At 48.2% G+C, this 284,703-nt stretch overlaps 8 protein-coding genes across 15 annotated transcripts; 2 read left to right on the plus strand and 6 right to left on the minus strand.

Annotated features, from left to right (window-relative positions):
- Nucleotides 1-10,831: 10,831 nt before the first annotated feature.
- YRDC (yrdC N6-threonylcarbamoyltransferase domain containing) lies at nt 10,832-22,764 on the minus strand. Of its 3 annotated transcripts, none has more exons than XR_008462745.1 (7): nt 22,607-22,764; nt 22,254-22,449; nt 21,955-22,069; nt 21,508-21,627; nt 20,714-20,856; nt 20,410-20,540; nt 10,832-11,048 (listed from the first exon to the last, which is right to left on the minus strand). XR_008462745.1 is itself a non-coding variant. In XM_054170589.1 (6 exons), exons 1-6 carry the CDS (start codon nt 22,749-22,751, stop codon nt 20,477-20,479), a joined length of 783 nt encoding a protein of 260 aa, XP_054026564.1. In that variant the 5' UTR covers nt 22,752-22,764; the 3' UTR covers nt 19,398-20,476. The 3 variants fall into 3 exon arrangements, 1 of the variants encoding a protein (XP_054026564.1); XR_008462744.1 differs by lacking the exon at nt 10,832-11,048 and adding an exon at nt 19,398-20,273; XM_054170589.1 differs by lacking the exon at nt 10,832-11,048 and having other exon boundaries at nt 19,398-20,540.
- Nucleotides 16,357-19,377, plus strand: MANEAL (mannosidase endo-alpha like). Its single transcript, XM_054170588.1, has 4 exons — nt 16,357-16,810; nt 17,143-17,252; nt 17,588-17,664; nt 18,080-19,377. Exons 1-4 carry the CDS (start codon nt 16,387-16,389, stop codon nt 18,714-18,716), a joined length of 1,248 nt encoding a protein of 415 aa, XP_054026563.1. The 5' UTR covers nt 16,357-16,386; the 3' UTR covers nt 18,717-19,377.
- Nucleotides 22,765-29,180: 6,416 nt separating the features above from the next.
- MTF1 (metal regulatory transcription factor 1) lies at nt 29,181-40,620 on the minus strand. The gene is made up of 11 exons (XM_054170542.1): nt 40,542-40,620; nt 39,754-40,212; nt 35,355-35,593; nt 34,816-34,947; nt 34,189-34,262; nt 33,571-33,704; nt 33,207-33,284; nt 32,110-32,209; nt 31,399-31,955; nt 30,598-30,664; nt 29,181-29,945 (listed from the first exon to the last, which is right to left on the minus strand). Exons 2-11 carry the CDS (start codon nt 40,165-40,167, stop codon nt 29,563-29,565), a joined length of 2,178 nt encoding a protein of 725 aa, XP_054026517.1. The 5' UTR covers nt 40,168-40,212; nt 40,542-40,620; the 3' UTR covers nt 29,181-29,562.
- A 1,057-nt stretch (nt 40,621-41,677) lies between these two features.
- On the minus strand, nt 41,678-57,940 carry INPP5B (inositol polyphosphate-5-phosphatase B). Of its 2 annotated transcripts, XM_054170475.1 has the most exons (22): nt 57,828-57,940; nt 57,536-57,615; nt 57,047-57,144; nt 56,638-56,667; nt 56,099-56,209; nt 52,326-52,419; nt 50,797-50,967; nt 50,026-50,127; nt 49,516-49,630; nt 48,770-48,886; nt 47,780-47,967; nt 47,156-47,267; nt 46,882-46,991; nt 46,074-46,209; nt 45,391-45,501; nt 44,582-44,744; nt 44,195-44,430; nt 43,462-43,575; nt 43,046-43,130; nt 42,549-42,676; nt 42,188-42,299; nt 41,678-41,891 (listed from the first exon to the last, which is right to left on the minus strand). In XM_054170475.1, exons 1-22 carry the CDS (start codon nt 57,882-57,884, stop codon nt 41,767-41,769), a joined length of 2,595 nt encoding a protein of 864 aa, XP_054026450.1. In that variant the 5' UTR covers nt 57,885-57,940; the 3' UTR covers nt 41,678-41,766. The 2 variants fall into 2 exon arrangements, with proteins under 2 accessions (XP_054026450.1, XP_054026449.1); XM_054170474.1 differs by lacking the exons at nt 56,638-56,667; nt 57,047-57,144; nt 57,536-57,615; nt 57,828-57,940 and adding an exon at nt 56,329-56,528.
- Nucleotides 57,941-64,635: 6,695 nt separating this feature from the next.
- On the minus strand, nt 64,636-72,146 carry SF3A3 (splicing factor 3a subunit 3). Its single transcript, XM_054170945.1, has 17 exons — nt 72,010-72,146; nt 71,879-71,926; nt 71,630-71,682; nt 71,007-71,112; nt 70,475-70,547; nt 69,726-69,817; nt 69,279-69,361; nt 68,772-68,910; nt 68,361-68,429; nt 67,992-68,059; nt 67,679-67,786; nt 67,328-67,397; nt 66,725-66,889; nt 66,506-66,616; nt 65,987-66,077; nt 65,544-65,599; nt 64,636-64,944 (listed from the first exon to the last, which is right to left on the minus strand). The coding sequence occupies exons 1-17, from the start codon at nt 72,103-72,105 to the stop codon at nt 64,867-64,869; spliced, it is 1,506 nt and encodes a 501-aa protein (XP_054026920.1). The 5' UTR covers nt 72,106-72,146; the 3' UTR covers nt 64,636-64,866.
- Nucleotides 72,147-76,639: 4,493 nt separating this feature from the next.
- Nucleotides 76,640-106,152, minus strand: FHL3 (four and a half LIM domains 3). Of its 5 annotated transcripts, none has more exons than XM_054170649.1 (6): nt 106,065-106,152; nt 81,014-81,198; nt 80,760-80,934; nt 80,040-80,209; nt 79,676-79,862; nt 76,640-78,438 (listed from the first exon to the last, which is right to left on the minus strand). In XM_054170649.1, exons 2-6 carry the CDS (start codon nt 81,167-81,169, stop codon nt 78,287-78,289), a joined length of 840 nt encoding a protein of 279 aa, XP_054026624.1. In that variant the 5' UTR covers nt 81,170-81,198; nt 106,065-106,152; the 3' UTR covers nt 76,640-78,286. The 5 variants fall into 5 exon arrangements, with proteins under 5 accessions (XP_054026624.1, XP_054026626.1, XP_054026625.1 ...); XM_054170651.1 differs by having other exon boundaries at nt 81,014-81,195; nt 106,065-106,119; XM_054170650.1 differs by lacking the exon at nt 106,065-106,152 and adding an exon at nt 105,539-105,899 and having other exon boundaries at nt 81,014-81,195.
- Nucleotides 106,153-106,470: 318 nt separating this feature from the next.
- On the plus strand, nt 106,471-111,419 carry UTP11 (UTP11 small subunit processome component). The gene is made up of 8 exons (XM_054170652.1): nt 106,471-106,581; nt 106,698-106,759; nt 107,331-107,433; nt 107,668-107,781; nt 108,444-108,542; nt 108,825-108,950; nt 110,483-110,593; nt 111,154-111,419. Exons 1-8 carry the CDS (start codon nt 106,519-106,521, stop codon nt 111,235-111,237), a joined length of 762 nt encoding a protein of 253 aa, XP_054026627.1. The 5' UTR covers nt 106,471-106,518; the 3' UTR covers nt 111,238-111,419.
- Nucleotides 111,420-139,137: 27,718 nt separating this feature from the next.
- Nucleotides 139,138-140,703, minus strand: POU3F1 (POU class 3 homeobox 1). Its single transcript, XM_054170863.1, has one exon. The coding sequence runs from the start codon at nt 140,701-140,703 to the stop codon at nt 139,585-139,587; it is 1,119 nt and encodes a 372-aa protein (XP_054026838.1). The 3' UTR covers nt 139,138-139,584.
- Nucleotides 140,704-284,703: the final 144,000 nt, after the last annotated feature.

The raw sequence follows: 284,703 nt of genomic DNA on the forward strand, positions 1-284,703 counted from the left end.
TCTTCTACAAAGCCAAAAGAAACCAACAAACCAGTAAAAGATTTGGTGCAAACCCACTTGCAACAGCAGTCCCCTTCCAAAGCCGAGCAGGACACGTGAGGTCACCAGTGTGGCAAAGCCCTGTCCTCCCTGCCCCAGGAAGACCAAGGTCTGCCATGGCCCTGTCCACACAGCAAGTGCACATGGACACCAGCACCAGGAAGGGACTACGAAGGGACAGTCCTGTCAAGAGCTACAGCCACCAGCATGCACCACACAGAAACATGAGCAGCAGCCACTTCCTCACAACCGGCCAAGAGCTTTGCTCAACTGTGTTTCCAGAAACAGGCAGGGCTTCCACGTTGTGCTCCCAGGGAAGAGGAGACAGCTCCGTGGCATCCCACCCATGGGAGTCCCATCCCAGCAGAGACCAGGGCAGAGGGGGTGAGCCAGAGAGCAGTCAGCAGGAAGAGAGCAGCAGCTCTGTCACCCCTCCCAGCTATCCTGGCAAGGAATGCAGTTTGGAGGGAAACATGATCTCCACTTAATGAGTTCTGCCAGCAAAGCTCACCTGAACTCCTCCCTGAGCTCCATGCCCCCACACACTCTCCGACAGCCACAGATGGAGCCCAGCTCAGGAAGAGGTTGCAGCTCCTGCTGCCGAGCCCACCAGCCCTCGACACCAAAACAGCCCTGGCACCTGCAAATGTATTTACCTGATGATTTTAAGTTTTGATTCCATTTAATTTAGATGTTAGAAGAGTTTTATTTTGGGACTTAATCTGTTATTTATGAAGGCATGTCAACACAGCACATCAATTTGGCAACTGCTGCAGTTTGCTACGAGACGCTGTTGAAGGCAGGACAATCTGTCTCACTGCGTAATGTCAATGCTGTGGCACTTGCACAAATGCAAAAATCACTACAACATTAGAAACAAACAACAGACAGACCCAAGACTTAGAGAAATACCTTGTAAACAGCACAATAAATTATTGACTTTATGGCATTTGGTGCTGGATTGAAATGATAAACTAAAGTTTTTATCTGCCGAACGCCGTTTCCATGGCGTTAAAATAGCAGATGGTCTTTCCTGGAGATAAAGGACTTCAAAGCTCTGCCAGAGCAGAGAAGAACTGGAGATTTAACATATGTATTGCAAAATTTAAGAGGAGACCACCTGGCGCTGCAGCCTGGCTGGCTGGCAGGGCTCTGCCTCACAGGTGGCACCTTGCCCAGCCCCAGCCGGCCAAGCAAGGCCAGGACTCACCACAATCAGGGGTTGCAGGGAACCTCAAAATATCATCCAGTCCAACCCCTCTGCCAGAGCAGGATCATCTAGGGCAGGTCACTCAAGAATGCATCCAAGCAGGTTTTGAATCTCTCCAGAGAAGGAGATTCCACAACCTCCTTGAGCAGCCTGCTCCAGGGCTCTGTCACCCTTACGGTGAAAAGCGTTTCCTTATGTTCATGCAGAACCTCCGCTGCTTCAGCTTGCAGCTGTTGCCCCTTATCCTACCACTGAGAAGATCCCAGGGTCTAGAAAAGGCTGTAGGGACCCTGTGAGCTGCTGATGAGGGGTTTCTCCATATTGTTCAGCAGGGAAACCCCAACAGACACATCTTTCCCTCCATCCACACTAACAGCCTGTTCTGGCCCTGGTTTATGAGTCATTAATTCCTAATAAGTAGAAAACTGCATGATAGGCTTTGGATATGAATAGTTTACTGTATCAGAGACAATCCATGATCTAAATTACCAGCTATAAATCAATTTTTGAATGTTGACATATCTTTAATAATGATAAATGAAGAATTTATGGATGCTGCTAAAGTTCACATCAAGATTCTGATTTATGAGCACTCTGAGCTCAGGTGGAGCAATCAGCCTCAGGCCCAGCACCTTGTCCCAGCCACAGACACCAGTGCATCCCTCACCTGCACTCTGGTGACTCCCAGGCCCCATCACCTTCCTCTGCTGTGAAGCTGGAGGTCCCCATAGAGCAGGGAACTGCAGGTGGGTCTGAGTTCAAACAGCTTCTGTCTGCTACCTGCTACTCTCCTCATCTCCATGCTGCAGCCAGCTGGGACAGTGAAAGATGCTTCCCCTTGTCCAAATCTTGTTGTTGTCAGGTGGTGCTTCTCCCTGCCCCTCTGCTTCTCTTGATTTCACCTCCAGACACCTATTGTCACCACCCATGAGGGTCTGTGGGGGGACAGATACCGTGATGGGGCGAGCTCTGGCCGCCTGAGCTTCCACAGAATTCAGGACACTGAGCTGACACAGTTCTGCTGCTGAGAGCAGCCAGGCTGGAGCAGAAAGCTGAGAGCCAAGAGACACTGAGACATTGGCTGCAGGAGGCAAACAGAGACCAAAACATGACTTGATCCCTTGCAAGGCTGGAGATGGTCTCATTCTGTAACAGCACTATGGTAATGGCAGGAGCTCCACCACATACTGCATGCACACACGACAAATGAACACCTACCAGCACAGCCCTCCTGTGTCCATCTGTCTGATGGCTCTGATTGTCTGTCTGTGCTACCTGGTGCTGCAGGACGTGCCTCCCTGACAGGGGCTGTTGCTCTCATGCATGTGTGCCAGGAAGGGCTCTGGGCTGGAAAGCTGCTTCTCATTTGATTTCAATTTACTGTTGGAATTAAGCTGGTGTAAAACAGGGTGTGAAGAGAAAAAATTACCATGTCTGTTTAGAGAGCGTAAAATAAGTACTTAACTGTTTGGCCACTTTGATGGTGGGGTCCAAATCAATCTTCACCCAGCTCACGTCCTGCCACAATTAATAAGCTGAAAATTATGCTTGTTAGAAGCAAACAGTAAACAATAAATAACCTCAGTGTCCCTCTCCTCTTTTCTTTCTCCTCTCCTCTCTTCCCTGCACCCACTCTTGGCACTGGCCTCCCCTTTCCCAGCTGGCAAAGCCATCCCTGATCCATCTTCTGCAGTAAACACAACCCAGGAGCTGCAGAGAATGAGGCGAGATATCTGGATTAGGAACTGGCCCATTCTCCACACCAAGGACAAGAGCACAATCCTTGCTACCAGGACCCCCACCACAGCACACCAGACCCCCAGGACTGGGGCAGCTCTGCCACAGCAGCACCCATCTGCCCTGTGGCAACAGATGGGTGACATGAAGGGGATTATTCTGCTCAGCTGCAGTGGTGCTGAGGCTACCCAGGACCTAAGTGGGGTGCTGGACCCCTTCCCCATGCAGCCCCACACTTGACAAGGTCTAGGAGCTGTGCAGTGAGAAGCATTGAGCTTGATGTCGCCAGCCAAGGCCATGACAGCTCCCCAGCCAGAGAAACATTAATTGTGAAGCAAGTAATTAGTGGCTACAAAATATGACCAGCACAATTACACCGAGGGTTTTTTCCTCTCTCTGCCTGAGTCTTGGCACTGAACAGTCTTGTAATTAGATGACAAAAGTGACAGGAAGCTCTGGTGAGAGCGCCCATCCTCGCCCTTTGCAGAGACTCCCCCTGTGTTCTGCACCGATAATCACTAATCAAGTTCTTCCCTTCGGTATTAAAAACCTGTCCTGTGGATCATTTGCCCCTAATAGCACAGGCCTGACACTGGCAAACAGCTCCACATCTCCAGTGCCCGGTGGGTCTGGCACAGCTTCAGCTCTGGGCTCAGCCCTCCTCCCAGCTGGGACCCTCCTGTGCCCCCATGGATTGTAGGCTCTGCACAGCTCCCTGAAATGACCACCCAAGGGCATGCAGCATGGCACAGCCACTGCTGTCCAGCACATGCTCCCCTGGCACCTGGTGATCCCCATGGCACATCCAGGATGTGGGCAAGGGATGGGGCAAACCGGAGTGAAGCAATGCCAGGCAAGCTCTGCTGCCTTGGCCTGGTGTCAGGCACGAGGGTAACTACCCTGAGGGAGGACCAACAGGCACAGGGGCAGCAAGGGTGCCCAAGCTGCCTCTCCAGAGGCCCAACCTGCTGAAGCCAGGCTTGTCTGGTGCTCATCTGCACAGGGACACATCCTCCTCAGCACCATTTCAACCCAGATGTTCACAGCTGCTGCTGCTGTGTCCTGGCTCACTGGCACTGTAATGATGTCATCCATCTGCATTTTCCAGGACTATTTGGGAGAAAGGGAAAAAAAAAAGCCTGCCATTCTGTAATTTGTCATTATAACCCAAAGCTGGAGAGCAGCAGAACCAACCACTAATATTGAACAAACAAACAAACCAAAGCCAATAATGGCTCCTATCGAGCAGCGCCCCAAAGCTGATGGATGACCTGGAGCAGCACAGGAGAATTATTTGTGAATTGCAATTGATTTCCAAAATCAAAATGTAAATTTTGCCTCACAATTGAACTATCACAGGGGAAGTTTTTGCTTTCAGAAAGTCTCTTCTCTGCCTTTCCCCTTTTTGCGGGGAGGAAATCACACTCATGGATGCAGAGCACGATGGTTAAACCCAGTGCCCCCTATCTGGAGGCTGGCTGGGGTCAGAGCATTGAAGAGTATCCTCAGAGGCTTCCTGGCCACTGACAAGGAGGCAGGGCAAGCAGAAGAAAGGCTCTGCAGGGCTGGTGTGGCACCAGGGCAAACCTGTGAGCCACCACATCTGCCTGAGCAGCACCAGCTGCTGTCCTGTGCCAGTGCCAGGAGGTCCCAAGACCTCCTGGTTTCAGCACGGAGCAGATGCCCACATCCCTGCTGCGGGGGAACGGTGCAAGACCAGGCTGTCCAAGATGAAGCACCAAAACCTGTATGTTAGACCCAAATAAGTGCCCATAGAGGTTTCTGAAGGACCAAGCACCTGCCGCACCACCACAGCCTCAGCACAAGGCTCTGGCCCAGCGCTTTACCCCAACAGCCCTTGTCTGCTACCAGAGAGCTCTGCAGCCCCTGCCCTGCTGCCTCCATCCCTGGCTCTGCACTCGGGCAGGAGCCGAGCACGTTGCTGTGAAATCCGAGCCCGTCGCGCTCGGCCCGAGCCGTTCCGTGTCATTAGCAGAACATCTGCCAGGCTGCCGAAGCCGCGGCGCGGGCACCGCTCCCCCGCTCCCCGCTAACAGCATTAGTGCTGCCGCCACGGCCAGAGCGTGCCCAGGCCAGGGCCTGCCCGCTCCTGCCAGCCTCAACATGCTACAGACAACCCCTCCCTGCCCCTGGTGCCACTGGTGCCTCTGAGCCGTCCTGCCCTGCCCTGCCTTGCAGCCTGGGCTGGCACTTCCCACACCATCACAGGCTGCTGGTAGCTGCTGCTGCACTGCTCTGCTTCCAGCAGCTCGGTGTCTTCCGTCCCCTGTCCCCAGCCTTTTGTCATTAGCCAGCCCATGACAAACCCATTATGATGCTAAAGATTGGAATTACTGCGATCGCAGGCAGATGCCCAGGAACTGGCTCAGAGAAGCAGCAGTGTTTTGCACGAGGCAGTAATAAATTACTGAAGGTCACCTATGATTTATCACTGCTTTGGATTAGAGACAGTGACACTGCTTCACAGCCTCGTGGGTGCCAGAGCATCTTGCTCTGGTTGAGCCTCTCACAGTGATGTTTTTGCTTGTTTTATTGGGCTGGAAGCATCCCCAAAAGCACCCTGTCTCCTTGTTTGAGTGATGCCTCTGCCATACAGCACTGTGCATTTACATCCTGTCCCCTGTGCACAACTGCTCTGACAGCTGGAAAAGCACCATCTGGAGAGAGGACAATCTCCAGGAGCTGCAGGCAGTCCCCACGCAGGGTGAGCTCAGCTCCATCAGCCTCCTGCCCTGCCCACTAGAGAGAGCAAAGGACATGGCTGCAGCCAGCTTCCCTCTGGAGGAACACAGCACCTTTCAGCACCCTCCCAGTGGCACCAGGCCCTGCAGAGCTGGCATGGCATGGGCTATAGACACAGCTTCTTCCCCCTGTGCCTCTCCATGTGCTTGGGCCACCCTCTATCCCAGGGCTCTGGTTCCTGCTGGAGCACCCCCATCCCAGCTGTGAGGCTGGGTGCCCTAAGGTTTCAGGAACACTGAGAGGGTCTTGGAGCCCGGGGAGCCTCCTCCTCACTGGCTGTTTGCCTGCCTGGTAGGAAGGAGGCAGCAAGAGCAGCCCACAGCCACAGCCCCTCTGATGGATGCCATTCCACACAGATGCTCCCAAAGATCAGGAGCTGCCTCTGTGCAAGCCCCCAGCTTGTCTTCTCCTGTCCCTATGACCCTTTGCCCCAGGGCCTTTGTCATCCCTGGTTCTGCCTCTCCCAGGGCTGGGAGAGCTCATCACAGCCAGAGGGGACTGAAGAGAACAAGCAAGAACTTCTCACAGCAGGACACTGCCAGTCTATATTGGCAGTTGCAACCTCTCACTTTAGAAGGAGGAAAAATAATTACCAGCAAGTTTTGGAAGTAAATAAATAGTTGGTGAGCTGAGCTGCTTGAATTATTGATGGTCAGCTCAACTCTTCAGACACCCTGGCTGCTGCTAACAAGAGTTCCTGATGCCAGTATAACCCCTTGCCTATCACTCTGCCAATATAAAATAATCCCAAATGTGCATGAAAAGAGCTACCCCTGAGCACAAGGAAATTGCCTTAGAAACAAGCTCAGAGGCTGGCAAACCCCCAAATGCCTCCCTGGTGTAGGCTGGGTCATTATCACCAGGACAGAGCAATGATGCACACAAAGAGGGGTGCAGGGACCAGTCTGGGGACAGCTGGGACATCCCAGCAGCAGTGGGAGGCTCAGAGGGCCCAGAGATGCTGACAAAAAAATCACACATGCTTTTGTTGCAAGTGGAAAAGATGGACAACAGCACATCAGCTACCTGCCAGGGGCTGCTCTGTGCTGGGCCCAGCAGCTCTGCTGGAGACACGAGACACGTTCCTAGCTTCAGCCCTGCAGCTCCCCAGACTCCATCCCAGCAGGGATTGGTTTTTGCTGTGCTGGTGAATGTGCCAGGAAGGGCAGCAGGTGAGAAGCACTGCCAGTGAGATAAGGAATGTGCAGCACTACGCCTTGTTTTCATCTTCAAAGACCTTTAAGACGCTAAGAAATTAACAGCAGCTTCTCCTGGGCACAGCTTTTGTCCCTGCATTTAGGTCTGAGCCACCAGGCTGCCAGGGCTGCTTTGTAGGCTTGAGCTGCCAGGCTGGGGGACAACTGAACACGAGGGCAGAGACCCCAAAGGGAGAGGCTGCCTCTGACACAAGCTCTTGTCAGGGCTTCTGCTGCAGCTGCCACCAGGCAAGGCTGAAGTGGCACTTGTGCCAGTGCCATGAGTGCTCCTGGAGCCTCCACTCGATGCCAAGGAGCAAGGACAAACTGCTCTTAGCCAGCCCTTGCTCTGCCACCACCCACTTAGCAGAGCAGAGGACATCAGCACAGGCAGAGGTTTCAACACCAAGATTTCCTCTGCAAACAGCCCTCCAAGTCCCTGCACAACTCCCCCAGGCCCTGAAGCCAGGAGTTCAGTCCATCCACCCATCCCTCTAGGCCCTCTCGTCTGTGCCCCAGGTGTGAAGGGGGGCTGGGGACTGCAGCACTGGTGGCAGCGACTGTGCTTCCAGGCACCCCTCTCATCTCATCAGGGGCTGCTACATTTAATTCTCTGCACTTGGGTATAAAGTCAGGGTCCCATCCAGAAAGCAATTTGTGTCTCCCGGAGCAGGCAGTCGTAACATTTCCCATTAAAATGTAAATTTGGCTAAGTTTTCTGGCATCTCTTTCCCCTTCCTTAAGGTAAGAAGAATATGAACTTGTATTATTTTTTTCCCCCCATCAATGTTATCTTCCTCTCAGTTTTGTGCTAAGTAAAAAAAAAAAGCTGCCCGATATACACCTCCTGCAAATTAAATTTGAATTGAGGCTGACAGCACAACAGGGATCCAGATTACAAAGAGATGTGCCAGCCTAATTGGAATCATTTCTGAGAGGTGATTCGCACCAGCGTTAACCACGGAAGGCACAAGTGGAGCCAGACGTGGTCTGCACCGAAGGCTCCTCGCAGCTGAGCCACCCAGCGCTGCCAGCAGGGCCCTGGTGCTGCGGGCAGGAGCAGGCAGCTGCCCAGGACCAGCCTGCACCAATGCCAGCAGCACCACCTTGCTGGTGTCCCCGACTGGGAAGATGCTAGATGCTGAGTTTAGTTCTGCTGATGATTGCAGCCCCCAACCAAACTCAGCCTTCCTCAGCCAGACACTGCAGACCCCACCAGCAGCAACTCCTGGCAGCCCTTCAGGCTCCTGGGGCCAGGCACCCGTAGTCCCTGCTCCACCACAATCCCAGCTCCACCACGATGCCAGCTCCACCACGATGCCCACCACCACAGTTCCTGCCATCCTCTCACTCCCACCCCCCGTCCATGCCCCACCGCTTACCTCCCCAGCAGCTGCAGCAAGGTGTCCTGTGCCCCCTACCCTAGCAGAGAAGGGAAGGGACCTCTTTAACAGATGGAGGATTTTGGCCAGCCACGCTCAGAACAGCCAAGCCAATCGTCCTGCTCATGCTGTGGAGTTAAAAAATGATCTTTCATGATTAAAGACCCAAATCCCTAGGGACTCAGCACTTCTTTTGCCTTCAGACACCAGGAGGCAGGGAATTGCTGTCTCCATGCCTTGGGAAGCCTGTCAGAGTCTGAAGGGTATTTAAAGGAGACAACTACAAACCAAGGAGAAAAACCTGAAAATTACCTTTTGATGGTCAGCTCCACAGAAGCCAAGGAGGAACCAAGCTGCTGCCCCCGGGGGTCTCTGGCCAGAGCTGCTGCTGGACACAGCACATCAAATAATGCTGGAGCAGAGCAGCTGCAGTATTAATATGGGAGCACAGTGAATTAATTAACCACCTCCAGCTGCACTTCTAGTGGGGATAATTTCAGGTGCAATGGTTTGAATGACATCATTTCAAAGAAGAGTATCCCATTCTCCTGACTAATTTGAGGCTAACTAAATTTCTTTCTCACCAGGAGAGAGTTCATCAGCTCAGCCCACAGTAAGGGCAGCCCCACGAGCTCCTACACGTCCTTGGGCAGCAGGAGATACTCTGGGGCTGGTCCCCAGGAAGAAGTAAGGTCAAGTTGTGCCATACCCTGGCTTCCCTCACAGACCCCCAGCACCCAGGGATGCAACTGGCAGGCCTGGCACTGCTGCTCCAGTGCTGTCCCATTGCCCCAGGTGTGGCTGCTGGCCACCACATCACACACTTTGGGCAGCCACATTGAGCAGCCACGTGGAGCTGCCCACTCCTGCAGGCTGGGGAGTTCCTGCTTCCCCAGAAATCTCATCAAAGCAAGCTGTGGCTAATGAGTTTGCATCACAGGGTAATGAAGCTCCTGCACTTGACAGAGCTGCAGCCAGCCCACTTTCCAGCTACTTGTGGGCACAGTTAATGGAGAGCATCATCACAGACCCAGGGGAGCGTGGGCTTCTGAATGAAAATTAACAGCTTCATTGCAAGGAGGGGGCTGATCACTGGATTCCTGTTCCAGAGACATTCCTAGACACCCCCAGGCCCTGGGGACAAGGGTGCTCCCCTGGCAGCCCCAGGTGCAAGGCACATTAGCCCAGGGCCTGGCTTTCTTGCAGGGCAGCTCCTGCACGATGCTGGCTCCTGGAAACCCTTGCACAGCTCAGACTGCAGCCGAAACCTCTGTCCCCTCAGCAGCAGTAAGTGAATTAGCAGAACCAGGCAGCATTAATTATGCAAAGAATCATTTGCTGGTGAAATTAAAAAAAAAAGGGAAAAAAAAAAAAAAAGAAAAGAGAGAGGATCTAATTTAATCAAAATATAATTAAATGAATAGTTAATTTAACAATTCCGCAGTGGAAACCCCTTGACCTCTGGAGCTCTCCTCTCTGCAAGCACAGGCTGCTCATTGCTCCAGCACTTAGGCTTTGGCAGCAGGAGAATCTCATCCCCATGGCATCTCTGTCCCCCACCTTGACCCGCACTGTCCAGAGTCCTCTCCCCTGGGACTCACCCTGCAGCCATCTCCAGGGTGTCAAGAGCAGAAAGGGTAGACTACAGCCTTGTTGAAAATGGGAAGAGATGGGTGTGCCCAGACAGTGTCACCCTTAAGCCTCTGAAAAAACTCCTGTTCCAATAAGCATTTTTTTTAAGGCTGGAAAACAGGAAGAAGATGAGCAGCAGCCAGGTGGAATTCCCTCCAGAAGCGGGAGCTGAGTGCAAGCTGACAAATGTGTCTGGAGTGACTGGGAAGAGGGAATGCTGTCTGGGGAAGCGGACTCTCCAGATGGCCTCAAGGTCCCTTCTGTCTCTCTCCTCTATGCTTCTACAGACTAATTCCTTAAATCAGCATCCTGTGGAAATCTGCCAGGCATCCTGCCAGCTCTGGAGCTGGAAGAAGGACTGGAGGACAGCATTAGTGGCTATGCGTGCACAGCATGTAAAAGGAAGCTGGGTTTTTGCAGTAGCCCCCCTGTAATCTCCAGAGACAAACTCCAAGGAGCATTTCACAGCAGCCTCCTCTCAAGACAGCAAAGCCCTGACTCAGAGGTGCCAGGGGTGAGAGGCTGAGCAGCCCCAGCCCAGCACTGCCTGCCTCATGGGTGCCCCCCTCCCACATTGCTGCTCCCAGCCCCCTCCTGCTACAGACAGACTCATTCCTGCAGCAAACCCAAGAACTGCAGCTCAGCATCCCCCTCTGTGTGTAAAAATGGCCTAGATGGACAAGATCATCTCTCCTGGCTGTACCCACCATGAGTGACAAATTCTCACTCCAAGCTCCAAGCATCTGGCAAGGAGGACTGTGCTCCATCTGGAAGCTTTTCCCCATGCACTGGACTCTCTCCTAGTTCAGGCATTATAAGGAAATAAATCAGAAGGAGATTAACATAGATATTGTTTGAAAGATTTAATCAGCTACAATTTGCAGTGTTATGTTTTCAGCTTAATTAGCCCAAGCTTGGTTTTCTTTGGTCTGTATTGGGAAGTAGAGTGAGGGCATTTAAAGCAGCATTGCAGACCTCAGTTTGCTGGGATGGAAAGTTCTTCCTGGCTGGGGCCAGCAGGTGCCTTAGACAGCAGGATCTCGAGCAGAGGCTGCAGGATCTCAAGGAGAAGCTGCTGCAGAAGGCTTCCTGTGTGAAAAATGTGTAAAAAAACCACCATTAAAACAATTAAATTGTTACCTTCCCGTAACAAGAGTTACTCCTGAGCTGCTCTGCTTTATGTCCTGCTTCCTACAGCACTCCAAACAATCATCAAAAGAATCATAGAATCAATAAGGTTGGAAAAGACCTCAGAGATCATCGAGTCCAACCTATTACCCAACGCCTCGTGACTAATTAAACCATGGCTTCAAGTGCCACATCCAACCCTGTTTTGAACACTTAGTCTGCAAAAAAGGGTGCTCCTGCTACACCAGCTGGGAAAAGTTCTCAGCACCACACCTCTGCCATGAAACAGCTGCACAGAATGAAAACCAAAGAGTATGGAAAGCCACCAACTGCAGCAGCAAAAATGACATTGTGGACACGGGGAAGCACTCAACAAACATCAGCAGATAAGATCACAGTGAGGAGCAGGAGTTACCCAGCAACTGCTCGACATCAGGCAGACCCTCATCATTCAGCCAAGGCTTCCAAACACAACCCCCTGACAGTGTTTTCCCTGACAGCTTCACAGGGGATGGGAAAGGTCAGACATTCAACAGCTTTGCCAGGGATGGAAAGGGTCACACGCTCAGCAGCTTCACCAGGGATGGAAAGGGTCAGACATTCAGCAGCGTCACCAAGGATGAGAAGGGTCAGACACTCAGCAGCTTCACCAGGGATGGAAAGGGTCAGACACTCAGCAGCATCACCTCTGATACCAGCAGAGGCTAAAGCCTGCCTGGGCAGTTGTTGCTCGTTCGAATCATCACTTGATGAGTTTGAACTGGCCCTGTTAATGAGGTTCTAAAGATGCATTTTGATTTGGAGGGCGAGTGCTGATTAGAATGCAAGCTGTGCGCTTCCTGCTCCGAGCGCTCATGCCAATGTGATTTCAACAAGGGTTGCAAGCACAGAAGTCACCCTGATCCATACTGCTCCTGTGAACTGGCTCCTGAAAGTGCTTCTAGTTCCACATACAAGACCCAACCAGGCATATCTCTCTCCACTCCAGCAGGAGCTATTTGTCTCATCATCCTGTCCTAACTGGTGATGGGTCTGTGCTCGCGATGCACCTCAGCAAACAGCTCACTGTGTCCCAGATGTTCCCCGCTGCTGTCCCCCCACCCACTGCACACATGGTTCCTGCCACCAAGTCTTCTCACAGAATCACAGAATGTCAAGGGTTGGAAGGGACCTCAAAAGATCATCCACTCCAATGCCCCTGCCAGAGCAGGATCACCTAGAGCAGATCACACTGGAATGCATCCATGTGGGTCTTTAATATCTCCAGAGAGGGAGACTCCACAACCCCCTGTGGCAGCCTGTTCCAGTGTTCCATCACCCTCACAGTGAATTATTTTTAATCATGTTTACATGGAACTTCCTGTGCCTCAGCTTCCACCCATTGCCCCTTGTTCTGTCATTGGGCATCACCAAGAAGAGCCTGGCTCCAGCCTCTTGGCACTCACACTTTACATATTTACTCACTCAGCAGCAGGGTCCTGGGTTTGGAAAGGACCAAGAACATCTCAATAAGCAACAAAGCCTGGGTTTGCTCCTTGCTGGTGCATCCCAGAGGGGCTGACAGTGCCCTCATGCTGACACAAAGGCTGGGGACTTTAGCTAGTGCCGAGTACATCACCCTGACAGCTGCAGTGGCCTGCAGACACCACAGGCCAGAGGAAAGAAGTAATTTATAGTGGCTGCATTTCCTGCAAGGGAACAAGGGCACCAGCCCCTTCACCCATGCCTGACGTGCTGCTCATCCTCTTGATGCTGGTGTCACAAATAAAGCTGTCACCTGCAGGGACAGTGAAAGCCAGCACTGTGGAAAGAGCCAGAAGCAGAGAACCAGCTGACATGCCAATATGTTCTTCAGCTTTCTCTCCATCAAGGCTGCTTGCAAAGGCAGCACCAGGTTCACAGGATCCCAGGACCAGAGGATGTTAGGGGCTGGAAGGGACTTCCAGAGGTCTTTGAATCCAACCCCCCTGCAAGAGCAGGACCGTAGAATCCAGCACAGGTCGCACAGGAATGGGTCTTGAAAGTCTTCAGAGAGGGAGACTCTATAACCCATTTGGGGAGCCTGTTCCAGTGCTCTGTGACCCTCACAGTGAAGAAGTTCCTCTTCATGTTGAGGTGGAACCTCCTGTGCTGTAGTTTATATCCATTGCCCCTTGTCCTATCACAGGGTACAACTGAGCAGAGCCTGGCCCCTCCCTCCTGACAGCCAGCTCCCAGATATTTATAAACATTTATTAAATCCCCTCTCAGTCTTCTCTTCTCCAGACTAAAGAGCCCCAGGGCTCCCAGCCTCTCCTCACAGGGCAGTGCTCCAGTCCCTTCATCATCCTGGTAGCTCTCCATTGGACTCTCTTGAGTGTGGCAGAGACAAGGCTTTGGGGTATCCCTTTGAAGCAAGCCACAGGGTTTGGCCTCACCTTCTTGTGAATCATTAGTGCCCACCCAGCTATGGGACAACAGCCCTTCCTGGCCATGAGCTCACCACCTCCATCTGCAGCCTTCAGAGTCCTCAAGCAAGGGGCAACCTGCTGCAGCAGAGACTAAGCAGCCAGGGAACGGCTCCGAGGAGGTCCCAGCAGCTCAGCTGGCTCCATCCACGCAGAGCTAAGCTGAAGGCGGGTGCTGTGCCAGCACCAGCACAGAGGTCAGGAGCACAGCTGCACCCCCATTATTGATGGCACGAGATTAGTTTGTCTGAACAGGGAAATACATCACCAGAAAACAGGAAACATTTGGAAAGTGGATGGCGGGCGCGAGAGTGATGAACGAGCAGGGAGCCCGGCAGAGATCAATGAATAGCTGATGAGCCACAGGCCCGAGGCAGGGGGAGCTGCCAGGCAGGTAGAGGGAGCAGGATCAGCAGGGAAGGGGCTCATCATGGAGAGACACTACAGGGAGCCCCCAGACAGCCCAGAGGTTTGGGGATTGTGAGAGCTGGTCCTGGCTCTCCTCAGTGTGGATATGATGAGCAGAACAACCCTACCCACAGCCTGCCCTGTGCCCCACTCTATCCCCTCCTCCAGGCCACAGCTTCTGCTCAGGGCAGTGCCAACCAGCAGTGCAGGAACAGCTGGGGTCAGGAAAGAGCTGACAAAAGTCCCTCTTGCTTCCCTCATCCCCTCTGTCCTGCAGGATGCCCAGTTTGGAAAGCTGAGGTAAGAGCAAAGGCTCAGAGAAGGGGAAGCACTCAGAGACCCCTCACACACAGGCTTTGCAGATGGTAGCAACTCAGCCAGCCTGGTGCTGCTGAGCAGAAGCTCCATGGACAGGCAATCTCTGTGAAGATATCATTTTGGGGTCAGCTCTCTGTGTATTCCAGTCCATTAGCAGCATCTGAGACAGCTGCTCGTGAGCAATAGACACATGACCACTCCATGGCACTCAGACACTGGGGAAAATCACCACAGCATGAGAGCTTTGCAAGGACCAGGCAGGGGCAGGAGAGCAGCACCATGTCCTGCTCTCCCCAGCAGCCCAACAGAGCACACTGAACACGGGCATGGCCCCAGCACAGCACTCACTTGTTAAAGCCCTGAACCATCAGCCGTCCCGGGGCTGCCAGCAGTGGCTGAGCACTATCTAGTGGTGGGAGACATTGCTCCAGTAGCTTGGCCACCCTAAAGCAAAGGGATGGAAGTCCAGCCCAGCTCCCAGGGCTGCTCAGAGAATGAAACCTGCACATATGGAGGCACTAGGGATGCAGGGTGGTCATCTGGGACATGTGTGATCTCCAGGATGTTGCACTGAGAAGTGTCCTGGTGTAGTAATTTTGGGGAACTCAGGTTTCTGGGCCTTCTGCACCACAGGGCAACTGAGTTAGGTGGGCTGAGGAACGTAGACTGCAGTAAAAGCTGATCCTTGAGATGCTGCTGGAACACATTTCCCACAGGCAGTGGAGACCCAGACTGGGCCACACCACTGTTTTACCAGGTGAGAAGGGCTGCTAGACCTGGAGAAGCCAACTTGTACACCATGTACCCCCTGCTCACTGCTTCCAAGTGATTTCTGTTCAGATGGTTCTGTCCTGCCTTCATCTCCTGTATCTGACAGGTCATAAATTAAACATCACAGACAATTTCTAGAGGCATTGTACTCACAGAGGCAGAACAGTGACAGCAAATTCACTGGTCTGCAGATTTCTGTCCAGTGTCCTTGTCCTTGGCAACCGATACAGAAAGAGAAAGCTCTTCCCACTTCCCTGGAGCATCCACCCTCTGCAGCCTGACCTCTCCAAGTAGCCTGAAGGTAGCTATTTGAAAGAAAATGACAGCAGCTACTCGTGGGATGATGAGCTGAAGAGAGTGATACAAAGCTGTCCATCAAGAGGCAATAGCATTTAGCCCTGCTGCCTCTTTCCCTGCTCTTGGTGGCTCTAGTGTGTTCAGTGCAAGGGTCTGGCAACCAGCAGGTCACCAACAGCCTTTGCATTGCATATGCACAGACAAGACTCAAGAGACAGGGGGGCAGCACTCCCGGCCCCCTGAGCCGGCTGGCTCTGCATGGTGCTCGCTGCACCCACAACAGGCAGCTATGAAATGAGCTTCAGAAGTGTCCTCACTTCCAAGAGCTGACAGTGACTGAGGCAAAGTGGGAGAGGGGGAGGGGAAGCTCACAGTGTCCCTGAGGATGTTGGAGTGGATGGAGCTGATGAAAAAGCATACAGGAGTGGCACTTCCAAGCATGAACCAGGCCCTTAAAATGACCACCTCGGTCCAAAATGGTTTGAAAAACAAAGAGAGGGAGCAAGAGAGCCTCTTTGTTGCCTTGCCCACCCTGGGCTCTAAAGGAGTTTGCATTTCGGGTTCTGATCTCTGCCTACGATCCAAGGGGGTCCCGCAGCTCTCTCAGAAGGCTCAGCCACATAGACCCAGAAAGGTGACAGGTAAGGACTGGTCAGCTCCCTGCTCTCCCCAAGGTGCAGCACTGGATGGATTTACACCCGGGGATGAAAAACCCTCCTGCAGCGTCCCCGTTCGGGCTCCAGCAGCACTCGTGCTCCCCACCCAAACGAGATGGAGGACAAGGACCGTGTTCCTCGTTGTCGGGGCTGGGGACGTTCCCCACTGCTCTCCCCGCAGAGGCTCTGCACACTGCTCACACGGAGAAATGCACCGACGGACGCTCCCGGCCCTGTCGTGACAGCGAGGGGCCGGCACCAGCAGCCGGCTCCTCCGGGCCGGGCAGCGGCGCTGCAGCCCCGCCGCCGCCAGCAGGGGGCGCCGCCGCCCGGGTCCGAGGCTCCGAGGAGCCGGGCCGAGCAGAGCCGAACAGAGCCGGGCCGGGCCGGGCCGAGCGGGCGATGCGGCGGCGGCAGCGGCGGAGCGGGCGGGCGGTGCTGCTGGCCGCGCTGCTCGTCCTGGGCACGGCCCTGGTGCTGCGCACGCTCCGCGCTACCACCGCCGCCGGGGTCCCCGCCGAACCCCCCAGGAACCCTCCCGCCCCGCCCGCGGCCCCCGCCCCGGCGGCGGGCGGCCCCTCCTATGACCTACACGCCTTCTACTACGCCTGGTACGGCAGCCCGCGCTTCGAGGGCCGGTTCCGACACTGGGACCACGCCCTGGTGCCGCACTGGGACCCGCGGGTCTCGGCTGGCTTCCCCCGCGGCCGCCACCGCCCGCCCGACGACATTGGCTCCAGCTTTTACCCCGCGCTCGGCCCCTACAGCTCCCGCGACCCCGCCGTGCTGGCTGAGCATATGAGCCAGCTCCGCGCCGCCGCCATCGGTAAGCGCCCCCCGAGCAGCGAGGGCCCCGGTACCGGCCCGCCCGCCTCGTACCGGGCACACGCCCGCCCCTAAGCTGCCTCACCGTAGCTGCGATCCCTCCCTGCTGCCGGGCCGCCATGCCCCAGCACGGCGCACCGGCACCCATCCTGCAGCCAGCGCCTCTCCCCGCTACTGGCACCCAAGGCTCCCCTCGTCCCCTTACCTGGGCGCGGTGGTTGCGGGCTCAGTACCCGGGGGCTAACCACGGCAGAGCTGCCAGAACACGGGGCAGGAATTGCACGGGAAAGTTCGGGAGCAGCCCCGAGCTCTGCTCTGTCCGTGCCGCGGCAGGAGTGCTGGTTCTGTCCTGGTACCCCCCTGGCCAAGGAGACGATCCCGAGGAGCCGTCGGACAGCCTGGTGCCCGCCATCCTAGACGCCGCGCATAGCCAAGCCATCCAGGTGAGGCCCTGAAACTGGCCCCATGTGCTCGGGCTGGGGCTGCCCTGCGTCAGTGACTGCTACAAGTGCACTGGCGTTTAAGGCAGTGGGATCCATTCTGCAACACGGAGCTTTTCCTCTGCTTCGTAACTGTGATTTTCAGTTTCCTCATTACTGGCACTGGGAAAGCCAGTGAGAGCTCCAGCTGTGCTGAGTGGACAGGGGAATCCTGCATGTCAGAGGGGTCTGCCCAGTCTGCGCATAGAAGGTCCTTTACAGCAGACCCAGTAGGTCAGGGTGCAGAGAAAGCAGCACCAGTGTGATGAAAATAACTCTCTCTGTGGTCTCTTTTGAAGGTTGCCTTTCATATCCAGCCATACAAAGGGCGTGATGACCACACCGTGCATGAGAACATCAAATACATCATGGACAAGTAAGTTTTTCACAAGGCTAAATCCTGACATGCAGGGTTTGCCTTAAGCACCCACAGCAGGCAGAACTTTGAATTAAATGCATCAGAATAGTGTCCAAAAAACGGTGCAAGAGGAGGAGCTGCCTGGAGGGAGCCAGCAGGGCAGTAATCAAACACTGCTTTCTCCAGTACTTAATACTCTGCCTCCAGAACCCAAAATTGCTTTCTTCTGCTCAGGTTTCTAAGCTTATCAGCCACAGCCTGACACCTCTGTCCTTTCTCTCAGAAAGCTGCATGCACAGCACTCCCATGGAGCCACAGATCAGGGCTGTGGGGAAGGAGACCCCCACGTCTCACACTGTTTGCGCCACGTAAGGGAAACAGCTGCCAAGGGCTCATCCCCCCAGCCCCTGGACAGCTCTGTGCTCTGCTCTAGGTACGGATCACATGCAGCTTTCTACAAGTACAAGACCAGCACTGGCAGGACCCTCCCACTGTTCTACATCTATGATTCCTACTTGACACCTCCTGAATCCTGGGCCAACCTTCTCACCCCATCTGGCTCCCATTCTCTCCGCAACACCGCGTACGATGCCGTGTTCATCGCACTGCTGGTGGATGAGGGACACAAGCAGGACATCCTCTCAGCAGGCTATGATGGCATGTACACCTACTTTGCATCCAATGGTTTCTCTTTTGGCTCATCCCACCAGAACTGGAAAGCAATCAAAACTTTCTGTGATGCCAACAACCTGATGTTCATCCCCAGCGTCGGCCCAGGCTACATCGACACCAGCATTCGCCCCTGGAACAACCACAACACTCGGAACAGAGTCAATGGGAAGTACTATGAGACAGCTCTGCAAGCTGCCCTCACAGTCAGGCCAGAGATTGTCTCCATCACATCCTTCAACGAGTGGCACGAAGGCACCCAGATCGAGAAGGCTGTACCCAAGAAGACACCGACGCGCCTTTATCTGGACTACCTTCCCCACCAGCCCAACATGTACCTGGAGCTGACACGCAGGTGGGCAGAGCACTTCAGCAAAGAGAAGGAGCAGTGGCTGATGTGACCTCAGCACTCACTCGGGATGCCTTCCCTGTGCCACTGGCAGCGCAGGGCAGTGCTGTAGGAAAGCACTCAAGGAGATTCAGCTGCAGATCTGTCAGCCTGACCAAGTGCTGGGCATGAGCAGCCACCCACCAGGACCCCAGGGACTGTGCAAGTGTCAGCCCCAGGCTCACAGAAGCGTTACAGGGAGATCTGCCAGCAGCAGTCAGATGTGCAGGTCTGGTGCAGGGGCCCCTTATGGAGCTCCTCTGGAATTCACAAGGGGTGCTTGGCTTGGGGACCAACAATCTGGTGTGTTTGGTGGTGTTGGACGTGGTCAGCTGGGCTTCAGTACACTTCACCATACGCTCTTGGCCCACTGCCTGCAGGGATCACAGATCCATCCCTCTGCCAGCAACTGTCACAACAAAGAGGAGTAAAGACTCCTCCAGCTGAACAGTGTAGGTGACACTAAGCTGTGCTGTTACCCATCCTCTACTTCACTCAGCCTCTCCTACACCAAGGAGTTCTGCGCTGGGCAGTGTCACTGTGGTCCCCTGTATCCTAGTAACTACTGACAACTCGAGCTGGAACACCAGAGACTATTTCCTGATGCTACTGTATGTGCTGGAAAGCAGGGGAAAAAAGCAGAGATCTAGCCTAAAAGCTCTGATTGTTTAATGTTCCAGGGTTTGAAAGATCTAAAATTGCTTTCTCTCCTCCTGAAACAGGGAGAAAAAAAAATACTTGCCATAAAATGCAACTGAAAGCACCATTAATTTGTGCTTTGAAAGAGGTTGAGCTCACAGCAGCTTTCCCTTTCCTTGGACCCTTCTGAATTAGCCATAAAATTAATTTATACTTGTCTATATCAATAAAATGAGAAATGGCAGCTCTGGATGTGGAATGAGGCTTTGTTCACGACTGTCACACACATTCTTGCCAAGCACCCCAGTCCATCGAAAGTGATGGGCAACAGTGTCTAAAAACAAGCATTTATAACAAAACTCTGCCAAGTTGGTCACCAATTTTTAAATTAAAAGCAGCTCCATAAACTTTACATTGCAGTGAAGAATAAATAACCAGCAGGAACTTCCATCCATTCCCCACTGCCTTCTGCTCAGCACTGTTGTGAGAATACGGAGACAGGGAGGTCCACCAAGATCACACCAAGAGGTTGTCCTCAGTTGTATCCAGGGAAGCCAGGTCTGAGCAGCTCTTGTCCAGACAGTAATCATCTGAATACTCTTCATTCTCAGAACTCAGTGCTAGGTTTTGATTTGGAGGTTTAGATTTAGAGATTTGGAACAGAAAAATGGTTAGTAGACACTAGAGCTGGGACATCCCAAGAGCTTGAAAAGGCTCTTTCCCATCTTTGCTTCTCCTTAAGTGCAGAGACAATAAACAAAGACCTGGGATAGGTGTGATGGGGAGGGTGGGTCAGACACCATCACTCCATCCTGGAACAGTCTGATGTTCACATCACTGGACTTCAAAAGCCTCACATGAATGAGGCAGGCAGGGATCTGGGATGGGTACAGCACACAGCTCAGCAGAGCTGTTTGGGTGGTCTCCCAGACTGTAGCAGAGATGACACTAATCAGCAGATACCCATCACGTGTTGCTCCTGGGTTTATCTTTTTTTTCCTAAATCTTCTGTTTATTAACCTTGACATAATACACTGACCTCATTAAACAAGGCCACCAATGCCCACCTCCTGAGCACACAGGCACACAGTGCCCAGCTCCAGCAGCTTTGCAGAGTCTCCTCAGTCTGAAGTCTCAAGGGGACTCTGGTACCAGGCCATACTTCTGTCTCAGGATCTCAACCGTGGACGCCAGTGCACTGTGGTAGGAACAGAATTGTCACAAGGCTTTGCGGGGATCAAACTCTTCCTGATTGTGCTAGGAATGAACCTAAACAACATTAATGGGGAGGTTCAACTGCTACCCACACTAACAGGAAGAACTCCATTTCATTTAAAGAAGAGCTGCTGTTAGTCAGCAGAGAGCACTCACCAGCCAGGACGAATGACGGTGAACTTGCCTGACACAGACAAGTCAACCACAGTGGATCCCAGACGACACTCTGGGCTCTGGATGTCCCCTGTTGGGCCCCCATCGATGATTAAGGACAACTGAGGCCACAGGTCTTGGAATTCCTGTACAACAGGGAACTGGTTTGTGGCCCTGTGCTAACAGCCCTGCAGGGAGTCCTGCTGTTGAGGGAAGTGGGATCTCCTCCCTTCCCCATCATGAATACATCCCAGTTTGATTTCTGAGCACAGATTTGTCTCAGACATGCAGAAAAGCTACACAATTCTCTGGCTGAAGACTTCTTGCTGTGTCACCATTGCTAAGGAGTACAATAAAAAAGCTAGAAGTCTGGGGGGAGGACAGGGCACTTGCCTGGTCCTGTGCCCAACTACTTGGTCACAGGCTTTGCAAAAACACCTCCTTGAGGGACAGCAGGTTACTAGGTTAAAAGGAGCTGCAGAGACAGCAGCAACCTCATTCCACACCCATCCCTCCAACATAAATTTCTGTCTTTCAGATTTGGCACCCACTTCAAAAGCTACACAGAAGCCTTTAAATGTTACTTTTGGGCTCTGCCCTCCTTACTTTTTAAGGTGAGGACCACAGCAGGAGGACTGCCCCACACCTCCTATTCACAGGCTGCTTTAACTGGAGATTATAATTTGAAACACTACCAGCAGCAGAGAAATCCATGTGCTATTGCTAAAGCTGGCCTTTAGCTGAGAGCCCAGGCCAAGAGATGACTGCAAGGACCTCACATAGAGCCCCAGCCTTACCGACACAGTCAGTGTGCTCCCCTGGCAGCTGACGTTGGCACTCGTTAAAGCCAGTGGTCCAGAGCAGGCCCGTGCCAGCTCCCTGATGAAAGGGTGGTTTGGGACACGTACACCAACCAGCTGCAAGAGAAGAGAATGGGTGTTAGACAGAACAAGTTGTGAACAACTTGTGAACTTGTGCACTGCCAGGCACCCTCCTGAGGTAAAGCTGACAGCCCAGAGTGAGCCAACATCCAGCCCCTGCTGGTGCAGCAATGATTTGAAACCTTCACAGACCTGCCCCAGTACTGGGTCCTGCCATGCTCAGTCCCAGGGAGCACCACAGCACCAGGACCAGCCTCAGGAAGTGCCAAGCAGACACAGAAGAAACAAAACCACTACAGCCGAAGCACAAAACCAGCACAATGTCCTTCAAAACCAGAAGTGTGCCCTGTGACAGAGACCTACCGATGTGAAAGGATTCAGGTCTTTATTTAGTTCTTCTGAACGTTTCAAGACCAGGGTCACAGGTCCTGGAAGCAGATCCCGCAGCAACTCGTCTGGCACGTTCACGTGGCAGTACCTGCAGAGCACAGGGAAGAGTTACAGGCTCCACCCAGACCCGGTACCAGGCGCTAGGAAGTGGCTGCCGCGCAGCCTGTCCCCCTGGCAAGCAGAAAGCAGCTGCTCGCCGCCAAGCCGGCCCCCGTGGGCAGCCCCACTCGCACACGGTTGTAGAAGGGCTCAGGAGCAGAGCACACACGCACCTGTAGAGGTGGTCCACGTCCCCCAGGCAGATGGCCAGCGGCTTCGTTCCGTTCCTCCCCTTCAGGCTGTAGATGCTTCGCACGGCGCCGGAGTCCTGGGCCAGGCACGCCACGCCGTACACCGTGTCCGTCGGCACCGCCACCAGACCGCCTGCCTGCAGGGCACCGGCGGCGGCCGCCACCGCCTCCCTCCAGCCTGCGCGGCACCGGCGGGTCAGCGGGGCGGCCCAGCAACCCCCGACATCAGCATCTCGCCCCGGACCTCCCGCCGTGCCGGCCCACGCCGCCGCCAGCCCTCGCTCCTCTCCCCGGCAGGCCGCTGCCCCTCCCCTCCAGCAGGTAGCCCCACACACCTTGCGGGTCCGGCTGGGCCCCGTCGTCGGGCGGCAGCAGCCGCAGGCGGGCGCTGCAGGCACGGCCCGGGCCCGGGCCCAGGCCCGGCGCCCCCTCCGCGGCCCAAGCCAGCGCCGCCAGCGCTGCCCGCCGCACGCGCCGCATGCACCAGCCGCTTCCGGGCCCCGGTGACGCAGCTCCGGGGCGGTGACGCACATCCGGGGACGCGACAGCCGCGCCGTTCCCGTGGCGACGAGGGCAGGGCCGTGACGGCGGCAGCCGGTGCTTGCTGTTCACCGTCCGCGGAGGGTGCCGCGGCTCGGGAGCGGTACCTGCATGCCTGCGCCGCAAGCTACGAGGAGACGACGGCGGAGATATTCCGCTCTTCGCGCCGTGCCAGTGCTGACCGCCGTCAGTCCCGGACGGAGACTGAGACTTGGGCCCAGCAAGGAGAGCTCTCTGCCCGGCGGCGAAGAGGAGCGGAGGAGCCGCGGCCGGAAGCGACTCCAGGAGTTCAGCTTCGCGGGGCCGCGGCTCGAGCCGGCTGTCCCAACGCGGAACCAGGCAGGGCTTGGCTCAGGCTCCAGAAACGCCTCAGTGCCAAAGGCCACGGCCCTGGACTTCGCTCTTAGATGCCTTATCTTGCTGCATGTGCAGTTTCAAATACAGCAAGAGGGGTTTAGTCTGTCATCTCATCGGCTCCTCAGTGGAGGAGGTACAGCCTTCAGACCTTGCACCAGCTTGGCTCAAGTGCTGACTCCTCCTTAGCAGGATCAGGGCTAGTTAATGACTGACCTGATTTACTGGGGCAGGGAAGCACGCAGGCTGGGGCTAGCTCTCTGGGTACCATCAGCCTCCGCGGATAACTGCCGGCCTGAAATCAGAGCCCCGAACAAGCTGCAACTAGGCAGAGCTGGAGGTTTGGGGTTGGGAGATGCAGATTCCCATCAACTGCTCTAACTCATCCTTACCTGGGTGAACAACCTGGGGATATGGAGCTTGCGAAGGTCGCTTAGTGAGGAGGAAGGAGCCTGCCAAGGGAAATGCCTACACGTCCTGGTCTGCCCTCAGGGGGCAGGGGATGGGGGATGCCCACCCTTGTCCCCCACACAATTTAAAAATACTCTTAGGAATGACTATTATAACACGAAATTTAAATAAGCATTTAATTAGGATTCCATTAGTATTAATATTGCTTTCAATTCCAAAAAAGTTAATTTCCACTTCTTTGCAGATATTTCAAAGTACAATATTAACTTCATACAAAATGAGCAATTAAGCAAACACCATTATTTCACATTTTACATTCTTCAAAAAAATACAAATTCATATTTACTCTTTTGTTTTTTTTCCTTTTTTTTTTTGTTTTTTTTTGTTTTTCTCTTGGGTTTTGGAGATGCTCTTCCTTTGGAAGTACTGTACCTGTAACTAACATCTTCACATTGCTCAATGTAAGCACATTTGTTTCCAATGTTTCATAGTTAAATAAATTCCTTTAACACCACACACACATTCTTGTAAAACTGGGGCTCTGTTTGTCATCTCCAAGACCACTGCCCGGCTCCCCAGGCGTGCCCACGCGACGCGGCACCAGCGGGCACCACCCGCGGCTCTCCTGCGCCTCCTGGGCTGCCACCCGCAGCCACCAGCGCTGGGGACAACTCAAACCATCCCAGGCTCAGGCCTACAGGTCCCTGCCTGCCGCTGCTCTGCGTCACAACCACCACAACTGCACCTCTCCAGAACTAGGGCCAGACAGCTCCGGGTCAGCAAGCAAGCGAAGGGCACAAAGCTAACACGGCAAAGGAACACCGACTGCTGTTGACTGTGGGACAGCAAAAACATACCCTTGATTCTGCTGGGGGGGGAAAAAAAAAAAAATAGATCTTGTGGGGGAAAAAAAACCACCAAAATTCTCAGGGAAAAAAAAAAAAGTAGAAACTGCATTCCTTTGAAAGTGTACACTGCATAATGAACCACATAGGGGCCAGCTTGCACAGCGGCGAGGGCGCAGTGGGGGATCGTTCCGCCAGTCCCAAGAACGCACACACAGACTCCGAACACCACCACATAAATATCCAGTTTAATTTGCATTTCTCAGTGCAGACACAGAATCCAACTTCTTAGAGCAGGAGGACGGGTAAAAGACAAAAAGACACAACCAAAACAAAAAAGAAGGGTTCAAAAGTTCAGCCCTGTCCGCGAGTGTCAACTACAGGTAACAGGTATAAAAAAACGGGACGTTGCTTCCAAAATGTGTTATGGGGGGGGGGGGTGTGAAAAAAAGTAGTTTACCATTAAAAAGCTTGCAGGGTCTGCTCAAGACTTGTTTCTTTGTTGTTGTTTTGTTTGCCTTACAGCCCAAACTGGCTCGAGCAGCTCTGCCCAGCTGCCTCACTGTCACCGATGCCAAGGATGTCCCACCCATGCATCTCAGAGCATCTGATAAAGACAAGTTCATTGTCCTCACTTCATAGGGAGGAACCGAGGCACGGAGAGGTCAAGCGACTTGCCTGAGGTCTCTCGGCCAGTGAGCAGCAGAATCAAGGTGACACCAGAACGTCCTCTACTCTACACCACGGACCTGGCTGCCTCTCATTTCAGCTGCCAGCCATATTCCCCCCAAATCAGGAACAGCTTTTCATCTCCAGTCAAGTCCAAGGCCAATTACCTCTTAACTCATCTCCCCAGCAGTCCCCCCAGGCCAGCCAAGCTGCGTTTATGCAGCCAGCACAGGCAGAGTTCTGTAAACAGTTTAACAACGCTGCTGCCATTGCAAACACAACACCCCAGATGGCTGCAGAAGCACCATCCCCCGGGAAGTAAGGCAGGTAACGACATCAAAGAGAAATTTCAAAGGTGCAACATGCCTGTTTCAGAACCGCTTGTCACTTCTGTTGGTACTGACATGGCAGAGCAGAACAGAGGACAGGAGAGGAAGGAGACAGACCAGGCCTGTGGCCGCATCCAACAGAAGTGACAAGCAGCCCCCCCAGAAAGCATGAGAGAAAAGGCTGCAAAGCACAGTGCTCTCAGGAGTATTTGCATAGATTGGACGTTTGCTAATGGTGCATAATTTCTCTGGGGTCAGACAGGGAGGGGCAGGACATCACTGAGCTACTGACTACATCTACTCCATCGACAGACACAGACAGACCACACGGGACAATGATCTCCAGCTACAAGTATTGCACCAAGTTAAGTGCTCATCTTTGCACACCCCTGTTAACTTTTACTCAGAGCAAAAATAAACTTTGTGAAAGTATATACAAAAGAAATTGCAGCAATTGGGTTAAAGACAAAATAACCTAAAGTGCATTTTTTTAGATACCAGTATGAGGTTCTGCAAACTAGTCTGGACACCGTCAGCATGACACCAAGTGCCCAGTTCGTACTTTGTTCTATAGAATTCAGTACCAGCATTCAGACAGTGCTGATCTCCCAGCCCTCTACCACCTATGAGCATGAGAAGCAACTTCTACAGCCTCTAACTGCATGTCAAGTCACTGTGTGGTGACCAGAGCTACTGGTGTTGGTAATTTGACCCATTTCATACGTTCAAGCTTCTGCACCTGTCTAGATGCCACAGGCAACCAAGTAAATCCCCATGAGCCACAGAACAGCAAAACTTTGAACACAAGAACAACCCAGAGCAGAGCAGCTTTGCTGTCTGACTGATAACTAAAGGGGTTCATGACGTGGAGGCTTTGCAGAGGAAGGGCAGATAGTTCTCAGAGGCTCTTTCTGGGAATCCCACATCTACGAGACAAGCTCCCCTTTACTAAAGATGTTATTGTGAATGTGCTAAATGCTGGGGCAGCCAGGGGAGAACACGTAACTCCCTGGCACTGAGAGATCCCAAGGCTTTGCTGGGACTGCCCTCTCTTGCCAGCTGCTCAGGATCTTTCCCATCTGAGCGTGTTAACAGCCAGCCCAGCAGCCCCAGGGATGATAAAATGTCCACTGCCAGACATACAGCATGGAACACTCTGGGAAGCAGACCAAGAGCTGGGCAGCAAAAGCACACATCTGTACAGCACAGTGGGGTGGGATGTGCAGTCCATGGTGCAGCAGCCTATGCCTTCAGTCACACTCCTCTGGCCTCCTTACCAGCTCTAATTAGTTTCACCTAAATTGCAGCCTGCCAGCTGCACATGCAAGAGGTTAATAACGAACCAAATGGACCTAAAAGTAAGCATAAACTTGGAGCACACCAACAGAAAACAGCAGAGGTTAACCTCTGGGCACCTGCCCAGGAAGGATGCCTGCAGCACTGCTCTGCTCCCAGACCAGCTTCTAAAGCCTGTGGCAGAGACTCTTCTACTGATTTGTGTCACAAAGGAGTTTCTGAAGATGCTACCTGCTGCAACCAGAAATGTGCTTTACCTGGACTAAGTCACAAGCAGCGAAAGTAGCACCGAAAAGCATCTCCCTGAAGAACAGGCTCTGCAGAGGTTGCTAAGTCCCCCAGCTGTCACATTCCAGACCTCATCTGGTACCCTTGTCCCCATCAGAGAAAACCCCACAACTACAGGGGGGTCTGCATGCTCCTGCACTAGCAGAGTCTCACACTCAACACACCCTCTCACCCTCAACCACTACTGTCATGCTGTGCCATGGGAAGGGTGTGAGGCCCCTCGCAGAGGGCTGTGCTCCATGGGACCCTTCCAGTTCCGGGCACCACTCACACTCCCTCTGAAGCAGAGCTCAACCAGAGGACTCATCCTGCCAGTCCCAGCCACATAAGCTTGAGACAATTTCTTTTGTGTTCAAGGCAGTTCCTGCTGCTCTGCAACCAAACTGCAGCACAAAATGAAAGAGAAAACCAATGGGGGGCCACTACCTCACTGCCGTGCAGGGATCACCACTGCAGGGACAAACCACAAACCACTTCATTAATCTGTGTTTCAGGGTGCAGGACCCACCTCCCCACTGGGACAGAACTGCACCACACACCAACACCCCCCCCAGAGGAAACACAATTAGCAAGGAAACACAATCAGCCTGTTTTCAGCTCAGCTGGTGCCACCAAGCTCTCACTGCAATCACCAAATGGAGCACTGCCCTGGCAGAGACACAGCACTGCCTGCACAGCATCCCCTGCACAACCTCTCCTCACATACACCCACCCCAGCATGGTAAGATTTCATCCTTCTGCATCTGCACCGGACAGCTGGCAGCCAGCTGACAGAGATGAAAACCCAGCTGCCTGCAGCCTGCTCCCAGCTGTGCTGCGACAGTGCACTCACAAGGGAACAGCAGGAGATGGCCAAAGCCAGGGATGTGACAACAGTGGTGGTAAGGTTGCTGGTCACCCTGGGGGGCTGGCTGCACTCCTGCCACTCCCCCCAACAGGTGGAGAGGGCAGCTCTGCTCAATCACCCAGGGACACATCTCTGGAGTCTGCCTCGCTAACCTGGTGCTCAGAGACTCCACGTTAATTGGCTTTACAGTTGTTATCTTTGTATCTCACTAATGACAACACTGTCAACTGAATAAAGACTATTTAATATTCTTTCCTTTAACAGAGAGACTGACAGCCAAAGCCAGAAAGATGGGGGGGAAACACTATAAAAATTACATCTCTTAAAATAATGCAGCATAAATAAGCCATTTAGAATGAGACTGCATTTATTGCAACATTACAGGCTTTTTGGTGGAAGGGGGGGGGGGTTGTGTTTTATTTACCCTGAGTAGGTTAGAATAGAGACTTCTCAGTTTGATATGAGGAGGAAAAAAAACAAACCACCAAACTTCTACGTTGTGTAACATCTTTTAAAGTCAAGAAATAGCCCCGTGCACAAAAAGCTGGCATTGCAGTAGGGTGGAGGCAGATTCAGGCAGAAATGATACAGTTTAACAAGGAAAAAAAAAATGAAGGAAGTGTTTCTGGACAGCTGAAGGAGAGACTCAACTCAATTCAAATGGAATTGAATCATTCTGAAGGTTTCCCTAGAGCTGCTCTTGACAAAAGATGAGAGTAACCAGCAAAGGCACCGCGCTCCTGGTGAAACAGTCGCAGGAGTTAAGAGGGTGACTTGTTTCTGAACAGAGCCAAACGAATCAGAAAGAGCAGCAGGCACCAAGCTGCCTACCCCTGGGACTCACTGCATCCTTCAAAGAGAGGCAAACAAGCTCCTAAGCCTAAGGAAGCCGAGGCTCTGACTGGGTTTCCATGCCATGGAACAGGGTTTGCCACCACACTCCTAAGTCCTCACGAAATTAAACGAACGGTTCTGTCAGGAACACAAGGTACTTGTGCTCTCCTGAAAAGACTCCCCAAAAGCTCCTGTGGGCTTCAATAACAGTGTTCACACAAAGCAAACCTAACCATCAGCTCCCACTCAGTGATGTGACAATCCCATTCCAATTCAACTGCAGACAAACCATCTGTCACAGTCATGCCAGCTCCTACCACAGCAAAGACCTCTCCCAGGCTCCCCTCGTAGTGCATGGTTAGCATCAGACATAAAGAGACAGAGAAAATGATAGACCCACGGAGTTGTAACAAAGACCCACTTGCTGCCAGTACCTTAAACCCAAATGGAAGTGATGTGCAATTGGAGACAAACTAACCACCCCACCCCACCCTTTTTTTTTTTCTTTTTAAAAATCCTTTTTTTTGCACATGAGTAACTTTTAACTTCTGTGTTCACATATGACAAGCAAAAGTGACAGACAGTGCAGCCAAAACAGTTCATATATAACTTAGCTTTTTTCTGGTTTTATCTTTTGTTGTTGTTGTTTTTACCTTGGTTTTTTTTTTCTGTTTAAGATAAGATTTCTCAGAGATGGATGTACCTGGGATGAGACTAAGATGACATCTGTGAAGCAGAAATAAGCCACAAAACTTCCAAAGAGGAAGGGGGAAAAAAAAAGAGAATCGATCCTTCAGTTTCTGCTTCTAAGGAGAAGGGTTTTACCCTCCAGGTGCAAAAAAAACCAACCCCAAACAAACCCAAAATCTGGAACATCTTCACTTGGAGAAGCTGCTATTCAAACCAATTTCTTCCTCACCCTGCAGTAGTGCTTCGATTGGAATTATGTTAGAGGGGGTGTCAGGGCTCTGGAGGGACAGGAAGTCCGAGACATCCATGGCACTTAATGTTTCAGTCTGCGAGTCTGAAGGGGTCACTATCTGACTGCTCTGCCCACACGAAGGAGAAGGGGAAGGGAAGGTCTGAGGCTGCAGCTGGGGAGCTGGCTGCTCCAAAGCTTTAGAATCAGGTGAGGAACATTCCTTCTTAACAGTGGCTTTGTCCTTGGCAGAGTCTCGACAGGCACACTGACACTGGCAGGCCTCCTCCTGCTTGATAATAATGACAGGAACACTGAGACCAATCTGCTGAACAGGGCTTCCTGAAGGTGAGACAAAGACAAAATACAACGGAACTACATCATTTCACAGCAGGGAGAGAGACAAATCACCTTTGTTAAACGAGATCGTGTGCCCCTGGCAGCAGAGATTAGCTGTTACTTTGTTCAAACACAACAAACACCTCCAGTAGATGATCAATAAGAAAGTGGCAGGTACTCTGCCGTGAGAAATAAGGACAAGAAGCCTTTTCAGTCTGCACCCAGGCATTAGAAGTCTGATCTAACATTTTTACACACCACAGTGTCTCTTCTCTGACAACCACTGCAACTTTTACAGCGTCAAAGAGCAGTCTTCAAGCCCCCAAGTCCCTAAGCACCAACCTGTGAAGATGATACAACATTGCACTTTATCTTGCTATGTGAGCTCCATTAAAATACCATTTTTATGACTACTGGATCTAATTTGTGAACCTAGTTATCTTAAAAGTCGTTGGAGAAACTACTACAGGACAGAGCTCAGCACAAACCTATATGCTGGCAGCAGACTGCACTTGAAAACCTCAGGAAGGTAAAAAAGGGAAAGGATTTTTTTTCCCCACCATTTTTGCAAGCAATAAAAATCACCACAAGTGCTGGTCAAGCTGAAAGTGCTACAGAGAGAGAGAGAGAAAAGCAAGTTCAGAGTCAGGCTTACCTGTGTTGCCAGCTACTGGTAATGCGGTGGTAAAAAAAACCTTTTCTACTACTTTTGGAACTTGTGGCTTTAAAGGAAAAAAGAAAGAGAAAAACATCTGAGCTGGTTTCAATCAAATTTCTGTTGTCCTAAGTCTGAAAGATTGCAATCAAAAGAAAACAGCTGCACATATATTCCAGAGACAGCACACAGGAGAACTAATTCAAAATGGTATCATTCAGCTTGGTTCTGAGCCCTGTTCTGGTTGTCAAAGAAGTCAGCTATTGTTTCAGCAGTCCTAAGGATGGGGAGCAACCACCCTCCACACACACATCCCCCTCATTAACACAGCCTAGGGGATTCTGACAACTGAGAAAGCCTACAGCTAGCAACAGTATTCCCAAAGCTAAAGCATGAGGGCTCAGGTCTCCAGATTTCCCAGAGAACAAAGCATGAGGACTCTCAGCTCTCCAGACTTCCCAAAGCATGGGGACTCTCAGCTCTCCAATTGATTAAACCCCAGATATGTTCTTGGGCCATGTGGTATTGTCTTGGATAAACCAAGCTGTTACCTGCTCTGAGAAGTCTGCAACTGGGGACAAGATTTTTCTGTCCTCTGGATTTTTCTACCCATGTTCTATTTGTTTCTCTCCCTGCTTTAGGGGCTGCACTGGTGATGTGTCTACACACATTAAGGTGATAGGCATTCTACAACACTGCATCTCAGCTCGTGTCTTACAGTTCCAGGTTTGATCCTTTCCAAGAACAAGGGCTCTAGAAGGAAGAGCTCCAGCTGCTCAAGAGCCTGCTGCACACACTCACCATTTGTTCTTGGCTTTGTGGGGAACCAGTGGCACCATTTAAGATCCATTGCAAGTTCTGCTCTCCCATGACAATGCTGGACTGCAGGATAGCAGTGCTCTGCGAAGGAGTAATGGTTATGGTTGGGTTACTGGTCAGAACAGGGTTTGCACCGACAGGCACAGTCTGAACCACAGCTGGCAGGGGCTCAGCAGCACCGGGCACTGCCGGGGCAGGGGCCCCAGCCACCACTGACAGTCCTGGCACCATGGGCTGCGGCGGGGGCTGTGGGGGCTGCAGGAAGTCTTGGTGACTGGCTGCAAACTGTGTGCTGTGAGGAACAGGCACTTCTGGGGATTGTAAAACAGTTGCAGGATTTCCAAATGCAGCTTGCTGTGAGCTGGTTCCTATGGAGGAGGGAGCAGCGGGGGCTGCTGAGGCTTGTAGTGCTGAGTGGGAAGGCTCAGAGATGCCAAGCTGCAGGACCAGGGGAAGAGACAAGGATGCAGAGTCGCCCGTGGGCGGTGGAGCAGCAGGGACCGAGTCCGTGTCGCCGTTAAAACCTTCCATCAAGGCAGCTGCCAAAAGAAACACATCAGTTCTCATGAGATCTGAATCAAGGACCTTTTCAGTGAGCTTATCAGGCAGCAGGTGGATTTCTGCCCAGTGAAGCACCGCCACCTCCACACCTCCAGACCAAAGGCTCTCTGTAAAACCAGCCACAAGCCGCACCTGTCTGCTGAGAGTCTTCCTGGTTTGCAGGCTCTGGGCTCTGGAACATCGACTCGAAGATGCTTGCTGGTGAGATTGTGCTAAGGTCTTGTCCATGTGTCTGGTGAATGAAAAATAGAGGAAGAAATCAGATAATGCCCTGTCTCAGGCCTCCACAAACAATGACAAATTCCAGTCAGGCAGCAAATGGATGTCAGAAATAACTCTCCAAGCACCAACCACCTCCAGGAAAGGCAAAACTCCTGAGCATACTCCACTTACCTGCTGTAAAAGGACAGTTTTATATTATCCACAACCAAGTTTACCAACATAACGAGCAAGTCCTTACAAAAATAAGTCCTTCAAAAGTAAAATACATTCTTCTGCATCCACACTTTGTTTAACCCTTATTTCTTGTAATACTCTGTTAGAAACAGAAACAGACGTGAAATTGTTCTTGGCTGTTTGCAAGGCCTTTGCTGGGACAGAAACAAACCAGCTCCATTTAGGTTATATCCTGGACTGTGCACCACTGTCACCCAGCCTGCCCGAGGAACAGAGCAGACGAAAAAGCTGCACACTGCTTCCACACCAAAGCACAAAAGATGACTCTCTCTCATCAGTGGATGATTTTCCTCTATGGAAAAGTTCAGCTCAGACAACAGTTATCAATGAGCAAGAACATTACTGCAGTAAAATCACATGCAGAGCCTTTAAAAACCAGGCTGAATGAAACGCTGCCTATACTGGAGGAAAATCCCCCTTCTTCACTCTGTTACTCTGCTTTTAGGCAGAAATATTTACATTTTGTTCCAGCAGTCCAAAATGGACAGCAGTAATAGGTCATATTTACAGGCTCAACGGGGTGTGTAAGAAACACACATTTCCTCATTAAGACACACTAAGCAGGATCAAATCCAGGCTCTATCCAAAGACAATCCCCTCCCCATGCAGAATGAAAGCCTAAAGCAGAGCATGCTGGAGGGCTGAGCAAGCAACACACAAAACACCAGCCACAAGTATCTCATCTGCTGTGCCCTCCTGAGCAGGATGAGCAGGTTGCCAGCAGAAGCACAACCCAACTGTCAGTTTGAGGCCAACTGATGCCAGTGACTCACTGTGTTGGAGTTCTCCCGCAGCTCAGAATCTGTTGAGATGAGGCTCAGGTCACTCAGACAAAGTGAGTGGCTTGTATCCTGTGCAGCAGAGAAAGAAATTCAGTTTCATGTGTTAAAAAGGGTCAGAAAGGCTTTCAATTCCTTTTAGAATCCCTACAATCCTGCCCATGCAGACATTATTTTACTTCTGTATAACCCAAGTCTCAGGTCTAAAATCAAAGAAGCAATTTTACCAAGCAAAAGATATTTGGTAGCATTCAGGATTTTTAACATCTCTCACACTACTTCCAAAATGTTAAATAACCTAGAATTTTAAATTAGCATAGGAACAAATCAGCCCACAGGAAAGAGAAGTGCTGCTAACCTCAGACACGTTGTTATTGGGAAGTGCATTATAGGACTGTCCTTTCTCGTGACCTTTCATGTGACTCTTGAGGCTGTACTGTGTACTAAAAGTCTTCTCACAGCCATTACTGGGACAGAAGAAGGGTTTCTCCCCTACAGGCAGCAGAAAACACATGTAACAAACTTACAAACATTATAGCATTAAAGCACTTAAGAGTCATATTTTAACAAAAACATTCAGCACTCCTTGGAGTCTTGCAGAGAACAGCCTCTGTTTTACCATCCAGACCGACACAAGAACACAGAACTGAATTCTCACACATTATTACTGGCATGTGCCACACACCCAGGAAACTCAAGACTTGACAAGTATAAATAAAATATTGAAGGTGGCCCTGGCCCAGGCCCAGGAGCCTGCACTTGGCCTTGTTAAACTTCACAGGGTTGACATGTGCACAGCCCTCAGCCTGCCCAGGTCCCTGTGGGTGACAGCCCTTCCCTCCAGAGCATTGACTGCACCACTCAGCTTGGTGCCACCCGCACATTATATAGAGGTATAAATACATAGGAGGATTCTGAGAGTTGGTATGAAGCAAATAAGCTCAATTAAAGAAAATAACAAGCCCTTGGGACTTACCAGTATGTGTCCTAACGTGTGTTTTAAGGTGGTGGCTTGCAGCAAAAGCCTTCCCACAGCCGTCGTGCTCACACCTGAATGAAGCATCACAGGAGGGTTAACATCAGCAGCACCAGGCTTCTCTGATGCATTAGTTACAACCTTAGATCATGCTCTGCAACAGTCCCAGGACCCTGAAGAGCAGGCCCAGCACTAATCTGTGACAGAACCAAGGATCTCCCACCAGCTGCTCTGCATGACAGACCACAGCAAGACTCTGAACAGGGTGTGAAGAGTCAGGCATGAAGTCAGCGTTTGTTGGGGCGGGGAGCAGGGCTCCTTCATGGAATAAACACTTACTGCTTCACAGCAAAGCAACAACACAATTTAACAGGTTTTAAAAACATGCTCATCGTGGCACACACTGATGTTTAAAACAACAACTTGACTCTTCTTGTCTGTGAAGACAACCATTTCACCCACTTGCAGAGGCAGCTGAGGGAGCTCCAGCACAAGCACACTCACACACCAGCCGCCTTCACCTCCTCATGAGAAGAGTTTTTCACTCAGGACAGCAACAGCTGCCCCATGGCACAGTTACAGCTGCCCCTTTGCACAAGTCCCCCAGAAAAGGTCCCAGGTGCCTACCTAAATGGCTTTTCTCCTGTGTGTGTCCGGATGTGCTTCCTCAGGTCGCTGTGCGTTGTGAAGTATTTACTGCAGCCTTCTGATTCACAGTTGAACGTTTTCCCTGTGTGAAGCCTCTGATGTGCTTTCAACCTGAAAAGTATGCCACAAAAGTCCTTCCTAGGACTTGCAGGAAGAGACAGCCCCTGAGGCAAGCAAGCCATTCATTCAAAGGTGCAGGACAGGATCAAAGGCTGGATGTGTTTGGAAGTGAAGGCAACTCGCTTAAGGAAATAACTGATGGTGCTTCCCAAGCCCTTAAGCAGACCTGAGAATTCCTCATGCATCATTTTCAGCACTACTGTGATATAAATAAGCTAAGTATGTCATTGCAGGTCCTGTCATCCTACTCCTGGTATAGCATTTCCACATTTTGAGGGGGCTTATATTTATATCTGCAGGAAGGAGAGTGACAGTTCCATTCAGACACAAACAAAGCAGATGCAACCTGTCAAACAGCAACAGCCAGCTCTGGAGAGCCAGGGGCAGAGCCTCCCTACCTGTACAGGGTGTTGAAGGCCTTCTCACAGCCCTGCACGTCACATTCAAAAGGCTTTTCCTTAGTGTGCACTCGAACGTGGATTTTGAGGCTGTAGGAGGTAAGAAAGGCCTTGCCACAGCCCTCTTGATTGCAGACAAAAGTGTACTCCCCACGGTGAGTCTTCTGGTGAGTGCGCAGGTTGCCAGCAGTGCTGTAGGTGCGTGGGCAGCCCTCAAAGGTGCACTGGTATCGCTTCACCTAAGGGGCAAAACACTGCAGGCTTAACATTTACTGGAACCCAGACAGGGTAGAACTACAGTCAGACATTAAAGACAAGATTTTGACCTCAAAGGCAAAGGGGAAAAAAAAAACCCAAATTACTCTTTATTTATCTAATGTAAGATTTCTCTGCACTAGATGAGGAAGGGGGGGCACACTCCAGAAGCACACTGATTTTACAGAGTAACAGCAATCTACGTGAAAAAAGAGAGGAAAAACACAGTTTGAAATGTTTGTAACTAAAAAGCTGAAAAAGTAGTTGGAAAGGATGCCAAGAGGCCATCAATCCAATCCACTGTCCCCAGGTGTGGCACCTGGCTGCTCCTGGCAGAGCTGCTTACATGGAAAGAAGACAGACAAGGGGAAATGTGCTTTTACAATCTGACCCTCAAAACGGGCCAGATTCCCATTCACACCTCAAACAAGAGCTGTAGCTTTCCTCATTCCCTTCAGTCTAACTATCAGTCATCTATTACTTCATTTTATCTCAAAACCAGCCTTTGTTGTGCTTTGTTCTTCTCTCCTGTGTTTAGAATAGAATTAACCAGGTTGGAAAAGACCTTTGAGATCATCAAACCCAACCTATCACCCAACACAGTCAGCACCTGAAGTCTAACAAATGAAAAAGGTGATTTACATGCCACAGGTTTCTGCATCATCAAGGAACAACTTCACATTGAACTGAATTTGGTCCCTTCCCAGCATCTGCAACAGGCAGAAAGAGGCCATGCAGAGCCTTCCAGTGTCAGAAGGTTTAATTAAATCTTGTTCTCTCTTATGACGCAGAAGGAATAAGCCATCTGATATGCCTGAATAAATTGATCTTCAGCAGTAATTAGCAGGCCAATGGCTTTCATTTTACCACTGCAGTTAGGAAATCTTAACATCTAAGAGTGATTAGAGTCCAAGAGAGGACTTGATGGTTGGCAGGCAAGAAGCAGGAGTGTTCCAAGAGATGTTATTTGGAACACTGAGAAAGGCAACGTGAGCCACGAGAGAGGAGCAGGATCCTGCAGGTTTAATGTTCTAACAGCTGGTCAGGGAGAGGACACAGCAGGAGACATGCCAGCAGCTCTCCTCTCTGCCAAGACACAAAGCACCCATCTCACAGCACCCAGCATGTTGCTGAGGAAAGGGCTGGAGACTGCCTCCAAAAACCAGACCCTGAACTGTAGGTTGATACCCGGACTGATGAACCTGTACCCAACCAATGCATCACTTCTGTGGGTCTCTGCCATCCCATCACTCAACAGCTGCTTTTTTCCTTTATAGACACCCCTCAGAAAAGAGCATTTGATAGTCAGGGTTCCTTGTTCCCACAGCTGGCAAGCTGAGAACAGAGTAACATGGGATGCCTTTATCACTTGTCAGGGAAGTACAAAACCACTCTCTATTTGAAGTTGTGCTCCTCTCAGAACAATGGAAATTTCAGCTACTGTATGAAGCAGGAGCAACAGCAGGAACATCACAGTTGGTGAGCAATGTGAGTGGTACACTACACCAAACCCAGATTCTCCCTTGGCTTTGCACAAGGCAGTAAAAAGAGAGAAGATGACAAACACCCAGTGTTCAAATGGAACAATCAACCTCAATGATACAACCAAGCAGTAACTTGAAGGGGAAAATATTTTGGAGGTCTGCACACTTTTACTCACTCAGCATTATCAGAAGGAAACAGTGATTTCACTGAAAGGAACTTGCCCTAAATTTATACTTTCAACCAAGTAACAGTTAGCACTAAATATTCAGACACTACAATAGTTATAAGATAATTAGAAAGTCTGGTTGTGTTGAGTCAGCCAAAACCAAAGGGCACAGACTGGTAACACACAGACACAAGGTCCCAAAGTCCATTTTATCAGACAGGAAGGGACATGTTACCCTCACCAGGGATCATCAGATTCAGTACAACATGTATCAGTACTGAAGTAATGTTCCCTGCTGGAGTTTTAAGGCTGCTGGCAATTAAAATTTTACAAACTGCATCCCAGAACATTCTCCACAGCACTTCCTGTAACACACAAGAGGTCTGACACCAGCAGGAACCACCTAAAAATCAAGTGGAGCCTGTTAAGCTTTCTAGGTGTTTACATTAGGACTAGAAAGTGAAAGGAGCACATGAATTACAAGTGAAGGATTTGGCTTCTAGCTGCCAATTAAAGGAAGAAGGCAGTGATACTTTCAGCTATGCACAATCCTTGCAGTGTTCCCTCTTCCTCGAGGGCCAAAGCTTCGTTTCACAAATCATTCTGGGAGGGAACAGCACGGGAAGTTCCACCTCTTTACTGTAAGGGTCAAGGAGCACTGGAACAGGCTCCCCAGACAGGTTGTGGAGTCTCCTTGTCTGGAGACTTTCAAGACCTGTCTGGATGTGTTCCTGTGCCACCTGCACTAGATTCTATGGTCCTGCTCTGGCAGGGGAGTTGGACTCAATGATCTCCAGAGGTCCCTTCCAACCCCTAACATCCTGTGATGCTTCAGACAGAAGCAATGCTCCCACTATGCTCAAAGAAATAAAATGGTCTGTGAAGCAGCAAAGCATTTCTCTTTTCACTTTAGGAACAACAGCACATCACATAAATGCAGACTATGCACAAAAACACCCAGATATTGCCCATAAAGACTGGTGGTTAGAGTGGCAAGCATCTGAGAGAGAACAAAAAGGCCTTGTACAAGATGGAGGAGTGTGATCCATGCTTAAGGCTTATTTCCACTGCAATGAAATCACAGTGTAACTCTCCCTTGACCCCAGAAAATTAAGTGGTGGAAAATCAATTAATATAAAGGATTCATCAGCAAATTCCAGGTTTTAGAAGGCTTTTCTAAAAATGAGGGAAGAAGAAACACAATCAGTTGAGTTGCACATGCAGCCACCAGCACCTGTTCAGCTGCACAAGCTGCTCTTAGACACTGCAGCTGCACACGTGGTACCCATGAAAGGAGAATGAAGCGCTGCTATGACTGACATACAAAAATGTTAGCAGCTAACAAGGTAGTACACAGAAGCTGCTGGTACAAATAACAACTGAGCAAGAGGAGTTCTTTAGGCCTAAACCAGGCTCACTGAACAAACCTCTGGCCAGATATGTCTTTACCTACAGAGCTGACCTCCTGCAGCCCCATCTCCTCACTGCCCAGCATGTGGTGACAATGGTTCCCTGCTCACCTGAATTATTCAGTGCTCAAACCCAGCTTCCCTTCTCAGTAAGGCTCACTTCTGCAGTTCTCTGACACCCAGTATCAATTACACAAGGAGCTGATATGACTGATCCTGGTCCAGACCCTTGTACAGATCACCCCTTAGTTAACTAAGAAGGGCCAAAAGAGAAGCACAACGTTGGCCTTTCACTCAGATCTGCACTACTTTTGTGCCTAAAAAAGGCCAGACTCAGCCTGCACAAGCCCTCACCACTTTGCATGCAGGTAGAATTCATTACAGAGACAGAATTAAAGGTAATTCCCGTTTTTAACGGGTAAGGTGTCTTAAGCTTGCAAAACACAGGAGGTGGTAGGCTACAGTTTCCCTTACTTCCATCTGACAATTTCCCTGCAAGTGACACAATAAAGCAACAAAGTAATTTTAAGTTTGAGATCTTAAGTTTCACACTTCAGCTACCACCAACAGCCTGGAACTTAACCTGCAGCTTGGATGCACTTATCTCACAATGGTTAAGAGCAGGAACAGCAGAGATCACCTTCTTTTTAGACATCACTGAACTTGGGAAACAACTGCCCAACCAAAATAAAACCAGGAGAGCACTCACCCCACACATTATAGACATAACCACATTTTCAGTACCTCAGTCTCCTACTCTCTGATGTTACCACACATCACAAAGTGTTCCCTGCCTGCCTCACAAGGGAGAGCGAAAACTGATGACACTCACAGCTTTGCTGCGGACCCACTAAGTGACCAGGGAAAAGTTCTGCCCACCAGCACAAAGCACTACAACAAGCCAGAAGAGGCAACAGATCCAAGAGTGCAGTTCACTTCACTAGACAGGAAGGAACCCTTAAGAACAAGGCAAATTCTTGTCTGCCTTCTGGCAAAAAGCTTTAGGAAAAAGCATTTTCAAAGCATTTAAGGCCACCAGGGGAAAAGCACATTGCACATAAAATTCATAATCTCAGCCACTTACTTCTTTAAGCTTAGTTTCTGGGCATTCAGATTGCAAAGTGAGCGTTGCTCCTTCAATATTTCTTGGCATAGGAGTTGAACCAGGATTTATTGTTAGATGAATCTGATCTGGAGAAATAATATGTTGCACATAACCCTGGGACATTCCTTCATGATCTGCTATTAAATGAAATCCTTCTTCATGACCCTCTGGCAAAAAAGGCAAGTGATCACCACATTGTCCTTCATCCTCATCGTCTTCCAACACACTGTGGTCCTGTTCTATTAGAACAGTTGTCCTGTCATAGACCGTCCCAGATGACGACGAAACCAGCCCGTTTTTATCAGCAAACCTCATCATATTATCATCTTGGGTTAAATCATCTTCCTCCACTTCATAGTAGATAACGTTGCCTTCAGGGCTGTTTTCCCCCATGGCTCACCGCTTCTCAGTGCGATACCGTGCACCTTAACGACTCATCTGCAACAGAAGGACGGGCGGCTGGGGTCAGGCGGTTCTGCCTCGCCGGCCCGGCCCGGCCCGCGCTCCGCCCTCAGACGCAGCGCCTCGCGGCCGGGCAAGTGCCCCGCAGCGGCAGCCACCCCACCAAGCCCTGGGCGGGCGGCAGTAGAGGTGCCGGGCCGTGCGCCGCGGCCCGTCACCCCGCGGGCCGGGGCAGGCGTCCCTTCCCCGAGCGCGGCGCTACCCCCGCCCAGCCCCGTGCCGCCCCGCGGGGAGCCACCCGCAGGGCCTGCTGGGGCCGCACCGCCCCCAGCCCGAGCGCCAAGACGCGGCCCCGCGGCGCTCACCGAGCTCCCGGAGGCGGCGGCACCTCCTTCCCCGCCCCAGCGGCACCATGATTTCCAGCGCACTCACTTCCGCTTCCGGCCGCGCATGGCCCGACGGGAGCGCCGCGCCCACCGCGGGGCCTGACAGGAAGGGCGGGCCCGGAGCTGCTGCTGCTATCGGGACCCCCCAAGCCCCGCCCGCGCCGAGGCGCACAGCTGTGGTGCTGACACAAGGTGCTGCCACCCCCTAGAGCGGAAGGGAGCGGGACCAGCGCCGAGAAGCGGCGGTGCAGGAGCAAAGGCTCTGACAGGCTGCGGCCCAGTCTGGCAGCCGCGAAGCTCCCCCAGGCGCAGCACAGCTCAGCGTTAGACGCAGCATCGCCGCCCAGTTACACTACAAACGGCCATTTCGTCCACACTCAGCGCAAGTTCAAACTAGAGCGTGCAAGGCGCAGACAAGTTTTCCATGACTCTATTTTCACCTCAGTGCTCTCAACGATCCCTCCAGGTATCCGCAGAAGCTGCTTGTCACCGGCTGTGGCCACCGAGCAATGGGCTACAAATACCTTCACAGCTCAAAGTGTATTCCCAAAGCCCGGGGCTGCCCCGGGGTAGAGGTCTCATCCCTCGCACCCACCTCTCCTCCCACCCCATTCCCACCAACGGCAGCAGCTGCACACCACCCTCCTGTCGTTCCAAAATAACTCCCTTTCCTGCAGGCCAGTCTCTTACCTCCACTGGGTGACCAATACAGAGTGGTGCCTGCTCTCAATGCAGGCAGGAAGAGCAATTCCTCTAACGCCTTCACATTGCCACCCAACCCCAAACTCTGTGCCAAACTCTGGCAGGACTGCTCCAGGCCTTCTACAGCAACCTGAATCAGTCAACAAACCAAGAGCCCAAACCAACACTGAAAACAGGCAGAAAGGCTGGAAAAATGCATGGGGATCTTTTTTATTTAAATAACAAGGACTTAAAAATTCTTTTAAGACAAGTAAAATAAAATATAGAGTGTGACTATCAGCTTTTCTTATAGTTTTGTCTACATACAGCTTATTTGGAAACCTGATATACTTTACAACTGAAACACTGACACCTGATTCAAACTGCTTGATCTGTGCTTTCAAAAGCAAGAGATTGTATAAAACACTGTGATATAAACCCCCCCTAGCAGTGTACTGTACAAAAAAAAAATCTATACAGTAATTTGATCTCTAAAAAAAATCAGATTAGCTACATCTGAAATTCATGGTGAATTGCCTTCTCTCAAAAGGAACTGATGGATGAATTGCTGAGCTTTCCTCTTCTCTGCTACATCAGGCGTAGAGCATCCAGGAGGAGGTCGAAGTAACAAGCCACCAAAGATACTAGCTGCATTTAAGCCAGAGACACACAGTGAGAGCCTGTCAGCAGCAAGAGATCAAAGGTAATTCCACCAGCCCCACGTGAAGTCAGAGTGCCTGGCTTCAGAAGGGGGTGAACGACCCTCTCTGAGTCACTGCATCACTGTTCCCAGGCTGCAGCAGCGACTGCCTTCTCCATGGATGGTTTCCTCAGTTTTAAATGCCTCAAAACAGCAGAGGCCATGTCCACGCTCACTCTGGGGACGTGCTTCGTTACACAAACTGCCAAACTCCCCTGAACAAAATGCTTGTTTTGTGCCTTACCAAGAATATTCACATCCAAATGGTTTCTCTCCGAATTTTTCAGCAGTTCCCGTAGAAATGCCATCAGATATTCAAACACGTTTTTATGGCATCGTGGCAGCTCAGAGACAATCTGAGGAGGGGAAAAGAAAAAACATTTCTATCGAAGACAAGGCAATGGCTTAGCAGCTTTGCCTACTGCCAACATCACCCTGTCTGCAAATACCAGCAGCTCCTTATAACCGTGAAGCACCAGTTCTAGATCCTTCTACTATCAGATGATTAAGTCTCTGAGAATAAAAGCCTGTTACTGGTCCAGCACCTTCCCCCCACCTCCCAATCTGGAAGGACAGCAGGAGTCTCCCAGTGAAGCCTGCCATACCTGGCTGCTCAGCAGGTAGCTGCTGGCACTCTCCAAACAGCTGCTGTAGAAGCTGTAGCAGATGACAGGCTCAGGCAGGCTCTCCAGAAAGAGCAGCAGGGCTTCTGCCACTGAGTGGTTGCTGCCAACTGGTCCAAAGACAGTTAAGGAAGAAGCAAGCAGAGCATGATCTGTTTTGGTTGCATTTCTGCTGAAGCACTGTTTGCTCAGGTCTCCAAGAACTCCTGCAACCATTGTTCACAGCTTTGACTGCACACCTGCTTTCTGTTGGCAGCTGGACACTTGGGTATGTCATCAACAATCCCTGTCAGCATCACAAGGATTTGGCAGGGCAGCTGCACCAATTCCAAGGAGCAGGGAGAACTGAAGACTTTGGTCACCCCAAGACGAGACAGTAATTTAAAGCCATGGTGGAGCACAGAAGCCTGCTGACATGTTTTTCAGCTTTGGTCACTAAGGCTTGGAGGCCCTCCCTGGACACCACTCTAAAAGGATACAGAGGGTATCGTACATTCCTGTGTCCAAACAGTCTCGGATCTGCTCAAATTCGGATCTGAGGCCTGGCTGCTGAAACAGGTCCTCCTGCAAAGAAAGCCATGAATCAGTCTCAAGGAAAATTAGAAGTTATTTGGGTAATGTCATTATAACCTGGCTGGAAAAATGCCTCCAAATCAGTCATCAGTACAGAAATTTCCATGAGCAGCTCTTGTAAGGCTGCAGCACTGAAGCAGAGAGTGGTGCAGAAGGACAGCTGATGCATGCCACATACAGACAAGGTCACCACCACAAAACAATGCAACCAGGGGCACCGGGATCACTGCTAACAGATGTCCTTGATCTCTCTTACCACTGAGCACAAGTTAGCAATGATCATCATTACCAGTGTTGTGTGTGCAGTATAAATCTTGCCCACCTGCTGGGAAGCATTGCGGTACAAGTGTTCCACCATCATCCACAGCTCCTTTGGGATGTCCATAGGCTTTTCAGCTTCAGCAGCATCTTCACTCATTTCTAGTGGCATCAGAGTCTGAGACAGAGAGGTGTGAGGAGGAGGGGAAACAAATGAGAAAAGAGGTAGTTAGCCAAGTTCTTATTCAGCTCTGCAAAAATGCCTCACAGAGGTTATACCTGAGAATGAAAAGTTGTTAAGTAACTGTGCAGCTCTCCTCCCCAGTCCTCACACAGACTTGTCCCATGGGCACACTGATACCAAAAGTCCAGACAGAAGAATCAGGCTGCTCTCACAAACGCCCTTCTCTACACCCAGCTCTGTGGAAACATTACATTGTCCCTCACAGACGCACATCTCTCTCTGTTCAGTGCAGAGAAAGCCAAAGGCTGCAGGGAAAAGGTCCACATGTAGAAGTTTCACATCTTTTTCCAATGTGCAGGCAGAGCAACTGGGATCTTAATGTCAGTGCTCTCACATGGAATGGGTTGGTTCATCCATGTGAAGAACTAAAGCAAGGTTTGAAGGTAGTGCACTGGAGAGCACAAGTTATGTCAGCATTCTCAGGCTATGGACCAGGGAAGTGGAAGGTGGCTCTTTTATCACTAAATAGTGGCTCTTTTATCAATAAACAGGGCTTAACATCCAGTTTTAATGGATCTGGTGGGTTTGGGAGGGAATCTTGCCTTTAACTCACAAGTTTCCGAATGGATTCAGCTGACATGTCCTGGATCGGTTCCCTCATGTAACAGAGCGTGTGAATGGGAGACCCAAAGCAACTTGGCAAGTAGTTGCCTGTTACAGACAGAAAATAATCCTTCCCCCCGTTAAGATGCAGGACCAAGATATCTTCCAGTTTTTCCTCTCCAGAGTTTAAGTGTGTAGCTGTTGATTTATTAACAAACACCTCCAACTCAATTGTGATCTCAGCATCTGCCAGAGGGTGACAGGAAAAAACCCATACTCAGTTAAAAAAGGTATTAAAGCAGTCAGCCTGCCAATAGAGACAGCAGTCTCAAAACAGCTGAGAGCTGAGCCAGATGGTGACACTATTAGCTGATTAACGAGGAGGAGCTGAGCTCACCTGCCATCAGAAAGCCCTTACTGGGATTAGCAATCAGCCACTCCTTGCAGTAGGTTTCCTCATTTAGTTTGCTGATGAATTCGAACTGGCAAGGCACTGGTCCATTGCGGATTGTAAATTTCTCCACCTGCAGCTGCATGTATTTAACATCCTCAAAATGGAACTAGAAACAAACAGTCAACAATCATCAGCCCGTTCCCGGCACCAGCAGCAATTCCTGTCCTGTGGTTTAATCATTAAGCAGCAAGATACCCAGATTAACCCTCTTGCTCCTGCACCCCTTCTCTTCCAGGACTCTGCAGGATTACATCTGCTTACTTTGGAGGCTAAAGTGATTTGCATCAATGAGCCCTTTAAAACCAACATTCCCTTGAGCCCCAACAAAACTCAAACCCAAGATAGCTGCAGCCTCAAAGGTCTCATTTGCCTATCTTTTTCAGTCCTCGACACACAAAGCAAATGCTGGTTTTGTGACCTTCTCCAAATCCTTCATATTTTACATTTTATGTTTCAAAGAACAAGTCAGAGCAAGGGCCACTAACTACCCTTTTACTGCCTCTTCCCACCTCAGGGAGTAACACACCCTGCATTTCAGCCACGTCCCTGTGGATGGAATTTACCTGCCCCTGACCGGAAGCAAGTATTTCTAAGGCTTGTAAACACAGCGTCTGCAAGGCAAAATATTCTGCTTGTTTGGAACCACACCCTGGGGTCTAGAATCCACCTAACATCCTTCTACAGCTGGACACATTTCTGGGGAGAGGGGCTGCTCAGCTCTCCAGTGAGTCACAGCAGTGACCATGACCTACCTCTCCCCGGGACAGGGTCACTGAGGGGATGTTGGCGTTCTCCAGCTTATCCAGGGAGCGAACTATTTCTTCAAAGGCTTTTCGATAGAGCTCCTTGTTCACCACCTTCACCTGTAAAGGACACACATCTCACCCACTGGCATCACTGTGCCTCTGCAGGAGAGCTGGGACACAGGTGGGAACATAGCATGCAGTGCTTGGACTTCAGCAGCACATTTAGTGCATATATGACCTGTAAGGAACAGTGCCAGAGCTCCCCAGGATCCACAGGGGAGGCACCCCACCAAAACTAGCAAGAGAGTTGCCCTGTCAGGACCAGATCAGCTTCCTTTTAAGAAACAGAAGAACGCTGACAACACAGGCCTGTGTTGTCTTGTCAGTGATGGAGCATTCCTGCACTGCAAGTTTCTGTCAAAATTATTTGGAAAATAAGAAAGGCCAAAGAACACCTCCAGACAAAAACCTACAGATGTTCCTGCTGTGCTGCTTGACTGAAGTATCTCTGGGCACAGCCCTGGCTTACAGTGAACAATCCTATCTGGGTTATCTTATCTAGCCCACCTTCTAGGCCATTGTTCTCTGGGGATGCCATGAAGGCAGGAGGAGATGGAAACCAAAGAGAACCTCCCTCCTCCTTCCCTTCTCCCCAGGCAGAGGCCAGGTCAGCAGAGGGATTTTCTCACCCCAATGTCAAACAGGGAGCTGACAGGTTTGTGGTCACTGATCTTCAGAGCCATGTGGCTGCGGTAGCTGCGCTGTGCGATGTTCTGCCCCTTCCAGAGGATCCGATCACACCACGCTGGAACACGGCACTTCTCACTAGGACAGAGGCAAACACTGCAGCTCAGGGGTAGCAACACTGCAGGGCAGGATCCTGCTCTTTTCCTGACATGGCCCAGGGCCAGTTCAGTGCCCAGCTTCATTCGAGTGGTTATAAAGGGTTCAATTGTCTGCTGGGGGGGATCTGTGTGTCACATTTCACTCTCTGCTTTTCCAAACACACAATTATTTGCTGTTCTTTTGATACACTTAACACACAAAGCAACATTCAGAGACACCTTTAAATAAGAACCATGAAAAGTAAGGACTCAGCCTTTGGAGAACACACTCAGCTACAGACAGCACAAATGCACCATTTTGAACCCCAGCTGGCCTGGGGGGTAAAGCAGGTACCAGCAAATAGAAGATGCTCAAAATTTTGCTTGGGAAAAAGAAATGAACCAAACCAAAAGAATTAAACTAAGATGACTTCTTGATTTTGTGCACCTCTAACAAAGAGGAAACCCAAAGGATCCTGGGGAAAAGATCAAGAATAGCTAAGAAACAGCAGTGGAAGAAAAGCAACACAAATAAATGTGGACTGGAGAGGGATTTTGGAGGCAAGGGAGTGGAGCAGCAATAATCTCAGAACTATTTCTTTTTAGCTGTTTTCACTCCCTTCACTGGTAACATTAGCCATTGGTAGCAGCACAGACCAGGTGACCACTGTACCTTGTGTCCCACTCATCACAGCCAGCATCATATTTGTACGTTGGCTGGAATGAAATCTCTCCCTCTGTGAAGCCTTCAAAGGCTGCAAGTGCATTCATTTGCCTCTTCAGCTAAGAGAGAAAATAAAAGACCAAAAAAATTACATTTTGAATAAGCTCAAGCACAATCTCCATCTGAGATCAAAAGGAGATGTTTGGCACCAAGAAGGCCAAGGACTATTGGGCAGTTTCTGGCCAGAGCTCTCAGCACCCCTCAAGGGTAGAGACATCAGTACCTGGTCATACTGGCACAGCTCTGGGAATGCTTTCTCATCCACCAGCTGCTTCACTTTCGCCACATTCAGCTCCTCCAGCCGATAGTTGAGGTCACCCAACCATAAGATCACACTGGAAGAGAGCATACAACAGAGGTCTGCATAGAGGCCTAAAGATGTCAGAACACAAGCACAGCTCCAAAGCAGTGCCTTCAACCACCTAATGCAAGCATGAATTCCTATCTCAGCACCAAGCTGAGAACAAATATAAGTGAACACTTGAAAGAGAAGCTACATCTTCCACCTCTGCTGCTCTGTCACTGCTTCTTCAAAACCTATGCTTTTAATATTCCACATCAGCTGAATCCCACAATCTGCTGGGGAAATGACTGCCCTGTTCCCATTTCATGTTTGAAAATGACACAAGGCCTGGAAGAGCATAAGGTGGCAGCTGACTTGTCAGAACTGCACAGATGCCCACTCTCAAAGCCAGGGCTAGGGTAAAGCATTTCTGTCCCTTCCAGGCTGACAATGGATCCCTGGGTATCTCTTCTCACACCCCTACTGACAACCCTGCTCCCCAGAGCACCCACAAGGCTCTGCCTCACCACAGGCAGCCATTCAGGCAGGCAGAGGGAAGCATACTCATGTTTGCCAATAGTGAGAGGGGGCAAATCTGGATCTGTCTGGCAGAACTGCATCCGGGAGCAGATGTCTTTGAAGTCCTGGTTCCTCCGCTCAAACTCCTCCGTGTGAGCTGCCAGGTGAGAATTCACAACACACACACTGGTGTTGTGGAACTTAAACCTTATGGCAACACCACCTTTGTTACCCTGAAAGATAAAGACAAAGATGGTGGTCAGAAGCCTCCACACAAGAGAGAAGTCCACAAATGAGCTATCAGCAGTGGACAAGCCAGAAGACACTGAGGCAGAGTATTTAATTCCAAGGGAAAGAAAAGGCTGAAAACACCAATTAGTGACAACTACTTAATGAATTCATATCAGTAACTCATGTGAGGGTTGCACACAGCAAGCAAGCACATGGAATTTGGTTTGTAATCAGGAAATTAGTACCAGTAAGGCAGCTGATCAGTTACTTTGTCAAATCCTGAAACCTGTTTAGAAATAAACTGGATCCTTCAACACAAACAATAAAAAAAAGTTGTAAGTGGAGGAGGCACAAAGCTCAGCTGACCAGAAGAGCCTTGACAAGTCAGAGCTGCAGTGTTCACAGAAACTACATTCAGAATGCACAGATTACATTCCAGTCATGTGGAATACCAGAAGGCCAGGAAATCCTCCCCAGGAAGACTAATCTGGACAGACATGGCTCTCCTCATGTTTCCTTGCGTTATTTGCTTTGGGCAAGCTCAGCCAGCATCAAAATCACATAAGAGCAAGGCCCCACGCCGCCCAGAACACGTAATCAGAAAGAAAAGCCTCCAGAGAACATTCTTCCTGGACGTCTCTGAGCCTTGGTGAGCACACAGCAAGTCCCTGAGCTGTGAGGACTCTGTGCTTCTGAAGGCAGCTGCATCCCTCAGCTGGAGGAATAACCACAGTACCCAAAGAGAGGGACTCTCTAGGGCTCTTCTAAATCTCACCCCTCCTCATGCATAGTTGCCATTCTCACCATCCTCCCCATGATTCCAGTTCCCACGGTCTCAACTTCCACCTCAGAGATGTTCAAGGCCAGGTCTGCTTTCACGTACAACAGAAGCATGATCCCCACGAGCCGCACGAGTTTCACCTGAAAAACAAATCCTCTTCCATTACATACAGGGATGAGAGAGGTGTGATGAGAGAAGGTACATTGGCCCCCAGTCAAGAAGGTGGGCCACCAAAATACAGATGAAGAAAAAGAGAGTTCCAGGTTCATCTGACAAAGCAGCTGGGCTCCCACTACACAGGCACTCCAGCAGCACACCACAGGAAGGAGGCAGGGAAAAACACCCCAGTAAATGAAGCTGAAACTTAAAGCAAAGCCTACAGGCACAGATACAGCCCATGGAGCTTCCCTTCAACAACAGGGACAACAGGCACAACAGGCAGACCTAAGGAGCAGGAGCCAAAGCACATGCAGTATTCCTACCAGGACACCTTCCTAATTCATTCCACCATGCATGGAAGAAACTCCCCCTCAAGACAGCAGCTGCACGTAGAGGAAGCTCCTGCCTAGCTCTGGTCTCCTGTCCTGCTCCTGCACAGCAACACTGTCTACTACACCTTCACACCTTCAGAGCACTCCTGACTGAGCAAAAGCCTGCAGATCACAAGCCTCTGGAAGACACAGTGATTGAGGACAGCAAAAAGCAAAGGGAAAAGAGACCCAAGTGGAATATAATTCCACACTTAAACCTCCCCAAAAGCCACATTTACCTTTGCATATTTGGCATCGGGGTGCAGACTATCAGTTACAGCTTTAAACCACTCCTCTTCCTTCGGGGTGTCATTGAAAAAGAAGGCTTCTTTACTCAGATCAAGCTCCTGGAAACTGTGTTAGAGGAAGGAACCCATGGATGCATGCATTTGTTTATAACTCTCCATCCCTTTCCTCTGGGAAAGAACTAAATCAATTTATACTCACTAAATTTATAACTGAAAACTCAAATTTGGTTATGCTGATTTAGAGCCATGTTAAATGTGAATTATTATTAGTGTTAACTGAGTGACATTAAAGATTCTGTAACACTACAGTGCCAGAGAGTGCAAACACTACCAGAGTGACAGCTTCAGACTGCAGAAACACTCCAGGAGCTGTGAGTAGAGAGGGGCAATGCAAACAGTCCTCAGCTGTGGTGTTCTGGCCAAACATCCCCATGCTACAGATTCACCAGCAAGCAACCCTCAGTCAAAGCTTAGAAGGATAGACCAGAGAGAGACACTCACCCCACACAGTAAACATCTGGAGGTTCAGCATCACAGCTCAGCCAAGGCTGGAGGCTCTCTCGAGGTGATTGACCATTCACGTTGTAGGTCCCAACAAAAAACCTGGAAAGAAAGTAACTAAATCCCAGAGCTGAAAACTGCAGAGGTGATGGAAATGTCACCATTACTAACCCATGTACTTCCCACTACATGTAACTGTTTAGGAGTGAATGTTCCCAGGAGGGAATTAGGAACAATGTGACAAAGTTTAAATCCCTAAAATGATTTAATTACAGCAGCATCTCACAGAAGGATACAGAGTTTGACACAGAGTGCATATATTAAAAAGAAAAAGCAAACTACAGCTGCACAGTGGCAGTTTGAAAGGATAAATTCACAGAGTGGCATAAAAGGATTTTGACCACAATAAAGTCTTGGTCCTGAATATGCATTTCACTCAAGCTCTTCTGAGCTCATTGGAGCAACTCCATGGATTTGCAAACAGGGCAGTGAGAGAGAGGGTCAGAGGTGCACAGAACTGATGCATTTCCAGACACAGATAAGCACAGGAGAAAGTCTTTTCAAAAGGGCCATTTTCTCAGTAAGAGCCATGGAAGCAGGTCTTGGCAGAGACACAAATGCCTAAGTGAGGAAAGCAAGATGTTCTGCAAGGTATGGGCCATGCTCTCCTGCAGTGTCTCCTGCTTGCAGCGGTATCAGGTGAAATAACACACACAAGATATTTTATCTTACTCTGCACAAAACCAAGTTCTTCTCAGGACTGACCATTACCTGAAGCTCTGGATGTGTGTATAGGAGTCTTCCATTTGTACAAGCTGAGATTTAACAATGGTATCTCTGAGTCCAAACTTTGGCTCTGATAAGATGGAAGCCTTGTTCGAAACCATGACGCTGGAGGACTGCACCGCTTCAGCTGTCACTTCAGGTTTGAGTTTGTTTGGCCTGCAAAAGAAAGCAAAATTGCCTGATGAAACCCAGGACATACACACCCCAACCAGCTTATTTCTGCCATCAAGGACTTGATTTGCATTCATCTGTTTCACTAAAGATATATAAGCAATGTTTGGGACAAGCATCAAAACCATTTCTTGGAATGATTCTGCTCTCTAGATAAAGTAGTTTAATAAACTCAAATCACAAAGGGTTTTCACTAACCCACTGCAGCCCCTTGATTCAGAGCAGGCCTTACTCACACCTGGATGCTGGTACAAAACCCCTTATGCTTTTCCTGCTCACTGGGGCAAGGAAATGCAAATCCCATCTTCCACTGCCCCTGCTCTCCCCTTCTGACCTCAGCAGAAGAACAAAAAACCCTGTGTGTTTAAAAAGCCTTCTGCTGGAAAATCCCAGCTCTGCTGAGAAAGGAGGCAACACAGCATGGGTGGAGGTAGAGGTGCTTTAGGATCTTGTGGCTCTGCAAACTCCTTTTGCAACACTAATAGTGCCTCAGCTTGGGAGTTCCCACAGTGAGTGGATGGTATAAATTTAAGGTCAACAACCTGCACACGGGTGCCAAGGACAGCACACAGGCAGACTTTGAAGGATATGCATCAGGGTCCACAAAGTCCTGGGAACTGGAAAAATCAGACTCTAACATTTTAAGAGTGTATCTATGAGACACTGTGGCCCTAAGCCAAACCTTTCTGAATTCAAAATAAACAACACTGATGGGTCCTGCCCCACTAACAGCAAAAATATGTCCAAATAGGGGACTAGCAGGACCAGCTCCAAGAGGCTGTGCTGAAATTCCCACTGAAGTTCTGACAGCCTGCTCATGCTGAACTTCTTTCCCTCCTAACTATAATCTGCAGATTCTTGCCTCAAAAAGTTGCCAACCTCTACTCTAGATCCCACCACCTCTGGGGACTGCAGCCCACAGAGTCACCACCACATGGAAGGAGGCAACACAGGTGCTACATCGCTCAAGCACTGGTATGTGCAAAGACCTCACAAGCTGCCACCAGAGACACCAACCTTCCCCCTTGGTTCCCAGCTGAAGACCAGGAAACCCAGACAGAAAGCTCTCTGCGCTTCCTTTTTCTTCCTCTAGACACCAAAGCATCAATCATTTGCCCACCACAGTTCATTCCATCCATACAGTCACCCACAAGGACCCAGGACTTTGGTGCTGTGCACATTTACTATCACTCCACAGGTCTTGTGTGGAGGGAAGGCACAGCCAAGCCAGCAGAGGAAGGTTACCACCACAGTTACTCCTCACTGGACCTTCCACAAAGGGCTGACATGCACAACTCAGTCGCTCTACCAAACCTACAGGAGAAGCACCAGATACACCATACCTGGGAGCACTTTTACTGGTGCTGTTGTGGCTCTGGTTCTCACTAACCATGAGCTTTTTTCCATTCAATTTCACACTTTCAGAGCCAACCACATCTAGAAAAAAACAAAACAAAACAAAAGTTAAACACCATGTGTTCTTTCATTTATGAACACACTAGGTGAGTGCTGGCTAAGGTGTGTGAGCAGAATATCATTTGAATTTGTGTAGAGAAACCAAGTGCACCACAGTCTCTCTCTCTCTCTCTCTGTTATCTGACAGATTTAGGTTATTTTGACAAAACTGTTCTGTGATGATGCAGCCTCCCCTCCAGAGAATGAAGGGACACTAATGTGCTGTGTGACTGTGGCACAATGGCTGGGTGCTGCCTGCCCATGTGCAGGTTGCTGTGGGCTCTCCCTTACAGCTAAGCCAAACCAAGACTTAGCAGCACAAAACCTAGGACTTTCTCCCAGGAATGCAGAAAATGTGTGCTAGTTACAGGTTTTGCCTTTCTGAAGCGGGACAGGGAAGAGAAAGGGGAACAAAATAACAATAATATATTAAAACAATAACAGTAACACAAAACAAACAAACAAACCCCACAAACACCAAAACCCCACCACACCATTTCAAGGGTTTCTACCTTGCAAACAGGCAGCAAAGCACAAGAGTCTCCCCACTCGAGGCAGTGCAGCACAGACTGACCACATGAACCCCCCTGTCCCCATCAGAAGTGGTGCAAGCTGCACATCCCTAAAACACAACAGGGCTGCTCCCATGCAAACACAACTAAACTAAACTAAATGCACCATGCTAGGCTAGAACAATCTGGCCAGTCATTCAGGGCTCTGTTCCAGTTACAACATTCTGCTCCTACAAGTGGCAAAGTAACAGTTAAAAAGGAAGATTCTGTATGGGGGTCTCCACTTTTAAGATGTACAAACAGCAACCTCAAGATCATGCTACTTAGCACACAAATCTAATGATGACAGTGAGGTTGTTCTTAAGGTTCTAGTCATTCAGCTGAGCTTCTCCTCAACTCACAAGAATTAAAATATCACTGCTGTCACAGGACCTTCTCCAGGATGAGAGCACAAACCAGACACAGAACATGAGGTACTTGACCTAAGCAGAGTATAAACAAACTGCTAAGAAGTGGCCATATTCTTAGCTTGGAAAACCTCTTCTGTCCAAGAGCCCTCTGAGGATAAAGACTGTGTAAGAGGATTTATCAGAGGCTGAAGAGCACCTGACCCAGACCTCATTACAGATCACACCACTGGAGTCACACAGGGCTCACCAGGAGCTACACACATTCTGAGATGCACTGCCACACGTGGCCCCAGTGAGCTGGGACAGAGCTGGGCCTTAAGTATTTAATCAGTGCTGCCTCAGCCCCAGCAAGTTCTCCTGACCACACAGTCAGTCTTGACAGTGCCAAGAACCAGCTTGGACTTTCACTTGCAGCAGGGAGGAGCAGCTCAGGCTGTATCACCTACACAGGATGAGACTGCTTGACAGCATGCACCAGGTGTCAGTGGCTGACATGGCTGTTACACCATCCAAAGATCATGGTCACACCCCACAGCTTTCTAACCTCCTTAGCAGAAAGGTAGGATTCTCCCAAGAAAGAGATTTGTCCTGGAAAGGGGCTGTTTCCTTTAGATAAATGTGCATCTCTACACATCACTGTAGCCAGAGGGACCTACACAGCAGGAACCTGAAGTGGAATGTTTTAGCAAGATAATGATCTTGTTCAAAACTGAACTGGGCACAGAAATGCTGAGCTGTGTGCAGAGATTACAGAGCAGAGGAAGGCATCTGGCCTCAATCAGGCAGGATTTGCATTAAAGAGATTTAAGCAGTAATAAAGAGGTTCTTGTTAAAATGTGCAGTGACATTATAATGCTGCTCTACTGCAGGAACACATCCTATCATCTGGATAAAGCAGGATCTGTGCTCAGAAGGGAGAATTAAATTTGCCTTACCATTGGTGATAGGAGCCTTAACTCAACCAGTGCATGAATAGCAGCTGTGTGGGGTTGCCCTGCCCTGGAGGGAGAAGGGTTGTTCTGCTCAGGGTTCCAGTGAGGCAGCACCCCAGGTGTGGCTGTGGCTGCACTCCCTGGCACAGGGAGCAGGCTTTAGGGAGGGGTTCTACTGAAATTGTGAAGCTAAACCATACAGGGTAAAGAACACCTAAAGCCTTTAGATTCCTTTACAGATGCTCTCATTCATCAGCCAGCCTTAATTCACAAAAGGTGTTATGAACCAATATCACTCTAAGAGCAAGTGGCAGCAGTTACACAGCAATGAAAGTTGCTTTGATTTGCCTGTGGAAGTTGCTCTCTCAGTGCATGTGTTCATTGAACTAGTTGCAGCTATTCCTGGAAGAGAGCAGACAAAACCTCACTCCAGATCAATTTCTTCTCCAAAAGACCCCAAGTGATGACAGAAAGCATTTTCTTCTGTTAGTATGAGAAAAGAAAAAAAAACCAAGATCCCTAGAGTCCTCTGACTCAAGAAAAACACAATGAAGCCTTGAAAAGCAACTCTGTCAAAGCTCAAAAGTGTGGTTTGATAAGAGAACTACTCCCCAAGGAGCTCATCATTGAGTGCTGCTGTGCTCCAGATACAACACAAAAACCACAGAGCAGCAGGGCTGTGCTTCTTTCAGCCTTCCCTCCTAGGCACAGAGAGATGCCCAAGTCTCTCCCAGCAAGTTCCGAGCTGCAGGTTAAAACACCATATCCAAGGGAACATTTCCACACCCAGACTCGGCTCAGGCCACACAGTTCACACAGGGCTCATCTCTTCCCTGGTTTTGCTGAAGTGCACAGCCCACAGGTGCCAGCAGCACCAAAATGCACGGAGGAGCCCAGCCCAAATTCAAACTGGGAAATGCACGACTGAGATTTTGCATCCCTCTCCGCCACCAGGGAATGCCCCAGCTCCTCGCATCACCTCACGCGTGCTCCGTAAAGGGACAAACGGCAAAAGGCGCCGAGACCCGCAGGGGCAGCCGGTGAGCACCGACCTGAAGCGTGCAGAGCCTGACCGATAGCCGGGGGCCGGGGACCGGCATGGCCGGGGCGAGCGGCTCACAAGGAGCAGCGGCGCCGCACCAGGAAAGCGGCGGGAACCCCGGCGATTGGCGGCCGGGGTGATCCGGACCAGTTTGCGCTGCCCGCGGAGAGCTCTGCCCGCGGGATGCCCTGGCAGCCTCCCCCTGTCCAAGCCGCCGGCGATCCCGCGCAGGACGATCCGGCCGAGCCCCCGGACAGACGCCGGGCACCGCGGCTCCGGTTCGCGGTTCCAACCTGTGGCAGGAGCCTGCCTAACCCGGCTCTCACCTCGGCGGGACTGCCCGCCCTTGGACATCGCTGCCGTTTGTCCCGGCACCCGAACCGCCCCGGGAGCCACCCCCGGGAACCGCCCCGTCCCCGCCCCGGCGGCATGTTGGGGCTCATCCCCCACGGGGCGGTCCCAGTGCTCCTAGCTCCGCGGGTTGATGGCCCTGGGTGACCGCTGCAGGGGCGAGAGGATACGAAGCGAGGCTCCGCTCACGGGCCCTGCTCGGTCTGTCGCTGCACCGACCCAAGGCACAAGGCGGCTGTCACCTATGGCACCTGCTCAGCCCAGTGCCGATCTCTGGCCCTGCGGCATCATCACAGCGACCGCCACGGCCCTGCCAAGCTCCCGCCGTCACCGCGTATCTGCGGGGCACCACCGCGGGGACCGCGACACCTCCACCCCCGCCCAAACCCGCGTCCGGCACACGGCAGCTCCTACCTGGGCTGCAGCTGCCCACCTCCTGAAGGAACGCACGGGTGTGGGAGCCGAAGGGCAGCTGCACCGTGAGCCGCTCATCTCCTGAACGGATCTGGACGGTGACGTCAGAGCCTAAGGACACCGGGAGAAGAGCTGCTGTGGGTGGTGCCTTGGGAACCCAGCACCTGCTGCACTCCATGCAGCGGTGCATACACGCAGCTTCAGCGACAGGCCCCCCTGTGCCTCCTTACCCTGGTCCTTCCCCACGTTTCACATCAGATTGCCATGCAGAAATGCAAAAAATCAGCGTTTGTAATAATTTGGATTCTGCTCACTCAGCACAGTAATTAATCTTCTGCTAGCAATTTTAACAACAGTTGGGAAAACCCTTCACCGGGGTGACAATCCTCATTAGCATGAGGAGTTGTGACACGCAGCACAAGCTCGCTGACAGAGCACAAGACCCCCACCCCCACTAAAGCCTCCCCCCACCCCACTAAGCATGGCTGGTGCAAGGCTGGGGACGCCTGGAACCGGCCTTAAAGCAGCCACAAACTCACCAAGGACAGGAAGGTCACTGTCAAGCACAACTGCAAAGGCAAAACAAAGTCTGGTTACAAAGCCAGGCACAGGTTAAGAGACTGCACTGCTGCTTTGAGCGTGGCAAGCTCAGGAAGCATCTCAAGCCCCACAAGCTCCTTGTAGGGACAAATAGTGGCAGCACTACCTGCGGAGCAGGAGGCCACAGCCAGTGCTGGGAGGGCACTGGGCTCTGGGCTGCAGAGCAAGTAGTCTAGCAGGGCCCTCCAGCCACACTGTGTGACACCAGCATCACCAGGGATTACAAAGTGAAGAAGAAAAGTGAAGGCTGAATAGACCTGGGTCTTAGCAAGGAGAACACCAACACAGGGAATCCAAACCCCTTCATCCCCTTTGGAAGTGATCACCAAGCCATCAAAGTGTTAGTACCTTCTTGCACTGCAAACCCTTCTGTGATGGGGATGACTTTCTCCAGGCAGACATCCTCAGCCGTGATGGCCATCCGTCGGTGGGTGTACACGTGGATCCTGCAAGCATGGAGCAGACACAGACCCAATGCCTCCTCACGTGTGGCATCTCCGCAGGTACAGGCAGACTCATCCCACCCAGCAGTGCCTGCCAGCACTGCCTCATGCAAACCCTAGAGCAGTTTAACGTGCCCACCACTGCCCACACCATCACTGAAGTGCCCAGTGTATTTACACCACTGGCAAAAACCACCAGGCCACACCTCGAGGGTCTGGGCTTCATCCCAGCCCACCCATCACAGACAGGAGGGGAAATGCCACAGACTCCTGCCCAGTGGAATGTCTTTGGGACAGAATAGTTTCCAAGGCCTGCAGAAGTCCCGCAGAGCTCTTGGCCTCTCCATGGATGCTCCCCACGGGCCCCAGCCGCGGACTCGGCCCCGACACCCACGCGTGCTGCCCGCCGCTCTGCACCAGGCCCAGCAGCCGGCTCTCCACGCTGTCCCCGGCAGCCAAGATGCCCTGCACGGCCTTTAGCGCGGGTCAAGGAAGGACCGGGAGAGACGGAGCCCGCGGGGTCGCCGCGAGGGGGCGAGACGGGAGGGGAAAGAAACCGGACCGCAGGGGAGAGGAGGGAGCCCGGCAAGAGGGGAAGGGAGGAAGCCGACCCGGAGGGGAGAGGAGGGAGCCAGCCCCACCACCACCACCACCACCACGCAAGCCACGGCCGCAGCAAAGGATACGATCCGGCACGTCGCGCCCTCGGCCAGGCTCTCCTGGATGGCGACCGACTGATCCATTCCCTGCACCGGGGGCACCGGACGGTGCTCCCCGGGACCGGCCCCGGGACTTGACAGGAGCACCCCGGCCCCGCTCGGCGCGGCTGTCGCGATGCGTCGTGCCCAGCCCCGCCCCGCTCGGCCGGGGCCTCCCCCGCGGCGCTTCCCTCCGCCTCGGTCCCGCCGCTCCCGAGCTGCACCGGCGCTCCCTCAGGCCTTGGCTCCGGGACCGGCCGCGGGCGGGGTCCAAGGTTCCGGATGCTGAATGAAGCGGCTGGGCCGCGGAAATAACGGTGCGGGCCCGGGAACGGCCAGGACCGCCCCGATCCCCGCCCCGGGCAGCGGGTTCACAACCGCCCGCAGCCCACGTATCCTTCCGGCGGGGTGCAGGCGGCTGGAGGACACAGAACCGGTGGAGCTGGCAGGCACCGGCCGGGAGCCTCCCGCAGAGCAATCCCGGCGGGATGGGGAAAGGAGGGGAGGAGGCGCTAGGGTTAGCGGGAAGCTGGGGAGGTTCATTCACCGTACATCGGGAAAGGCGCCTCTCAGCAGCTCCTGGAGTGAGACCTGGGTGTAATTCCGAGAGTAACTCTGCAGAGCGGGCCCGCGGGTGTCAGGACGTGTCCCCAGGCTTTTGTGTGCTAGAGGTGGGAGTTTGGCTCATATCGGCGCTTTTCCATGGATGCAGGAGTGACAGCCAAGATCTAGAGATAAGGGAAAACCGAGCAAGCCCTGCTGGAGTCCCGGCTAGCAAGGCCCGCCAGCATCCCAGCGGCAGAGGCTGGAACCTGCAAAGAGGAAACAAAAGGAGAACTGTCTAGATGTCTACTGCAAACACTAAACCTCTGTTCTTACAAGAAACGTGGTGCTGGATGATGTTTCTGAGATAGAACACCTCCGGGATTCACGCTGGTTCCACTAGCTGTGGACACACTGCCACTGTGGCTCAAAAGGCACTTCCTGGATGCTGTGCTGCAGTTTGACGCAGAGCAGCTCTTGCCGGGGCTGCCCTGCACTGTGAAAGGGGCAGCCATCGTTTCTGTGAGTCTTGTCCCATCCACCCCACACCTGCCCAGGGCTGAGGCACGGAGGACTGTGGGTGTCCAGAGCCTCAAACCAGTGCACCCAAGCTCGCCCTTCCCACCGGCGTGTTCAGCCACAGTGAAAACACCTGGCACTGACACACAGATTTGTTTATTTTTTCCAACATTTCATTTAAAGAGAAAAGGGGCAGGGGCCAGCAGAGTATTTGCATGATCCCAGCACACCGACACCATGGGTGGGAGGCACCTGCAGAGGGGAAGCAGCAGCCACCTGTAGCTGGACCACCTTGTTTCTGGGACAGGGATGTAACTGAGGGGGTTCAACAGCAGCCTTGGCTGAAGTCAGAGGGCAGCAGGGATCCTAACGAGCACTGTGAAGCTCTGCTGCAGGAGGACGGGCTGTGGAGCACAGGCTGTGGAGCACCTGGATGGCTGCTTACACCCAGAGGGACATGGAGCCCCTGTAGTTCAGGAGAACAACCATCCCAAATTGCATGAGCTTCAAGACTGGGGCCGGAATGACCTGCCCAGCACTATTGACGTGAACTTTGCCATCCAGTTTCAGACAGCTAGCCTTCAGGGTAGCTGGGCAGCACTCCTGGAAACAGGCAGCCTTCATCCCACTGGCACAGACTGGTTTGGCAGCCTTGCAGACTTTGCTGCATCCTGCCACATAATTCAAGCCTGTCTTCTTCATCTGGAAGGAGGAGTGAGACATGAGCCTGAGGGCCCTGCCAAGCCTTTGGTATTTACATCACAGGAACCATGCAGGCTCCTGGGCTGTCCTGCTCCTTAGTTCCAAGGCCATACCTCACAGAAGTCCTGCCCAACAACACATCTAGCAACAGTCTTCTTGCCTTTGAAACATCCATCCCCGTGACAGGAGAACGCTGCACACACCTTCCCCTGCAGGAGAGGACCAGAGGAGACAGTATTCATCAGTCTGGAGAGCTCAGCAGCCCCAGAAGAGCCCACGGCCACAGCAGCCCCTGCCCAGCAGGTACCTACATTTCGGGGGGGAGCTCGGGTGGTGGTGGTGGTCTTAGGTGGCACAGTGGTGGGTGGCAGGTCACCTGCAGACACACAAGGAACCCTGTGAGGCTGTGCCCAGCCTGCACAGAGCCCTCCATGGTCACACATAGGGCAGATTCACCAGCACAGCTCAGCATGAGCTGCCAGAGCTGCTGGGCCACCCTGTCCCCTCACCCAGCTCTGCAGGACAGAGTGAGCCCTTGGCCTTGCCATGGCTTTTGCCCACCCATCTCCCTCCTCTGCAGGAGATTGAGCTCAGCCCCCCATGGGCAGTTACCATAGGCACTGGCATTGAGCCGCAGGCAGAGCCGGGTGGCACAGCAGTCCAGGGCACAGTGCTGCCCACTCCTGCTGCTGTTGCTGCTGCACAGCTCCTCACTGCACCTGCTGCTGCACCTGGCTGTGTAGTTCACGCTGGAGAAACGGTAAAGCTGCAAGAGCAGAGCCAAGGGAAACAATGCTGGGAGTGTCAAGAAGCTCCAAAGGAGAAAAGTTAACTGTCAGAGAAGGGATACAGCAGACTGGCACAGACCTCACAGAGTGCTGTGGATTCCTAACGTAAAGACAGGGAAAACAGACTCATTGCAGCCCCCTGCACCCCCATCTCAGGCAGCTCCATACCTCACAGTGGGTCTCATTATGGCAGGTCACTGTTTCATTGATGTGGGAAACATCCTGGTAACATCTCTCCCCAGAGCACTGAAAACTCTGGCAGGTGAGCTGCAGGGAGAACACACCAGGATGTCACCATGCAGCAAAACCTCCTCATGTGGCACCATGGTGCTGTCCCCAGTCATGACCTCACTGTCTGGGGGGGCTGCCTCTGCACACCCACCCTCCATGACCACGGTGCTCCCCTTCTACCTCAGGAGATGCTCTCAGGGAACTCCTGTCTCTCAGGAAAGATAAACTGAGCTAGAGGCCCTGTCCATGGGGTTGGAACAGCCCAGCCAGCAGCTGCCTCTCCATTCCTTTCCTTTCCTTACCAGTTTACCTTCTGTACCATTCACAGATGTGTTGGTGGCCACTGAGGCATTGCTGGCAGTGGCCATGGAGGAGTTGCTGGCAGTGGCCATGGAGGGGTTGCTCGCAGTGGCCATCGAGGGATTGCTGGCAGTGGCCATGGAGGGGTTGCTCGCAGTGGCCATCGAGGGGTTGCTCGCAGTGGCCATCGAGGGGTTGCTGGCAGTGGCCATGGAGGGGTTGCTCGCAGTGGCCATCGAGGGGTTGCTGGCAGTGGCCATGGAGGGGTTGCTCGCAGTGGCCATCGAGGGGTTGCTCGCAGTGGCCATGGAGGGGTTGCTCGCAGTGGCCATCGAGGGGTTGCTCGCAGTGGCCATGGAGGGGTTGCTGGCAGTGGCCATGGAAGGGTTGCTGGCAGTGGCCATGGAGGGGTTGCTGGCAGTGGCCATGGAGGGGTTGCTGGCAGTGGCCATCGAGGGGTTGCTGGCAGTGGCCATCGAGGGGTTGCTCGCAGTGGCCTCCAAGGTCTTGGTGGTGGTAGCCACAGAGGTCTTGTTGGCAGCAGCCACTGAGGCCTTGTTGGTAGTGGCCACCGAGGCACTGCTGGTTGACTCTGAGGCCTTGGTGGTGGTAGCCACAGAGGCCTTGTTGGCAGCAGCCACTGAGGCCTTGTTGGCAGCAGCCACTGAGGCCTTGTTGGCGGCAGCCACTGAGGCCTTGTTGGCGGCAGCCACTGAGGCCTTGCTGGTGGTGGCCACTGAGGCCTTGCTGGTGGTGGCCACTGAGGTGCTGGCAACTGCATTGTGTTCTGGGAGACAAAAAAATCCCCCTTAGGTGAGAGAAACACCAACCTCACATTCAGCAAGTTCTGCATCCCTTCCTGAGCCATGGCTAGATTCAGAGGGACTTGCAGGAAGCATCAGTCCCACTGTGGCTGGGACTTGGATGGCAGTCAGTGACAGGATGTCCCAAACAAGGTTTATTTGCAGCTAGGGACCAGACAGCCCAACAAGTAAGTCAGAGACAGCAGGCCCTCACAGCAGCACTATGGACAGATGTTAAAACAGCTTCTCCCACCCGCTTCCAGCTATGCTGTCTGTGAAGAAGAGGCTTTTCTGAGTACAAAACCTTCAGAAAAGGTTCCTCAGTACAGCTCCAGCCTACAGAATACACCCTGGAGAGGACAGTTACAAAATCCCCACTGCACCACGCTGCCTTTGCCCTGCTACCCAGTTTCTGTTGGAGTGCAGAGCTCACCTGCTGTGGCCAGAGGGTCCTGGATGCAGAGGTGCAGAGCCAAAATGCAGAGCAGCAAGCCTGGAATGGAGTGGGGACGACTGAGACCACTCTGTCTGCCATCCACTTTACCAACAGCCTGAAGAGCCTTCCCAGCTGCCCAGGCAGCTCACCCTCAGAACAACAAACACAGCTCCCTCCAGCCTCCCTGGAGCAGGGTGGTGGCCAGATGCCCTCAAAGAGGTTGCAGGGAGTCTCCCAGACACATGTAAGGACAGGGGCCCACACAGGCTGCAGGGTATCAGCCCTGCTGCAGAAAGATCCCCCCCCAAGCTGCCCAGAGCCTTAAGGACCAGTGGCCACCCCTTGCACCAGAGAGCCTCTGGCACAGTCTCCAAAAGCTAGGGCAGGGAGGGACATCCTGGGCATGATGGGACAGCCACTGCTCTCCATGCTGCAGCAGATCCCTCCTTACCTCGAGCAGGGAGTGCCAGCTGTCGCTGATCTGCCATCTTCATCCACCAGAACCTGGCAGGAGGAGACACAGTCAGAGCTGGGCAGCAGGAGGGGACAGTCTGGTGGTTGCTGCCCCAGGCACCGCAGCACTGCCTGGCACACAGCTCTGGAGCAGGTGGCAGAAACAACATCAGGACAAGTTGCATAAGAGACTTTTCCTGCTGAGGCTGCCTTGTAAGAAACCTTTCTCCTAGGAAATGGCAGGGGGGTTGAAACTAGACAATCCATTGAGGTCCCTTCCAACCCTAACAATTCTATGATTCTGTGAAATTCTGCAGCCTTTATTCCTGGCCACCATGGCACACCAGAGAAACCCAGGCTGTTCAGTTGTGGTCTCTGCAGTGGCAGGACGTACTGAGAAGTGCAGTCCAGGCTATCTCAACAGACTCTCAACCCAGAAGTTATCTGACATGTAAGTAACCAGGTAGTCCAGCACCCTTGTAACTGTGCTTGCCTGGAATTTGGGGAGCAACACCCAGGTCCTTCCAGCCACAACAGCAGCAGCAGGTGACTGAACAAGTGCAGAAGGGGCCTGGGAGCTGCCTATCCCAAGCTGGGCCTGCTGAGCCACCAGCATGGAACTGCCAATACAGCTTCAGAGCCCAGCAGTGCTGAGTGCCCACTCCTGAGAGCTGGGTGCCTCTCCTCAGCAGTTCAGCCCAGCACAGTCTCTAGCTCCAGCTCTGATGCTAACAGCCAAGAGGGCAGCCCCAGGAGGCCAAATTGCTCCCTCTTAAGAGACTCCAGTGCCGCTGATGCTGCCGCAGTTGCTAACAGGTCCCAGGGGCACAGAGCAGGAGGCCCCCAGGAGCCCCATGCTGCTGCTGCGGTGGTTATCCTCCAGCATGTGTGAAGCTGTGACAGCTGCACAGTGGCAGAGTGATTATAGGTGACCCTTGGCACTACACAGCTGTTTGCTGGTGCTGTTACAGATGGAGATCTGACCCACCAGCAGCAGCACCCATCGCAGTAGGACCCAAGCCTCCCAGCCCTCAGAGCTGAGGGCAGCAAGAGAGACCCTGCACATCAGGTCTTGCTGTGGATGGACAAAGTCTGGCATGAAAAATGCTCATTTCCAGACATGCTGACAAGACAGGCCCTCAGGACCTGGCTAAGAGCAAAACACAGCCCTGTTAGTGCTGACACATAGCTCATATGGAACAGGAACATTTATAGCTTTCCCTAGCTAGAGGTGGAAGTGCTCTGGATCACAAAGCCATCCTGCTGCCAACACTCGAACATTTCTGTTAGCTCACAATAAACACTCATGTCCTTCCCACCTGCCCATCGCTGTGTGTCTGCCCTCCCTGCCAGCCCAGGGCAGCTGCACCTCCATGGGCTGGAGTCCGCATAACCAAGTCCCAGGGGGCACTCCCCAAGGACCAGAAGGGCTGAAGTTTGTGTAGCGACCAGAGGCCACTCAGTGTGAAAGAGACAACTCAGTATGACATCTCTCTCACCTTCCAAACCAGAGCAGCCACCACCCAGAGCAGGCTGGGACGATGGTGCTGAGCAGCGTACCACTCCCACACAGCCCAGCTCTGGGGCAGGCCAGGAGCAGACCCCCACCAGACAAAGCCCTGACCCAAGGAGAACATTCCCAGAGTAGGGAAGGAGCCCACAGCACTGACTCACCCTTTCCTGCTCCCCGAAGCCTGGAGCCACTGCCAGCAGTGCAGCCAAGCACCAACAGCAACCGGGCACCAGCCTGAGCCCTGGGGCCAGCAACCAGCCCCACCCCTGCCAACCACCGGCTGCGCAAGCCAGCACCCAGGGGAAGCGTTTGTCACCTGCTGCTCTGCAGCATCTGGAGATGCAAACAGCCCTGCTGTGGAGGTAGAGATGTCACACAGCTCCATGCCAAAATGAAACTCCACCAGAAGAGGGTCAGGTGGGTTTCTGACAGCACAGACTGCATACAAAGCGTTCAGAGGACACCGTAACCAACCCCCTTCCTTCCAGCCCAGTGAAGGAGACAAACTTGGCAGCGCTTCCTGAATTAAAATCAGTTTTATTTGTCATGGGGGTTTTTCTTTTCATATAAAATAACCTCACAAGTCTGCTTTTCACAAGGGGCTCACTAAAAATGGACTCTATAAAGTATCCTTGAAATCTATACTCATGCACATACAAAAATCCAGAAACTGAAGGGAAGTCAGAGCTGCTGGCACTCCTCCTGCTTTTCAGGGCTGAAATCCTTCACTTGGGAGACACTACAGCAGCCCTTGGCGTTTCAGGTCTTCATAGGTCTTTTTATTCACCACATTCCCACTGGAATCCTCATATTCCTCCTAGAACAGAATGAACAGTTTTAGAGACACCTGGATACAGCCTGACTTAGGTTGTCCTACAGCATTTCATTTTCAGCTCCAGCACCACTGCCAAACAACATCCACCCTGCCAAGAAGCTCTCCACACAAAGGTCTGCAGTGATCTATCCATGAGAGGAGCTTAGAGCCAGGATATCCACAGCTGCCCCACAGGCTTTATTCATCCCCCACAGGCTATATTCATCCCCCACAGATGCCCTGCACACTGCGGAACAATGTTTAGAGGCAGAAGTTCACAAGAAGGCCTTGGTGTGAGCATCCTGCTCCCCACAGCCCCTTTTCCTCCCCACCAAGATGACATCAGTGCTGTAAAGCAGCCTGTGAGAAGATCCTTACACAAGAGCTGATCTGTCCCATCAGAGCTGCTTGCCAGCACAGCACAAGAAGTGCTTTTCTCACACCACCATGAGCAGGAGCCACACAACCAGCACTGCAGCTTCCTGATGTACCTCCAGCACTGGGGATTCCCTCAGGAATTCTCATGTCAGAGCCAGACAGCTCATGTGAGGCATGGGGGGACTCCCACATGCACAAGAGTCCAGTGCTCTAGAAGGTCTTACCTCTGTATCAGGCTGCCACCTCTCTGAAGCCTTCTGCTGTTTCAGCTTTGCCCACACTGTAAGTACAAAGTCACACAGGATCTGATGCTGTTTCTCTTCCAGTAGCAGTTTTTAAACTAGCCACAGCTGCGATTTTTTTTTTTTAACCCTGTCACTTAGCAGCTCAGGAATGCATCTGACACCCATTGTGAGTTCATCATTCCTCTGCATGCTTCACTGAAAGGCACAGTCCCTGCAAACATCTACTCCTGCAGGTATCCCACAAAGACAAAAAGCCACTCTCCTTCCTTAGAAGGAGCTGGGAGCTCTTCCTCAGATCACCCCACATGCACCATGTGTTTTACCCTCTTTCCCCAATCTGCTCATAATGCAAGAAAAATTTCTCCTGAGAGCTATTATGAGGCTTCTTATGACTCCTTCCCCACTCTGCCACCACCACTTACGTGAGACTGCGTCCTCGATCTGGGTGACGTTGGCAAAGTGAGCTGTGTTGGGAATGCCCAAGCACCTCATGCCATGAGCGTGCCGCCACTCCTGGGGAGAGAGAGGCAAGGGGTCAGAGCACAAGGGGAATGCCCTGGCTAAAGAGACTTCAACATCTGGACAGAGTGAAACCAATCCTATCACAATACCCAGCCTAAGAACCTCTGTAAAAATATTTTGTGTGTATTTTAGACACAGTCACAACATGCTGGCAGTCAACATGCACTGTGCACCCATCAGACCTGGATACTGGAACTGGTGTTCAAACAAGAAGGGAGAAGAGATCAACAAGTTCAAACAAGTGGCAGAAGAGATCTGGGCATGCCCTGCATCGTGTCCAGCTCCCACCACAGGGCCCTGCAGTACAGCCCAGATCCACAGTTCAGAAGAGGAAGCATTGTCCCTCGGGCACTCAGTGTCTGACTGATGATAAAGATCTCTGAGCACGAACTGATAGTTTGTAGCAAAACCTTACTCACTGCAAAGTGACGCTGGAAAGCCTTGGGCCCTCTGTAGGTGTAGTTACCACAGATCTCACAGTTGTAGTTGATGTTCAACCCATGGAGTTTGTACAACCAGTACGGGATGGGCTGAAGAGCAAAGAGAAACACGAGTCAGGCTGAATGCTGGAGTCAGGCACAGGAGCAGATGGGGTCAGGGAGTGCTCCCACTGCTCCACACCTGACAATCACCCTTACCTTGCCATCCCAGCCAAGAGGCAGATTTTTAGGATTATAAATTATTTCATTTTCTTCATCTTCACTCTCACTCTCACTTATCTGCTCTTCCTCCTCCTCCTCCCTCTCTTCCCCTGTCCGCGCTTGCTTACGCTGCACGTTCTCGTGAGTGAGATGTCTCTGCTCCTGCAGTGAGAGGGAATTGTTCACAGGACATGTCAGTGACAAAAGAACTCTCATTTTACTTTGTTAACAACTTATGTTTTTAGTGTAACATTTGCTGCTTCCAAAGACTGAAACCACTGTGCTACCATCAGCACCTACAAGGTGACACCTAACAGCAGCAGCCACCTGCTAAGAGCAATCAACCCAAACAGAGGCAAGGACTTAAGGAAAGTGTCAAGGCAAAGCAGGAAAAGGTTTGCAATGCCCTGTGACAGGCATAAGCCAGAGAAAGAAGACAAGACATTAAAAAAAACCCCAACCACAAACCAAAAAAAGACAAGCCAGGCTTCCTGAAGAGAATATGCACATGAAAGCACTGGGTAAAGGTCTGCATGACCTTTCAGCCACTATTTGACAGCTCTGGAATTAGAAGCTCAAAGACCAAATAAAAATCCTTACCCCAAGAACTTCCACATATTCATAAATCTGAGCTTCCAGGAATGCAAGATCTTTATTTCTTTCAGTGTCTCTGGAAACAGATAAAGAAACTTCATGAAGTCCATTCCCAAACTGTGAACATCCTGTGCGCTCTGAAACCCTGAGGACACGTGATAAGTGTACAACAGCTCCTGTAAACTGAACAGGAGCCCAGCTCTGGGACCTTCCATCTGCTTCAGGACTATGTGGTCCAACACAAAAAGCTTCTAATGCTCAAAGAATCTGTCAGAACTGCATGAGAACAATGTCTACAGAACAATTCTCATTCAGATGAGAACACCACCAACCTCAGACTGGCCTTTAGGAGCTCACCTTTTGCTGCCTTTTGTCTTTGGGTTCTTAGCAAACAAGGATGCATCCAGTGCTTCCAGGGATTTGCCTTTAGTGCTGAAAAGCCTCTGAGCACGCTCCTCCAGAGTCCTGTGGAGAAGAAGGGAGGAGATGAGTCCAAACCAGAGTGTCACACCTCCCAAGAGCTGTTTGAATTTGTGCTACAAAATGTCTTTCAAACATCATTAAGGTAATTCTTGTAAAATAGAGATGACAAAGCAAGTATTCCATAGAGGAATTCAAGCCAGGAAGACCTCAAGAACTTAAAAGGAACTGTAAGAAGATGGCATCTTACCCGCCACATTTTAGTCCCAGGGCCAGCAAAGCTGATTTTAACCTGTCCAGTCCCAGGGAGGCCAATTCCTGTTCAATTAAAGCAAACCACAGTAAGGGAGGAGCTATGAAACAAATACAATATAGATGTATGTCCACTTTAACTCATTAGAAAAAATGAACAGCATTAAAGAAAGGTTTGTCAAGGTTGCACTACTCCCTGCTAAAAATAAGGAATGGGGAGAAATTAAGTCACCAGCAGAATCAGTTTTATCCAGAGAGCACAGAGCCAGAGACAAAAGCAGAGGAAATGCAGTTATTGAAAGAACAAAATGATTAAGCTCCTGGCTGTTGACACTCAGCACTAAGAGCAGAGCACTGAGAGCATTACCTCCCAAGAGGAAAACGCTGAGAGGTCCAGGTGGGCTCCAGCATGAGTGAGTGCACTGCTGGTTTCTTTCTGTCAAGAAAAAACACACACAAGATCTTTGTGACATCCTGCAGCACCTCATACAATACAATACAACATCCCAGCCCCAAGAGCAGGACAGTTCACAGAGAAAGAGTCTCTCACTAAACTGGGCAAAGGAACAATGGGAAAGATCCAAAATAAATAAACCTATAAAAGGCCAATTTCAAAAGGGTTACTTGGTTCTCAGATTCAACTTAAACTGCATCCCTGTGATACATAACTGCATCCCATGCTGCTGAAACATCACCTCAGAGGTGACTTCACCCAAAGGCTTCACAGAAAGCCCTTCACAAACACAGAAGCACTCCCAGGGGCTTCACCACTGCTCACCGGCCAGCCAGGGAAGGTTCCATTTTCCCACTTCTTCTCAAACTCTGTCTGGATCTTCCCAAAAAGTTCATTCTGGTCCAGTAAGGGCTTCACTCGGTCTGTGTAATCCTGCAGGTACTCAAGAAGCATTTCAAGGTACCTAGCAGAGAAATAAGCACAGGCAATTCAACACCAACTAAGGTGTTTCTCTAACCACACTTCTGGAACGCAATTAGCCTCTAGCTCTCCAAAGGGAAGTCATCAAGACTGTGAGTTTCCAACACAGTTTCCAGATGCAGCAGTTACAAGGACAAAGTAAGGTCCTTCCACAGAGTAGGAAGTGGCTTTCACACTCCTGCTGAGCTGTGTGTCATCTCAGGGCTCAGGAAGCTGAGTTAGTAAAGCTCACTGACCCAGGGTACACAGGTTTTACTTTGACTGTTAGCTGCTCTTAGCAGCTCTGCACTTAGGAAGCAAATTCCTCCTCATCAACTATTGTTAAAGAAGCAGGCAGGCAAAAAGGCTCACCTCTTATATTCAGCATTTTTCCTCTCCTTGGGAATATCAAAGAGCTGGTCAAATGTGGATAAGTAGGTGATGTAGTCCAGTTTCTAAGGATGGAAAAGCCTTGAGTCAGACTTTAGACACATGCAGTCAAATTAACCCCCAGCTCCCAGACCAGAAGACAGGCACCAGCTCATGCCACCACTCAGGTTCTCTGCACTGACACTCTGCAGGAAACAGGATTTAGGACAGAGAGGTCTCGGCTGAGGAGACCAAGAGGAGAGTCAAAAACAGCATTGGGAATTCAGATGCTGTCAAGCTCCCTGTGCAACGAAGTGACTCTGAAATAGCTATCTAGAAATAAACTTCACACAAGAAAAAAACCCCAATCAATCATGAACCTACCAAAAAAAGCCCCAAAACCCCTCAGCCTTAAGCACTGAAGTTGCCCAAACACAAGGGGCCACTTACCTCTGATGACTTGAGATTAATGTACTTGAGATAACAGTCATGAAGGTCCAAGTACCGCCCATACCCTTCCTCATCTGTGAACTCCACCAGATCTGTAGGAATGATCAAGAAGAGCTTTAGTATGAGCTTAACCTCCCCTACTTATAACACATATGCTTCAGAATTTGAAAAGCCTTCACTGGCTTCACATGCTAAATGAAGATGTTAACGACACAGGTGGGATACATCTGAATGCTCCCCTGTGTGAGCACGCCAGAGCAGGCCTTGGGAAAGGCACCACTACTGTGGAATCTCCCAGGGGCTGCAGAATTCATTTCAGAAGAATTTGAATGACACAAGAAAGCTGGAGAGGGACTGTTTAGGGTGTCAGGGAGTGATAGGACTAGGGGGAATGGAAAAAAAGTAGAAATGGGTAGATTCAAATTGGATGTTAGGGAGAAGTTCTTCACTATGAGGGAAGAGGTTGCCCAGGGAGGTGGTGGAAGCCTCATCCCTGGAGGTTTTTGCAGCCAGGCTGGATGTGGCTGTGAGCAACCTGATCTAGTGCGAGGTGTCCCTGCCCGTGGCAGGGGGGTTGGAAGTAGATGATCCTTGAGGTCCCTTCCAACCCTAACAATTCTGATTCTATGATTCCAAGAGCAACTGTCAGAAGTTAGTCAAAGGTAAGCAGAACTCTGAGACATGCAAACCACTGAAGAAAGCACTGCATTTTCACTTCAACTGGCCTCAGAGAAAAACTCCAAACTTACTCTGAGCTTCTTCACTTGGGTTGTCTCTGGCTTTCAGCAGTTCCTCAAACTCCACTGACATTGGAACACAGATCTTCAAGGACAGACAAAAATCACACAAGGAATTACTACTTCAGCTCACGTCCCAGAATAATTAATACACAATCACAATAAAGCAACTGCAAACAGTAAGGCCAGCAGCTGGAAAGGTTGCCAAAACATTGCTTCACCATTCATTTTGCACAAGTCTGACTTTGGCCAGCAGAAGAAAGGCAAAACCAGACACCAGCTCAGCTGTCCCTTAGCTGTGAGCAGAGAACACCATCAGCACCTCATGTCTTCTCCTGCCCACATCACTCCCACAGAAGCTGACAAGCAGCCTCTGACACACCACCTAACCACAGACACCTCTTCTTAAGTGAAGATTTAGTGTATTTAGTATTTGTATACTAAGGCAATAAAACTGGGGGGAGGGGAGAAGTCTGTTAATTGCTAGAGATGAGACCCAGTAGGCCACAAATCACCAGTTCCTGTGAAGCAGATAACTACTGACCTCATTGGGGTGCTTCCGGTGAAACTCCTTAATTTGCTTCAGTCTGTTGTAGAATTCTGCAAATTCATTTGGCCCCGAGATGGCACTGAGCTCTTCCTTCCTCAAGCTACAAGGTCATGAAAATGGGAAGGAGAAACAGTTGGCACTAATACAGCCTTTTCCAGGTCCAGTGCTGCATTTTGATCACATGAAGCTCTGGTAAGACTGACTGCAAACCCTCAGACCAACACATCAGAGCTCACCACCCACCAGACTCTCACTTTTGAGGTTGTGGATCACAAGCTGTGGTCTCCACTTGGAAACCTTCAAGGCAACTCAGGGCTTCCAAGAAAACAACAGTGTACACCCAGCGTGCATGTGTCCAGTGTGTAACCTGGCTCATGCTCCAGGATACTTATTCCTGGTCTCACACTGCTGCCTGGCTTCTCACATATTAACAATTGATGAAAAAGACCCACCCCCGAGTTCTTCACCTGCAGAACACATCTAGCATGTGCAGAACCTGATCCAGTGTGAGGTGTCCTTGCTCATGGAAGGGGGGTTGGAACCTAACAATTCTATGATTCTACATTTTGCAGAAATCCCAGAGGACCTGCAGCAGAGGTGTTTGTATAAGCACTTACCCGTCCTTGTCATCGTACAGGTCTCTCAGGTTGCCGCTCACTTCCATGTACCTCTAAGAAAACAAGAGAAAGCCCCAAACGCCACAGGACGTTATCAGGGCCAAGACCCGCTCAGCGCCGGGCACTCCAGCAGCACTAGGCAGAGGCCTGGCCTGCCCCGCGCTGTCCCGCGGCGCGGGGACACCCACGGGGCCCACTCTATGCCTGCCGGGGCCGCCGCCCACCCTGCCCCGCTCCCGGTGCACTCACGTCCTGCATGGCCCGCGTCCGGTGGTCTGAGTTGATCTGGTCGCGCAGCTACGGGAAGAAGCGCAGAGTTAGTCCGAGTGAGGGCCTAGGCCGCCGCCATCCTTCCCCCGTCCCCGCGGCCCCGGGCTCACCGTGGACTTCTTGGTGAGCATCTCCTTCACCATCACGTCCATGAGCCGCTCCCGCTCCTCATGATACCGCCGCTGCTGCTCCAGGATGGTCTCCATCCTCCCGCGCTCCGCCGGAAGCCGCCGCTCTTCACTTCCGGTCCCGCCTGTGCCTCGCCGGAAGGCTCCGGCCCGGCCTGTGTCCTGTGGGAAGGCTCCGGCCCAGCTCCGCGCCGGGCGGAGAGGTTCCGCCGAGCGGGGATGTAGCGAGGCGGGGGCAGCCTCGGTGTCTGGTGTCGAAGGCGATGCGCCAGTTCTGGGGTCGGTGTCGGCGTCGAGCCGCAGTGCACGGCCTGCAGAGTCGGCTCTGGCCTGGCCGTGCCCCTGCGGCTCGGGGCCATCTCGGGCCGGCGGGTCCCCATCCCCCGGGCGGGACCGGGCCGGCTCCTCGCGGCTCCTCCGGGGACCCTCATGATGAGCCCTGGGCGTCATTGCCCATCCCTAGCCCTGCGCGGTGCTGCGCTCCGGCAGCGCGGCCTGGCGTGAGTCCCTGCCAGCGCTGCGGCTGCTGAACGAAGGCCGCCGGCGCGGGGGGCTCTGGGGTGTCCACCGGCACGTGGAGAACCGGCCCCGTGCCGCGGGGCGCTGCTCGGCCGTGGCCGGGTGACACATGCCTGCTCCATGCAGATGGCGCGGGCTGTCAAGTCGGCAGTGCCCCGCAGGAGCTGCTGCTTGTTCTCTGCCCACGCAAGCAAGCAGCAGCAGGGCTGAGGCCAGCAGAGTGTGGGTTTCCCGAGCCTGAAGATTTCGGTGGTATCCACCGGACACACTGCAGACCCAGGCTGGGTCAGAGGAGCTGGGGGATCCAAAGCCCAGGGCAGCGGAGGCCTGAGGAGATGGAGCCTCCTTAGAGCAGGTCCCTGGCATTTCTGTGGTCTCGGTGCAGCTCCTTAGCCCTGCCGTTGCCAGGGACAGACAGATCATTGCACAAGTGCCAGAAAAACAACAACAAAACCAAAGGTGCTGACAGCATGACCTGGACAGAATCTGGACACCAGAGCCTGCAGAAGGGCTTGCAAGGCTTCCTGGCACCCCTTTTCCCACCATTTCCCACCAGCACTGTTATTAACAGGCTCAACGTCCCACTTTGGCATACACCTGGTGGCACACAGTGTCCCCCTCACTGCTGAGGCCACAGGGGGATGCATTGGCCAGACCCAGAGCTCCATCAGGGTGGGTGGGTGGGTGGGTGAGTGCCTGCCCATGGTCAGCACCTTGCACCTTCCCCTTGCCTGCAGGTAGGACACCAGCAGCTGTCAGGGCTGACAGGCTCCAGCAGCGTTACATGGCCATGAATCAGAGTCTGACCTGGAACATGCCTGAAAGGAATCAGCATGTTGGATCTGGTGCACAACCCGTGCTGGCTCCCACAGGTCAGAGCTGTTGCCCTCAGTGCCTGGGAAGTGCAGACATTTGTTGCCTAACAAGCTTCAACAACATGACTGTGCTTGACTGTCATGATCCTGGTGGAAGTCCTCCCACAGAAATGGTGGCTGCAACCTTCCACTTTCATTTGGATTTTAATTGCCTTCTTCAGATCCACCCTAAATCCCGAGGAGAGATTGTGCCAGTGCTTTGCCCCCACTTTGCCAAATGCAAAGCTGTAATTAAATTTTAACTCACAAATAAATTATTCATCTTTTTCTACAATGCATGGTAAATTACTTCAAGCCAAAAGCAACAGAAACACAAAAATTGGCTTAATTATGGCAGACAAACATTGACTCTGCTCTGGGAACAGCCATTCACTGAGGAGAGAATGATACTGAAGGTAAGACTATTGTCCTCAAGCACTCCCTTGCACGACAGCCTGCCCCAAAGCACATAATTTCTTCCTCATGCAATGCCTCTCATAAAAACACAGCTAAGATTCTGAACTTAGTGTTCTTCCATTTCCCCTTTCATGAGACTTCATCCCTGTAAAGAGAAAGAGTTGAAATCTATCACTGTCCTGTCCAGATTCTTTATTTTGGGTGTTATGAGGGTTGAGGTGGGATGAGACCACCCCTGCGTGGCCTTCCTCCTCACACCCTTGATGGCAGCACAGTGGAAGAAGGTTTGCTCTAGTGGGAGAAGGCTGCTCCAGGAGGTGCCTTGTGGCCCTGGGACAACAGTGCAGCCCCTTGGTGCCATGTGCCACAGCAGCAGCCTTTGTGCAGATGGTTGTGGGGCAGATCAAGGAGGGCTATCAGTTTTCCTAGAAGGAAAGGTGGGATCATGGGAACAAGCCAAGCTATGCTGAGCTACTGCTCCTTCCCCACCTCCCCAGGACCTTCACTAGGCACTGCCCTGACTGGGTGGGAACAAAGGGACAATAAAAAAGACCTGGGGGAGTATTCATGGGATGCCTGCAGGGTTCAGCCTGGCTATAACCACATTCCCATCTAACACTATCACAAAGGAGAGCTCTTCACCCTTTTACAGCAGCTCTCCCACTAGCCCTGGAGACCTGCCTGTTACCACTGTGGGGCCAAGCCCAACCCTCTGGCTTCACCCAACACCTCCTGACCAGTCACTTGGTGTGATGCAGGAGCAGCCATGGCAGGTCTGTGCTTGGTTTGGGGAGCTCAGCCAAGGCTCCACATACTGGCTATGTGGACCTTTGAGCAGCTGGAGAAGGGGCAAATGGCAGCAGGCAGCTGGAACTGGCCCTTCCCTCCTGCCCCACTGGCAGGCAGAGTTCCTCCATCCATGCAGCTCCCAGCAGCTCCGGGACACCCACACACATCACTCCTGCACAGACTGTGCCCAACACACCCATGGCTCAGCTCTCCTGGGGAAACTCTGGCTGGAAAGAGAACAAACCTCTGGGAGTTGAAACTGCTGCCTGCAGCGAGCCCGAGCCAGGAGCAGCCACGTCCATCTCCAGAAGAGGAAGCATGCGGCCGGCATGTGCCCAGCACTGGCACTGCTGCATGCCCGGCGGTGAGCAGCTGCTGTCACTGTTGAGCTGAGCTGCTGGTGCCCTGCACTGTGGCAGAAGGTTGCTTCCAGGCACTGAGGAGCACCGTGTCCCTAACCCTGTCCTCACCCCTGCAGCTGCATCGGCTAGCCCCTGGCAGGGCCCTGCTCTCACCCTAGCAATTGCCCCAGCCCAGGGCCAGCAGCCCTTCAGGGGCACCTTGCTGGGCCCTCTGCAGGCAGCAGCTTGGCCCTGGCTCTGCCCATGGGAGTTGCAAGTACACTCCCTGCCGGGGTCCTGCAGGGCAGGTGTGGCAGGGTGGGCACATTTGGTTAATGCCAGGGCCTCCCTCCGCACCGTAGAGCTGCCCTGGCCTCACAGCCAGTTTCCCTGCTCCCCCCTCACCCCGTGCAACACCCCCGGCCCCCCTGCACTGCTCCTCTCTGCTTTCTGATATTTTCATGACTGTTTTAGACCCGCACTCCGGGAGTCTCGGGGGATGTTTGTGCATGACATCAGCCTCCCCCTCCCGTAAATCAGGCACTGGGCTGTGCACAGCCATGACCCATTCATGACAGGGATAAAATCCAGATGTTCCCGGGCTACGTGCAGCTGGGTCATTTCCTTTTTTGGCTAAAAACGTGAGGCTCTTGAGGCTGGCTGAAAGAGGAGCCCGGGGGCCCTTTGTACAGAAACCTTTTGTGGTTAATCCCTGGAAACAGCGCTGCAGAAACAAGGGCTTGTGGAGCTTCTGCTGGAGGACAGGCTCGGCTGAAACCTCCCGGGCTGCAGCTGCTTACTTAGCCTTTGGGGCCGAGCAACAGCAAAACCAGAGCCCGGTGCAGGTCACAGGGCAGCAACAGCAACGAAAATCTTTCTTGCAAAGCCTTGCCAGAGCAGGAGCCTCAGAGGGAGCCAGGAATGTGCCCGCAGAGAACCCCTTCCAAGGTCTCACACGGCCCTGCGGGCAGCCCCAGCAGCACCCAGCCCAGGAACTGTGCAGGGGAATGGAGCGGGGGGCTGGGGGCCAGAGCAGGCAAGCCCAGAGGAAGTTGTGGCAGCTGTTAGTAAATGTAAAGGAATCTGTGGAAAATAGTTTCAGATGTGGGGGGGATAAACGGCTCCCAGCAGATAGCAGTGAGCAACGAGCATGCACTGCCCCGGCAGGAGACCGCACTGGAGACCACAGCAGCTTCCCCATGAAAACCTCCTCCCAAAAGCCCACCTGTGTGGAGTGTGGACGACGCATCACGGGAGGAAGGCGACCAGCGGGCGGCCAGCGGGCATCACAGCGATCCCCATCTGCTCCCGCAGCACAGCAGCAGCCCGGCAGCCACAGAACCTGCCGCACAGCCAGCCCGGAGGCAGCGGCTGAGCCCTGCTCGGGCTTGTCCTGCACGACGGTCGGCCCGGACAGACAGCAAGCACGGACAGACAGCCCCTGGCATCAGGAACCTACTGCATCCCCACAGCAGGAGCCTGGAGCAACCGCTGCTCTGCCATAACCCGCGGGACTGGTCCAGCTAATGCTGGAGGGCTCCGGAGGTAGGAGCCCTGCGGGTACTGGAGCAAGAACCAGGCTGAGCATGGAGCCACGGCACCGACTTGGACAGCACCCTACCCCCTGCCGGCTGTTGGAGAAACTCAGGAGAGAGCCAAGTGTCACTGAAACGGTTTATTATATAAAACCGTAGGAAATACAGGGGGGGCTGAGGTTTAGGACACTTCCTTCTAGAGACTGGTCCAAGCTCCTCAGAACAGCAAACACACAAACTCTGATTTGCCTGCATCAAAGCTTTCAAATGAGGGTTCAACCAGGATCTGCATACAGAGTCAATAACACTTCAACATGCATAACACTCTCTGTTCTTAAGTAAAGCTGGGGGAGGAAGCGGGGAGGAGAGGGGAAAAGGGGGAGCCCCTTCATCATCCTGCAGTTGGTTACAAAATGACAGATTTCATGACAAAAGAGTACAAAAGAAACACAAGATGCTTTCAGAAAGCAAGTTGGTGTCTGAGCAGGAAAGCAGAGTCAACATATGTGCCCCAGCAAGAAAGGATGTAGAGACAAGGCAGGCATGAACATCCCCCTGCAGAGGGGCCTCAGGGCCAGCTCAGCATCAGGCAAGGATGGCTCAAGCCCTTGTGCGAGTCTGGGATAGCTCAAGACGTCCCATTTTGCAACACTAGGGAGCTGGGACATGCAAAGCCCTTCCTCAGGGCAGCCTGAGTGCCACCTTTGCTTTGGTTCTCATTTGGGACACAGAGAGGGATGAGTGTGTCTGGGGGCAGCTGCCGGCAGCAGGTACGCTCAGCCCTGGTAGGAGCAAGCTGTGGACACCCCAACTGCACCCTCAGCTGATCTTTTTGCTGGAGCCCTGTACTCTGCTGACCTTCCTGTCCCAGAGCCTGCAGGACAAGCTTCCTCACCCCGAGTTAAGGGGTGGTCTGGTGAGTTACTGGTGCCACTGGGAGCTGGGCTCAGGGAGGCAGCCCCCCACGAGAGGGATGGAGCAGGAGCAAAGGCCTTGGGGCTCTCAGCCTTCAGCATACCCCTCTCTGGGGCTTCACCAGGCACATCTCAGGGGGGACCACCAGCAGGCTAACAGCCACCTGTGCATGAACTGAGCTCCTCATCCACAGAGACATGCAGAGCAAAGGGTCTGGCCTGCAAATGGCAAGGTGGCAATAAAAACCTGGAGACAGATCCCATCTGGCAGGACACATGCTCTTCTCCTGGCCCTGCTCCAGTCTGCTGTTCCCAGACTCCCCAAACAGGCCAGAGAGTGCCCTTCATGCCCAGGTTACCACAGGCCTGCCACAAATACAGGAAGGCTGTGCTGCAAAGCCATCTGCTCCACAGGCCAGCATAGCCAAGCCACACAACCAGGAGCTGCTGCCTTCTATCACACAGAGCAAGGAAAGCACACAGGGGCAAGAAGTCAGCACTGTGCTGCAGAGCAGGAACATGCTGCCAGCGTGCAGATCCAGCCACCCAACGCTGAAGCCGCTGCTGCTACCCTTTGTTCGGCTGGGGCCCTGCGCTCAGCTCGTGCCGTGTCAGACAGGAAGCAAAAGGAAAGAGTAAATAATGGGGGGGTGGGGAGTGGGGGGTGTCTTAAAGCTCCTTTTTCAACTTTATTCAGCTTTGACTCCGCACAGAGCCACAGCATAGCATCCTCTAGCCTTCAGGGAGCGGCACAGGGACCCCCGACACTGCGGTTCAGGGGCAGCCCCCATCTCCTGTGCCTTGTGCCCTGCCCCTGAAACGTTGTTGGGTGTCTGGCACAAAGACCTGAAGAACAGAGAAAGCCCCCGGCCCACGGTGCCCGCGGGGGCTCATAGGTCGCTGCTGCAGTCGCGGCAGAGGATCTCCTCGTTGTCGGGGATGAAGCCTTTCCCCACCAGCGAGGTGTTGCAGCGGGCGCAGTTAAAGCAGTTGTGGTGCCAGTGACGGTCCTCAAAGGAGACATATTTACCACCGCCAAAGCCTGCAGGAGGGACAAAGGGGAGTGTCAGAATCCCTGGGGAAACAGGGACAAGCTTCCCAAACAGACTGAGCCTTGGCCTGCTCGTCTCTGTGTCAGATCTTCACAGGCAGTGCTGCTCTGCAGGACCCAACGCACCCAGTATCAGATCTCCACTCTCGGTGGGGAGAGGAGCAAAATGATCTCACACTGAATTTTGCAGGGTTGAGATCCTCAGACCACAATCACCATTTTCTCCCCAAAGAGGAGCAGGAACAGAGCTGTACCATCAGAGTGGAGGAACAGGCTTGTCAGGAGGGGAGGTCCTGGCAGCAGTGCCTGGAGCAGCTCTTTCCAGGGACAGTGGTAGTGAAATCCTGGGAAGAGCCCTCCTGCCACCAGCCCAGGCCTGGGCTTTTGCAGAGGCTCCACAGGCAGCTTCCTTCCTCTGCCAGCAGTGCCTGGACTTGTAGGCTGTGACACCCTTCTCCCATGTACTGTGACAACCTGATAAGGACCAGACGGGAAGTGGGGTGCCCAGAAGCTGCCCTGTCCTCAGCTGGAGTCATCCTCTGAGTCACCAGAGCTGATTCACAGCTCTGCCTGCCTCCCCAGCAGCAAGAGACGCAGGCTGCAAAGGGAAAGGTCAAGTGGGGGAGGACAGGAAGGAGGCCTGACCACCTCAGGCTTTCTACAGAAGAGGACCCCCTGTTTCCCCTGTCTTAGGCAGGTATAACCGGTCCAGACTCCCCTGCAGCAGTTGTTGCTCCAGCTATGGCTGGAAGTCCAGCTTTCCCTGTCTGGGAGCAATCTTTCCACAGAATGTGGCAACCAGCCTCAAGCCAGGCAAGCCAGAGACAGGAGATCACGCTGTGATGGGTCATTCTGGGAGCCTTTACTGCTGGGCAGAAGGAATTCTTCTCAAGTTCACTGCTTTGGAAGATGCAGATGAAGGCATGAATGTGCCCTTAGGACCACTATGACAAAGAGATCCTCTCTCATTGGGTCCCTTGAGGGTATTTCAGTGGGGGACATGCCTGAGGGCACCTTGCACTCCTCAGCATTTGTCCCTGGGAGGCCTGAAGTGCCTGGAAACACTTGAGCAAACCTGCCTGGTTGAGACGTGTCCAAGTATCATAAGGGCCTGGGTCACACTCAAGAGGGCAGCTGTACCCAGAGAAGTCACCACACCTGCAAACAGGGCAGGTAGGTCATGCCCTGCTCTGCAGAAGTGCACAGTAACTGAGCCAACACTGCTCACCTGTGATGGGCTTTGTGCAAGCACTGCACTTCTTGGCATAGAGATTCCCAAAGCACTTGACACAGTATGGGTTATCATCCTGGGAGGTGAACTGCTGGCCAGCCAGGGGCGTCTTGCAGCCTGTGCAGACGAAGCACTCCTTGTGCCAGGGCTCATCCCGGTAAGTCACTCCTCCCTTGGTCAGGGTCTGCAGGAAGAGAGCACGCTGGTGACACCTGGGCACAGGGAACAGGCTGCAGCGCACAACCAGCTGCTGGCTGGGGTGCTGGCACCCGAACCCTTCTCTGGTGGGGCTCGGACAGAAGTAGGAACATGTCCCTGGGCCAGAGAACTGAGGGGCTTTGGGCTGTCAGGCCACGTGTACCTTTTTGCAGCGAGTGCAGCGCGGCGCGAACTTGCTCTCATAGCAGGGGACACAGTAATAATCCTTCTTGTCTGGGATGAAGGACTGAGACCCGATGGGCTGCTGGCAGCTGCTGCATATGAAGCAGTGCTCGTGCCAAGTCTGCCCATTGTACTCCAGCTTACGGGACCCTGCAGAGAGAGGCATTCACAGTGACAGGAGTGGACAAGGGAGGCTGTGCAGGATAAACCATGGTCCTGCACACCAGGCTCTGTGCCTGCCCTCCCCATGGCAGCACAGGGCTGCAGGCAGCTGGAGAGGGCTGCATGGGGAGGGCTGCAGGAACATGCCCCCAGCACTGGCACACAGGCTAAGTAAAGAACCTGTTGAAACCTACGTCTGAAGACGGTGCCAGAATGGCCAAACAAAGACACTCCTTTGCCTCAGGCCATCTCCAGAGACGCTCACACACCTTCCATCATTCCCTCATTTCTTGTTGGCACAAAATGCCCAGGAAACCCTCTGTGATCTCCTCCCTAGCTCACTTCTCCACAGAAGGGGGGAACAGACAGACAGGGCTGCTGTGGTGATCACAGCTCAGGATCCTGCTGACTTCCCAAACAAGAAAAGTGCCAATCCCACTCCACGCAATGACGGTGGGGCAGGAAAGCAGAAGCTCAGCTCTCCTCCTTGCTTCCACCTGCACCAGAAGCTGCAGCACTTGAGCCTGGCAGTTCCTACCTGGCATGACTGTCTTGTCGCAGGCAACGCATTTGGAGGAGAACTCGCTGCAGTAGCAGTCGTTGCAGAGCAGCTCCTGGCCCTGGCAGGTGAAGGGCTCATCGGCCAGGGAACGGTCGCAGCGGAAGCAGCGGAAGCAGTGCTCGTGGTAGTGGCGGTCCTCGTAGTACAGCTCCTGAGGAGGACAGCCAGGGTGAGGAGGGGACCCATCACCCCTGGAACCACCCTGCCCAGCCAGGGGGCCCCCCACTCACTCTGCAGTCGTGGCCGATCAGCTCCTTGCACTCGTTGCAGGTGTTGGCAAAGTGTGCGTCGTAGCAGGGGATGCAGTAGGGGCCATTGTCCATTTGGATGTACTTGCGGCCGTACAAGGACTCCTTGCAGTTGTCGCAGTTGAAGCACTCCGTCATGGTGCCAGTCTGAGGGCCTCCTTCACCTGCTATGAGATGAGCGAGATGCTGGGTCAGGGCCAGCTTACGCTGCCCGAGATGCCCCTGCGCAGCCCTGATGTCTCCAGAGGGCAAGTACCATCGATCCTGCACCGAGCCCACCAACAGCTGCTGTCAGGAGAGGGCACAGACCTGAGCTGCTGCCCCTGCTCCATGGCTGCATGTGCTCCCAACAAAGCCTGCACACAGCCAGGGCCTGGGGCAAGCCTCACTTCAGGTTTATAATCAAGTTCAAGGCACCATTCACAGAACCCAGATGTGTTAAATGTGCAGTCGAGCATCTCACTGTCTGCCTCCTTGCTCGGAAGCAAAGTGTAAATGATGACCACAAAAAGAGCATTTTTAGCATGAAAAGTGTTGATCTGGCACTGCACAAACAGAATCATCTACATGCTGTGTGGGTGCACATCCACTGTCACATCAGAGAGCCAGCCACCTTGAGACAGATCTGTCTACCAAGCAGCCCTTCAGAGACCCAGCTGAGCCACCAGCATGGCCCTGGACCAACGGCAAGATTCCTCCTGAGCCTGTGAGCTGATGCTCTGCCTGACGGGGCTGTCAGCGCTCCAAATCCTGGAACCCCTCCAGAACTTTAAAGCAGCTGCTCTGCAGGGAAGCAGAAATCAGGCACCTCATGCTGTGCCTGGCTATGAAGCCACATCCCAGCAAATAATTCTGCACATGTTGCTCCAACTACAAACACTCTTGAGGGAGAAAGAGTTGGGAAGGGTGAGGGCTTTATAAGCAGGAGAGATGTTGGGGGTTTGAGTGCAGGAACTAAGACATCTTGCATTGCCCTTTGCCTCCCTCTCAAACTAGAGGTTTGTGGAACCACTTTGCTTTTCTTTGGAGCATTAACTCCAGAATGAGAGTCCCTTCCTTCTGTTTGGTTTGATCTGGGTATTCCTAATTATGGAGTTTTCCACTTGCAAACTCACACCCCTCTCTTAACACAGGTTGCTATCAAGTGTGGGCAAGCCCACAGAGTTGTCTCTGCAGTCGGCTACAGAGTGCTGCAATGCTGCAGTTTTCTTCATGAGCTCACCCACTTCAGAAAGAGCTCTTGCAGCCCAGTCTGCAGCTGAGCATTGAACGGGGCAGGGAGCTCACCACCAGCCTCCATGCTTCCATCCTCAGGGCTCCCCAGGCTTAGAGGCAGCCTCCGGGGCAGGAGCCGACCCAGACAGCTCTGACTCACGCAGCTCCCCAGGGCTATTCTTGGTCAAGCCACAGCTCCCAGCTGCTGTCAAGCCTGGTATGTGCGATAGGGCTGCTGGTGAATAACCTCACTGTTCCCACATGGCTACGTGACCAGCGGTGGGGAACAAAGTCCCTTTCAGATGCTCTCCTTACCCAGCTACTGCCTGCACCGCTGCCCACCCCATGCCCTCTGGTGGGGCAGGCTGGCACGTGTGGCTGTGGCTGCAGCAGCAGCCCCTTGATGTGCCCCTGGGACTCCACCAAGCCCAGTGGGTGTTAGGGTGTCCCCAGCTCTGCCTCCAGCCTGAGCTGGCCCCTCACACTGCCTGCTCTCTCTGGGGCACTCCATGACGTGCTTGCCCAGCCACACACCCACATCCCCGGCACCCTGTACGGCTTCTGGCTACTTCTCACCCACCACCACCTCCTCTGCTGCCCCACTTTGCTGTTGCTCCCTGAAGCGACCCGGGACCTTTCTCTCTGGCAGTGAAAGAAACTTAAATTAATTGCCCTCCTCCTCCCAGCCCTGTTGAAGGGAACTTTCCAAGGTGTGTCTCTAATGAGCACCCCTTTCCTGAAAGCCATGGCACCACCAGAGTGGGGAGCTGCCATGTTTGCTCATGGGGCTCTGCTCTATCTCTGTGGTCCTGCAAGATGGGGTGAAAGGACCTCAGAAAATGTGAGGGAAGGAAAAACAACTTGAATGGAGAAGCCTCGGGTTTTACCAGTGACACAAACTCAGCCTCCTAAGCACTGCTGTGCCTGATGCTGTCCCCAGACTCAAAACCAGAGATAGCATTTCCCTGTACTGCAGGGGTAGGGGGTAGGCAGGACAGACCCACCAAGCACTGATGGGCTCTCACACCCCTAAACCACCCCAACAAGGCAAATGCTGCAGCCCAAGAGCACTGCTGTCCCCTTGCTCCATCGGCACCCAGGGGACCTGTGCCAGGCAGCAAACTACAGGAGAGATATGGGTGTGAGCACCAGCTCCATAGCAAGAGCACAGGGTCGTGGCATGGTCAGAGCAGACCCTGCTCCCTGGGGCAGCTGAGCTACACCACTATTGAAACAGGGATTAAAGAGTGACTGGACCTTTCAGTCCCCAATGCTGTTTGCCACCCAGGCTCCTGGCAGTGCCAGCCCTCCTCTCCACCACCACCAAGCTGCATTCCTGAGCCCACCAGGACCCACAGATAGCTGTGTGCTGGCCAAAGCCCTTGGCTGGCATACACTGGCAGTGCCACAGTGGGTGCCCCGCGATGCCACGTGCACCACAGGGTGTGTGCCACGGAGCAGCGCTGAAGAGGAAGTGAAACCCACAGAAACCCTCTGAAAAGGCTGTGCCAAGGAGCACCCTACGGCAGCATGCCACACTTGCCTCTGCTTTCAGCAGTCTCTCCCCAAAGCCCACCTATGTCCGTCGCTCCCGGTGTGACCAAGCTCCCCCAGGCTGCCAGTCTGCACCGCCACCGCAGGGGCTGCCAGCAGGGCAAGTCCCACGAGCGTCACATGGCCGAGAACCTGGGGATCAGACTCCACGCTGCCTCGTCCACAGAAAAAAAAAAAAGAACGGGCCCAGGAAGTTTGCCGAGGGTTATTTGTGTTAGATAAGCTGTTTGCTCTCTTTGTTCTGGTCTCAAAGCAGCGCTGGGCAGGGGTGTCAAAGCCCTGCGCGACGCCAAAGCAAACTCTGCATCTTCACCCCTGGGGGCATGGCACTGCAGAGAGCAAGAGGAAAGTGGGACAAAAGAAATGAAAGAAATGGTACAAAAGCCCACAGATCTTACTGGGATTGTGATGAGGAACCTGGAAATTGTCTCCATTCGTGAAGGAAAAACGCCGGGGTTTTAAAAGGCATTAAACAAAAGAGATTTAAAGGAGGCTCAGATATAGCAGGCGTGAGCCAGGCAGTCGCTATCTGTGCTCATTAGCATGTGCTCATTACTTCGCCATCTGCACCACCCTTAAACATCAGCTGCGTGCTGAGCAACGCCTTCAAATGCTAACCAAGGTGTCGCCCTAAAACGATGGGATTGCACTTGCAAAGCCAGCCTGTGTTTGCCCATTACCAGATGGCTGTGGGCCCTGGGGGACAAAGGTCTACCGAAGCAGGCCCCTCCTAGGTGGGGACAGGGGAGCTTGCTGTGGGGTATTCTCTCAGCTGTCCCACTGGCTGTCTGAGGGCAAAAATAAACAACAGATATATGTGTGCCAGCTGCCTACCCTTCCCCTTGGACAGATATAGCTGTGCTCACGGAGGAAAGGAAGTTCAGTTCCTCTCCTGTGCCCAAGAACAAACAGCTTTGGAAACAAGAGCTCCTCTCACAAACAACATTTAGAGTGCTCCAGGATGCAAATCTGATCAGTCTGGAACAGAGCTCAGAATAGTTTCACGTATGAGAAAGGTCAGCAGTTTGTCAAGGGCACACGACAGAGTCCACTTTCTAATTAGAGAGTAACAGGCACCTCGCACCACCCCGGTGTCATTGTCTGCCGTAACACAGCAGATGGCTCAGCAACAGCCCCAGGAGATGATTACATTAATTTCGGTGTCAACAAACTGGGGAACTATTATGTAAAGGAGGCAGCCCAGACTGTCCAGGGGCAGGCTTTTCTGCTGCACACAACCACTTAGGAGTTTAAGCAGCCTTTTGAGACAGTTCCTGCTGGGACAAACTCCTTCAGCGAGAGGTCTCATGTGTATGGTGAACCCATCACCCCCTGTAACATCACACCAGTTTGTTTGTTGTCAGGTCACAACCAGCTGCTCCACCAAGTGAGCAACACCAGGCTATTCCTAGGGAAACACTTAATCTTCCCAGGACACAGGAATAGACCTGCCTTCAACTGTCTGTCAGGTTGTTGCCTGTTCTCACCTCCCCGGGGTGCTCCACGCGTGGCTCAAGCAGCTGCAGCTCACACCTAAAGAGCCACACAGGAGAGACAGCCACAGGGCAGCCCAACCTTCCCCATGTAAGGATGAAACCATCCAGGGACAAGGTTTTGGAAGATGGTCCTCAACACGCTCCAAGGTCAAAAGAGGAGAACACTTCTTGTTCCTGTTGGCTTTCCAGAACCAATATGGGTCCTGGAATCTGCCTGAAATTGTTTCTGCCTGCCACCGACCCTAAAAGGGAAACCAGCTGCTTGCTCTGAGGAGCAGCTCCAGCCCCTCTGTGAGGCTGGGAACGTTTTCAGCCCACATTTCCTGACATGGCTTTTGCAGATCGCTCAGGGTCACTGCACACCCCAGCCAGAGCTCAGAAGGGCTGCCCTGGGCTCTCACTGGGGGAGAGGGCCAGTTCCCTGGGGTGCTGCTGGGTTCCTCCATGCCTCCTCATGCTGCTGCCTCTGTCTGTACCCTCTTGTTCTGCTCCCACACCCAGGAGTGTGGCTGTAGCCCTGGTACAATGTGAACAACATCCCACATCTGCTGTTACAGGAGATGCTGCTTTCAGTGAGAGGCTGGAGGCAGCTTGCCAGAGGTGCCCAGTGTTTCACCAAGGCAGTCCAGCCAGACCCAGCTTGCTTTGAGCACCCTGAGGAGCTGTGTTGCACCAAGCCTTCACCTGCCTGCTCGCAGCACCACTGAGTCACTTCCTGCCACCAGATCTCGCCTCCCAGCACCTCCCTATGAGGAGAGATTGAGAGAGTTGGGGCTGTTCAGTCTGGAGAAGAGAAGGCTCCAAGGAGACCTTATTGTGGCCTTCCAGTATCTTCAGGGGGCCTACAGGAAAGCTGGGGAGGGACTTTTTAGGGTGTCAGGCAGTGATAGGACTGGGGGGAATGGAAAAAAAATACAGAAACAGGTAGATTCAGATTGGATGTTAGGAAGGAGTTCTTCCCCATGAGGGTGGTGAGACACTAGAATAGGTTGCCCAGGGAGGTGGTGGAAGCTTCATCACTGGAGGTTTTTGCAGCCAGGCTGGATGTGGCTGTGAGCAACCTGCTGTAGTGTGAGGTGTTCCTGCCCATGGCAGGGGGGTTGGAACTGGATGATCCTTGAGGTCCCTTCCAACCCTGACAATTCTGTGATTTCAGCCCCAGTCTTCCCAGGGACAGCTTGGAAAAGAGCTGCTCTGGGGGCTCTGGCACAGTGAGGAGCAGAGTCCTCGTGGGCACAGCCAAGGACCTCACCCGGCAGGTCCCCATCACTAGCATAAAGGGAGGATGCTGCAGATGGTGTTGGGTGCTGACAGTTGGCCTGGGAGGAGGTAGCAGGAGTGCAAGGCCACTCAGACCCTGCCTGCCCACTTGCACCTGCCTGTGCTGAGCTCTGCCTAGCAGCCTTCAGCCCAGAGCACTCGTGGGCTGCTCTGGGCTCTTGCAAACAGATTTGGCAAAACAGCTGGCACAGCTGCAAGGCAACACCCTGCAGCTGAAATGTCCTAAGAGCTGTCAGAATCATCCCTGCTCAGCAACAGGGGCAGCTTCCTGAAATGCCCACAGCTTTGAGAGGAAGAAGGGGCAGAAACTGTTAAAGCGTGTGAGAGGTCACAAGTAGACCTGCATCACTGCACAATTTTAACACATTCTTAGAATGGCAAATTGAGGTTCTCCTGATGGTCAGAAGAGATTTCTGAGGTACCCTCTATGCAAAGAGCAAGCCCACATCACATGGGCTCCTCCTGACAGCTCTGCATACCGACCAGGACATGTGCTAAGGGTACAATTCTCCCACAAAGGTCTGACCTCAAGGGCATCTCACCTGATGCCAGCACACAGCCCTGCAGCAGCTCTGCACTGCTTGGAGAACTGTGACAGAGACGTAACAGCCAGACCCAGGCAAGCAATGGGGACCAGGCACAGTGCAGGGCACAGCCCCTGCCACTGTGCCAGCCTCACACAAAGTCCCGGCAGCAGAGGCAAGGACTCAGCAAGGCTGAGCTGTGCCCTCACCCACAGCACTGCCTGCATGGAGCAAGAGGGTTCCAGCTCTGTCCTACCCAAACCCAGCTTCCCCCAGAGGGCAGAAGCTGAAGAGTGAGGTTGCAAGCACAGAGAGAACACTGAAGACCTACTGGAGATAAAGCTCAAAAGTGAGTGCAGCAAGGGCTGGCCTTTGCCCCACACAACAGGCTGACACAGGAGGAGACAGGAAGCATCTTTATCACTTCATGCATTAGTGACACAGAACAATATGCCTGCCAATATTTATTTTCTCTATCAGCAACATTCTATGGGAGGAGGTGAGGGGATGCATTTCCAGGAGGTCAGGCTAACTTTCACAATTTCTTGTAACACCAGCAATGCTGATTCTGGATGGAAAATGACCACTGATGCTCAGGCTAAGTACCTGTTGAATTCTGCCAGACCAGGTGCACTCCAAAGGTCTGGAAAGCAGCAATGATTCTTTAGAGTTTGAACTGAAGCTTTGAATTACCATAAATGACTGGCCAGGGCTCTCAGGAAGACCAACAAGCCTTAGCGAGACCACACACAGATGCAGCTATCTGCACATGGAAAGAGTTCTGGCCCTGCTGAGATTACAGACTCCCCAGATGTGGCTAGGTCTGCAAGAAACCTCTACACCCTTGGCCATGAGCTGTGGTGCCTGTGCACTGGGACCTGGGGCTGCAGGGAAGGTCAGGGTCCTAAGGAACTCCAAAACTCTGCTCTGGTTTCAAAACACCAATGAGTTCATAGACCCTTCTCATCTAGTACTAAATTCCTCATCCTTTCTGCTAAGATAAGGAAAAATGAACCCAAACTTTTCCTGTGTGAAAGGAAACCTGCTGCTGGTAAGGCATCCCTGAGAGGGCAGCATCCCCATACAAGGTAACAGGACAAAGCTCTGCACCAGTATTTGTGCACCCTGGGACATGTGTCCCTTCTCTACCCTATAAAGAAAGAATCTCTGTTTAATGAGGCTGCAGTTGCAAGGGAATCCAATTTTCCACGCCACAGTGGAAAACCAGGCGGGTTTGCCCATCTGAGGCTCAAGATCTCATTTCTGGTGCCCAAGACCTTGCCTTGCATTTGGGTTTTGCTACTTCTGTCCTTTTCTTCTTCTTCTCCACCTCCCTCCTGCCTGAACGAATCCAGCTGTAAGCACCCACATAGTGAGCATGAGGACACATGGTTTGGAGGAAGAGAAACAGAAGACCTATTCACACACCACCAGTGAGAAATGGTGGGCTCCTCATGGGTGTGCATCCCTACTGTGTCCATCCACCTTCCAGAACCCCAACAGAGGGATGGCAGAGGGCTGGATGACAAGGAGAAAGGCAATTCAGCCCTCACTCTGGACTCCCTGAAGGGAAAATTCATTCCACCAAGAGCTGAGAGAGAAGCCAAAGAGTCCCTACTATGCAACCATGAAATGAAAAGCCCTCCCCAAGGGAAAAAAAGGACAAAACCATTTCAGTTACAAATTTATTACTAAACACCTGAAAAGGTTAATTAACTTTCACCTTCTGAACAAAATCCTCCCTCTTCAGGGGGCAGCTTGGACCAAGGCTGCAGCTAACAGCAGCAGAGCTGTAGGGACACATTCAGAACAAGCAGCCTGTGTCAGTCTGCTGACGTTAAAACTGGATATTTGCTCAAGAGTTCAGTTGTTAATCTCACTCAAAATGTATACAAAGTAAGCAAATTCCAAGCACTCAAGAGGAAGTCAGGAATTGGAACCATTTGGGCAGTTTGGACTTGTCATAATCCAGACAGGCACTTAACTGAAGGAGGAAGTCCAAGAGTAGAGGACTAAGATATGAACACATCAGAAACTTCTTCCCAGCCATATGAAGTTGCTTTTACCAGGTGGTTGAGAAAACTATGGCTTAAAGTTGTCCCAGAAATTATTCTGGCCAGTCTCTGAAGAGGCTTGGGAGAAAAAAAAAAGAGATGCCCTAGCTCCACTTCACAGGTGCCTTGCCCTGCTATGGGCAATGCTGACTGAGCAGGAGCCTGCTGGCAGTAACAGCCTGCACCGAGTCCACTCCTGAGGCTGATGAGTGGCTGTAGGGCAGCAGCTGCAGACATGGCCAGGGTGACCATAATAGGAAGAACGATGCTGGAGCCAGGTTGCAGGGAGCGTGACTGATCACAGGAGCTTCAATGTGATCAAAAGAGCAGGAGGCACAGGCCAAGGAAATGTGTGCTCAATCAGCTCTCAATATGGAGCAAGGAACAGGAGTGCAAACGCTTCCTGAACTCCTGCTCTCTTCTCCTCTCAAGCACAGTGAGAGGACAAGGGGCAATGGCTTCAAACTAGAGAAGAGTAGATTTGGATTGAATGTGAGGAACAAATTCTGCACCATGAGGGTGGTGGAACACTGGAACAGGTTCCCCAGGGAAGTGGTTGATGCCCCATCCCTGGAGATATTCAAGGTGAGGCTTGAAAAGGCTCTGGACAACCTGCTCTAAGTGAGGATACCTCTGCTGACTGCAGAGGGGGTTGGACTGGATGACCCTTGGAGGTCCCTTTCAACCCAGACCATTCTATGACTTTAAGAGAAAAGGATGTGCTCCCCTGCCATTATGGTAACAGCGATCCCCAAAACACCAGAGTGCAGCAAAGGACACTTGGCCCTCAGGCTCTCCTTGTTGGTGACAGCCAGTGCCCCAACACCAGCCCACACTGCACCAACACAGGGACACAATTCCCAATTGCTTCTGCTCTCTCAGCCTTGACAGCCCAGGCAAAGATGCCATCAGCAAGTGGGTGCAAGAGTCTGCCAATGTCAAAGTCACAAGTTCCTCCTTCTTTCAACTAGAAAATTGGGCAAGAATGAGGGACTCATTGCTTGTGCAGGGCTGAACAGACCTTTCAGACACATTGAATCATCATCCTACTGGCAATAAGCAGTAATTCAAGAACACAAAACAAACCCTAAAGATAGTCACCAACCATATCAAACCCAGGAATGGGCAGTGGCTGGCCTCCAGCCCCCAGCTTTCACACCAGGTCTAGGCAGAAGCTAATCTGGGCAGTGAAATGTCTGTTGCTCAGAAGGGATATAATTTATCTGTGAATCTTCTTTGCCCATGTTGTTAGGAGGTGATAGACAGGAAAAGGTGGTGGAAAGGGATCATAACCAAATGAGGTTTTGTCAGGAAAGACATGGATGGAGAGAGAGAGAGAGTATATAAATGTACATGAAACTACACACTGGTAGGCAAGGTGCTTCCTGCTACTTGCTGCATGTTTTCTTGTCCTGCATGCTACAGCCTCCTAACACCACACACCTCTACAATCACCACCTCACACAAAGTGCAGGGGCCCCAACATGAAGGTAGTGTTCTCCAGAAACAAAGATACAACCCCACAGATCCCATGGGACAACAGTCCCATCCCCCACACTCAAGACAGAACTGTCCCACAGAGCCTAGGATGTCCCAGAGCTTCCAAATGCAGAAACCCAGTGAGAGCTTTAGAAGGTCCTGGCTATTTCAGAGAGGGAGTACCAAACACTAAGTGTGTTCTGGGGATTGTAATTTAACTAAGAAAGTTTAATTTTGGACTGAATTGATGCATGCCCAAAGCCATATAAATGCTTAACTGCTTAAACAGCTGCACAAACCCAGGACTCTGGCAGCAGTGTTTCAAAATCTTTTTGCCCCATGAAATAAAGGTCATATCCAGCACTCTCAAATTCAAACATGAAAGCATGACAGGAAATGACTAACTGCACACTGAGGCCAATTTACCTTCATCTTAGATCTGCTCAGCACACAAGAATCCTGCAATTCAAACAGACATCACAGCCTAGATGCAGAAAAAACAATCTGACTGCTCTCGTTGCTAGTTCTTGGGGTCTGTGCATCTCAGTGAGGATATCACTGCAAAATGATGGAATTCCACTCTATTTCCCCAAAGTTCTCTTACAATTCCAGCCTTACACTGTAGTTCTCACTTTTCTTTCCCTCAGAGGCAGCTGTTTAAATGGAGAACGAAGCCACACACTTCTCCCTGAGGCCGCAGATAATTTGAGTTAGTGTTTGCAAAGCTGTTTGTAGTCCCTAAATGATGGCTCCTTGGTGTTTTGCCCACCAAGGTGACCAAGGGGCTGCTCCAGCTTTCCTCTGAACGCTCAAGAGCACGTGGACAGGCTGCAGGCACAGGGCACATGCTTTGTGCCCCCATGCTGAAGGGCAAACCTGCGTGGTCTGAGCCCCATCCCTCAGCAGCTGTCTTCTCCAGAAAGCCTGGCAGCTTTTTTTTTTTGCTGATTAAGGGTCTGCTCAGCTTCATTTTTATTTTTGACTAAACAAAACAACTTTGACTTACAGTAGCAGGAAAAGACACATAAAACAGACATGTTTTATTTAATGCATGCCTGTTACATAAAGGGCAAAGTGAATTTTTTCACCAAATTTGGTAAAAAAGGATTCCCTTTTCCCATTTGATTCTTTGTTTTTCCAAACATGAGTGTTTGTAGCTGGGTTCTTGCATGTAAACAGATACACAGGCTGTGAAAGGTAGCCTGCATTGTCATGCTGGCTCTTCTGTGCCTTTTGGGGCTCTCCACCTGCATGCAAATTGAAGAGAAAGCCAGGAAGGTGACAAGGAGATGCTGCGATGACACTCGTGTACCACTCACCAGCCTCCCTCCACCATCCCCATCACTACCTGTGGGCTATTTGCAGGAGAATAAGGATAGTCTCCACCTAAAGCACTTTGCACAGCTGCTGGTGTCCCTTGCAAGACAAGGCCATGACAGCTCTGCAGCCCACAGCATGTGAGCAGCTTCTAAATCTGGGGAAGGACTGAATCCTGGCACAGGCAAATTGTCTCAGGTTACTATCATTTGTTGCCTGGGAGATGCTGTGTGTGCCAGCTGCAGCCCTCCTGAAAGAGGCAGCACTCTGCCAAGAGCCCAAGAAAGTACAGAGTGGGGATAGCTTGCAGAGAGAAGAAGGTAAGCTCTTCTTTGTCCACTGCTTTGTCAACATGGAAGTGAAACAGGCTTCCTTCTTTTGTGGCTGCTAGGTGATCTGGTCATCAAGTGTCATTCACTTATGCTCTGCTACTCTGAGTCTCCATTTCTCACCAGCACCTTTACAATTACTCTGAAGAGCTGCACATTTTGGGTAGTAGAAGCCCTCAGTTGTAACTGTCACATATTTTACAACTCCTTGCAAGCACTAAGGTGCACCACACTTTGCAGACTCTGCTGTGCTGCACTGACCCAGTTCATAGGATCATAGGATGTTAGGGGTTGGAAGGAGCCTTCGAAGATCATCAAGTCCAACCCCCCTGCCAGAGCAGGACCATAGAATCCAGCACAGGTCACACAGGAACACATTGAGACGGGTCTTGAAAGTGGCCAAAGAAGGAGACTCCACAATCCCTCTGGGTAGCCTGTTCCAGTGCTCTGTGACCCTCACAGTATAGAAGTTCCTGCTCATGTTGAGGTAGAACCTCCTGTGCTGTAGTTTATATCCATGGCCCCTAGTCCTAGTTCAAGAGTCTTCATTGGTGCCCATGAGAGGGAAAACTGGACTGTAAGCAGCTATTTTAAGGGGTATGGATGCTCACAAAAATCTGTGAATGCCCTCACACCCCATAGCTACACCTCCAGTTTCCACATTTATGCCCCTGCCCGTGGGATGTGCCCATCTCCAGGCCATGGCTGCTGCTCACAGCTCTGGCAGGATGTCAGCCTGGGGATCACAGGGCACTGCTGCTGGCAGGCAGCACAGTGACACACGTGTGCTGATTGTGCCCAGAAACTCATAAAGAGAGGAAAACTGCTCTTTTACAGAGGAAAAAAACCACCCAACTCACAGGAGCAGAGAAATAGCAATATTAGAGAGCCCCTGATCCAGGGCTGGGGCTCATTTACAGAACCTCATTCTCACATTCAAGTCTGAGATTTACAAGGAAACCTACATGAAACAGACTTTACAGATGATAAAGGAAACAAAAGGTGAGAATTTTAACTCAGAACAGCTCCTCCCAGGACAACATTCAGGCAAAGACCCAGAAGAGTTAGCCTTTCAGCCCCTGCAGCAGCAGAGGTGAAGCTGTGCCCTGTTTATTTGCTGCTGAGAAGATACTCTCCACTCATGTATTGGAGGAAGCAACATCAACCTGCTCTCTGAGTAGCTGAAAAGACTTTCCAAAGCTGTTTTCGTGCTCGGGCAGTTCAAAGACCGGGAGCTTCACTGCAACAAGACGCCACCAACACTCCCACGACCCTCCCGCTGTTCTCCTAATCAACCACAACAATAACGCTCTATTCATAAGCGATTTGTCCCAAACTGGCAAACCCCTGGAAACAGCAACTCGGAGCAGTTCTGTTACCTTGCATTGCTGGATGGGGTGGCCCAGGTAGAGCCCAAGAGCCTTGGAGGGAGCCGCACAGCAAGTGAGGGCGATTCTCCCAGTGCCTCACACTGCAGCTGGTCACAGCAGGTGCAACCAGCCAGGGATGTCACCAGTAAATCAGCACTTCACCAGCAAAAAGCACACTGCTTGCCCAGAAACAAAGGCAGTCACATCATAAACCAGAGGGTGACATCAGCACAGGGATTGCATTTCCTACAGAGGTTTAAATGTCATTACTTGTGACTGGGAATTGGATGCTTACAACTCCCAGTTAGTGAACTCTAAATTTGCATGAGCTGTAAGAATTCCAGTTCCAGTTTGGCATAGATAGTATTTCACTTCCAAACCCTTCTATTTCTGTCATGATGAAAGAATTGAAAACAAAAAATACACCCAAAACCCCACCAAATACACACACACAAAAAGATGACAAACAAAGAAAAAAGGACAAGCAAAACTCTTAACAGAAAGTGAAAAGCTAATGAACAGCATCATTAGCCTGACTTACCAAGAGAGGTGCTAATGAAGTGAGCAGCAGAACTCTCTGCTTTCCACTGGAAAGGGTCAGTGTTATTCAAACAGTTCCACTTGGGGCCCAGCTCTTCAGAATCTCTACACTGCCCTCTTCCACTCGGGTTCTGCTCTCTCTCTTCCCCTAAAACTAAACCCCAAAGGCTCTCAAGGACCTGGAAGCATTTATTTCATCGCTCCTTATTCAAGTCACTGTTTCCCAGAGCATGAAAGCATGACACAGCCTGTACTTATGGTCTGACACCTTCACCCACCTGAAGTGCCTTTGTGATTTTCCACACAGCTCTCCAGGCTCTCCAAAAGCAACACATCCCAGGCTTCCTTACAAGCACAATGGGCCAGATTTAATCTTCCTGTGAGTTACACCATGTTTGCATAAGGTTGAGAAATAGTAGAAATAAAATTTCTCTTGGCTGTGTTACATGCACCACACTCTGTATTTTTGCTCTTAATGACTCTTTTGCAAGTACCATTATTGCTCTACATAGTCCAGAACTCTCTGGCTTAGGCATTACAGCAATCTTCTTGATAAAGGCAGCCACTGAAATGCCTTAAAATTTAAACACTGACTTTATTTGACAGTTTCCATCTACTGAGGGAAGAGTAGATGAGAATAATCCAGGTTTAAGGACACAAACTAAAGATTTTATTATATTTTTTTTTTAAACTTGGACAGCAATGTAGCTCCCTGACTCCTTTCTGCAAATAACACCAATATATGTATGTGATGATCCAGTGCAAGACCATAAATGGAGCAGTGCTCAGTTTCTGCAGGTCTGACCTCCAGTGCCTCTCATGGGATTTGTTGCTTCCTCAATTCCCTAACAGCTGTTCACCAGCAAAAACATTAGTTACCCTTAGAATACCTGCAGGACAGGGAGTTATTTTATCTCCCTCCTGGGATTTGCACCTCGGAGAGTTTTGGCACAAGGCAAGCCTGGTAGAACTAAAAATGGAATCCAGATCCAAGCCTCTGTCCATCTTCCTTCTTCTAAGATGCAGCACCTCCACTCATCAGCCTGGAATCCCTGACACCCACTAATGCATGTTAGAGACCTTTGTCACAAGCTGAACTCTTTGTGAGCTGAGGGAAAAGGAAAGAAGAGAAGGAAGAGAAGGGCACGATCTTTAAGGTCCCTTCCACGCCAAACCGTTCCGTGACAGGTTACAAAGTACAGTTAATCCAGACTCCAGATCTTTCAACCAAGCAACACCACCACGCCTTTGCTAGCTGCTCCTGCTAGTCAAACTCTGGGCTTTGAAAGCAAGCACGCTGAGCTGGAAGAAGGCAGCAGAGCAGTGCAGCACCAGGGGTTATGCACCACTTCAAACCGTGTTAGTTCTTAGGAAGAGGAAGAGCCATGTTGCCCTTAAATGAGGGTAGTGGAATTCCAAGGTGAGGTCAAAAGCCTGCCAAAAGTCAGCAGTTTAGGCTGGAATGTGGGCACATGATGCTGAGAGAAGCACTCCTTGCACTCCAAAATAGTTCAGGATCTACTTTCTTATTGCTGTTCTTCATTCCCCACCTGCACATCATAGAACAGTAACTAGGAGCGCTGCCATCTGATGTGGAGCTCAGAGGAATTGTTGTCTTCAACCATGCTGAACTTAGGCCTTCAAGACAGAGAGCTTATATTGTTATTCAATTGCTTTCATTTCAGTAGAAGGGTTCAAACCCCAGTCATTTTCTCCAGCAGTACTTACTTAGCTTGCAGGATGTTTTAGCAGAGAACATCACACAACCTGCAGCCACACAGATCTGAATGACAACAGAAGCCACCAAACCCCTGATAAACTCACATAAGGGAAATCCTGTGGGGGCTTGGATCATTCAAGAAACAAGGTTGGCTTACAGTTCTAGGAACAACTTGTCCAGAATAGGCTCTAAAGTGGTGAGATAGTTTGGGGGGGGGGGAAATCTGTTAATTATTTTTACAAATTGCATTTTATATTCAAACCAAACCCAAACAAACCAACCCAAATTCCTGAAGAGCTCAGGAGGCAGAGCTCAGCCTGGAAAGGATTTGTATGGTTCCACTGTAAGCCCACAGAGAGCAGGGATGTAGAACAGGCACAGTTCCTTGCAGCTTTTTAGCTGATCCTGGGTTCTGCCTGACAAAGCTGGGTTAAACACATTGCTGGTACTGAAACTCACGCTGATAGTTAAAGAAATTTGGTGAAGATGCTGACTAGTCACCCTCCTGCCCAGATAACAAGATCAGAACTGTAGTAATTTAAGTGAACACTTGAAATTTGGGTAAACAAATTGAAAATATCAAGGTCACGTTTACATTCTGGGGGGAATAATTAAATATTTACTATCTTGTGGTTCCAGTCTTCTAGGTTTCTGGAAGACATTCACTTGGTCTGCTAAGATTCATTTGTTTCAAAATACATAAATAGAGTTCATTGTGTTTACAAAAAAAAAAAAAAAAAGCTATCAGGGCTGCTTCCAGCTCTATTAAGGCACTTGGTGAATAATGTGCAAGCAATGCTCTTAGCAGGAGGCATCAGATGCCAGTTTCACTAATGCACACAAATATCTGTTAACCAAAACAGGTCTTGTATTTAGTTAATGCTCCTCTGCAGCAACTAGGCTCATTAATCACAGCAATATGAAAACCAGCTTGTGAACAGTTCAGTTCCCATTTTTATTTTCTCCCCCGTGCTCCCAAATCCCCAGTGCTGAAATTGACTGATGAAATGTCTCCTCAGAGCTTGGAGTCTGATGCTTGTGCTAAAGGATTACAAAACACAAGCCTCCGCGCCTGGCCCTTTTTCCTACAAGAGAAGTTCCTGCATAACCTCAATGCAGCTTTTTAAAATCAAGTAAACAAGAGGCACAGCTGAGATTGGGGGGGGGGGGAAAAAAGTTGGACTTGGCTTAGTATCCATAGGGATCACTTTTTTCTGGCCTGCAGTTTGGAAAGGGTTATTTACTGGAGAGCCATTTTTCTTTTTCTGGAAGATGCTGAGGTTTCAGCAAAGTTTCTGCAGAGTATGCAACAGTATTCAGCCTTTGCTCAGCTAGAGTTAAATCACTGCAGCTCTCTGATGGCTTGAAGATTATGGGTGTAGGAAAAGGGAATGCTCCAGAGGGGAACTTTCAGCAGTCACCACCAAACTGCGGTTAAAACAGACACCAATGACTCTATTCAGCTCCCAAACCTCAGACAGTTTCCATTTTCTCAATAACAAAGCATTTTTGTGGAATGAGGTAACAGCTTCCATCTGCCAGGTCTAACTCTCCACTAAGATTTCTCCAGAGTGTGGCTGAGTGAGGGCTGGCCGGCTGAGCGGAGGCTGGAGTCCTCAGCCTGGGAAACAAAGGGACAGAGCTGCAGGAGAGGAGCCTCTGGGACCCTCTCCTGGGAGTCTGCATCAAATGTAGCCTCAAGTGAGCTCCAACCTGTGTACTGCTGGAGACTGAAAAAGGCCAAAGAGGGAGACTTTTCTCTGAGGATGGGCTGGCACAGGCAGAGGGAGCAGAGGACAAATGGGTGCCACAGGTTCAGCAGCCCATCATAAAACTGCCAGAAGGATGGAACAGTGTGATAAGGGAAGAGGGGGCTGTGGGCACGCACTGCAAGATGCTGGGTGTGAGCAAGAGCATGGACTCCCTGCTCCTGCAACACTGCAAACTTGAACCACAGCACTTACAGCCTCAGAACAGAGGCTGGGAGCAATTTGGGGTTTGTTCTTGCCTGTTTTTTGTATTTGTTAACCTCTTCCCTGGCCTCTCAGCTCCAGAGATGCTGAGCTCCTGCCCATTCTTTTGATTCAGGCAAAATCAGCTGAGCTCCTCCGAAAAGCAGACTGTTGGAACTTCCCTGGGCTTCCAAGCCTCAGCTCCAGGTTCAACACATCTCAACTGCCTGTCCTACCAAAGAATGAGCAAAACAGAACACCATAACCTCAGGCTCACTCATGCAAGCGAAGGTAAAAAGCTTGGAATACCATAAAAAGATGTACAGAGCACATAACACCAGGAAAGGATCTTTGTGGTGTGTGCAGGTCTTCTGGCTCTACTTTTGCCCCTGCATAATATAAATCCTTAAAGAGTAGTGCAGGATCTTCTCCAGGACACGGCAGCAGCTGGTGAAACTCAACTCACCAGCAACCCAAGTAGAGCAATGTGCTAATTGGGAGAGAGATTTCCCTGCCAAAGATGCCAATTCTCTAGACATCAATCTTTATTTCTGCAGCCTCCCAGACATGCACTGATGCAAACTAAGGAGAAGCTTTTTAATATCAGAAAACATGGGGCATATTCCTACCATGCTGCTCATCTCCTGAACAGCCTCCTACAGCTTCACAGCTCTACATGCAGTTCTCCCCCCTAAAGCAGAGGCATTTTTTTCAGTTGGCTTTCTGAGGCCCTTGCATTCCTGCAGCACTTTCTCCTGAAGTTTTGAAAATATTAACGTTGAGCTACTCCCTCTCCAGTTTAATACCACATACCCAGCTGGATACCTGGAGAACGTGGCTGACCTTCTTTCCCAGCCAGGACAAAACATTTCCCAAGCCAGTTTTCTTCCTCTGAAGAATGCTGCTGTCAAATCTCAAAACTCCACACTGCTAATACTAGCCTCAGTGCAAGGTCAGCCAGAGAGGACTTCCATCAGCGATGAGCTCTGCTAGGGAAGGCTCCCTGGAGACTATAAGAATAGCACAGTCAAGCCCAGATGGCAACAATGTGCAGAGCACATTTCCAGCACACAGTGACGGGGCAGAGGACTATGCAAACTGGAGTCCACCCTGATTTCTGCCATCTGATAGCTGAATGTTGAACTCTAGGCTGAGGCCTTTGGGAAAGGTCAAGATGGTCTTACACATTCTCAAGATACCGCTTTTGTTCTCACTCTTTGCTTCTCAAGTCCTTCGTTAAAAGATACTAATCTCTGTAAGGCAGCTGTTTGGAGCCAAGAGTTTAGATATTATTGCAAAACATATGCTTAAAAGAGACTGGAAATGATGTTGGCAGCATTACAGAGGGGAGCAAAGCACAGCTTTGGGTCAAAACAACCAAAAAAACCCAACAACAACAAAACCCCCCCCAACAACTAAGCGAGTAAGCAATTCCCATGTGATAGTTTAGGAGAGCCAGCAAAAGCTTCTTCTAGAAAGAAAACAATACTGTGAGAACGAAGCTAACAAGAGCTGCCTCTTGGAAAAAGAAAAGGGCCTGTAATGAGCCAGGGTATTGCCAACAGAATATATCCAAGAGGATCTTTCTGGGAAAGCGACCCAAGAAATTACACTGGAAAGCCCTGAGGGACCAGGGACCTGGAGGCTGAAAGCTGGCAAATTGCTTCATCAGTTAAGGCTGGTCCCACTGTGTTCTGCTACGTAAGAATAATTTGTTTCAGCCTACAGGTCTCTCAAGAGCAATGGGGAAACTCAGGCTGCTTCCTCTGGGAAGGGAAATGGAGTGCTCAGCAGAGCCCTGCCCAATGGGACGACTTTCCAAGGTTTCCCACCACCACTGACGTCCCTCTGGCCCAGCCCCTGGCCCAGCGCACCCAGCCTGTGGCTGTGCTCGACTTCTGCACAGCCCAGGGCTTGGTGGTGCAGCTGCTGCACACTGGGCTCTGCCCACCGACTACCTGCTGGGAAATCAACCCAGACCTCAGCCAGTGCTCCACCAGCCGGCAGCTGACACAGAAATGCCAAAAGCATCTTCTGGAGAGTCACTCACCCAAAATGGATGCAGTTGGAGCAATTCTGAGGTATCCTGTTTTTCAGAGGGATAAGGAGGAGACCTTGCTCTATCTCTGTTTCAGAGAGATCAGTTAACACACAAGCAAATAGGAACTCCAATGCAAAGAGATAAAGACAAAAGTTTTCTTTGCAGCCTTTTCACTTCCAGTCCAGTTACTCACAGTTACAGGAGTGTACAGAGAATGCAGAAGACAATGAATGTGATCTCCAAGCGTTTTTTTGTGCTGGCAGTAAAAAAAGATAATCCTGCATTGGCAGGCGACATCAAGATGCTGTCTAATGACTTTCCTCCTCTTCCAGCTCCTTTTCTGATTCATATTGCCGTCTTCCTTGCAACTGACCTAAATAACATGTTCAGGCAGCGCTGGGAGCATTTCTGCCTCATACTTCAACAGCAGCAAGATCTCCACGTCTGGAGAGGGTCTTTCTCAGGGAAGTCAGACTACAGGTGGCTTAGGAGCGTCTTTCCTGAGAAAGGAAGAGAAGCACCCTGTCTTGTCTCATTTCATCAGGAAGACTTCCTGGCTGCAGAAGAACAAAGGTTGCCCAGGAGCAGAGCAAACAGAGGCTCCATCTGTGCCCAAGCCCCAGCAGATCTGAACAATGTGGGCAGAGCATTCGGTTACCTCATTTCCAGGTGCGCTGTCAGCATAAGCCATGACTGGCTTGGGATGAAAGAAGAAAAAACTGTTCGTAGATCTGGACTTGTCTGCATCATTCATGGTAATTATTGCCCAGCAGCCTTTAATTCATATCACACTCACAGCCCTCAGCTTCTCTAGAAGCATTTGATCACTGCTTGCCGTTCCACCAAAGAGGCTAGAGGACAAGACTGCACTGTTCCACCAGAGCCAAAGGCACACTGACCCTGGCCTCAGGAAGAGGAAAGCAAAGAAAGCCCCTGCAAAAGGACTTCAGCAGGTCAGCCGTGCTCAGACACACAGTGATTCTGCATCCTAGCAACACTCAAGCACTTAAAAAGTTGTAGATCCACACAGCTGTAGCACCTCTCCAGCTATTCACTTCAGCACCTTCTGTAACAGAGCTCAACAGCACTGCATCACACAATGCAGGGACAAGCCAACCCCTATCACTCCACACTGCCTTCACACACAAAGATTTCTGATCCTCTCCCAATCTCATTCTTCTCTATACCACAAGTCCAGGCATTCCTGATAGCCACTCACCTCCTTACAAACCCCAGCAGACTACTGACCTCAATGTTACCTCACAGCAACAGCCTTCACTGGCTCTGTACAGAGGACAAAGAGTGAAAAGTCAATTAAAAATGCTCTTAGTGCCAAGGAAATGGACTGTGGGAGATACAGGAAAGTACTCCTAGGCTGCATGGACTACCACAGCACTTCCAGCTCCGGAGCTAGCCCAGGGCTTGCATGCTGCACCTTGCAAGGCAGGCAGAAGATCCTCAGCAGCCTAACAGATCTCTGTCTGTGTGTACCCTTTGAATCAGAAAAAGGAAGTTATGAGCTGTATCACCTCTTCTCCAGGTAACTGAGCTTCAAAACTAAAGCAGACAAGAAGCTAGCAGAACTCACCCATCTTTGTGCTGCAGCATGCCTGTTCAGTCCACAACAGCTAGCCTGTATCTGTTATCTCTACTTTTTTTATTAGCTCATGTTTACTTTGGCTGCACATCCAAGCAGTCATTGAAACAGGGTGAGAGAGGAAAATCTTGGACTCTCAACAATGGCCAAGCACTTTAATCTGCCACTGGGGACAATGACTTGACTCCTATTGGCGTTTAGTGCTGGCAGGGTCAAGTGTAACATGTGCTGCAGGAAGCACTAGGGAAGCAGATCTGCAGCCATTCCAACAACACTGAGCACTTCCTTGAGCTATTCAGAGGTCCCTTTCCCCCTCGTGTAGAGAAAACGGCCCCAGCTGTCCCATCACCTGCACTGGCTTCTCCACTCACTGGATTTATGGTTTTGGGGATTGCTAACAGCTCCAGGTTAGGTACAGCACATTCCTCTGGCTTGTAGCTCAGATGATCAAAACTAAGTAAGGAAGCACTTCAGATGATGTCCTTGGCATCAGCCACCAGGCTGGTGCTGGAAGATAATTTATATTCCTGAACAGAACCAGCACTGGGCAGGTTGGGTATAAACATCAACAAACTTGTTCAGCAAGGACACAAAGCAGAAGGCAGATGTGAGCTAATGTTAACAGTTGGATGACCACTGGCCAAATAAAACCAGAGTGAGACTGCACAAAGAACAAGAATATCACTTTCAGGATTTTTATGCCATTGGTTATTTGGATTAATGCCTTTCTAATAACTGTTGATTAACAATAAACTTAACCCTACTGAAGATGTCTTTCTGATCCCTCCCAGAGTAACATTATCCCCTCGGTGGGTTCCTGTTGAGTAAGGGCAGAATCATCTGTTAAAACTGCTCTCCATTTAGCAAAAAAAGCAACAGACACAAAGTGAGTCACTCAGCAGAGGCAGTTCTGCTAGGATGAAATACAGGAAGGTGGAAGCCATGTGGCATTCTTCCATTTCCCCTTTCCTTTCACAATCAGACCCTTGATATTTTCTTCAACAGGAAAGCTGACACTCCCCCTCTGTAAACTGCTGACAATTGTATTTTACACCTGGCAAAACCAGGGCAGAACGGAAGGAAGAGAAGAAACAAAGACCACAGACTTTTCTCAGCAACTGCATCTCCACAGAATGGAGCATTTTTCTTTCCATCTGTAGCTAAAGACCCACTGGTTCTTAATGGCCCAAGTCTAGTCACCACGGAGCTTTCATGGGAAATGCCACCTCCTCTCTGCCAGATGACAGCACAATGGGGAGCGCTGCAGCAGCTTCACAGCAAGCAGCAGAGCTGTCAAGTCCCTTTGAAACCAGCAAAGCTGGGTGCTCTGAGGTGGGCACAGGCAATCCAGGAACAGTGGCTGTCAACAAGGGGTACGAATGCTGAATGCCAGAGGAGAAAAGGCTTCCTCACTGGAGCTGGTACAAGAAAATTTGAAGCTGTTTGCCCGTTTGAGAAGTTTGGCTTTCGTTCAGAGCAGCCAGTCCCCAGTTTTCCATAAACGCCTTCTCTGTCTATGGAAACTCTCACGCAGAAGGTGAGGCAGAGGTAAGAAGTTGACTTTCATGCCTCTTTCCTGAGGCTACTGCTGCAATTAGGGCTCTTCCAGCATGACCTCATGCAAGCCAAGGACAGTGAAAACACCCCAGACCTGAATGAGGAGCCCAGCAGGCCACTGTGAACATCTTGTGTATCAGCGTGGTGAGCACCATAGAAGTATTTTTGCAAGGAGAGGGGGTAGGAATCACTTGAGCACTAAAAGTAATCAATTTATTCCATTTTCCTGCTGACATTTCAGAACACAGCAGGTCATGCCACAGTGTCATCTCAGCTGCAATTATGACCCAGTAAAAGCATCTTACCCCACAAAGCAAGCGAGTCCTGGCTGTGAACAGAACCAAGACCCTCAAAGTTGGTGCACTGAGAATTTCAGCACCGTGCCCACAGAGAAGGTTTTCTTGGTGCCATCAGCTAAGGGTTCATCTCCATCCTGAAGCTGTTTGGCCCCAAAACCCCACAGGACATCTCTGAGCTCATACACCTCAGAAAACTCCTGACCTGTGAGCACTGCCTGGAGCTACACAGGGCTGGTACTCTACAGAACAAGAAATTGTGTGTCACCAGGGCAACCACAGTGCCACAGGCCAGCAAAGAGGCTCCAGCCTTTCTTCCCCATGATCACCTCAGAGTGCTGAGCCACCCAGCTGCTGTGTCCTTGGACAGCATGGCTGCCTCAGAGTCCACTCTAAAACAAACTGCAATGTAAACAGGATGCAGAGCTGATAGCAGACATGCTGCAGAAGGCTACAGCAGATCCTTCAGTGACCTGCTGTCCTCCCAAAGACCAGAGAACCAGCCTGACCTTCAGCACACTAGTCCCTGTTCAGATCTTTGGATGCTGTTCTGAGGGGTGGGAAGATACAGAGCTCTTCCCTCAAAAGACACCTCAAAAACATCCAATATGGAGACACAGTGGTTTCTCCAGGAGCTGAGACCATGGAACCGTTCACAAGATTCCTGTTAGGGAATTCTGGATATTTCCAAACACCACCCAGCCTTCGGTGCGTCCCTGCCACTCCCTATGACAGGTTTAAGGAGTTCCTATTGCAAAACATACTTTTTGCTGTAGAGCATCCACTATAATTAGTGCCCACAACTAACTATATTGCCAACATTTTTGTCTCCTCTGCTCTACCACGAGTCTTAAAAGCACACAAGACTGCAGCTCTGGCTGGGCAGGAATTAAACTAACACTCACAACTCCATGCCTCCAAGAGAACCATATGGTCACCATCCTGGGAAAAGGAAAGAAGATGGCACAAAAGTAAGCCAGGACAGAAGTGAAGCTTCCCTTCTCCCACTGCCCAGCTGCTGGCCTGCCTGTACAGAGGTCAAACTGCATTTTGACAAAGCAAATTAGGGCAATGAGGCAGCTTCAACACCTCTGTGAACACCAGAAAAACATTACTGATGGCAAAGGTGGATATTTAAATATGAGAGATTGAGGAAACAGGCAAGAAAACGTTTCTCAGAAATTGATAATAAAGGAATATTTGACAATCACACCTTCCCAGCAGTTCAAGGAGCCGCTGAGTGCTTGGTCAGGGCTCAGAAAAGCTAATGAAACCCTCCCTGAGCTGCCACCAGCAAAAGGAATTCCCCAGACCCTCAGCCTGGTCTATGGGGCCTTACCCCAGGGCTTTCCATGTGCGAATCACCTTTATGATTTCCAAGAAGGGGAAGCAGCAAAGGCCATGCCCGGAGGTGCGAGTCAGCGAAGGGCAATTCCCCCAACACGCCGCACCCAGGGCAACTGTAACATAAACCCAACACTTCCCTGAGTTCTCATGGCAGAGTCCAAGTGATGAGCCTAACCACAGGTACAAGCACTGACAAAACTTTAACCAAACCAGAAAATGTTACCTTTTCTTACGAAAACTTAACAAACCGAAACAAAATTGTGTTCAGTAACAAACCAAACCAACAACAGTTTGCAAAGGTGCTGAGCCGTCTGTTAACTGCAGGATGCAAACCGTGACTTTGACTCTTTGTTTAACCCCCACACAAAAAGCAAAGCTTTGAGTGGTCCTTCCCAAAGCCTGGGACCCTCGGGACACAGCAAACGAGGAGGATTTGTTGGAAAAGTCTCTGCCCTGCGTGCGAGCGTTTGGGTTATTTCCCACTTTATTGGTAGGGTAAAGTTTCATTTTTCTCAATAAAGCACAGCTCAAAGCGCTGCAACTGCACAGCCCGGAGGAGGCACGGCCCGAGGACTTTCTTTTCCTTTCAGAAAACGGTTCAAGCTGTGCTTCCCGGGACAGCCGGCGCGGAGCTCTCTGGACGAGATGCATCCCGGGCAGCGACACAGCAAACGCAGCCAGGGCCGGTGGCGCCCCGTCTCCGGGGCAAGGGAACACCGCCGCGGGGACACCCTCCTCCCAGCCCCTCCCCGCTCCCCCAGGCCGCCCGGGGGCAAAGCGCACGGCAACTCTCTCCGCCGCTGGCCCCGGGCTCCCGCCACCACCCGACCCGACCCACCTGGTCGGTGTCCCGGGGCCGTACCCGGCTCGCTGCTCGCCTGGCGGTGGGCAGGCTTCACTCGGCTCGGCTCCGCTCGACTCTGCTCGCCAGCCCCACGGCGCGGCGCGGAGCCCGACCCGGGGCGGGGCCGAGGGGCGGCGGGCTGGGCTGGGCCGGGCCGGGGGCGGTGGACTCAGTCGCCCGGTGCCCGCCCCGCACAAGCTCCTACTCCGAGTGGATGCGAGCGGCACCCTGCCGACAGCCCGAGCATCCGCTCCCGACCCCAGCGGGATGCGCCCCGGGACGCAGCTGTACGCCCCTCCCAGGGTAGCCAGCCGGGCACTAGTCGCTTCGCCTCCCCGTTCGCTTACGAGCCGCTAGCCCAGAGCCCTGCTGCCACGGAGCCACCCGCCCCTCTTACCCACTGCGAGGCAAGGCAAAGCGCGGCGCTGTCGGCGGGCCGGGAGAGCCACGCTGCCAGGCTCCGGTAGAACCGGCCAGCTGCGGGCTCTTCTGTCCCTGAGCGGGGCATAGAGAAACGCACCAGCTCCCGTCCCCAGGGAAGCCCCGGTCTCGGCTCCCAACACCAGGCACAGAGCAGCCCCACGGAGCTGCCCACGCCGCCACCCGCCCCGCGGCTCCCCCTTCTGGCAGCGCCGGCTCCACGCAACCGGACGGGGGAAGAGAGACGCGTAGAGCTCGGCGGGTACCCGGTCATACCGGCCCCCGAACGAGGCTCAGAGCACGGCGGACACGCCGCACCCGGACCACCCCGCAACGGCGGGACCCTTTCAAAGATTCATCCGGCGCCGCGGGGAGCCCCGGTCAGCCCGGCGAGGGGGCGGGACCCGCCGTGGCCATGGAGACGGAGCCACCTCTGACCCCGCGGCGCCTCCCCTTCCGCCTCCTGCGCGGCGCGGGGCTGCGGCGGCGCCGATCCGAGCCGGTGCGGCGTGGCCGGCAGTGGGTTTAGAGTCGGACGAACAGAGGCCGTCGCCATGTCATCCGCCTTCAGGAAAGCCGCCAAGTCGGGGCAGCGCCCGCATCGCGAGCGGGCACAGGTCGGTGCGCCGGGCTGGGCCGAACCGAGCCGAGCCGGGCTTGATTGGACAGGGCCGGGCCGGGGCCGCGGTCGCGGTCGGCAGCCGCCCATTGCCGTTCTGCCTTTCTCCCCTAGCCTGCCTCCCGGAAGAAGCTTGGCTTGCTAGAGAAGAAGAAGGATTACCGGCTTCGCGCCCGGTGAGTGGCTCCTCCGCGGGGAGTGGGCGGCTGGGGTGACCCCAGGTTGGCCTGGGCGACTTCCCGCAGCACAGGGTCGGGATGGCCGGGGCGGGTAGCAGCCAGCAGGGGTGGTGGTCCCAGCATGGCTGTCCCCGATCCTACCTGCCAGGCTGCTTAAAAGAACCGGGACAGGAACATGTCTGTGCGCTGAGGCAGAGGGAAGGGGAGGGTGGAGGGCGAAAGCATCACAACGTCGCTATCGTTGTGATTAATGCTGAACTTAGCTTTATCTTCCATCTTTAATGGCTGATTCTGGAGAAGATCCAGGAGTTTGAAGCAGCTCTGTAAGCTTTGCAGAATAGTGAATGTCCATTGCTCCCTTAACACGGTTGGACACTATTCACTTTCAGGTTTGTTAAGGAACAAACTGTAAAGCTAACACTCTTTGTTGGTGTCTAACCCCACATTTGGAGTCTTCTCTGTTGTCTCAAAAGCTCTGGGCATCACGTTGAAGGACTCAGCATCTCGTCAGGGAGTGTGAACATGGAGAAGCTGCTGATCAACTGATTTCTTTTTGTTTTTTTCCCAGTGACTATCACAAGAAACAAAATGCACTCAGAGCGCTTCAAAAGAAAGCGCTGGACAAGAATCCTGATGAGTTCTACTTTAAAATGATACGTTCACAGCTCCGGGTGAGACACTAAATTGCTTTCTCTTGCTCTAAGTAACATTTTTTTTTTCAACCTTGTTTTTGGTTTAATTTACAAATTAGTAAATAAAATAGCAGGCTTGGTTTGGTGCCTGTGGAAGGCTTTGAGGAAGATGAGGGGCAAAGGACAAAAGGTTCTTTTAGCTTTCACTATTAGGACCCATAGTGCACTGTAACTGGAGTGGTGACTCTAAGTGCTGTGTCTGCCTGGTTTCAGGATGGCGTTCATGTAGTGAAGCAGCCAAAGGATGAAGTGACCCCGGAACAGATGAAACTGATGAGGACACAGGATATTAAATATGTGGAAACGAAAAGAATGGCAGAAGCCAAGGTAATGCTTCACTTCTTTAGAGTTTTCCACTTTGCCCAGAACTGTTCTTTTTGTGGTGCTGGTGGTTGTTAGCTCTTGTGTTATAGGGTCAGTGAAATCTGGTTGTGTAGTGCTGGAAATGACAGATGGACATTTCAGTGGAGCTAAGCATGTAGAACCTAGAGGTACAATAAGTAACAAAAACTCTACTACACATTATAAAACAGTAATTTCTGATCTGGATTTCAGACATCAAAGATATGTTATTGCTTCTTTATAAAGAAGTGAGGGTTGTTTGAGTATGGTGGGCAGGCGATCAATAGAAATGTGGCCCACTGAAAATGTTTCCTGGTCCCATGCTGATCAATGCTGCAGATAAAAACTTAAAACAAGTCAGCTTTCAATTTTCCTTCCTCCTCCTGCTGGTGATCTCGTGGCAGTCATTGCCCCTTTTGTCTGCTGTACAGATAATGCTTTGGAAAGGGCATTGTGCACATTTGGGTGGGTAACACCAGAAATCAGCTACCATCTTCTCCAGGGGGTTATGGAGACATGGCATAAACATGGGCTAGGTGTATTTTCAGATGGGAAGGAAGGGTTCAGGTGCCCGAGAAGCAGACAGGCAGGGCTGCAGGGGGGTTCTGTGCCCAGGCTGGCAGTGCCCATCAGTTCTCTTCCCACAGAAAATCGAGCGGCTGAAGTCGGAGCTCCATCTGCTGGACGCCGAGGGGAAGAGCCCCAACAAGCATCTCTTCTTCCTGGATAGCCGCAAAGAAGGCAAGGCTCAGACTGCTGCTGATAGAAACCTTCTGGGATGTTCCCTTGGTGGCTGTTTAAAACAGTACAGTGCTTTCTTCGTGCTTTTATCATAGAAGAAAAGAATGTTTTTTTACCTAATTCAGATGGTCTAGAAATCTCTTTTGGGATCTACATCAGACCTCATTTCTGCAGGAGCTGTGTCGCTGGGGTGCCCTTTGCTGACCCTGCTTAAACTGCATGTTTGGAAGGTGTGCTGGGCATCCAAGAAGCTCATGTGAGTTTCTCTTTTTTTATTTACAGTTCAGGAGTTTGATATTGCAACTCATCTGAATACTGTTCCAGAGCTTGTGGGTAGGGTGTACAACCGACCGACCATTGCGACGCTGCAGAAACAGACTCTGAAGGGAGCCACTGATCCTGTCCACTTAAAGGTACTGCTGCTATTTGTACTCTGGTTACCTTAATGTTCTGTATCTTTTATGTAATCAACACCAAAAGGATTCCTTGGACTGTTGTGGAGGAGAACAAAGTTCTTCGTCATCCTAGTGACACAGGACATCACTTAAATCATCAAGTGCCTGGAGCTTGTAGTCACATTTTCTCCTGGACCAACATGGAGATCATGGTCAGTTGTATTCCAGCCCCTGTGGATTATAAATCAAGAGTTGTGGCCTGTGGACCAGAAAGGGATAGTAGAGATGTGATCAGGCAGTTTCCTTGGCAACGTGGATATATTTTCTGCACTGCATGACATACACCTATGGGATTGGCTTTACACTGGATTGCTGCAATTTTCAGGGTGATTTTGCAGCATCCACTGTTACATCTTCCCTTGTGCCTCCCCAAAACCCCCTTGCATCTCTGTTCAGGGATGTGAAGAAGCTTATTCCAACATAGACGCATTTGGGCATTTTTCATTTAGGTTCTGAGTGAAGTGTCTTGAAATTCAAGATTTGTATCCCTCCTTCTCAAAGACATCTAAGCTGTAGTCTCACTTTCTGGCTAAAGTTTCAGGATCCTTCAGGATTGCTTACACAATCAACTTTGATTCTGATGTTTTAACATCACAGCATTTTCATCCTAGAAGTGGCTACACTCAGCTCTAATGTGGCAAATACCTCTTAAGTAGGTTAGATCTGTTGGGCAGGTCCCTGAGCCTGAGCTGGTCTGTGCAAGGCAAGAGCAAATTTGTCTGAAATTGCCAATCAATAAATTTGTAACCTGCTGTTTTCTGACTCAGATGTCAGATAACAACCCCCCCTGTGGTCCTTTTCTCCTTGCCAGCTTTCTCAGGTTGGCTTGTCAGTAAAGCAGTTGGACAAGTTGTAGACTGACAAGTTTTCTTTTCCAAATGTCTGAGTCATATTTCAGGCATGTTGGGATTCGCTCTCCTTGATTTAATTACTTGAATCACACCTGCAGTAATGCCACTTTTGTGCTGGGAAAGCCATCTGCTCTTCGTAGGTAAAACGTGACCAAACAAGTTGCATTTTGGGAGGCCTCTGTGCAGTTTCTAAGCACTTCAGGAACTGGTCTCAGGTCTTTTTTTTTTTTCCCCCCTCCTCTGGATGAGTTTGGGTTTCATTAGGGAGTTAAACATTACCTGGCACTCAACAGTGACATTCAGAGGACTTAGAAAAATGAAATTCCAGCCACTTAACTGAGCAGCATCTAAGCTAGGTTAGAAGAGGTTCAGGGTTTTATGTGTGGATTTAGGAGATTAAAACAAGCACAAAGAAGACCCAGCTGGAAAACCTCTAGTATGAGAATGAAGATTTTAAAATGCTTCTCTGAAATCTGCCCCCATCACTGAAGCAGCATTCTCTGATGGATTGAAAAATGGAAGCAACGTTTGTGCCTCAGCAGGAAGTCCATTACAGACTTGCTCCTCTCTCAAGTAAGTTACAGACCACAGTGTCTGAAGCTTAAAAAAGCTTCTTCTTTTTTTTGTTTCCCCCTCCAGAAATTAGCCCAGCAAAGGAAGAATCAGTATGACCTCCTGAAGCAGCGCATCGAACGAGAGAAGGCCATGTTTGTTGTGGCACAGAAAATCCAGACACGTAAAGATCTTTTGGTGAGGGATTTGGTTCTGGTTCTTTGTTTTTCCTGTGTGCATTTCTTCACTCTGACCTTACCCTGAAGCTTCCAGGTAGCTCCAAAAAACTACTGATCCTCTTTTAGCACAGAGAAAGGAGATAAAGCATTCCAGCTGTGCCATGGCTACTAAATCATATCTGCTAGTTCAACTCTTGCAGTGTCAGCAAGGAAAAAGATTCCGTTTTGGAGTGGTGCTCACAAGTCTCTAAAATGCTGTTGCTACTCTTGATTAGGAGGAGTAGCAGGGGCATGGAAGTGTTTCTGTAGGTTATGAAAAGATCTTAAAAACTTCAATGGGCAATAAATGGTTTCTCTCATTGGGACTCACCCTTCACCAGTGCCTGTGAACAGAGCAGGTTGTGCCTGAGAACCAAGAGGTGAAAAAGCAGATGGAAATAACTGCTCTCACCTGAACAGTGCAAAGTGCCATTTTGTACCAGTGCCTTGTCAGTCCCAGTCAAGGACTTCTCTGTGAGGTGGGATTTTTCTTCTTACTTGGGAACAAATCTTTTTTTTCTTGCTCTTTTGTGTTTCCAGGACAAAACCCATAAAGTGAAGGTGAAGAAAGAGACAACAACCAGTCCAGCTATTTACAAATTCAAGTTTCAGCGGAAACGTTAACCATCCCACTAACAATTGTTACTGTCCTCGCTTCCAAAGACACAGCATTCTCCTCAGGAGGCACTGATGCACCATTTGTGCTTCACTGCAGCCTCCTAGCTCCATTACAACACATTATCGTGGGCCTGCGGTATACATATTGTATCTAATTAATTGATTAATAAATCAGAGCTTGTTCTCTTGGTGTTTACAGTGGGGAGCCACAGGAGGTACTTGAAGAGTCTTGTAATACACACCATAAACAAGCCCTGAGAAGTCAAGGTCAAAACTTGGGCTGGAGGGTGGGTTCACACAGCATGTGCTGCAATGGGACCACGATGTGACATGTCCAAAAGCACCAGAGATTTCAGATCATCTTTTTCATCTGTTTCAAGCAGGTTGGAGCTGAATTATTTATTACCTTTCTAATAACTACCCCCCTACCCCTTTAAATATCTCTTCACTTTTCCCATTCCACTTATCTGCACAAAGTATTTCACTTTAGCAGTTAAGAGGCAAAACACATTGCTGAGGGCATGCAGCCACGTTCAGGTACATTGTTAGGAAGGGGTTTGTTTCTTGCACTGTGCAGAAAGGAAGGAGAACTTGACCTTTGTGGATGATCTCCGTGGCTGAGAAACTGTTTGTTCTTTCCCTGCGTTCTCCTGTGCAGTGGGGCAGTGTTTGTGCCCCTCCACGTGGAGTTTCCAGTGCTGCCGACAAGGTGTGACTGATGATACTGAAACACGCAGAGGGAGAGGCAGTGCAGGAGCCCAGCATGGGGCAGAGCCGGTCCTGTGCTCAGGTGCTTGCAGCGTTGGTGGTTGGAGGGGGTGTCGGTGAGAACAATGGAGACAATCCCGGAGCGTCCTGGAGCAGTTGGGGCAAGTTGGGAGCCTGGGCGTTAGCATTCCTGCTCTTATCTCACTCCAGTGCCGTGCCTGCCAGCACGCAGCGCAGGCCTGTGCAGGACGGGGGCTGTTCCCGGGTGCTTCCCACGGCGGGAGCTCTCCCGGCTGCTCCCCGCAGGAACGCGGCGTTTTCGGGTGCTGAGGTGCAGCTGCAGACCGGATCTCTGTGAGATTTCTTCTGGGAAGGGATTCAGGCAGGCACCAGGCTTTGTCCTTAAAGCAGCTGCGGTACTCCCGTGCAGGCGATGCCACTGGTAACGGCGCGAGTAGCAGGCGACCGGGGCGGGGAAGGCAGCTAACTGCACGGTGTGGGAACGTCCCCGGTTCTTTTCCCTGCTAAAGAAATAACGCACGGCTGAAGGCTTTTCCCCGTTAGTTACCTCCCCACCGCCGGCAGAAGCGGCAGCGGGACCCCCGTGCTGCGGGAGCACTGGCGCAGCCCGGCCGGCAGGGGGCAGCAGCACCCCGCCGCGCGGGAGCAGCGGCGCCGAGGGACCGGGGCCGGGCTGGGAGCAGTGGTTACCGCGGTCGCAGCGTTTCCCTCAGCCCGTCGCCGCCGGTGCCCTCGGGTGCCCCGGGCAGGGTGCTCTGGCCGGTTCTGCCGGAGCAGCTCCCGCTGGCTCGGCCGTGTTCACGGGAGCTCCACTCCCGCCGTCGCCAGTCCCGCGCCTTCCGGGATTGGTTTGCTCTGAACCTTGCGTTCCGCAGCCCTGAATCCAGCTCGTTCACAGCCTGCAGTCCCGAGGCTGCGGAGCCAGCCCCGGCAGAGCCGGGCTCGTTTCACCGTCTCTCGGAACGGAAGCCAGGGGATGTGTAACGGCAGCTCCCTGACCGGCAGCCGGAGCGGGCACATCCCGAGAGACGCCGGGAGCCAGACTTTGGGAATACTGCCAAGTTCACCTCTAGTTTTGGGCACCTTTTGTTTCTAAAGCACAGACAGAGGTCCCCTCCACAGCGGCTGGGGCTCGTTGAAGCGAGATCATTAGACTGAGATTTAGGTGGGTACATATTTGATCCTTATCCCGGGTTAATTTTACCTGCATTGAGAGAGTTACTGGAAAGGATGGGAAAGTAAACAGCAATTCCAGGAGGGGATCCTGAGGAGCTGCTGCCTGCCAGGAGCTGGGAAGGGACAACCCAAACAGGAGCACCCCAAGAGCCTGATGCGGCAAGTGCCCAGTACAGTAAGGACTGCAACAGGCACAAATGACCTAATGCTTGGAAGAGAGCCATCTCTTCCCAGTGAAAAAACAGGATATTGTTGGATGCATTAAGTAGCTGGGAGGCTTTGAGTGATCATTGCTCTCACTGTGGAAATCAGATCAAATGCCACACCACTTCTGGTGGTGGCTCTCACCGGTGTGCTGGCACACAGGAGCTGCAAGCTCTCAGGGAGCTGTGGCAATGTTATCTTCACTGCATGAGGAACAGAAGTGGTGCCTATTCTGAGTTACTTTTCCCTGGAAAATCATGAAGGCCTTAAAGGGAAATGAGAGCACTGTTAGATCTGTGGTGTTACATCAATCAGACTTTTGCTGGACCCTGACCACAAAAGCCTAGGCACAAATGCAGTTAGCTGTGGTTTATCTTCTTGTGGCCACAACAGACAGAAAGGAGATGGCAGCTCTCGTGCACATGCCTGCAATGTTCAATGATTTGGTGGGAGCTGATCACTGAACTTCCACCTTAGCACATAGGGCTGACCCACACCTAACTGACCTTCAGAACTCCCATCAGCTACCAGCAAAAGATTTGCACCAGCTCAAAAAACCAAAACTAAATCAAAGAAAAAGCTCTTTTATCTGACCAACATCCATTGCTGCATTTCACAGCATTACTGTGACTCACTGTCCAGAGAAACATCCAGGCAGTTAACACTGAAACACTGAAAATGCCATCTTGGGTTAAATGCTGTCTTCTGGTGCCATGACCTGGCTCCCCACAGCACAGATGAAAGGGGATCTGATGGGAGGGAGAATCCACTTTGATTTTTCTTGGCAGACAAGCCTATACACTTTTGAAAGTGTGAGGAGCAAAAGTGGTGTCCAGGTTCTGTTTCCCAGGAAGATCCTCAGTCCTGTTTCACATCTGGACAGGACCTGTCTGTAAACAGCTTCCCACATCCAACATCCCATTCAGCCCTAAAGCACTGAAGCATTTCTGCAAGGGTCCAGGAAGCGTCAGAGCCTTAGCACAAAACACAAGGCCAGCTCAGCCACAGTGCATGATCTGAAGAGAGACATTGGTGGGATCCGGCATCCTCCTTAGCTGGGCCCTCATGGGGAAGGGAAACAGCCCACAGCTATTTTCTCCTTGTGATAATTATAGTATCAAATCCTGAACCAACAGGTTCTTTAAGCAAGGAGATTCCCTGCAGCTTGCAAGATACAGATATCAAAATACCCCACAGATTCACGGCTCAGGTTTCAGGTGACTCAGAATAATATTGTGCCATATAATAATTCCATGTAATTCCTTGTACAAGCTGAAGAACTCAATTGATAATGACTGTCTATAAAAGTTAATAGCAGGCTACATTAAAACTCTTGCAGAATTATTTCTAGGCAACTGCAACAATATATTACCAGCAGGAGAATCACCAGCAGCCCTTAGGGTGGTTTCCTGTAGGCCCCACTTTCCAGCCTAAACCACACTGGGGACCAGCACAGTGGGATCTTTCACCCCATTCCTGGGGTATGACAAGAGAAGCCAACACACTAGGTGAGGCTCCAGAGCCCTCCATGGGCAGCCACTGCCAGGTCTGCACCAGCAGTTTGCTGCTGTGGTGGCTGGAGGGACACTCAGGAACCCCAGAGCCCTCTTCATGGTTTTCTTTCAGCAGATAGGAGCAGGAAGGCTTTGATCCCACCCATCCCACCACCCTCACACGATTTCCATGTCAGGAAACCACTCACCAAGGGCTCAGCAGCTGGACAGCCAGGAGTCCAGCAGCTCCTGCTGCCATCCTGATGCTGCTGTTCAGTGTCACCAGCAGGACGGTGGTGGTGATCCGGGGTGGGATTGCAGGTGTCTGGAGCTGGCAGGACTGGCTGCTCTGGCTCTGACTGTCATCAAGACCCTGCTGTCCTCACAGCGAGGTTCAGCTAAGGTGACTTGCCCAAGGGCATCAAGGAGAAAAGGGTGGTGGAGTTCTTCCACTCAAGCCTGAGCAGCTTCACAGCAGGGAGTTGAAAGAGCAGGATGTAAATCAGGAATGACTAATTGCTGCTCAGCCTCTCTCTTCCAGTGCTCCTTGGCCACCCAGACCTTTACCCACCTGGCTGGGAGCAGCACAGGGACTGCTATCAGCCAGAAACAGCCCGGGCAGGAGGTATCATCCCCATTCCCACCGGTGTGCCCTTGGACAAACTCCAAACAGAATGTTCCTGCCCTAATCCCATTACAGGGGGTTTCAAACAAATAAATACCTGCTGCTGCTTCTGCTGGGAGAAGCCAGGCACTAGAGCAGACCAAGTGCTGCGCGAGGTGAAAGCAGCAAATATTTGCTTTGCCATCTCCACAGTTAGATACCTGAAGCTTTTAGTGCCTTGAGAGATCCAAGGTGAGCAGCACTGCCTGGAGCAGGTAGGAGCCCATTATTTAGTGAGAACATATTCCCAGGATGTCTCTGGCTTGGCTGAAACAGTAAGTTAGTGCATATAGATCATCGTTTACTGAAGCACAAGCCCTGATGCACCTTTCTAGGGAAGCTCTAATTTATTATGCATTGTCATTAGCTGCAGCAGGCAGCAGGGCCTTCATTAGAGCTAGAGTTAAGGTCTGTTTTGGCTGCCTCATCAGCATCAGTGAACTGCGTCCCTGCGAGGTTTGATACAATTTAATTAACCTAATTAAAAGCTCTGATTGCAGAGATGATTGGGGTAGAGCCAGCAGCAACTGCATATTTATAACGAGTTGGAAGGTGTGGGACTGGAGCCAAATGATATGCATCTCTAATGAGCTGGTGCTATTGAAGTGTGGATTTGGAACACTAACATTTATTTTTGGCAACAATGGCCAGTTTATCTTCATGATAGAAACGATCACAGCTTGATCACATGTAGCAAGGAGCTCGGCACTGTGCTCCTGGGGCTTCTTCCATCCCCACACATGCATCCCACGGCCCTGCTGCTCTCCAACACCCTCAATACCTCCACGGGCAGACAGACACAGCACACAGCATCCCCCACACCCCTGAACCCCTCGTGTCTACCTGTGAGACACAGCACACAGTGTGCATGAACCCAAACTGTGCACTTGCAGTCCCAGATAAGCTGGAGGCAAGGTGCCAGCAGATTCCCTTCCCCAGCCACCACCTCTGCCCGCTCCTGACCATCCTGTTCTACAGCCAGGCTGGGCTCCCAAGACGAGGAACCTGCCACTGTTACCCCTCCAGCTATCAAATACTGCCTACCCTAACCCTCTGGTGAGCACCTCAATGCCCAGAAAACAAACAGCCTGAAGGAAAGAGCTATCTACCCACACGCCAGCAGTGACCATTCTTTCTCCATGTTCAAAGGCTACCAACCCAGTTCAGACCCAAAGCAAGATGTGCCACCAGGTCCCATCCCTGGCGCAGTGTCCAGAGCTTCTGGGGGCTGTGGGGCTGCAGCTGGACAGGCAGAGCACAGCTCCTGGCTTTGGGACTGCAGGCACAGGGTGCAGGCAGCACTGGAAGAGCTGCTGTGTCCCTCTCTGGGAGCCACCACTACTGGCAGGCTGCCGTCTTTGTTGGGCAGGGTAGAGGGTACCACTCACCGACAGCCGCCCTGTCCTGCCTCTTTTCCTGTGTGTCCCGGAGCAGCACATGAGCAAGGCAGCAGCATGGGGCAGGGGGCTGCTCCACCACACCCCTGCTTGGGTGCTGCCAGCCCTGGCTTTCCTCTCGGCACGGGGTCCAGGCGCTGTGGGCAGTCAGGGTGCAGCGTGCCCGCCGGCAGCAGCAGGGTGTCCCAGGGGTCCTGGGCAGACAAGGCACAGCAGCAAGTCTGCCGAGCCACTTGGAAAATTTGATCCCTGCTAATTATGCTGAAAAAGCCTTTCTGATAAGGAGTATGAAATGGAAGCGTAGATAATACTTGTCTTGGAGTGCCATTAATCTTTAAAACTGGAACAATAAGTGAAAACACTGGAGGGCATATGAAGCAAGGTGTGACTCACATCTGCTCCTCCACTGCCTGATTTATTGGCACAAGGCAACTTTCCTGCACTGTTTCAACAGAGCTGCATTACATAACAGCACGGGCTGGCTTGCTTGCCTTTATCAATCCAAATTGCTCCTGATGATCTGCTGTCCTTCTTCCCTGCCACAGCCCAGGCACCCCCAAACCCACGACTCTCTCCCAGTTCTCAGCCTCTCCAGGAATGCCTCTTTCAGCCTGGCTGCAATACCAGCCCAGGGCAAGTTTCCCCAGCCCGAGTGTAGCGGTGGGGCAGGACAGGAGGGTGTCCCAATCTGGTCTCTGCCCCACAGATGGGAAGGTGGAGGATACCTTTCCACCCTTACAGGGCAGGTGCTCACTGTGCAGCACTGGGAAGCACCTGGGGTACCCTGTCCTCTCCCTGCACAGTAGACACTCTCACTCTCTAAGCCAGAGCTCTCCAGGTCCTCTGCCACCCAGACGTGCCAAGCTCATCTTCACATTTGATGCCTTTCATTTTCAAATGGCTCTCTCTGGGATTCACTTTCTTTTATTTAAATTGTGGATTTGCTGAAGTGACCTTTAAGCTGACTCTGAGGAGAGGTGGGCAGCTGCTCCCCATTGCAGTCCCAGGAAGGCTGCTGACCTGTGGCTTTGAACAAGTTCAAAGCAGTGCTTGCCTTTTGGCCATACCCTGCAATAGAGGCTTTGGATGGATTTTTCTCCCACATTCCTGAAAAGACATCATCAGAGACATTTCCCCTCACAGGCTCTTTAATATTTACACTGACTTTGTGAACACATAATATATTCCACCTTTTTTTAGCCTTTAAAAAGGCACATGCTTCTTCTCAGTTGGAGGAAGCAGTGGCTGCTGCATGCAGGCTGCTGTAAAAGGCTAGCAGGACAAATAGGTCTGGGGGGAATGCAGATGGTTCTGAACCACCCTCACCTGGCTGCCTGCAGCTCTTGGCACCATCCAGCATCATCCTGGGGCAGCTGCAGACCTGGAGTGGCCCTGCTCAGTCATACGTGTCCTGCTGCAAAAGAGAGACAGTCCTTAAAACCTTCCTCCCAGTCCTGACTAAGCCCAAAGCTGATCATCTTGTTAGCTGGAAGACAATCCAAATGCAAAACAAAATGCTTCTAAGAACTGTCCCATAGATTGCCAAGCATCATATAAAGCCTGGCCATGGGCTTAACTATATCAAAATCATACAGATGCTTTTTGTCAAAACCATTCTAAAGCAGGAAGGCAGCAAGCAGCTTACAACCCAGAAGTGTCATAGATGTACTTGCAAATGTTTGTCCATAATTTTGTTGATTCCAGACTGTAAGTCCAGGAGGGACTGTCAGATCCTGTGTTCTGATCGCCTGCGTGCTGCCATCCACTGCATTTCACTCAGAGAGCCCAGCCCCAGTCCAGCAGCTCTGGCTGGGGTTTGGCATTTCAGTCCTGAGGAAGCTGAGCTGCAGCAGCCCCAAGCAGGAGGTTCACTCCTGCCCAGGGCTTTGGTGATGGCAGAGAAGTGTTAAGGGGGAGGATGCCTGGGTGTTCCCCAGAGCAAAATTGTGACCCCTGGGGAGGAGGAAGGCAAGACCTCTATAGTCTTTGGCATTTTCACTTGGATATGAACTACTTCCTCACCTCAGACCTGGTGAGTGTATAAACTACAGATGTATGTGAACAGAGCATAGCCAGAATGTCAATGGAGGCTTCAGAGTACTGCTCCTGTGCCTCATTCCACGTAGTGTGAAAGGCCTCTGGGTAAGGTGCAACCTTCTGCCTCAACAAAATACACCAGGACAACTGTTCATCGAGGTAAAAATCCTCCTTCACCTTGGGAGATGATGGGACATAGGCTGGCAAAGAGCAGCTCAGGGCAGGAAGGCCAAGGAGGTGCGTGGCTGGGGAAGCTCCTTGGGTGTGGGACTCTTGCTAAAGGCTGGAATAGCAAGGGTGTGGGGGCTGTCTGCAGCATGAGGCCAGGCTGGGAAGGCTGGCCTGAGGTAGCCCCTGAGGTGGGCCAGCAATGACAAGAGTGGTGAGGCACACAGCTGCGCAGAGGGTCACATTTTTTCAGTTCATGTTGCCCTAACAAACAAATGTCCCAGGATGCAGACAATAATGTTTTTATGAGACTCTAAATTCTAAACTCAAATGCTCTTTGTGGTGGACTAATAGCCAACACGTGGCCCTTCGTCTCATGCTGAACTTTTGTGGTCCTGCAGGGGGAAAAAAGGCCCTGGTGAACATTTACACTGAGCACTTTGTTCTCACAGATTGGTAGAGCAAAGAGAATAATGTATTGAGACTCTCAGCCCGTGCCAGTTTGGCTTCATTTGTCCTTCTGAACTTGCCCTGAGAGATAATGTTTCCTTCTAATCTGCTGCTGTCCACCTACAGCAGGGACCCAGTGAATAATTCTCCCAAACAAGCCTTTATTCTTAAGGCTCTATCTGGCCCCAACCCTGTCTCCCCCCCCCCGCTACAGAGTAATTGTTGTGTTCATTACATGGTAATAGCCCGAGCTGTATTCCAGCCCACACTTGCCATGGCCACACAAACAAGGCTCAGGCTGCTCTGCTCTCAGGATAATGCTGCTCATTTGGCATTATTTGAAAGAATGTGCCAGGCATCTGAGCACCAGGCTCCCCGTGCCAGCCTGCGTCAGATCACAAGTCAGATACAGTGGCTCTGCTCTCCTGCAAGGAACCAGCACATCCTCCACAGAGCCAAGGCTTTAGTTAGTTAGTTAGTTATTTGTTTTTCCACACACACAATAATAAATGACTGTTATACTCCTGTGGGAAGACGACACAGGGAAGAGGAAACAAGACTTTGGTTAATGTGACAAATCTTTTCCATTCTTTTCTCTTCAGGTACTTATGTCACCCTTTCACAATGGTATTTTAATAAGCCTGTGTAAGCTTCACAAATTGCCCTTTCTATCTGCAGGAGATGGGAAGCTCCAGGGGATGAGGAGCACACACATGCACAAGAAACCCATTATCTAAGCCTGCCTTTGGAAACCCTTCTCAAGGGATACCTGAAATGGGTGCCCCTCTGAATATACCCAAGAGAGCTGCCTCTGCTGTAGAGAGATCTCAGAAACATCAGTGCTGGCTTCATGGCATCTTTCAGCAGGATAAAGCTAAGCCGAGGTCAGCCCCCGTGGTCAGGCGCTGACAGCAGGCTTTGTTCTGAGCTCTGCTCCTGAGCTTTAGCAGTGGCTAAAGGTCACTCCAATACCTCCCAGGAAGGCTGGAGAAATGGAAGCCTTCAGATTGTACTGGCCTAAACCTTGGCATTGGCTGACAGTGTTCCTTGGCTGAGAGGAGCCTGTCTGACTCAAGCAATGACTCTTATTTACTGCTAAGCACTGGGTGAACTCAGCCCAGCAGCGGCAGCGTCACACAGCAAGTGCCAGCCAGGAGGTGGTGGTGCAGGGTGAACACCTGCATGGACACAGGAGCACATACATGTGCGTGCGTGTGCAGAGGTTTGTGTACTGAACACAGCTTGTGTGGGCTGTTCCCAACCAGTCTGTGCAAGGCAGGGGGCTTCTCTCCAGGTAGTGCAAGAGAAAGCCCCCTTATGCAGGCTGGCACACAAAGGTGTGTGTGCCACAGCACGCAGGTATCTGCCACACACTTGCACCCTGAAGGGGCACAAGATCTCCTGCATCTACAGTGGTGAGAATGGAGAGGGGCTCGGCTTCCCCAGTCAGTGCCCAGTGCTGTGCCCAGCAGCCTCTGCCAGCCCCCACCTGCCCCAGATCTGCACATGCACAGCTACCCCTCACCATCCCCTGCTCCTGGGGCTGCTCCTGAGCTCACAGGGCAATCCAGGGAGTGTGAAATATCCCTGCACAGGACAGCTTGTTCCAAGAGAGCAGGAGCTCAGAAAACCTGAGCAGGAACGGCAGTGTCCTTTGTGTATCATGAGGCTGGACTCCTGCCAAATTCCTCTGCACCCACTGCCTCTATTAAACGCGTCAATCATTTCTTGGCAACCCAAGCCCCAGAGAAGAGCTGAGAGGCAGCTTCAGACAGTTCAGTTGCTTTCATTAAAAGGTGAAAAATACATGCTGAGCAGGAGCTGAGAGCAGGGCTGCTGAGCCCTCTCTGCTCAGGAAGGGAAGTGGCAGCCAAAGACCTTCCAGTGGTCACAGACCTTGTCAGCCTGTGCAATACCCCTGGACGCCTGCTGCCGAAAGACAGCCCTCAGCCCTTCAGGTGTGGGTCTTGATCTTATTGAGTGACTGAGACAGCCAAGGGGGAGTGTCAAGGTGAAAATGGCAGTTCTGGCACAGCTGGAGAGGGGCTGGGGCAGGCAGGGGGGTGGCTGTGACCTGCCTGCAACCACAGCGCTGGGACAGTATCTGCCAGCCTGGAAGTTGCCAGCAGTGTATCCACCAGCCAGGGGCTGTAAGGGAATCGGCTCCCATTTCTGGGGCTGAAAGCAGAGAAAACAGAACACAGCTTGGCACCGGTTTCAACAGCTGGGGTGCTGGCTGGGAAGGTGCCCTCACTGTGGGGTGCCACCTGGGCTGCTGTGGCCGGGCCAGCAATGCTGGCTCCCAGGGAGCAGTGGGGCTCTTGGGAACAGAACAGGAAAGTCCAGGTGACTCAAATATTCCTGGCAGAGGGCACAGCTGGTGCCAGCAGAGCACAGCATGAGAAAGAAGGACAAGTGGGACCTGCTGGAGGAGTCCAAGCACAGAACTGTGGGACTCAGGTGAAGGGATGAGGAGCCTGGGAAAGCCAGGAAGGGGATCAGACCACCAAGCAATAGTGGATCCAGGGGTGGTGAGATCAGGAGCTGCAGTTAGGCCAGTTTGACAAGGCAGGATGAAAAGGGCATGGCAGGAGAACAGAGACACTTGAACTGCCCAGTTTTGCCCACAGCCCCCTGCAGCCCAGCATGCCCAGTGACCTGGCCCCAGCTTGCTGCAGATGAGCTCAGCAGCTGGATGTCTCCCGGGAGGTTGTGCTCTGCCCTGAAGTCAAGGACTTTCCTGCTGGCAGATGCCCCCACTGCCCTGGCAAATGCCAGGGGCCAGCTGAGCACTAAGGACCAGCTCCAGTCCTGATTCATTCTGGCCCCTGGCCAGTGCTTCCTCCTCCAAGAGGAGGTGTGCAATTACTGTATTCAGTCAAGTCCAGAAACCCAGAAACCTGCGTGGGAACTCCACTGTCCTGAGAGGCTCATCCCCAGCTAGGAGCTGCTTTGCATAGGGCAGCAGGCCCTGGGCAGAGTGTGATCCTGTCCCAACTCAGCCCCACTCTAGGGTCTCCTGGAGAGCCCTCACATGCCTGTGCTGCTGCCACCCAGGCAGCTCTCACCTCCATGCCTGCCACTCTGCTTTCTGCCTTTGCCTCCTCACGTAATTGCTTTGATCTTCACTCCAGGGGCTCACTGCTAAAAATTAATGTTTCATGGATGTTGCTGCCCATGGCTTGAAAAATGGCTTTTCTCCCCCAGGTAGTGGCTCACGACAGCTCCCAAAGGATTGTTCTGCTCGAGTTAAACAGATGGGCACAAAACCTCTTGGGCTCCTCATGCCTCGGTTCAGGGCAGGATGTGACCTGCTCCTGCCCCGCGGAGCTGTGCTGAAGGGGGGAGCTGTGACCATGCCACAGTGCCCAGGCTGTCCCAGCAGGCTCTGCCAGTCCCTGGAGCAGCCCTGCCCGGGCTGCAGGGCTCGGTGGCTCCTGCCAGCCGTGCCCACACCCCCGGGGCTCACCTCCACTGCCTCCCCCGCGTCGGCGAGGAAGGGGCCGCAGACGAGACGCTGGGGCTGGTTCCCCTGTAATTAGCAGAAGGGCCGGTGCAGGGTGGAGCGTGCCGTGCCCTCTGTGCCCTCTCGATGGGGCTTTCTCTCCAGGCTCCTCCGCATCCAGGTGCCAGCAGCGGAGAACACTGGTTCTGTGCTGATAAGAGAGACATTAACAGCGCTGAGCTTCCCAGCACCCTCGTCTACCCTTACCGACCGCCTTGTCCAAGCTTTGCTCGCGATGCCAGGGGCCTGTCCCCTCGATGGAGCTCCTGTCTGGGCACACAGTGTGGCTGGGAGCTGGACTGCAGGCAGCCCGGGGCGAGCACAGCCTGGGAACGGTCCCGCTCCTGTCCTGCCCGGTGTTTCGGGAGGGTAGGGATGCAGCGCCCGCGGCAGCAGGGTGGGTGCAGCAGGAAGTCAGGCCTGCCGAGCTGGGTGTGTAGCATCTGGGGATGCTTGTCTGGGCTCCCGAAGCATTTTCCAAACACTTTAATTATAGTGATTTATATGGCAAAAGTGTGGGGGCGAGAGCTTGGGAAAGGCATTAGCAGGTTTGTTCCGAGGGCTCTAATCAGAGGTAGGTGATGGGGGGCGGGGAGGGAGGGTATAGCGCTGGGGCTGTACCTTGAACTGCGGCGTCAGGACAGATTTGAAGGATGCGGAAACTCGCGGCCGTGCCAGGGATGTGCTGACAGCATCCCTGAGGCCTCGGTGCGTTATGTGCTCCTGCGGGAACAGCCCTGGCACCAGAGTACCACCAGACGCTGTGCTCATCCCCCGCGGTGCTCCCAAGCTCAGGGCTGCAGCACCGGGACCCTTCCCCACCGCCAGTGGGGCCAAGCCCGGCTGTGGTCAGCCCCACACACAGCTCAAATGTCCCCTGCAGCGTGGTGGTGGGGGGACACAAACAGGAGGCCATGTGGTGCAGGAGGTCTTCTCTTCTTGTTGGTGTTACCTTGAAACGGAATAACCTCTGCTATTCCTCTTCTGCACAGCACTGGGTACCCACAAGGTATCCACCCTCATGCATGCACCCACAAACAGGTTCCTTGCAGCTTGCTGGCAGCTGAGGAGCCGCTGGCTCTGCACAGAAGCAGCAGCTCTGCCGAGCCCAGCAGCCAGGGGAGCTCTGCAGGACAGCACAGTCTGCTCTGAGACCTCGGCCCCTGCAAGCCTGCCTCGCTCCGAGGAGCCTGTCACTCCTACAGAGTCCTAATGACACCGGAGGAAGCGAGAGAAGCGTGGGGCTGCTGTCATGGCTGGTGGCAACAGCCTGGCCCAGGGCACAGCGCGGGGCTGCAGGGCCAAGCCTCGGTTATCAGCTGGTGTGGGGACGTGAGTGGCACTGGAGTGGTGGCTCTGACCCCTCTGAGCTGCCACTGGATGCAACCCTGGCAGCGTGGCCGGAGCACATGTCACCCCTGCTGCAGTCCTGCTTCTTGGCCTGTTTTCTGATAAATAACCTTTTCCTGTCCTTTTTGACACTGATGTTTATTGATGTCTGAAATCCCTTACAGCCAGGTCTGGCCTCGGATAGCCGAGGTGCCCTGCACATCCCACGGCCATGAAGCAACACTGGGGAGAGGGGCAGCGCCAGCTCTGCTTCACCAAGATGCCTACAGCCTCCCTAACACACTTGCCCCCAGACATGTCAGGGTGGATGCTGGCAGCATCTCCCAGTGGAAACAGGGCATTGAGGACAGAGTGGAAAAGAAGAGTGCTTTAAACAAACATCTCCTGCTTCCTGAGGCGACTGCTCCTGTCTGCACAGACTGTGCTCAGCATCCCCAGCCTGGGCTCTGTGCTCTCTCCTGGGGAGCACGAGGCAGCAACCCTAATGGCAAAACGTTCACCCTCAGCCTCAGGGACCAGCACCATTGTCCTTGGAGGGCAAAGACAGCCAAGCCTATGGCAGCAGGATGTGCCCTGCTTTCCCCTTTGGCTAACAGTGAGGGCAAGGAGGCACCAGCTGGAGGTCAGGGCTCTGGGGTCTGAGCCAGGAGCTCTCACCCCAGCTCCCATCCAGAAGACATCTGCACTAAAACCGCATGGACACCGGGTGGCAAACCACTCTGCCCTACCTGGGAGAATTTGCTGATTAAGGGATAAGCAATCACTCCTCTACCCACAGGCTCACGTTATCACTTAATTGAATCCAATTGATTGAGAAGCTAAAAGCAGCCCTGGCTTAAAGCATTGCAGATGGTGCCTGGGAGCAGGGCAGCACAGTGAACCCTTAAAAGCATTGACATCAAGGGCAGGCACAGTCTTGCTCTCCTCAAGTGTCTCGCACATCATTAGTATGAACGGGAACCAGCAGCAGCAGGGCAGTTCCAGGGGAATATTATTTATCATACTTCAAGTCTGCACAAACAGCCTCTTATTCGTGCCCCTTCTGCCCTCCGTGGGCAGACTCTGTTCCCACAGAGATTTCAAGGGAAGGAAGTGTGCATCTGCAGGGCGATGTGGGGGCAGCCTGGCTCTTAAGTGGTCTGACCACGAGCCCACACTGCTGGGAACAGAGCCCGGAAAACCTGCTGGCCTGACACATGCCCATACATACGAGCTGCTGGGGAGCCTGCAGTGCCCGAGCAGTGCTGGGGAGGGGCAGATCTGGGGGCAGCTCTACCACAATTGTCCCCTGTGAGAAAAGGGGAGCAGACATTGAGGTCCCTCCAGGCATGGGGAGAAGATGAGGAAGAAAGCTACAGGCACCTGCAAAACCCCAGCAGCAGCCTTCACTTTGCACTGCCCCAGCCCAAGGTGAGAGCCAGGCAGAGGAGCCAGCACTTCACCAGCAGCCAGTTGAGAAGTCCCTGGTGCAGCTGACACAAAACTGACTGGGGCTGCAGATTGGAGGCATTTCCACATCAAATAACATCATGTGCTCCACCAACTGCTTGTCTGCAGTGAGCTTGACTGTGGGACATCACAGGGGCTGGGGATTCTCTTAGCACTCTGTTCACAATGCCACTGCCCAGGCACAGTCAGCCTTTGCTCACCTTGTGCTTGGCTTTCTCATTCAGTTGCACTTTTCAGCCATTCAGCACTGACATCCCAACAAAAGGCAGTGCATACTTTATTAACTCTGCTACTTTCTTCTCCACTAATTAAAATCAAATTATATCTGATGCACATTGCATACTTTGCTGTGAAAGCAACCTGCTTTCCTATTCTGCTCTCTGGAGCCTTTGTCACCAAAGCAATTTATTTAGCCTGCTGAGCTGCCAAGAGAGCAGCCCTGCCAGAGACCATGGGGGATGCTGAGGACCCGACTTGCTGGAGCCTCTCCTGGGCTTGACTTCTTGGGTTCATGCTATGCTGGGGCCAGTGTCCCCCAGGGCCAAATATCAGTGCAGCATCCAAATGGTCTCACTCCAAGCAGGCAGGGTGGGGAGGCTGTCCAGCAGCTGGGCATGATCATAATTACTGTTAGCTGGGACTGTGAAGGGCCAGGAGTGCCCTCCAGCCACATCTTGCCACCTGTAGAGGGCCAATGCTGACCTACCAGCTGCCCCACAACCCCATGGGTCCTGGTGGTACAGCACAAGGAGAGTGGATCTTCACAAGCCTCAGTCTCAGGGGCCTCCTTGCACTACCCTCTGGCACTAAGCAGTTTGTTAACTCTTCTCCACTCCATGCTTCCAATGGGACATGAGCTTGTGAGTGCAAAGTACTGCTTGCTGGGCACAGTGGTGCTGCCAGTGTCACAACTTTGCCATCAGCTCATTCCTCCAGCAGGTGACAAACCCATGCCCACGGAGGACTGCAAATGGCACACTGGCTGCAGCTCATGTCCCTCTCTGGTCCTTGGCCAGCAAATGGTAGCAATCTGCATGTCCTGTACCCAGGGAGAGATCTGGCCTAGCAAGGTGCACTTCATCCAGCAGCATGTGCATGGGAAGTGATCCCAAGACAGCTGAGCCCAGCTGACAGCCAGCGCCATGGGTCCTGGGAAGGCAAGCAGCAGCAGTCACCCGTGCCTTGGGCTCCAGTTTGGGTCCCTCTGTCTCCTTCCTGCTCCATATCCCCTTAGTGGCTTCACTACACTTGGATGTATTTCCTTAGGGAAGAGGTAGAGTTTCTGCAAAAGGCAAGGGCTCCTGTGGCCCTTGTGCTGGCGCTGGCAGGAGCCATGCGTGGAGCAATACATCATCAATGGAAGGTACCTAATGATGTATTGCCCTAATACATCACCATAGCAACAGTGCTCTAATCATGTATTATTCTAATGTGTTACCCAAGTGCACATTCTTCCTGATGATGTATGGTTGGGATCGCTGTGCTCTGCCAAGCCCAGATGCAACAAAGCTCTCCTGACTGCCAAGCACCCTCCTGGGCACAGTGCCAGACACCCCATGGGGTGCCTTGGACGGCTGCAGGTGGGCTCACCCTTCCTCCTGCCACCAAGGACACCTCTTGTTGCTCTGGGGACTTCTCACTGACATCATCTCATGCAGTGGAAGCTGACTGGGAGCGTGCAGTGTTTGAAAATAAGAACTGTGGCCAATGTGCCGTTTCTGAGGTGGCTGCTCAGACCAGGGAAACAGGCTCTGCCACAGCATTTGTGAAGGTGGATCTCAGGTCCCCACACAGTCCTGCCAGCACAGACTCTCCTCCCTCTTCTCCTTCCCCACCAGCCTTGCTGTTCCCACTCCTCTGTACCTCAAGTCCAGCAACTGTCAGTAGGGGATGTATGGAGAGGAGAATGAAACTGGATAAATGGTGGCAGTACTGCTGGGTTTGCTCCCACCTTCACGGGCATCCTCAGTCAGGGCTGGTACCTTGGCACCAAGGGTAGTGGGGCCCTTCAACTGTGTAGCTGAAGGCTCAGTACGTTCCACCATGCTCAAGCAGCACACACCTGGGCAGCCACCACCACAGTCCTGCCCTTCTTGCAGCCAAGGTATCACGTCTCCCTCGTGGAGCTCTAAAAGACAAACTGAAAAGCATTCCTTTCCTGGCATTTGAAAAGTTCAGAAGGGGAAGTGCCCAGCGGGTTTGTGCGTTTCTCCAGCCCTTTCCAAGGTACTGAGGCCACACAGCGCCCTGCATTTGCTCATTAACAATGAAAATACCATCTGGAATTCTCCTGCCGCCCCTCACAGGCACAGCATTGTTTCCAGTCCACACTATCTTTTTTGACCATCCAAATGCCATTAATTCAGTCACCCCAACGCGTAGGACAAGTTATCTGAAATGTTTTCCCAAACAGCTTAGTGACTATAGAGCAACAATTCATGGAGCTGCTCGGGGACATCTGCGCAAAGCGAGGCGCAGTGAAGAGCTGGCGGCCAGCTGAATGCTCTCTGTGTGGACCCCAGATTCCACGGCAGACAGAGCGGCTGAATGAATGGCAGGAGAAATCATTTCATCTATGCAAATCCATGCCAAGCTCTCTGCACAGCTGCTGTCAGTGGGGAGCTCTGCCCCTCTGCACTAACGAGTAAGAAGATTTTATTGTGCACCGAGCTGCTCCCTCTGCCAGACCGGCAGCCGCTCGCCGTGGGGGGAGCTCAGCCACCAGCGCTCCCACAGCCTGCAGCTGCTGGGGTGCTTCCTGCCCAGCAGTGCTGCCTGAAGAGCAGGGCTCTGTGGGATGGCACTCACTGTCCCTCTGCTCCCGGGTGCCCCAGCCTTAGGAGCTCCCAGAGAGTGAAAGCTAAACACCAGCCACAGCTCATCCCTTCGTTGACAGTAAGAGGAGCAGCACTGCCTGCAGCAATTGGTGTCTGTGGTGACCGTTGCAGCAGTTAATGGGAACCCTCTGGGGACCTGGAGCAAACCCCAGGGTGACCTCACAGCACCCACCTGAAGGAAGACTTGGGCCCCAGGGCAGGAACAAAGTGGGACAGTGATCCTTCTGAGGAACCCTGCTAGCATAAGACTGATGGAAACCAGAAAGCCAGGTACCTGAGCAAAATGTCCTCTGCAGACTCAGACCTATCACAAGTGGCTGCCAAGGTGCAATGCCAACCCAGATGGAGGCTTTCCCAGTGAAGAGACCTGCCTGCAGTAGTTCTGTGAGGGCTGCATCATGCTGGGCACTGCACAGACCCCTACAGAGAGGGAGTACAAGAGGAAGGCTGCAGAGGGGCATTTGGTCCCAGAGTAGAACAAAGTGAGCACAGCAGAGCCTGACCTTGCCCTCTGCATTCCCAGCACATGGAGCTCACTTGCTCAGGAAATCCCTAGGACAGTTCTTAGGGAAGTGTTCTGAGGGTAGCTGACTTTTCCTTTTCCTTCCTGATGTGCTGGTGGCTTTACCAGCAAGGCTGCAGAGCCAGCTTGGCTGACCAGCACAGGTGACAGCTCTGCAGCAGAGCTGTGCCACAGGGCTGCTGTGCTTTTCCCACTGGGATCAGCCCAGCAGTGCTGCAGCTGGCAGCACACATCTCTGCTCACCTGCAAGAAACAGGTCAGATCTTCTGCACTGGCCAAAGCTTGGGCTAGGACAAGGGCACAGTTCTGCCCTCTTTGATGCCAGCTGGACCTCTGTTGGATTAGGCTTCTTCCACAGCAGCCCCAAACGCAGGGTCAGCAGATGTACCTGGGTACCCACATGTCATCATCCAGGTCCCTGTGAAATACCCAGAGCTGAGGGAACAAGGCATTTCAGAGGCTCAAACTTGTGACACCCCAGAGTGGGATCCTGCTGGCAGAGACCAATCCAAGCCCCTACCTGTCCAGTACAGACCCTGAGCAGAGGCTGCTCAGTCTCCCCAGGGCCATACCGGGCTGTCTCCCAGCTGTGGGTGAGTATGCTGAATCCCTGGCTGCGTGTGCATGCTGAGAAGGCCTCCCCATGCTGCATTTGCAATGCTCCTGTGCTGCACCTGGCAGATTCCAGTCTCTCAACGTTTCAGAGGGACAGCAGTGACAAATTACAGCGTCTGCAGCAGAGAAAAAGGGAAATAGAGGGAGCAAAGGAGGAATAATTGTATTATCAATAATGTTTCCAATAGCTGATGGATGAGGACACCCAAACGATTTTTAAGGTTTCAGGAGAAACCCTCCAAATGGCAGCACAAAGGCTGTGCTGATCCAGGGCCTCCTAAGGAATTCCTCCAGGGATGTGCACGGCAGTGCCAGGCACAGGCAGAGTGCTCAGCATCATGCTGTGGACAGCCCATTTAATAGCAGGCAAAAAGAGACTTCCTCCTTGTCCCCATGGTGAGCATTCCCAGAGGGATGGACATACAGACGCTGCTCAGTGGGATCCTGTCAGCTGCTGAGCTCTTTCCCCATCTTCCCTACCCAGGGCTCGGTGCGAACATTTAACTGAACAGTTCTGGACACAAACAGCCTTTGAAAGCTGCCAGGAAAGCCCTCTGCTTTCACCAAAACTGTGAGTAGGGAACATGAGGGAAAAGATCACTTCCTCGCTTTTGGGGGGAGCTGGATTTGCAGAGCAGCCATCCTGCTCCCTTCAGGAGGCAGCCCCTTGCCCGGCACACGGCAGGATGTGCGGCCGCTAGCTCCGATGCCACACATCGGCCCCAGCCTGGGAAGTGTTGCCGTGCTGGAAACCTAACAGACAACATTGTTCTGTGCTGAAAACTGGCAAATCTCCAGCCTGGGGTTTCAAGGGATAATTTGCAGATTGAACGTTAATGAATATTATTGCTATCTGGACAGGCTGTGCCGGCTTCCCTCTGCTGCCAATTGCACAGCCTGGCTCTTTGATTGTTTTTTTTTTAACCCCAACACCAGAAAGGGCAATTCCAGCACAGCTGATGATTCAGGAAGCCAACTGAAGGCATACAGGAAAAGGTGATCCCTCCTGTGCCTAGCCTATGTCACTCCTGACTCAAACTCTGTTGCTTTGAATATTTGTTAGATATGGGTGCGTTGATTCACCCCAGTCCTACCTCTCCTTCCCCCTGTAAACTCACCCTCCTTCAGCAACCATTCCCAGCAAGGTATCAGGAAGTCTGGAGCAGGCATCAATGGGATCTTTAAAAGCATAAATCCCTTTTTAGCTCCTTGGGGAAAGAGGAAGGCAGGGCAAATGCTGTCATTTCTGCAGCCCTGCACTGCATCCAGAGTTGTGATGTGGGAGCCACCTTCTGCAAAATATCAGCTCCTGGACCAGCAGCTCACCTGAGAAAACCATCTGGGGTGCTCCAGCAGCACGGCCCAGGCCAGTGCCCCTGGCAGCTCTGGAGGGGAGCCTTGTCCTCCCTGCCAGGCAGGAAGGCTGCTGGGCCACTCAGCAATGCTCTGCAACCCACCATGATTTATGTGGCACTTGGACTAATTGATGCGCTTTGTGCCTGGGGACAGTGAAATGGTAGATCTGTCATTAGTTTAAGCAGAGGTTAAAGGTGATCAATAACAAGGGTTTCATGCCCAATTGATCACCTCTTGCTATTTATTTCTGCCTTTTGCTTTCCATCCTGTGGTGCTTTTAGAAATAGTAATTAAAGACATAACAAGTGTTCTGCTAAGCAGAATATCAAACACTCCAGATATCGATTCAGTCCTCTTCCTCCTAATGACGCTGACCCATCGGTCCCAAATGCCACTGAGGCTGCCAGGGCTGAAGAGACAAACTCCTCCCTGGGGGCACAGCCAGCCCCTGCCCAGGCAGGCACAGGCAGCACAGCTGAAGTGCAGAACTATGGCAGGGCTCTGGGACAGGAAGTGTTTACTGGCTGGGTCTGACCCTTTGCTTCCCAAGAAGCAGAGCACTGACACAGACACATGGCTGTGCCAACAGCTCCCTACCCTGCTCAACTCTCCCAGCCTTTGCTGTGCCCTAGCACTCCTAGCGCCCCTCTAGCCAAGCACTGGGAGGAGACCCAGAGAAGGAGCATGCTGGGTGACAACTGCCCAGCAAAGTGTTGCTGAGGGCTTTGCCTTTTCCATCTCTGCTAGAAAGAAAAGGCCAGAGATGAAGAGCAGCAGAAAAGCCAATGCAGCTGTCAGGGTGCACAGACCAATGGTACAACCAACTGGGCCATCATGCACCAAAGCTCTGGTTCACAACCCCTCTGAAGATGTGTTTGTCTTTCACTTTAAAAGCATCTCCTCAGTGAAAGCATGATTCTCACACCCCCATAAGAACAGTACAGGACAGAATATATCCAGCACTGCAACTGCCTGCTGCTTTTTGCTTGTCCATATTTACTGAAAAAATCAACATCCTTCTGGAATCCTTCACACCAAACTTCAGCTGACCAGTGGGCTGCTTGGCCTGCTTCTCACAGGGCTCCACAAGCCCCTTGTTTCCTCCATCTAGGTGGCTGCAGATGCCTCCAGCTCCATTCTCTGAAGTAATAACATTTAAAGATAGAAAAACAACCCAAACCTAAAACCCCAGTCCCTGTAGTGGTTTGTAGCCTGAACCACAAGACACCAGACTTCTCAGTGATGAGGGGTTTGTGAGATTACTCCCACACCTGCTGTAATTCTGCAGCCTTCAACAGGTCCTTCAGGCTTCTCCCTCACTGTTGCAGTGGCTGGGGCACAGTGGGTCAGGCTCCTGGGCATCACTGCTCAAGTGGATCCTGCCAGTCTCTGCCACACAAGTACATGGACTCCCCCAGGAGAGCACCGTGGGGGGATGGCAAGGGAAGCAGCACATGAGGTCAGGTTTGGCAAGAATTTTCATCCCTTTGTTCCTGAAAAATGCTCCAACACCTGCTAAGGCATGAGAAAAGATGTGATAATAACACTCTCCTGAGCACTAAGTATTTGCCAGCTCCTGGCACTTGGGGCTCCACAGAGGACATGAAGGCACAGGGGACATGGACCTTGGTCCTAAAGAAGAGAATTCAAAGTTACACCCTGATGCCCACTCAGCTAGGAGAGAAAGCAGGGGACAAGGGCCAGCCACCACAGCATGTTGGTGCTTCTCCAGACAGCTCTGCCAGATACAGCCACAGGCAATGGAAGCAAAAATAACACTGTGCTGATGCCAGTCTGCTGGGAGCTGGAGAGACAGCACTTGGCTGCACTTGTCACCATGAGCTGGAGCTCCACAGGACCCCTGGGCTAACAGACAGAGGCTGTTTTGGCAGTGGGTGATGTCCTTCCACAGCACTTACACTCTAAACACACAGCATGGCTGTCCTGCTCTCCACAGCCTTGTGGCAGCAGGGTTGGGAACACTGCCCAGACCAGGAGAATTCCCATGTACAGGCTCATGAGAGAGGGGAGCAGAGAGGTCCGCTCCATGGCCCCACAGGCTCTGACACATGGCAGTGCTCTTTCCATTGGAAGCTACTGTGAGCAGACAGTGGTCTGCAGACCCACACAGCTCCCACCACCAGCCAGGGAGCATCTCACACTGCTGCAGCATTTTTGCTGAGGTCCTCTCAGCCCTCCGTAAGAAATTAACCCTTGCAATTTAAGGAAAGATTTATTGCATTACTTCATGAAAAGCAAAAACACTTGAGAAAAAAAAACACAACAAAACAACAAACAAATTTCTCATAGTCCTCAAGGACATGAACAGGAGATCTGGCAGGAAAATCCAGGAGCTCTGATACTGTTTTAGAGGAACATCTCCAATGCAGCAAATCTGATAACTATCCTCCTGTATTACAGCTCTCACTGGCTGTGCTTCTGTGGATGTATTTGAAGAGCCATCACACCTTTTGTCTGAGAGAGTCTTAAGCATGACTGAAAAAACAGCTCCAAAGTCAAACTAATTACATATTAAAAAAAGAAAGTACAGGAAGACATCTGGTGCAAGGGCCTGAGCCTTGAAAACTCATCCTGCAAGTGACTGCAAAAGATGCAAACGTGTACATCAAATTCATTTCCCAGAGTTTTGGCTAGCTACAAATCTGAGGTCCAGGATAATCTCCAAGTCCCACATCCTCCACGGTGGGTGAGAAGTATGAACATAGACTGAGCTCCAGGTAAGGAAAAAGCACATGACAATTCCTACAGAACCCCCCCCCAATACTACAGTGAACTGGGGGGCTGTGAAAAAAATACCCATTGGCTTTCTCATACCTTGGATTGATCCCTTAGCGAGGAACAGGCACTTCCACAGAGCATCTGACAACTCTTGTGCATACACATGACATCTGCAAGAAGATTTTGGTGCACTTGTTCAACCCTTTGCTCTCAGGGCTCTTAATCCTTCGCTCTCAGGGCTCTCAGCCATTTTGGGCACAGATCCTGCGATGGAGCCAGGCAGCTCCAGCAGTCCCCCAGGCGCGGACAGAAGAGCCAGCTCCGAAATGTTACGAAAGAAATGCTGTTCTTTGGCTGTGGTGGCTGCTGTCCATTTTGCCCCCCCCAGAGCAGCTGCTGCAGGTATTAAAAAGCAAGAAGCCTTGGAGGAATGATATATCTGGGAAAATGATCAAAAGCAGATCACCCTCCGTGGAGCTGCCAGAGGGCAACGCACCCACAAGGAAACATGACCTGGGTGTTGGAGATGTTGCACAGGTGTCTTTATGAGGCAAAATGCTCCAAAAGAAAGGTGATGAAAGAGGGGGGGGAAAAAAAAAAAAAAAAAAAAGAAAAATCAATCAAAAATGTCTTTAAACTTGGCACGCACAGCGGTCACCTCTGCAGCAGGCGCTCTCGAGAGCGGATGAGCCAGGGAAACTGTGTTAACTAAAAGGCTTACAAGAAATAACACTTGTTTTGACCAACACCAAAAAAAAAAAATATATAAAGTGATATCAAGGAACATGAAATATTCATGAAGCCTGATCTAACATGCACATTACAGCACCCTATGCTCTAATGCTGCCTTTGCGACCCTGTAATTCCCGTGCGCAGCACAGCGGGTTAGGGAAGCCTGCTCTCCTCAGTTCAAACTCAGTCCAGGGGGGGGAAAACTTTCAGGGGTAGAGCTTCCACTGATCACAAAGGGTAACACCTGATGATGAAACACAGTTTGCTGTATTTCTGTGCTTCTGTGTCCAGGTGAGAGCTGTGCACACATGCACAGTTACGCTCACTGACAAACAGCGAACGGGAGAGATGCTGAATGCTCATAAATCAGCTCTGCAGAGCACAGGGGGAGTTCACATAAAAGACTAGATGACCTCTTTCTGTTTTTCCTGTAGATGCACATACATGTAAAACAGAGGGATGATGCTGACCAGAGCCCATCTCATACTCACTGGTGTAAACCTGGAGAAATCTCACCCCTTTCAGGAGGGCCAGGTCTCTCTAAGCAGTAATATGAATCTCAGCGAGAGCAAACACTTCCACCTATGGAAATTCAGCATTTTAAACCTAAACCAAAACCAAACACCCCCCAGTCCTGGTTTGGAGCTGGCTTGTGGCAGGGTAGTAGGAAGGCAGCAAGAGTGCAGCCCATCCGTGGCATACACACTAGAGCCAGCCGTGTTCCTGGCCTGGATGCAGGCAACAAGCTCCACAACCAGCTTGGAGTTAGTTGGCCAGGATGCGCTGATTTTAAACAGCCCAGCTCTAAGAAACAACACAAGACAGCTAAGAAGCCATTCCACAGCTGTGGATTTCTTCCCTGGGGGCTACAACCCAAGCCTGCCTCCAATACCTGCAAAATAACAAGGCTGAGCTTTCCCAGGGCTCCTCCAGCTCCAACCAAACAACGGGAGAGTCAATGTAAAATCAAAATATATGCAAACAGCATTAGTACAGAATTAAAACACAGGCTCAACCAGACGGTGCTAAAATCTCTCTTTGCGGGAGAGCTGGCAAGCAGGGATGAGCAGAGTTAGGAACAAGATTCTAAGGTGTTAACGCTGATGATCGAAATTTACATGGCAAAAGACTACAGAGCTTTAGAGGCTGCTTCAGCTGGTCGGGGACAGCCTGCACCGCTGGTGCTTTACTGGGATCAGTGAGTAGCAGTTAGCAGAGCTTCTGTGGAAAGCAGTAAGGCACCAGTAGGGATGTGACTGGCTGTGCCCAGCAAGGCTAACTGCTGTGCCATAGTCACTTCTGCTGCTATTACACAGCAAGCAGTCTCTGCTCTGGCAAGAGGCAGCAATAACTAAGACAAGAAATCTGGAAAGAAATTTGGATACTGGACTGTCACAACCTTTGCCTAAGCACACAGAAAAGCTGAGCAGCAACTGTCTACTTCTTCCAAAATAAAAGAAGCGATGCAGAGAATGTTCAGCAGAGTCATGCAGAAACCTGCAATTTCCCAAAGTTGCTGATAACCAGTCTGTAAGACAACAACACTTGGAGAGCACTGCTGCCCTGGAGTACCTGGGAAGCACAGCCAGGCTGCTTCACACCCAGCAAGAACGGAGAACATGAAGGCACAGCCCATCCTCCTGTTTTACTGCGAGTATAAGGGAAAGGCCGAGATCCCATCTGCCTGATGCCAACTGCACCTCTCCAGTCTGAGATTTGACCCCACACTGCCCCATGGTGCTAAGCACTGGCCCTGCTGGCCCCAGTACTGGCAAAGCAAAGGGGTGTCCAGTGGGTGCACACTGGAGGAGTATGCCTGCCCCAATGCTGCCAGGGCACTAGCCCCAGCCCAAATACCAGTACAAAAGCAGTGCTGCTCTGAAGAGCATCTGCTGTGGTCAGGCACTGCCCAACAGCAGAGAGCTCCTGCAGCTCCCTCCATCCTGGGGTTGCAGGCAGGATTTCACACCAGCACAGACCTAAACTCCACATTAGTAATGTGTACAACACTTTTCCCTTATCTGCACTTGCTACTCTGCACCTTCTACTACTTACTTTTGTGCATTATTAACTAACTATTTGAACATCTGCCTTGCTTTAATACGCCATTAATATACCAACATCGCAGTCCTGACTTCCTGTGCCTCACCCTGACGCAGTAATCCAAGCTCACACTTTCACTTTAGTGAGAAACAAACACCACCAAAAAAAAAAACCACCCATAAAAAAATCCCTAAACAAAAACCAAACACCCCCAAGTCACCCTCCAGTAATTGCTATTTAATCCTTGACCAAGGCAACTAACAAGTTCTTCTAAGAGAGGCAAAGCTTTGGGGCATTGGATTTTTCAGAGCAGCTGAGCGCTGCAGCACCGCAGAAATAAGATAGATAAAAGTGCATTTTGTTTTTCGCTGCTCAACAGCATGAGAGAGCTAATGCAGCGGGGCTGGCAGCGCCTTATCCAATCTGACAAACCCAACCACCCAAGGGTGCTCGTCCTCCCCAGCACTCACAGCACATCTCATCCATTAGGAGAACGCAATGTGAAAACTGACTCTTCCCTTTCAAGTATCAATACAAATGCTGTTTGCCAGCCAGGTTAGTGCCAAAGGAAGAGGCTACGGCAACCGCTCCTGCTGTGAAAAAGCAGCACAATTAAGCACTCGATGCAAACAAGAGTTTTTCTTGTAACAAATCACCTCTCTTTTGTTCATTTCCAGTTCTGTTTCTCCTTCTCCTAAAGCCTGGCTACCACGCAGAAATTCTGCAGAGTTAACAGCACTACCAAAACAAGAAACACAACGATACAGGCGTTTGGAACACAAAAGAATAGTTAAGGGATGATTTTTCAGAGCTGAAAACTCATTTAGATGCTTGCATGATACATTGTCTCAAATCTTTGAATTGTCCCTCTCTGTTTTTTTTTTTTGCCCAGAGTGCATCATCTAAGCTATTTCCTATGCTCAGCTATTTAGAAAGACTATCCAGTAAATACAGCAAAACTTTTGGAACACAGGATCTCTACCACAGCCCTACAATTCTGTGCTTTTCTCTAAAAATCAGTCTCATTACCAAAAAAAGAGAGGAAGCTGAGTCTGTAACAGAAACTGACAAAACAAACAGTGCCCACCCAAGCCTTCCAGTGAGATTTCTCGCTGTGCTCTACATGCCAAGGGAAGTTACCACCCCCTGAGCTGCAGCATTTGCTGGCTGATTTGTACCACAAAGCAAACTCATTGCTTTACATACTTAGGAGCATCAAACAGTGTTTAATGAAACAACTGCTCAAAGGGACTTTATTTTAAAATTAAATGCCAGCTGACTAGAAATTTGCACACAGAGAAGTTAAGCGTTAAGAATTAGCTGATGCAAAGCAGCTAAAATTTAAGAGCCCCCCCGAGACCATGGTGTAACGTTTTCTACTGCAATGGAACTGTTTAAAACAAATATTGTACACGGCCCTCAAAGGCACAAAATCCAACAAAATCCAACCGCAGCCAAGAGGAGAATTTTCATGTGTAAATTTAAGTGCAAGCTATTTGATATCTTAAAAAGATATATATATATTTGTATATATAAAAATAATTACATACAAATTCCTATGCAGGACGTGACCAGCAAAATCCCTTTTAAAGGCTGTTCTCAAAGCACTAAATTTGCACCATGAGCCAACTAGGAAAACTAGCAAGTTCCGGATGTTTAAGAACATTGGTAAGTTCTCTGCCGAACAAAACCAAAGAACTTGCTGCTTTACTACCAGCTTTTGCCTATTTCACCGGTGCAAGAGCTCTGTATGTTTCAAAAGTTCTCCCAACATACCGCAGGAATCAAAGGACCTGCAAAAGCAAACACAGTCCTCACACGCAACTTTTCTCGCCACTCGCTGAAAGAGAACAAGTTTAGAGATGCAATGATTCTTCTAGAAATAGTGCAGGAACGACATTTTCAGCCTTTCTTGGCAGAACCACAAAATATTAGGGCATGAAACCAGGAAAACATGGTATCAGAAAACCCGAGAGCATCGTTTGAGTAGAAAGAAGGCATCCTCTTGGCCATGCCGGTGCATTTATGACTTCTGCGGTAAGCGGGGTGAAAGTTGCGTTTGGAGCGTTTTCCTGCCCAGGCTGCAGCTCGGTTACGATCAGCACAACATCGCCGCTCGGCCGGCACCGACCCCCTTCGGCAAGACCCTATCTCGGTTTGGCCATTTCTACCTTTGCCTGGCGAAGAAGTTTCGCCGAAGCGCCGTTGACGGAGAAGCACGACCCGCCGAGCTCCCCGCGGAAACCGACGGCTACCGGGTACCGACCGGACGGCCACGGCGACCTGCGCTGCGCCCCGGGAGGAAGAGCCCGAGGGGGACGCAGGGGTCCCGCTATAGCGAAGGCGGCGGGGATCCCGCCTCCGGGCTCCTCCGGGCTGGTCCGTTCCCGGCTGGGCGCCGCAGCCCGCAAAGACGACACAAGACCGGTTCCTGGGTAAATGGTTTATGCAAGTAATAAAATATTTACTATAACATAAATAGAAACGTACCCTCGCAGTCTACAGTGGTTTTGCAATAAAGATACAAACAAAAACCGAAACCCAAGGGGATGGACCGGACCCAACCCACCCACGGGGGGACAGAGCTCCGCGCACGGTTAGAAAATAAATAGAAACGGGCCGGGAAATGGTACCGAGGCGTCCCCCGGGCCGGGCCGGGCGGAGCGGGGCCGGGCCGGGATGGGGGGAATAAATTAGAGATCGCAAACCTTTGGCTACTGCTGCTGCGGCCGCGGGCGGCTCCGGCGCGCAGGGAGCCCGTGTCGGGCGAATAAATACAGCGCGGAGCGGCCGCGGCTGAGCTGCGCGGCCGGGCCAGTCTGAGGAATAAATTAAAGCGCGGCTCCCGCCGCCCGCGGCCACTCCGCCGCCGTCGGGGCCGGGAAGTCACTGCACGGCGCCGGGCAGCGCGTGGTGCAGCGGCGATGTGTCCGCCTGTGCGTAAACGTCCTCCATAGGCGGATGCGGGACCCCGGCCGGCGTCATGCGCTTCTCCTTCTGCCGCCGATTGCAGAACCAGACCCGCACCACCTCCTTCTCCAGCTGCAGGGAGTCCGCCAGGGAGGTGATCTCGTGCGCCGAGGGCTTGGGGCACTTGAGGAAGTGGTTCTCCAGGGCGCCTTTGACGCCCACCTCGATGGAGGTGCGCTTCTTGCGCTTCCGGCCCTGCGCCGCGATCTTGTCCAGGTTGGTGGGGCTGCCCGTGCTGGAGTCCGTCTCCTCCAGCCACTTGTTGAGCAGCGGCTTCAGCTTGCACATGTTCTTGAAGCTCAGCTGCAGCGCCTCGAACCGGCAGATGGTCGTCTGCGAGAAGACGTTCCCGTAGAGGGTGCCCAGCGCCAGCCCCACATCGGCCTGCGTGAAGCCCAGCTTGATCCGCCGCTGCTTGAACTGCTTGGCGAACTGCTCCAGGTCGTCGGAGCTGGGCGCGTCCTCGTCCGACGGCTCGGGCGGCCCCAGCGGCGGCGGCGAGGCCGCTAGCTCGTGGGCTCCCGCCTCCTCCGCGCCCAGCGGGTCGCGCAGCCCGTGGTGCAGTGCAGGCGCCGGCGGCCCCAGCATCCCGTTGAGGCCCGCATAGGGCTGCGCGTAGAGTAGCGGCTGCCCCGACGGCGGCGACATCGGCGGCAGGTGGTGCGCGCCGCCCTGCGCCCAGCCGCCCGCCGCGCCGCCCGCCGCCGGCTGGTGCACCAGATGCGGGCGGTGATGGAAGGCAGCGGCGGACAGCTCCTCGCGGGGCCCCGGCGGGCCGCCCTTGGCGTGCTCGGCAGGCGGGAGGTGCGCGCCGCCGCCGCCGCCCCCGCCGCTGCCCCAGTCCGTGCCGGCGCTGGGCAGCCACTGGTGGTGCGCCAGCCCGACGGCGTGCCCGGCGGCGGGGGCCAGCCCCTGCAGGTACTCGTGGTGCATCATCTTCTGCACCTCGCGGTACGTGGTGCCCTGGTGCAGCCGGTCCCCGTCGGGGTGCATCAGCGCGGCGCTGCGCGGCAGGTACTGCGCGGTGGCGGCCATGACCGTCTGCGCCGCGCCGCCCCGCGCCGCGCTTTAGAGCCGCGCGCCGGGGCGCCGGGCCGCCGCTCTCCAGCCCCGCCTCCGTTCCCCATTGGCCCGCCTGTGGCCGGCGGCGGCCCGCGCCGCTCCGCCATAGGGCGCCGCCGGCGCGGGGCGCCGCCCCGCGCTCCCCGCCGCTATTGGCCTGCGGCGGGCGGCCGCTGCCGACGGATTGGCCGGCGGAGTCGCTCGGCGGGGGAGCCCTCGTGCGCCCGCCGGCGGGGCGGCCGCCGATTGGAGGAGGGAGGCTCATTCATGCCGAGCTGCGAGCGGCCACATGGGACGGCGGCGGCGCGGGGCTCGGCGCGGCCGCTGCACAGTCACCAGCACGGCACTGGCCTGTCCCCTAGACAAGGCACGGCGCGGTCCGACGTTGCCTGGCACGGCAGTAGTGGCACCAGCGTCAAAGTGCTGGGTCAGACAGCGTCAGTGGCACGGCACAGAGGAGCCCGGCCCGCTGCGGAGCCTGCCCAGCGGTACCGGGCTCTGCACCTCGCAGACCTGTGGGGACATCGGCCGCATCCCCGAAGATGTCTCTGTCCCCTCTGCCCTGTGGGTTTGGGCTGCTGCAGAGCACGTGAACAACTTGGCCGCTTGCAGCTGCTGTGCAGGGGTAGCCCTGGGTATTTTGCCAATCACCTGCACCGATCAGGAGCATCACAGACGCTGCAAACTTTGATTTACCTTTTCGGGAAAACTCAGACCCTTGGATGCTGGGAAGTTGGGAGCTCTTTCCTAAACACCCCTAGGATAAAGCATCGAGGGCCAAGAAATGAGGATCTGAAATGATTTGGGCGGGTTTGGCATCACGCGAAATGTGGGTCTTGGAAGCAGCCTCAGAGGCAAGTCTCTGAGCCGGTTTGAGGGTTGGCACAGGATAAAGGGTGGAAAAGTTTGTGGGAAAAGACAATGACAACCAGCAGCGGACGTGTCTGGCAGTGCTGGGAGAGGGGCAAGGGACACCTTAATTAACCCAGCTCCTTACTTCATTTGGGGCTTGAGGCCCAAAGTGGATCAGGATGGGCACCAGGAACATTAATCACTTCTGAAAATTAATCTTCGCCTCTGTGCTCCCATTTGTAAGATGGGAGCAGAGACAGTGACCTTTGCCAAGGGCTTGGGCAAACAATGAACCATCAGATCAATATGTGTACGAGTGTAACATGTCAATGGCCACACACAGGTGCCCTGCTCTCTCCCAGTGGAGAGGAGATGCCTGGGCAGGGTGGAAATCTGCTAAGGACATTAAGTACTGCTTCCTGAGAAGGTGTGCCCTATCCCTTCCCCCAGTGCTGAAGTCATTTTGCCATTCTGGTGCACCAAAGCACTGATCTGGACTCAGGTGACTCCAGTCCTATGCGCTGGAACTACAGAAGCAGCAGGTAGAAGAGCCTCTGTTGTCCTCAGGGTTTGTGGGGACTGAGCGAGGCTGCTGCAGCACCCACTCCAGCAGTTTTGTGCTGCCCAGTTCTAACCCCTGCTTGCACTGAGTGCCAGCATGTGATGATGGTGAATCAAGCCCCTGGTGCTGCTGGGTGGCAGTGCCCTACTGGCCCCCTCTCCTGGCTCATCCAGCCCCTGGAACTGCTGGCTGCATGGGATCATGCCAGGCTGGAAAGGTTCATCTCCTCCAGGCTTGCATCAGGCAGGGTGACAACAGCCAGCCCAGCCGGAACTGCTGCTGGTCCCTTACCAGCTGCAGGCCACGCTGTCAGCAGCAGGATCTGTGCTGGCCCACTGCAAGGTCTCAGGCATCACATCAAGGGACTGGGGAGCTGCTGGCCCCTGTTTTACTGAATCATGGAATGCACAGCTACAGGAGTGACATGTCTCACTGCTGGCAGGCTGAGTTCTGCACTGTCCTTGCCAAAAAGGATGGGTTTGGGATTGAATGTGTGGGGGGTTGGCTGTGAAATGATGTGCAATTGGTTCCTTTCACTGCAGCTAGTATCTCTTTTCAGGTGGACAGCCCTAGAAAGAGGCTGGACTTTGCAGGAAAGATGGGTTTCATAGATCACAGGGCATATTTTGTTAGAAGAATAATGGTTTGGGTTTTTTTTAACTTTCTTTTCCCCCCACCCCCCTTTCCTAAGGAATCCTTTGCAAACTCTGCATACTTTTGTAACGAATATAACCCTTTCAGATGATTCAGTGCCATGCTGTAAAATATCATACTAGGTTAAGCATTTTCTGTGTATTTTTTTCTGACCCAGACTCATATTCATGTCAGCTCTTCCATGATGCAGTGCCATAATATTCAAATTCTTGGTAGCCAATTGCTTTTGGTATTTACATCTATTTTTGAGGGACTCACAATGAATAAATGCGCCCAGTTCTAACTTTATGCAAAATAAGCTGTGTGTAAATCTGTAAATCATTAAGAGAAATGAATTGTTCCCCAAGACTGAGGACTGCATCATGCTTCAAACTTTTATCTGTTTCTGTATTTCAGAAGCCACCATAGGAGAAAACACACTGTGTGTGATAACTTAGATCCCCACTGCAGCCCATGGACACGGTTGTGTTGGTTTATGCTTGATCAAACAATCCTTTCAAACCAAGGCATTGTGTGTAGGTTGTGCTCTGTGCTTTATTTGCTTAATAAAAGTTGTATTTAAAGACTGGAAACAGCAGAGAACAGAGAAAGATGAGAAACTCTCCTTTAACACCTTCCTGAGCAGCTCCAGCTCCAGAAGTGAGAGCCAGGTGGCAAAGTATCTCTTCTGTAGAACAGCGTGGAGGAGGTAAAAGCAAAGGAGAGTTCTCACCCTAAATGGACAGGAAGGGTTAAGATATGTCCATAAGCATTGACTTTGAGAGTTGGACATGCTTATTTGTGTTCCTGGTGCTCACTGAGGTGTGCTAGTGAGGAGCTGAGCTGTTTAAAGGACCCTTGCAATCTTTCAGTACAATGAAAGTGTCTTTGCTTGTTTGAAATTATTTTTTTTTACATGTATTGTTATTTTCACATAGCTTTCCTAGAGCTCTGTCACCCAGCAAGTCTCTGTAGGAGGACATGCAGGTTTCCTAGCAAAGCCAAGTTCATTCATGATGCCTTACCAGGAATATTGGCATGCAGTCCATTCCCTCTTCAAGGAATAAACAACCCCATGGGCAATGTTCGATATGATTCATTCTCTGACTGTGGCAGCATCACAACCTGCCTAATGCAGCTGGATCTGAGGCTGGTGGGAGGAATGAAATAAGGAGGCAAGCTCAGAGTGCAGGAAAGCGGAGACTGAGCTGCTGTGTGCAGCAAGGGGGACACTGGTCCAGTGCATGCCATACACCCATCGCTGGCTCCTGGTAATGGGATGCTCAGGCTCACTGCTACTTGTGCGTGATCTGTGACAAGGGGCCGTGGCAGGACATCACAGCTGGGAGCCTCTCTCAAAGGAGCTGGAGGAATCCTCCCCAGCAGATTTTGGTGGGATGTGCAGTGGTGTCAGCTCCCCTTGGGTTCAGCTCCTGTGTGTGACGCCAAAGGAGCTGCCATGCTCTGTGCTGTGGTGCCATCGGGTGTAGCAGGAGGCTCCATGTACTGGAGCAGGAAGGGCTCAGGGAAGGGAATTCCTCCAGCCTCCAGTTTTATTGGGGTTGAACAGCACCAGCTTTCTCTTCTACAGACTGGAAGGATGTCTGGAGTTATTCTGCAGAATGACCTATCTGCTAACACCCTGTGAAGTGAGCAGGCAGTGTCATGCCCTTGCTTAGTGGTCAAATCCCCTCTGACCCAGTGAAATCAAACGTGTGGCAAGGGCTTTAACATGGCCTGGGGTTAGGACTACTTTCTCTTCTAGAGCAAAACACATGCTTCTTCCTCCAGGTCAACACAATTCCCAGGTGGAAGACAAAAATCAATTTGAGAAAAGAAGATGAGCAGGATTCTGTGAGTCAAATTTAGGTCTAGGAGATATGGCAAGTGCCAAACAACAGAATTATGGAAGAGGCTGTCATCCTGCAATTGCATGCCCTGGAAGCCACCATGACATGGTCATAGTTGTCTCAACAGTCTTCAGCCAAGAGAGGAAGTCCTTTTTGGTTGCACTCTCTCTTTGAATAGGATTAGATTCACTTCTTCAGGAGCTGCCCAGTCCCAAGCGTGCTGTGGGTACTCCTGGGAAGCGAAGCTGTGATTTCCTCCGCAGCATTTGCACTGTGAGCTATGCCAACAGAGTGGCAGGATCAGGCTGGGGGGAGGACAGCCACAGTATCCTGCAGCTCATGGTGGGTCTGTGCCTTGGATCCAGGTCTCCTGCAGCTCGGCACTGAGAGAAGCCTTTTGCTGTTAGTGCTCAGCCCTCATGGCAGACACCAGTTGAAGCAACTTGATTGACCATTGGATCAATGGTTTGCACCATTTCTGCAGCAAGGAAAGACACCAGCATCATCTGTCAGCTGACAGCAGTCCTAAAGTCAAATCTTCTCAGAGTAAACTCTATTTGTCAGTGTAAAACTCCCCTCAGGAGAGGCAGCATTTCCCCAGATTTTTAGCATTTTGCCTACGTGTCCTTCATCCAAGACCTGAGCACAGCTAATAAATGTTGACAGCTTTCTGGGTAGCTGTATTGCTTGGTAAAATATTCTGTTTTGCTTTGCTCATCTGAACTTGCAGAATTCTTAATCTAGTGACAATTAACAAGTTAGTGGCTGGGTCAGCAGTGATTTTTACCATAAACTCGATGGGAAGAGAAGCAGAAAGGGGCTGGTGAAGCACAGTTGTGTGAGGTATGCTCACTGGGATTAGCTTTTGTCTTATACAGTCCTGTAATTGTTTGAAATTTGTCCAGAAATATGTTCTCACAAGGCCAAAAATGAATGCAAAAAATACTGTTGTGATCTTTTATTGAATCAATGAAATTTAGATTAGGCAGCCACTAAATTCCTATTTACACAACAGACCTTAATGGCTCCAAAGGAAGCACTCAAATGTATTCGACAAATAATCCCTGTTTATGAAAGCCCCATAATATGCATTTACATAATCCCCACTTTAAAAAGCTATATCAGCTTGTGATGACAGCTCTAAAGTTCTACAGCTCACAGATATGCCCCAGGGGATTAAAAGTACCAAACAAAGCAATGGGAAGTAAAATATACACAGACAGAGATTCCCCAGACAGGCAGCACGGTCTGTAGGATGAACACACACAGGAAGCACAGGGATGATGCCTCCCTCCACAGCAGGTCCCTTCCAGGCCCTCTAAGCATCCTCAGCCTTTTTCACTGAATCACAGAATGTTAGGGGCTGGAAGGGATCTCAAAAGATCACCCAGTCCAACCCTGCCAGAGCAGGATCACCTAGAGGAGACCACACAGGAACACATCCAGGTGGATTTTGAGATGCAATATTGGTTAAGCACCTATGCTCTCTGCCACAAGGAAACAAACACTCACATGAGCATTTTGGGATGTATGCAGCAGCTTTAGAGAGCAGCTGGCTTGGCCTGATGCCAGCAGGTCACAGGCTTTATTCACACTCAGGACTGGACACTTGCTAATATTCCCATGAGATGGATGCAGCATTCTGCTGTCGGAGGTGCTGTCCTTGAGATAAGAAGTATGACAGGTTATAGATCTGCACCAAGCATGTTAATGCTGCTGAAGGGGCTGAATTAAAGAAGCTGTTCTTTACTGTGGAAAACAAGCTGTCCCTGCAAAGCAGATGCTCCAGAAGAAATGCAAATTCTCCATACTGATTTGTTAACTTCTTTAATTTTACCCGGTTTAGCAACTGTCCATTGTTTAGGAACAAAATGCTACAACTCTTGTCTGGTGAAGCACCAGTTTTGCAATTCTGATGGCTGGGTAAAGTATATGTTGGATTCAGTCAAACTAAGAAAGGCAAAATACGGCAGAATTAATTTCCAGCTTCAGAGAAATGCCTCCACTGCCTAACAAAGTGTGTGCCTTTCGTTTCAAACTCTCTCATTAGCATTTGTAATACAAATGAGAAGATGGAGGCACAGAAGTGTTGGTATTTACCTTGGGTGAATGCTAGTGTTCAAGTGATGTGTAGTTTTGTCTGCATGAATTTCATCCTCTCCCACAGCTCCTGGCTTGTCAGCTGGCTCTGGGCATGCTGCAGGCACCAAGTGCCACTCAAGAGTGGGAGCATTGCTGCTGGGCAGCTGCACACCCAGGCCATATTCCCACCTGGCCCAGTCCTTCTCCAGAAGCCAAATGGGATTTTGCTGGTTTTCCAGGGTAGGGCAGGGCCCATCGTATCCTCAGTTTGTCTTTCAGTCTGCAGTGCTCCAGTTATTCCCCAGAGGTCTCCTCCCCTCCCCCTAGAGAGCTTCCCTGCCTGCTGGCCAGTACAACTCTGCCTTGAAGCCAGACGAGTTCCCTGGGTGAGGTTAGGGGTGACAGAAGGGTGCAGCACTGGGCTGGAAGATTTCACCTCAATATGAGGAGAAACTTCTCAGTGAGGGTGGAATAGGCTGCCCAGAGAGGTTGTAGAGTCTCCTTCTCTGGACACATTCAAACCCCACACCAGGGTGCACTCCCCTAAGTGATCCTGCTTTGGCAGAGGGGTTGGACTCAATGATCTCTGGAGGTCTCTTCCAACCTCTAATGCACTGTGATACTGTGATTAAACATTTCTTCCCCAAATCACACAAAAGATTGGGAATTTTGCCCTCTGTGTTCTGAGCTCTGTTCCACCTTAAAAATGAAGCTTTTTGAGTCAAAGTTCCCATTTAATGAGGCTCTTTGCAGTTTACATAAAACAACCACATTAATAAATACTCAGTTTAGGAAAGATAAGACCTGGGGAAGAGTTTGGCGGGGGTTCAGGAGGAGAGATTATGCATACAGCAGATGAGGGTGGCTACGGCTGTGCCGTCTCTTGATCTTGTCAATCTAATACCAACTGGAACATGGAGGAGAAGCAGCCATTGCTTTACCAAAGATCAGTAACAGGATCTCAGGAACCACCACACCTGGAGCTGGTCAAACTCAGGGGCTCTCATGCTTGTCTCTCAAAGTCAGCCAGTGGCGATCACTATCAGCATAGCAAGGTGCAAAATCTGATTGCTGAGAAAGGAGAACTCCACAGAGAATGGTTTTGCTTTTCATTTCCCTAACAGATTTGGTGTAGAGTCATAGAATATAATCATATAATGGTCCAGGCTGGAAGGGACCTCCAAAGGTCACCCAGTCTGACCTCCCTGCAGTCAGCAGGGTTGTCCTGGGTCTACTAGATCAGGTTGCCCAGGGCCTCGTCAAGCCTCACCTCGAATATCTTCAGGGAAGGAACCTCAACCACCTCCCTGGGCAACCTGTTCCAGTGTTCCACCACCCTCATAGTGAAGAATTTGTTCCTGATAGCCGATCTAAATCTGCCCTTCTCTAGTTTGAAGCCATTGCCCCTCATCCTGTCACTGCAGGCCCTTGTAGAATGTAGATCTTCCTTTATTCCCCCAGCTCTACGCTGTTTACTCTGCTGATGCACAGTTCCAGAGCTGCTCTTTTGATATGGTCAGATCACACTTCCTAGGCTGGTTACCCAAAATGGGATATTTTGCGAACTGTGCAGATGTAGAAGAATGAGGAGGCAGAAATTTTCTCTGTGGCAAGTCTGAGGTGTGAAGGTTGGGAGATGAAGGAATGAATCCCTGTAATTTTGTTGTTACTACAAATTATGCCTTACTTAAACTCTCCACCTCAGGTTTTGATCTGTTATACTGGTGCTAATCCATATATATTTATGCTTTGCTAGTCTGGATTCAAAGTGCTATAATTCAGCTCATCATCAAGACCAAAAGCCTGCCGTATCTTCTGCCCCTATCATTCTCTCATAATTTTTGCACTTTTTGTGGCCCATCATCAGCCCTGAAGCAGAGGACAAGAGTTCAGGAGGAGGGAATAAATCCATTTTCGATGAAATTCACTTCTCAGGTGATAAGATGCTTCTGGAGAATGGCAATCAGGTGGCAGCATTCAGATTGTCTTTTGCTGCTTCTTCCTGCCTGTACCCCAGCACACCAAGCCCCTGCTTGCTCTGCTCTTCTCACTTCAGGAGCAGGGCCCTGGCAGCAGAGAGAGGTGATGCTGCTGGTGACTCTTCACTGGTCCCATTCTCTGTGGAGAGGGGGAAGTGGTGAGCAGCTGGGGTTAGGATCACACCTGTGGCAGCATTCACTAACCATAGGCTCTCTTGTAAGGATGATGCCACTAACCAATGTAATTTCTTCACTCTTCTTTTCAAGCCAAGTTCAATGATGCAAATGCCAAACTTGGTCAGTTCCAAGATTCATCTTTGACTAACTCACCCAGTAACTTCTCCTTGCGTGGTGCTTCCCAGCAGTCTATCTGCTTCTGTCCTCCCTTTGGCCATTTCCTTCCTCATTTAAATTATTCTATTAAGCCCTACTTTAGTCCTATAGAAAGCCTTTATGAGGTTACTGGGGGGTCCACACCGCAGAAACAAGGTAGTAGAGCTGGATATGTAAGGTCTTGTCTGGCAGACACCAGTTTCTTGTGCAGGCAAGTAGTATTGAACTGAGTAGGAAGAACAGGTGCTGCAAGGGACAAACCTTTCCAGCCATGATGCTGGACCAGTTCACACTATTACTCTTGGGATAGGAGGAGCTGAGGATGAGGAGTCTGCTGGGTGCTTTGGCAGGATGTTCAATACATGAGTCATAGTTCTACTGGAGCCATACCAGCCCCTTGGCCAGACAAGCTTTGCCTTCATTAACTCTTTCCTGCAGGAGAAGCAGAAGCAAATTAATTACAGCTTAGACTTTATTCCATTAAACTCCTCTAAGCTCCAGGGGAAGAGCCTTAAGACTCTACTCTGATCCTGTTGCCACTGACGCCAGTAAAAAGCTCTCCACAGACTTGGATGGGAGGAGGCACTAATGTCTGCTTTCAGCCTGGAGCATGGTCACACTCAGTGCCACTACCAGGAGGGCTGTCCCTCTGAATGTAGTCCCTCTTCCCCATCAACACCTGCCTTAGGGAGGTGCATTGTTGGTAGAGGATGCTTTCGGTTGGTCCCAGTGCCAACGGCCCAAGTAGCCACCCTCCAAGTGGCCATACATTGTGGTTACCATCAAAACTTTGCTCTTGTATCACCTTAACTTCAACATTCATTCTGCTGCTCCCAGCAAAGAAGAACCCTGAGCCTCTCACCTGCCAAGCGGAGCGGACTTGAATCGATTTGGTTTACAAAGAGTGATCATCACATCTGAAATGACAGGCTTCAGGTCATTCCTAACACTTACACTTTTACTTCTAGAGGAGAAATCTTCACAAGCAGAGACTAAGTCACAGCCTCACAAGGCTGGTTTTAAGTGGTCAAATCTAACCACTGTTCTCAATCTCCTTTTCATAAACTATTGGTGACAGCATGCAGGTTGTCTGTGTCATACTGCACTGCACAGCTGACAAGGCAGGAATGGATCCTGCTCTGTTACAAGTTAAATGCCATCATCTGGTGCAATCCTTCAGACATGTCTTTGCATGGGGTCTGATGCCACAGTGCCATGTACTCTGCAATGCATAAGCAGCTGGGTTTTTATTTACAGGCAGATTGCTTAGGTATTTGGTGTGGAATAGGTTCAGGCTGAGAAAAGAAGGGTGTTAGTTACACAGCATATGAAAATGCAACCCGTCTGCTGGACATAGGACTGCAGAGTTCAAAGTCAGCCTTCTCTTTGTTCCTTGTGTGTTGCAAGTAGCTCACTGGTGAGGGCCCAGTACTCTGAGACTGCTCACAGGACTGTCTCACCTGAGCTCTGATCTGTGACACAGCTCCTATTCCTTGTGTTTTGGGCCAACAAACTCCCACTGCAGTCATCAGGCCCTCAGGATCTGGTGTTTCTTGAGTCGTGCTGCAAGAGTGTGTCTCTTCTTCACCCTTACTGCTGTTCTGAATGCTTCTTCCCAGTCAGTCCCTGGAACCTCATCAACAAAATTCTTAGCATCAGTGCAGGAGTCTTAATTTTACTCTGGCTGTAGTCTGCAGAGGTGGGCATGCTCCAGTGGTCTACAGAGGTGGTCACTTCATGGAAATGCTTGGATGCAGGTCCGTCCTTCCCCTGGAAAGGGAGTGCCCTTGGGGTGGGGAGAACCTGCAAGCCTCTGACTGACAGTGCTTCAGTCATTCAAAGTGGCTATCAAAATAGAGAAGACTTCTCAATAAGAGGTCAGTTAAAGAAGCCAGAATATGTAACAATGCATGAAAGTGAAGAAAGACAGACATCACATTTCACCTTTGTTTCTTTTCCTGTCAATCCCTTTTCTACTGTTCAGTAACTGCTCTTCTTGGGCACTGAGGTTTGGCAATTCAGAACTGTTCAAATCCCCTAGATGAGCACCACCTCGCAGAGGGGTCGTTTAATACCCAGAGTCAGATTTTCTACGGCCGCAGCTTCAGCTGTTTCTGAAGGCAGCGGCTGGTCGGCCACACGGTAGGTTTGAACTCGTGCCTGTCGGTGGTGGCTGAGGAGGACTCGGCGCTGTCTGCGGTGCCTGTGCACACACACAAGCAGCCAATTAAAGCAGCCGGGGCCAGCGTTTTCTCCTGGCTCCCCCACGGGTGCCTGCGCCTCAAACAGCTTAATGAGATGGGACAGCCAGAGACGCATCGCTAGGCAACGTGGCACGGCTGGCCAGGCTGGTCCGAACGGAGGGGGCTGGCAAGGCAGCGAGAGGAGCAGCGTATGGTGGTCGGCGTCAGGAACCGGGCTGCAGCGGGGGAGATGCAGACAAAGCTGTAGGGAAGAAATCAAGAGGGAAGACCCTCATGGAATCTGTGAAACAGAGAAATGAGCAGGAGCCTGGAGAGAGCATCACAGGCATGGAGAGGGGTGGTCCTGCCCGAGCCTTGTAGACCTCCCTGGCAACTGCATGGACCCACCTGGCAGCAGCTACTTCTAAGCGTGTGGGAAAGGTCTGTGCTTGCAGTGAATTTACTGACAAGTCTTAGGAGTACCTGGGTTTCAATTATGATAAAATTAAAGGAATTCAGTTCCTCTGTCTTCTCAGGGCTGGAGCATGCCTGTGTCCCACCCTGTGGCTGTTCAGTAAGTAACAGTAAGCCTTTCTGGGGGAAAGTGGTTCTCCACTTGCTTCTCAGACACCTGTAGATCACAAGGGACTCACAGCACTGTGTGAGCACACAGTGAGCACCCTTCCTGCAAGCCTGCCGTGTGCAGGCTAGTAACAGCTGCACACCCAGTGCCAGGTACACACAGAGCAACTGTCAGGCTTGAGGCACCTGTTACAGCTTTTACCCAGGTGAAGCAAGGCTAACAAAATGGTAACACTTCGAGCTATCAACTGCCTCAGACAAAAACACAGCTGTTCCCATGTCAGCACTGTGGGTGGGTGAAGCACTGATGACATATACAGAAGAATTTTCTTTCCACGTCAGGCAGTGGAACAAACTTTTGCTAGAACATATTCTTTTCACAAGTGATTAAAAAAACCCACAAACAATCCTATCCTGAGACTTTACTTAAAGTTGTGTACAGAAAGGAGGCAGAAGAGCATTAGAAACTGCGCTGGTTTGGAAGCTTGTGTCCCCCCTCTGCTTGCGCTGCTTCAGAGATGCAACCTCTCTCCCCCACATTAGGTAGCATTTTCATTAGAAACCCGACCTCTGGTTCTGATTAAATAACTTGTATAATTAGATTGAGACATCTGCTTATCCCTGGGGGAAGAAATCCTTTTCAGCACTGGACTAAGTCTGATTTGGTTAATTACCTTAGCAGTACTGTATTAATACGTAGTTTCTTGATGGCAAGAAGCTGTGGTATTAGGTTTATTCCTCCTGGCTTTCACGATACTATAGTAAGACAGTTTAGGGATTAGGGATCAGGCACTGAGCCCAGTATTTCCCTCCTCTCTTCACTCATCTCAACACTCTCCCCTCGTTTTGCTGATTAAAATATTCCCTGTCTTGCTTGCCTGTTGAATGCAGTTTCCAGGCTCTTTGTTTTACACGTAAGGATAATATATTCCCAGTGACTGCTGCAGAGAAAGGCATTCTGGGATGCTTTGGAGTAATTAAAGTTCTCAGGCTTCTTTGGAGATGTGAATTTGTATCACCAAACAAATGCATTGCTGTTGGCAGTGTTTGTCAGTTCATCCTCCAGCAGCAGCACAGTCCAGCAGAGGCAGGTGGCAGAGCCCAGGCCTGCACCCACTGCCCTTCTCTGGTGGCTGCAGGGCTGAGCAGTGCCTGCAGTGGGGATGCACAGCTCCTGTGCCATAAGCACAGGTTCTGTCCTGTGGGCAGGCTTGACCAAAAGTGAACAAACTTGCATATGTTGAAAAGGAAGTGACTGAGATTTGCATCCCAAGCTTGGATAAAGACATTCTCAGAAGTGGGTGGCAGGGAGCCCAGTGGGCACTGAGCCCTGAGGTGGGTGCTCTGGAGCTGTACCAGCAGTCAGTGGGCAGAGCCAGAGGCAGGAGCTGTCCTCGGAGCACAGGCTGAGTGCCCGCTGGCAGCGCCTGCAGGCTGCTGGCTCTGCCACTGCCCTCGCCACTGGCCTTTCCTCCTCACCCAGCATCACAAAGTGCTGCTGGCTCCAAGCTGGTTTATTCAAACAGGCTGATCTGGGGACCCAAGAGCACTTCTGGCAACGGTGAGAACTGAGTGAGGAGCAAAAGGATCATTATGCAATAGAGCATTTTTCTATGAACAGATGGAAATACCTAATGAGATGTAAAATCATCTGCTTGATAACCAAGCCGTTACAGAACGAGAGATTCAGGCTTCCCAGGGAAACTTCAGTGCTCAGAACCACGTCTTCACTATTGATGTGACTTGCCAGCCTCTCTAAAGGCTCGTCCTCAGAAGGCTGCACAGGCAGCCAGAAGGCACTTTCACAAAGGATTGTTTGGACGCTTCTCAAAGCAAAAATATATTCAGTGCAGAACTTAATTGTAACGCTGAATCTGGGAGGTTCAGAAGAAAAGTGATGGGGGTGGAAATGGGGTGGGGGGGAGAAGAGGCATAGGAACAGAACAACAAATGCCTATAGGAGGTCAGAGAAAAGATACCCTGTCCAGCCACAGAGGTGTAAGGAAGGCTGTCAGAGCTGCACAAAGCTTGCAGCAATGTGTCTGCAGAGCAGGGTCCCAGAGCCTGACAGTGTGCAGAGATTTCCCACGACAGAAGTGAGCTTTGTTATTCAGTAGCTGTTAGGTGTTTTCTCTTTCTCCTTCAACGACTTTGTCCAGTTTATTTTTTAAAATTTATGTAAACCTTCAGCATCCACAGCATTCTGCAGCAGAGATTTCTGCAGATTAATGACACACTGTGCAAAGAACCAACTTCTGTTTGGAGAAGCAGAGCCAGCGAGCAAATCACCTCTGGGTGACTTCTTCATGCTCCTCACGATTTCAGAGACTGCTATCATTTTGTCCTGCAGTCACCTCTTCCCAGGCAAGGAACCACAGTCCATGGAGCTGTGCCTCCTATGGATGCCATTCTCTACTCTTGATCAGCCTTCTTGCACATTTCTGAGTATTTTCCAGGCACATAAATGCTTCAACGACTTGGACAGAAAGAGAATTAAACAGTTTCACCTGATTTCTGTGGCCTGTGTTCCTAGAAATCTTGGGCCACCCATAGCAGCAGTCGGGAGAGAAGTGGCTCCTGAAAGTTGAAGCTGCCTTGAGGTGGAGAGTCTGATTTAGAAAGATTTAGGGGCAATACAGCTTGGGCTTTGTTAACATCTGTTTGCTGGGCAAATGGTGCAAATAAGCTCTCTTACCTTTCTTCTGAAAAAAAATAACAAACAGAGGGGAGGGAGGCAAGCACCTCAAAGACAGCAGGGGCAGAGGAGTGCTTCTTAGAGCATCCCTTAGAGCAGATTGAGGGAGGTTCTCCTCCCCCTCTACTCTGCCCTGGTGAGACCTCACCTGGAATATTGCATTCAGTTTTGGCCTCTCCAGTTCAAGAGGGACAGGGATCTACTTGAAAGAGTCCAATGGCTACAGGGATGATGAAGGGACTGGAGCACTGCCCTGTAAGGAGTGGCTGAGAGCCCTAGGGCCACTTAGTCTGGAGAAGAGAAGTCTGAGAAGAGTTTTAATAAATGTTTATAAATATCTGAGGGCTGGGGATCAAGAGGGAGGGGACAGGCTCTGCTCGATTGCATCCTGGGGTAGGACAAAGGGTAATGGATATAAACTACAGCACAGGAGGTTCCACCTCAACATGAGGAGGAACTTCTTCTCTGTGAGGGTCACCGAGCACTAGAACAGGCTGCCCAGAGGGGTTGTGGAGTCTCCTTCTCTGGAGACTTTCAAGACCCATCTGGATGCATTCCTGTGCATCCTGTGCTGGATTCTATGGTCCTGCTCTGGCAGGGGGGTTGGACTCGAAGATCTCCTGAGGTCCCTTCCAACCCCTAACATCCTGCAATCCTTAGCACAGAGCAAAGTCCAAGGGCTGGCTTCCTGGCAGACCACTTCCAGCTCCAGCCAAGAAACATTTTCTCTCCACTCTATCTTTTTTTCTTTTTTTAGGTCAGAAGGTGAGTAAAGGTTGGATTTTTGTCTTGGGCACTTTTCTTTCCTTGTAACTTTCGCACAGAAGCATGAAATACAACCAGATACATTTCAAGCAAGACAATGGATTACCTTGTACCGACGTGCAGGCCCAAGGTGTCTATTATTTATAGACCTCATTTTCTTGGAGCAAATTTGCATAGATGAACTGCTGGTGGCTGACAGGCCTAAAGCTGTGAGGCTTGCAAGTCAACACAGATACTGGAGAGGGGGGAATAATTCAGCAGCCAGGTATCACTTTGTGTTATCTTGCATCATGACCTCTGCATCTCTGGACCGAACCAGCTTGGACATAGACTGCGGCAGTGAGTCTGGAAAGTAGGGGCAGAGGAGAATTTTGCCAGAACACTGAGACTGCTCAGTTCTGGAGGGGATATTTCATTATTCCTCCTATCACTTTGGCACTATGACTGCTTAGCAGGTCCAGGTCTGCCTGTGCTGTGCAGCCCCACCGTGTTTAAGGGATTCAGACTCCTGTCAAGGACCTTAAGGAGCTCTCATGCACACATTGTCACTAGGAGAGACTTCAGCCTGGAAAGCTACACAAACACTCCTACACCTGGTCTGAAATTGAGGTGCTGCTGGTGTCAGATGGGTGGATTGCTCCTGTTGTCATCAAACAAATTATCGATCTGCCAGGAGGCAGAGTGTGTGTTTACAGGAGACTCATCATTTCCCTCACTGATGACATTGCAAAAGGTCCTCTGAGGATGAGGCTTACCAGTGCATGTGGCAAGAGAAGGCTGTAGCTGCTCCCAGGCTGCAGCTTGTCATTGAACACCCATGCCCAGGAGCCACTAAAGGGCTTGCACTAAAGGGAAAGAGTAACGCAATATACCTGTTGTTCAGAAGAAGGTGTCACAGAAGCCACACAAAGATGGTAGCTGGGGGGAAGGGGTCAGTTGCTTCCCTTCAGAGAGCCTCTGCAAAGAGAAGTGCTGAATTAAGAGCAGACACCAGTGGGAAGGGACTGGCTGGCAGGAGCAGTGCCATGCTGCTGCTCTCTGGCAGCTCTTCTGAGCAGCTCCCCGCAGTGGTGGGACCCCTGCTCCTCCAGCTGCCCAGGGAGGGCTTCCCCCCTCTGCCTTGGGCTGCTGCCATTGCTCCGAGGCTCCAGGCAGCAAGCCCAGCCACAGAGGAGGCCTAAGCAAAGTCAGATCCAATTGCACAAAGCTGGATCATGGACCATAAAACCAGCTTTGCTTAGTTAATCCTCTGATTGATTTTAAGGCCTCGCAGAGACTAAAAGACTATTAAGGGATTTGTGTTGGCAGCTCTTCCAGCACAGGCACCGTTTCCTCCTCTGATTCTCTCTGGTGTTTGCCAGTTGTGGCCTGAGCCCCTTCCCAGTACACAACAGCCCTTAAACCTCCCATTTGAACTGTACCATCTTGCTCTTTGCTGAAAGTCCGTCTGGAGGACAAATACTCATCAACAGCTGAAGTGCTGACAGCGCTGACCTTGGCAGCAGCTCTCAGGGCACTGGCTGTGGGTGCCCCACGGGAAACTTGCTCTGGTGAGGTCTACACCCCTGCCTGTGTTGCCTGGACCCCTGCTGCCTTCCCCACCAGCCCATTCCTGGCACTCATCACTCAGGTTTGGTTTTTCCTCTCCTGGACAAGGTGGCAGAGTAGTGGACCTGGCACTAGCCCTGGGAGCAGTGGGCAGCTGTGAGCTCATTGAAACATGGGGCCTGTGAGGGGCATTTTCCAGCAGCCACTGACTTGTAGGAGGGGTGGACACCTCTCCCTGCAGCAGCTGTGGGCCATGCTACACCACACCAAAGGAAAGGAGCTAAAGCAACTCTTGGTATCAGCATGCCTGGCACTGTGGACCTCTAGCTTTGTGCTTCACCCTCCATGTTCCTGGGAAGAAAATGAGTGAGAGCAACAACAATCACAAAAGCAGTGCTCATGACGGACTGCCCTGAACACTCTGCCCTGCCCCAGGCATGATCATCCTCCCTTGAGGAGCCCATTGAGACTTGTACACATTCAGCAATACTGCAAACACATTGAGGGGCCAGAGGGTCTCTCCTTACAGCCCTCAGGAGCTGCAGCCCTACATGCTTTGCTTTCCCACTGTAATTTTTCTCTCAATCTTTGAACCTCACTGTAAACAGTTCCTTTCCTGTGTCTCACAGAGCACTTGTGTTGCTTTACTCTTGGAGCTCAATTTGGCAGAAGCCTGGCAACACATCCCCCATTGCTCCCTGTCTCACTTCTTCAACATCCCCAGCTCTGCTTGGATGGGATGCAATGTGCTGAGTGTGCAGACCTGAAATGCTTGCTCCTGCCTTTGACTACTCATGTGCCTGCCTGTTTTCTCCAGCACCTGCCTCCTCATGTCCAGATTCAAACTCTAGATAATGTAACCCTGCTAGCCTCCTGGGCAGGGCTGTGTATGCTGGGAGAAATGCTGGCCTTGAACATTGGGTGTGAGTCTGTGGGATTCTTCAGATATTTTCTGCTACTGGGATTGTCTGGAAGAGGCTGAAGTCTGACCCTCAGTTCTGACTATCTCAAGTTCATGCCAGAAGTTATGCCCAGGTAAGTGTCTGACAGGCCACCGTCCTAGACTATGGGAAACTGAGACACTAGCAATGATGTTCTCTCCTCTGGGTTAGGCACTATCCTTCTTGAAATAGGTAGGAAATCGTTTTAAGCAGTAGCTAAAATCGTTGCCCCACTCCTCAGACTTTGTCCAGGGAGGGCATAGGCACCCCACTAAGCTGGATGCCCCAGGCACCTGCAGGCAGGAGAAGCCACTCAGCGTGTCAGCATGTCACCATGTCAGCACAGACTGGTGCAGGCCACAGATGTCACCTTGTAGGATCTGAACATGCCCAGCTGTAGACAACTAATCTTGAAGCACACAGAAAAGGCAGATATCAGCCTCCTCTCTGCTGCTGGTACAGTGCTGCTCTGTGGCTCTGGCCCTAGGCTGGCATCTGAGACCAGGCTGTAAGTGGTGCTGTTGTTCAGGGAGATGCAGCCTCCTGGATTTCCTCCCTTGGATGTGCTACAGCCACAGATTTGGAAGTCTTGGACTGCACCCAGTCTATGCTGTGTGTGATGTAAAATGCACTCCTGCATTGCACAGCCCACTCCAGCGGAGACGACTGCTAGGTGCTGCACAGAGCCATCATCTCAGCAGGGCAGGGTGCAGGGCAGGTTGCATCTGGTGAGCTTTCAGTCGCTCAGAAGCTGCTGCCAGCTCCACTCAGCTCTGCTGCGTGCGTGGGCTGGCAGCTACTCTGCAGCATGTGCAGGGTGAGCCTGGTGATGCTCAGGCCGGGTCTCAGGGCAGGCATGTGCTCAGTGCAAGAGACCCACCACAGACTATGAGCTGAGCCAGCTGAAAAAGAGGTTTATTACAGCAGCTTGAAAGAGGATGAAAAGCTCAGGGGAGGGCTTTTAACGTGCCAGAGGCCTTCAAATGGAAAGATCCTAACCCAACAGGCCCTGGGTCTAAAGCACCAAGCTCTTTGTCTGGCTCCAATACTGCTGCCCATCCCTGCCACAGGGCTGAGAAACGTCACAGGTCTGCTGTCTTTTGCTGATGTGACTTAGAGGGCAGTCCACATACCAAAAAGGAGAGCATAGGATGGGAATGAGGCTCTGGCAGGATTCCCAGCACTGGGAACAATCCAGCATGAGCTTTAGAGGGTTTGCAGTGTGCACATGAAGTGTCTTTGCTGCTTGTCAAGGATGACCAGGAAAGGGAGAAGCAAGAAACTATGAACCATTCAACCTGGCACATCTCCACACAACACAGTGAAGTAACCAGTGAAACATCTGGGAATAAAGTCTAACAACTACTGTGTAACAGGGGCTTGTTAAAAGAAGGATGTGCCAAGCAAGTCTAAAAGACTTCTTCACTCAAAACTGATTTTGATATTATTTCTGTTCCCTTAAAGCAGTTGATACAATGCTGCATAATGAATTTTTAAAAAGCAGGTAACCCACTGACAAAAAGGTCTCCACGAGAAAGAGCAGGGGTGGAGGCTAGAGGCTGGCAAGCAAGCAGGGGTCTTGGCTCTCAGTGATGACTTCCTGATGGGCATGGGCATCAGAAGGGTGCATCAGGTGCATCATGAGCAGTAGGTCTCCTCTTGGGAAACAGAGATGGGCACCAGGATTTTCTGAGCCTCTGACTTGAAAATATCACCAGCCATGCCAGGGTGAGCATCTGCTGGGACCATATAAGCTGCCCTGTTTCTGCTCTTTTAAATAGGATGAGAATTTTGAAGCTGCAAGACTGGAATGTGGGCAGAGACCTGACGGTTCCATGTTGCTTGGCTGAGCAAAGCTCGGTTAATAACCCACAACCCCCAGAGGGAGGGAGGGAGGGCCGGTTCTGTTTTTGCTTAACCAGGGTCTCCTGCCATTGCAACATTATAATATCAAAGAACTTTGTGCTGAGAACTAGATACAACAGCAGGAGCAGCCCCAAAAGGACCAAACCTGAGGATCTCAGTGGGGTTTGCTGCAGGAGGGTAGGATTTAAGCCATAGTCTGGAGAAATAAAGACTCAGGGGACAGGATCAGTCTTTAATTATCTGGCAGTTAACGTGAATGAGCAGCAGGATGAGGAGAGGGAGGGGCAGGAGACACCAGGATGAGAAGCACTGACCTGGAGCTAGGGAAGGAAAAGTTTAGGCTAGATGGAAAGAGAAAATATAAAACATGACTGGCACAAACCAGACTTCTACAGGGAGAGGCAAAAAAGGTACTCACAGGAAATACTTTAAAGGACACCAAAGGCAGTGTTAGCAGAAGAGTTGCAATGGATGACTGCAGCAAAAGGTCCTTGGAAGGACCAAGGGATCTTTCCCAGCCCTACCTGCTTATGGCTTCCAAACAGTCCTGGATCCCAAGTACCTCCACCTGGAAGAGGAGTGGGCACTGGTCATTGAACAAAGAACTGTTTGGATATTTAACACATTAGTATTTCAAAAAGAGCAGAGATGTTGCTTAGAAAACACTCTGAAGGTGTAATTAAGGCTAGTTCTAACTATCTCCTTTTCCAGGAAAAATATATTTGCAGCAAGCAGCAGGTGCTGCTGTGTTTTAATCTAAGCTAAGTGACTCCCATTCCTACTCTAGTACTGAATACTCAATTATTCTTAATAAATCATGCTCAGTTCCACCTCCCCTCAATCATATTAAGGCACCCCTCCAAGAACACATCCAGTTAGACTTCCACTCAGCTGATCCCTAGAAGCAAAGCTTCCACTACATTATTTTTTCACAGTATTTTCCAATTTCTATTCACAATAAACTCAAACAGAAAATAGAAGGTTGTTCCCGAATAGAAAAGATTTGTCCCAAAGGAGCTTTTCAGACTAGTGCTTCTCTGCCTCCAACATTTCCCTTTCCCCAGAATCCCAGCATGATGGGGGTTGGACCTCTGGAGATCATCTCAAGCATGCTAAAGCAGGGGCACCCAGGGCAGGTTGCCCAGGACTGCATCCGGGAAGGTTTTGAAAGACTCCATAGAAGGAAACTCCACAATTTCTCTGTGCAGCCCAGTCCAGGGCTCTGGCACCCTCACAACAAAGAAGTTTTTCCTTTTGTTTATCTGGCTGATCAAAAATTCCCACTAGCAATAAACATCTTTCCACCTGACCTTGTACTTGATTATTTCCTATCTATCTAAGGTCAGGAGTTGCTCTGGACTAGCAGCTTGACCTTTGAGTTTCAGGAGTGGGCCTGTCCACAGCTGAGGAGAGTCCTGGTTTCTTCCCACCAAAACTTGTTTATTGTAGCCTCAGATGAATCTTTCCTATAACTGTGGTTAACCTCTTCCTATGGTTAGGCTCCTTATGATTCACCTATGCTAAGCATTTTGCAATTAAACATCCCCATGGAGCAAAAGAAGCCTTTATTAGAGCTGCAGAAGGCCTCTTTGGCTGGCTGAACTGGGTCTTCTACTTTGGTTCCCATGACTTTTTCATAACAGGTTTGTAAGTTCTCATCCTTGTGTTGCATACTGCTGTGACCATAAGCTTTCATGAGACAGTTTTAAAACACAGACAGAAAAGGTGGTGGTGCTGGCAGGGGGGAGAGTGGGAGGGGGTCCTTTCAGTCTACTTCATACAGACCTCTGCTCTTTGAGGCTAATCCTTTGTTCTTTGGTGGAAAACAACATCTTTCTAAGACAGGTGGATCATACATTCCCCTGTAGGAAAATGAGCCCTCCCCAAGAGAGCAAGGTACACATTTTGGGACATTCCTAAACCCACAAATGTAAGCAGCTGGCAAAAAAACCCCAAACACCCAAAGTAAACAAAGGAGCATCTATCCCAGAGACAAAAAATCTGCACCACTTACACAGCTCCAAAAGCAAATGCACAAATACAAGGTCTGAAAATCGCCATCACAGTGAAAGACACTTTTGAGCAAGCCCCAGTATGGGCAACACCTAATTATTGGTGAAATCCACCAGGAAAACCTTTTGTGTTCCGAAAGGCTACTCACAGTTCAGCAGCAACCCTTCAGGATTGCTGTAGGAGAGTTTTAAAAGCCTTTCAGTAAGTTCAGGGGAAGAAAAGCAAGGTTTGGTTCCAAGTCTGAGACAAAGTTTGCTGTGTAGTTAGAAAGAGTGAATGAACTTGTGGATTTGACTCCTCTGTTTCCTTCTCACACAGTGTCTCCTACACTTGAACGGCAGAGCGCGGAGCCTGAACGCGAAGGCTTCATGTTTTATTAATGGTGTCCAATTCATTTCCTGTTTTCATGCTGATAACCTGCCGAGGGAGAGGAAGGGAATTCAGGTGGCAAGACCTCACATCCATTTTTCTTCTACCCATGAACAGTTCACAAGTGGGTATTTCACCAGCGAAAATCTCTTTATTGCATGTATTACTGCATTCTCTGGGAGGCTTCGCTGGGCCGGCTGCCTTCCCAGCTGCTGGCACAGAGCTCTGCCATCCTCCCTCTTTTCAAGGCAAGTTCTCTTCAGGGTGATAGCTTTTAGCTTTTGATTCAATCGGTGCTTAGCAGCTACTTTCACTCCTGTCCTTTCTACAGGGCAAGCCTCCTGACACACCACATTACCACCCTGGCAGGCATCTCCCAGTCCAAGGAAATTCACATTAGCAACACGGTTCCCTCTCTGTGGAAATGCCAATTTATTCCCCGTTAAAGACAAACCAAAGGGGTGTTCAGCCCAGTAGCTATTCCCAGAGAGTTTATTTCCTGACCAAAATGATGTTACCAGCCCTGCAGTTTTAAAAAAGCTGGGGTTTTTCTTTTAATAGAAGTTTTTTAAAAGCCTAATGCTGTCTGCAAAATGTCCATTTATTTATCTTTCTTAATGTTTACCACTAGTGAGCACATCCCTTAGTCAAGGCCTTCTTCAATGCAGAGGCAGAGGGAGCTCCTAGAAAAGACTGAATTTTAAATAGCTGTATTTATGAGCTGGAGAATCATGTCATAGAATCATAGAATCAGTAAGAGTGGAGAAGACCTCAAAGATCATCAGGTCCAACCTGTCACCCAAGACCTCATGACTATTAAACCATGGAACCAAGTGCCACGTCCAATCCCTTTTTGAACACCTCCAGGGATGGTGAGTTCACTACCTCCCTGGGCAGCACATTCCAATGGCTAACAACTCTCTCTGTGAAGAACTTTCTCCTCACCTTGAGCCTAAACTTCCTCTGGCACAGTTTGAGTCTTCTTGTTCTGGTGCTGGTTGCCTGGGAGAAGAGACCAACCCACTCCTGGATACAACCTCCCTTCAGGTAGTTGTAGAGAGCAAATGAGGTCTCCCCTGAGCCTCCTCTTCTCCAGGCTAAACACCCCCAGCTCCCTCAGCCTCTCCTCACAGGGCTTGTGCTCAAGAACCTCACCTCACTATCCCAGACTGGGATCCTTTGCAGAAACCATTTCATCAGGTGATGGAAATGTTAAAAAGTGCCCCTGTATTCAAGACCTACTTACAATAAAGGGATCTTTCCAGGATCTTCCTTCACCACCTGGCAGGCTGATTGGATGGGAACCTGCTGATAAAGGATGAGTCTTGGTAGTTTAGAAAATCATTCCTCATTGCTGCTAAGCAGAAGCAGATATCCCCCTCAAGTCAGTGACCTCTTGTCCCATTCTAAGGGAATCTGTACTTCCAGTGTTCTACAAGACAGAGCTGCAGTGGGGTAGCTCTTACTGGGGGGGTACTGCCCATGTGGGAGTTAAAATATATTAGAAGATAAATGTAAACTGCATCCTGGTACCTGGGGCAGCCTTAGCTTGTTCAGTACCTGCCAAACCTTGTCCAGCACATGTGTTATGGGTGTTTGAAACACAGACCTTGCTGGGCCAGTGGTTGGAAAAACAAACTGCACCCCTGGTTTGGCTCAGTGGCGGTTCTGAACACCTTATTAGCTACTTTCTTCTAGAGACAGCAAAAAGAAAAGATGAATAAGCAAAACCCTGATATCCCTCTCAGAGCAGCAAGCTCTGACAGAGAGAACAAAAGGTCTGGAGGACCTGGGTGGACATCTGGCTATCAGCAGATCCTGTAGCTTGATCCTGGGTCTGTCCTGTCATTGTCGATATCAGTGTTCAAGAAGGAAACCCCATTTTCCTATTCCTCAGGCTGATGGCACAACAAAGGCCTGGGTCTCATAAAAGACTCCTGGAAATAAATGGAAATAATGGTGCAGAGAAAGATAAGAAAAGTTAAATCTCCACTATAGTTCTTGCATTGGCCAGAGATGTCCCAGGCTCTTCCAGTGCTCCGTGCCTCCCATTCCCTTAAAGCAGCAAACACTTTAACAACAATGTCTTGCCTACAGCTGCTTCTTCCTATAAAGCCCACAGGGCCACTTTCCCAACAAGAACAAATTCCTTTTCTCCACAGCCTGTGTGCAGCTCAGCGTGGCCCTGCTCTGTGGCAGCGGGTGGGGCTGCACCACTGAGCTCTTGGGGTTTCTTTTAGGACCTTTTTCTTTGAAAGATAACCAGAACTGTGATGAGATCGGTAACCTCCTCTGTGTTGGCAGGCAGACATGGATGCCTGGAGGTGCAAGTGCAAGTGTGTGGTCCTGGGTGTGGGGAAGAAAGGAGAAGGGTGGTGACCTGAATGTTGGAACAGAGTTCAGAGTAGACTTTTTTCTGTTATTTCCTTCTCTTTTCTCTTTTATTTTATTTTCTCTTTTCTTTTCTCTTCTCGTCTTCTCTTCTCTTCTCTTCTCTTCTCTTCTCTTCTCTTCTCTTCTCTTCTCTTCTCTTCTCTTCTCTTCTCTTCTCTTCTCTTCTCTTCTCTTCCCCTCTCTTCCTTTCCTTACTTCCTTCCTTCCTCCCTTCCTCCCTTGTTTGTTTGTTTGCTCCTTTCTTTTCCTTCCTTCCTTCCTTCCTTCCTTCCTTCCTTCCTTCCTTCCTTCCTTCCTTCCTTCCTTCCTTCCTTCCTTCCTTCCTCCCTCCCTCCCTCCCTCCCTTCCTCCCTTCCTTCCCTTCCTTCCCTTCCTTCCCTTCCTTCCCTTCCTTCCTTCCCTTCCTTCCCTTCCTTCCCTTCCTTCTTTCCCTGGTTGTTTTGATTTTCCTCACATTGGGAACCCCAAGCACTAAAAAGCAGGCAGGAGTTCCCTGAGCCACCAGTGATACAATGAAAACATCAGAGACGTGCCACCTTCTGCTTTCTGAGCCTCTTGGGTCACACTTCCAGGCTTTCCTGTGAGACCATGGGGACTGGAAATAGTATTATATTTATCAATGACAATGAGGATTCTCAGGTAAGTAAGGAGATGTGGAGCTAGGACACACAGGAATATCAAAATACTGCAACAGTAGTTGTAAAATACAAAAACTGGCAACCTCCCTGCTCCTAGTATGTCTTACAGCAACATTGAGCTTGGATTTGATATAAACAGACCCATATGACCCACTTGAGACTCAGTGCTGAGCTTTGTGTCTAGATTATTCAGCTCTGAACCGGCAGGGCTGGAAGAGAGACAAGGCTGAGGTACTTTTAAAATCATCCTTTATAGACAATATTTGTTTGACATGTTGTTAATCTCCAGTGACAGAGATTCCACAGCCCGCCCCAGCAATCTGCTCTGACAGTGACCTAGCTCTACCATCTGAAGCATTTCCCTTTTTTCCCCCCTCCAGAGCCCAGTTTAAGCCATTATAAGAAACATATGGGAGAAGAGAGTACTCCCTCCTCTTTCTGCAGCATTTTACATATACCATGGCTGCTCTACCCTTTCCCATTTGTCTCCTCTGGACTGAACAAAACAGACTTTTGTCAGTCGCTCTTTGCACATCATGTTTCCTATTTAGTTGTTCTTACGCTCACTTCCAGATGCTCATCAGCTGGGAAAAAAAATCTCACAGGTTCCACTGAAAGCCTCACTGCTGCTCCACAGAGAGTAAGAAGCACTGTGTGTCTTTGAAGAACACTTGTGCTCGTACAGCTCAGTATGGAATTTGATTTATTTCCCCCCCAAATCCAAGCAAAAGCCACAACTGCATTTTCAAGCAATGAAAGGAAAAAGTGATGCAGAGCTGCCACTGCTGAAGGTCTGTCTGGGCACAGAGACAAGAACCTGTGTTCCCATCGTAGCAGTGAGGAGATGTATTGCAAGTAACACTTGGGGCATCCCATGGCCTAGCTGGCACTGATGATAGACCCTTTCAGATCTATCCAACGATCACTGCCCCTTGGGGGTGTGTAGCACCTTGTTTGAATGCACTCTAGACCTATTGACTCTCCACATACTGCCTGCATATTTTCTTATCCTTTGCTTTAATGCTAGAAAACTGTGAATTGCTGTGTGGAGGCAGGAGGGGGTTTGTTTATTTGTTTGTTTGTTTGTGGGTTCTTTCTTTGGGGTTTATTTGTTTCTTTGTTTGTTTATTTTAAGTCAATGCAATAATCAGTGCAAGAGGTGTTCTGACTGTGTGAGAAAATGAATCAGTTTGAAATCACTGACCTTTCCTCGTGGCCATCTGCCACTTTTGAGCACCAGCTATCCTGATGCTGGGCTAAAACAGGAGGGATATTCACCACCAAAAAAAAGGGCTGCACCTTGAGTACTGTGTCCAGTTCTGGGCCCCTCAGTTTAGGGAGGATGTTGAGTTGCTGGAACAAGTCCAGAGAAGAGCAACAAAGTTGGTGAGGGGTTTGGAACACAAGCCCTACGAGGAGAGGCTGAGGGAGCTGGGGTTGCTTAGCCTGGAGAAGAGGAGACTCAGGGGTGACCTTATTACTCTCTACAACTACCTGAAGGGAGGTTGTAGACAGACGGATGTTGGTCTCTTCTCCCAGGCAGCCAGCACCAGAACAAGAGGACACAGTCTCAGGCTGCACCAGGGGAGGTTTAGGTTGGATGTTAGGAAAAAGTTCTATACAGAAAGAGTGATTGCCCGTTGGAATGGGCTGCCTGGGGAGGTGGTGGAGTTGCCATCATTGGAGGTTTTCAGGAGAAGACTTGATAGGGTGCTTGGTGCCATGGGTTAGTTGTTTAGGTGGTGTTGGATTGGTTGATGGGTTGGACGCGATGATCTTGAAGGTCTCTTCCAACCTGGTTTATTCTATGTATTCTATGTATTCTATGTATTCTATGTCTCTTCCAACCTGGTTTATTCTATGTATGTATATTCTATTCTATGTATGAATAGCTGCCAATTACCGAGGCATCACCCAGCTCTGCAGACAGGTATCGTCACAGGGTGGCACGTTATGTAAGCGCTCCTCAAATGCAAGTTACGCCACATTCTTGGCAGCAGACCACATGAAATTTCCCTTCAGATGTCGAGGGGATTAAAAACAAAACTAAAATTATAATGATATGTATGAAAATCACCTTATCATTTACAACGCAAATCTTGGAAGGAAAGTTAGCAAATTAAGTTAGAGATTCGCCTAAATTAAGCTGGCATTCTATTCTGGAGCTTCAAACTCTGAAAACATTTACTGGCTGACAAAACAAGCCCTGGAATGATTAGCAAAAACCCTCCTTCAGAGGCAGCAGACGAGCAATCCCTTTGAACCTTCACAGCACATCATAAATGCTCAGCAGACTTACAGTGTGGCAGTCCCAGCGCTATCAATTATTTACCCCTTTTTCTGTTTACCTTCAGGCAGCAAGTAATTATTTTTAAATATTAATTTAGTTGTGTCATGTACAGTTTGTGGTTTAGCCCCGAGATCTGAGATAGAGAAAAGCAAACTGCATCTCAAATCACATTTAGCTGGTGACGCATCGATAGTCGGATCCCCACTCCAGCTACTCAGCAGCTCCACTCAGCTTCTTCCATCATTAGAAACAGAGCTCTGTGCATCGCACGAAGGAGACAGCAATTTTCTTAGTAGGGAAAGGCACTTCTTTTTAGCCTTGAAGCCTCAGAAATTGGAAACTAACTGGCAGAACACTATTTTGTTCTAAAAACTTCCTTTTTTTTTTTTTTTCTTTCAGATGAAGATTCCCCCCCCCCCCCCTTTTCCTCAGCATTGTTTCCCCACTTTCTTTCCCTCAGAACTTATGGGGTTTTTTTTCCATAGTGTTTAGTTTTCTTTATGCTTAGCTAGTATAGCCAGTTCTGGGCTCCTCAATTTAAGAAGGACATTGAGACACTTGAATGTGTCCAGAGAAGGGCAATGAGGCTGGGGAGAGGTCTCAAGCGCAAGCCCTGTGAGGAGAGGCTGAGGGACCTGGGGGTGTTTAGCCTGGAGAAGAGGAAGCTCAGGGGAGACCTTATTGCTCTCTACAACTCCCTGAAGGGAGGTTGTAGCCAGGAGGGAGTTGGTCTCTTCTCCCACGCAACCAGCACCAGAACAAGAGGACACAGTCTCAAGCTGCACCAGGGGAAGTTTAGGCTGGAGATGAGGAGAAAGTTCTTCTCAGAAAGTAATTGGCCATTGGAATGTGCTGCCCAGAGAGGTGGTGGAGTCACCATCCCTGGAGGTGTTCAAGAAAGGCTTGTATGTGGTGCTTGAAGCCATGGTTTATTGTCAGAAGATGTTAGGTATTAGGTAATAGGTTGGACTCTGAGGTTGATAGGTTGACCTCTGAGGTCTTTTCCAACCTGATTGATTCTATGATTCTAAAATGAAGTTGGCTGTTGTTTCTGCAGCCCCAAGAGAAAGAGATCCTAGGAGAGAAGAATGGCCTTCCTGCACTGAAAACACCACCTCTTAGAACGTGGAAAGAGAAGATGGCTCTTGTCAGCTCACATAAACATCTTTCCACAAGGGACTGCTTCCTTATTTTTAAAAGTTTATATTAGGAAAAACAAAACAAACCAAAACAAAACTAATTTTGATACATCTGCATGAAGATACAGATGTGTGCCCATGGAGAGGTTGCTGCAGGATCAAGTTCAGGGCAAAGTGCCGGTTTCACTGATGGCAGCAAGACTGACATCCTCCTGAGGAAAAATGTCAGTGAATTTTGGAATCTGTTGGTGCTCACTTTTTTCCCCCACTGTTGCACTTGCAGCTTGTTCCTAGCTATGAATGTAGCTATTTCTGAGCCAGAATCAAGGCAAACCAGAATTCTGACAATGAAACTTGGGTAACTTTACTTGTATTCTGGTGGCACTCATGGGCCTCAGCTGGCTGGTTCCTGTCTTGCTGTCTTGCCCAGTTCTTCCCATTTCAGTGAAGGAAAGTTTGTAAGATAACATAGTCAATAATCAGTGTTTCACAAAGAGAAAATCAAGAACTGCATTTGGTCAAGCCATGTTCTTCCCTCATCCCTGTTTTTGCATGGGGATGGGCCATGCATGATGGGCCATGAGGGCCTCCTCAATTGTGTCTCATTATTGCTGCTGCTGCAACCTTGCTAATGTGTGTTCATGTTTCCATGTCATGCATCTTGTTTCAACGTAAAGAGAAAACAGCAACCTCTTATTCACTTCCAGTCATGTCCCCCTCTCCAACAGATTGCAAGGCTGAGTACCAGAGTCCAGTTCATAGGTGTTGTGTGACTGGAGACCTAGTACAACACACTGATATTTTTGTAGCCTGAAAGAAATCTGCTGTCCAACAGGACAGGTCCTTGAGAAGAGCCAAAAACTTTGCTTTATCTCTAATCCAAATTCTCATGCAAGATGGTTTAGTTTAGGCCTTTAATGTTAGCTGCATGAACTTCACAAAAATTCTATTATAAAGGACTTTTCTTGAACCAAAGCAATCATAAGACTCTCCTATTTCTCACTCTGAACTCCTATTTGACTCTAGGGTCAGACATTGGTATGTGAATTTACATATTATGCAGTATGAAGCCATAAAGCCTCCTTGTTCTGAATTCTCATGGTACATGCTCTCCTCTAGCATGGGAAGAAAGCACAAGGACATCTAAGAGGGAGTCAGTCAAAATGTCCAAAAGCAAAGGCAAGGTAGTGTGGAATAGCAGCACAAAAGCAAAGCTTTATTATGGCCACAATACTCAACCTACTGTGACAGGAAAGAAGACATCTTTCACTTAAAAAAATGAAAAGGAAGAAGTAGAGAAAGAGAAGTAGAGAGGAAGGACCTCCTGAGCAGTTGGTACCTGCAATGGACTTTTCCTCCACATCACTGTTATCAGGCACCCTGATGAAACAGAACTATCACAGAAGTAATCAAACCTGCAGCAAAATCAGCGAAAGAGAATTATAAGTTCAGTGCTATCCATTGAGGCAAATATGTTTGAAACTGTTAGAAGATCAGCTGTAGAATGCAGCTTTTCAGACACAAGTGGTATAACAGTGTAGGCTTGTTTTGACCTGTACTTTATTTTGCTTCGGTGTAGATGCCTCCTCAACAACATGACAAAGTGGAGCAACAGTGTGGGGCTCCTGCCTATTACCAAAATTAATAAACTTCTAGAACTTCTATCTGATCCACAGGCATTGTGTCGATGTTAGCAAACATATCTGAGCCAGGGCAATAGCCTGGGTTTTGTTGGTTTGACTTGCATTTTACCTTGGTAACAACACTAGCCAAACGTTGCCCAGAGAGGTGTCAAGTTTCTCTTAAACTTGGTGAGCAGATTTACATCACTTTGCTTCACTAAGTCATTTTGTCCAAGGTGAATGAGGGTAACAGCTGAAGAACCAATTCATGTGTTAAGGGTAACAGTGATGGTAACACTCTTCTCACCAGGTGCTGGGCTGGTACATCCTGTTCCTGAAGCAAGCAGGAAGAAAGCCACAGACCCCAGGAGTGAATCAGTTCTTTCAAAAGTATAAAACACACAGAGTTTGTATGTTCTGCCCTAAAGGGCCAATATTATTTTTTCTCAGGTGAAGTCTGTCTCACTTTCGGATAAAGATTTTTTACAGCCAAGTTATTTCTGAACTGGGCTATGAATAGGTCAACCCTATCTTTGGTCTGCTTTTGCTAGGTAGCCTAGTAGATGTTTGATGATAATAGTTTCAAACTGAACACAGGGGCAGGGGAACAGATGAATCATAAAATGAAGGGGAAGAAAGACACCTTGTCTGGGAAAATAAAGGTTTCCCTTTCTTCTAAATCCACATTAATTTGCCATATTCATGAGCAGCACACTAGTATAACACAGCCTTTTCTTCATGGCCAACTAATGGTTCCTGTGAAAAAAAACTATTAAGAGAGCCTCAAAAGTAATGGCAAGGGACTGACCATTCATTGTTTTGGGTCATTATGAGTTAGAAACACATCTAAAAATCCAAAAGGTTGTCTAAAATAGCACTGAAAACCAGGCCCCTGTCTGAACATAAATCAGAGGTCACTTCAAGGGCAGTGATTGCACAGCCATCACATATTTAAGCATCTATAAGAGTGTGGCTAGAAACACATCACACAAGCTAAGCTTGCACCCATGGCATTGTCCATGAGCTTATTTTTCAAGGGGGGGTGGGGGGGGGTGGGGAGGGAAGCAGCAAAACAGTTGAGTTGAAAGTTTACTTTAAGAAAAAAGCCACAACAAAACAACACTCCCTCCCTTACTCAAAATACCAAAACCAAAACCCAACCCAGCAAAAACCCAACCCCAGCCAAACCCCTAAAGCAGGGAAGAGGCACATCTGGATCCAGTTCTGATAATCCACATCTATCTGCTTTAAGAACAACCTGATGCATGGCTTCTAGGCATATCATAGAGATCCACATTCCCACAAACACTCTGCCCATGAGTCATGACAGAGTGAATGAATAAAGGAACAAAAGAGTTACAGCAACCAGACAGCAGGTGACTCATCCTGATACAAACTGGCTTTGTCAGTTACATTTTTAATCACGAGAACAGGCAGCACTACTGAATATCATCCTGTGGGTGTCACAACAGCAGGCTTTGCAGTCAATTTAAATGAGCAAAAACATAATGCAACACTCCAGAAAGGACTCTACCATGCAGACTGTACCTCCTGGAAAGCAACATCCAAGACTATTATCCAAACCTTAAAGATACCTGTGCAGACAGTGCCTCTGCCTTGTGATGGATGGTTTCATTTGATCTAGTGAGCAGACAACAGGTCCTCAACCCAGAGTTGCAGATTAAGCAGAATACCTTAACAGGTAGGACTGAAGGCTGTAGTACCACACTGCATACAAAGCCAGCATGAAGGGAAGAAGAAAACACTGCAGTGTTCACAGTGGTGGTCCAGGCTGCAATATTATTTTAAGCTTTCAGAAAGGCTGGTTGCTTTGTGCCAGTCTCATCACACTTTCACTGTACAATGGAAAGATCAAATTGTACAGATATTTGAGACCCAAACAATCTTTTCTTTGGTGGGGCAATCTCCATATCAATCACAGAAGATGAAAAACCTTGTTGGGGACCTATTGTCAACACTGTTGTAAGACAGTAGTGAAGCTGAGGCACCACAGACTGGGTCTGGAACCAGGAAGAAGGATGAAATACCACCTTTGTGTCACTCCTGAGTGTAGCATACCAGAGTACATTGCTTGTATGACAAGAACATCATTCAGACACTCTGATTCATGCAGAAAGGGCCTTCCTGTTACCAGTGCAAATGCTGCAACAGCTGGGCAAGACCCAAGCACCACCAGCATCTCATTTCAGGCTTCAGCCTGGCCCTTGCTCTTGGTACTTTCCACAGAAACCAGTCTCCCATCTGATGTCACTGTGAAGCAAATGGGAACCTCCCGTGATGCCTTATGGATTCTATATGGTGAGCTGGCACCGTTTGTCAAGAGAGATTGAAGCACCTGTAGGTGAAAAACCCTTGGCACCCGAGTGCCCCTCCACTTCCTGCTGCCCCCAAGGACATTCACACCCTGGACCCCTTCCCATGGCAGTCGAGCGGGTGACAGCAAAGTCCCGGTACAGGGCACGTCCCGGGGAGCGCCTGGGTTGTGGGGCGGAGAGGCAGCGGCCGGCCCGGGGCGGGGAGCAGCCGCCCGGCGCTGTCCGCGGTGCTGAAGCGCTGCCAGGGATGGGAGGGGTGGGCAGCCCTAAGGGACCCCGCCACGGGCAGGAACGAGTCAGGCTGCTCAGCTTTCGGTTCATGATGAATCCCGACTCCACTGACGGTTTTCAGGGACAATCAGGGCAGCCAAGAAAACAGTGACATGCAGAAATGGCTGATAAAATTGCACCGGAACGTCTGTTGACATTGATTGTGAGCCCGCGGGCTGCGATGAATGATTGAAACACCAGGCTTGTTAAAGCCAGAATGCTTTTGATTTCTCTTCTCTGTGCTGAACAAGATTTAGCTGGAGGGAAGTTAACTATCAGCTAATTGACATTGAATTAACCATGAAATGCAGTATAACTACTTTTCTTCTGAAGTACTCTTCAGCAATGCTTTAACAAGGCTTTTAATTATTGATTATTGCTTATAACACACAGGAGATCTCCTTTTATTTGTTTTAAAATCTGGTGTCCTTCAAAGGTGCCAGCTCAAGTACCCTCTGTAGTTCACCTATCTACTAATGGAAGCCAAACAAGTAATCAAAGGAAAAAACACTGTCTTCCTCTGGCAAAGCATCACAGCATAACACAATAATTTTTCTGCTAGTCAGGTCAGGTTAAGAAAGAGATATTCCATATGAGCAAGGTTAAGAAGCCCACTGTATCCTTCAGCAAAGGGGGAGAAATTGAGGGAGACCTATGGTACATTTTCAGATAATCCACTGAATTGCCTATTGCCTTTGGGATGTGTTGTGGTTTAACCTCGGCAGGCAGCTCAGCCACACACAGCTGCTCCTTCCCTCCCTCCTAAAGGAGTGAATACCTTATGGGTTGAGATAAAGATGGTTTAATAGGTCAAGCAAAAGCTGTGTGTGCAAGAAAAAACAAAATAAGGAATCCATTCACCTTCTCCCACTGGCAGGCAGGTGTTAGCCATTTCCAGTGAAGCAGGGCTCCATCATGTGCAGCTGTTACTTGGGAAGACAAACACCATAACTCTGAACCTCCTCCAACTTCCTCCTTCCCCACAGCCTTTATGGCTGAGTATGATGGCATATGGCATGGAGTATCTCTTTGGTCAGTTGGGTTCAGCTTTCTCAGCTGTACTTCCCAGCTTCTCACCCACCCTCAGCCTATTTGCTGTTGGGGAGCAGTGTGAGAGGCAGAAAAGGCCTCGACACTGTGCAAGCACTGTTGGGCAATAACTAAACCATCAGTGTGTTACCAACACTATTTTCATCACAAATGCAAGAGGCAGCACCATAGGACCTAGCATGAAGAGAAGTGACCATCTCCACCAACACCAGTACAAGAGGAGAACAGCATTGAGGAAGAGTTGTGTACTTGAATGAAAAAGCAAACGTTTGTCTGTTGCACATCTGAGAACCAGGCACAGTACTGGCAGCAGTGGGTACAATTATCATCAGTGCAGATGCATATGCTGCATGTCAACTACAAGAGGGTTACTGCTCAGCACACGCTGGGGAGATGGCAAAATCTATGTGGCTGTGGAGAGAGTAGAAGATGATCAGAGAATTATGCTGAATGCATCAGAACAATGACCAGGAAAACACTGAGAGAAATCACATTCCAGAGAAAAGAGATTTCTGTGTGTTAAGAAGAGGTTACTATTAGAGCAAGTGGACATTGCTCCTTAGGGTAGTGGCTCTATCACCTGCAAGGTGTTCCAGTTTCCTTACAGTGGCACAGAGACCTTGGGAAACCTGTATCTTCTAAGGGACCTCTACCATATAAGCAACTTCAAGATAGTCAACCTTCTCTCTCTGATCCCCTTGGTCTTACTTGTCCAAAAATCCTGCCTTGGCCCTGAGGCATCATCCTAACCAAATGTTTGGTGCTGTAGCATTTTGGTCACCACCTCCACCAAATCTTTTCGTAAAATGAAAATCCCAAGAGCTTTCAAGGTGACAGCAAGGCAGGCACAAGCTGTCTGTAGAGTGGTGGCTGCATGCCAGCAGGGCACTGTGGGATAAACCCATCGCACTGAAGTTGTGGTGTGCACAGAACAGCAGCTAAAAAGCTGATGGGAGTTTCTCTCTCCATTCACTATAAGTGGGGCAAAGAAAATTATTCCAGTGGCTCACAACACACCTGGCACATTACACTGCCTGCCGACTTTAACTCTCCAAAGGACAGTCTAAGACAGTGTCCCCTCTTCCATTCATCAGTTTTGCAGTGACTTCCTTCTACCCTCATCAATAGCCAGGAAACAAGGTAAGTTTTAGTTTAGTCTTTTTAAAAAGAGCCCCAAATCTAAGTTGTAGAGCACAATTTATCAAGCAAGCAACACTGCCTCGAGGGAGTGGAGTCCTGAAAAAGGCAGAGAGACAGTATCACTTCAAGCTTTGAGTTCACACAAAGCATTCCCATTCAGCAGGTGTAGACATCAAAATAAATAGCCCTCTGGCAGTCTTCCAGATGGCCTAAATCTCCAGGCATATTCAGCCTGATTACCTTAGATTTTTTTTCAGGCTTGCTGTCTCTGCATTTACTTGTTCTACATCCCTTGCCAGCTACAGGGAAACAGCTGTGTCTGGCCTAGGGTGTGAACATCTGGTTTTGGCTGTCATATCCAGCTGTGAGTTTTCTGGAATACAACTCCATTAGCTACTAGTGTAGACAAGTGCAAAAGAATGAGCAGTGGAAGAAACAATTTAAAACTACTTATTCTGAGGAAAGGGGGTCTAAAGCTGTGGCTTCTCAGAAACACATCCAAGTACAAATGAACAGAGCAGTCAGAATATTGGGAAGGCACCATAAACTGCAGAGGGAAGAAACAGGTCTCTGCTGTAAGGATAGAGTGACTTATCCCCTTGTCAAAGGACTGTTTTAACCTTTAATCTGCTTCAACCTGTGTTGCTGGATGTCATCTGAGTGTATATCCTAATTGGCAGTAACTGCTATCAGTAATGAATCAGGAGTGAGATGCCTTCCCAAATGCTGAGGCCAGATTCAGGCACTTCAATCCAAAAGCAAGTCTATAGGAAGCATGGAATGGCAAAGAGAGCTGGAGGATCAAGTTCACCTCCCACAGGCACTAGCAAGCCTGGAAAAGTCGGGTAGGCTGGGCAGGTGAGCAGCACTACAACTGCCTCTGCATGAAGTGGCTGCTGCTGCCTGAACCTGAGGGACAGCCCCAGGCCCTGCTCTGGCAGTGTTCTGCAGAAAGAGTGAGAGGGGGATTTCACACATGTAGGTGCTGGTGGCCCTACATGTGCTTGCTGGAATCATCAGTCTGGGCCAGAGACTGCTCAACTTTTCTCCCTGTGAGGACAGGCAGGAATTTGGAAGCAAGAAGAGGAAAGAAGAGACAAAGAATATTAACACTTTCCTGCATGCCTTTGGCTCCATGAGGGATCAGCCAGTTTTCTAGTACTCTCCACAAGCTCCTGGGTGTGCATTGTGGCACACAGAGCTCACATTCTGACACAGAACCTATAAAATCAGCCCAGGACAATATAAAACTGGAGTATTCCTGTCTGCCTCAGGATTAGACTGAAAGATCTCAGAAATTAAAGGGAAGAAACAGATGTTTGCCAAAGCAGCAGTGTAGGAAAGACAGAATGAGCCTCCCTTGTGCCTCACGTACCAATACGACTGCTACCACCTAGCAGGTTAAAGCCTCCATCCACCTCTCCTGCTTCACTGCAAGGGCTTAATTTTATGCAACACCTCCATTTTAGCTACTGATCCTGCTACAGCTACCACAACCTGCCTCTGCCCAGGGCATACCCCTGCTATTGGCATAACTTGTGCTGCAGATTCCCTCAGAGGTGATGTTCAGCCTCAGTGTTCCCATGCATGCCGGAGATTCGCAGTATGCTCAGACAGACCTGGAGGCAGTGCTGCTCTTGCCCTGTCCTTCCAGATGTAGCACTATTTCTCTCCTGGGGGAAAAATTACAGGTTCTTCTCAAAGAGGATTAGTTCTTGTCTCCTTGGCTAGTCATCCCATCTCTTGGTCTCGTGGGGAAGGCCTTCCTCATACACCACTCCCTGGTGTTAGGTTTGGCAGGTGGAGGTATGGGTTCCACAGATCCCCCCATTCTCCAATTCTGGATGCATTTACTTGTCAAGACCATGGAGTGTAATTAGAAGGAACAGGTCCCAGGATGCCTTTCCTACTTCTGGCAGCTGACAGAAGGTGTGAGCTCAGCACAGCTGAATTCCACACCTTATCCACACCCTTTGGAAACTCTGCAGTGCCTCCATCATAGCAATAGATCACAGTGCCAGCCATGGCACCCCTTCAGTAGTGGGTCATGGAGCTGAAAGGCTATCAGTTTTATTTTTTTATCCATGAAGAAGAGTCTCCCCCACTGCAAGCACCAACACTTCCATCATTCCCTGCCCACTGCTCCACTTAGCATTGCCCATCAGTGTCCCTCCTGCTCTCCCATGGGTTTTCTTTTGGATAAGCAGCTATTGAGACAGGCTTGGACAACTGAAGGCTTTCCCAGTCTTGATTTGTTGGCTGGCTCTGTTTTCTGTGAGGAGCTCTCAGGCCACACTGAAATGGTCTCCTTCACTAGCCATTCCCTGTGGCCCAACAGGTTCCCCCTACACTGACTAATCTCAGCACTAATTCTAGAGGGGATATAAACAATACAGAAAAGCAATGACTAAATGGATGTGAGAGCAGCCTGTGTTTCAGTAGGTTACAACCTGGTGAGCTGCTTTGGCTTTCATAGGTTTTCTGCCAGTTGGGAACTTTCCCTCAAGGAAGTTCCAGAAAACCTTCTCAGCCTCTAGGAAACTCTTTGTTTGATGCAGTTAACTTCAGAGCTCTTCAAATTTTGTCAAACACATCAAACCAAATGGCCCTCAGGCAAAGACCTTGCACAGCAAGTTTCAACCCACACAAGGTTCTCGTGCTAGCTTGTGAACCCCTGGAAGCAGAGGCTTCCAAAGGACACTGAGTATGAAGGGGACCTTCTAAGGCTTTGATTCTCCATCAAAAAACAAACAAACAAACAAAAGAAGGACAGGGGAAGCTTCCTCAGTTTCACCATCTCTGGTGCACTGGTTGTATGGTACTTTTGGATTTAACTGTAAGTCTTTGGGGCTAGGCTGGTAGTCCAGGCTGTAAAGGCCCTCACAAAACAGGACTCCAGTCTTGTCTGGAAGCTGCTTAATAAGGTTCAACATCATACCTAGCCTCAAGGCCCAGCTGTCTGTCCTTGCTTCACAAAGTGATAAGCAATCTTTCTGCATGCCCCCTTCCAGAACTCTACCTTGTGGCATGACAATCACATAACCCAGTTCTCAACAGCCTCTAGTAGGATGCTCTGAATAGAATGGTTGCTCTGAACAGAAGGCTCTTAATGAGGACAGGCTGAAGGAATTGGGGTTGTTCAGCCTGGAGAAGAGGAGGCTCTGGGGAGACCTAATAGCAGCCTGCCAGTACCTGAAGGGGGCTACAGGAAGGATGGAGAGAGACTCTTTGCAAGGACCTGCAGTGACAGGACCAGGGGTAATGGCTTCAAACTAGAGAAGGGTAGATTTAGATTGGATATCAGGAAGAAGTTCTTCACTATGAGGGTGGTGGAACACTGGAACAGGTTGCCCAGGGAGGTGGTTGAGGCCATTCCCTGGAGATATTCAAAGTGAGGCTTAACGAGGCTCTGGGCAACCTGATTTAGTTGGGGATGTCCCTGCTGATTGCAGGGAGGTCAGACTGGATGACCTTTGGAAGTCCCTTCGAGCTTAGACCACTCCATGATTCTATGATCCTATGAACAGTGTCCAATGGCAATGTAAGGAAGGCTGACTTCCAAAGGATGCTGCTGCAGAATGATTCTATGCACACTTGGTCTCTGTAGCAGGCAACATCAACAGAAATTAGAATACTGTGATGAAGCCTGATAAAATGAATTTCTATAGATGCTGTGTGCAAGCCAAGATGGATGTTCACTGTATCTTTACATAGAATGGTGCCCTGCACACTTGCAGCTCCTTTTGTCTTCTGTATGATACACTGTGGGCTCAGGTACCTTGAAGGACAAGGATCATGCAGAGCACCACCTCACAGCCTCTCCAATGTTCACATGTGTCTTTTCTAACGGTACCTAATAAAGCTCAGATGACAAAAGGTGACATACTATATGTGTTTTATCTCATTATTAATTAAGCATATTTATCTCTTAAATCAGATGTGACTTGCACCACAACATCAGTAATTAAATTAAATATTGATGTGTGATGGTTGTGTGCTGAGGCTGCATGGGTAAGTGGAATTGCCATAACTAATTAACATCTTGCAGGAGTAGCCCCATTAGGTTTGGTAGTTAAATCTCCACATGGTAACAGTAACAAAAGTGTAACTACAACTTAACAATCCTAATTAATAGAGCCTCGTCTGATTTGATGGATATCTTCATCCCTGTTTTGGGAGCTGTTGACTAGATTTGTGTTGTGTTATTGTGAGGTTGTGAACTATTTAGTGTTGGTAACTGTTCTTTACCTTCTAAGTCTGCCAGGCTGCTTATTTGCTCTTTTGAAGGCACATATAGCAGCATCATGAGGTTAAAGATCAGAGAAGCCCTCAAGATGACCCTCCCTGCCATTGCTTCAGCATAGGATCAGAATTCCCTCTTCTCAGGAGCAGCACATTGCATGTGTATGAGAGTCACAGAATCACAGAACTGTTAAAGTTGGAAGGGACCACAAAAACTATCCAGTTCCAACAAACCCTGCCATGGGCAGGGACACCTCACACTAGATGCCCCTGCTCCTGGCAAGGGGATTGGAACTGGGTGATCTTTGAGGTCCCTTCCAACCGTGTGTCTGCCTCTATCCTGAAAGCCCTCTTGCCCTCTCTCAAGCAGGCAAGGCTGGCTGGTACATTAGGTTTTGAAATGTTGCCTTCTAGCTTACTACATACAGTAATTTCTCCTTGGAAAAGACTACAAGGATGTTGTTATTTATTTTTAAATGCTCATTAAATTCCAGTGTCTTATAAGCAGTTCAGTGATGCTATCACAACTCTGATTACTGTTCTACTGCATACCGAACTGCAAACACAAAATTACTTTGCTTGGGATTAGGTACAGGTTGCAGCCAGGATTTCAGGTTGAACTGCAACTGCATCACTCCTTGCAAAACATCATTCAAATGGTGGTTGTTACATAGTCCAAGTATGTTACCCTGTTTAAAGTAATAAATGCTCACGTTCATGTAACTGCTACAGATGATGAAAGGAAAAATAATGTAAAAAATCAAGTGCATGACAAAACAATTCCCCAGTCTGTGCTTTAGAAACTGTTCCTAAGCTAGCCAGCCTCCCCAAAGCTGACAAAGCTCCTTCTTTCTCTGCAAGGTAAAAAACAATACAGGTTGCTGTGTCTGACCAGCCCTCTCAGGGCTGCTGCAAGTCCATCTGGAGGTTCTGGCAATGCAAAAAACAGCTGAACACCAATTTTCTTCCCTTCTGATTTCAGCTGATTTTGGCTGGGTTAAAGGTATTTATTGCTCTCTGTAATTAAACAGCACAAGTGATATTTCTCACTCCATTATTACTATTTCTTTCTGCTCTTCTTACTGCTGTTTCTCCCACAAGCATCTATCTCCCTTATTTTATTCACTTTCCCTCTTGTGCACAGATTAAGACTGATTTGGATTTTAAAAGTGCTGCAACAATTTGATCAGGAAACAACTGGCTATTTGACTTAAACATGCTGGTCCAACAGCACAGAACTGAGCTGAATCATAGTGAAAACGGATTGTTTGCTAAGTGAAAAAACAGCAGTGAAGAAACATCCACCTGCGTGCCGACAAACCGATAATTTAAACAGTAGAAGAATCAGTCAGCTTCTGTCTTGAGCATTGTATCTTCAAATAACTTCTTGGATCAGCTGGTTAAGCAATGCCAGAGATGGCCCTCTGGCTGTGTAAGTAACTGGTTAAAGCATCTTCTGGGAGCTCAGGTTCATTTAAGCTGTAGGTCCTCCACAGACAAGAGTTTTACAACGTATGGAACACGTCTTCAAGACCAGCACCACCACAGGATCCTGCCACATCAACTATGAGTCAGTAGCAAGAAGCGTTTTGCCCAGCATCCTAGACCTTTACTTCCATCACCCTAGCTGTGCTGCCTACTTGCTGCCTCCCTCTGGTCACCCTGCCTGACAGTGTGACCTTGGAACACTATTGGTATCTCCAGATCAGTGTGACCTCAGAATGCTATTGATATCTCCAGATCAGTGGCAGGTGGCTGTGCCATTGGAAAGTAATTTCCCTCCTTCACAATCACTTGGAGCAACAAGCCACAACAGGAGCACACATTCCACCAGCTCTTCAGGCCTTCACAGTGTGGAGCAACAACTGAGATCTTAGTTGGTAACTACCCTGCAACAGCACCCAGCTTTTTTGTGAGGAGTTTTTCCCAGTCCTGAGTGACCCTCTTAGAGCTACAGAGCATAAGAGACAAGCTCCCTGCCACAACAGCTGCTGACAGCTGTTTCATATTTACTACACCAAACCAAGAACGCAGCCCCCCACAGTGCAGGGATCTTACCCTGCATAGCAACTGGCTGCTCTCCTAAAAAAAACTTGGTAATGAATTGGGGTTAAAGACTCAAAGTCACCCTAAACCTACTGCTGCAGCCACACAAACCTGCCACAATTTCTCTCTTCCACCTCCCCCCACCAATGCTTGAGAAGAAAGGTGCCATCACCTTTATAAGACATTTGCCACTCACAGGTACCACCTGCCAGCTTGACTTGGCACTAATTAGTCAGAAAATGAAGGTTAGGCTGTTTCAGCCCTTAAAAATAGCATGGCTGCATAGAAAAGGCTTTTTTTGGGGTCTGTTCTAGAGTCTAGTTAGCAAGAAGAGTCTGAAAGGAAAGTATTAGGCCTTGTTCTGGCAGATACTGGTCTACACGTAGAGCACCTAGCCAGGGGGAGAGACTTCTTCTGGTCAGACACGAACGCTCCCCGTGCCTGTTCAGCAGGTATAAGCAAGCTTAGAAGTTCTCACCATGCAAATGTTAACTGTGACAAGTGCAAACACATTGCTCATATTTTAGTGAAGTAGCAGAACAAGCTCTCTTATTTTTTTTTCTGCAGAGCAGAATCATTCCTACTTGTGGGATGAAGCTCCCTAAGTGTTTTGGGATGCAATGTTGGCAACTCTCTTTCTAGCACACCAAGGGCCAAATGAATTATCCATTGTGCTAACCAACTAGGCTGCCTGTCAGCCTGACCAATATTCCAAGCAATGTCTCAACATGAGGAGAAGCCTCTTTACTGTGAGAGTGACAGAGCACTGGAGCAGGCTGCCCAGAGAGGCTGTGGAGCCTCCTCTGAGAATTTCAACACCTGCCTGGATGTATTCCTGTGCAGCCTGTCCTAGGTGACCCTGCTTTGGCAAGGGGATTGGGCTTGATGATCTCTGGAGGTCCCTTCCAAACCCTAACATTCTGTGATTCTGTGACCTCTTTTGCTAAATTATTCACCTTTCAGACTAGTTTGGGACCCTGAGTTATTGCCAGTCAGCCAGGCTGCTCCTGAAAGACATCATCACCAGCCTCTGTAGTGATCACATAATCACAGAATCAACCAGGTTGGAAGAGACCTCCAAGATCATTAAGTCCAACTGATCACCCAACCCTAACTAATCAACTAGATAATGGCACCAAGTACCTCATCCAGGCTTTTCTTAAACACCTCTCGGGTCACCACCTCCCTGGGCAGCACATTCCAAGAGCAATTTCTCTTTCCGTGAAGAACTTCTTTCTAAGATCAAGCCTAAATTCCCCCCTGCACAGCTTGAGACTATGTCCGCTTGTTCTGTTGGTGGTTGCCTGGGAGAAGAGATCAACCCCCACCTGGATACAATCTTCCTTCAGGTAGTTGTAGACAGCAATAAAGTCTGCCCTGAGCCTCCTCTTCTCCAGGCTAAGCAACCTCAGCTCCCTCCAGCTGCTCCTCATAGGGCTGCGCTACAGACCCATCAGCAGCTTTGTTGCCCTTCTCTGGACACATTTGAGCACCTCAACACCTTTTCTTGAGCTGAAGGGCCCAGAACTGCTCTGCAGCTGCCCCTCCAGCCTGCCCTCTTCCCCTGCCTGCTGGCTCCTTCCAGTAACGCCGAGTTCCCGCTTCCAAGCCGTAGGAACTTTGATGGCAGTGGAACCATCCAGATTTCATGCTTTTAAATAGCACATGCTGCATTCAATGAATTTCAAAGACACGCTAAACCCAAATTACTGCTATCCATGGATCTTGAGAAGCTTTTATAAATGGCTGCATTACAGTGTAGTACAAAGCAGTGATTTCCATAATGCTTGTCTAATGTATAGAGCATTTTACATAGCACAGGCCCCGTTTCATCTTGAAATGCTTTTTAATTAATTCAATTCATTAATACTGCTTGTCATGGCTAAACTCTTGAGACTTAACAAAAACTTTACTTCAGCAGTTGTCAACACATTTCATTAAAACATATGTTTTTGAATGCTTTCTGATAACATCACCGTTCTTCATATGCAGAGTGCAGTACTTAGATGTATTAAACCGAGGAGGGCTAGCAGAAACCTTTACTCAATATTGACAGTGGTGGGCTGAGAGATAAGAAATGGGTGGGCCAGCCTGGGTGCCATTATGACCCCTAAATTAACCAGTGAAACCCCTCCTATAGTTTATGTAGGGCCATCCTGTTCTCCCAGCACCTTTCCAAGAGGTCCTAGTTTCTGTTGGGTTCATGTAAAGAAGGCTGAAAGAGTTTGGGTAGAGTTTGCAGCTGGACAGAGCTTTTAGGTTTGACAGATGGCTGCATTTTGGACAAGGTGGCATGAATTCTGTGCCTTTCTTCTGACAAGGCAAAAACCTGAGTATTGCTCATTGTTGAGGTCTGATCATCAAAGGACCTCAGACTAGCAGCAAAAGCAGGAAGGAGGGGAGTAGAGCTGGCTTAAAGACGTGGGCTGTGCACTCTCTGAGCAGTGATGGACTGTGTGGGTGGCAGCAAGCAATGCCTGTGAGGCCTGAGGGGACTGCACCCACTGGCTTTGCTCTGAGAATGGGAGGGCAATCAATCCTGCAAGGCAGCCCATCTGCTTTCAGCCCTCCTTTCACCTCAGAATACACCTTCCCCTCCATTTATCACCCAGATACACACTGTCACACAGCTGGGACAGCAGCCCTGCAAGGAAAGTGCTGTTTTCTCCAGTGCAGCCAAAGTCTTCTAATGCATGCCACGAACTACATAAAAGTAAATTGTCCAAGACAAGGTGACAGCCATATATTAATATTCCAGAGTTCAGAACGTTTGACCTTTAAATTGCATACCTGGACAGAATGATGCCTTATGCTCTGCACAGCATTAACCAGAGCATGGTGCTGACCCATGGATTCAGGAATACTCTGCTCTATGTAAGGAGGAGAGGAAAGGGATCCAGTTGAAAATTTCTGTGCCCTGAATGGTAGATTATAGAATCATAGAATGGTCTGGGTTGGAAAGGACCTCCAAAGGTCATCTAGTCCAACCTCCCTCCCCCTGTAGTCAGCAGGGACTTCCTCAACTAGACCAGGTTGCCCAGAGCCTTCAAACAGATCAAACTGGTGGGGAAAACAACCATCCTGCCCTATATCTCCTGCCAGTGCTCCATGTCTGTGGCTACTCTTCATGGAAGCATACTGGACAAGGAACAAGACTGGGAAATGGCCTCCTCTGGATGTGCACATTACAGAAAACAGATTTGTTTTTAAACAACAGGGGGGAAAAAACCCCACACTTGTCTGGATACTAGTGTTGATTTGTGGTTTGGTTTTTGTTTGTTTGTTTTAAAGCCAAAATGCTGTCCCAGGAGGGGTTTGTTAAACGACTGAACAATGTAAACACTGAAAACACTTTCTGCAATGTTTCCACTGCTTATTTCGTGTGTCCTGCCCACAGCCCAGGCCATGATGTCAATCTTTATTTCAAGCCACCTTTCTGTCTTGCTGGCTATGGGCTCTAATGTTTTTTAATGTTGTCTCCTGTGTGTGTTTTGTGTAGTGGAATACTTTACAAATCAAAATGTTATTGGGGAATAAGCCCATGATCTCCTGTGTAACATTTCCTGGCTCTACTGCACACGCATCTATTGTTCAAGATTGAATTGGTCCCAGGAAGCATCAGAGCATGTGAAAGCTGCTATGAATTTTGCAAAGTGGCTTCAGGGCAGTAAAGCACGTCAGAAGAATAAGGTGCAAAATCTGAAAGTCCAAATTTAGGAATCTCAGTCAATATTAAAGACTGAAAAAGAGAGAGAGAGAAAGAGAAAGACATAGTCAATGCCCTTGGTTATAGCTTTATGCACTTTTATCTTGTGACATTCCTAATATAGTTGAAAGGAGCATGCAGAGCAGGATGCAAAATAAATCCAATTATTAAATAGGTTTATGTGCAATTAAACTGTTAGCCTTTGCTTAATGCCACTTGTGATTCACAAGACTGATTTCATTAGCCTCTGTGTTTGTTTTTTATTTTCCCTCTCATAGCTGTTGCACTCCTCTTTTATTCAGTGTTTTTGTTACCTCTCTTACAGTCTGCCTTCTGTTTAGTCCTAGGGAAGCTGGTGTCTTTTGGAAAGCACAATGCAGTTCTGCTTGAGCTGGCTCAAGCATAATCATTCAGATTCCACTTTGCACAGCGGTTTTTTTTTCCATGCAGCTCTTGCAACTGCCATGAAATGGCACATTCCACAGAAAGAGGGAGACTGAAAGAACATGCCTTTAGAACCAGTAATCTACAAGATCTCCCTTGGAAATTCCAACAGAGCTTTCAATAAACTCCCACAGAGGAGCTTCTCTAGAGACTGTTCCAGTCGTTAGGGTTCTCTGGCCAACCGGTGCTCAGCAACCTGCACAGGGACCGGCCGCCCCTGCCCCTGACATTAACTACCTTTGTTACAAATGGATTCAATCCACACAGTTGGAGGCAGGAGCATCCTTCTCCACATAGGACTGCCTTTTTCCCACTTATTTTCTTCTTCCAGAGCTGCACTGTACTCTGAGATTAAACTGAAGGTGTGCTTAAGGTGAATTGTGTGCTTATTATACTAATTATACATTTGAAAAACTCTACAGAGAAAACATTATCCTCCGGTACATCTCTTTGGCTGCAACCATTGTCCTGTGTGAGAAAAATCAACCTGTGTCATGCCAAATTACTTAAGCTCTGTGCTAAACAGCAACAGATGAAACCAAGAAGCAACCAAGGAAAAAAAAAAATCTTTATTTAACATTCCCTGAAAGTTTGTGTTTGCTGGGAGGCAGAATTCCTCAAGGACACGGCTCAGAGAGTTACCCTGATAAAACAGATATGAATTACAGAGAGAGGCATATGTGCAGGGAAGAAAACCCAATATTTTTTGTGTAGCTAAGCACGAGAAATGGTACCAAAAAAATCCCCCCAGAACAACCCAACAACCAACCTAAAGCCAACCAACAAAACACTAACGAGAAACTAAATGTATGCACACAACATATAGCCTAATGCAAAGTTACATGTTGCAGTTACTTAATATTTCTCCAAAGCTTTTCCTAATACATCAGCAACTGAACATCTAAAGGGTGGGGGAAATATTTCTCTTTATAGTTTTAGATAATTGTCCCTGAAAAAAAAACCACCTCCAAACCAACAAAACAACCAAAAACCAACAGCCAACCCCAAGCCCAAACCTTTAATTACAACTCCGATGAAGAAAGCTTGATTTGTGTGCTGTGCCCAAATGCTGAGGAGTCGGATGTAAAATATTTGTAATATTTAGGGAACCCTGAGTTTTACATAAAAGTAAACAGCATTGCCTGAAGGCACAATTTCCAGCAACACAATAAAATGTGCAGTGAATTTATGGCGGCCATCCATTAGCTCTTACCAAGGCAACGTCGCCCATATCTGTCGTCCATCATTATAATAGAGGGTTAATGCACCGAATTTACATAAAAAAGTCATATTGTCTGCATGAATTATTTACACTCTCAGCTGTTTTTACAGCTTGGTTTCAAGCTGGATTCTGGGAGAGATTCTGCCAGTAAATTACTCTGTGGAGACCTGACTGTGTAACTACAAACAGAGCTTGCGATGGAAAGAGAAAGAAAATGGGAAGGCACAAGTTGCTAGCTGGAATGGGCACATGAGGTGTGGGATCTTCTCCCACGTGCCCAGGAGAAGAGGTAAGGCAAGAAAAGTGTTTGGAAAGCTCACCTGAGAGCTCCTGTACATGCAGCTGTGTGTTAGTGTCTTTCTTTTTCACAGCCGCACACATCGTTGCAATTCTGCTCTAGATGTGTTTAACTCCTGGTCACGCAGTCAGGGATCAGCATGCTCAGTCTTTGTAATTTCATACACTGGTGAAAAAAACCCAAACAACCAAAAAGCCCAACCAAAAAAACCCCAACCCAGACTAAACCAAACCAAACCAAACTAAACCCCCCACAAAACAACAACAAAATACCCAAAAAGTCCCACCCCAACCCAGCCAAAAACCCCAAACAAGCAACTTTCAACTTCCCCCCTCCCCATCTCACCCATTTATTGTGCACCAACACCAAGCAGTCTTTACTACTTTTCCTTTCCACAATTTAAAGCATCAGGAAAAAAACCCTCACAACAGTTTCCCCAGACATGGACTAAGCACATTCTGTGTCCTCCTCCACACCAGAAAGCCAAAGCAGCTGTCAAAACATGTTGTAGAAAATCTATAGGTATTTCAGTGACATTTTATTCTCTCACAGCCATTTGGACCTAACTACATCAAACTTCTTGGTTTTGCCAGGTGTGATGAAAAATGGGGTCCATGACACACATCTCAGGTCTGTGCCTAGAGTGATGATACCTAAGTGAAAGCTTTCATCCATGAAAAGGAGTTTCTTCTCAGCCTTTGCAAAACCCTGAGGAAAGGCTAAAGAACAAACAAAACCTAAATCCCAGAAACCTCTTTGGAAGCTTGGGAAACAAGTCCCTTGCAGAAGGCAGCTCAGGGACACAGCAGTCCTTCAAAGAGCAGGGTTTGTAAAGGTAATTCCACAGAGCTACAGACCTGACTACAGAGCAGGAGGCTCTCTCCTGCTGAAGCTTGTGGCAGCAATGATCTCTCCTGTCACAACAGTGAAAAGAAAACTAGAAGTCCCTACATTTGCTATTAATTTCCTCGAGGTTTTTGCCATTGGAACTTTTGTCCCTGACTGCACTGCCAAGAATCCATTTTCCCTAAAACCCCAACACCTTGCTAAGCACACGTGCTTTGAAGCACCATAAAGATTCCATTTTGAAATTAAAACCTTGGCTTCTTTTGTTAAAAGCAAAACACAGCACTCCTCTGTCCTTCTCCTGGCAGCTCTGTGCTTTTTCCCCACTGTGGTCAGAGCTGCAGGCTCTCATCCACTGCTCCAACTCTTTCCCCAGGCTAAGGTACAGCCACAGTTTCATTATTCTGCCAATTGCTCCTCAAGGCCAAGCACTGCTCAGCACAGAGGATTTAACAGCAGCCCACACTGGGGAGTCAGAGGACAATGACTCTTTGGAGAAGTATGGACTGAGAAGCCTGAGAAATGCATGAGGTCTGTCTGAGGATCCATTTGTCTTATGCAGAGAAACAAGCAAATAATGGTCAAGAACCATAACCCAGAGGGGTTTCCATAACCACCCAGTTCAGATGTGCTTCTGACCAGGGGTGCTATCCCTGGAGACTGCCCCCATCCCTGAGGCCTTCTACTGCTTTCTCATGCTCGAGCAGTTTTTGCAGCAAAGATTTTATTGTATTTTCTTCTGGTCTCCTCATCTAGCTTTCAGCTGCAACTTCCTGTGAGGTCTTTCTGGATCTTGGATCCTCTTCTCTTTCCTGCGTTTTGCTCCAGCAGCACGTGGACAGAACTGCTATCACATCCTTGCAAAACTGTTCCACACACAGAAAGCAGAACTTACTGAAATCTGCTTTGAAGCTACAAGGACTGAATGGGATTTACTCTGACTGCTGAGCCAAAAGGGAAGGCAGAAGAACTTTCTGCACTCCCTGGGGGATGCATCTCTGCAGGGTGCATGATGTCTGGCGGCTTCACATCTTTTAGCAGTGTCGACAAAGCAATGAGATGGTCTTTGCCCATCCTAAATTTGCTGATGATTCCCTCCTATGTATCTGTCCCTTCTGCTTTTTTGTCACATGATTAACATGACAACAGCTCTCTGATAGCACAGTACCTGAGACTCAAGTCTCAGCAGCAGGCCACCTGCTTGGAAAACAAAGGGAGCTCGGGGTTTTCAGATGTTTCTTTTTTAAACTCTTTTACCAAAGGAAGTGGACATAGACAGATCAAAAAAAATAATAATAAGGAACAGCTGTGTTGCTTCAGGTTATGTTTGTACTAAGCCAAGAGAATCCAGACTTCTGCTTGTGATGAAATGTAGTCACAGAAAGCGGAGGGCTGCCCCAGGACATGGGAACACTCTGCACTGTCTTGCTGTGAGAGAGCTGCCTGCTACACTCATAGAACAACATGGAAATCGTCTTGGATAAGCAATGGTATCCAGTGAGCTCTGGACAAGAAATGGTATCCAGTGAGCTCTGGACCTTGGTTATTTGATGGCAGCCAGTGAACAGCACCTGAAACTACTAAAGCTACAGAGCCAGGGAAGGTTTATTATTATGAAATCTATTTTTTCCTTGAACAGTGGAATTTCAGATGTTGTTTTGGGATTTAAGATCGCTCATTCTATAGCTGATCAAAACTGGGATTATCCAGTCCAGAATTACTAAGAATTTCCACAAGGTTTACCTGGCTTCTTGCTCTGCTAGTCCATAATAATCAAGTACCATAACTACCATGGCAAGTGACATCAATTGATGCAAGTGATATTAAATACAATTCTTCTGTTTCCTCTGCAGCACATCAGACATTTGGTATGAGTCTGACTTTAGATCTTGTTGTTCCAGGTCAGGAACCACCCTCTGAACTCACACAGGGTCCATAAACCTGTTCAGTGAAACCACTGCAGGCTCCCAAGACCCTGCCATGGCCCAAGATGAGCATCCTTGCTGCACTGTCACACCATTCCCATAGCTCCAACAGCCAGGTAATCCCTGAAGGATATTCTGAGGCAGGCTCTGGGCCCAGCCATGAGATAGCCCTGAACGACAGCATCAGGTGGCACCACCAAATAACAAACAGACTGGACCAGTATTGGGAATTCTTCCTCCTGATTGTTTACACCCTTTAAATATTTGCAGACATGCACCATGCTCAGTTGCAGGTGAGCCAAGCTATACATATTTATCTCACTTAATCTTCCCTCATAAATCAATCTCTCCAGTCAATCTCTCCACTCCCTAATTATTTTTGTTGCTCTTCTCTGAACTCCCTCCAATGTGTCAATCAATATCTCCCTGGTAATGAAGTGCTCTGCAAGGAGCACTGTATTTTAGAGGCAGCTCTTCTGAAGCTGTACAGTGCAATGATGCAACCAATATGGATTTTCAGTCTTCATGGGAAGGGTGATCTAATGGTGAGGACAGCAGCCCAGGGTTTCAGACATCTGTGCCTATGTTCCTGCTCCAAGAGCCTCTTTCTGTGTCCTTGGTCAAGTCCCTCAGTCTGTTCTTTAGCTCAGCATCTCTAAAGACTGTTGTTTGGTACACAGAAATGGTGGAGTGTGGTGGTGTGTGGCGCAGGGTAAGGATCTGGCTATGCAGAGAGGAAGCACCAAGACTCAAATGCAGTTTTCTAGCATAGTTCATTCTGTATTGATACAGAAGCACACCTAACCCTACAGTGCTGCTGAACACCACCAGACAGCAGTATAGTGGCCATGTTACTTCTAAGAAGCATCTGCTGTGTTGTGACTCCATCCTTTTGTTTTACTTTCGCCTAGTTCATTTCTTGCACATTCGTTCAAACAGCAAGAAAGTCTTTAGCTGAATCTTCCAACAAAAGGTAATTCTAAATCTCAGAACTTTTGTTTTCCAACAGTTGGTGCAAAATGCTGCATCCAAATACAACTGTCAGCACATTGCTGTACCCCAGGATGAGGTCCACAGTGGGATCTGAGGATTAAGCTGCTGACCCAAGGCACCATGAGTTGCATACTCATGTGGGAGTATGCAACTACCGCATGCAGAAGGCTCTGATTTCCCACTTCTTATACCTTGCATAATTGACTTCCACAGAACAAGCACAGAAGTCAACCTAGTTTGATCACTTGGGTCTTAGACCAGCATGAAAGCAGCACCAGACTCTTTGAAATCATCACAGAATGGTTTAGGTTGGAAGGGACTTTAGAGATTATCTACTTCAGCCTCCCTGCCATAGGTAGGGAGACCTCTCAACTAGACTCAGCTGCTCAGGGCCTCATCCAACCCGGCCTTGAACACCCCCAGGGTCCATAAACTGTAAAAATATCGTGTACCATGATCTCTGGAGAGAGATGTGCAATTAATGCACAGTCAGAACTTTTCTAAGCACATTATTGTTAAGTTTTTATTTTAAGAATCTTCTGTTCTTGTCCTTTCTTCCTCTTTTTGCAGAAGGTTAGGAGTATCAAAATAACCAAAGAAAGCCAAGAAGCCTGGGGACTGCAGTTATGATTCATCAGGCTCCTAGAAATGCATTATAATGTACTATAGGCTGTAAGACTAAAAATTATTCCCCACTGAAATGGTATTCACACAGCTTCTGCTGTACTGAGGCGTACATCGTAATATAATCATAATAACTAAAGTAAGTTTCCCTTGGGGATTATACCTCTGTGTGATTTAATCCTTACATTTGTTTTGCTTTCATCCCCAGGAGAGGAGAGATTTCAGTCATAAAGTATTCTTCCTAGAAATATCAGACACTGCACATGCATTCATAATCCCCACTCACATTTACAAAGCCAAGGCTGGGGGTAAGCAGCACTGGCAGCGGAAGTGTTACCGTTCTGGTTTTCCTGCTCACCCAGGAAAGTTCCCCATAAAACTCTCTCCTCATGCAACAGAGGAAATGCCAAGAGGTGGGCACTCACCTGGAGCACGTTAATGAATCTGGAATTACAGAAGACAGTGATTTGTTTTCTGTTTTGGTTGCACATTTGTGTCCATCCTGAGCCCTCCACAGGCCAAAAAGTGCGGAGAGAAGTGGCAGTGTGGGTCGAGAGGCTCAGAGCCTGGGGCTGAAGCAGCAAAAGTATTGAAGTTTTGATTCATTTTGGAAGTGGGAGAGGCTGTGGGAGAGGAATGCATGTCAGAAACTACTCACAGAACCATGCTGATTTGCCTCTTTTTAAAACCTTTTCCCATTTATCTGTGGTTAGTGTCCAAAGAGTGAAGACCCCCGAGAAAGGGATTCGCTTGATAACAACTGAAGTGGGGAGTGAAGCGGAAACCTAGCACAAACACTTCAAGAGTTCTGTGTAACTCTGGGTCTTGGTTCATATTTCAAAAGATTGTGTAAGCACTTCAGAGGGTGACTTTCAGTGACATGGATACCTGAGGTCCAGCTCTTTACTATGTTCTGCAGCCAAATTTTAAGGCTGACTTCCAGAAGAGCTGCACAGAGCAACAACTCATAAGAGCAAAGCACAGGTTCTGATATGCTTTGCCTTTGCAATCCTGATTGGTCTGTAAAAGATAAAGTCTTGAACAAGGCTTCCTCAGGGTTTAGCTACTTTGAAAATCTGTCTTTAATGATCCTGTTTCAACCAACTGGCTTCTGCATTCCTGGATCACAAACCAAACACCAGAACAGGCCAGTCACATATGCTGTGCCATGACTACACAGAGAGAAAGCAAAGTTCTACTTTCTTGCTTGTTCTTCTAAGGAGACAGGAAAAGAGCAAGCATTTATCAGACCCCAGGAATACCATTTGTGATGGTGAATGCTGACAGAAGTGACAGACCTTGAGTTTTTTATGTGGTAGCCAATTACTTCCTGATCCTTTCTTTCATCTGCAGAACAACCCTAGACTTTTGTCTTTAAAATTGAAGCTTTCAAGCCTTTGTTCAAGGCAGTACATATGACATGGGACACCCACTTAAGATGGGATGGCACCTGAGTTGGGAAAATCCTCATTATCAACGCAAGCTGGGAGATGATGAGATTGAGAGCAGCCCTACAGCAAAGAATTTAGGGGTGCTGGTGGACAAAAAGCTGGACATGAGGCAGCAGCGTTCACTTGCAGCCCAGAAGGCCAGTGGTGCCCTGAGCTGCATCAAAAGAAGCGCAGCCAGCAGATGGAGAGAGATGATTCTGTCCCTCTGTTCTACTGAGACGTCACTTGGAGCATTGTGTCCAGCTCTGGGGCTCTCAACACAAGAAGGACATGGACCTGATGGTGCAGGTCCAGAGGAGGCCACAAAGATCATCAGCAGACTGAAGCACCTTTCCTGTGAAGACAGACAGTGAGTTGAGTTTGTTCAGCTTGGAGAAGAGAAGGCTCACAGGAGACCTAGTAGCAGCCTTCCAGCACCTGAAAGTGACCTACAAGAAAGCTGGGAAGGGGCTATTTACAAAGGCCTGTAGCAATGGGATGAGGGACAATGGTTTTAAATTGGAGTAGATTTAGACTGGACATCAGACATTAGGAAGAATTTCTTACTGTGAGGGTGGTGGAACACTGGAACAGGTTGCCCAGGGAGGTAGTGGAGACCTCAGTCCCTGGAGATATTCAAGGTCAGGCTTGATGGGGCTCTGAGCAATCTGATCTTGTTGGGGATGACCTCTAGAGGTCCCTTCCAACCCAATGCATTCTATGATTCTATGAAATATAATTCCTAATCAGCCACTTTCAGTAGACAGTGAACCACCACACTCCTTTTTTTTGCACATCTACTGGGGAACAAAAATGTAGTCATCTGGTGGCAATAATGAATGCTCTGCCATTTGAGCAATTCAAAAATAGCCTGGGAAAGGAGGAAAAAAAGAAGTCAGAGAGCCTGGGTTTGAATCATAAATGTACTGTTAAAGCTGAATTACACCTGCAGCTGGCACTCATAGCTACATGCAGTCATCGGCTGCAGCTGATAGGTAACACATCCAAGGCAGCATGCAGGCATAACACGAGAATGACTTGCCTCTGGTGGCAAAAATGCTCAGAGGATAAATGTCCCCTTGATCTTTAAATAGTCAACTGTTTGTACTAAACCTCATTTTTAGAGCATAAAACCAAATCAGCAAACAAACAAAACCCCAAAAAGCCTCCCCAAAACCACACCCCCCCAAAAAAACCCCAACCAACAACATAAAACACCAACAACCCAAACCAAACCCAAACTCTGGTCTAAAGGACCAGAGTGAGACAGTTAAGGAGCAAACAGTTACTTCAGTCAATACCTATGCAGGAATTCTTCCCAGAAATGCAGCAAAACATTTGAGCAAACACTGCTAATCACTTTCCATCTGAAAGGCACCACAGAAATGTTACACCTGAGTCACAGCTTCAAAGCAGAAATTAAGAAAGGTTTTAAAGTAAGGTGTGATGCAATTTGAGGAGAAAGTATCCTAAAAGTGCTTCTAGCATCTCTGCAGTTCTTAAAAGATCTACCAGTTTTGCCAGCACTGTGTCCAGCCTGGTCTGTCTGTGTAGCTAGGATTTTGAGGCACACAAAAAATCACAGAATCACAGAATGTTAGGGGCTGGATCAGTCCCAACCCACCTGCCAGAACAGGACCACCTATACCAGATCACACAGGAACTCGATGACCTCAAAGGTCTTTTCCAACCTGGTTAATTCAATTCCATTCCATTCCATTCCATTCCATTCCATTCCATTCCATTCCATTCCATTCCATTCCATTCCATTCCATTCCATCCTAACCTATCCTACCCTACCCTACCCTATCCTATCCTATCCTATCCTATCCTATCCTATCCTACCCTATCCTATCCATCCAGGTGGGTCTTGTGTATCTCCAGAGGGGGAGACAAAAATACTTCAGTGGAGAACTAAGCCCCAGGTCTGTCTACAGCCATAGCTTTGAGGAAAATTCTCTCTACCTGTAATAGGTTGTGGGGCTATTCTAAGGTGATGATCAGTATGAAGTTACTACAGTGTAGCTGTGTCACTTATTTATAGCACAGCTGTATTGATCCCATAAAGCTTTCTTTAACTATAGGGTGATTTGAATTAATAGCTTTTACCTTGTGCTAGGGGCCATGCAGACACGCTATAAATCAGACAGTCCCTGCCCCAAAGTGCTCCCAAACCAGATTAGAACAAGATGCAGCAGGTGGAGGAGACAAACTTGAGGGGAGGGAGGAGAAGGAAATGGAAAAGCAAGCAGCATTATGCACATTAAGCAGAACTCTCTGCTCAGCAACAGCTAGGCACTGCCAGCTGGCAGGGATCTGCAGGCATCAAAGATGAGTCTTCAGAGGGCCTTAAAGAAGGTTAAGGAAGTGACTGCTTTAAGGGAGTTTCCCTTATGTATATGTTATGTATAAGAGATAGCCAGGGGGAAGAGCACGTGGTGGTTGTGGGTGAAGCAGACTCGTAGACAGCTCTGCCTTCCGAAGGGCTGGGTGCTGCCACTGCTCTAATGGGTCAAGAAAATTGGCTCGTGAAACGTGCCTGATTCTCCTCCGTTCGCTCAGATACACCTCACCGGTTTTGAATCTCAACCCAGAACGTTTAGAAGATAGTGAAGGAGACTTTAAAGGTGCTAATGATGCAATTATAAAAACACACAAAAGGCATCTCAGCATTTCGAGATAAATTCAAGCCAAGTGCACTGCCAGCATGCCACACTGTGCTTCCCCTTTGAAATAAATGGCTTCATGCACTTCAAAGAGGGCTTTGTTTCCCTTGTTTAGCACGAGATGCAAATACATTGTCAGACAGAGCATACCCAACCAAGCCACTCACATGAGAATGATCTTGGGGTTGGGAAGCACAGCAGGCAGGGGAGGCACTAGATTTTGCCTATCTAGTTTATTCCATTTTTAATTAAAGGGGGCTTTTGGTGTTGTTTTCCTTTTTAAATCAAATCTCTGTGCAACAAGGGCAGCAGAAATATTTTCTTGACAGAGCTTTCCTTGCATGTAGAAAGCCAGGGTGGAACTGGACACAGAAATATGGGAGCATGGCCACGACAGCCTTCTGTTTCACTGTGGAAGAGCTCTGACTTTTTTGTTTTTCTAGGAAAAGATCCTTACACTTCTTCAACAGCTCACACAACTGACTCTTGGGACAGAATCTTCCAATACTCTGGTGGTCACCAGATGCTTTTGTATTCTGCAAATGTTCCAGCAGAGGTAGCATTTGGAGGGCAGCATCTGCCCTGAGCCTGGGAGGAGTAGGTCTGATGAAGAACTTGTTTCCACACTGCTGAGGATGCCAACACTGTTAGGTCCCTTACACCAAGTCTTAGGTAGACATACATCTCCCATTTGCTGGCCCTCCCTTTGCAATGTAGGATACAGCTGAGGTGGATCACTCCAAATCTGTGCCAGAGAGGAGGTTATTTTATCTGGCAGAAATTAAGCATTACCTCAGCTAATTACAATTAGCTTCAGAAATGTTCCTGAAAAGTAGTCCAATCAGCTTGCTCATTGGCAAACTTGCTTGCCCCTGATCAGCTCTTACCTACTGAGCAGAGGCCTCAGCCTTGACTACAGCAGAACTGTAAACAAGCATTCACCCTGGTGCTCATCAGAGCAGGCAGAGGTGGTGTGCCAGCCCCTTTAGAAGATGGAATACATTTGAGGCTGCTCTGCCCTGTGCTCTCCTTCATGGTGGGCTGCTGCAAGAGGCCAGTGCAGGCAGGCTGGGAGGAAAACAAAACAAAATTTGCTTTCTTACTTCTGCCAGCTACTAAGAAACTGTCTTCCTTGACAAAATCTTTCTGTTCTTCTTGTGGTGGTGTTTCAGCAGAGCTCACCTGAGATGTGAATTACAGCAGAATCATACAGTAGTGTGGTAACATGGGAATTTCTAGGGAAGCTGCACAGTGGAGACTCCTGAGAGGGACATTTGGCTTTGGAATAGCCCAGGAAGAAAGAAATATTTGTGCACATTTGAGCAGGCTATCCACTGGCACAAGGGAAAGCATCAGAGGCTGAGTTTTCTCTTTATTTGCCAGTTCTGGAGGGCATGAAAGAGGATCCTGAAAGACACTTCACACTTGGAAGAAGTTAAACCATCCTGAAATTGATTCATTCCTGATCTGGCATCCATTTCCAACCACCTACTTCTGTCTGGGGTCCCTTCACCGTCAAGCAGATATTTGAAAATGTTATTAACTTTCCTGAGCAAAGCAGAGTAGCTTGAAGGATTCTGAAAAATTTAATCTGGGCCATCTGAAGAGAGACTGGAAAGAAGTTGAGGCCTTTCATCTTAAATTTAATAAGGTAATGGCTAAGGTTGGCACTGCCTATCCTCTCTGTGCTCTCCAGGCATTTCACTCCACACCTACAATTTACTGGAGTCTTTCCACAGGCTTTGCCTTTCCCAGGCACACAGGTGGTATAACCGAGAGGGCAGAGGGGAAGAATTTGGCATGGTTTTGGAAACACTCCCAGTCCAAACACCAGTTTCATTCCCCAGCTACCCTCCACATGACGTAATGGCCATTGCATCGGCACCTACAGTTGTGTCCAGAACCTCTCGGGAGCACCACGCCTGGACAGCATTCTCCTCACATGCACTCAGTCTCAGGAATGTTTTAACAGCAATAGCTTTCCTCCACCTGCTCCAACTTGGCACCTCTCTCCCCTCTAACCCAAAACAGGACAGCGAAGCTCTCATCTGTTTCTTCCCAGACGTGATCTGGCTCAGCACAGTGATGACAGAACTGACTAAAGCTTCATTATGAAATATGGAAACAGTTCAAACCTCCTGCTCCAACTCTAATTTGTGCATTATAGCTGCTGCAAGTGCTCCATTTATCATAACAGAGGTGTTCATTGGTTCATGCAAAACTCAAATTAGGAAAATAGATTTAAAGAGAAAAGTGTTTAATGAGTAGAACTCTCTCTGCAGTCCTCTTCTCTGTGCCGGAAGGAACGGCTGAGATTCTGGCATAAGGTGGGAAGCTCAATAGCTGCACTTCAGTGCAGCTGCCAGAAAGAATACACTCAAGAACAGAACACAACCTTAGCATTACACCATATTTCTTCCAGCCAAAAGCTTCCTGTGCATAATCCTGTGTGGCAGGTAAGTGCCGGGGGTCAAGTTCCCAAATCCATATCTGGGCGAGTTACAGACTCCACAGAAACTTCCATTTCCTATTCACAACATCCACACAACATGCTCCTCATCTCCGAGGATAACCCAAAGCAAAATGGGAGCTAAACCCCGCTGGGACAAAGTATCGCTTGGCAGAGGATCTGGATGAAAAGCAGCTTTTTCCTCTTTGCTTCTTTTTATAAATTTTTAAGTCACTCTAATGGATGCTGAAAGGTGCCTCAGGTGCCAGCCTGACAGCTCTGGATCTAAAATTGCCTCTTTGCTCACAGGGAAACAGGCAGCGTAGACACACTGCCTGACCGTGCCCTTCGGTCCCAGGGGACTGGAAGGAGCATGGTCGTCTTGGCCCTTGTCCCTGGGAGGCTCTGCGGAGGCTGCCAGAGGCCAGTGGTGGTTGTGAGTGACAGCGTCAGTGACACACTCTCCTGAAAAGGAGCAGCTTGAGCAGTGCTAATTTGATAACCTCTGAAACAACACCTCAACTGAAAATAAAGCACACCTTGACTGAGCAAATGAAAAATTCTCTGGCCTGAAAGAGGTGTCTGGATGATTTGCCTGCATGTGTGGCTCTGCCACTCAGGCTTTTCACACCCATTTCATATTGACAACTAAGCTAAAGGCACCAATCTTTGTGCCCATTCCTCTCAGGGCCCATTAAAAATTGCATTCTTGAGAGAAAAACCAAGAATAGGAAACTCTAAATTATCTTTCTTCATTTAGAAACTAACATGTCTTGTTTGATCTTCTATTACAGTCTAATATTCTCAGTCTCAGCTTCTATAAACTCTCTCACACAATTCCTACCCTCACTTGCAATTTCAGACACTGTTGATCTTGCAATTGTTCTGAAATGCACTCAATCAGCTTCAACTAATAGTAGATTGAAACTGGCATCAGAACAGTGAAAGGTTAATGCTGCTGCTCACTTTCCCCAACCCATGTCTAAAGGGTTTGTAGAGATGACTAAACCCTTCCTCATTCTCTACTTCCTTATGCCTGTAAGCTGAGTCCTAGTCCAGAAAGTCAGTGGTTTCTGCAAACCTGAGAGGACACAGAAAGGATGACTGCAGGAAACTCAAGTTCTGAACAGCCTCCATTGCAGGAGACTGATGCCAGCTACAGATTTGTCAAGTGAATTCTTGCTTTAGCAATGGGTAATTTAGGAATGTTTTAGGTTCCCTGATCTGTGTTTCTTGAATAGATCAGCTTATAGCCTGTGTCAATGGGAATAAAAGGCAAAGTTCCTGCTCTATATTCTGAAAGATAGCACGACCTTGAGGACAATTTATTTCAAGGGGAAGAGCACAGTAAGGCTTCTTACAGAGTGCTCAGAGAAGCAGACCCTGCTCATTCCCCAAATGTATTCAGCGCAGAGGCAAACGCTCCTCATTGCAGTTCAAGGCTGCCTGAGTTTTCACCTGTAGATACGCAGATAAACTTATATCATCCTCTTCCAGGTTTCTGTGGGCTGGTGTGTCAGCAACAGCTACAGTGATTTACTGCAACAGCTCCAAATGGATTAAATCACAGAGTCATTTGAATTTTACCCAGGCTTGTCACACAAATCTCAGAAACCACTGCCTTGCATAAAAACTTCCTCTTGATACTCCTGAGGAGTCATGGCGTAAACCAAAAATTAGGCTGAAAACGAAACCCAGAGATTTCTAGCACGGAGAAGAGAGGCAGCACAAACAGCACATTTGACTGAAGAATCCTAGCTGCATTGTGGCAGCAACTTCCTGCATTTTGTTAAGTATCTTTTCCCCATTTTGGGTAAATTATCATGCAACTCATAGGGCGTTTTCAAAAAAATGGAGGCAGTTTTCATTTGATTTCCACTCAAATGGAATAGTCTTCAAATACTCCACTCTTCCAGAGAAATGTTCCTGTATATTCGGTTCTGGAATATTTTAGCAAGCACAATACCCTTCGAATGTTCCCTGTGTGCACAATCAAATATCCTTTCTATTTAAGAGCCTACTCAAAGGGTGGCATAGCAGTGAGGAGTTTGCTGCCAACCGATGCTGGATTTCACTTTCCGTCCTGAGTGATAAAAATAGTTTGTGATTTTATGGTCCCCAAATGTAACTATAGCTTGCACTGATTTCAGCATTATCTATGGAAGGATATGTGGACCAACTCAGCTACAAGATAGTTGTGTGTTCTTTAAAAACCTACTAAAATGACTCATAATACTACTGATGTGTGCACTTCTCGTCATCTCTCTTTGTAGGACTTTGTAAGACTCTGTCCTGGAATTCTGTGTCCAGTTTTGGGCTTCTCAGTTCAGGAGAGACAGGGATCTGCTGGAGAGAGTCCAACAAAGAGCTGTGAAGGTGGTTGTGGGACTGGAATATCTCTCCTATGGAAAAAGATTGAGAGACCTGGGGCTGTTTAGTCTTGAGAGGAGAAGGCTGAGAGGGAATCTGATCAATGTCTATAGATACCTGAGGGGTAGGAGTCAAGATGAAGGTGGCAGACACTATTCAGTGGTGCCCAGTGACAGGACAAGGAACAACAGCTACCAGCTGGAACACAGTAAGTTCCACCTCAATGTGAGGAGACACTTCTTTAAGGTGAGGGTGACAGAGCGCTGGAACAGGCTGCCCAGAGAGGTTGTGGAGTATCCTCTGGAGACTCATATGTGAGTGCTCTAGGATTTCTTTCCTTAGACCTTCCTGGCAGGAACAACCATTTGAGAAGGCTGCTCACAGCAACCCCACGCTGCCATTCTTTGCAAGGAACCCAGCAGTATTTCTGCTGCCAAGATTCTCACAAATGCAGTGGAGGCAAGGACCACTTTCCCTGACCTTCTGTGGCACACTGAGAAAGGTCAGGAAGCAGCAGATCCTAAACCGAAGGTGACATCAGCTTAGGGACACTACAAACCCTTCTTTATTCAAGGTCTCTCCATACACAGAACCTCTCCAGCTTGAATTCAAACAGTTTAGCTTATAAAATATGTCTGAAATTAATCCATCATGAAGGTAAGAAAAGAAAACATAAACTTCATCATTAACTCACACACACACACACACACAAAACTTTACATAACACATGGAGTAGTTGGATGTATGCCCACAGACCTAATTGCATTTCTGTGTGAAGAGCATTCACACTCAGCTCTGCTTTGCCCATTCATTTTAGTAATTACATGGAGAGAAGCAGCTAACATGCTTGTAATTAAAACAGTCAGCAAAGGATTTTTAGGTGTTCTGATAAAAGAGAATTGATGTGGAAAGGCAAGCAGCACTAGCAGGAGGGAATCAGTAGAGTCACACACTAGAGGAAGGACATGGACCTGATGGAGAGGGTCCAGAGGAGGGCCACGCAAATGATCAAGGGTTTGGAGAAACTCTGCTACAAGGACAGGCTGAGGGAATTGGGGTTGTTCAGCCTGGAGAAGAGGAGCCTCTGGGGAGACCTAATAGCAGCCTTCCAGCACCTGAAGGGGTCTACGAGAAAGATGGAGGGAGACTGTTTTCAAGGACCTGCAGTGACAGGACCAGGGGCAGTGGCTTTAAATTGCCCTTCACTGAGGGCAGTGGAACAATGCAGCAGGTTACCCAGGGATGTGGTTGAGGTCCCTTCCCTGAAGATATTCAAGGTGAGGCTTGATGAGGCCCTGGACAATCTGATCTAGTTGGAGATGTCCTTGCTGACTGCAGGGAGGTCAGACTGGATGACCTTTGGAGGTCCCTTCCAGCCTGGACCACTCTACGATTCAATAAAACAGCTCAGCCCCAGAAGAAGTCTGTGCTAGAGTGTCCACGTGGTGCTTGTGACTACAGCATATAGGTGCAGGCAATGGTAATAAAGTCCAGGTCGTGCACATTATCCACATTCACTGTTTGCTAAAAGATAACAGCACACAAGACCCACAGCTACTATTTTTTCCCCCCTTTTTTTACCTGCTGGAGAACTCTTGTTTCTGTCCACTGAATCCACAGAGTGGAAAGCAGCCATTTCACACAATCTCCATTGCTTCATTTGCTATCCATTTCATTTGGCATTTTGTTGGCAAAGGCTGTAACAGTTAGTTCAGCCTGGTGGGTGGAGCTGCTATGAAAACTCCAGGTTTTCTCATTCTGAGGATGAATATTCATGACTTGAGTGATTTGTACCAGGCAGGCTTTCCTGCCTTTTCTTATCCTTCCCTACTACCTTAGTAGTAGCTGTGCAAAATATTTGATGTGCAAATAATATTCTCTTTCAGTTTAAAATAAAAACTGGACAGTGACTGTGCTAAAGCTCAAAGGTTTTTGTACTGAACAAAAGCATGGCACATTTGCAGCCCAAGTATCAAGAACTCACACAAAGAACTGGATGGATGGCAGAAAGTGGAAATGCCTTAATTGAGGGAGTTAAACTGAGTAATTGAGGTGTCAGATCTATCCCTGGGAGCTCCTGCCTCATAGTCCAGAAGCTACCTTTTGAAAATGTGCTCTCTGGGGCAATTTACAAACAACAACAGCAAAAATCCCAAGATTCTTCCTCTAGGCTTTTTCTATGGTCATCTCAGCATCTCTGCAGCTTCCTGCCAGCTAAACAGGCAGGGAAAGGCCTAAATCACATTAACACTTGGTGGTCTTTTAGTAAGAACAGAAGCATTCATTCCAGAAGGACACACTTGACCAGTACAAGCTGGTGGTAATATAAGGCAGAGGATAACAGAAAAATTATCTTATGATCAGTCACAACAGCTGGATGAGCTCCATGGCAAGCATTTGCTTGGCAATTTTACTGTGTAAAAACAAACTAACTAACATCAAAACTAACTAACAACAAAACAGAGAGAAGAGAGGGGAAGGAAAAGAGACTGAGAGAAAATACAGGGAAAAGTGAATAGCTTGTTTTGGTGCAGTGCAAACAAGAACCCCACAGCCCTGAGTTGAGCCTTACACACAGGGTTGCAGACTGGCCCCTGCTCTGTGCACATGCAGCCCTACAAGCAGAGACAGGTCCCAACGGCTCCCAAAGCTCAGCAGTTCCAGCATCAGCAGCCATCTCTCAGCAGATTCCCTGATAGCAGCTTGGGAAGTGCCAGCTCCAAAGCAGTGGACCCTGCAGGTGCCTTGCACCAGCTGCGAGTGTCTTCCTCCTCCCTGGCAAGCCTGTGCTGACCCTGCCTGCCAATGCCAGCTCTCTTCGCATCCCTGCCACCACTGCCAGCTCCCAGACTGTGTGGGGTCAGTGGCTGCTGCCCTGCCATGGCAACTCTCGATTGCCAGGAGTGTGGCAGTGGCACAGAGTGAGCCCAGGAGCATCACAGAGGCACTCAGTTGCCTGACCAAGAATGAAGCTGTCCACTGGAGAGAAGAAAACTTCCCTGAGGAGGGGACAAAGCTTCCTTGGGGCTGGCAGAGGCACATTGGCCTCAACCAAAGGAGAGAAGACTGAGAAGGGATTTAATAAATGTTTATAAATATCTGAGGTCTGTGTGTCAAGAGGGAGGGGACAGGCTCTGCTCAGTTGTACCCTGTGCTAGGACAAGGAATATAAACTACAGCACAGGAGGTTCCACCTCAGCATGAGGAGGAACATCTTCACTGTGAGGTTCCAGAGGCACTGGAACAGGCTTTCCAGGGAGGTTGTGGAGCCTCCTTCTCTGGGACTTTCAAGAGCCATCTGGATGTGTTCCTCTGTGACCTGTGCTGGATTCTACGGTCCTACTCAGTCAGGGCTGTTGGACTCCATGATCTTTGGAGCTCCTTTCCAACCCCTAACAACCTGTGAGCCTGTGAACCAGAGTGGCCAGCCGCCTGGCACTAGCCACTAACCATGGACCTAGAGTTGTAAATTCCCCAGGGTCAAGGGTGCTGAGTGCCTCGGGAAGCCAGGCTCAGCCTTTCAGTTTCCAACACCACCGTGGGCAGCCAGAGCTCTGCAAGCAGTGGTGCCTGCTGCAGTGATGGAACAAATGGGCCCCAGGCTTGCCACAGCTCACAAGGCTGGGAGATGTCTGCTGTATTATGACAATGTAGTGGCTGTTGAAAGAGAAATAATGTAAGAGTAGAGGACAAGAGAAGAACTCTGCCCAAGGCAGCATGAAAATAAGCAACAGCAGGTCTCTCTGATGAGTTTCTCCAGTGTGCCCTGCCCCTCTCAAGAGACACATCAAAGGGAGAAGGGGAAATCAGTCCACGGCAAGGAGCCTGCCGGAGCCCGCTTGCTCAGCACAGGCAAAATTAATTAAGAGGGAGGGAGAAAAAGAGCCAATATGAGCCTGGTTCTGTCAGGATGTGCAGCACTGACAAACAGCAAATGCTAATTCAGGAGTTTTCCATCTCTCCTACACCTGCCTAGGAGGGAAAGAGGACTATTCAAAGTTGAAATAGAGTGGATGTGGATACCTCTAACCTATTGCACAATGCCACATCTACCTCTGCTTCGTGGGAGCCTACAAAAGCAAAAGGTAGCTCAAGAGAAACTCAGCCCCTGTAATACAAGGTGTAAGGATAACACACCAGTGTGTTGGTTATTGCTGTTATAGGAAACAAAGCAAAGGTGAGGCCTCACAGTCAACAGGAGAAGCCACTAACAGGGACATCTTACCCTGCCATCAGAACCTCTTACCCTGCATCTCCTCTGAACAAGAGAAACACAACTAATAAACAACCCAGGAGAAATTAATTCAATTCTGTTTGATATAATAAACACTAAAACTTATTAATGTTGCTTTTCTATGCACTAAACACTACAGGGGAGGAAACATGAGACCCACAATAGCAAGAGGAAGCAAAATACTAAATGGAAAAAGTCTTAAAATGTAGGATTTCCAGGCATTCAAGCTGCTGTAATTGGGAGTCCCTGGAAATGTTCATAAATTAATTGAAGATGTAAAGTGGTTACTCCAGGGGTATTGTTGCTCTGCAATTTCTTCTTGCTCACAGTTAAAAAAAAGAAGATGAATCAAAAAAGGAGATGAAGAATCTGAGCTCAGTTTGGGACTAATCATTTCTAAATAAAAGATAGATTTGTCAAGGTTTCATAAAGAGAAAGGAGAGCATGGCACCATAAATAAACTTCATTATTTGTTTTACTTTAAAGTTTATCTGATTGAGCTCCTGCCTTTTACCAGAGTGCTCCTTCAGCTATTATACAAACAGTGCATTAGAAGATTCCACTGGAAAAGGGACTTGCTTTATGTCTCAAAGAACTCCTGAATCAGTGTTTGTGGAGCAGCCTCTGCAATTCTGTGGAGCAGCTCTTGCCTGTGAACATTCAGCAAACAGCCACCGTGCTGCATGTATTGCAAGCAGGGTTTCTGGACTGCACCACAGGTGCCTTAATCTGTGTGCTTTGCTTCCTTTTTTATTTCCTGTCTGTGGATGTTACGACCAGTCCTCAAATCTATACAATTCAGTTATTCTGAAGAGATCCCATGGTACCTTCTAAACTCATGGACAGAGATGTGTGGGAACAATATCCCAACAGCCTGCAGTCCCTGACTACCAGGCACAAAAAGGCATTGCCCAAGAAACTGGTCCACTAGTGCTGTGCTTTCTAGGGGCAGATGAATATCAGGCTACCATCTGCCCAGTAGTTAAGCAAAATAATGCCTGTCTCATCTAGGGTGTAAAAGGTGCTTTGTTCAAGTCAAATAGAATCATGTATCAGCACCATACATTAATAACTGATAACACAAAAATATCTGGTGCATTTAATACTATCAAACTAATTAGCTGTTGGTTTGCCAGGAATAAAGGTGAGGTTTAAAAATCCCAGATGACATGATTACCTGAGTAAGATATTCTTGCTCATCCTGAACACAGGCTAAAAGCATAGGTGACTGAGACAAGTCACCAGGCTGGAAGCCAAACTTATTTCATGCACTAAATTTGCAATGAGAATTCTAATGAAGCCATCCTGACAAGCTGAAACAATGCTGCTCTGACCAGAGGTCTTCAGCTCACTCTGAGGAAGATCTGGAAGCATTAACTTGCTGAAGGGTCACTCAATGCACAGAGCTGCTGCTAAAGCTAGCACTGCAAAAATATCAAGACTGCCATGAAAGTTTGGCAGCCCAGATGTGGAAAAAATCATAATTTAGTAATTAAAACAAACAAAAAAAATCCCTTGCCACCCTTACTGTCATTATACTGAAGAAAGTTCTTCTTCCATACATATACCTGCTCAGGCTGGGAAGAAGTTGTTCTATCAGCTCTGAAACACTGCATGTAGTAACCTTACACTCTGTGTGAGAGAGCTGGTGTTAAACAGGGTCAGAGCCACACTTGCTCTGGGGAGAAGAAAGGCTGACTTTGAAGACAGGCTGGTTACCCTGTTTTTCTTCCTACACCACAGCTTTCAGATTGCAGCTAGAACTTGAAGGGAGTTGTTCCCACAAGCTCTCTAGTCCAATGTCTCCACCCGAGAGGCTTGAGTAAATAGCAGAAGCTCTGGATATGAATCAGATGGAAAAGATTCAGCCCTCTCTGCTAGGTCTGAGTTCAAAGGCATCCATGGCTGAACATTCAAATCAAGATCACTATCTGCATGTGAGGGCAGAATGGAGTGTTCAGTAGTAATGAACTGCTCACCCTTATGTGCTCATTTCTAGAAGTAGTGTAGCAGGTTGTAAGGGGAATCCAGCTGAAGTCCATGTACCATTGTATATAACATTGAGAGAGAGGTGGGGAGGTCTGAATGTTTTAGGAGACCTTCCTTCCTCTGTTTCCTTTCTGTTTTCCTTCTACTGCCTCCAGCTGAAAGCTTGGACTTGACCTCTCAGTATCAGTGCTCAGCTTCACTGGCAGAGGAAGACCACAGATCATATCACAGAGCAGAGAGCTCAGTCTACAGCACTCAGGTCCACGGCAGAGCTTCTGCTGCCATCAGGAATAGTGTGCATGACTCATTCCCCATGTGCATGATTCATTCCCCATATCAGACCCAAGTTCCATGGCATAACATCCTGCTCCAACACATGGGTTACACCTACACAGCTGTTGGCACCTAAGCAGGTACACTCTAGCAAATTCAAGTAAATACACCCATGCTGCAGTCACATCTCACTGCACTGCACCTACAGAAAGCAAATCCTGCCATGATGAGTTTATGCATAGAGGGGCAGAAGCCCAGGACAACGAGGATGCACATAGGGAAGGATATGTCCATACACAACAAAGCAGCTCAGTGTCAGTGCTTGGCTGAGAACACAGCTGCCTCTGCAGCCCTACTGCTCAGGGACAAGTCTGTTTACCTGTGCCATTTCTGCAGGTCAGACCATCCACATCTGTGCTCCCTTGTAGATGCAGGCACACCCCCAGTTCCTCACCAGCAAGGGTACCCCATTTGTTAGCTGATGCTGGAATACAGCCGGAGCCCACAGCTAGGGTGTGTCTGTACCTCCCTCTGTGAAGTTGCCTGGTTTATTATCTGCAGAACAGCACACCTGGGAAGATGAGCCAAATAACTATTAGATATAATCAGATACTTTCTGTCTTCGGGTGCCACCCATGTGCACACCTTCCCTACGAGCTGTGGAGTGAACCTGCTAACGATTCTATTAATAACGAGCAGTGTAAGTAGGTGAACTGGATGAACTTGTGTGAAAGCAAAACCCCAGAGGTAGATCGGTTGCGCTGTTCAAAGCAAACAGATAACTATCCCAGGCTGCAGGCAACTGTCCCACTCCCCCCTTCCCACCTCCTCCTCTGGGACATCTCCAGGCATGTCCAGGGCGGTGCAGCCTGGCAAACAGGCATTTAATCAGTGATTTTTACATTTAAAAAAGAGAATCGCAAAGCCACCAATGACCCTGGGAAACGAGTGCTAGAAGTCCTCTGAGGACTCTCCTTTGTATTCATCTTCATTGCAACAGACACTGATAATGAACAAAAGTTAATTGTTTATTCCTCAGAAATCTGTATGCTCCTGCTTGTCCCTTGCTACCCGAGGTCCCAATTCACCTGCAGTACCACAGCCGGGCTGGTATCACAGAGGGACCTGGGTTTAACTGAGAAGAGAGCAGCAGGGATGCTGAGCAATGCCTAAGACACAGGTAGCCTACTTGCAGGCAAAGCTAGTTGTTGCCTGCAAGAGAACAGTACCAGAATGCCCACTGCTCCCTGGGACCCTCTTGCCTCTGAAGCAAAGCCTGAGTTTTGTGTCAGTGCCATGAGGAGCACAGGGCAGTCTCTAGAGTGCAGGTTTGTTAGCTGGCAACTGTTTTACAGTTAATTCTTAACCTACAACAGCCATTCACAAGCAAGTCTTGTTGAGGTGAAAACATGCACGACCACATGCAAGCTGGCAGGCAGAACAAGGGCACATGAGAAGCTTTTGGACATTTTGTACCCTGGCAAGGATTCACATCAGCTGCCTTGGGGGCTGTGATTGTCAAGGGCCCACAGGCTTAGAATTAGTGTGATGAGCAGGGTGCTGCCAGAGAGACAGAGAGGTGGCCTCAGGACCACAAGAACTGAGAAAGAAGTCTCCTTAGCAAGATTTCAGCCTGAGCTACTGGTATGCTCCTAAATTGCATGCACTTTGCCTGCCTCTCCTCCTTCCTTTGGATCTTAGTAAGGGCAGGACTCAAAGGCATAGGCAGGGCTGCCTGAAGGAAAAATTGGCATAACCTTTAGTACTGCGAGGAACATTCATGATGAGGAACCTGATCTGAAATCCACCTGCACAAAGACCTTGCAAACAGCCTCTCAGGCAGGGACAAATTCAAGTGTTTGAAAACTTGCAGAAACAAGAAGTTTGGTTTTGTCCTCTGGTATTTAGGAGGCTTTTTTAAATGCAGGCTCTCTCTTGGCTGCACAAATGCAACACAAACACAAAGTTCCATAATATCCTAGAATTTTATTGAAAGTTCATTGACAGTAACTGGTCAAACATAATGCAGGGAGTATATCACAGCATAAGAACAGGTATCAGAGCCAGCAGACATATTTACTCCTCACTGAACATAATAACTCTCAATCCTCTTCCCTCTCATCTAGAACAGATTGAGGCTTCCCCATGTGTTTTCCTCTGAAGTCCTCTTGAAGTGCTGATGCTACACCAAAGTCTCTCACTGAGATTGTGTTATGCATGCTAGGAAAGGACAAACATTATACCCTGTGTATATAAATTAATTCAAAGACAATAGCTCAATTAACAATGTCAGTGACAGCAACCCCTTCAAAATTAGAAGAATGTTTTTCTTTCCAAGCAGGAGAAGAGGGGAAAAACCCCACAAACCTACTGCCAATACTGGGTCCTGAGGCTGGGGCATTGGAATGGAAAGGATAAATGATGGATCATCAGAGATATTCTTCTACTGAAAGGAGGTTCCAGTCTCCAAATGGAGCTTTGTATTAAAACTCCGGATTCAACTGATAATAAATTATGTTGTTTAAGGACAAATATTACATCTTTTGCAAACTCTGAAGGGAAAAGGAGTATGGCTGGACAGGCAGACCCCTACTGAGTGCTGCTCTGGCTCAGTGCCATTCACTGACTGACAGCTGATAATTATCTTTGATTTAATGTCACTTAATGTTCTGTTCCCTCCCCCTCTTCCCGGCCCTTAACACCTTGGTTATTCTCCTCCTGTACTGACATACACTAGGAAAAGTGGTGTCTTGGAAGAAAATGCACTAAGACAGAATATCCTGCTCCAGTAAGCTACAGAGAAAATGCCAAGTTTGTTTATTTCTTAAAAATATTAACTAACCTACCAGCTAAGAAAACTAGAATGAAAGCTTTCAGCTTCAGAGAGGAGTGTAAAACATGGGCAAAAGGACTGGCCCTAAATATAAGTGAGCTCAGCATTTCTTTATTATCTGCAGAGTAGTGGCACTGAGCATTCCTAAATCAGGGAATTCAGGATTCAAGAAAAATCAAGGCTTTTCTTTATTTTCAGCACAAGCAATATAATTCCTTTCATTGCCTTGAGAAAGTACCTAAGGAAGGAAAAGGGGTTTTCTGTTATTTTCTCAGTGTGGAGTACAAGGAAGGACTTCCACTCCCCTTTCAGCTTTCCCCCTTTCTCTGGAGCTTAGATCTCTCCTTTCTGCCTTCTCCTATGTGTTCTCTGAGGAGAGGTGGGTTTGTAATTTTCCTTATGCTTAAAATCAAGAAAAGCCTCAAGCCTATCTGCTTCTCATCTTGACAATTGGAACGACCCCCTAATATCCTGTGATCAATACAATAAATATTATTATTACTGTTTAGTGCATACATAATGGGGTAACCAGAAAGAGGAGTGCAAAATTCATAGAAATGTAGCTTAAAAATAAGTTCCTTTGCTGTGGGAACTCTCAGGAGAACACAAAGGAAATCAATGTAAAACCAGAGCTGTATTTCCTCTGTTGAAAAGGGACAGGTTCAGGTATCAGAGTATTTATATACTTGGTATGCAAGATGCCTCCCTCCTTCCTTTCCCAGTCTCCTACCCTTAACTAACAGCAGTTTCACCTGAGGAATTCACAGAATCATAGAATCAACCAGGTTGGAAAAGACCTCAGAGATCACCAAGTCCAACCTATTACCTAACACCTCATGACAATTAAACCATGGCTTCAAGTGCCACATCCAAGCCTTTTTTGAACACCTCCAGGGACAGTGACTCCACTACCTCCCTAGGCAGCACATCCCACTGGCCAATTACTCTTTCTGTGAAGAACTTTCTCCTCGCCTTGAGCCTAAACTTCCCCTGGCACAGCTTGAGACTGTGTCCTCTTGTTCTGAATTGTTTGTGTCAATGTAGTGCAGTGAAGATGCTGAGCTCTTGCACTGTGAGGTGATGCTCACTAATCTTGACCAACCTTTGACCCCACATACCCCTTGTAGGGTACAGCTGGCAGCAGCACCCACAGTGCTTTCTCCACCTCTATCAAGCCTTTCAGCATAGTGTCCCTTTCTCAGTACAGAGTTCAGCATTCCCCTCTGGAAATCTTAGCTTCTGGCTCCATTGCCAGTGTTTTCCTGCTCTTGCCATTACACCACAACTATCTTCCTATGCCAACAGCCAGCTGGTGCCATCCTAGTCCAGTTATCTCTCAGGCTATTGCAAAAAGTGTCCACAAGTCATTTTTTTTCTGGTCTGTGTTTGTGCACCAAAGAAAGTGGGAGGCATGTTTGATTCTTTCTTTGCATGAGGGTATGTATTCACTGATGGCATCTTTTACAAACACATCATGTACTCCACCTAAAGGTGCTGTGTGCTCTGAAAGAGCCAAATGCATTAGCATTCTTCAACCATAACTTTTGAAGTCGGCATTTGACTATTTTTGCATTTCTTCCAGGTTGTAGTTAGACAACTCCCAATTCTATGGGGAAAGCAAAGACTATAAAATGCCAGAGCTCCACTCTGCTGAAATAACATTAGTGAAATATCAAGTCCCTTATGATGTCATGAGGGATTCCTTAATGTGACTATAGCCTCCTAATGACATCATAAAAAACAACTGCAACATCAGAAAACAGCCGAGGGTCATCAATCAGCCCATCCTCTCTCCTACTCACCAGGGGCAGCAGCCCAGCCTGCTCCTATCTGCTTTTTATGAGCAGCGCTGTCCGCTGAATAGCAGGCAGAGAAGAGACTAATAATCATACAAATATCAGGGAGAGCGGTCCATCATCACCTGAAATGTTCAGTACACCTGAGGGAAATTCGGGTGCTGCAGCCTGAAGAGTCTGCAAGCCTAGCATGTAGAAGAGACAGCATTACTGCCTTAGAGGTGACCTGGTGCTCTCTGGGCAGCAGGCAGCACTAGTTAGCAACTCAGTCATTTCTAAAATGTGGGGAGAATGGGACAGGAAATGGAATTATTTGGTTGCTCTTTTTGTCCTCCAGCTGTAAGCAAAAGTGGTGTTTTTTCCCCATGCTGCCCAGCTACCCATCTGCATGTCCCATGTTACAAAGACTGCACCAAAAGAAGGCTTTGCATAGAATGGTCTAGGTTGGAAGAGACCTTAAACATCATCCAGGTCCAACCCCCCTGCCACATGCAAGGACCAATGCCACTAGACCAGGCTGCTCAATGCCTCACCCAATGTGGCCTTCAACACCCCCACCCAGGGAGGGGGCATTTGTGACCTCCCTGGACAACCCACTCCAGTCTCACCACCCTCACTGTACACTGTAATTTTCAGTCTAAATCTGCCCTCCTCAAGCTTGAATCCGTTCCTCGCCCTATCACTACAAGCTCTTGTAAACAGTCCCTTCCCAGCTTTCTTGTACTTCAGGTACTAGAAGACTGCTCTAAGGTCTCCCCAGAGCCTTCTTTTCTCCAGGCTGAACAGCCTCAACTCTCTTAGCCTGTCTCCATAGAGGAGGTGCTCCAGCCCTCTGATCAGTTTTGTGGCCCTCCTCTAGATCCTCAAATTGAAGTGGGTGACAGTCCCACCAGGATGGAGTTCCTGCCAAATCTTCTGACAAGAATGGAAACGGCTCCTCTCTGTGTGAAAATGCAATGCCTCTGAGTTAAAGCCTCATTATACTCTTAGGAATATTTGGATGTTTTCCAGGATTGGGGATGTCTTGAGGAGTTTTCCAGACTTTCAGAAAAAAAAAACATGAAGTGACAGATACTGTGGTCTCTAGATGGTTCACAATCATCATGGAAAGTGTTAAAAACACAGCTTGCAGGCTCACAGGATGTTAGAAGCTGGAAGGGACCTCTGGAGATCTTCGAGTCCAACTGCCCTGCCAGAGTAGGATCATAGAATCTAGCACAGGTCACACAGGAACACATCCAGATGGGTCTAGAAAGCCTTCAGAGAAGGAGACTCCACAACCTCTCTGGGGAGCCTGTTCCAGTTGTCTGTGACCCTAACAGTGAAGAAGTTCTTCCTCATGTTGAGTTGCTTCTGCCAGAAGAGCGCTGACCAGATAAAAAGGTTGTTTTGCCAGATAAGAAGGGAAAGGATCTGGTTCCTCACAACTGTTTATACAGTGTGATCCTGCTTGGGCAGGCTGTTGTTGGGGTACTTTACAAGTGGGCTGTAGAAAACAGCACTTGGGTAGCTTCAAACGTGACTACCGTTAAGTAACTGTAACACCAGAGCTCAAGCAGGTCATTCACAAGTCAACCTTAAGCATTAAGAGAAGAGGAGGAGGAAGCAGTGCTGCTGGCATTTGGGGTGACCAAAGCATTCAATTTTAATCTCAGTGTAACTGCTCTTTCCAGATTATATAATCCCACTCTTGAGAGAGGTTTATCTGAGCAAACTGCCACCTTCCATCCACCCCTTTGCTGTGGATGTTAATTGCAGCAGAAAGCTGTTAAGCAAATAAGCTTGTTGCACCAAAATGTTATTCTTTCAGCAAGTCTGTTCCTTTCATGGGTCTCCAACTCACAGACCCTGCTCCTTTAAGGCAAAGAAATGTGTTCACTGAACTGATCAATTTTATCTTTTTTTTTCTTTATCATGTTGTCTTTTGGTTAAATTTTAAAGGCTGTGCTGTGCCACAGAAGGAATTTGTTGTAAGCAGCTTGAGTTCTACAGCAGGATTTCAATGGAAATAGTTCAAATTGTATGTAGAGAAGGATTAAAGGAAATACATTTCCTTAACAGCTATAAGCATTAATGAATCTTGCAGCACGCTGCCTGGCACACCCCACTCTAATCTGGGCAGACCTTAGAGCTGCCTTCCAATACCTGAAGGGATCCTACAGGAAGGCTGCAGAGGGACTTTTCATAAGGGTCTCTAGCAATAGGGCAAGGGAGAATGGTTTGAAGATGAGAGAGAATAGGTTTAGACTGGATCTTAGGAAGAAGATCTTCAGTACAAGGTTGTTGACACTCTGGAACAGGCTGCTCAGAGATGTTGTGCATGCCTCCTCTCTGGGAGCGTTCAAGTATGGATGAGACCTTGACCAGCCAAGTCTAGTTGACAGGTGCCCCTGCCCCTGGCAGGAAGTTTGGAGGTTGTAGACAGGTGGGAGTTGAGCTCTTCTCCCAGGCAACCAGCAACAGAACAAGAGGACACAGTCTCAAGCTGTGCCAGGGGAAGTTTAGGCTGAAGGTGAGGAGAAAGTTCTTCACAGAAAGAGCAATTGGTCATTGGAATGTGCACAGAGGCGGTGGAGTCACCATCCCTGGAGGTGTTCACAAAAGGATTGGACATGACACTTGAAGCCATGGTTCAGTTGTCATGAGGCGTTAGAGATTAGGTAATAGGTTGGACTTGATGATCTCTGAGGTCTTTTCCAACCTGGTTGATTCTATGATCTATAAGGTCCCTTCCAGCCTAAGCCATTCTATGATTCTAATATTACCCATTTCCTAAGTTCTTTGTATCACTTACTTCAGGGTTTATATTCCACGGAAAAGCACTGATCTTATTTATTGTTACCATCTGTCATGCAATAAAATCCCCTTAGCTTCATGTTACTCTAAAAACATGATTTTCTGATTCAGGGAAGAGGTAGGGAATGTTGGTATCACGCTGCTTCTAGAGTTACATATTTTAGTTTCTTTACTCAAGTGAAGGATGCTGAGATGAGGGAGGACCTCATGCAAATCAGAATGCACACAATCTTCTGACACTCACTGAGCCTGCAGCTCTCTTTTGTGAAACCTACTAACAGCTGGTTCATTTGATACATAAGGTAGGAACATCAGTGTTGGAAGTAGAGAGCAGGTTGGCAATGGACTGTCTCTCAAATGGTCACCAGCTTCTCCTTCTTCAGAAAGGGTAGAGAGTATCAGCTTTTCATGTACAAACCTAAGCACTAATAATTACAGTCATACATTTCCAAGTCAAGAGCCATTCTGGGGTAGCTGATGTCAGCTTTCAAGGGGAAAAGGAAGCTCCTCTAATAACCTTTGATTTTTAAAAAATCTGATCTTTGTAAGCCCGAATTTTCACATTCAAACTCGTGTCCAGATTTGTAGAAAAAGTAAGAAATGTGGTCAAACACTTGGCCCTGGGATTCTTCATGGGATCAGGAAACAATTCAGAGGCATCTGTATGTGCACCATGCACCCAGACACATGACATTCTTACCTGTAATAGGTGCCAAAGCCTTTCCAATCCATGTTCACCAAAGTTGTGTTCTGTAACCCCAGCAAAATTCCCTTAGTTCTGTTTTTGGTAAACTTAGGCATCCATGTAATTTCACTTGCTTATCAGGATCTCAGTCACACTTGTGCCGTGCTGTCAACCATGTCCTGAAGGCACAGGAGTGCTTGATATATTCCTGCAATTAGAATTTGCAGGGAGAAAAAGAATTTACTGATGATGTATAAAAATCTCAAATTCAATTCAGTCTCTCAGCAAGTAGCCAGGGATACCATTCTGACAACAGCAACCACTCCACCAATGTCAGCAGAGCTGACTTTCAGGGAGAAGATGAGCTAAGTGAGGCCAGGTCAAACTCACATAATTACTTTTCAGAGCAGAAACACATTTCCAAGAGCACATGCAGGCAGTTTTAATTTCTCCTTTTGACCATTTCCATGTGTTATCAGTGTACATTTGCACTCCGTGGAAAAGACAAGATAAACTGAATATAAAGAAACTACCCAAAGCAATCTCCTTTCACAAGCAACCTGTAGGAAAATGTGTCCTTAAATTGCCTCTAAATGAACCACATCGAGAAAATAAAGAGCATTACGACCTGCAAAAGCTGTGTGCTTGTTATCCACATAGTGCTTAAACACAGCATTCACAAGAGGGAAGGATAAAAACCACCTCAACAGCTTTAGGGAGTGCCAGAGCCAAGACAGAGGGGATGAAAATGGGCAAAACGTGCAGGTGAGAAAAACTCAGGAAGATACAACAATTCCAGAGATCAGCCAGGCCTCTCAGAAGGACAGCACTGTGTAGGGGACCTCTACAATATCAGCCAAAGCCTGAAGTGAACGAAGACTCAGTTCTGTCAGATGAGTCTCCTCTGTAGCTGATCTTATCTAAGCTAGAAGTCTTCCTCTTACATAAAACTTGGCAAACTAGATGGCTAATTCCACTAACATACCATGAGAAAGCCTGGCAGATTGTTATCCATGATGAGCACCTCCTACCTCGGGCTATAGAGCTTCATCTTAAGTTCATCTTCTCACAACTCTAAGCCTGGCCTTTGCCTTGAAATCACAGGTCAGTTCTGCTCCCCTGGCATTCTGCAGCATAACCCTAAGCAATGTGGTCAAACTTCAGAGTAGGTCCCACTTTGAGGGAGGATTAACAGAGGTGCCTTCCAAGCTGAATTAATCTGTCCTCCCACAATTCCAAGGGGGTTGAACACAGATGTTCCAGAAACAGGGATGGAGCCATTTGTGATGCTTGCTTGCCCTTTGCTCAAGGGACAGTTTCCTCACGAACCAAGCTAGTTAGCAACTTGTATCCAAGGGGACTGCATCATTAATAAAATTACATGATTTAACTGATGCAGTTAACACACCACCTCCTCAAGATCTCTGCTGTTCTACACCTCTGCTGTTTGAGGTGCAAAATATAAATTGGTCTATGACAGCAGGAGAGGCAGCAGGAAGTGAAAGACATATTGCTGAGTGCTTGAAATTCACAGGTCCTGCAGTCCTCAATCTGTTCTTGACTCCAACCATCTTTTAAGTTGTTGGGTTTTCTTCCCCCCTCTGACTTCTCATTAGGTTAAATTGTTCCTTGTGTTCAGAATCAAAGATGGAACACTGAAGGATAAGAGCATAAAGTGTTTTAAGTTCTTGTACTTATGTAGGACTGCAGAGGGTGCCAAGTCCTCGCACGCACCAGGTGAGCAGAACCGAGGCTTGACTGCAAAACTCCTCTGAGATCCTACTTGCACAAGTCCTGCCAGCTCCTTCTGCTCTACCTACAAGGAAAAAAAAGCACAATCCTCCACTACACCAGAGATCAGAGAAGCACAGCTGTGTGTGGTTAGACAGGATTTAAAATCTACAAGTATATGTTAGACAAATATGCATTTCGGGGAATTTTTCCTCTCTGCTGCCACTAAAGGTTATTGCTGACAGCTGTAGATGAGAAATTATAGTGTGTGTAGCAATCTTAAGGACATCACATGAAATTGCATTACAGCTGTGATGGCAAGAAAAAAGTGACCTTTTTTTTGATGGAGCCTATTCCACAGGACTTCAAGTCACATAAGAAAGTACTGGCAGGGTTAGATTTTCCTGTTGCTTCATCTAACAAACACCTAGCCAAGCTAAAAGAGCCAAGACAATGACAGCAGTGATCCTGGAAGTCAGATCTGAGATGCAAAGCTGCATACTTTTGTAATGCCTATTCACATGCCCTAACCCCCTCAGTTCAGCTGCTATGGGAGGTGAAAAAAATGGGACATTAGTGCTGGTTTCCTTGCTTTTTATGAAGTCAGATCATCCTGTGACTGGCTGACAGAACTGAGTGGTATGATCAGGAGGTAAAAATCCCTAGAGCTTAAACTGGGGATGTTCCTTGGGAAAACTTCCACCAGAAAGAGAAGGGTGGGTCAGGAGAGAGATTCTACTCAGGTAGGCTATGTTTTGTTTGCAGATCACAAAGACACTCTGCATCCTCTGAAGTCACTTGATCTCCAGCTTCTCACTTTCATGTTCCTTGCTCACTTTGGGTGATATTGTAGAGGTCCCCTACACAGTGCTGTCCTTCTACAGAGAGAGTTGGGGGTATTCAGTTTGGAGAAGAGAAGGCTCTGAGGAGACCTTCCAGTATCTGAAGGGGGCTACAAGAAAGCTGGGGAGGGACTTCTTAGGGTGTCAGGGAGTGACAGGACTGTGGGGGATGGAGCAAAACTAGAAATGGGTAGATTCAGAATGGATGTTAGGAAGAAATTCTTCCCCATGAGGGTGATGAGACAGTGGAAAAGGTTGCCCAGGGAGGTGATAGAAGTCTCATCCCTGGAGGTTTTTGCAGCCAGGCTGGATGTGGCTGTGAGCACCCTGATATAGTGCGAGGCCTGCCCATGGCAGGGGGCTTGGAGCTAGATGACCCTCGAGGTCTCTTCCAACATTAACAAATCTATGATTCTATAATCTCGACTGGCTGTGGACACCTTATTCAAAGGGGGGCATCAAATTGTTGATACTGTCTGTCCCTTTCTCCTGATAAACAATTGTCAATTCACTCCTCATCTGCTCTTCACCGTATGCCCAGGCTGATGTTAGCTGAGGTTGCAATACAGCTATGTTAAATAATTTTATCTGATTTGTTGGATGATGGTATTTCTAATGGAAAGCAACATGGTAATTTCAGAATGTTACTGATTAGATGAAAATGATATTGCATCAAAGTTACTTCCTTAATTTATTCAGAAAAAAACAAGAAGGGTTTCTCTATTAAGATGCTTAATTAAAATCTATCTCTCTCCATACAAAATCTATACTTCAGGACCCGCATGTCATGTCTGAAAAGAACAAAGGCTGATTAGCATCTTTTACAGTCTGCTTTTCTTTTTGTCACTTATACATTCATTACAGCAATTCCAGCCAGGTTTGGAAGGTCTGGGCTGGTGCTGTCACAGGGACTGGCAGAGCCAAAGCAGAAGAACAAAAGAACGCAGCTGAGATTTTTAGGTTCCTAGAGAAAAAGAGGGGAAGCGGTCAGAGTCCAGATGGGACAGGGTGGAGTGTGATGAGCAACAGCTCCTAATTTGAGGGAATCTGTGAGGAATGTATCACAAATACCATCACAGGAAGTCAGACTGCTCCATCACTCTCCCCCAATTTCAGGGTTCTTCTCCAATTTTCAAAATAAAATAGGAAAAAAGGCAATCTGAGCACCAGCAATAAGGTTGGACTTGATGATCTCTGAGGTCTTTTCCAACCTTGTTGATTCTATAATTCTGAGGCACACACACACACACTCATGCACTCTCACAAACAGCCTGGCAAAAAGCACAAGGGGAAAGAAAAAGTTCCATCTCTTTCTCAGTGAAGCAGTGAATTACAGGTTGCTTACCTGAAAAAAAACCCACCAAACACCCCAGCCTTTAGTGCCTCTTTCCTTAGCTTAGAGAAAACACTGAGATCTCAGAATATGAGAACTTTCCCTCTGTCCTGTTCTGTTCCTGAAAAATGAAGTTTTCATCAGCCCAAATATCTGCCTCATTGGATGTGATGCAAACCAAGATGATGTTGGTTTAAAGTAATAAAAGTATATACCAGAAAATTCTTCAAATGTTCTTTTCTATTGAACCCTAAACAAGAGAAAGAATTCCCAGCAATACCACAGGCTGTTATTTGCACGAGTGAAAAGAAAAAGAATGATGCAATTAGCTGCAAGTTGGACAGAATAGCTGGTGAAAACCTGATAGTCACTTTTACAGAGGGTCTAATTCTGCCCTTGCTTACTTTGCTACAGCAGGAAAAGCCTTCTGCTAATCCACAGCACACAGAGTCACAGTCAGCTCCTCCTTATTGCTACACCTCAGCAGATTCTAAGATAAAACTGGTGGTTGGGTTTGGGAGCAGTGCACATGAAACCCGCTCCCTTCAGAGTAATCTCTACCAAATCTTCTGACAAGATGCCTCTTGCTAGCCCCAGGGCATCCAGAACATATTCAAGTACCACAATCTCCCTGTCCAAGAAGCACATCTGCCAAGTCTCCAGCAGGAAATGTTGGATGAGTTTGGGGAATATCTTCACATATGGAGCAAAGCCAGGAAACTCTGTATTTCTCTTGCCCGCCTGGGGTCAGTTGGCCTCCTCTCAAGCCTGATTCCAGCATCTCAACCATATCACACAGGAGCTGGGAGTTGCAGAGGAAATTACTTTCCTCTGTTCTCAGAGGAAAAATAATGATGAATTGATGTTCCCCCATGCAGTGTCCATTTACTTCAGTTTTACAACTGTGAGTATGCTCCAGGATCAGCTGTCCTTAGAGGCAGGGCTCAGCTAAGGCACAGTGCTCGATGCTTTTCTGAAAGATGCTTAGACAAGCAGAGGAGATCCAAGGACAGGAGAATCAAGGAATGGGATTAGCTTTTGCTAATTTGTGTCAGCATCACTTTGACCCAGAACTGTGCTCAGCAGCCGAGCTATTCAGAAAACCAGCCAGGCTTCTTTCAGCAACTTCCCAAAGGAGCTGAAATTATCCTAGGTATCCAGCTCTGGGTGCAACACAGATCGTTCCAAGCATCCATTTTTATTAAGCAACAGCATCGGGCAACGGACTTCAACTCTCTTTTAAGATCAAACTAAACCTGTACCTAAGTCAATTCATTTAAGGTGTTGCACCTTCTTCTTCTCACTAGCACTTGGGAGATGTGTGAAAAACAGCTGAGCAGGCTACTGAAACATGTCCTAGACTGTGCAGGATACAGAAAGCTTCCTGTTCTGCTCCTCAGCACAGAGGAAAGGTGTGCAGAATGCTTCCCCAAAGGGGTCAGCAAGCAGAAAGCAAGGTGGTAGTCACAGTACTGTTAGCACCACTTCTCCCTTTTTACAGCTCTGGCATCTTTACAAGGTGCCTGACTCCTACAACCTGCACACATCTAATTGGAAATCACTGTTCAACAGACACAGTGCAGATACAGGCTGGTTTTAGCCTTTTTTTTTTTTTTTTCTCTTGCCTTTTTTTTTTTTCCCCTCTTTCATCACTGAAGGATTCCCTGCTGGTTGTAATCAAGTCCCATAAACTCACAACTTAAGTCAGTCTGAATGCTGCGATCCCAGCCTCATTTACTGCTGCTAAAATAAACCGCATGTACACATCCACTTGTCTTCTGCTCTACCAAAAGCAGGAGTTCTAGGAGATTCACATGGTTAAATTTCCAGTGCCATGATACAAGGCAGGAACACGAAGCCAAGAGACAGAAAACTCAAACTGGACAAAGCTCTACACAGAGCAGCGTGAAAAATGACCCTGGCTGAACAGTCTCCTGGGGAATAAACTGCATGCGATCTCTTTTGTCTCTCAATTTCCATGATGAAACCTCCACTTAGTACTTGAGCAAAAATCACAACAGTCAAAATCTTCCTCTGACAAACACACACTATAAAATGCAAGAAATTCACGCAGTAAGTGTCATTTAAGCTTTGTTTCTTAAAAAAGCAAAGTGAATACAGAACAAATAAACAAACAAACGTTTTTAACCTGAAATAAATGCGCCACCAAGTTTATATGACTGCAGTCCCCTATAGAAAACAATTTATTTTAGCAACATGACATCTAATATTGCTGCACTCCAGGCTCATGTAAAGATTGGAACATCTCCTATGGCATGATAACTCATTGCTCAATTAATTGGCTCGTGTTTAGCAAAGTGGCTATTTCTCAGTGGGGACTAACCACATGCCAGCTATGAACTTTAAAGTAAACCCAGTTATTAGTTAACAGCAAAGAAACAATCTGTAAGGCATCTTAAGGAATGCAAGTATTCATTATAAACTGCTGAATGGAATCATAGAATTGTCAGGGTTAGAAGGGACCTCAAGGATCATCCAGTTCCAACCCCCCTGCCATAGGCAGGAACACCTCACACTAGATCAGGTTGCTTAGAGCCACATCCAGCCTGGCCTTGAAAACCTCCAGGGATGGGGCAATAGATTTGCACAAACAGGAAGATGGCAGTAGGTGAAGTTCTGTTACAAAGTGAAATAAAATACCTGCAAGCCTAGATTTGTCCCCGCCAGATTCACTGCCCTGGAGAGAACTTGGGGAATCAGTAAGAACTTTGCCATCTTGTATTGGTATGAACAACTTCCTCATTGTATTTTTGGCAGTAAAACCATTAGAGATGATGTTATGACTGGAAATCAAGCCAGCATTTAGCATTTGAGGATTCTGAATGTTAGTATTTCTCCTATTGCCTCTTTTATGGGAGCTCTTAAGTCTAAGAGCCCAAAATGTTAGAAGCAGTGTACAGACTTAAGGATTCTTTCATACCAATCAGAAATAATTTCTAGCTGCATTTTAATTAATAGGCTTTTACCTTTTGTTGCAGTGCAAAAATCACTTACCTACTGCAGCACAGCTCCACAGAGAAAGACCTTGGAGTCCTGGTGGACAGCAACTTCTCCAGGAGACATCAATGTGTCCTTCTAGCCAAGAGAGCCAATGGCATCCTGGGGTGCATCAAGAAAAGTCTGTCCAGCAGGGCTTGGGAGGGTCTTCTCCCCCTCTACGCTGCCTTGGTGAGACCACACCTGAAATACTGTGTCCAGTTTTGGGCTCCCCAGTTCAAGAGAGACAGAGACCTGCTGGAGAGAATCCAAAGTAGAGCCACAAGGATGATTAGGGGACCTGAGCATCTCCCCTGTGAGGAGAGACTGAGAGCCCTGGGGATGTTTAGTCTGGAGAAGAGAAGACTGAGAGGGAATCTGATCAGTGTCTATCAATATCTGAGGGGTGGGTGTCAAGTGGAGGGGGCCAAGCTCTTTTTAGTGGTGCACAGTAATAGGACAAGGAACAACAGGTACAAGCTTGAACACAGAAGATTTCATTTCCCTGTGAGGAGAAACTTCTTTACAGTGAGGGTGATGGAGCACTGGAGAAGGCTGCCCAAGAAAGGTTGTGGAGTCTCCTTCTCTGGCCACATTCAAACCCCACCTGGATGCATTCTTGTGTGGACTACTCTAGGTAATGCTTCCTTGGCAGGGGGGTTGGACCTGATGATCTCTGGAGATCCATTCCAACCTCTAATGTACTGTGATCTGCATAGGTTTGTTTCTTCTTGCCTTCAGTGGTGCTGGCAGATATAGAGTTAACACATTTCTGCTAAATAGATCTGCAGCTATTGGAATGCCACCTTCTAAGAAAATTACAAGTGTTCAGTTAAACCCAAGTTACAACTTAATTACCATACTAGTAGAATATTCAGAGATGATGTCACCTCATCCTTCACACTGCACTTGGAGGCATAAAGGAAGATCCTCTGACTTGACTCCTAAGCAACCTAGAAATACCACGACTGCAAGCTCTAATGTCCTGGCAAATGCTGACACATGAAAGACCAATCCATGCTTTTAAGAGAGATTTCTTTCTACTGGATTTAAGTTCTGTTTTCAGTCCCCTCCTGAACGTGTAACTGGTTGTTCATAAACAGAAATTTCAACTCAGCACTGATATAAAAAAGGCTCAATTAATTAATATCAAAATTGTCACTGAGTGATTGTCCTAGAGTGGAACAACAGAGAAGAATGTCAGATATTCACTGTCACACTATTTCTTTGGTGGGCTCTATCAAACAGCAAAGTTAACCTAAAATACAAAGTTAAATGTTGGGTTTTTTTCCCCTCCTGTGATTTCTCTACAGTCTTCCTGAATTGTCCTGTCAAGTCAGTTTGTGTGGGCTGTGACCTCCTAGTTCTCTACAGGCCACAAGATCTTGACCTTATGAAAATAGTTTCTCTTTTTTTCCCCCTGCCACTGTGAACCATGTTTTTAGGCTGAGTGAGAAGAAATTTTAAAGAGAGTTATCACCATTTTGGGGAAAAAAACCCATAATTTAACTATCAGATCAGAAGAGAAAAGGCAATTTGCTAATCATTGTCCTCTCCTGCAAGGACAGGCTGAGGGAGCTGGGGTTGTTCAGCCTGGAGAGGACTATGGGGAGACCTAATAGTGGCCTTTCAGTACCTGAAAGGGGCCTGCAAGAAGGTTGCAGAGGGACTGTTTCCAAAGGTCATCTCTTTTATAAGTGCGCTGAGACCAAAGTTCTGCAAAGTCCTATAACGTTGGACCCTATTGTTTCAACTCCTTCTCTTTCTAAACACCAGTATCAGCTTGAAAAACATCCATCACAGAAGCCACTCAGAATCTGAGCAGTTCTCAAACTCTCAGGCACTTGAACCAATAAAATCACAGCATCACAGAACATTAGGGGTTGGAATGGACCTTACATCCAACATCTCTCTAGCAAACAAAAATATCCAAGACTCTGCAGCTATATTAAGGGGATTCACCCCAAAAAATCTTTGACTATATTCTGAAGGGAAAACTGGTATTATCCAGTGCTGTTGTTCTCTTGATTAACTTTTTCTTCACTGCCTCTACCTCTTTTTATTTTTTTTTTTCCCTTTTCAGCTCCACTGCAGCCACCATACATAATCACAGAAATTAATTTCACATTCAGCCTTTATATTGTTCCCTGGCCCCTTTGGGCTGCTCCTAGTACCTCCCCAGTCACTGTTGCAGAATATATTATGAAAGCAATTTTTGGCCAACTGCTCCCACAAGAGCAGGTCTTTGATCCAGCTGAATGAAGGAAGGGGACTCTGTTTCCCTCATGCTTGATGCACAACAGCACCTCAAAGAAATAGCTTTTGAATGCTTTGTTTTGTCTATAGTAACAGTGCTTCTGTTTTCATTAGGTTGTTTGCTTGTTGGGGTTTTCTTTTGCCTTACAAAGCTATAAAGATTTCCTTTGGAAGATTAAAAAAACCCCAACCAAACAACCAACCCAAAGTCTAAAAGAATTAAGCAGATTAGAAATGGCTCTCAAATGATCCAGCAAAGGCTCTTCTGACAGAAATCTTATTTGCTGTGGCACCATCAGTTCGTGTGCAGAGAGCAGCTCTGGCTCGTCCTCTCGTGCACACCACACATGCACACAGTTTGCTCAGTTCCACCAGGCATTAGAATATGTGCACTGATGAATTACACAATGCTGGTGGAAAACTTGAAGCCAATTAGGCTCATCTGTGCTACTGAAATGCATAAAGGAGGTATCAACTGAATTTAGTTTGCTCTCTGCTGCACGCATTAACAGGCTGGTGACCGCTTCAGTGCTAGCAAAGCGGTTTTGTAAATGCTTTAATGCTGCAGCCTTCCACACTGAAGGGATTTTCACTGTGATTTTTCCAGCAGAAATCAAGAAGTCAACTTAAACCAAGCATCTGGTTTGACTGGGAAAAAAAAAAGACTGAAATATGCAGAAGTGCACTGATGTCAACTCAAGAGCTTTGAGAATTGTGACGCCACTTAATTAAATGCTTAAGTTTGGTGGTAGTCTGCTGGGTGGGGGTATTTTCCCCCCCTCTATTTCTTTCACAGGACATCATTATCCTATTGCAGAAATTGTTTCCTTTCAGACACCACCACTGGGTGCAGCTGACTAGCCTCCACCTGGGTGACAAAGTATTTCATAATTTATAAGTGGGGTTTGTTTTGTTTCCCCCCTACACACACAGACATTTATGGGGCTTTAAAGTCACAATTTTCACCTGTAAGAAGCCAGATGCCTTGCTCATGTCAGAGTGCTGTAACAACACACAAGGGCAGATTTAGGTTGGACTTGAAGGACAATTTCTTCCCCTTGAGGGTTGTCAAAGACTGACCCAGGATTCTCATAGCAGTGGTGGAGTACCCATACCTGGAGACATTTAAAAGCTGCAGACATGATTTAGCTCTGATGTAGCAGTGCCAGGTTAATGGTTGGACTCTGTGATCTCAAAGGTCTTTTCCAACCTAAATGATTCCAAGGTTCCATGAAAAACAAACTGTATGGAAGGCAGGCTCCTTTCAAAAGCTGGAATGGATACTATTAGCAGGTTGGAAGTATGCAGCTTGTAGCTATACCTGTGACATTAACTTACAAAAGATACTGCAGAAGACAGAAATCAGTGACAAGAATGGAGAGATTAGCCTTTTATGGGAAATTATATTGTCTGGTTCTTTATTTCTCCCCTAAATTATTTTGAAATGAAAATACACAATCTAAGAAACAGGGGATGCAGAATGAGAGTGGTTTGCAATATGATGATTGGATGTTGAATCCTCACAGTTTTGTTTCTCATTTGCATCTTAACATATTTTGTGTTCGTTTTCATCCTGGCTTGACATTTTCCAGTCCTGCATGCCAGCTGATGAACAAACCTCACCACTTCTGGGCCAAATGGATAATACAGCTGCACAGGAGTCAGGAGGCTACTTTCAAATATATACTGTGCTGTCATAGCTCCGTGCTATCTCATCCTTGATAACCGCAGAGCGAGTGTGCAGCACAGGAATCAGCAAGAACCTTGCCTCTGGCATATTCAACAGGAGTTGGTAATGGCAAGGAAAGATTCTTCTAGCAGGACACACAAGGCTGCCTCTCTTCTCCAGTGTTACAAGTAAATGGTGTAACTGCATGATGAGTTTTGTATTCCTTTTATAAAGCTGCCTTCAAGAGGACAACAGAAATCGAGGAGTGCTGTTGTCAAGGTGTTACACATGAGGTTCTGCCACTATGGGGGATTAAGGTTTGGTTAATGCACAGATTAAGTCAACAGGGATCTCCTATTAACAAGGAGCAGAACTGCAGTATTCAGAATGCTACACTCGTACTTCAGGCATTGTCTCAGACCATCGCCCGTGCTTTACTTCCTCCTCCTTTGGCATTTGGAAGCAGGATAAAAGAAAGTCTAGGAAATGGGCCCTTTAGGTGCCAGCATAAGAGTTCTGGGGCAGAGACACAAATACACGTTGTGGGACAACTCCTTCGAGCTCCCCGTTTCAACAAGGGAGGGTTCCTCCCCCCCTTATCGATTCATTTTTGCAACAGAGCTTACCAAACACAACTTCCCTCAAACGATTCTTCCACCTAATCTGATAGAAAACTAACCTTGTTATATTTATTGACAGAACATTGAAATAAATATTATTGGTCTAGGGGGAATGTTTCAGTTCATTGATTTATTTTTTTTTTTTAAAAGGAAATCACAAACACACTGTATTCCCCTTGGAGTATTATGCTGGGAATAATCTGAAGAAATGCTTACTTTGTTCAAAATGCATCTCCAAAACATCATCTTCCTGTCCCCAGGGAGCGGGGACCCTTTTGAATAAATCTGATCTCGAGCAAACAGGCAATTTGCAATTTTAATTGTTTGCAGAATTCTTCTCTGCTGGTTCAGGAAATTAAAAGAAACCAGCCCATGCTTTCACCTGCAGCAGAGAGAAGACATGAAGTTTGGGGGAATGCAATTTGTTTCTTAGGGATCAGGTAGGGCTTCGAATCAGCTGGTGCTGGTTTAACACATTTCACCAAGTCTTTCGGTGTCCTTCACTACTTGCTCCTGGTAGATTGCTTCTTCCAAGGCCGATAGTCAGAACAGTACCCATCTAGCATCCTTACTGCTCATAACTTTGCTCTGGAACCTTACAACAGGATCATTCATTTGGCAGAAAGTAATATGAACGATGAATAAATTCATAGAATCAACCAGTTTGGAAAAGACCTCAGAGATCATCAAGTCCAACCTATTACCTAATACCTAACACCTCCTGACTACTAAACCATGACTCCAAGTGCCACATCCAAGCCTTTTTTGAACGCCTCCAGGAACAGGGAATTCACCAGCTCCCTGGGCAGCACATTCCAATGGCAAATTACTCTGTGAAGAACTTTCTCCTCACCTCCAGCCTAAACTTCCCCTGGTGCAGCCTGAGACTATGTCCTCTTGTTCTGTTGCTGGTTGCTTGGGAGAAGAGACCAAGCCCCACCTGGCTACAACCTCCTTTCAGGTAATTGTAGAGAGCAATAAGTTCTCCCCCTGAGTCTCCTCTTCTCCAGGCTCACCCCCAGCTCCCTCAGCCTCTCCTCACAGGGCTGTGCTCCAGACCTCTCCACAACCTAGTTGCCCTTCTCTGGACACGTTCAAGTATCAAGTTCAATGTCCTTCTTAAATTGAGGAGCCCAGAACTGGACACAGTGCTCAAGGTGTGGCCTAACCAACGCTGAGTACAGGGTTTGGGGGCCAAGGACAAGAAGAGTACAATGACAGAAGTGCTGAGAGCTCTTGAATGTAAGGAGAGAAACTGTTAGAAAACTTATGCATAGGTCTGAAGAAAAATGTATGAATCCAAGCAGAATTTTACTCAGTTTTGCTAAATATGGTACCTGGTATGAAATGGTTTTTCCCAAATAAGGTAGCACTCAGGTGCTCAAACGAGACTGTCCTCAGCAGCATGAATTGAAGAGCCACCACACACAAATAGCCCATGGCCCCTTCTGCAAGATTTATAGACAGCTCACCTGTGTTCAGTCAAATAACCTCCTAGGGCAGGTTCTCTGACATCCTAAAGACAATAATTTGAAATAATGTGAGATGATACATGCAAATGTGCAACTGTGCAATGCCACAAAGCTCCCCAAAACACTGTCACTTTCATTAACCAAACAGCCTGACATTACCTATTTCACTATGAGGATCTAAAAGGACACTAATTTTTTTAGAGGTTTTAAAACCTGAAACTAGACCTTGGAACAGAAACAAACAGGGGGAAAATAAAACAACCAACAAGCCAAGCAACCAAAGGATGCTGCAGTTAAAAGGCTATACCACATGTGAAAGCACACTGCAGAAGTGCTACAAGCTGCATCTCAATTTTATTTACCTTGAGGGTCCCTCGCTGAGTCAAAAGCATTGCCAAAATTGTGAGGAAGCTTTCTGTGATTACAAGACCAATGCCTAGTTTGACCAGAGACAGAACGTGATTATATCTCTCCCACAGGACCAAGCATGAACCTCATCTGTATACAGCTTCTAGCTAAAGAGCTCTGCTGCTGAAAGTAACTTGTTCTTTGCCAGGGGTTATATGCAGTGTCTTTTCTGTGGACATTATGTATAGAGACTTCATACACTGCTGAAAAAAGAGACATGTGAAGCCTTCTGGAGAGTATCTGTTCATGAAGAACTAGAGGATTCTTTTCAGCTCTGCTTACTGTTAGAGCCTTACTTACTGAGCATGAAGACTCAGAATTCTTGCCATAAAGAATTGGTTTGTACAAGACTTGCAGCAATAATGATTTCTTCCCAGTACACTGTATTTTGACTAATCTTGGAGACTGCTTAGGAATTCACACTGTCTCTGACCATGTTATATGCAGATTAAGCTGCTGTGTTGGATGCATTTTCTCCCACTGTCATTGTAAAACTATTCAAAATAACAAACACTTGTGAAGAAAGGAAACCAAAAAACATTTCTTGTGGGCAAAGGTGGTCATCATGTGGTGTTCACAGTTCCTGGTTAACCACTAAATGCCCCTCTCTGAGATGCATGCTGTTTCCTCAAGTAGTGGTGTGAAGATTCCTTTTAATAGTCCCATTGGAACTATTTTGGAGACAACCCCCTCATAGTTGGTGTCTGCTGACTCTCCTCTGCCTGTTTGTTCAGGGACAAGGCAATGCCCTGGATTTCTCCAACACTTCCCTTTATGACAGCACAGAATCACAATAACACTGAGGTTGGAAAAGACCCTCAGGATCACCAAGTCCACCTAATGTAAGAGTGAATATACCAAGCCAAGCTAAAGCTGCATGCAACTGGTGATTATGTTGTCCAACAGACCAACAAGAGAGACCATAATGAGCACAGACACCTTGCTTCTCCTAGATGCTTCCTGATGTTTTCTCCAGTAAGATGGTGCAATTCTATTCCTTCAGGAACTGGTCCATCCAGCTTTGAAAACACATGGACTTTGAACTGAAGTAGAAGAAAACCTGCCTTAGGTGATCCTACTCTAGCAGGGGGGTTGGACTAGATGATCTTCCAAGGTCCCTTTCCAGCCCCTAACATTCTGTGAAAACAGAGAGTCAGGGAATCATTAGGCATAATTACATGGACTCCATGGGACATCCACTTGTCTGCAGCAGGAAGCAAACTTGATCAGTGCCTTCAACAATGAGAATTTGCACTTTGTGTGCTTAAGAAACACTAGCATCTGGGGAAAAAACATCAGTTGAGGGTTTGTTGTTTCCCTCCCCCCCTAGTGTTTCACACCTCTATATCTCAAAAGCAATTCACAAGAGTTGTTCACATGATCAAAAAGACAGCTATCACCATTTCTTTATACTTTGAAAAGGTAGCAATAAGGACAAGTCAAATATGGGTGTTTTGGGGTAGGGGTTTATTTTTGCAATACTTTTTCTAAGAGCAGTTTGAAGGTTATGTGGATTTCTACTTGCACCTAGACTTAATCACGCTGCTGCACATTATGCTTTCTAGAACCTTGGGTAATTGGCAGCACTAGGCAACTCTACAATGCAGGCCCTTATGCTGGGCCACCATACTGTGAGACCACAGAGTTGATAACTCACCTACGAGGAGCTGACAGACTGCACTGAAAATTGGAGGGGGAAAAAAAAAAAAGGAAGAAAGAGGGGGGAGGGAGACAGAGAAATACATTTTTAAAGATAACCTGGAGGCAAATATAATATTTATACTTATTTATCCTCACAGCACAATCATAAGCCCCAAAACATGTCTAATGAGGTGGAATTGCAAAATGGCCATGAGTCCTACTTACTTGGCTTCTCAGTGGTCTCTCAGCAGTCACGTGGACCTGTATTTTTCAACTATGTGACTGCTGCAGGCAAAACTCCTATAAGTAAGAGTGAGAGTCACAGCAAGTCCTTAACTCCCAGTGGTATTCATCCACAAAAATGCCAACCTAGGGAAAATGAGAAGACAGACAAAAAAAGTTGCAGGGGCAATTAAGCACTGCAGGCAACTATACTTGATGCCCTGCAAAGGTGAACCAAGCATTACCGGCTCAGGTGAACTTTCATTCACAGCTTTCCTCAACTCTTTGAATGGCCTCAACTCTTCAAAGTTTCAAAAAGAATCAAAAATATGAATTAAAAAAACCCCAACAAACCACAACCCAACGTGTCAGAGAATTCTTCAATGTCATCACTGAGGAACAAGTCCTGGCCTGATCAGTATTGTGTCTTTCATCTGTCAGTTAGCAGATTCCAGCTTTATTTCAAGCCCTTTTGGAAAGTGTCTGATATTTCCTGAGAATTCTGCATTTCTCTAATGCTATCATCCAATCTGTACATTAAACCAGCTGCTGACCAGGTGATCAGATTAACCATCATGGTTTCCAAAACATCACCCCAGATTTGTAATGTGCTGACAACATCTACTCTTGGCCCCATATCATGATTTATAGAACAGTCTGAGTTGGAAGGGACCATTTAAACATCATCTAGTCCAACCCCCAACTCCTGCAGGCAGCAGGGACATCTTCAACTAGAACAGGTTGCTCAAAGCTCTGTACAACCTGATCTGGAATGTTTCCAAGGATGGGGGCATTTGCTACCTCTCTGAGCAACCTGGGTCAGTGTTTCATGGCCCTTGTCATAAACCAGTTCTTCCTTATATCTCTTCAAAATCTCCCCTCTTTTAGTTTAAAACCATTGTCCCTTGTCCTGTCACAAAAAGCCCTGCTAAAAAGTCTGTCCCCAGCTTTCTTATGGGCTCCTTGAAGTACTGGAAGGACCCAATAAGGTCTTCCTGGAGCCTTCTCTTTAGCAGACTGAACAACCTCTACTCTCCTAGCCTTTCTTCATAGGAGAGGTGCTCCAGCCCTCTGATCATTTTTGTTCTTTAGAACCAAAAAAGAATCCCACTGAAAAAAAAATAATCAAGCCACCTATAAAGCATTACAGAAGTATTATGGTCCAAGTTGAGCCAGCCAAGGACCGTTTATTTACTTGGACACCAAACATTTTGCTGTGGTTCTGAGGAGCTATGGCCTGCAGCGAGAGCAGAGAAAACTGCAGTTCATAGAATCAATACAGTTGGGAAAGACCTCAAAGATCATCAAGTCCAACCTGTCACCCAACACCTCATGACTACTAAACTATGGCACCAAGTGCCACATCCAATGCTTTGGAGCATTTGAAGGTAGCAATGGACGTGTCCAACTACATAGGGACTGGAATAGGGGAAGCTAGGTCAAAGATATCTTCTGTAGAGATAATTTAACCATAGTGGTTGCTTCTTCCCTCTTCAAAAATCTAAGAAATCCTAAAAATTATCACCTAAAGTTAAAGGAGTTTTCAGACATGTTTCAGCTTGGCAGTTCAGCTGCTCTGTGCACATGTACCACCCAGCTGATAGGTGATGGGTACGTACGTGTATTCCCCCAAGGAACTTTCAAGTGAGGAAGAAGAGTCAGAAGAAAGGGAGAGCAACTTCCAGGATCCTGCAATATGGCTAAAGAAACAAATCACTTAAAGGCCCCCCCCCAAAAATACTTTGCAGGCTGAAATTAGAAACATAAGAAACCCACAATTACAGAAGTTCCTGACAGTCTTAGTTGTGACTGTTTGAGTGACTTCAGAAGCAGCTATCAAGTCTGATCCTGCCATGACATCTGAGAAGTCCCAAGAGGCAGAGGTTCTGTCAAAATGTCAGAGCCAGGAACACCCTCAGCTGAAGCACCACAGGTGGTAAGCACCAATGCATGCAAGAACAGCATTTGTCTCATTCTCTGCTCTAAAGGATGTGACTGAGTTTCCTCGTTTCACAGCAATCTGGGTGGCAGTTCCAGCTATATAAGAAAACAGAAATTAATACCTACCAAAGGCTGTAGAAGACAGTGTGAAGTTACTTTTGGAACTGTTGTATGAATGACTCATTCACATTTACTTGGAATAGACAGCCTGAGATGATAAAAACAGATCCCCAAGAGGTATCACATCACAATGCACTGAGAAGATGCATTCTAATCTCCATTCATACCTAGCATTACAATTAGATTTTGTAAGCAGGAAGCTTAATATCTTCAAACCTTCCTCTGACATTGCAGATTTCTCTGTTTCCCATTCAATTTATCAGTCTTTTTCAAAAGACAGTAAGAATGGGCTTTATTCTCTCTCTTTGGAATTCGAGAACAACCAAAAAAAAAAAAAATGTTGTTCTCCTCCTCCTCTTTGAACATTATTTTTAGATATTTATGGAAGCAAGCAATAAAGGCAACAGGGAACTTTCATTAATCTGATGGAGAGCTGATTTGGTGTTGGCTTGAATTCCTCTCAGATGTGAGATGACATGCTGTGTAATAGAACAGCCTGAAACTGGGTGTTGGTTTGTGATGTTTGCAATTAAAGAAATACTTAACTCTTTCATGGGGCATGACAAATGAGTCCTTCACATTTCTTTGTGACCTCCTGCAGAAAACAGAATACTACAAGTCCGGAGCCAATGGTTTACCTTAATCTGCTTGTTTCACTCACTGTGCCTTTCACTTCTAAGACATCATTTCAAATATAGCCCAGACCAACCTGACAGAAAATCTTTGTGATCTTAGTCATGGGAAAGGTCACAGTGCAAGACTTTTCTAAGCAGCAAGTAGTGTGAAACGAGCAGCAGGAGTGAGTAAGAGAGTCACAACACCTAGAGCCATGAAATCTCCTACTCCTATGCAACATAACATTCCTGACTGGGATCCTAGAAATCTTCCAAGGAAGAACAGATGCACAGCTCCACTGCAGACAGAAACCTGCTTGTTCTCAGATGCCTTTTCCCCTGGCCTGCTGACAACTGGGTGGTGGGGTGGGGTTAGATGTTGCTCGGCTGCTGCTTCCCATGGACTCCAGAGGCCCTCATGTACTTAACTCGTGACATTACCACCCATGTCTGGGGAGCTGACCTTTTCAAGCCAGAATGGCTGGCAGCTGTGACACAAGCTACATCTCCTCAGTGCAAAGCCTGTGACAGTCACTTGACCCTCCTTAGCAGGAGGCGAGCGCATTGTCTGTGGACAGGAAGGGGAGGATGCAGCCTCTCTGCTTTATGGCTTCCCCACCCTCCATGCAGTGGGCTGTTTATCTTCACTGCTGTGCCCCACAGACGGTCATATTTATGTACCTGTGGGGGCTGTAAGGAGCTTATTTATTATTTGTTTTCATTTAATGATCTCTATCATTCTCCCTAAGGGATACCCATACGCACTATGCAAATCATATTAAGCCCCTGGCAATAGTGAGAATGCCTTGAGCAGTAATATCTGGTACATTAGCTCTGAATGGAGGCAACTTGGTTACTGCACTAAGTCCTCCCCTGCACTTCCCCCCGCCAGCCACCTTCATTTGCTGACAGTGCCATTCCCCTCTCTGACTTACAGTCTTTTCTAGCAACTAGCTGGGGCTTGCTCCAGGCTCCCTTTCCCCCAACAACGGCATCAAGGCCAGCAGCTTCCAAATGGTGGTCTGTGAACCCACTGAGCTCTACAGGCCACTCTACATGCTGAGAGCTCACTTACCATGTCACACCAGAGGAAAAGCAAATCAAACACTTATGCAGCAACTATCTTGAATTTAAGCAATAACTTTGACAGGATTATATGGGCATTGTGTGGTCACAGGATGTTAGGGGTTGGAAGGGAACTCTGGATATTACCTAGTCCAACCCCTCCGCCAGAGCAGAACCACGATCAAATATTTGAGGCAAGATGGTGAAAGAAGAGGTCAACAAATCATTAACCTCTGCAATAAAAAAGCATCCAGAATACGGAAGAGGGTGTGAGAGCTGACAAGAATTCCTTCACTCTTACCACAGCACTGCAGAAACTTAGGGACAGTGGATTGACCCCAAGATGTAGAAGCATGTGTTTCTTTGCAATGACTTCTTCTATAACCTTTCCCAATTCACTCAGGCTTTGTCAGCTACGTTGTCCTATCTGTGATACAGAGATAAAAATCAGGAGTCACAAGTTGTAAAAAAATCAGGGAGGTCTGAATTGCAAAATGAAACCATGATCATAGTAAGAATCACTGGTTTTGATCAGGGAAAAATGTCATGTTTCTGATAACCCCTTGTCACGAGCTTTGTAGTGCCCAGAGTGCAACAGCCTTGCTAGAAGTCAGGGCTAACAAGTCAAATAGCACTTTCAAATGCATTATTTTGAAAATAAATACTACATTTTAACTTATCCTTCATTATCCTTACCCCTGCCTCCCTTCAGCTCTCAGCATTGCTGCTTTGCTATTCTAGTCCACATGATCTGCACTTTGATTAATTAATTTATTCTGATTATTTAACTCCTTTCTCATTTTTCCATAGTCTTCTTCCTTGATTTTTCCTCCCTTATCTCCCTGTCAGTCTTTTCTTTGCAACTCTTTCTATTTCCGCTCTCAAGTAATTGTTTCTCTTTTCATCTCCGCTTCTTCCATTTATTATCTTCATGTATGGAAAAATATACACTAATACCTCCAGGGAAAATAATCCACAAAGCAGACACTCAGTGAGAGAGCGGGAGAGAGGAGATCCAAAGAAACTGCCTTGCTGAAAGAGATCTAGCAGAGACAGCAAACTGAAGATTAGATATGGTTTTGTAAGGAGACAACAGCTACAGAAAGGGCTAATGAAATCTTGTCAACATATGCAGAGGCATCACCTTGTGTTACAGACCAGGGAGATTTAAATCTGGCCTTAGAGGGATTGCTTGTTAGCTCATATGGAATCCTGCATTAGGCTGCATGCAATATGTTGTTGCCTTAGCAATACACCATCTACCCAGGTAGTTCTATAGACTGTACCACCGATATTCACTACAGAACTGACAACGACCTAAAGGGAATTCAGAGAGGATCAAAAGAAAAACAGCAAGAAGCTGAAAACTGGGGTGGGGAATTAATAAAATTATGATAGATGTCAAATAGTGCTCTTAGCATGAACAGGAAGGGGTTAAAGAGCTTGCAAAAGAAATAGCAAATATAGAATATATTTCATTATCGAGGAGCGAGGAAGGCATTTTCACACCATGCATAAAGAGATTAAATGAAACCAGGATATCCTAGGTTATATTTAGTGGAAAACTTGAGGCTCTCAGGTGAGAGGCTTCTAAGAGCCATCATTTAGGACATTAGGAGCAAGATATGAGGTCTATTTTTTTCAACAGGCCCCTACCACACGCTGAGATGGCACATTTCAAATTAGAAACAGTGACTTTGGCTTTAACTTGCACCCAGACATTAGAGTCTCTCCCTAAAACACTGAAGACAACAAGCACCTCAGTTTAACCACCTTCCAGATTCACTCCCACAGGAATCAACACAGGATAAAAACACAGAATCATAGGATTGTCAGGGTTGGAAGGGACCTCCAGGATCATCTAGTTGCAACCCCCTGCCATGGGCAGGGACCCCTCACACTAGATTAGGCTGCTCAGAGCTCCATCCAGCCTGGCCTTAAAAACCTCCAGGGATGAGGCTTCTACCACCTCCCTGGGCAATCTGTTCCAGTGTCTCACCACCCTCATGGTGAAGAGCAACATGGAAGTTCTATCCAGTACAGCAGCAGCAGCAATGCTGTTCCAGATGCATGTTCAACATGGGAGCGTAATGAGCTTTAGCTGCTACTTGACCAGGCTGGAAGTCAGTGTTAATAAAAATATACCATAAATAATTAACAGCAATTTAAATATTCATATGTTGTTAGGGGCAAGGCCTTTGTAGACAGTTGAAGATACATCAGTGAACCATGATATATTTCAGTGAGGTTAACTTTATCCTAAAGATGCCACCCTGGTGCACAGAGTAATAAGGAGATCAGAACGGCCCTCGGTTTGCTAATATATAACAACAATATCCTTACTTGATAAACTGCCACTTCAGAAATGGTTGATTCATATCAGCAAGCTTTAAAAAATATTGGAAGCATTCATTTCATCTGACTAATGCTGATATGATCCTTTTTTTTTCAAGAAAATTAAATAATTTAAAAAAAAAAAAAAAGGGGGCAGCATTCTTTATTTTTTTTACCCAGGAAAGTGATTTTTCTTCCACAGCATTGGAACTGTCACCTCAAATAGTCACTTGAAGGTAGAATTGCTCCTGAGCCAAATGATATTGTATATAACTGCAAACACTGTCTCCCCCAGGTGACTTTAGGAGCTATGGTTTCCTCCTTCTGTAAGTGTTCAGCTATGTGGCATTGCCTCTGGAGCTTGAGCAGAAAGCCACTGTTGAGTGTATGCTCTCCTCTCCATATGCACACATAACTTGATATTAACACAATCCATATCCACACAGAGATAAAACTGAACAAAAAAGGTCTTAGTCTCAATGTAGAACTGATGCTGGAAAAAGCTCTGTGAACCTTCTCTTGCTAGGAGAATCCTCTCCCCAGGCAAGTACAGGACACTGACAATGGAGTGGATTCAGTGGGGCTATTAACCCACCACGATGAGAATGCAACATGGAAACATTCCCTGGCTACTCTGAAATAAAACCACAATGAGCTCACAGTTTGTTTTTAAAAACAATCTGAAACACAGAAAGTAAATTTTATAAATGTGAGAAGTCAATGCTCCAATAGCTTGGGATTTCATTTGCATTTCTCATCTGCAATATTGGCTACTTGAGCTTTTCTTCTTTAATGAACACTCTGCTGCCTTTCAGTTTGTGTTAGATTTATTTACTAAAGTATACAGGACAGACTAAGCAGTCAGAGAAAGGAAGCATGGTTAGCAAGGCCACCTTTGAAACATAGAATTGTTTAGGGCTGGAAGGGACCCCAAGGATTATCCAGTTCCTACCCCCCTGCCGTGGGCAGGGGCCCCTCACACTAAATCAGGTTGCTCACAGCCTGGCCTGGAAAACCTCCAGGTATGAGGCTTCTACCACTTCCCTGGACATCCTGTTCCATTGTCTCACCACCCTCATGGGGAAAAACTTCTTCCTAACATCCAATCTCAATCTGCCCATTTCTAGTTTTGCTCCAGTTCCTTTGCAAGCGTGCAACACTGACAAAGAGCGTTCAAAACATCCTTCAGAAACTGGGTCTTTATTTCCCATTATTCTGTCAGTAAGACAAGAGAAGAACTCATACAGAGCAAGCAGGAGGAGGAGCTCACTGTAGAACAGCTCTCTCCACTCACATACCTGGGTTCATCCCGACATCTGGAACCCCACACAAACACTGACTAGGGACATCAGCTCCTGTTCAGGAATAAAGAAAGATCTTTGGTTCTTGTTCACATATTTCTGTAGATATTGTTTTGAATTAATCCACAGCTAATCAACAGTGTAAAAAAGGAGCAAGTTTTGCATTTACTTCCTAATCCTTATTCTATTCCCCATGATATGCATCAAGTGGGTATGCATTCCATATTCAGAGTGAATTAGCCTGTGGTCTGCACAAAGGAAAAAGAGGTAGGAAAAATCTGAGTTTCATTCCCAAGTTTTGTACACTCGTGGGCAAAGCACTGTCTCAAACAGTCCACCCATAGAACTGGAAGAAGTCATCTGGCGACTGACAGAGTTGAATGCACAAAGCGTTTTGAGATCCCTGAATGACAAACAGTGGGAGAAAATAAAGGTGGTGGTGGGGGAAGAGAATACTCTACTGCAGGGTGGAAAATCACAGCCATATGGATACAGGAATGCTCCTTTTGTATAAAAAAGACAAGCAGGAAAGGAGGATGTTACTTCTCTTGGATGGCTACAAGATATTTGTTACCAGAGCTTCTGCTGGAAGGTCACAACCATCCCCTGGCTGTCTTCCCCATCACTGAACCGGTTTCCAGAGCATCTGAACCAGTGTCAAGAGCAGTTGGGTCCAAGAATCCCTTTCCTAAGTCGGGTAAGGAGCATTTCCAAGTTCATCTCCCAGACCTGTGGCACACCCTTTAAAGTAACCTTCCCAGTATTCAAAACCTCCGTCAAATCTGCCCTGTTGTAATTACTGGGCAGCCACTGCCTCAGGATAAATCTAATAGACTTTTTGGCACTGTCAGATTAAAACTTACCTATCAACTCACTGCGGTGCTTTAGCTCTCCCTAAATCTGTACTTGGGAGAGAATTTACGACCAGGAATTGCATTTTGCAAAATGATTAAAGTTACCAAACATCCATAAAAAAGTTGCAGTTGTAGATATCAGCTTTTGAAAGTCTGCTTAATTTATGAGAGGTGGAAGGTTTATTGTCATTTAGAGTCCACAGTGATGCAGCAATTTAGCATTTTGCTGAAGCTGTACACAGCTGCTGTCTCATTTATGATTTTTACATGTTTTTAAATTGCCATGTTTGTAACTAGGGGGTGTTTGCATACTGGGGAGGGAGGAGGGGAAGCAGACTCTCCTCATTGCTCCCTACCCCGCTGTCAGAATGTGAAGCAGGTCATCTTCCTTCTAAGAAGATTGTGAGCTATGCAGCGCGCTCCAACACTTGCTCTCAAGACAGAATGTCCCTCTCTCCTCTCCGCCCAACCCCACCTGGTTCTGCAGTGCAACAAAATTAAACAGAGATGTAAACTCTTCTGCTGCCAGTCCAGCACTGAATATTCCCACATGCTGCAAGGACAGAGAGCTGCCACATTAATGCTGATGGGAAGTGGTTCAGTCTGCCTATTTCCAGCAATGGGAGGCTCTGTCCAACTACACAAGCCAGTGACCTGCACATCCATAAAGTAGGGTCCTTCAGCCTTGCAGCAGGAAGTTTAGCTCTGTCCTCCTTACAGAAGGCATTCTCTGATTCTGCTATGCATTGGTGTTCTTGCCTCATTACAAGGAGCAAAGGAAAGCAAGGCTTCAATCACCAGCTTACAGCCAACTGCCCATTATTTTGAAGTAACAGCTGAAGTACTTCTCTACATGTTAAATCCACTTTGTGCAGGGGGAACTTCACGCTTCCTGAGAGGACAACCACCGTCTCTTTAAAAGCTACTATATAGCATCAAAAGCCTTTATGCAACTCAAATTCCATTTTTTTCAGTCATCCTGACAGTTTTCCTCATGGCTAAAGACTATTTCCCTTTAGAACACTTCCTTCTCCACCACCCCCCACCCCCCCGATTTTGTACCACTTACCTCTCAGCCCAGCTACGTACACTTTGAAGACTGTCGGATGGAATCACTCCAACAGACTTATCACAGGATCAGGGAACGGTTGAGGTTAGAAGGGACCTCTGGAGAACACCTGGTCCAACCTCCCTGCTCAAGCAGGGAGCCCTAGGACTGGTTGCTCAGGACCATGTCCAGATAGTTTTTTAATACCTCAAGAATGGAGATTTCATGATCTGGGCACTCTGAGACAGAGTTTTGTCACTCACCTTCATAGTAGAAAACATTTCCTCATGTTCAAAGAAAGCCTCTTGTGTTTCAGTTTGTGCTCATTGCCTCCTGTTCTGCCAATGAGTATCACTGAAAAGAGCCTAGTCCCACTATCTTCACATCCTCCCTTCATTGGTGAGATGCACCTCCAGCATCTGCAACTTAGCAAAAACTCTGCAATGTCACCAAGCAAGCACCTATTAGCAACCCAATACAGCATCAGGTGAGCTAGAGGCATCTTTCTGTGCCCAGAGATGTTTGTACTCTTAGTACTGCTTACAGCTCAAGCTTTTGGTTCTGTATGCAGGTCAGGTCCTCTCCCACTGTGAGGCAAATTCACCCTGACCTTTCAATAAACTTTGACAGAGACCTGGAGAGTTTTGATTAAACAGCAATTAAAAGCTCCCAACGCTGTGTTAAAGACAGAGGATGACAAATGAAATTGAGTCAGTGTGGATGCTGGACATGGCAAATGTGCAAATGCCACTTTGTAAAATGTTTATTTATTATCTATTGCTTTATGAGATTTATTCCCATTTGCAAATTGACCTAGTTGTAGACATGAGATTGGACATAAGACAGTCTTGATCACCAGCCACAGTCCTCCAGCTGCTCTCCCTACACTTTGCAGCTTATTAACAACTGAGGTTCTGACAAGCATCAGCACTGCCATGTGCTCATCAGAAGTGAATCGTGGAGACTTCCAAGGTCAAACTAGCACAAGGCACACATCTCCGAGCTGAGAAGTGTGCAAGGGAGTATAGGGATGCCTCACCTGTCTGCCTATCCTGCTAGTATCAATAATTCCTTTACCTTACTCTATGTTAGTTCATTTTTTTTTTCCAAGCTAAACTTGCGTTTGCAACCCAAAACGAAAGACATTTTGATTTATCTCTGTAAGAAAACCAGCCTCTCGCCCTTGAGGCATTATAATTTTCCAGCTTAATTGAATTTTACATTGTGTTTATGATGTAATTTTAAGAATCCCCCAAAACAAACTCCAAAAGGCTCTTTTCATTACTTACAAATTTCTTTTGCATGAGACAGGGCTTTATCTATGGGGAAGGCTGGAGCTCCTGTCAATTGTAATAAAATCCAAATGCTTCTTAATAACTGGAGCGAAGTCAAAAGGAGCCACAACAATGAGGAATTAGAGATTAGCAGCAGTAATCATGGACTAATTGAAACAATAACATATTAACTGGTGCCTTGGTGGTCCTTGCAGGCACAGGAAGCTATACATAACTGAAGCTGGCATTACTAAGCACTTAGACTTCTCCTTCTAAATGAAATCCTTGCGTTGCCAGGAAGAGACCTTACACTTTTCCCTTTCTGTGAGAATATAAAAATGTTAATCACTGACATTGAGTTAAGTTTCACAATTAGGAACGCATTTCATGCTAAAGAACTACTAATTAACTATTTTAAAAATAATAAATACAGCTTAGCTCTGCAGCTTTATTGTTAGCAGTCAGAGATCACAGGGTCACAGGACATTAAGGGTTGGAAGGGACCTCTGGAGACCATTGAGTCCAACTCCCTCACCAGAGCAGGACCACAGAATCTATCACAGGTTGCAAAGGAATTCATCCAGAGGGGTCTTGAAAGTCTCCAGAGAAGGAGACTCCACAACCTTTCTGGGCAGCCTGTTCCAGTGCTCTGTGACCCTCACAGTGAAGAAGTTCCTCCTCATGTTGAGGTGGAATTTCCTGTGCTGTAGTTTACATCCATTGCTCCTTGTCTTATCACAGGGCACAAGTGAGCAGAGGCTGCCTCTGTCCCTTCCTTCCTGACACCCAGCCCTCAATCCCCACTCAATCTTCTCCTCACTGAACAGCCCCAGGTCTCTCAGCCTTTCCTTACAGGGCAGTGCTCCAGTCCCTTCATCATCCTTGTAGCCCTCTGTTGGACTCTCTCAAGTAGACCCCTGTCCCTCTTGAACTGGGGAGCCCAAAACTGGAGGCAATATTCCAGGTGAGGTCTCACCAGGGCAAAGTAGAAGAGGAGGAGGAGAACCTCCCTCAATCTGCTGGCCGCACTCTTCTTAATGGACCCCAGGATACCATTGCCTGTACCCTTGCTCTGTAAACAAATTATTTTGTTGTCAGAGTTTGTTTCCAGAGTAAGTAGATATTGCACCATTAAGATGTGGCATGTTTAAGTAATTAAATCAATATTAATAGAGTGAATATTAACATGTCAGCTTCAGTAAAGCAGCTACAGGGCATGTTTGGAAAGGTCAGTCCCTTCTGAGGGTGCCCAGCAGTATCAGTTCTTTCCATCTTCAAGCAGGGGGCAATTTACAGCATGAGGGAAGCCCCTGCCATTGGGGGGAGTCCACTGCAATGCAGGGAACATTTCTCTCCCTTGACAGGAACTGAGCATCAGCCCTTTTTTCATTCCCCAAGAAAGGAGGAGACAGATGTTTGATGAGCAAATCTGTCTAGTGCCTGTAGCCACTCCAGCAAGCCATAACCATAGCAAAACTCTACCTCCCTGCGCAAAGCATGGCACCTGTCAGCTAATGCAGCTCACAGAATCAACCAGGTTGGAAGAGTCCTCCAAGATCATGAAGTCCAACTGATCACCCAACCCCAACTAGACCATGGCGCCAAGTGCCTCATCCAGTCTCTTCTCTAGCTCACACTAGAGAAGAAGGGCCTGGCAGAATCCAACCCTTCAAAACCACTAGAGAAGGGCCTGGCAGAATCCAACCTTTCCAAACCAAACAACCCTCGGAAACAAAAAGCGAGGGAAATTGTTCCCGCTTCCCTCAATAACTCTAGATAGGGCCCCAGCACCGGCAGAAGCCATCCTGCAGAATCTCTGTGCCAGAGCTGACAGGCTAGCAGCCTAAAAACCTGTAGAGCAGAGCAAGTATATGATGTAAATGTTGTCCATCATAAAAATCAATGCTTCTTTTTGCTAAGTGGTCAATATTTATTTAGCTTCAGCGTGGTTTAATTCCATGCAGCAATTAAAGATAGTGTAATGTCTGATCTGGTCCCCGAGCCGCTGTTTGTGTTTGTCGTTACCTCATCTGTTCGCTATCGCTCATGTCTCGGAGCCCCTGCTCCTTTGTCCCCTTGCATAACTCAAGGACAGGAATAATTGACGGGGAACTTTTAAAAATTAATTTCGCCGCCCGTGCCGCGAAGGGAGAGTGCAAGTCCTCGGCATCATTTATAACTCCGCGGTGATTGGCCCTGACAAAACAATACCTTAAAAACCTCACGAAAGTAAATTACGGCGCGGGCAAATGGCTGAGCGCGCGCCGGGCCCGGGGCCTGGCGCGCGGCCAGGCAAGAAACAAAGTAATGCGCTTTTGATATTAATAACAGAGAGGATATTGATCCGTAAGCCAGTGTCACTTCTGCGCTCAGGCAAGGAGATTGCTTCAGGCATTTAGGCCACTGAAAGCCACTTTCCATATAGGCCATTTAATTCTGGGAGTCTTTAATTATATGAAATGGAAGCCGGTTAAAGGGCCGGATCCCTGTTTACTCGTCTGGGCTCTGGGCTGTGATTCAGAAACTGTCAGGCAGGCACATAACTCAATTCTTAGATTTCAAAAATACAGCTGTCGTCTTCATATGTTTATTTCCTCTGCGTTTTTCCTTTGGCTCAGAGCCTGCTGGGAATTTGTAGGTACATGGACTCAAATTATAGGATGATATTGCTCAAAAACACCTGAAGCTAATCTTCCTTTAAAAAACAAGGTAAAATAAAACATTAAAGGTATTTTTAAAAAAATAATCAAGTGAACAAAATGCACAAGAAACCCACAAGAAAAGCAGCAACTCAGAGAAAAGAGTCAACATCTTTCCCTAAAACCCGGGATGCCCTGTGATTTAGAGAGACAGTAAACATCTACCGTATGAAAATACCCTCTGCCTCATGTGTTTGCACATCCCTGGAAACATACTTCTTATCCTCAAGCAGATCTGCATAAATTGATTACTTGCCTTCCATCTACTAGAAGAAACTGTCCCTTTAAATCTTTTCCCCAGGGAAGGATACTGAGGAGTGCCAGGGATTGCTCAGATTCCTGTTGTGCCCTTACCTGCTCAGAGGACAGAATTTTTTAGGCTAAAGAATGAGGAATTGTAGTGTGGGGGAGACTGGATAAAGGGGAAACCAGGGTAACCAAGGACTGCAAGGAAGTGAAGAGGATCACAGTCACAGGATCACAGAAAAATTCAAGTTGGATAAGAGCCTCAGGATCACCAAGTCAAACCCACAACCCTACTCTACAAAGTTCACCCCTAAACCATATCCCCAAGCACTACCTCCAAAAGACCTTTAAACCTATTCAGGGTTGGTGACTCAACAACCTCCCTGGGCAGCACATTCTAATGCCTGACAGTGCCACAATGCAGCCAGGTTGTCCTGCTGTTAAACAATCCATCAGCCTCTGTATAGCACACTCAACTTCTGTCTAGCTATGAGGAACATCTTTGTCTTTTATGGATATGAGATGAGCAGAATCTCAAATGCAGCTGTAGCTTTTCTGCAGCCCTGTGCACAAAAATACACAACACTGCCAGAAGAGCACAGCCCTCACGATTCTTGTGCTCCTGATGCCAATGTTTGTGTCTGAGGATGTCAATTAACAAGACATTTTATCCTCATCATTTTAGAGTCTTATTTTGTGTAATCATTCATCACAAGGCAGCTTAAAAGAGGAGGATATGAAAAACCCCACACCTAATTGCAGTTCAGAGAAGTTTCAGGTGCTGCATCAGCAGCAAATTAAAGTGCAAGCTGTGGTCTTAAAATCTGACAGACCCCTCTGACCTGAGAAAAACAGTTTAATAGAGATTTAAGGGGACAACAATATCAGCAGTAGATAAAACAAAGCCACCCCCCACAGCCATGCATCACTTCCTCACTCGAAGGACAGCTTAGACCTAGAGAAGTACAAAGTGGCCAAGATGTTTATGCAGTTTGGAATAATTCCTCCCTTCTTCATGCAATTAAACAGATTGGATGTTTAGCTTGGAGAAATGAGCAGCTGAGGAAAAAAAAAACACCCAGGAATTTGTAAATCAGTTAGTGGAAAATGAATTATTTACCATTACCTCAACACAAAAGTTTCCTGTCTTCCTCCCTGCCTGTCCAAAATGGTCAGGGAGAGCATCTGTCATAAGGAGAGAAGCATTTGACTATTGTTTGCTGCAAGTTGTCACAGAGGCAGTAATCATCAAAAGCTACTAAGATGGGACTGGACAAACTCAGTTTTCCACTTGCAACTTGATCCTAGGGAATCCCCTGAACCAGAGTAAGAGGGAGAAGACCACTTTATAATTAAAACCATGCAATCATTGAGGTTGGAAAGGACCTACAGAGGTCATTTGGTCCTATTTCTGCTTGAAGCAGAGCTCATTTTGAAGTTGGTTTGTTTTGCTCAGGGCTTTGTACAAGCAGGACAGCTTTGCCCAACCTTGTGCATCTGCTTGCTGCCTATGTCAAAAGTAAAATACTGGCTTAGATGGACTCTTCCTAGTGCACCAGTCAAGCATAGCAGAGCACAGGGCCACTGAATCACAATGGTCTACCAGCTAACAAGAGGAATGTGCAGTAACCTCTCATAAATTAGTACTGCCCATGACATATTTAGAGGACAAAGAGATGAAAACTTGCTTGGTAATAATTCCAGAGCACTCTCTGAGCAGTATGCATGTCATAATTTCAGAGATTTCACATTTCTTGTTGACACACTGTGGGCCAGAGTGGCAAAGAGTTGGCAAAGCATTACATAAAACCACTTGCTTTAGGCTGTAGAACTCATTAACCTCATGAGTTCAAACTTCTTTTATGTCCAGAATGAGAAGAGTTTAAGAAACAAACAAGCAAACAAAATCTTCTTGCTAATCTTTGTACCCCAAGCCCAAATTTCTCTCTGTTGTGTTGAGCTGTTGTAACTCAGAGCTGGCTGAGCAAGACTGTGTTGCACATAACAAGCTTTCCAAGTGGAAAGCTTTTAGCTCCTCAATCAGCATGGAGGGTTAAGATGGGGGAAATGAGGGTGCACCAGTTGACATATTAAAGGATTTTAAGCTGTAAGTCTTACCATGTAGTGGTACATACTTGGAGTCAGAGAGATGACATGAGTAATTAAGGTCACCACGAAACAGCAAGTTGTTCTTGTTGGTAAATTCAGACATTAGAGAGGCTGCAAAAAAGGGACTCTGCTGATTTGTTTGGAAGGCACTGCTGCCGCCCTGCTCAAATGGATACATTGGTACAAAATGTACAGAACACCAAAACACAAAACGTGTCTGAAAACAGCAAACAACAAAGCCACAGTATTGCAAACACTGCCAGCCAAGCATCCCCAAACATACTGTCTGCAGTCAACATTTGTTGTGTTTAATAAGAGTAGCTGGGAAGGGAAAAGGTAAGAAGGATTTGGTGCTAAACCAGCACACATTGTTCCCTGTAATTTGTCATGATTGTCCCTTAATTTCTGTAAGTAAACCAGACTGCCTGCTTTGGCTGAGGCGTTTGCCAGCACTCTTGCATTCTTTCCTGGGTTTTTGGCCTGGAAACCTCCCAAACGAAAGAGTTAACTCACTTCCTATATTAAATATTTACATAAAAATGTTGAGGAAGGTGTGTGTAAATTATAAATAATGTAAGGCAGGACTGGTCTCGGTTAGAGCTAAGAGACCCAAATCGTATCATCATAATACATTATTCACATATAATGCATCTATTCTCCTCCATTAGTGTTACTAGAAAAAGCCCCTGAGTGCTTAACTTGAATTTGGAAGACTGTAATAAATGTGAGATAAACAAATAGCAGTGGGGATGCATCTGTAGTTAAACAAGTGTAAATTAGAGCCTAGCCTAATTCCTCCAAACTACATGGAGGACAAACATGATGCTTTCCAGAAACAAGAGATCAGTTACACACTGGGAAAAAAAAAAAAAAGAAGGGGAGGCAAGAACAAATAAACCAACAAAGAAACAACCAAACAAGACAACCCAACACAATAAATCCAAATTATTTTATACTGTTCTCCCCCTCCCCCACTCAAAGTTACACTTAAATCACCTTTGTGTTGTGACAGAAAATGACAAAACACAGGAACCACGCATTTGGAACCATTCTTGCTCCTAATGCCCAGTAAGCAGAGAAACATATTCTGAGTTCTTTGCCACTGCTGGCCCATACTCTACAGCTCCTACACTAGAAGTGCATTTTAAAGTGACTTAGAAGGACTAACAGCTTTTTTATAATATAAACCACAAATACATATGTATGAAAATGTGGAAGTATCATGAGTGGGCCACAGTGCACAAGTATTTACTCAGGACTCTAATCTCATTGTGCCTATTTTATACACATTTGAGTTTATACCTGTTAGGAGCCAGCAGCTCATATGCTCAGGTGGCCAAGAAGGTCCTGAACTGCATTAAGAAGAGTGTGACCAGCAGGCTGAAGGAGGTTCTCCTCCCTATTTACTCTGCCCTAGTGAGGTTACATTTGAAGTAAACTGTCCAGTTCTGAGCCTCTCAGAGAAATACTGGGGATAGTCCAATGGAGACTACAAAGATGCTGAGGTGCCTGGAGCCACTCTGTGAGGAGGACAAGCTGAGAGAGTTGGGGCTGTTCAACTCCAGATAGAGAAGAGCAGCTTGAGAGGTGGTATGAGTCAACACTGGATCTCCCACATCTCTCTGTGAACCAAATGGCAGCAGTGAGAGCAGCAGTCCCAGACACAGAAGGCAAGGACAGTAAACAAGGTGTTCCTGCTGGCCTGAAGTGAAGCAGGAAAGCATGCACAGTAACCCCATGACACAGGGACCTGTTCCTGTGACAGGCACTCTGCAGGCATCATCCCAGTCTCCCACAAATTCAGGAGCCACGCCTGTTGCTGTCCCACATTCTCTCTTTAACTAGAGAGCCTCTTTTCCCCAGGCCCAGAAAAACATCATCAGCTGCTAACTACTGAGAGCTTGAGAAGTGATTTATTAACTTCCCACTCAGTCTCAGCTTTGGAACATGACTGTACTCAGCAGCAGCCACCCGAGTCCTTGGGCTAGTTCTGCCAGGTGTTTCCTGGTGCCTCGAGCCTCCCTGTTTCTTTTTTTCCACACAGGTTCATATTACTGCAACATACAGAATTGTTTCAGTAAGTCTCAGGGCAATTTTATACTTTTTTGGGAGTATTTTCCTGGAAGTGAACTAAATAAATGCTCCCTTCCCTTCAACAGCACAAATATTTCTCCCTGTTTGGGGTTCTGACTCATTTCTCTGGGTAACGCTGAAGTAACTCATTTGTGAAAGGAACCTTCCCCCTACCCCTCAAGCAGGGCATGCTTTCTGCTGTAACATACAAACCTGGCAGGGGTACAAGGTATCAACCAGGATTCCAGCAATAGAACTTGCAGCATTCTTTACAAATCAAAGGTGAAGACCTCACTGGGTGGTCCCACGAAGAGGAATTACCTTCCCAGTAACTGCAGGATTGTTGCCACCTTCAAGCATGTAAGAAAACTAACTCTTAGGAAGTCCAAGCTCTCAACCAGCCAAGTAAATCAGAGCTCAAGGAAGATCTGTGGCTGAATTAAGTTCCTGTTTGCATGCAGACTCTGTTCAGTGTCTAGTAGCAGGAGTTCTGAGGACAGAAAACAGCAAGCAGATGAGGAATGTCTTGCAGGTATGACAGGAGAGGTAAAGGGTGGCTCCATGCTTAGGCATGCATCACCTTCTCCATACCTTCCTGAAAAATCTCTTGGAAGCCACGTTAAGAGTTTTTGTATGTCACACAAAATCCTCACAGCCAAGAAATGTATCTAGAATTCCTCAACAAAGATTGAAAACATCAATGTTTTTAAACCAACCAATAATAATAGCATTTTTTAAATGCTAATAAAGCTTCCCAAACAGCTACTGCAGACCTACACGAAGGACTCAGCCTTACCATTATTTGTGTGTGTGTGTGTGCATGTTACAAATTGTTTTGCTAGATACTTTTAGGTTCTGTGTTCCTCAAATGAAGGGAGTGAGACACCCACACCTTGGTAAAATAGCCAGCACAATGGGACCCTAATTTCCAGCGGGCAATGTGTATGTTAATTTAAATATAGGGTAACAACTTCATGATATCCCAGAAGACAGCCCAGGCAAAATCTGCAGAAAACCACCCCAGAATCACTGGAGAAAGTGAACTTCAAATAGCAAACATCTTTCTTCCCCGCACCCCCCCCCCCCCCCCCCCCCGAAGGTATTTATCCTCCTCCATTCATTAACATCCAATTAGCTCCCAAGCCCTTTCACCAGTGCTGAGAGTTTCTTTTCAACAAAGTAAAACGGTACTGCGAAGCAAAACAGCAAAGAAGCCTAACCCCCAAACAAACCCCTCGGTGGCATTAATTAACATAGAGACAGGTTCATGGAGAAGCTGAAAGCCCAGTAACAGCAACGGAGAAATCACAAATATAAGCTGCTGAGACTTGCAGGGGCTGCAGCGAGCTGAGGATTGCAGCCTTACAGCCCAGAGCAGATTACTTTGCATGATGATGACGACGACCGTCACACAGACATATTTGGCAGTACAAAGATCTTGCAGATCCACTGGCACAGCTTCTCCTGCTATTGCAGAGGATTTCCCTGGCGCTCATGTGCTGACTGAGAAATGTGCTTTGAATCCACAAGCATATGGATGCCAACCTGTGACTGTGTGGATGGGGAGCTACAGATAAATTACCAAAACCTCATCTGCTAATAGAGTTTAAATAGTTCATTAACAAATTAAGCAATGTTTTATCCACCAGCATGTTTCCCAAGTATGTAACTGTGTTGATTTCTTCAATATTTATCATGAGATCCAAGTCTCTCTCTTACTAAGAATTTCATACATAACTAGAATTGCTTATAAACAACCTGATTTAATAAGACACAGGGATGACTATAAAACCACTCTGGTTCTATTATCACACTCAAATCCACTAAATTATTCACCAACAATAATTACATTAAGCGAGTTTAGAAAGTTGCATAAAATAACAGAGAGAAAGCTCCAAACAGATCTGATAACTCAATAGAATTTCTCCTGAAAAGGGCTAGGTTGATCTCATTAAAATGTTTAAGTTTGCCTGTGTCCTTTAACTTGCAACACCCAGCAAAGACTCTTTTTGTGGCCTCTTTCCACAAGCAATCTGCTAGAATCAGGACTCGCTGCTTTAAGCCCAAATGCTCCCTTACAGTATTTGCATCCCAGTCTCCCGCTGGGACAGCACACAATATTCATACCCTGAATGCTGGCTGAAAATAGGTGGCATAAATAAATAAATAAATAAACTCGTTTGCCTAGCTTTTGAAAAAGTGCTGTGGAAAGAAGAGCCTGAAGTGTGAAAAAAGATGTGGGTTTCACAGTTACTGCATTGCAAGTAGAAGAGGATAGTAACTAACAGTGCCAACAGAAAGAACCTTTTGTTGTTGTTGTTGCTGCTTTTGCTCCAAAATTTCAAGAGGAATAGTATTACTTGTGGGTATATTTATAAGCTTATTTAAGGTGATAGTGTCCCTTTAAGTAAACTTGTCACAGAGGATTTATTCCCCTCCCACCCCCCCCTTATTGTCTAAGAGTATAGCGTAAGGAGTACAAAAGGTCCACTGCCCAGGATACAAACCCTAGAGGCTTAGGTTAACAAAGCAGATGACAAGGAGGGACTGGGTGACACAATGAACGAAGTGTTCACAAGATCCTTTTGTTACAGAGAGCAAAGATACAGGAAAATAAACAGCATTTGATTCAGAGAAATGAAGAATAAAAGTTAGCATAAATAAACTCCTTAAACTGCAGTGCTCAAGCACTGGAAAAGGTGGTGGGTATCAGCTATTTAATTATTGCCAAATACTTTATCACACATCTAGATGTAATAACACCATTTTATGCCACTTTCATGGAAGTCTATTTCATTGTTTTCTTACTGTTTTTAGTGTTTGTGGGGGTTTTTTTCCATCATTCTGTTCCATTTAATGAATACATGGATTTTTGAGTATTAGGTGAATAGCCTTTGCAACTGAACACAAAAGGGAAATGATGCAGATAGCATTATGGTCCTGCTTCTTCTCCTTGCATTAGGCTGGAAATGATATGCAGTAGGGATTATGCTTTGTTTAAAGCTGAACCTCTGCCTCTAAAAGAATACATTATACAAATCTTCTAATGTTGTTGAAATTCCCCAAAACTTGATTGTGTCAGACATAATGTGGCAATGAGGTTCTTATCCCTACCTTATGCCGAATAAATATCTAATATCAGAGAGTATAACCTTGGAAAAGCATACACCAGGGACCATCCCTCACGTCAATAATTCATAGTGCTGTTGGTGGGAAGGTAGCTGCAGCTAGCCCTGAACATTACACGGAATACATTAATGCCCAGGCAGCCACAGCTCAGAGGAGAGGCGGTGGGGGAAGGGGAGCGCACAAGAGGGGACCGACTTCCTTTCAGGCCTGTTACAAAAAACCACCTTGGAATTATTCAAAGTAGAGCTCTCTATCTACAAAAAGCAAAACAAACAAGACCCCCACACACAGCCCCCTCAGAATTATTTGAGGGAGGGGAGCCTGTGCAACACATCTCCACACATGCTGCACAGAGGTTTGCCTTACATTTCCTAGCTGCAAGAAACGCAGAGGGAGCTTCCCTCCGATGCCGTGCGGCTGGAATTATACCGCCAAGGGAGTGGAGCAATGCGCTGATGAATGAGGCCCCCAGGAGTCCACATGTTAATTCTACTAATGTTAATCCAAAAATCAATGCATTCAGGTTCAGTGATGTTTCTATAAGGAAAAATACAGGTTGCCATTTAGAGGAGCTCAAAAAGAAATAAGATCATTTTGTGCCAGCGTGGATCGGACTGAAGGAGGAGTGCAATTTTAAAGGCAAAAAAATTGAGTAGATTTTAATACAGTTTGAGGTCTTAATGATTTAGGAACCAGAAGAATAACTAAGAAGCCCAACAGTCATTATCTCAAATAATGAGACTTTTCAATGCCAAATCAATGTTTGTTATCATGCAAATGGATTCCTCAAGCTCCTGCAGCGTGATACGGACAATTCTTTTTCACCCTTAAATAGAACGAGATTTGCTTATTTTCACCAACACACTGAACACTTCTTTAGTCAGGAGTAAAAGTTAAATGTCAGAATTTATTGACTCTTATTAAGCACAGATATTTAAGGAGACGCTCCCACCATGCAACTGAAGCTGAGAAAACTGGGAATCGCTTGCTCTGAACTTTCAGAAGCTTGAGGAAGAAATGCAGGATGTTCAACAAGTAAGGAAAAAGCTCACTCTTGGTGGGGGGGGAATAAATAGTTGCCTGGTTGCATTGCTGTTTCTGTTCAGATGGTTGACTGAACTCTTCACTTGTTAAGCCAATGAACCAAACTTAAAAGCCAATAAAAATGTCTTAAGCATGCTTAATGAGGTAAAATAAAACACTGCTTCCATAATAACCTATCAGAACTGTTGTAAATGCTGTGAAAATAATGGTGGTGATGATTCTGATCATTATTATTTAGAGTACATTCCTGTGTTTATGGTCATTTTTGATCTCTGAACATTAGGAAAAGCATTCGTATTAATATTTCAGTGCTATATTCCACTTCAAGTTCAGATGATCTAAAGGAATGCATAGAAGCTCATGGGCTTAAATGCTTAATTTGGAAACATTCTGGATTTCTCAACAGTCATATTTGGATTGGTCTTTCATGCAGTCACAGAATCCCAGCATGGTGGGAGCTGGAAGGAAATTCTGGGTGTCATAGAATCATTAAGGCTGGAAAAGACTTTTAAGATCATCAAGTCCAACTGTAACCCAGCTACCATGACCACTAAACTATACCCTGAAGCACCACATCTACAGCTTCTAGAAAACCTCTGTGGATGGTGACTCTGCCACCTCCCTGGGCAGCCTGTTCCAACCCCTCACTACTCTGGACATCAGGAAAAAATTCTTTAATGGCAATCTAAACCTCCCCTAGCACAACTTAAAACCATTTCCTCTTGTCCTGTTGCTGGTTACCTGGGAGAAGAGACCAAGACCAGCCTCACTTGAACCTCCTTTCAGGTAGTTATAGAGAAGAATAAGATATCTCCTTAGCCTTCTCTTTTGCTTCTAGTATCACCTAGTCCAGAAGTGACAGCAACAAGGCCTGTTGTTCAGATGGCTATGCACAGGAGAAATTTCTTGTAGAAACACAAATGTTTAGGAAAAAAGTAGTTTGTCCTGACTTGGTCTCTGAGCTGGTCTTGGGAGCCTAGAGAGCATACACAGCAAATGCAGAGCAGGGCTGCCTAGAGCAGGTTGCTCTGGGCTGTGTCCAGTCAGCCTTTGCAATCAGCTACTTTTATGTTGTGTGTTATAATCTGCCCTCGAGGCACACCACGGCATGAATCAGAGCATTTGTGGGAAGGTTTAACTGAAGAAGCTTTTAAGGATAATTGGTGTGAAAACATTACAAATTCTACTTTTCAAGCAACAAGAAACAGGAAACCATCCTCCACATTTATTCCAAACTGTTAGCTGAGGCTGCAGATCCAGGTCTCTCTCTGTCATCTAACAGACCTGTTAACAAGTGGCATGCACAGAAGAATTAACCTCACTCAAGTGTTTATGAAACCATGGGATCCTCCACAAAGTGTTTTCTGACTTGCGTAGTATTTCAGAAGGCTTATAGCATCTTTCCTGAACAGCCAGCTGCTTCCCAACTGAATATCTAAAAATAAAAAAACACCAAACCACCTTCAGAGAAAGTATTTCTTAGAAAGAGGAACAAGAGTCAAGTTCCAGGGTGGGACTACTTTCACTAGAGAGGTTTTCCTAATACATTTCATTTGTGTTGGTGAAATCACAACACTTCAGTAAGAAATGGGACAAACCAAGAGTTAACCAGGAGTTGTATTTGGTGGGTGAATATATTCCCTTTGGAGATGAAGCTGAGGCAGGTTTCAACAGACCTCAGAACAGACAGAGCCTTTCTTGAAACCTCCACCACAGTGGAACAGTTTTTCATCTCTTCTTTTCCCTTTCTCTTTAGCATTTAGGAGTTTGAAAATCTGTAATGCATCTTCTTCAACATGCAGGTGTATTCACCATCAGCTAAACTGAGCTGAAGGCCCAATCAGCATACATAAACTCTGCCCCTAAGCAGTCTGTACTGGTTTATACAGAGATTAGGATTGCTTTGAATTACACATGCAATCAGGACATTTCACAGAGCAAATTGTGGTCATTTTGACAACTATACAGCAAGCTTAATTTTAGGCCTAAGTATATATGATATTCAGAGATACAATGAGGTAATTTAACATTTAAAAGGAGGAGTGTGTAGTATAAATTAGTAGAAAAATCATGACACTTACAAACTTCTTCTAAAGATGTATTGTTCCTTTTTCTTCAGGGAAAAAACCCACCAGTTTCTATTAAGAATAAATTAACCACTAAAGAAGAATTCCATTGATGGCCAATTCATGCTGGAAATCTATTTTAAACTTGGAAAAGAAAGGAGGATAAAAGAGGGAAGGAAAGAGGGAGGGAAGAGAAGAATACAAATACATGCAGAAGGCATGCAGAAATACTTCCAGCATGCAGTCTGTGGAGCAGCAGCTCACATGACAGCAAAGTGTCCTGCTCAGAGGACATCAGACACTCTTGGAACAGGCAGCTTTGCATGCAAAGCAGACACTCCTCACTGTAAATATATATGTGTGTGTGTGTATGTATATGCATCCCTAGGATTTCAGCAACATTCAATTTTTCAAGGTATGGGAATCCTAAGCATGGAGGGGATCTCACATGAGGGCTTGCTCCTGCCCTATAAACCAGATTACAGTGAATGTAATATTGACCTGATGTCTCTAGAGTCTAGATGCTGCTTATTCTTTTTATCCCAAAAGATCCTGCTATGTAATTTAAAAAAAAAGAATTAAAAAAAGGGGGGGGGAAGGGGAAGAAACCCCCACAAACACCAAAAAACCTGACCTGTATTTGAACTCTGATCTCCTTGAAACAACTTCTTCTTCTCTGTAAACTTTGAAGGAGCATCTGCAGTATTTTCTTTAAATGCTTTCACCAGTCTCTTCAAATGCTTTACCAACTTCTTCAGAATACAAATGTCTCCTTTTCAGACAGGGACTCCATAAAGCACTTGAAGTAAGTGTGTGAGTCCATGTACTGAATCAGGTATTCTGAAGGCAAATGGCTAAAAGCTGAATTTACACAAACTGAATTCCATAGCTGATAGAGTGAAAAGTCCACCTGTAATACTTCAGGCAGCCATGGAAGAATGTTTTTGTCATCATTTTTCCCCCTCCAGCTGACTGGAGATCTGTTAATAGCTCAGGCTTATACTTAAATAAGGGAAATGCTTAGGCTTGTGTTGAACAACTGTCATCCTGTTCAGTTCTCGGTTTACACAGGTTAGAGGCTCCCTGCTGGAAAGGAGCTCCACAGAGAAAGACCTTGGAGTCCTGTGGACAGCAAGGTGCCCTAGTGGACAGCAACAGCCAATGCTGTGCTGGGGTGCATCGAGAAAACCCTGTCCAGCAGGGCTTGGGAGGGTCTTCTCTCCTACTCTGCCCTAGTAAAGCCACAGCTGCAATACTGTGTCCAGTTTTGGGCTCCCCAGTTCAAGACAGAGAGAGACCTGCTGAAGAGAATCCAAAGGAGAGCCATGAGGATGATTAGGGGACTTGAGCATCTCCCCTATGAAGAGAGACTGAGCCCTGTGGATGTTTAGCCGGGAGAAGAGAAGACTGAGAGGGAATCTGATCAGTGTCTATCAGTCTGAGGGGAACAACAGGTACAAGCTTGAACACAGAAGATTCCACCTGAACATGAGGAGAAACTTCTTTATGGTGAGGGTGACAGAGCCCTGGAGCAGGCTGCCCAGAGAGTTTGTGGAGTCTCCTTCTCTGGAAACTTTCAAACCCCACCTGGGTCCTGTGTGGACTACTCTAGATGATGCTGCTTTGGCAGGGGGTTGGACTGGATGATCTTTGGAGGTCCCTTCCAACCTCCAAGGTACTGTGATACATGCACCACAGAACCCTATTTTTGGTCCAAAAAGATACTTTGGGCTGAAGTGAACTTCCAGGCTATCAGCTAGTGCACTCTGTGGGTGTGATTTTTCCTTCAAAAGACTGGAAGCCTTCTAAACACATGATAAGTACCACAAATACTGGATCTGTAAAAGATCTAATTCCAAGAGAGGAATAGGTAAGACTGACAATATTGAGCACTAGGAGTTGCCATGGCCTTTAGCAAAGATAATGCTGCTCTCAACTACAGAGCTCTCAGATGAGAAGCACCGATGCTTTTTCATTTATTTCTGCTACAGGTGATGCTATTCAGCACACCATCTCCTTTCCATGAAAGATTTCTCTTAAAAGACAAAAAATACACTTGCTTTATAAAACTTGCTCTTTGGAATGAGGGAGGTTTGAGTTTTGTTTCACACACACACACACACACACACATACATTTTGACTGATGGTGACATCATCATCTTAGTCTGATTTATCACTCATCACTTCATATTCCTGCCAAAAAGGGTTAAAAGCCTTCTCTTTCCCCAGCATTTAATATCTGACCTTTATATGGCTGATTTCACTACCCTGACAGAATTTTGAGCCTTCTCTGTTCCTTACAATGCACCAGGAGAGGAGCTGGAACCTTCTAATTTCTTCAAACTGTGTCTTCCCAATTATTTATTTAAGAGCTGTGTAGATAAGCTCCTCCGTTCTCACCTAGATCAGCGATAAGAGAGGAAATGGCCTTTTTAAGAGTGGCTCTGCTTTTTAAAGTGGATAGAAATAATAAGGTTGACAAAGGGAAAAAAAAAAAAAAAGGAAAATTGAGCATTATGAGGGTAATAACTTAGAAAGTGTCAGATTCAGAATAATTGAATTCAATGACATTTAATGCTACGGAAAACAATAGCAGCAGCCCAGCCGCCCATCTGATTCATGTCTAGTTCATGTTTAACAAAACAAGGCTAAGGGTCACGCAGTCATGAGTCCCATAAATAACCTGTTAATGGGATTTCCAAACAAGCTGTCCTCAAAATGGGTTTTTCGTCTCACAGAAAGAATATTAAAATGCAAATGGATTCGGGCTGTGTCCTCATAAACAACCATGTTCATTTAACCTCTGACCCCCACGTTTAACTGCCCATTCCAGCAATTTGTATGGTATGAGCCACAGCATGCCACTCCAAAGTGCTAACTTTGAGAAGAGAGGGCTAAATGAATGGGCTGCTCTCCGTGATGCTCAGTTAATCATGGCGAAATGACTTTAGAGGCCGAAAAGGAGTCTTTTTAAAACTTCCCTTTAGTTGGTTAGTTCCCATGTTTGCTAAAGAAGGGGAAAAGAAAAAATACCACAAGGCAAAAAACTGACAAGCAAGTGCCAAGAAATATCTTTTGAACCATCTAAGTGGCGGGTTCTGCACATTGGCCACAATAACCCCCATGCAGTGCTACAGGCTAGGGTCAGAGTGGCTGGAGAGCAGCCAGGTAGAAAGGGACCTGGGGGTGCTGGTTGATAGTAGGCTGAACACGAGCCAGCAGTGTGCCCAGGTGGCCAAGAAGGCCAATGGCATCCTGGCCTTCATCAGGAACAGTGTGGCCAGCAGGAGCAGGGAGGTCATTCTGCCCCTGTACTCAGCACTGGTCAGGCCATACCTTGAGTCCTGTATCCAGTTCTGGGCCCCTCAGTTTAGGAAAGATGGCAAGCTGCTGGAGTGTGTCCAGAGAAGGGCAACAAAGCTGGGGAGGGGATTGGAGCACAAGCCCTAGGAGAAGAGGCTGAGGGAGTTGGGGGTGCTTAGCCTGGAGAAGAGGAAGCTCAGGGGAGACCTTATTGCTCTCTCCAACTCCCTGAAGGGAAGTTGTAGCCAGGTGGGGGTTGGTCTCTTCTCCCAGGCAACCAGCACCAGAACAAGAGGACACACTCTCAACCTGTGCCAAGCCCTGTGTACAACCTCCCTTCAGGTAGTTGTAGAGAGCAATAAAGCCTCCCCTGAGCCTCCTCTTCTCCAGGCTAAACAGCCTCAGCTCCCTCAGCCTCTAGGGCTTGTGCTTGAGATCTCTCCCCAGCCTTGTTGTCCTTCTCCAGACACATTCAAATGTCTCAATGTCCTTCTTAAATTGTAAGTATCATGAAAAGAGTCACCATATCCCAGTTACAAGTATCATGAAAATCACAGCAAACACTCACTCAGACCAAACTGAAGTATAAGAGTTGCTCTTAACTTGGTTGTAAGGGTAGTAAAATAAACAAATCCTTTTTGCAAGCATATGGCTTCTGAGAAAGGGCACATCAAGAGCCCCTTTTCAGTGACTTGCATGATACAGAAGAGAGAGGAATACTTGGGACAATAGAGCTCTCCTGCCTAACAGAGTGTCTAAGTTTTTTCATCACAGAACTACTATTGCAAAGTATTTGTAGAAACTCAGAGTTTATTAAGTATTTATAACTTCTAGAGAAATCTGTTACCCTTGCAACTGGATCTCAAGTCTGTGCTTGTTGCACAATTCAGTGAGAAGGAGAAAACCAATTGTGCTAACAGCATTGAGAAAGTTTAGGGTATCACTCATTGTAGGTAACTGATTGGTCTCATTTTGCTCAAACTGATAAGGAGTAAAGTCTCTGAATACTTAGCATCCAGAGTTTCACCTTTTGGAAATGTGTCCACTCCCCTGACCAAGAAAACTCTTAACAGATGACTTCCCTCCTAGAAGAGGTAGCAACAGTCTTCTGGCTTTAACAATGTGGAGCATCCACAAACAGTTTCATGGCTCACCTGCAAATTAACAAAGCTTTACCTTCACCAGAGCAGTCACTCTGAAAGAAATAGAGTGGAATTACAGATTGAACAAGACAAACAATCCTACAAGTGGGAATAACTGACAGAGTTCCACCCTTTCCCAATTCTCCTTCTTTATTGACACCAAAGGGTAAGCAATGGTTTCAGAACCCCTCCTTCCAGAAATCTACCTCTATGTACACACACAGGGCTGACCTGCTGGACAGCTGTTCCCCAAATGCAAAATAAAAGGAGAAGATATGCCATTCAAAAATAACATTTTCTTTAGCCTATTCTGTTCTAAACCTTTTTAACATAACAAAAATGACCAATTTGCCACCCTGACTAATGCAGAAATTGGGCATTTGAGAATTGCATCCAAAAGCACTGGCAGCCCTGCTGTGTGAGGAAAGGCTGAGAGAACTGGGGTTGTTTAACCTCAGGAAGGGAAGGCTGAAGAGAAACCTTGTCACCATGGAGCAGCACATAAAGGGTAGCTGCCAGAAGGATGGAGATTCCCTTTTTACAACGAGTCACATGGGAAAGACAAGGAGTGATGGGGACAAGTTACTGCTGGGGAGATTCCCTTTGGATTCCAAGGGAAAATGTTTCCCCAGGAGAGTCAGACATTGGAATCATCTCCCAAGGGAAGCAGTGGATTCCCCTAATCTGGACAGTTTTAAGACTCAGCTTGACAGGGTGCTGGGCCAGCTCATTTCAACTGTACTGTTACCTAGAAAAGGTAGACCAGATGATCCTTGGGGTCCCTTCCAAGCTGGCATTCTGTGACTTGAGACTGCACATGTTTTTAACTACACTCTAAACTGACAACATCAGCACTGCACACTAACAGAAAAATTCTCAAACTCTGTTAACAAACTCCAAGTGCAGTGGCAAATGTGCTCAAATTAATGTGGCAAGTGTGACCAAACCAAGCAAAACCCTTACCAAAACATCCTATTATTCCTCTTATTCTCTGTGACCTCTCATGTCATGGATAACAGAGCCTGCACCGAGCAGACTGCAATTACAGTCCTGAATGTTGCACTGCTTTGATACAAGAACCAAAACTTCTTTGGATTTCCTCTTTATCCTCTAATACATTATTTTATGGTTTGTTTGTTGGGGGCTTTTTTTGAAAGCTTCCTCTGAGTTGTCAAAGGGAAACATATTCAGAGACACTCACAGCAGGTTTGCTTTCAGCTGACTCATATTTCATAAGCTGGTTTTCTGCTGCGTCTATGCAGCCACGGTGAAGCTCTGGTAGTTTATTCCAAAGTGAATTTCACAGATAGGTAGGAATTGATTTGGACACATTCAAGGAGGACACAAATATCCAAATCTTTGCAGAATTAGGTGAGATAAAGAAGGGCACAGCAATCATCAGAGATATTTCATCTAAGGAGAGAGTAAACTAGCAAGTCTTTTCAGTTTGGAACGAAAGCAGCATAGGAGAAGTATGATATTATCACAGGGATAGAAAATCATGAATGGCAGGGGCAAAGTCAGTAAATACAGATGATTATTTTTTCTTCTAAAAGAACCCACAGGAGACATAAATACACAAGTTAAACTCAAACAGTTAAAAGAGATTTCTGTTTCTTGGGTTCTCTCATTTCTAACAAGCACTGAATCAAGCTCTCTGCATTTTTAGGGGAGGTCAAGCTACCTTCCCCCTCTGAGTAAGGTGATTTTTCCCTTTCTCACTCCTCCTCTGCCCTAGATATTCTCACTCTTCCTCTGCCCTAGATATTCTCTCACTCACATGCTTTTTTTTCCCCTTCCCCCTCTCCTTTTGGTAAAATTTTATTAATGTGCTTCCAGGCTCCCACTGACTTGACTGGTTTTGAACCTGAACCTAACCCTTCTTCTGCCTTTTTGCTTTTATACCTCATCCCTTATTAACTTGCAATTTTCTTTTTCCATATTGAACTCTGAAAGAAAGAGGAAAGCAAGGTGGGAGGGAAGAAAAAAAAAACTGTCAAAGCAATAAACCAGGGTATTGGCTTGCACATACCTCAGAGAAGAGCCACAGTGCAGGATGTGTCCTGTTCTCACAGCACATTTTCAAGATGCTATTTTTACATTACCAGAGTTCTTCCTATGACTGATTATCTTGCACCATTATTTCATTGTGCAGCAAAATAATACTGAATTCATTGCTCTGTCAAGTCAGCTTTAGTTAAATAATTTAAATGCATCCCATCCCCCCCACCCCCAAATATTCTTAGGAAAATATTCCCAGAAAAGGTTCTTCTCTCTAGCTGAGATTTGTTTGCACTTGAATTTCAGTTTTATTTAGTGGTTTCAATCTGTCTAAATTAAGGTGGGGGGAGGGGAAGAGAGTAATAAATTTACTGTCTGGGCAAAACAAGAACAAATGTTTGAAGTATTAAGTGATGCTCTTATCAAGAGGAACATTCCCCCCTCCCCCCCCCCCCCCCCATTTTCCTTGATATAAAAAAGGAGGAATATATTTAAATAGCAAACCAGGATATGCCCAGGTGTTTTCCTTTGTCTTTGTTATTAGCATCACTTAGATTCACCTTCATTTGCAGATATAAAGCAGTAATTGCTGACAGTTTACACTTTCAGGAATGGGGGGGGTGGGGGTGTCTTGTTTTGTTGTTTGGGGGCCGGGGGTTTTGGTTGGTTGATTTGGTTTCCTTACAGCACTCATTGACAGGAAATCATCATAATACATTTTTGCAAGAAACCCAAAACACTCTAGAGCAGCCTCCAGCTTTCCTGAGCTACTCTCAAACAGAACCCCCCGTATTTTATACTTTCTTCTTCACATTTCTGCCTTCTGCCATATTTTCTGCCAAGTTTTAAAGGAAATTGGGGGGGTGGGGAAAGGCATTTCTTGCAATTATGTGAATTATGTGTTGTGATCCCTACGCTGAAATGAAACCAAATTTAATGAAACAGCCAAATTAATACCAACACCAACTCTCTGCCCTGGTGAGACCTCATCTTGAGTACTGTGTTCAGTTTTGGGCTCCCCAGTTCAAGAGGGACAGGGATCTGCTGGAGAAGGTCCAGCAGAGGTCTATGAGAGTGATTAGGGGACTGGAGCACTGCCTGGTGAGGAGAGGCTGAGGGACCTGGGGCTTTTTAGTCTGGAAAAGAAGAGACTTAGAGGAGATTTAATAAATCTTTATGAATATCTGAGGGCTGGGTGTCAGGAGGGAGGGGACAGGCTCTGCTCACTTGCTGCCAGGAATAGGACAAGGAGTAATAGATGTAAGCTGCAGCACAGGAGGTTCAACCTCAACATAAAGGGGAACTTCTTTACTGTAAGGGTCACAGAGCGCTGGAACAGGCTGCCCAGAGAGGTTGTGGAGTCTCCTTCTCTGGAGGTTTCTCAAAGCCCATCTCTTCCTCTGTGACCTGAGCTAGATTGCATGGTCCTGTTCTGGCGGGGGGGTCAGACAGAATGATCTCTTTGGGTCCCTTCCCTAAGCCGCTTTTTCTCAAGGCTGAACAAACCTCACATCCTAATGACAGTTGCCCCACTACAGCACTGAGACACACTTGGAAAAAGCTGTTTCCGTAAAACTGACAGCCTTTCCAGACACCTTGGACTGCTTAGTGACTCTACCAATGCAGCGTGTACTGAAGATTTACATTCTACACATTGGACACAACAACCCCATGCAGACCTGGGGGTACTGGTTGACAGCAGCTGAACATGAGCCAGCAGTGTGCCCAGGTGGCCAAGAAGGCCAATGGCATCCTGGTCTGGATCAAGAACAGTGTGACCAGCAGGAGCAAGGAAGTCATTCTGCCCTGTACTCAGCACTGGTGAGGCCACATCTTGAGTCCTGTGTCCAGTTCTGGGCCCCTCAATTCAAGAAAGATGTTGAGATGCTGGAACACATCCAGAGAATGGCATGAGGTCTGGAGCACAGTCCTGTGAGAAGAGACTGAGAGAGCTGGGGTTGCTTAGCCTGGAGAAGAGGAGGCTCAGGGGAGACCTCCTTGCTCTCTGCAACTACCTGAAGGGAGGCTGTAGCCAGGTGGGGGTTGGTCTCTTCTCCTAGGCAACCAGCACCAGAACAAGAGGACACAGTCTCAAGTTGCACCAGGGGAAGTTTAGGCTTGATCTTAGCAAGAACTTCACAGAGAGATTGCCCATTGGGATGCGCTGCCCAGGGAGGTGGTGGGATCAACGTCCCTGGAGGTGTTTAAGAAAAGCCTGCATGAGGCACTTAGTGCCACGGGCTGGTTGATTAGATAGGGTTGGATGATTGGTTGGACTTGATGATCTCGGAGGTCTCTCCCAACCTGGCTGATTCTGTGATTATATTTACTTCATCAGCTTACAGCAGACCTTTCCTTCAAAGCTAAATCTAAGCTCAGAAAAGTTAGAGCTGAAACTTTTTGCCTTCCCCCCCCCCCCCCCCCCCCCTTTATTTTATTAGTTTACTTTTCCTCCCCCCCTCTCCTGCAAGGGGCTGAAAGAGTTATTAGCCCTGCGATCGGTCTAATCCAGAGCATTTGTCGCTGCTAATTATTACGGACAAGCCTCTTTATTGAACCACATCCTCTTATCGACATTAGGATGCATGAGCCCAGGCTGTTGTTTTAAACGCACTCATTAGCCACACAAATCAGCCCTGTTGACAGAGCGCTTTTGAATTAAGCTGCAGACTGTAGTCATTGGACAAGGAGCAATTTATAATGCCATTAGCAACACTTGCGAAGGTTACAGGCATCAAAAATTGTTCAGCTGTAATTATTCTTAATGGATACAAGGAATAAACTGACGCAGGACAGCTTTTTCATTAGCTTTCAATCAAGGCTGATGGCTTTGAGAAATGTACAGTAAGTGCATTTTGGGGAGAAATAATGATGTTGCAGCACCTTTCATGGGAAAATGCTCTCAGTTCAGAACTTAACTTTTAATAACCTTAATTTGATATAATTAAAAAATCTGATTTGCTTTGAAGATCTTTGCAGCGAATTGGTTGGGCTGCTGGTTAACCCTTTTTGTCAAGCATTCGTCCCAAACCTGCTCAAGGATAGAAGTCTTCAGGAACTCTTGCATTCTTGTGGAAGAGACTCAGGCTGCTGATTTCCTGCACCGCTGGTACCTGGCATGGATTTTGAAAGTGGACTCAGAGCACTGAGGGAACAAAGGGAATTTTACAAAGATTATCCTACCTGGAAAAGCACCAGCACAGGGACAACATTCTCCAGAAAACTCACTCTCAGAGCCACAGGCAAGTGATCTAGTGCTTTTCTTCACCTACAAATCAGTACATCGCGAACCCTTGCACTCAGTTCTCACCTCCTGTTCTAACCTTCATCCCCTAGCACCTGCACTTCTTCCCCCTTAGCCAGACTTCTGAGTTACATAGACTTTTGGCCTGATGCAGCATCTGTTCTGTGCTCTCTGTTCAGTGTTTCCTTGCTGTACACTGAAAATTTGTGTGTGAGCTGATGTGATTCATACAACTCAGAATCACTGCAAGCCTGGCCAAGAGCACAACAGCAGCAACCAGCAAGAAGGCAAATTGTATCCTAGGCTGTAGCAAGAGGAGTGCAGCCAGCAGGGCAAGAGAGAGGATTCTTCCTCTTGTACTCTGCTTTTGTGAGACCCTGCCCCAAATGCTGAGTCCATTTCTCATGCTCTCATCATAAGGACACAGGGCTGTTGGAGTGAGTCCAGAAGAGGCCACAGAGATGATCCAAAGGCTGGAACTCCTCTGCTATGAGGACAGACTGAGGGAGCTGGGGACGAAGACTCCAGGGAGACCTTAGAGCTGCCTTCCAATTACTTCAAGGGATCCTACAATAAGGTTGAAGAGGGACTTTTCATAAAGAGTGTTTAATGATAGGACAAGTGGGAATGGTTTTAAGCTGAGGGAGAGCAGGTTTAGACTGGATCTTAGATCTTCAGCACAAGGGTGGTGAGACTCTGAAGTCCAATTGCAATAACAGCATCACGACTGATTCAAATACTATTCTCAGCTCCAAACAATGGGTAGGAGAGAGGCCCTGTTCCAGTCTATTAGAAGAATTTAATGACTATTAAAAGGCAAGAAGAGATTTGCATCACTCAGTTGTTCAGTGTTGTACCAGTCTGCACCGTGGAGGAGCAGCACATTTCTTTTAAGTAAAATATTGCTGGGAACTCACTGCTTCAGCAATTACCTTTGAAACACATTGTTTTCTCAAAGCCATTAACACGTCAGATCATGGCAGTGCTTGACATCCAAACACGCCTTGGAGGGCTGCAATTCAATTTAAGGATCACCTCCTCTGAGCAGGCCAACCTGCACATTCCACCAAATCGGAGAGAAATTCTCAGGGCACACTTTGATCATGCTGCTTCCTAAATTAAAACCAAAACTGCAAGTGTTAAACGTCTTTAACAGGACATTAAACCTCAGCCATAATCCAGGAAGGGTCCCTTAATGAGTAATGACATATGTTGTGAAGGCAGTTATCTCCTAATGTTCAAGTTGAAGCAGTAGGCTAGAAAGGCACAGTGTTCAAAAGGGATGTATCATCACTAATGAGAGGATAATTTGAAGCTGCTCTTCTGAGAACCTGAGAGAAGACTTTTCCTTTGCTGCAGGATGGCAAAGTGATGCAATATTCCATCTTATCACACACTTTAGAGAGGAATGGGAAGTGACAATGTCACAGAACAAAAGCTGAGTGAAAGACAGAAAATGGGCTAGGCCATTTGGAGAGTCCCTAAAAGGGCTACCTTCTTTTGTTTCCCAGGGTAAGCCTTGGTGCAAATTAGTGATGTGACTCCCATTCCCTTTACTCCTATTTCCTTAGCTGACTACAAATGGTTTACTAGACATAGTAGAGCACTGCCCTAAAAGGGAGCATAGCATTAGCCCCAACTCTCTCAGTCTGTCTCCATAGGACAAGAGCTCCAGCCCCCTGACATCCTTGTGGCTCTTCTTGCATTACTGAAAAAGTCCCAATTTGGTGACAGAGTAGTCTTTAATAATTATTGATATCAAATGTGTAACAGAGCCTTCCTCCCTTGACTCTTCCCCTCATGTAAAGATATATGCAAATTAAGGGAATAACAATCAATTTGACATGTTGCCATTTGCTGAAGCAGGCATTACTGGTTTCTACCTGATTCTTCCTGTGTCTAAACTAAGGGAGCTGCATCCAGAAACAATGATGACATGATCAGTACGCTGCAAAAGTTACGACAGGCAGCAGTGGTGGAATTCCTTAGCTTATGCCCAAGGAAGAGCCTAGGAACAGGTATGCTATGTAGTGTTCTTTTCCCCAAATTCTTTCCCACCTAATAATATTTAGTAGCTTGAAGACTTCTTGAGACCAAGGTCATGTGCACTGATGTGAGAAGTTCTATAGCACTCTTAATTTTGTAGATCACAGCATCAACCAGGTTGGAAGAGACCTCATAGATCAAGTCCAACCTATCACCTAACACCTCAACCATGGCTCCAATCTTTTTTTGAACACCACCAGGGACAGGGACTCCACCACCTCCCTAGACAATACATTCCAATGGCCAATTACTCTTTCTGGGAAGAACTTTCTCCTCACCTTGAGCCTAAACCTGCCCTGGTGCAGCTTGAGACTGTGTCCTCTTGTTCTGTTGCTGGCTGCCTAGGAGAAGAGACCAAACCCCACCTGTCTACAACCTTCCTTCAGGTGGTTATAGACATCAATAAGAGCTACATCTGACACCCTCCAGATCACTCACCGAAAAGACAGTGCACACTGAGTTTTTTAGCCTATCACACGTCCTCCAATGCCTTTTCCTGGCTCTCTGTCATTTCTCATACAGAAACCATGCAAGGCCCCTATCCATTGGTGGTATCATTCGCTGGTTCATACAGTACTATGATGTCCTTTTAGGACCGGGGATCTAGAACTGCATCACCTTTACCATGCAGGAAGCCACAGACTTCCATACCAACCCCTTTCCGCTTCACTTTGTTTCTTTCCCAGTTTCAAGCATTTGGATTCCTTTTTTTCCCCTCATTGCTATTGAATGCCCATTTTTGACATCTCTTACTGAAGTCTGGCACAGTCTAAAAAAAAAGCAAACTCCATGCTTATTATGCATCATCACTTAATTTACTCTGCATTCCTAATTAAAATTAGGACAAGGCAAAACCCAAACAGCAAATTCTACTAGAGTTGGAGGTCCCCATCTCTCTCCAAAGGAGCAATGTGCTTTAAACTTCCCAGAGTTACATTGATTTAGGCAACATTTTAGCAGTTTTCTAAGATACCATTAGAAGGAGGCCTGGATGAGAAATATGGCTGGAGCTACAACCTGGGGGTGATTATCCAAGTTAAAAACTTGGGATGAGTATGTGAAATGAAAACTACAAACTGAAATTGACCAAAAGGTCACCACCTCCTTTTTGTTTGTGTGGGCTGTGGTTTTGTTGTTATTATTTAGGGGTTGGGGGTTTGTTTGTTGGTTTGATTTGTTGTTTGGGTGGGTGTGTGTCGGGGGTTATTTTGTTGTTGTTGGGGAATCACCTGATTTCCCTAGTTTCCTGCCCTACTTTTTAGCAGGGGAGAGCAATCTCTTTTTCCACTGTGTGATGTACAGCATTGGTCCCTCTCCCAAGTGGAGAAACAGCAGGGGGGCTTAAACACTCACAGGGGCAGAAAAAAGAACAAGAAAACCGTCTTTGTTCCAGGCAGACACTACGAGGTCACGTTACTATGGCAGCATCAACCATTTCCCCTCATTCCAGCTAGTAGTTCAACTTTGCCCATAGTTTATTCCCTGGGAAGCCTAATCCAGAGTTCAGGTTTGTGTATGTGGGGTTAGAGGTCAACAGCAATCTGACAATGGCCTAGTCAAAAGAAAAGAAAGCTATGATATAGCAGAATCAAAGAGTCGCTTCACCAATCACTGGGGGCTGGCTCAGACAGAGGTTAGAATTCATCCCCTCACTTTAGCCTAAAGTTCCTGATTTAGCTGTTTTGTGCTCAGCATACAGAAAGCCTGAATGGTGAACCATAAAGATGACAGTGGAGCAAACAGGAAAAGATAGGAAGACAGTGCTGGGTTGTAATTTACTGGCTAAATTACTGTTGCATTTACAGGCAGCTTAGATTGATGCAGTTATCCTTCCTGCATCGTTGCTTACAATTGTGAATAACCTACTAATGGGACAGAACTGCTCCACACAGAGGCTGCAAGGAGGGAAGCAGGAGTTTTGGAATAAACACCTGGCCATGTATGCACCTCTGTTTCATTCTGTAATAAAAAGGGACAAGGGAAGCCCCTAAAATAGTTTTTAAAGGGCCAGAGGTAAAACCTGTGAGTTAAACCATTCATTTCATTAACCTTAAAAGAAAATGGACGTTTTTAAGGATGTAGCTCTGGGCAAGCTGACCTAGCAGAGGGTGTTCCTGCCCATGGCAGGGGGTTGGAACTAAATGATTCTTAGGGTCCCTTCCAACCCTGACAATTCTGTGATAATAAAGAGTTAGGATTGGGTTTATCTCACAGCCTCTGTTTGCTGCAAGAGGGGGAATGCAGAGGAACAATTGGGGGTGCTGAGCTTCAGAGACTAAGCTAGCCCAAGTGTGGTAAATCATCAGCAGAGAGAAGAGTAAAGCCTCATTTCAGGAGACCAGCAAGGAGGGCAAATTGTTCTGCAGAACTGAAGGTGAGAGGAATGAGTGAATGTTAACAGCAGAGAACTTTCAGCTCATGTGTGGAATTGTGTGGACTCTGCATTGCTGATCACAATGCCTCAAGAGAAAAAAAGCAGAGTCCAGGTGGAAACCTGTGATGCTCCCTAGGGGTCAGTACTGGGTCCAGTTTTGTTCAACAACCTGGATGATTTTCATTTTTTCCAAGTAAAAACAAGCAAACATTGAAACCTGTTAAGGAGGTTTTATCAATGTCTGTAGTTAGTAAATGCATAACAGAAGTATTAAGTTGGCTGAAACATGGTCTCATGGTCTGTCTAAATCTCTCTCTGGACAAGCCATAAACCAAAGGTAATTGATGGAGGTCTGGGGCCAAATTATCTTCAGAAAGATTGGATTTACTCACTGAATATGCCAGATGCAGAGAAGCCATCAGGAAGCATTTATTGATTATCCATCGACAGCACTGTCAGCCACATGCACCATACCATTGATTGCTGCAGGTTTACTCGGTCAGTGTGCATCTCTAAGCTATTGTCTCCTACAAGTGAACAGCACAATGGCTTGTAGGGAGAAGCAAGGCTGGAGAATGCCGAAGACATAAAAAGTCTCCATGACAAAGGGCCCAGGGCAGCTGTGCTCAACTCCTAGACTGAGAGAATCAGAGATAATCCACTAATCCTGAACAGAGCAGGACAGAGCATGCCTGCCACCCAAGCTGAGCTCCAGAAAGATTTCAGTACAAATAAAGAAGCACCTTTCCCTTTGTCATCAGAGGTCATGGGTGTTGGCTCAGAGTAGTAGTTCCTTTCATCATTCATTCTTTTCTACTGCAGGATGAGTCTGCTCTTTTCATAGCACCGCGAGGGACGTACTTTCACTTTCTCCCTAATAGGGAGGAATAAAGGAATTAGAGGAAATAAAGCAATTTGCTAGGCTGAGAGTCTGTTTTCATCCTTTTTTTTTTTGTTGCATTTCAAAGTGGCTTTGCTACACTGCATTTTAAAAAGTAAATTATGGCAAATGGATCCAGCCTTAAGTGGATGGCAAAGTAAGTCCTTTACCTAAAGGTGTGAGAGATGATTGAGGAGAGGGAAGAACCTGCTCAAGCCATTACAAGTACAAAAACACAGAAAGAAATCTTCAAATACCCTACTGTGGTATAATTGACAAAGAAATTTTGTTCTCAGGCCCATTCCTGTGCAAAGGTCTTTCACACCAAGCCTTAGTTACAGCAGCATTAAGTGTTCCACTTTAAAACCTGCACTTCTACACTCTAAGGCAACTGTCTGCATCTCTCAGGTGGTCTGAGTCACTAACCACCTGTAAAAGGGGCACATCCAGTGTCTTCCATGTCATTAAGAGGGGAAGCTCAAAGATCTGTAATATTTTTTATTAGCATAAGAACCTTTATGCTAGAAAAATAGCTTCTTTTTTTTTTTCTGATTTCTTTTCTTTTTTTCCTTCTCTCTTTTTAGACCCAAAATGTGTCATCCATGCTTTCACCACTGCAGGCTGTCCTGGCAACTGACCAAGAGTCTGAGGGTTGTATTTAATTTGCATAAATCAGAGCTGATTACAGTTACTTTCCTCATTAATACACTGAGTACTGATTAATAATCGGTAATACACAGAATGTACTGATGCATTTGTAAGGGTCTGAATGCATGCCTGATGCCAAAAACGTTTCTGAAAACAAAACTCCCGTTCCAGAGCACTCATTCTTGACAGATAAAGGAAAAGCAGTCTATGCATCACAATGCAGGCTTTGTTCTGAAGGGAAGAGAAAGACCTGAGATTTTCTTTGGCTGCTACAGGACAGGACACATTCTCATTTTAAACCCTGGGGGAAGGGTGGAGAGCTGTGAGCTGCTGGGTTCCCCGGCTCAAAAGACACAAGGAATTATTGGAGAGAGAGTCCATCAAACCTTACAAAGATGCTGAGGGGCCTGGAGCATCTCTCTTACAAGTAAAGGCTGAGAGACCTGGGGCTGTTGAGCCTGGAGAAGAGCAGCCTGAGAGGGGATCTCAATGCTTAGCAAGAGCTAAAGGCAGAAGGTAGGAGGATAGGCTCAACCTCTTTTCATGGTGCCCAGTGACAGGACAAGGGGCAACAGGCACAAACTGGAAACTCCCTGAAGTGTAAACATAAGGAAAAACTTTGAGGATGACAGAACTGGAGTAGGCTGCTCAGAGAGCCTGTGGATCCTCTTCCCCTTTCAAAACCTGCCTGGATGTGATGCTGTGCAACCTGTTCTGGGTGACCCTGCTTTAAAAGCAGAGGGGTAGGACTGGAACGATCTCTAAAGGTCCCTTCCAACCCCTAGCATTCTAATTCGTTCGTGGTCCTTCTCTGTCTCCATACAGATGTTTCAGGCAAAATACTTGAGACCCCTTATTGCTGTACTCCCAGCTCCCATGACCTGCATCTTCTGCACTAACAGCTGGGTTGTGTTTAGCAAAAATCCATTGTCAAGTGTAAGAGGTAAACTGTTTCCTTCCTGCCTGTGCTGGACAGATGCAAGAAGCATATTCAACACACCACATCTCTCATTTCAATGTGACAATATACATTATCTACCAGCGTATTTATTGCTTACACAGATGTGAGTTATTCACATGGAAAACTGATTTATCTATCAGATAATTAGTAAACTTCAATAATTTCCAAAACCTCTTAGCAATCAGTTGACATTTAATTAACATACAATAACTGTCTTGTTAAATCTCCATTAAATACCTGTTGGAGTTAATTACAGCTGCTATGCAAGATTCCACAGTTCCTGGGGAAAACACACTATAGTTCAACAGCAAAAAGCCTGGAACTCAGTTGCTTGCTTCTTTCTGAGTTGCTCTAGTTTAAGATAAAGACAACACTACAGACTAACACTTTGTGATTATGGAAAAGCATGACATGAAAAACATGAATGGAAAGAAAAACCCCATCAAATGCTCTACAACTGTCAGCTGGACTCAGCTGCAACCCTTTTTTCTCCTTACGTGCGTGTGAAGCTCATGTGGAGATTTTGGCTTAGCCCAGTTCCTTTAACTTATATTGTGGCTAATGCCAGTTGAGTCTTAAAAACACTGAGTCAAATCCACCTTCCTGAATCAAGCACAAATCTCACTGACTTCACTGGCAATTTTGCATGGATAGAGTCTGAGTATAAACTAAGTGGCAATTTCAGGGGGTTGGCCCAATATCTATGAAATGGGAATCTGATTTAAGTGTTTCTATGGAATTTTAGAGTACAGAACACAAGGATGAAAAAATGGGAGTGGGAAAAGCCAAAGGCAGTTCTGGCTCTGCATGCAGATGGTCATAAAAAGGAGAATGCTAAGCCCTGTAAGATTAATCAGAGATTGGGACCTGCTTTCTCACCATATGTAGAGAGAAGCACATCCAGTATTGCTCAAGGAAACCCAGTGCTCCAAATTTCTGAGCAGCCACGGGCCTGCTCTTAGTCACTGTCTGCAAGGTATCAAGTGAAGCTCAATGCTACACACACTGATGCAACATGAAATGACACTGACACACAGTCACAGAATCACCAAGGTTGGAAGAGACCTCAAAGATCATCAAGTCCAACCTGTCCACAGACCTCATGACTAAACCATGGTACCAAGTGCCACATCCAATGCCCTCTTGAACACCTCCAGGGATGGTGGCTCCACCACCTCCCTGGGCAGCCCATTCCAATGGTCCATTGTATCCTGACTCACCTCAACATACCCTGGCAGAGATATACAGAATGCCAGGTTGGAAAGGACCCCAGGCATCACCTGGTCCAGCCTTTCTAGGTGATAGTACAGGTAGTTTGGAGGTCAAGTCTCCCTCATTTATACATAGAATGGTTCGGGTTGGAGGGGACCTCCAAAGGCCATCTAGTCCAACTTCCCTGAAGGGAGAAGGGACATCTTCCACTAGATTCAGGTTACTCAAAGCCCTGTTAAGCCTCTCCTTGAATATCTCCAAGGATGGGGCCTCAGCTACCTCCCTGGACAACCCCTTCCAGTATTCCACTATCCTCTTTATTCTGCCATTCGATGAAGATTATTTGGAACAAACCATTGTTTGGTCTACAATTGTCCCCTTATTCACAGAGACTTACTTCACTGGCTTCTGCTAAGGTAGAAGCATCATCTTCTGTAAAATCAGACAGCCAAAAGATGGATGACAGAGAGAGCTTCTAAAACACTAGGGAAAGTAACTTACTCTTGTGTTTTGCTTCCACCCAGGCCACTCATTGATGGTCATGAAATTAAAATCCAACTAAACAAAACAAACCTCTCTCAAACTAGCCTTTATCTTGCAAGAGAAAGAAACCCCAAACATTTTGTTTCCAGCACATGAACAACTAGCAATGAAGAGATCCTTTAAAATGGAAATCCAAGCTCTAATAACATTCATATATGTGCATGTTTCTGTTCTCTCTGAAGTAAGTCAAAGTCAGAATAAATTCAGATCACAGAAAACATCAATAATCAGAAGTTGGAAATCTCCCTCCTTGTTGTTGACCCTAGCCTTATGGTATTCAGGACTTCTCTTCTACATACAGTAATTTTCTGAACACCTAAGCATATGTATAAAAGTGAAATCAAATGACTGCCTCAGACTTGACAGAACTGCTGAACTAAGAACCATGAATCGTCCTCTGTTAAAGGGCATCACCTTGAGAAGATAAAGCTTTGTGAACGTTGCTCTAAAATTTATTATTCTCTGCTGTTTGCCATTAGAGATATTTACAGAGGCAGCAATAATGATCTTCAAGGAATGATTTTGCCTAACCACATTTGAGGTGCCCTCTACAGAACCCAGAAATCAGGGCTGTGAGAGCAGAAACATGGATTTGTCCCTATCAAGGTACTAATGCCTGTCTAAAAAGGGACTCTGCTTTTGAACACGGCAAACTACATACTACAAAGGCAAACAAACCTCTAATCAGACAGAAAATACTGCTCTAAGAGCGAGGGGCAACGCTCACTAATCTGGGGACATTCAGGTTATAATGAGAGCAGACGATTGCATTATTTGTGACTTAACTTACTTTAGTCTGAGGTCCCTGAATAATTAACCTGCTTTGTTTCAATTCATTTAAATGTCCATATCCTACTGCTTATGAATGTGCTCTACACAATAAACAGTCACATTGCTTCCAGAGCTGTTGAGAGGCTGATAGGGAGAGGAAAAAAAAAAAAATATATATATATTATTCATGATGATTCTTAGGATACAAATATTTAGCTTAGAAAAACCCCCACCACAAACAAACAAAACAAACCCCTAACCCAAATCATATTTTGTGAAAAATTACATTGGAGGGGAAATATTTTATCCTAATTATAAAAAGAATACAATTTGGTGGTGTTTTTATGTTGGCATTGCAGCCAATCTGTTGCTTACAAAAATAGAAACCAAACCAGATTAACTTATTTTGTACAATGATTTCTATTCAGAAATGGAGTGATTTTAAATTAACAAATTGTATAGTAGCAGATCATAATTACATAAAGATCTGAGTGCAGCTAATTACTGTGATTAATGATCACATCCAATTCTCTTCACCTAAACAGAAACTCAAGGCTTTATCAACTTTTCCAGCTGCACCAGGAAGGATATTGAAAATCTCCAGCATTTCACTTGCTGTTACTATCCCATTATATCTTACACCAAGCCTTTCTAATCTATTTTTCTTCATCAGGAGTAAGGAGGTGATTGTCCACTTGTACTCAGCTCTGGTGAGTACAAGTATTGTGTCCAGTTTTGGGCACCTCAGTACAAGAAGGGCATGGGAGGTGCTGGAGCCAGTGCAGAGAAGGGCAATGAAGATAGGAAAAGGCCTGGGGAATAAATCTGATGAAGAGAACTGAAGGAGCAGGGGTTGGTTAGTTTGAAAAAGGGGAGGCTGAGGGGAGATCTCATTGTTGCCTACACCTACCCACAAGGAGGTTGTGGAGAGGTTGGTGCTGATCTCTTCTCCTAGGTAGTTAGTGATAGAACAAGAGGCCTCAAGCTGCAGGTGGGTAGATTTAGACTAGATATCAGGGGGGAAAATTTCATGGAAAGAGTAGTCATGCATTGGAATGTGCTGCCCAGGAAGATGGTTGAATCACCAACCCTGGATGTGTTTGAAGGTCGTTTGGATGTGGTGTTTGGGGATATGGTTTAGGCAACCCTGGATGTGTTTGAAGGTCATTTGGATGTGGTGCTTGGGGATATGTTTTAGGGGTGAACTTTGTAGAGTAGGGTTGTGGGTTTGACTTGGTGATCCTGAGGGTCCTTTCCAACCTGAATGTTTCTGTGATTCTCTGCAACACCCATTTCTTTCCCTAACTATTAAGAATGTTTCTGTTGCTGGAAATCTCTGTCATTTCACAAATCTTTTCAAAGAAGAAATAACACGTTGTCTCAGAGAAAGAAGATAGCATCAAACCCCAAATCATGCGCTCTTTGCTCCCACAGGGACAACACAAGCAATGTTTACCTCTGACATGCTAAACAAAAGATCAGAAAGGATTAGAACTAATGGCTCTGTAAATAGTATATTCATAAGAGAGGAAACCCTGCAAGGAAATGGTATCCACTTTCAGCTGCCAGTTTGGGATGAATTTTTCACTGATTTTTTCCTTTTTAACTCTGTGTTTATGGCACAGTGTATGATGGCAGCACCTGTGCCATGACCATCCTCAGCTTTTCACTGTATAGCCAGGATTGGAGGTCCTCTCCTCATGAGGAGAGTCTGAAGGAGCTGGGTGTCTTAAGTCTGGAGAAGAGGAAACTAAGTGGTGACCTCATTAATGTCTAGAAATATGGAAAGGGCAAGTGCCAAGAGGATGGTGATGCCCACTGACAGGACAAGGGGCAATGGGTGGAAGTTGAGGCACAGGAGGATCCATGTAAACATAAGGAAAAAAAATTTTCCCTGTGAGGGTGACAGAGTTACTGGAACAGGCTGCTCAGGGGGATTGTGGAGTTTCCCTCTCTGGAAATATTCAAGAGCCACCTGGATCTGTTCCTGTGTGACCTGCCCTGGTCCCTTCCAACCGCTAATGCACTGTGAACGACATGATCTTTAAGGTCCCTTCTAACCTAAACCATTCTATGATTCCATACTCCAAACCAAATTAAAAATACAATAAAAATGCAGTTGTGTAAAACCTCACAACACAGCTCTGGATTCATCACAGATGGACACGAGGTCTTGCCACAGCACTTGCAATATGATTAGAATTCACCACTAAAGAAGAAAATTCCCTGAATAAAAGGATGCAAAGATTACAATCTAAATACAATGTTGTTAGTTGAAAGAAATGAATGTAGAGTATTGAATGTTCAAAATTGTGTTGAATTAGATAAGCAAATCCCATGTAGACTTTGCTAATGATTCATAATCAGCTAATAAGCTCATCTCTAGTAGAATAATGATCCATGGACCTGTTAGCTCATTTATCACTATGTTTTACAACACCAGCAAGGAAACTAATTAAATCCCAGCATCATTACATAGAATTCCTTTTAATAGAGATACAATGATGCACTAGAGGCTACAGATTACACTGCAAATTGTACCAAGAGATTCCGGACAGCAAGTTTTAATTAACACATTCGCAAGAAGCTGCTCACTTAAATAATAACTAACTGGGAAACATCTGCACACTCAAAACCAGTGGAGGAAGAAAAGGAGCATTATGTGAGGTATTGAAATTGCAGACATCTCTATCCACAGCAAAAAGCTGTTGCTGTTCACCGACTTCATTTGTTATCCAACACACATCAGAAGGCAGGAATCTGGCTCCAGATTGGTGTTGAAGAGGCTGATAGAGGAGTGTGTATCAGATAACAAACACACCACACCCCCCCCACAAAAAAAGTCTGTGCAGTACTACCACTGGTAGTACTACACTGGTAGTACTGGTCAGTGCAGCAGAGTTCTTCAGGCACAGCCCATTATCTCATTTTGCTCATTGTAGGAGAAGACAGATGGGTAACTGCCCAGAAAAACTGATCCCTGTTATACAAAGAAGAGGAAAAAAAGTGAACTTGGAGATAGCACAGAAGGAAGAAAGAATGGAATGACTTAGTAGTCTACCAATAAGGGTATTCAAAGCAAAGATGACTCTACAGTGGGAAAACAGAATGAAGTCACTCCTATTCCCTTTTGCCTGAACATCCTAAATAGGAGGAAGAAGCAGACAAAATCTGCAGTGAATGAGAGACAGGAAATGGTGTTTGCAAGCATCTGTCAAATGCTCATGTACAGGAATATGCAGCCCCAAGCTGGTGAGTAGATGCTATGACTATTGGGAAAGTAATTAAAAAAAGCCCAAACTCTCTAGGAAGACAACCAGTTGGAAGAGACCTCAAAAGTCACAGGACGTTGGGGGTTGGAAGGGACCTGCGGAGATCGAGTCCAACCCCCCTGCCAGAGCAGGGCCATAGAATCCAGCACAAGTCACACAGGAACACATCCAGGTGGGTCTTGAAAGTCTCCAGAGAAGGAGACTCCACAGCCTCTCTGGGCAGCCTGCTCCAGTGCTCTGTGACCCTGACAGTGAAGAAGTTCCTCCTCATGTTGCGGTGGAACCTCCTGTGCTGTAGTTTACCTCCATTGCCCCTTGTCCTATCACAGGGTGCAACAGAGAAGAGCCTGTCCCTTTGCTCTTGCCACCCAGTCCTCAGATATTTATGGTTCTATATGTTTTTATACATCTTAAGATCATCCAGCCCAACCTTCGATCCAACACCCATGTCCAAACCAGAAGAGGTAAGCCCTTATTGCTGTTGCCTACAAAGCTGGATTGTTATGACCAAGGGAAACACTACTTTTTTTTAAGCTGTTAAGGTTTCCCATCTTATAAATGAAGAGATTTTGAAAATATCTCAGAAACTAAAAAGCTTGGCAGGCTCACTTTTCTTCTTTTCACAGTTGAACTAATGGGAAACAAAAATAATCTGGATCTGGTTTGAGTCTGTTTTAAAATTACTTCTCCAAGGACTTTCATAGCAGTTTATAACTTGCATCCAAAGAAAGCCAGCAGAGCAATTGGTCACTCCAGCAGGATCACCAGCTCCTCCTCCCCAATTTCTGAGATTTTTATTGTCTGATGAAATGTAATTAAAGACTCTGATGGTACCAATTAAAGACTTGAAGGAACTGAAGTTGGCTTTCACATTATCACATGGTGAAAATGCAGTGATGCTGTAAACATCCATTAGCCATTACAGTTCTCATTAGCCCCTGAAAACAACTCATTAGTGTCCTTAGACATGACAAACAAAAGTACAGTAAATGAGATAAATCTATCAATATATTGTGTGCAAAACCAGGGCTTCCATCATCATATTCCACACAGTGAAAATCAGAAGGTTAAATACAGAAGACTTTTCATTTACACATGGGGCAGGTTCATCTGAAGCTCAGGCTGCTCTGAACTGTCAATGGTTGTTTAGCCAAGACTAAGTTTTATATAACATATTGATTTCACTTAAACTGCTCTGCTTTACAAAGTTATTTCACAACTGAGGGCTGGCAGTTTGTGGCAGTCAGTGCAGGCTTCTGGTTACCTATGCAAAACCGCAGCAGGTTGATTAAGAGCAAGATAAACAAACCCAAGGCTTGATGAGGTCTGTCACAGTGCATAGTCACAGGGCTGCACATGCCAGCCTTAGACCAGGCATGACTTTGCGATGGGAGGAGCCCTAACCACTCTCAATCACATTTAGAGTACAGCCACATACTTTCTCAGGTTTATTTACCAGCTATTTTTCTTTCTTCTATCTCTCATCTTCTCTGGACCAGTGCTAGCTCCACAAACTCCTTTGACAAAAGCCTTTAATTAGATCCTTTTCTTGTACATCTGCTCCTGACTGCCAATTTCTGTATCTTTTCACCATTACACATTCACTTTTCCACAGCTACATGTCAGAATACTCATTTGAGAGCAACAACTTAGCACACCATTGTGGAAAGACTCTATAAAGCCTTCTGCTGGAAGTGCAGCACAATCAGAAGAGCAAAAGGATTGCTGGGAGCCACCAAGAACGAGACAGAAACCAACAGTGCCAATATTAACCCATAGCATGGCCTCTTCCAGAATGTTGGTTTCAATTTTGTTTGCTTTATATGAGAGAAAACAGAGCAGGAGGAATTTAAAGAGGGGTCACAAAATGGTGCCAAGCCACCAGGAGCTTAACTGTGAGGCATAACTAGAAACTGGATCTGCTGAGTTCAGAAGGAAAAAGATTTCATGCAGGTATAGAAACAAGGATTTCCACTTCCTGCATGCAGGAATACAAGCACATGATCAAAACATCTGAAAACCAACTAGTGCCTAATTTAATGCAATTCTTAAAAACAAAAGAGGGGTTAGGGAATGATTATTTTGCACATAAAGTTCACAAGAGGTATTGCAAATGAAGGGCTGGTAGCACCAGTGTTGTTCTGATGACTCAAACAATGTACAGACCACAGCCAGGCCAGGCCAAATGACTCTCCTAGAACTCTGAGACAGAGGAGAAACAGATCTCTGGAGACTATTCTACCCCTTCAGTGTCAGAAAGGGTATTACAAAAACACAGAATGGTACAGATTGGAAGGGACCTTTGAAGATAATCAAGACCACCTCCCCTGCTAAAGGAGGGTCACCCAGAGCAGCTTGCACAGGAATGTGTCCAGGCAGACCTGAAAAGTCTTCAGAGAAGGAAAACTTCACAACCTCTCTGGGCAGGCTGTTCCAGAGCTCTGTCACCCTGTATTCCACAGGACTAGAAAGCATTTGCTGTAGCCCTCTCTACAGGACCAAAGAGCCATCTCCACAGACCTAGCACACAAGGGTGGTACCAAGTCTGTAATCACTGGTTGCACAACCAAGAGTTTTCCTCAGGTTCCCACACTAGGGGTGCTCCTATACACATCTGTTAGCTTCCCCTGTGTGTTCAAACAGGAAAGCATAAAATGGATTTTTGCCATTCTTTGTGTAGTGGGATCTTTTTTAAACATACAGCACACATTTCAGAATGGTCTTATTTAATAGGAGTGCACACAATTTCTGTGTCTTTCTATAGCTTACCATAGTATGAGTGCTAAGTCCTGATTCAAAAGCAGAGGTGCAGTCATTCTAAGCCATTTTAACACTATGTACTCCACCAGTAAGAGAGCAAAAATTGTTCAAGGAATGCTGTGACCTTACTGCCCCCTATTCCAAAGCTTAGAAAATTACAACTTTCCCTGAACTACACATTCTGAATGGTTCAGCAGAGACAGGAAAGAACTCCCCTGGAAAGGAAATGACAGTGGAGATGTGGTTTCTTAGTTCCACACGGCTGTCATTCCTACATGCTCTCTGTATTCCCTGATGCAGAGGCTCATGGCCACTCTATGAAGGAGTGAGCTCATTTTTATCCTGAGCTAGGCTTTGCAACATCCAACCACCACCACCAAAATGCACTGGGTTAGTTTATTCTATTTGTTATTACAGGAACCAAGTTTAGCTATGGTTTATTCCTTTAGTTCAAGCTCAGCTGTTATGAACACATAGCTACCAGAAGAGAAGGATCTTAGTTTTATTAAACACATCCTTTTTGGTTTGTTGTTTCCTCCCCCCCCCCTCCACATTTCCATAAACAACTAGTGGGGGGGAAAAAGAACCACAGAACAAACTGAACAGCCCTTTGCAAACACAAAGCATTGGAGTCTAGCATCCAGCTCTTGTATCTGCCCAACAGAATCCTCAGCCTGAAAACAGCGAGCAGGATACAAATCAACAATACCAAAATACTCACAGGTTTTTGCTCAACACACTGCTCAGAGCCAAGCTTCACAGGCGCTAGGAGAACCAAGAGTTACATTTGATAGTGTGATTAATCAGCATAACCTTGCTGGTATGGGGTTATTTCTTTGTAAATACCTTTGAGGTATTTCAGAGCTTGACAGGGCAGCTCTTCACCTCTGGTTTCCTTTCTTTTTCCTGTGGAAATTACACCAAGTAGAATGACATCAACTATGGGCAGACAAACTGACACAGCAGTTCCGTTTACTTCCATAAGTTGCAGTAGGAGCAACTGCTTTTTAGACTCACATTGAATCATTTCCTATATTTAAAATTAAAATAATTAGGGTTTGAGTAGAATGTGTTGGGGTTTGTTGTTTGGGGTTTTTTTTTGCTCCCCTGAAATCAATGATAATTATTTTAATAGAGAAGCCATTTCTCACACTCTCTTTCATCAAACCCCAAAAAAAGTCCTAAAACTTTAAGTGCAACTCTCAGTAGAAACCATCCCAGTGCACAGTCCTAATTCACAATCACATCAATTAATGCCTAGGTGGTTAGAATGCTTGTAAGAACACACAGTTTTGGGGCTCCACCACCATCATTTTTGCAGCCATCCCAGAACCAGGGAAAAGACCCTCAAGATACCACCCAGAGGAGCCCAGTGCCAGTGAGGAGCCCCAGCCAGCGATGATATTGGAGTAGTCATCAATCATTGCCCTAACAACCGGGGGGCCACCAGGCCCCCCGGCCTTTGTTGTCACCACCACCATCACCCAGTGTGCACTGTGGGCACTAACCAGAGATGAGAGGAGGATCCTCCAGCCCAGATGGGCTCAGCTTGGGGCTTCTGCCTTTCCTGGGAGGGATTAAATAGGGGAGCGGGTGGGGAGGGCCAAGTGGCCACACCTGGGGTGGGAGGAGACTCCAACAGAGTCCAGGTGCCCTGGGATTTGAGGAGAAAAAGGGGGGAAATGGGGAGGGTGAGAGACTTTTAGGGTGTCAGGTAATGATAGGCTAAGAGGAATGAAACAAAACTAGAAATGGGTAGATTTGGACTAGATGTTAGGAAGAAGTTCTTCCCCATGTGGGTGGTGAGACACTGGCACAGGTTGCCCAGGGAGGTGGGGGGGCCTCATCCCTGGAGGTTTTTAAGGCCAGGCTGGATGTGGCTCTGGGCAACCTGATCTGGTGTGAGGTGTCCCTGCCCATAGCAGGGGGGTTGGAACTGGATGATGCTTGGGTCCCCTCCAACCCTAACAATTCTATGATTCTAAAACAATTTTGCAGTTTAGGCTGGATGTTAGGAAGAAATTCTTCACAGAACGAGAGATTGGAATGGGCTGCCCAGGGGGGTGGTGAATCACCATGACTGCAAGTGTTTAAAATAAGACTGATTGAGGCACTTGGTGCCATGGTTTAGTTGATGAGATGGTGTTGGGTGATAGGTTGGACTTGATGATCTTGAAGGTTGTTTCCAACCTGGTTAATTCTGTGATTCTAAACAATGACAGACTCATTACTTTCCTCTTTAGGCTTACACTTCTCTCCAGAAGTTTTCCACGTGTTCTACCTTAGAATTTTTTCCTCCCAACACAAATATTCCTCTCCTTCCTTCCTCCCGGTCTCACACATTTTACCCACTTTCCTTGCACGCAAAAAATTTCTTTGCCCATTATCCTATGACCAAGAACTTGCCAAATAAAAGGCAAAGCACAAACAAATGACACTTCTTACATCAAAACCTAGTAGGCAGACCTCACAGCCTCTTTGTTGGATTTTGAAGGGGATTCTAGAGGCGCAATAAAGCTTAGAATTTGAGCAAAGGTAATTTGGGGAGGTGGAATCACAGCTTAAGGATTCTCTCCAGAGAATTGTCTTGATGCAAAGCTAAGACGACTGTGATAATTTCTCAGGAACTGGCCTCATTCCAAGTTGGATTTTAAACACAGATTATAAAGCAAACACCATCCCCCACAAGTATTAAGGAAGAAGAAAATAACAGAATGGGGCTGCAGAAATGGTCTCTATTGTGGGACCAAAACCTGTCAATCAGGCAGGTTGACAGGCATCAGAGATTGACAGACAGGCCCTCTCTCTTGACTTCAGTTATCTGGGGGAATGGGAAAAGTGTCTGCAAGAACATGTTAAATTGCCAAAGTCATTACCAGTCACCAATTACCAAAGAAAAGATAACAAGGTGCATTTTAGAAAAATCGATGCAACAACATGCATTTCAATAACCTGAGTTTTTCAGAACTTTAGAAAACAAAATGAACTATTTAGGGAATACATGATGGTTTTTTCATAGAATACTAAGCACTTTACCACGCCAGCAGGCTTTGGAGATTCATCACTATTCTCTCTATATTTTGTATTGGGGCCAGAGGTCAACCAACAAATATTTCCCTTTGTCTCTTCTCAGGCTTAAGCCAAAGACAGCAAGCAGTCTCTGTATCCCAGTGATTAAATGTAGGTTCTGTGCTTGGCAAACTACTATCCAAGAGCCCTTTTGGTTCACAAGTGCATTCGCTCTAGCTGCAGGAGTAAATTCTGGTTTATGTTAATAAGTTGGGGTGGTGGGTTGTTGGTTTTTTTTTGAAGACCATCAAAAGGACCTTGATACTTTATTTACTGCCAGGTTTGATGATTTCATTCACCCAGGCTGAAAAGTCTCCTTATGAATTGTGTCGGACCTGCTGCAAGATCTTCAGACAGCCTCCCTGAGCTCAGAGTGCCACTTCTCTCACAGCACTCTGCTCGCAGGTTTGCTGTGGTTGTGACCCAAAGCAAGCAAAATTGAATTTCATTGTCAGAAAAATTAAGAGGGCTGAAACCAAGGTGCTGAGCAAGTGAAGTCTTTTCTGTGATGGAAGGAGGCAACCCACTTGCTCCTGTTACATTCCTTCTGCCAGCACAAGCAAAAGAAAAGCAAGACAACCCTTTTCAGAGTAAATATAGGTGTTCATTTACTGTGAATTAAAGTGTATTTGCCTTCAGATTTCCCAGGCTCTTATTATAGCAATTAAATATCCTTGCAAATATGCTGAACACATAAAACTAATAACTGTTTTTATTGTTTGTTGAATTATTCCAAGTGCTTTCCTTCATGTCATGCAGCTGGCATTGGGTGGTTCACTTGGCAAGAGCTGCTTCCGCTTTCAGAGCAAGCAAAGGAGGTTTTTCTGTGACACTGCTCCAGCTACAACCTGCAAGAATATGATTATGCTCTGCAGTGGATGCTCAGGCAGGACTGAACTCAAAAGAATCCTTTCAAGGCATCATCTCTCTCCTGCTGTGTCCCACAACACGTGGAATATCCCGTATCAGCTTCTGCACCCTCCATGGTGGCCCATGGAGGGAAGTGTGGAAACTGCTGCTCCAGGATTTATTTGCATTTAAGTTCTTAGCTCTTCACTTACTAGTGAAGAGCTAATTACTAGTATTACTAGAGCTTAATTACTAGTATTAAACAACAACAAAAAAAAAATGGGAGGGGGAGGGGGAAATCCAAGACTGAAAATGGCTTGCAGAAGACCTCTCAGAATCAGTGAACTCAAGAGCTAAAAATGACAACCAGCTGAATTAATTAGTTGAATCACAGATGAGGAACCATAAATGCTTCCATATTTCTAAGAGTGACCTTGTACAGATGTGTATTCGTAAGAACATCCACATTAGTTCTCCTGAACACCAGAAAAATTCCTATACAGAGTGCCCCTAAATCCTGCTTAAACTCTGTTTTGTTGGCTTAACCTTGTACTGGTTGTCTGTAGCAGAAAGACATCCCCAGAGTTTTAACCTTGAATTGACTACATCCTTTTAACATATATGACCCTGATCTTCAAAAGGGAAGCCATCTCTGACACTCAGTGTTAAAGCTGAACAAATGCCAAAAAGAACACCCATTTCATCAGGCCAAAAGGAGGAGATATTCGTTCTGAAAATCCTTTCTGCTGATGTTTTTCTCAACTTTTCTGTAACTTTATATTTACAGAAAATGCACCTGATCCAGTGCCCTCGTCATAAGAAGGACACAAATATGTTGGAGTGAGTCCAGAGGAGAGCCACAAAGATGATCCAAGGGCTGCAGCACCTCTGCTATGAGGAGAGGCTGAAGGAGGTGAGGGTGTTCAGCCCAGGGGAGACTCCAGGGGGATCTTAGAGTTGCCTTCCAATACCTGAAGGGATCCTACAGGAAGGCTGGAGGGGAACTTCTCATAAGGGTGTCCAGAGATGGGATGAGGGGGAATGGTTTTAAGCTGAGGGAGGGCAGGGTTAGACTGGATCTTAGGAAGAGGTTCTGCCGTACAAGGGTGGTGAGACTCTGCAATAAGCTGCTCAGAGAGGCTGTGGGTTTCTCTTGCCTGTGGTTGTTCAAGGCCAGGTTGCATGAGAGAGACCTTGAGCAGCCAAGTCTAATTGAGAGGAGTCCCTGCCCATGGCAGGGAGGTTGGAGTAGATGATCTCTAAGGTCCCTTCCAATCTCAGGCATTCTATGAAAATTGGGTGGAATAGAGAGAGTTTTTTCATCAGCAAGTCTGCACAGTGATGTTGGGGCAGTCTGATGGATGCAGAAGCAGGTCTGCATTCTGAAGACTCAGTTACTACTCTTCCAACTAAGTAATATTTTTTACACAAATAAGGACATTGCACAACGTCTGCAGAGCTTTGGGAATGCTCAGTACTGACCACAACAAACAACAGAAGCACTAAAAATAATTCCATCCACCAGTTTTAAGCACTTACTATAAATTTTATAGCAAAGCCCAAGGAATAAATCCAAGAGAGAGGGAAGAATTGCTCATCACAAATGACTGCTAATTTGCAATCTGCTATTAAAAGAAGCAATTGGGAATATTTAATTACTCTTAGCAGTTTGGTAACATGAACAGCTCTGTTTCATTCCAGCAGAAATTAAGAGCCACTTCTTATGCTTCCAGTAAAAAAAAAAAATAGTTTGCAGCACCACAAATAATTAAGACTTCAAAATCTAACTTT

The sequence above is a fragment of the Dryobates pubescens genome, chromosome 20, assembly GCF_014839835.1.
Source record: "Dryobates pubescens isolate bDryPub1 chromosome 20, bDryPub1.pri, whole genome shotgun sequence".
In the NCBI taxonomy this organism is placed as follows: Eukaryota; Metazoa; Chordata; class Aves; order Piciformes; family Picidae; genus Dryobates; species Dryobates pubescens.

Coding starts and splice junctions, on each gene's coding strand:
- POU3F1 (XM_054170863.1), bottom strand. CDS start 140,703: ATGGCCGCCACCGCGCAGTACCTGCCGCGCAGCGCCGCGCTGATGCAC.
- SF3A3 (XM_054170945.1), bottom strand. CDS start 72,105: ATGGAGACCATCCTGGAGCAGCAGCGGCGGTATCATGAGGAGCGGGAG. Junction 71,683..71,878: donor GGACGCGGGCCATGCAGGAC/GTGAGTGCACCG, acceptor TTGTTTTCTTAG/AGGTACATGGAAGTGAGCGG. Junction 66,078..66,505: donor CTTTCCAGCGTCACTTTGCA/GTGAGTAAGGTT, acceptor CTCTCTCCCCAG/GAGTGGCGGCACGCTCATGG.
- MANEAL (XM_054170588.1), top strand. CDS start 16,387: ATGCGGCGGCGGCAGCGGCGGAGCGGGCGGGCGGTGCTGCTGGCCGCG. Junction 17,253..17,587: donor CGCATAGCCAAGCCATCCAG/GTGAGGCCCTGA, acceptor TCTCTTTTGAAG/GTTGCCTTTCATATCCAGCC. Junction 17,665..18,079: donor ATCAAATACATCATGGACAA/GTAAGTTTTTCA, acceptor GCTCTGCTCTAG/GTACGGATCACATGCAGCTT.
- UTP11 (XM_054170652.1), top strand. CDS start 106,519: ATGTCATCCGCCTTCAGGAAAGCCGCCAAGTCGGGGCAGCGCCCGCAT. Junction 106,582..106,697: donor CGCATCGCGAGCGGGCACAG/GTCGGTGCGCCG, acceptor TTTCTCCCCTAG/CCTGCCTCCCGGAAGAAGCT. Junction 107,434..107,667: donor TGATACGTTCACAGCTCCGG/GTGAGACACTAA, acceptor GCCTGGTTTCAG/GATGGCGTTCATGTAGTGAA.
- YRDC (XM_054170589.1), bottom strand. CDS start 22,751: ATGCGGCGCGTGCGGCGGGCAGCGCTGGCGGCGCTGGCTTGGGCCGCG. Junction 20,857..21,507: donor GGAGCACACTGACTGTGTCG/GTAAGGCTGGGG, acceptor CCTGTTGTACAG/GAATTCCAAGACCTGTGGCC. Junction 20,541..20,713: donor ACCGTCATTCGTCCTGGCTG/GTGAGTGCTCTC, acceptor TTCCTACCACAG/TGCACTGGCGTCCACGGTTG.
- MTF1 (XM_054170542.1), bottom strand. CDS start 40,167: ATGGGGGAAAACAGCCCTGAAGGCAACGTTATCTACTATGAAGTGGAG. Junction 32,210..33,206: donor TGCGGGAGAACTCCAACACA/GTGAGTCACTGG, acceptor TTCATTCACCAG/ACACATGGACAAGACCTTAG. Junction 31,956..32,109: donor GGAAGACTCTCAGCAGACAG/GTGCGGCTTGTG, acceptor TTCTTTTGGCAG/CTGCCTTGATGGAAGGTTTT.
- INPP5B (XM_054170475.1), bottom strand. CDS start 57,884: ATGGATCAGTCGGTCGCCATCCAGGAGAGCCTGGCCGAGGGCGCGACG. Junction 47,968..48,769: donor CTGGAATCATGGGGAGGATG/GTGAGAATGGCA, acceptor TTTATCTTTCAG/GGTAACAAAGGTGGTGTTGC. Junction 44,431..44,581: donor TAAGGGCTTTCTGATGGCAG/GTGAGCTCAGCT, acceptor ACCCTCTGGCAG/ATGCTGAGATCACAATTGAG.
- FHL3 (XM_054170647.1), bottom strand. Junction 80,210..80,759: donor CGACAAGACAGTCATGCCAG/GTAGGAACTGCC, acceptor CTCTCTCTGCAG/GGTCCCGTAAGCTGGAGTAC. Junction 78,439..79,675: donor TTGCACAAAGCCCATCACAG/GTGAGCAGTGTT, acceptor TCCCTCCTGCAG/GCTTTGGCGGTGGTAAATAT.